The 227,205-nt window shown below is 40.0% G+C and overlaps 1 protein-coding gene and 1 long non-coding RNA gene across 3 annotated transcripts; one reads left to right on the top strand and one right to left on the bottom strand.

Moving 5' to 3' along the window:
- Nucleotides 1-5,503: 5,503 nt before the first annotated feature.
- ncanb (neurocan b) lies at nucleotides 5,504-191,572 on the bottom strand. Of its 2 annotated transcripts, none has more exons than XM_086281800.1 (16): nucleotides 191,251-191,572; nucleotides 152,724-152,806; nucleotides 137,283-137,512; nucleotides 137,008-137,176; nucleotides 132,296-132,470; nucleotides 126,649-126,776; nucleotides 119,444-119,737; nucleotides 117,636-118,505; nucleotides 110,436-111,635; nucleotides 87,793-87,909; nucleotides 58,622-58,735; nucleotides 28,095-28,253; nucleotides 23,661-23,743; nucleotides 23,303-23,447; nucleotides 14,171-14,353; nucleotides 5,504-12,099 (listed from the first exon to the last, which is right to left on the bottom strand). In XM_086281800.1, the coding sequence occupies exons 2-16, from the start codon at nucleotides 152,794-152,796 to the stop codon at nucleotides 11,963-11,965; spliced, it is 4,077 nt and encodes a 1,358-aa protein (XP_086137926.1). In that variant the 5' UTR covers nucleotides 152,797-152,806; nucleotides 191,251-191,572; the 3' UTR covers nucleotides 5,504-11,962. The 2 variants fall into 2 exon arrangements, with proteins under 2 accessions (XP_086137926.1, XP_086137927.1); XM_086281801.1 differs by lacking the exon at nucleotides 191,251-191,572 and adding an exon at nucleotides 157,712-158,553.
- Nucleotides 143,754-144,209, top strand: LOC147301094 (uncharacterized). The gene is made up of 3 exons (XR_015127255.1): nucleotides 143,754-143,816; nucleotides 143,904-143,974; nucleotides 144,104-144,209. It is a non-coding gene; the product is annotated as an uncharacterized LOC147301094 (long non-coding RNA).
- Nucleotides 191,573-227,205: the final 35,633 nt, after the last annotated feature.

Genomic DNA, 227,205 nt, shown 5'->3' with positions numbered 1-227,205 from the left:
AAAACAGACAGTACTTATGGGAGAGGCGGAGTGGAGACGGAGTAAGAGACTGTCAGGCCTGAGATGATGCTAAACCCCTTGTTGCTTTTCATAATCTTCTTGAACTTTGGCAGTGTCATTAAGCGATAATGCAAGATAATGCCAGAGATCCGCATCGATTCGCCATGCCTGCCAGATGAGGCCAATATCGACCCAAGAACAAGGTTAGGATGAGAAGTCTTTTCATGCCTCTAATTTATCTGTTCATCTCAAAGCCAAGTTGTATTGCAAGAAATAGCACAAATCTGACCTAAAAAATAATGCATTTTAATGTCTTTTCAGAGAAAAATCTTCTTGTAGGACCCTCTGTATGTTTTTATAAGCCATATGGACACTCGGCTCAGAGCGTGTAGGTGCATACTGGTCCTCGGAGCCAAACATTTGAGGGCTTTGGATGAAATTTAAGCGATTTTTTTGGAGCGCTGCTCCAAGTGCCTGTAACAAATCTCTCAGTACAACACAGCAACAGAGGAGAGCTGAAGGTCATTTTCAGCTTTGAATTTAACAGAAATTCCCAGTAAGCACTCTTAATGAGCACTGTCCTTGGAACTTGAGCTGAATGAAAAACATCAGCGAACACGCCTGAGCAGGGAGCGTAAAAGAGACGCTACATTCAAAGTGACTGATTGTCGTCGTGAAACTGAACCCAGCAGTGTGGATTCTTCCGGTGTTTTGGAATAATAATGAAATGAGTGAGTCACATATCAAAAGAGTTGAGAAAAATGAGAAGAGCAATGCAGGGAAGAAATACAGAGAAAGAGACTGAGGGAGTGAAGATGAGATTGGCTTCTTACACAAAACAGTGTTGTGAGGCAATGAAACCATGCATTGATAGGAGAGCACTCATCAGAGGAAGTTCAGGTGAAGTGAAGGTCTCCGAGGTTAGATGGTGCAACAGTAGAAGTATTCACAAACTGCTTCCAAAACAAAAGCCCTCCCACTCATTCGAATTCCCCTTTCACCTTCTTCCTTCCTTCCTCCTACCTTTGATCCTCCTCACTTGTCTGTCTCCTCCTTCTTTTCGTCTTTTCCTCCTACGCTTTTTCACTTGTGCCACTGAGGGATTCGCCCTTGGCAGCCTACCCTGTTGCCTCAGCCAGAACTGAGTTGGAATATTAAGAAAAAAACAAATGAGGCCAAAATTGTATTAGTTTTATTTGTGTCTTGGATGTGAGGAAAATATTTCGTCTCATCTAAAGATATTTGGAAAGGATGTCCTGAGCACATTTTGGTAAGCGAGGAGCAGATGGAGCTTAGAGCAAAACTGAATCTCTCACATATAAATGAACACAATGGTAACTGGAGAGGACACACTCTGATGACACACAAGCAAAAACGTTCAGTTTGGTTTTTCCAGGAATGAATGGGACACGGTTGAGACCGTGGACGATAAAATAATTCGACAAAAACAGAGTTTACAGCCATTGGTTACATTAGTTTTTCAGCACTTAATTATTTCTTACAGAAGGCTTTTACATCAGCACAGGTTTTGGACTGAAAAAGCTTAAAAAACTCACATTTCTATTTTTAAAGGACAGCATCATCTACTAAACATTCACCTTCTCTGCTGTTGACCTGTGACTCAGTAACGAAGTAACTGACACAATCTCAGTCTCAGTCTCCAATTGTTAACAAGCACAACCTATTGCAAGCCTGACTGAACAACTGAAACCATCCTTGTGTGTCAAGGAGCTGTCTTTTGGAGAATGTTGTAATTATATGAGAGATACCATAATTTACTTAATGGTCTATCCAGAAAGTCTATGGTCCAAATTTTGTGAATGAAATTCTGGAAAAATCAGGAGCCACCCCTCATTTCTTTATTAGTATTTGCAATTATTTAAAGTGGTCTGGAGCCACAGTTCTCCAGGCTTGTTGGAGGGTTTTCAAATGTCTTTTTTGGACATTAGCTATTTTTTCCATTTGTTATCAGTGGATCTTTATACCTTAACATTTCAGAGCAATGTTTTTTTTGCTTGTTTCAGTTTTTTTGGTAAAGCACTTAACACTGAATCATTCAATCGTAAAAAGGCACCTAACACAAATGATGTTCATCTTTTGAACCATTTGTTTCTTTAGCTGACTCTACAAAGAAAAGAAAATAGACAAAGATAGCATAGTTTGACAGAAATAAAATAGTATTTTTGTATCAACAATGTGATTTCCAAAGAGCTAATAGTAAAATCCTGGCACATCTCAGCATGGTGTGGAACAGTTTGGTTCAACTTGTTAGTCTTGGTAATAATGTCAAACACACTGCCAGTTAGGGATGGGTATCGTTTAGGTTTTATCCGATACCAGTACCAAATCTGAACTTTTGAAACGGTGCCGGTGCTTAAACGGTGCTGGAACCGGTGCTGGAACCGGTGCTTAAAGAATGGAGAACACAAACCTTGTCCAAAAACCTCATGTTCAGGTGTTTTGTTGTAAAAAGATAACAATGTTAGCCTTTTCTGCAGCTATAGGGGATATATGGTATCACTCTGGGCTGGAAGCAGTGCTTAATCAATAGAAAAAACACAAATTTCGTCCAAAAACCTCTCATGTTTAACTGTTTCCCACTCTTTCTTTGGTCATTTTAGCCTTTTTGGCCAGGGTGAAGGGAGTATCTGCCATCAAACAAGAAGACAGCCGCATGTAACTACGACGGTGTTTGCTGGTTCACCTTACATGCGTAAATTTAATAACGTGGTTAGCCTACTCAACGTAAATTACACACGAATAACATTAAGCTACTCACGCAGAGAAGAACGGCTGCTGCTGCCATCATCATCCGTCATCATTTCTGCTACACAGGCAGGGCTAGGGGCCAGGACTCTCCTCTTCGGGTTCTTGGGGGATGTTGCTAACTCCGGGTCCGATAACAGGCACCACACCCGCAGTAGATGTGCAAGGTGTGAGATCTCGCAGCAAGCTATGAAATACGGCGCATTTCTCGGCTTTTAACAAAATGCTATACGTCGCCAGGTTTTTCATCAGATTTGAGGTGTTACCTCCTTTGACAGTATCACAGTATCACCTTAAAGCACTTGTTGCAGGCTGCTGAGTTTGCATCTTTTGCTGTGAAGTACAGCCAGACTTTTGACCGCTTCGCCTTGGGCATTTTTTATCTGTCGCTCGGCTCTAAAAGAACGTACGTACCTGGGCCCGCCTACTACGCTTGCAAAGGTAAAACGATTGGCTAGAATCCAAAGTGTATGACATTTCAGGAAAAAATAAAGCACCGAAATGTGCGCTGCTTTTCAGTCTGGTTACTACCGTGTACCCATCCCTACTGCCAGTACAGTAAAAGTATGCATGGATATATATATAAAAAAAAAAACTGTTGAATATTATCAGTCATGGATTGGCCTCCCCAGTGAAGCTGTCATGGTTGGCTTTGTGGCAGGCAGGCAAGCGGGAGTGGTGGATCCAAAATGCAGGACTCAGACACAGAAGTACAACTTAAAGCGCAGCTTTATTGCTGGGAAAACCTCTTACTAAACTAAATCCACCAAAAGACAAACAAAAAACGCTGGTGGACTAAAACACTGTAGCAGAAATACTGAACTGTAGCTGGAGACAAAACACTGGAAACACAGCAGCAAACCACACAGCTTATTGAGGGTACAACACGACACTGACTCAGAGAAACACAGGGTTTAAATACACTGGGAAGTAATGAGGGGAATGAGACACAGAAGGAGAGCACAGCTGAGGGAAATCAGAACTGACGAGACAAGGAAGCGTAAACTGAACACATTCACATGAGACACGGACCTTCAAAGTAATACAGGAAGTATGACACAGAGACGCGAACTTGACACGGTGGAGACAGCAACTAAGAACCACAGAGACATAACCAGTAAGGCAGAGGACTCGATGACCCAAAAGACACAGAGGGAAACTCAAACATGCAGACACAGACTTACACAGAACAGAGGGGACACAGAGAGACATAAAGGGCAAGGGATCAAAACTAGAAACCATAGAATAAATCACACACAAGTACAATAATACAAAAATCACAAAGAACTAAAAACGCTGGGTCAGGAGACCCAGGACCCTGACAAGCAGTTTGAGATCATGTTGAGAGAGGACATAACAAAAGGCAGTGAACATTAAAAGAGGAGTTCTGTTGAGCTCCTCAGAACTTCACAAACTCTGTCTTTTTTTTTTTTTTTTTTGTGTCCCGTTTGGATCTTTAGCCATCAGAATTGTTGTCTTAAGGCCAAGAAAGATGCCAAGCGGATTTATTTTACCAAGTGGATCATCATGGCCTTGCCATATTGGTCCATTTGATTGACCTTTATTATAATTATGAATTTATTTTATTTTCAGTTGCTACAAACGGGACAGACATGACAAACTCTGTCTTATATAAACTGCATTTCCATTTATGTTAGCAGATATTTCAATAACTTACCTCATGTATTTCCTATTTTCCTAGCAAAATAACAAAGAAACAAAGGGTTACTCAAGACTTTTGCACATTACTGCACATGAATGCAACAGTGGGAAGGAAAAACTCCCTTTCAACAGGAAGACGTCTCCATCAGAACCACGTTCAGGGATGAGTGCCATCTGCTGCGACTGGTTGGACGGTGAAGGGAGAGAGAAGAGAAAAGAAAAAGGAAAGCACAGAGAGACAGGAGAAAAGCACAAACAACTGGAGAGAAAAGACAACATTTGACACGCTGCAGTGGTATGCGAACACCTGGACAGTCAAAAGAGGTGAGTGGACAAGACATGCTTGTCGTATCGCCGTATATCACCTCAAGTTCTGCAGCAGTCTGACCCTGTTGCTCGCAGGATCATCGCCAAGGGATGATTCAGGGTCACCTGATCTAGCCCTAACTACAAGCTTTTTCAACTGGTAGGTATATGTGTCATCATAGATAAAAAGAAGCTCTCCAAAATAAGATGCTGGCTTTTTACATTTATATATAGTCTCTTCCTCTATAGCCATTTAGCTCTCTCCCCTTTTTCCAATATTTATGCTTACCTAAACCAGCCAGTTTATGGCTGCTTCATTCACCAAACGACAAACTATTTTTTAATAAACATATATATGTTTTAGGGCTGGATGGCTCATCTGCCACATCTGCCTTCAAAGGCTTTTTCCTTTAATATTTGTTAGTTTTTAAAAATGAATTTACAGTTTTTAAAAAAAATCTTATTTATCACCTAATGTTTTACTTTTTATTTTGATTAGTAATGATTATACGAACAAAGTGATTAATATAATTTGTATTAAATCCTCTTTCAACACACCAAGGTGGCTTAGAAAGATTCTGATTCTAGTAATTTGCAGTGATGAACAGTGTACGGCACATAAATGACAACATGCTAATAATGCTAATAATGCTAATGCTAATAATAATAATAATAATAATAATAATAAAGAAAAGCTTAATTCAATGCAAAATAAGGTGCATACTGTTTTTTAGTAATTCAAACACAAATAACCACGCTGAGCAAGAAGTTAACGGATCCAAACAAGGGTTTCCTTTAATGATCATTTGTCTTGTAAAGAATATAATACAGGGACAGGACTGGAATTCATAAGAACATACATCAATAAATATGGATAAATACTTGTGGACCACATTCACACAGCTGTAGATGAGCCCAGCGTCAGCGATATTGTGTCTGTGCTCACAGTCGACACGAACACACACAGACTGAAGTGTTGTGCAGGGAACAGAGCCAAAGAAGTGATGTTTGTCAGTTTGGCAAACTATTACTTTGCTTCCATCTCTCCTGTTGACCGAGCGCCTCTTGTTTTTCTGTTGCAGCGGTATAAACAAGCAGCGTGTGAGCTGACGAGAGGAACAGAAAGCAGGCGATGGGTTTTTCATCCACAGAGGCTGTGTGAATATGGCCCAGAGAGGCTAAACAACAAACACACCCAGAGTTTAAATGGATTGTTCTAACAAAAAACTTTGAGTATTTATATCACAGAGGAGAAAAGGGAGCATTTTCACTGCTTCCTGCTTTGCGTTTGTCATAATCCCACTGTAACATATCTTCATTCATCCATCCATCCCAACCATTTTCTTTACAGTGATAAATTGTCTCAACTCAGCATCAGACAGAGCTGCGATGTTATACAAATACCAGCAGTGTGGTTTCCACTATGTTAGATAAGTGATGCAGCAGTCCTCAGGAGGGAGGCGAAAGTTTAAAAAAAAATCCTCATGAGATAGTTATGAGATTGAGATAGGGAGTTATGAGAGTAGTAGTATGCATATGGGACAGGATACTACCTGGAGTGTCTTATGGACACATAGGAGTGGTATAAGCTACACCAGTCTGTTTTCCTGTCATTTAAAAAACGCTCAGCAGTCAGTCAATGCAATTGTACCGCCGATGCCATCGACGGACTTAATAAGAATCCAGGACAGACAGCCTAATCACGAAATCAATAGTCTGTCTGCGTGTGATTGAGGAAGGACAACAGCCTCTAATGCTCTTATCAGGCTGTCATGACTGATGAGTGTCCTGTTCAAATGCATCAGGTCCAGAGAACAGAAAGATGTTACAATACATGGGGGAAAGAAGTTCTTGGTTTCCTTCATCCCCACAAACATACGCTCTTTGTCATTGCAAACAGGCGGTAGACTTGACTTTGACCTCTGGCTGCTCCAGTCTGCAGGTCAGGGTGTCCTAGTCGTAGTCTCGCTAGTGTGTGAGTGCAGATGTGTGAATGCTTTATGTATGGAATAAGCACTTTATAAATGTGTGTTTGAATGGGTGAAAGCAGCCTGTTGCACAAAGCGCTTTAAGTGAAAATCGCTGCAATATGATTAAGGGCTCTGATCATTCCTCAGAAAATTCATTTATAACACTAACAGGCATCACAGTACTATTAGGCATTTAACTGATCAATCCTCGAGGTATGTGCAAAGTGACTGATACTTTCCATTTACACTATGAGTTGCCCAATTTTACAGATGTTAAACTCTTAAACAGCTGTTTTTGTTTTCTCGACTATAACAGAACTACGATGGCGTTGGTTTTGTAGCGCTTGAAGCGCCTTGAAAAACTAAGCTTCAATGTCTTTTCCTCAGAAATATTTTTTCTATAATCAAGATAGCCTTGCCAGCAGTATCACTTTGCAAAAGGAAGCACGCATATATCTGTGACAAGAGGTTGTGCCCATGACACTGTGACAGGATGTAAACATTAATGATCCTTCAGCTGAATACTAATGCAGCTTCCTTTAATTTAGAGGTATAGTTTGGCAGACAAACTGATACAGGATGCGTTTCTTTTAAATAATTAACAGGTGGTGACTTCTGCAAAGAAAACACATTGCTGCCATGTTTTTCAAATGCATAGTTTGTCATTACAAGTTCCATTTAATTCTAGAGAGAGAAGGCAGCCATCTCTCAATTGCAGATAACTACAGAACTGGATAAGTCAGACCATATGCAATCTGAGAAGGATAGTGGAAAAACATGTATATTTGATAATGGGGTGAACTATGCCTTCAAGTCGTCATCCTAGAAAGATTTTCTCTTGTAACGTTGTTTTATTATCTGCAATTTCATGCTGGGATATTAGATTTTTTTTCCTCCACGTACACTGGAAATTACATTGGTGTTTATGAAGGCCGCTGCACCCGCCTCGGTCACACTCTTCCAACTAGGCACGTGCTTCATCAAAAACATGTACAACACATTTAACCGAGCTGCGCTCCCGCTGTCAACATTCAGACAGAGGGCAATCAGACAGTCACAGCTACAAGCACAAGAAGATGCCACTGCACTCCCATCAATCCAATTCTTATCTCATGTATGCGGAACTCAGTAAGTGGGTAACAATTACGATAGGTGGCTAAGCCTGAGAAGAGGCCTTCTGGCTGCGAAGACGTTCAGCGTTTTGCCCGCTGCTTTCCCCCCCGAGGTGTGGTGCTGAGCCAAGAGACAGGTGGCAGAGACCGCTGTTAACTCATTCATCTTCATAATTAACACTCACAATTATAAGAGTTTGTCGCTTTCTGTTTGCCTGCCCTTGGGGCTCTGACTAGAAAGCCCGACGAGGGAAGAGGAGAGGAGTGTGGGTGGAGGAGATTAAAAGGAGGAGTCAAAAGCAAAGAGAGACAGACACTGTTTGAAATTTCAAGAGGGAAAGTGTGGCTGTTTGAATTCATTGAAAGATTTTTTTTTCTCCTCTCTGCCGGTGAGAAAGGTTAACCACCTTTAAAAGACCAGCTCAGTCCCAGCGGATGTGCAAAAGCTAAATTGTTCATTACCCTCGGTCCAGAGGGCGAAGCTCTGCGTTAAATTCAAACGGATCTTTTATGTGCTGTCTATTATACTTCTGACTTATCTCTTTTTTTAAATAAAAAATGGAACATTATCAGTAGAAATTCCACACATATCAACCTATCAACTCATGTAGGATAGAAGATTTAAATATATTTTCTGCATATTGTTTGGAAGGCCTAAAAATCTCTGCAGAGGCAATGAAAAATTGACAGACGTCAGACTCTCCTTAAACACAAATGTCTAGTCTTATTAACCACTAGAAGCTGGCTTGTATTCATTTCCTTATCACTTTATCGCATTAAAATTTAGTCCTGTCACACAGCTCAACCTTTACGCAGCTGTAATTAAACCGTCCCTGTGTGTCAACTCTGATTTGAATTAGGTCTTTGGTCTGCCCTTTTATTCATCCGCTTTCTTTTATCAGTCTATTTTACAGGAAAGACAGAAAAAAAGAAGTTTGTGTCAGTCTGACATCGTCGAGTGACAGCTGTGACAGTTCTTTGGGCTTCCTGTCTGTCACTCTTTACTTTCCACTCGCTGTCCGTCAGCAAAACCTTCCCCTTGTCATGGCTGCTCTGGGGTTCTGCAGATAATGCAACTTGTTAATTAGGCATGCAGCAGATTAATTAAACTGATACAGGGATCTACGATCACTATTCTTCTCCATGTGGAGGAGCGTTGTCATTGCCAAGGTGAGGGGAGATAAACAAAGACGGGGGGGGATTTATGTGCGCAGGATAGATTTTCTTACCTCAAGTGACTTTATATAACCCGATCCTGGTTTAGTGTTTTCATAAGATGCGCGAGAGGCTGCTGAAAACCCTGAGTCTACGCTTTCTCCACTAAAAAACAAGTTAAACTGAATTTAGGTGTGCTTATTGTCCACTTCCCGACAAAGATGAAAGGTACTAAAGTGTATAGGTGGTGATGATAAAAGTATAACGAGATAGAGAAATGAGGGATAAAAGTGCTGGGGTGTAATCCCAGAAGCTCTAACCCCAAGTGCTGGCTTTAAAAAACAGCAATTTAACCTGGCAGTAAAGGGGAAGAAAAAGGGAGCAAAGTGCTTGTTCTATCCATTTCAATCCCCTCTTTAAAAGAGGAGACACGACAGGGGCGAGCTCAGGTGTGAACAGCTGCGAGACTCCAGAAATGGCAAGCCTTAATCTCTGCTGATCCTTTATATCGTCATCCACTGGGACCTCAGCCATTGTCGGCGTCTTCAGCCATAACGCACACATGCGGCATCCACACAGACAGACACGAGACGAGCAAGAGCTTGTTGTCTCCGTCTCCTCTGCATCATATTCATCCTCATACTCTGCACAAAGCTCTGATTCATGATGCAACAATCTCAGCTTGTTGTCGTGCTTGTTTCCCACTACTTGCTCAATTCTTCCTGCTTCAGAGGGCTGGTTAAGGCTGAAGACTACACTACAAAAATGTACATCTTCAGTCCTTTAATCTTTAAACCTTGTTCTGAATGTCAGTGTTATGACAACAGATCAAATTATGATTTCAGTGACAAACACAGACAAAAATCACTAATATTTTCAGAGCATCTGAGAGATTGAATCTTTGTAGCCCCTAACTTTACTTTTTGGTTCAGTCTCATCAGCACTCTTTCCACAAGCAGCAACTGGCTGTTTTCAGTAAAATAATAATAATTAAAAAAAAAAAAAACCTAATGAAATGATACAAATCTAGCAGGCAGCTAGCTAACTTTTAACTACTCACTGCTAATAATGCCCTACAAAGGCTGGATGTTTAAAAATTGAGACAAACAAATCCCGAGCCATGAAAAGGTTGTGGCACAGTGGTTACACTGTTGTCTCACTGCAATATGGCTCTTGATTTGAACCTCATGGTGACCGTGGGTGTCTACGTGCAGTTTGGAAGTTCTCCCTGTGCCTCTGAGGATTTTCCAAACTGGTGTGGATGTGAGAGGGTGTGGTTGTCTGTGTCTCTGTGTTAGCCCTTTGATGGGACATGTGCTCGGAGTACCCTGGCTCTACCCATATAACACCTGGGATAAGCTTATTTCCAGTTTATCTCTGTCTTGTCAAACCAAAGTTACTTTGAAGATGGCAACTGAGTGCAAATGGTCACGGGCCAGATTTCAGTCTTCGAAACAACCGTTTTAAAGGCAGCGAGGTTGCAAGTTAATTGTAAACTGTCCCAATAATTTTGTTGTCCCTGTTTTTCCTAGTGTGACTGTAGCATAAGCTGGACAAACAGATAAAAAAAGTGGATGCTTTTAAAACATATGTTTTAAACTACCTGGGAGTGAAGATTTAAGTTTGTTTCTATAGCAACATTTTCCCCTGTATTAATGGCCAAATCAGCGTTTTACTTTTCTTGACCTGTTGTCCTGATGAAAGAAAGTCCTGTGTTTTTGTGATATATAAAAGTGTGATCTCACTGCCATGTTTGCTAATCATTTGCACGTCTACATAAAATTAATTGCAAAATTGAACAATAGGACAACATCACTCAGAGAGGGACTGAATAATACTTATGCACCTAGCTAATGCAGTCCTTGGTCTGACACACCCCAATATGAATGTACCCATACTTTTGTTGAATACACAATGCAGCAAAAACAGCAGTAAACCTTCAAAATAAAGGCGAAGCAGATACGTGAGAGGCTCTTCACCCTGCTGCATCACCTTGATTAATTCACAGCACACAATCCCACAGCAGCTCAAATTGTGAAAAAAGACAAAGCAAATGCGGGACTGCTGAGCTGAGTTGAGACAAGCTGACATCAAACGTTCAGATTCCCCCTCTACAATGACAGGTGTGGATGTATGACGCAGCAGGAGGTGTTTGATATTGTTCAACACTTCTGAAAAGTGACTGATGTGTGATGTGATGAAACTGCAATGGGAAGGGATGCGATTTCCATTTTCCTCTGGGGTCAAGCATCTGATCTAAAGTAATGGTCTTACACTGACAAGAAGATACAACGCTAACAATTAAAATAATTCAATTACAACTGCTTCTGAATGAAAGAAAATCAATTAAATCTGTTTCGGAACAACTCAGCGTCGCTTTAAGTCAAGTACAATGCCTTACAAAGAGCGAACCAAAAGCAGCAGAGTCAAGAAGTAAACACTGAGTATTTGTAAAAAATAACTATGTGTTCAACAGACAAAAGGCTCAAGTCAACAACACGTCTTCCTTGACTCGTCTGATTTTGATACAGCAAATTCAATGATGTAATCCCTATTTAGGAACTTCTCTCTGAAGAATGTTCAGTGTGGCTCTCAAAGATTTTTTTTTTTAAAAACAGGTCAGCGTAGCCCCATGTTTCAGGTCATCGTTGAGCTCGAGGGAAGAGTAAGTGGGTCAAGAAAGAAGGTAGGTAAGAGACAGCAAGGGTATGACCAGAACGTCGGACCGAGAAAGGAAAGTAAAAAGAGTACAAAGGGATTTATTATTGTCCTGTTGATGCAGTTGACTATGATACAGGCTGACTTGGAGAGCTAAGGGCAGGACAATGCAGTGCGGGACAAGGCCGGAGGGAGGCGGCTTGGTCAGAGAGTTTTGGGCTGTTATTGTGAAGAACTGTTTGGGGAAATGGGGACGACAGGGAGACAGGCAAACTGCAGCTGGCAGCAGAGGAGAAAAAGGGGGGGGGGGGGGGGGATGATGTTTTTTTTGGTTCAGAAGCGGGCGTGGTTGTGACCCTGGCCTCCCTCTCTGCCGTGGTGGCCTCCCTCTCTGTGGCTGTGCCTCTTGTGCTTTCTGCGCTCTCTCCTGGTCTTGTGGTGGTGGCGCCGGTAACGGTGAGCTCGCCGGGCTGGAGGAACAACCAAAGTGGAAGAGAGAAGTATTAAAGGAGTAATTCAGTATGTAATGAGATGAAAGTGAAGGGTAGAAAAGTGATGCAAGCGGGAGATGAATCACTGGCAAGCATCAGAAGTTTTTGAAACCAGGTAAGATGCGAGAGAACGGATCAAAACGCAGGAAGGTCAAAATGTGCAGATGGTTTAACTGTTTCCACCACACTGAGGGAATCTGTTTTATCTCTCATTGAGTAGACTGGGTGCCTTTAGCAAGGGCACAGTGAGCTAGCCACCCACTCACTGCCTCGGTATAAGCTTGTTCCTGGTGTGTACTGCCAAATTAGATTGCTCCGTCCCTTTCTGGGTTTGGCAACAAAGAAATGTCGTCTGCAATGAATGATAACAACATCATAACTCTGGGCCATAAAAACAACTCTGTCCAAAGATAAAGAGTCATAAGCAAAGGAATCTTTATCGCTTTGAACAGAAGTTACATTATTTCAGTATTTCATCATTACTGTCACACTGTGAGCAAAGTGAAGTGAAATACAAGGCTCAGTTTGTTGAATATTTCATATAGATCAACCGGCCTATGAGGAAGAGAAAATTATGGTGAAAAGTTATGACATCAAGTTGGTATATTCTGTCGCGGTTAGTGTGAGCAGTTTAAAAATTGATAAAAGTAAAGTTTATGTTATAAGATAAGGTATTCAGTGAAAGAAACTGATTTTCTGTGCTGTTTTAGAAATACCCGGCAGCAAGTGCAATATCACCACAATGTCATCACTATCACCATCTGTGCAGGATTATTTTGTGCAGATGTTTTACATGTGCAAAACAACAGTACTGTGGAAAAGTTTTGAGCCACTTGAGCCGTTTTAAAGTTGTAGCTGTAATTTTCCGCTCTTAATGAACGTCTACCAAAGATTTTCTTTAGATATTGACTGTATTTTCTTTAATTTTCAGTGTTGTCTTGTACTTGACCATTTTTAGAGGACTGCGCTTTTGTTTATCAAACCACTTAACACTGACCTATTAATCATTCAAGCAGAAAAAGACACTTAACTCAAGGGATGAATCGGTGATGTGTCTACACACAACACGCAACTTAACAAAGATCCAATTTTAAATTACAATTTCAGACACACTCTGTTACAAGCGGCATGTAACCTGTCCCTACTTCTTTAGTTTAATCTACATAAAATTCCAAAAATAAAAATTCAAGTTTTGTTGGACCAAAAAAGTGACTTTCAAAGAGCTTTAGCTGGAAACCTGTCAGTATGTTCTTAAAAAGTTGAGGAAATTAAACAAGTGGAGTACAAAGAAAAACTCTCACGTCTAAAAATTGTGAAACAATAGTATATGAAGGCCAGGTCCTTAAGAAATAGGAAGAATCCAGCAAAGACCTGATACAGGACCTGAAAAATGCACCGTGCCGTTTAACTGATTCATCTACTGTTTACTGAAGCATACAACATCCAAAAAGGAGCTTTAAATGTCCTTCAAGAATCCTGGAGAGTTATTACTATTTAAAGAAATTACAAGAAAGCTGGCTAATAGAGTTCAGGCTGTGTTGAGGAATAAAGGTGGTTACACCAAATATTGACTCAAACACATTAAAACTGCATAACCGCTATTTTTGCATCATATACTGCATTTCCTGTATTTGTTTGCAGATCTTTCAGTAAATCACTGGACCTTTCTTTCTTTCTTGCACGTGTGTTGATTTACATGAAGCTTCAACCTGTTAGAATTAGTTTTGAAAAAGTCTACAAAGGAAAAGTGGAAAAAAAACTACCTCGAGCACGAAACACTTCAAAGGACACCCTGCGACTTCTAAGCAAGCCCAAGGGACTAAAAACTGCAATTATCAATAATGAGAGCGGGGATGGAAAGCCCGAGAATACACAAAGTGACAGCAGCTCCTGGGGGCTGTTGATGTTTGGGGTTCAGTCTTTTTTGGTGTGCATGCTAAAAATATTAATAATGATTAAAAAAAACAAAACAGAAATGTGAAAATGACCTAAAAAATTCTGTAAGTCTTGCTGTTTACCAAGCAGCCATATTCTCTTTGTTAACACTCACATTTTATGCAGATGATTTTAGGTCGGTCCCATTTGCCGTTAGCACGACACTTAGCAGTGGGCACGTGCCGCTGCAGGAAGCCATCGGCGCACTGGTAACGCACTACTGAGTGGATGTCATAGTGGGTACGCTTCCGACCAATCAGGAAGGCATTATCCACAGTTGGAGGGGCCCCGCAAAGCACTATAGAGACAGAGAAAGACAGAATATTAATGAGGTTAGTTATTTTTATCGTAATTACTTCTTGCTGTGTCATTAGTATTTATTAATCAAATAAGATTCTTAAAAGGTTCTTATCATTGTTTTCCTTGTTATTCTCTGACGTGATCAGCTCAAGTGATCCCTATGAGCAACAATCTCAGGCTTCAGAGTCCTCTGAATGTTCGGTTTCAGGCTATTTTTATTCCCTTGGCTCTGTATGACACCAGTGAGAAGAGATATCCTTAATACGTTCCTCTTAGGCACACAGCTCTGAGTGGGATCACAAAAACCCCCTACCTGCAATTCAATCCTTATTTTTAAGAGGAAGTTCAATCAAAAGAAAGTTGCGTCAAATGGAGGGAAAAGAAATTAAAACATTTTATTTTATTTGTTTATTCGGAACAGTGAAGCAGTAGAGACGAAGAACATGGAGCTGGAATTGACCATAATAAGTCGTCTTTAAACAGTAATGACTTGGATTGAACCTGGATTCACCCCATTAGTGTGCTTCACTTAAACAAATGGTTCCAAATGGTGTTTTAGATTTTAAGAACACATCCCACACACTATGACTATGACTATGACTTGGATAAAACATTTTTTGAAAACCGCTTCAATCTGTGGATTTAGCATCTGCAGGACAGGGTGTCTGTCCAAGTCTGTCAGCGAGTGAGTAGGTGGGATTCAAAGTAACACAGCATTTTAGACACATAAAAGAGAGGAGGCAGAATCAGAAAATTGTTTACTCAAGCTGAGACAGACAGAGAACTGACACTCTGGGCAGAGACTGACAGGATGGACAAGCCTCAGGGAGGCACTCAAACAACTTCACCAATTTTTTTTTAGCTCTCCCGTCGGGGTGTCAGTCTGCAGTGGTCGAGGCTGACTTCAGTTCTATCTTTCAATACAATGCAAAACAAAATAATGGAAAAACTATGGTTAGGTTTTAGTCATTAACTCCATCTGATCCATTATGTAAATTATTAAATTAACTAAATAAAATATAGACAGGCTGTAGTTTTAAACTTTTCCATTTACCACTGGGGGAACTTAATAATTTCTATGACAACTAATGAAAAATAAAGTTAAATATAACTACAGTACAGCACTATTTCGAACCCCCAACTGATATTACTGGTACTATCAGTCCCCACTATGTCAACCTGCCTTCGTCCCGGAGTTGAAACCCAGCTTGAGGTCCTTTCAGTCACATTTACAGTTTAATAAACTGTGGATGGAAAGGGCAATAAGCACTTCCCCCTCACTTGAGACTATTACTGTCTTGACACAAATGAAAGGCTAAAAGGTAGCTTTTCATTAGCTGTCACCTATGTACGCTGTTGAAAGTTTTCTCACAGTGCAGACAAGCTAAGTGAGATTGCACTGAAGTAGGTATAAAATAAAACGTCAAAAAACTCAGAAAAGGGAAATGGAGCTGGAAAAGGTGGTTTTTATAGTAAAGAGTAGAGGGCTGCGAGTGAAAGGATGCTGGGTCTTAGAAAAGCCCATCAAAAAACCTATAAAAAACACCAAAAGTACCTGTTCAGTGTTTTAGGACGTGTGATTGGTAAAAGACTCATCTTTGCTTGCATGACAATGAATCATTTTAGAAACTTCTTCACAGTAAAGTCCATATTTGAAGCATTGTTTGTCATTGCAACATCTAAAATACACTTTGCTCAGTGTCTTCACTAAATATGGATAAATGTAACAACTGCCACCTGACTGGTTGGTCTGACGGCTCATACAACTACGTAACATTAATTCAAGGTTAGGATGAGTAAACTTTACTATCAAACGCAGGTTTCCTCCCAAATAATATCACTGCGGAAGCCTATTAATTATTAATTAGCCTATCAACATTACTCGTGGGTGTAAATAATTAAAAGCTGCAGTGATTTTGGCTCTTTAACTTTGCATTTCCATTAAAATAATGTCATGTTTTTGCTGTATTTTTGAAATGACAGATAAAACAGAATGAAAATTATTTACTTTTTAAATGATTCTTATTACAGATAAAACAGAACAGCTGTGAGATGAAGGGGAAAAAATCTTTTATGTAGAGACCGCTTTGCATCCCTTGAGTGCTGTTCGTGCAAGTATATCAAATTTAGCGGAGGCTACTTTGATTATAAATAGAACATAAAGAAGCCTAATAGTTTTAAAACAGTTCAAATAGAAATAAACTATAATATATCAAATAAACAGATCTCTGACCTGTGTTGATCATGTTTTTAACAGCATTTCCAATCAAAGCAAACAAATCTTTTCAATAAGCATTACATTCTCTATTTTCCCCTTATCAGCATGAATAAAACTATGTGTAAAATCACCATTATTCATACTCATATTTATCAATAAAAGAGCCGGATGTGGTCCAGAGCCACAGGTTCGAGATCCCTGTTCTAAGTCAACACTGGAAGTTAAGACGAAGTTACGCAGTATATCTGCATGCGTGTTGTGAAAATATCTATAGTTATTTTCTTTGCCGTTTTTCTTGTGTTGCAGGGGGGCAGTCACTGTGAGTCATGCGGAAAGCTGCAAACAGCTGCTGGGTTCCTCTAGTTGGTTCCTTTATGGCCTCAAAACATCCGCACACCTACTGGCAATCATGTGAAAACAAATCAGAGAGATGTGCAAATGTGTGTGTGTATTCTCTGCACAACACTATGGGAGTACGTCTCACACAGAGTTATGTTCAAACTCAGTTTTGTTTATTAAGAAAGTCTGTTTTTGTGAACACTGACAGCTGCTCAGATCAACTGAGATAATGGTTTTGTTTTGTTGTTCACTAAACAGAAATACACCACAGGTAACAAATCTCATTCAAAGTCCACTTAGATTTATAACCTGTGGCCTCGGAGAAGGCATTTGACTGCGTCCTTCAGGGTGTCCTGTGTATGTGTGTGTGTGTGACGGGGGGGGGGCTTTTGGGAGTGTTAGGCCCAGTGGTACAGGCTATTCAATTCCTGTAGAACCAAAGTCCAGCCATAAGTGATGGCTGGACTTTACTAGGACTGCGCTTTGCCAATGATTATGTTTAGAATTTCTAGGCACACACAGCCAAGGAAGAATGTCAGGTTTGGTGGTTGCAGCATCTTCTCCTTGCTTTTTGCAGTCAGCCTCTGTTGGAAAAGGGTGACTGTTTTGGGTTGGGAAAGAGTTGTTGCCTCTAATGGAAAATTCAAATATCTTGGGATCTTCATGAGTAAGGGAAGTAGGTTGGAGATTGACTGATGCAATGTGTGCAATAATGTGGATGCAGTATCTGTCTGCTGTGGCAAAGACAAAGCTGAGCGTAAATGATTTTTTACCGGTCGATCTATGTGCCGATTCCTCCTCTCACCTATGGCTACAAGCTTTGGGAGTGACCTCGGATGCATCTTACTAGGATGCATCCTTAACCTCCTGGCGTCCACATATGTGGATATCACATTTTGGGTTGTCTAGACCAGTGGTCCCCAACCCCCGGGCCACGGACCGAGTCATTTGGTACCGGGCCGCGAGAGTTGAGGCTCAGGTGTGAAATGTATGGTTTTCAGGGTTTTTTATCGGTTTTAGTGTTATTTTGTTATCGTTTTTATCGTTAACTCGGTTTTCCTGGGTCTTTTCACGTGTGTTATGAATAAATCTTCTTTTTTTCGGTACCGGTACTAGTTTTATTTTGCTGTATTTATCCGCGACACCTTAAAGGCCGGTCCGTGAAAATATTGTCGGGCATAAACCGGTCCGTGGTGCAAAAAAGGTTGGGGACCGCTGGTCTAGACCAAAATACTAAATGTTGCTCTACAAGGGCCTGATATCCACTTACGAGGACATTATATTTCCACTGTTCTATCGAAATTTAAAACGAATGTCGTTAAATTCATCAGCTCCCAATCAGCCCAAATAGAATAGAATAGAGAAATTAAAAACGCATGCCATGAAAGAGTTCGGGTCTTAGGAGGTTAATTTCTCCTAAGTGAGATGTTTCGATCACGCCCAACTCTGAGAGGTCAAATGCACTGCAAATTAAGAAAACATCAGGGAATAGAAAAAAGCTGCAAAAGCACACAAAAGAGAATAACAGTGTAATAAGGAAGCAGAGGGTTCCTTAGTGTTGTGTAGCTGCAGATAATGTGCGTTTTAATCGAGTCTGTGCATCCCAAACATACAGATATTAAGAAGCAAATAACACAAAACTGCAAGTAGGATTTTTTTTTCTCCATTTTGATTTAAATTAAAAGGAGACTATTTGAAAAAGCAGCTTATAGCTTTAAGCTGGTAAGCAGTCTGGCTTGGTCAGACAGCATTTCCTTGGAGGGCCGCTTGCAGGCCTTGACCTTCTGCTGTGTTCCTACAGGCATGTCCCTGTGGAGAATATGTGGGGAGCTTGGGGGAAGTTTGTGCTTGGTCAGGAAGGGTTGGCGAGGAGAGCGATCTTCTTCTTACCTTCTATTTTCTCTCTGAATGGCTAGACTCATCATCAGACCAAACAAACGAAACAAATATTATTACACTGGAAATATGTGCACTATTTTCCAGCAAAATTCATAAATATCGGTTCCTTTGAATTATTTGAAAGGCTTGTAGGTCTCACACTAAGGTGGAAGCTGGTAAAGCTTCTCTTGCAAATACAAAATAGAATTCAGAAATAGCAGGTTTGTGTGTATTACACAGTGGCTATATTACACCCCAGTGGACACATGAACTGCTGAAGGCACTGACATCAACCTATTATTTCCCAACGCGCTCACATGCAAAATTAGATTTCCCCCCTCTGTAATAAGCCATAAAAAAACTGAATAATTTTATAATTCTTACATGTCTTGTTGTAGGTAAATTTCTTCTCATCCTTGCTAGAAGAGCTTAGAGGCAGATGACTGTGTGACATTCTTGTCACCGTAATCCAAATGTAAATGTTGAACTCAATCAGTTTTGCTTTTTTTCCATTTTTTCTTTATCCCTTACTTGGATAACGTTGATCCAGCAATCAAATATTACATCTGAATTTTGAAACAAGTTGAATCAATCCTACAAAGAGCATCACTTTTAGTAAAAAAGGCCAGAGCTATATAGATATAGATATATATATCCTTCTACAGAGGTGGCAAAAGTACAGACTTTCTTTCTAAGTAGTAAGGTAAATGTGTTAAAAATACTCAAGCAACTTCTTTACTCAAGTAAAAGTGGGAAAGTACAGGCTCTGAAATGGCCCCAAAGTAAGAAAGTAAAAAGTAGTCCTTGAAGGACAAAAAGGTAACTGAACGTTCCTCTATAAAAATGTACAAAATATTAGTACATGAGAAATACTATTCCAACCCAAATTCAAAAATAGAGTACAGTAAAATGAGTAGAGTCAAAGTACTAATACTGTACTGTCTTATGAGATGACTGCATCAGGTCTTTTTGCTTAAATAAAAGAAATCATCACCATCTGTACAACACGCCACCCTAACTGACCCCCCAAGCAGCTGATCAAGATGCCCGATTGGCTCGTGTGATGAGAAGACAATCAGATCACATGAGCTGGGGTAATTAGAAATGAGTCTCAGCATGGAGCTGAGAACTCCACTGATACGATCAGACAGTACATGGGGGTTACTTGAGTGAGTGAAAAAGAGGATGACAGGGAAGCAGGGAAAAGATGAAAAGATGCTGGTGATTGTAAGTGACTGATTAAGGTCAGAGGTGGGCTGTATGCCTGGGACTTGTGACAGTGAGCAGCAGAGGTGCTGCAACACCTTGCTCACAAGGGAAACAGCTCTCCTTTGATACACCAATATAGCAGCAGCCTGTTTTCTGTACGTGTCTCCACGATCAACTGGCTGATCCAACATCTGCTGATGCTATTTTCCAAAAACACGCATAAAGACTTGAAAAGAACAACTCAATCCAACTCCTGAGAAGACCGCAGACTCCCACGGTCATATATGAATACTCAAAGTTATAATACTCAACTCAATGATGGGAGGAAAGATGACAGGGGGGACAGTGAGACGAATGATTTGCACAAAATTAAAGTCACAGAGCATAAAAAAGGGCGGTTGGCAAACAGTGGTTGAGACATAAAACCTTTGAAGTAATAGTGCTCTTACGGAAATAAATGTTGTTTTCTACTACAGCAAAGCCAGCAGTTAAACCAAGAACAAAAATAAACTAAATCTAAGGTAAGAGAGGTAAGAGAGCCTTTGCATAGGCCTCAGAGTAAAGGACAATACAGAAAAAGACTGTTGAGTATGAGGATCAGTCAAAGACATGAAGTTTCAACCAAAAGCAATTAAATGTGACAAAGATGTTTTCTTTTGAAGTGCAACAACTTTGTAATTATCACTTTTGCACTTTTTCATTTATTCCTTAACATTTCAATCAGATACCAGCACATCATGTACCGGGGAAAGATTAACCAAAGAACTGTCTATCCATCAAAAAACACATATAATCAAGAGAAAAAGAAAGTACACGTTTCAATTCTGTGAGGAAATAATAGAACAATCTGGTCCTTACCAGCTATTGAATTGGTTCTACTAGCTGTTGAATCAGGAAGACTTTTCACACACTGGTTTTGCATTTAGTATTTGTAAGATAAATGATGACACTCTTCATAAGGCTACAAATATTAAATTCTCTATACCTGGTACAAATAAGCACAAATGGTTAGGTTAATTTGATATGATGACCATCAATGAGGTTTTCATGTTAGGTTTATCAGTTTAAAGTCAGCCTGTAGGAAGAGCAGGTGACAGGATCTAACAGAGGCAAGCAGGGAAAGAAAAAAAATTGGCCAGAGAATCCAGGTGTAAAACTCCAAAAGAAACGCAGGGACATGATAAAAAACGCGTTTCTAACAGAGAAGATCAGAATGCTTTAGATGTTGTAACAATGCAACTTAGAAGTAAATCAAGTGTGATAAAAAAGCAACAACAAGACATCTTTATGCTTTCTTAAAGCAAAGCGTAAGCATTGCCTCAGATTGAGAGGCAATTAACACCTGAAATAAAAAGCAAGCCAACATATCGATGATTTGCAAACATATAAGAAGTACTAGAGTTATAATTATTATTTATAATTTTTTTTTCAAATTCAGCCTCCAGTGTCTTCTTGTGCCCCAGTATTGCTCTAAACCAGCCTGGCTTACCTATTTATTAGGGGTGCAACGATACTCGTATCGATATTGAACCGTTCGATACAGTGCTTTCAGTTCGGTACGCATATGTATCGAACAATACAAATTTTTTTTTTTATTTTATCAACTTTTCTTCTGACGAAGCTGTCTGTGTTGAGCGCTCAGTGGATCTGCGTTCGACTACTCCACCTAGGCTGCACTGTCGAGTGCAGATCCATTGAGCGCAGTGCAAGCTAGCAAGACAGAAGCTAAGCTCGTTGCAACATGGCAAATTGAACCTCCCCCACCCTCATTCAGAGCTGGCCTTTGGAACTATCTTGGTTTTCATGTGAAGCATGACCCTGATGGTAAGCGCGTCACAAAAGTAAAACAGTATGTCGGATGTGCCACGCAATGCTCAATCGGTGGGAACTAGTGCGTTAGTGCAGTTAGCTCGTTAACGTGTTGACGCCGCCCAGCCCCACGCACGGGGCGATCCGTGGTAACTCGTTAATAGAGATTTGCAGCCTTATGGCGTTAATGTCATTTTAACGAGATTAACGCTGACAGCACTAGTGGGAACACAACGAATATCACTGCACATTTACGCCGACATCATCCTTGTTCAAAGACAAGTGGAAGCAGACAAAAACAACAAGCACGCATGCTACAAACTTTACCCGAGTCATTTAGACAGCCGTTAGCACATGATTCTCCTTATGGGGACCTGATATGTTTAATATGCTGCTGAGAATATACCTCAGAAGAAGCCTATAGTATAGCTTTTATTTTGGAAAGAGCCATTTCTCTGTAATAAACTCTCTTTTCCAAAGATGAGTGATTTCTCGATCAGATAGATTTCTTTTTTTTATTTTTATTTTGTTGTTTCAGCAACATTACATTTAAAAACTGTACTTTTGAGTTAAAATATATATTTATAATTTTAATAAATGACAAATTAAAAAAGCATGAACATTTTTTTGTATCGAAAAAATATCGAACCGTGACACCAAAGTATCGAACCGAACCGTGAATTTTGTGTATCGTTGCACCCCTACTATTTATATGTCAAGCCACCCGCTCTTGATCATAAGTTTGACCTGTATGAAAAAATAAGCTCTAATATGCTCTCAGAGGAACACGTAGAAGCCTACACTTAGATGGGACAGCTGCAACAGGAGACATAAAGAAGAGGTAGCAGCGTATACAATGATAACTAAAACAGCACATGGGTAAAGAAAAAATCGAGTCAGGACATGAGCCGTGTGTGGAAAACTTGTTAAAGTTGATGCTGGAGGATGACAGGACATCAGAAAGAGAGGGCTTGTAAGACGCAAGCAGTGTGACTCTAAGGTATGCAGAGTGACTGAAGAGGCTTGGTCTTAATCTCTTGCACCGCACACAGTTGTGTGTAATGTAAAGCATGACACAGTCAGGATATTCAGAATCACCTGAAGGTACGTGCGCTGTCAGTCTCTGTGCTTTGATAGAGACGGTGTGCAGCATTTTCGAGCTGCTTTACATAAAAAAAACACAGTCTCAAGAACTTTTCATCACCTTTCTATTTTGTGATTCTATTTTAAAGGCTGTACAGGATTTGAAACTAAAGAGCTGACAGCAAAGCGCGGTGAGCTGTACATCCTCATTCTGTCTCTGCCTTCTTCAGTCCGATCCCTTGCTGCCTCGCACTTCAGATCTGACATTTCTCACTCTTTGCAACCTCTTCCTCTTTCCAATTTACATCTTGCTGCTCTCTGCCTCCTCACCTCTTTTCTCAGTCATCTTTATCAACTGTTTCAGTTGCAGAAAACTCTCCTCTCCTCTTCTTCCCCCTGTGTTGTTCTCACCTGTTCCCTTCTTGCAGACGTAGGGCAGATTGTAGTTGCAGGGCACGTCATTCCATTTGCCATTCTCATGAGCAATCATCACCACACAGTCTTCTCCTCCAGCAAAGAAGTTGTCTGGCTGGTTTTCACGCCAGTTCTCATATTGCTGCACACATACACAAGCAGGCAAGGTTAAAGAAACAAACTTGAGCAAAAAGTGCTACTTTTTTTTTACTACAGGCAGTGGAGAAAACATTTTGTTGGGAATCACGACTGCTGCTACAATGACCACATCAAAATTTGCTATGCAACTCCAGGAGCTTTAAGTACGCTGGAATCAGCTGACTACAAAACAAAACAAAAACAGCTGGATCCTCACCAGGTCCATCTTGTCAGTCCACTGAAAATCATCTTCTACTGTCCGATCATTCAGCCCAATCCAGGTGTTGTCATGGCTTAGACCTGAGTAAGAAATTGCAAACAAAAAAATTAATGCAGAAAACAGTAGAGCACTACACACAGTATCCACACCTACAAATAAACAATAAAGACATATATGGGGCAATTCAATGTATTGCTTGACATCTATAGATAATTATTACAACATACTACAAAAAAATTGTTAGGAATGAATTGTTGTTCTATGGTTTACTGTATGAGTACATGATACGCACTCATTTCTCACAAAAAATCCTTTAAAAACATTTGTCATGAGGCTGTGACACATCACAAACCCTGATTCAGGTGGGAAACTGATCACTTTGTTGTGTGGAGCAACAAAACACCTAATCACCAGTGCTGAAAATCCAGCACCTAAAGAGGAGACTATTGCCAACTACTCGTCATATGACTTTATCTGCACTGGCCTCATTCTGAGGACATTACCTGGTGGAGAAAGTTTGTACCAAATAAGCTGGATCTTATATAGAGGCAGACTGTTCATTGGATAGTGTGAAAGTGTCTGCTGAGGTGATGAAGGGAAGCCATATGCTTTTGGTGTCGCAACACTCTTTCAAAAACAAAACAAACACACATCCCAAAAAACGTTCTAGGTTTGGTCCAGATGTTGCAAACGGGGAGCCAAAAGTGCCTTGGTCCGACAATACAAGTGGATAGCACAGAGGGTATTTTGTGCGGCCGCCGGTCCGAGTGTCAGGTGAACTTCAGGTAAGAAGTTATGACCTGCAGTCTATCTGGGTCAGATATAAACCGAGTTTAGGTGGAGTTTATTTTCGTTGTGCTAAATTGTTATAGTCAGTCACAATTACTCGCACTGTGTACTAGCTAGCATGACGGAGTTTCTATACAGCTGGGTGGGTGCTATGATGTTAATGATAGTGAACTTTATTTTATTCATAAGGTTAGTTAGTAGAGTTGCCAACTGTCCTGTAAAAAAAACCCTTCCTTGTAATTGGAAGGTTGCCGGTTTGAGCCCCGGCTTGGACAGTCTCGGTCATTGTGTCCTTGGGCAAGACACTTCACCCGTTGCCTACTGGTGGTGGTCAGTGTCCGGCAGCCTCGCCTCTGTCAGTGCGTGACAGAGGTGAGGCTATAATATAATACCCGGTGGGCCGGTCTCTAGTCAAAATGCCCAGGCCAATTTTTTGTCCCAGTCCAGCCCTGCCCTTGGTGTAAAACAGTGGAGGGCTTTGTAGTATAACTCAGGGTACTCTTATTCTTCTTAGTGCAGGTTTCACACATGAGCTCGACTCAAGCTTGACAGTCCTGGAGCTGGCTGACCTCAGATGAATGATGACCATTAATAGAGATATATTATTTCTGTGTACGGTATACGTGTGATGAGATTTTTGTTTGTGTGAAAGGATATTTCCCTAATGGTGTTTTGGGTTAATCTCATTTGTGTGTGTGTGGGTGTCTCTGTGCGCAGTAGGCCAGCCATGTGCATGTGCTTGCACATACTGTATGTAATGGAATTTCAATCATGGTGAATCTGATTAACATCATTACCAGGCCCATTAATCTTCCTAATGGCTGTGATCCTCTTATTGCAGGGGTGGAGACGTCCATTTTCGAGGCAATTAAACGCACTTTTTGGTAATGGCGAGCAAATAGGAGAAAGATCAGTTCTAGGTGGGTGGTACTGTCTTTTCTTGGCATCTGGTCGGGACAGACGGCTGATCCAGAATAGTTTGCTGCTGCTGATCAGGTCTTATTACAACACAAGTGGCTGTGGAGCTTGCCAGAGGGCAAAAACTTAAGAATAAAGAGATGAAGCTTTATGGAGCACCAAAGAAAAACTGAATGGATATTAGCATGGTAATGCTGACTGGCACTAATTAAACTGCTCTCTGTGGCCAAATATTTAAGTCCACAATGAACATGAGTTGAAGAGCCAAGGAGATGTATTTAGCTCTTCAACTGTTTGGCTTAATTTAAAATAGGATTTGCAAACAATTCAGGACAACAGGAAAGGACACCAAACACCATAATTACATACTAAAACAACCACAGCAACACATCTCGGGTTCTCTGTTCATATTACAAATATAGAGCATGATCATTAACTTCTCAGCTGACCACCTGCACATGTGGGTCTGACATGTGCACTGGATAATGGGATGGATTTACCTGTTACTACCACACACCAAATCTGGCCGTTGGTACTTCGTGGCTTGTGTAGCCACTAGGTAACAAAAGCTCAACCTCAATACACACATTCTCCATTACGACCTCAGCCTTGACAGTCTTCAGTGGACAAAACTGTGAATGTCTATTTTGGACGCTGAAGATTCTAACCCAAAAAGCTGTTGCTTGGCCTCTGGATTGTACACTGAGATACAGAGCTAATCAACAGGGATGATCCTTGACACAAAAGTCACTCCATTACACAAGATTATGTTTGCTGTCCCAGTAGGTTGATGTCTGTGGTAAAAACTCAGATCTATATACCCGATTAGTCAGAATAGACCTTGTTTAAGTGCTCTAAAAATAGCAGCTATGCAGGAAGCTAACTGGAGGTGCATGAGGAGATGACCTTGAATAGATAAGTGCCCATGAAAAGAGATGTATGATGATATTTTGGTGATGTCACACACCTTTTTTGTATGCCATTCATGTAACTTAATGCCCTCTACCACCTAAAATGCAAATCCTTATGTTAAAAGATATGGATCATACTCAAGTAGTCATAAACCTTTCCAAGGCATGTGCTTGTTTCACATACGTAAAACTCAGAAGTCCTAATAATTGTAATTAAATCAATTTTTTCCTATTAAGTTTCAGGTTATGGATTCATTTGCTTTGGTGAAGCTATCACAAAAGTTGAAAAAAATAACATTTGCAGAAAGAATATAGCACAATCAATATCACTTACTGTACAGACACTTATATCAGGGCCTGCAGGGTCAACTCACTGCAACAAATGGTGATATAGATTTATTTAGCTCGGACTTTGCTCCTTAAGGCTGTTTTAAACGGCAGCAAAATCAAGTCCTTTAAGGTCCGTCCACAGCTGAACTATAAAGATATTTAATACTGAGTTAGGGAAAACATAAAAGGGAAGGTCAGGTGTCATCTCCAAGTATGATAATAAAGTACAAAAGTAGATACCACTCACTGGCCTCTAAAAGCTTTGTGCAGGAGGCAAAGGCAGCCATCCAAGTGACAGCAGGTTAGGCTATTATTACTAAATCAGTACTATCATTTAAACTGAGCAATGTCTTCTTTAAAAGTGACTGGTGATTACAAGTGTCACCAGATATTTCTGAAATATAGCGACGTGAAATAGAAAGCGTGAGGATGCCTATCTAAATCTTCAGATGTCCTCAACACTAAAACATAAGAATCTTCAGTTGAAAAATGGAAGCATATTATGTTGATGTTACCACAAGTGGACAAGTTTAAGTATCTCAGTGTCTTGTTCACAAATGTGGAAGGTGTAGAGTGGATGACTGACAGACGGACTGATGTGGCAGTGACTCAGAAATTGTTGATTGTGGTGAAGACAGAAAGCGAGCTATCGATTTATATTCCTACCTTCCTCTATGGCCGTGAGCTCTGGTTAGTGACCAAAAGAACAAGATCGCAGATACAGTGGAAATGAGCTTCGGCCAAAGGGTGTCTGGGCTCAGCCTCAGAGATACGATGAAGAGCTTGGTTATTCGGAAGGAAATCAGCAGAGAGCTACGGCTCCTCTGCATTAGTTCAGTTGGTTTGGACCTCTGAATAGGATGTACTTCCTGGGCACCTCCTGGATGCTTCCTAGCTAAAATGCTTCCTGCATGTTCTACTATAAGGAGGCATATGGAGGATAAACTGAAGAAATTATATGTTTTGGCTGGCTTGGAAACACCTCACTGTCCCCTTGGAGGGGATGCCTAGGGAGAAGTAGGTCTTGGCATCTCTGTCCCTGTGACCCAGACTGTGGCAGAAAATGGATGGATGAATGGATGTGGGTATCATAAACAATCATAAACTAAGTGGACGGCTATGTTGCAAACAGAACTGCACATAGGCCTCAGCTCCTGACAATGAACACGGTAAACATGAGGCGGAAACACTAAGGAGGTGGCATCAGCATGGTGCTGCTGTTACTATGCTGTTGTGAGCATTTAGCTCCTAGAATGGCTGTGTCAAAGTTGCTAGAGTCTCATTAACTGAGGTTTCAACTTGGAGATTTTATGTCCACCTAACCTCGGGCATGCTCAAGTGAGCTGTCATCTAACAGCAAGACTTACTGGCCCTTGAATGTCCAAATTTGTCTTCCTAACTTTAGTTTTTCTGCAGAGTAACAACATCAGAAAGAGCTGCACTCTGTGCCAAATCTGCTATTGTCCTGTTTCTCCTTACTCACCTCTGATGAAGTTCTGCTCAGCCACACTGTGGATACTGGCCAGGTGGCCATTGTGCTCCCTGCAGTCTTTCTCAGCGTCCTCCCAGGTGTGTCTGCGTGTGAAATATCTGTAGCAGTGGCCATGAAACTTCCTCCAAGTGTGCTCGCAGCCTTCGGTGTCTGCGGGTATGTAGGAGGGTAGTGAAAGAGAAGGGGAAGATAATTGAAAAAGACAGTTATTAGTCAATTTAAATCCACAAGGGAAGACAAGTGAGATTTTTTTAATTGTTAAAACACCCACATGGTGCTGCAAGGGAAAGAGGTAGGACGATTTGGGCATTAAGAGAGGGAGACCATCATTAATTTAGTGTTTATGTTTGCATCCACACACAACATGTTCCTGTTCTGCAGCAAAAAACAAACAAACAAAAAACCCTACATGGTGTTGCTGTTAGTGCCCTCTGTGACACCCCTCTCTGCCTCCTTCCCTCCATTTCTGGCTCTGCTGGTGTCTTCTCCTCTTTGATTTGCCTCGGACTTTTCATCTACAGCAGAGCCAAGTCGCTGGTGAGACAGCTTAGTCCAGTGAAAGGGCGTTTTAATCTATTCAAATGACAACAATCCTTAGAAATTGCTTCCAGTGTGCAGTGCTCGCTTGGTGATTAAGCGCTGTCACAGCCCTGTCAGCACAGTGTCTGTCCCTCCCTCTTATCCCCACCCCCCAAACCCTTCCTCCTTCTTTCCCTTCATCTTTCCCATCTATTCTCTCCTCATCTCTCTGGGGGTTAGCTGTGCAACTGTGAGTTGTAATGCGGTGTGTGTTTGGCTTCTCATTTTATGCTTTGGACTGTGTATGTGTGCATGTGTGTCTGTGAATATAACGTGTATAAGTTTAAATGTCATAGTTGATGTGGTTCAGGCTTGATCTGTCAGTTGAGCCACCTCCAGTTTTCCCTCATCCTCACCATCTCTCGTGCCCCTTCCCTCTTTGTGAGGATCAGGGAAATGGCCTCAGCTTCTCCCCCAACAAATGTGAAGCGACACCAGTAAATTGGGCAGTGCAAATTGGGCCGTATGGGGCCCTGCTTAGTATGCAGAGAGATGCTGTCTTGGCCATGGAAAGAAGAAGGAGAGCAGAGAAGAGAGAAGACAAGAGGAAAGGAGTCCGTAATGAAAGCTTTTCTTTACAGGAATATTAAAGAAGGGCTTCCAAACCTTTGCCTTTTATACTGTTAAGCTCTCCTCCTTTCAGAGTGTTCAGGGACATGGAGGTACTCTGCTGTGAAGTGCAATGACGCAAGTTCACAAAATGCACTGCACTGGGTCACCGTAACACTGCCTCCTCAGGTAGAGCTACATTTTTTGTCTGAAAGGGAAGTTTGGAAAAACTCTCCTTGAATTAATATAAAAGTCCAAACTTATGAAATACAGAACCATTGTTTCTTTTTTGCTGCTCAATGCATTAGCTGACTCAGAAGATGACAAGTATCTCTTCTGAGTGTTAGAATGACAAACTTATTGTCAGTCAGCCACAATAATGAGCAAAGTATATAACGGTTGCACAATGTGCAACAACATGTTACTGGATATTTGTACTTTAGGCTTAGTGCTATGTCATTAAAAAAATAGACAGATGATCATGTTGGCTGAATGCATGTGCACGTGGGGCCAGAAAGAGATGCAGAGAAATGATTAATGACAATAATGTTTGCACACAGTATGTCAGTGAAATTTGCCATGGCAAGTGCCTGTCCAATTATCTTACTCGTTAAAGCCCTGGTGGCACTCTCCACTATTTAAAATTCAACATACATCCACTGGCCTCTTTGACATGCATTCATTCAACCCCTTGCAGCAGGCCTGAAGAAAATCGGTTCCTACATAAAACAAGAAGTCCATTCTCTAAAATGAGTTGCAGTCACAAAAGGTCAGACATATATCTGGGCTGCTAACAATATGTTTTTACTGGGCTGAGTATAAAATGGCGTCAGAGCCCAAAAGCCTCCATCAAATGTCTGATCAGGTTTATCGTGTTGTGTTGACTTACTAATAAAACATGGTCGGTTTTTTAAAGGATTTCATATGGGCAAGGCTGATGTTTTTAAATATTCATCATTTGAAAAAGCCGACCCACTTTGTTCTTATTTCAAAGTCTAATATGTTGGTTACGGCAATTACGAAAAAAAAACAAAAAACATCCAAAATCTTGTCACAGCAAAGCACACATGGGTTTAAACACTGGGCAGGATGAGCAGATCATCTTTAAGGAAGACTGACTAAAGGAAGTGAGATTTGAGCGTCCACAAGACATGGATCAACATATACTTATTAAAACGAGAAGATTTAGTGTGGTGGATCATAAATTTGATAATTTGATTAGTTTTCAAGTTGTACATCTCTGTTCCTTATATTTCATGTGATGCCCTTATTAATGTTTTATTTGTTGCTTTGACTGTTTTCGAATAGAATATGCAGTGGGAATATAGAGGGAGATAAGCAGTGAAAGTTTTGCCTGGGTTGATTGTGCGTCGATCCATTGTTAATGCCTCAGGGCTCCAGTAGGTGGGTTCGCGCGCTGCCTCCTTCACTCAATACAGACGAGTGAGAGTGAGAGCTGCGTGTCTGTGCCGTTCTTTCACCTCTCCTCACTATTTCCCCTGTTTAAGGTAACTGTCATGCACAAATCTGTATAAATGTGTGTTACTGTTGATTATTACATTGTTATCATTGTTCATTGTAGCGGAAGATGTGAATTGCGGACTATTTTGCTGAGAAGTTCCAGTTAATCTCTGTTGCTGCGTATGCTAGTTTTCGCTATTGCTCCGCCATATTGTGTGAAGATTTTTCTGTTATTATCTGTATAAGTTAACTACTGAAAGACATGCAGTACTTAAGTATTATTTCATTGCTGTGAAAAGTTAGTGACTGTGTCAGCTAACACGTGCGAGTTAAAAAGATGTTTTTGTCTAATGCTACAGTTCATGTTATCTAAAGTATTCTCATCAGCTAATGCAGCGAACAATAGTGACTTAGTTTGGATACAGTTGTCCTGAGACTGAGTGCATCCATAAGAATATTGTTTTGGTTGTATTGCTTCTGAAACTCAATACAGACGAGTGAGAGTGAGAGCTGCGTGTCTGTGCCGTTCTTTCACCTCTCCTCACTATTTCCCCTGTTTAAGGGCACAACATTTGGAGGCACCGCTGGGATGATTGATTCGAGGACCATCCCTGACCTGTAAGAGAAATCCTCTCGTTGATCATCCCCCCCAGACGACCCAGGTATCAGAAAGGAGCATAGTAAAGCAGCAGAGACATCGCTAGACCTACGTTGGTATCTGTATCCTGAAGTGAAAAAGTGGCCACTAGGGGGCAGTAAAAGCCAACTAAGTCTGATCATTTCTCAACTGACTGCTTGTGCTAACTCCTCTGACAACATGGAGTCTGAATTAGAAAAGCTTCAGCTGGAGATTAAAGGAACACTGTATCAACTGACTTTAGAGCAGCTGACTAAATTATGTGATGTACTTCAAATCTCAGGACCAGGAAAAGAGTTTGTGATTAATAGAACGCGCAGTCAGCTAGTCTCGCATTTAGTTAAGCACCTTGAACGCACAGAGCTGGCTACCCGTGAGGACGAAGGTATGTCAGAACTTCTTAATGTCCAGGACATTATAAGTGACATACAAATGGATAAAAAACAAGGTGTGAATGAAACAGTGGATCCAGCTGTTCAGGACCAGGAAAGTAGCCAGGAGGAGATAGAGACATTAAGACTGCTCTTACAACAAAAAGAGGGCGAAATGCATGACTTGATGAGGAATAGCATGAATCCTGCCTTAAGTCCTCGCATCCCAGTGAGAAACATTGTTCCAACAGCACCAAACAGTTCCATGTGGCGCAAAGATTTTAAGATATCAGGCCAAATAGGAGAGCCGGGGCAAAAAGACAGGCTGACATTCTCCAGTCTGGCGAGACAAATTGAAAGCGGGATCAATAGAGGCTACCCAGAATCAGAAATCACTGATGCTGTAATTCGTGCTATCACGCCAGGCTTGCAGCTAAGGAGTTATCTTGAAGGAAAAGAAAACCTCACATTACCTGCTCTTAGGAGAATCCTCAGGTCTCATTACCAGGAGAAAGGTGCCACAGAGTTATACAAACAACTTACCTCTGAGGTTCAGAGTAGTAAAGAGACACCCCAAAATTTCTTGATCAGGACAATGGACTTGAGACAGAAAATCCTGTTTGCTTCTCAGGAAGTTGAGTCCAGTCTAAAGTATGATCCAGCACTAGTCCAGAGCCTTTTTATGCATACTGTCCTGACTGGCCTTCAGAATGACAATATTAAAAGTGACCTGCAACCTTACCTCCTGCAAACAAATACTTCAGATGAGTTGTTGCTCGAGAAGGTAAATATTGCAGTCGCAAATGAAAAGGAAAGACAGGACAAAAAGAAACATGCCGCTCCATCACGAGTAACAGCTGTAAATACTGTCCAGTCTAATGATTCCCCAGTGGGAAAGAGAAGCACAGCTCAAGAGAAACCAGCCCCTCCACCCCCTGATCTTCTAACAGAAATAAAGGAAATGCGTGCTGACATGGTGCTGCTGAAAGACTTGAGGGCTGAAGTTTCCCAAATCAGAGAAACCATTCAAAAGACAACCCCAGCACCTCAGCAGCCTTTCCCCATTAAGGCTGAACAAAACTGCATGCCATTTTACCACCAGCACCCTCCTGCAGCAGCACAGGAACACCACCCAGCACATGGACCTGGGCATGTGTATGGGACAGCACAGTTTCAACAAAGATTCGCACCACAGCGATATTATCCCTCACCAAGTCACCGTCCCAGATGTTTTGCATGTGTGCAGGCAGGTGAGGCATATTGCCAGCATTGTTTTAGGTGTGGGAGTAGTGAGCATTTCCGTGCAGGTTGTAAAGCACCTAGACTGACAAAATCAGATAAAGGGAGCCCTTTAAACTAAGGGAGGTTGCTCCCACGGGACATGGGGCAACCGACAGCATTGAAAAGTCCCAATATTGTGCTAACTGTGAGGGAAAGGAAGAGAGTATGAAGTTAAAATGTTGTTCTGTTTGTAAAATAACATTGTACTGCTCAAAAGACTGTCAAGAGACACACTGGTCTGTGCACAGAAGGTACTGTAAACCACATACATGTTCATCTATTAAGAAACAGGAAACACAGTCAAGTTGCAAACCAAAGTGTAGGAAAAGAAGTAATCCAGTGAAGATGCCTACTGTAAAAGAGCTTGTAGGAGAGAAATGTCTCATTCAGTGCTTTCTGCACAACCAAAGAATCCAGGCACTTTGGGACACAGGTTCACAAATTTGTGCTGTAGATACGGCCTGGAAACAGACCCATTTGCCTGATGTCCAACTAAGAGATATAGCAGAACTAGTAGACCCACTTGAACCACTGCAACTTGAAGCAGCCAATGGGACGGAAATACCATATATTGGTTGGCTCGAGGTAAGCTTCAGACTTACTGCTAATGATAAAGATCTGCTAATACCTGTGTTAGTGTTAAAAGGCAACCAACAGTCATGCCCCATAATTGGCTTCAATGTGATTTCACACCTAGTTGCAAACAGAGTACAGGATAAGACAAACAATAAGAATAAAGAGAAACTCATGAAAACAGTAAAAGTAGCTTTTCCTCACCTCAGAAAGAGTAGGGCAAGAGCTTTTGTTAATGCAGTGACAGTGGGAAAGCCATGTGAGCACAGTGTAAGAACAACAAATGAGAGAGTTGAAGTGCCTAAACACAGCTCCCTCCAAATCGAGTGTCGAGTGCAAGCCCCACCTTTCAAAGAAGATAGAACCCTGATCTTCGAGCCTCATGAGAACCCACAGTGGCCTGAAGGACTCGAGTTCTGTGATACCCTTGTTTTAGTAAAGGCTGGTATGACACCAAAAATTGTCATTAGTGTACAAAATCCCACTGCCAAGTAGGACTGTTATTGGAACTGTGCAGTCTGTTGCATCAATATATCCTGCTAATGTATTCAAAACTGACTGCCTCCCTACTGCATCAGTCCGTCCCATCCAGGCTAAGAGCTCAGGTGAGAACACACCTAAAAGTGAACAATGGGACCCAGCTGTCGACTTGACTCACCTGAATGACCACCAGAGACAAGCTGTTAGTCAGATGTTAAGAGAAGAGTCAGAGTCATTCTCTAAATCTGATGACGACATAGGCTGTGTTGAAAACTTGCAAATGAACATTTCGTTGAAAGATAATGAGCCAGTCACACGGACTTATCTCTCTGTACCAAAACCCTTGTATCAGGAAATGAAAAACTACCTACAGGACCTAATAGCTCAGGGGTGGGTGGAAAAATCAAACTCATCTTACTCCTCTCCAGTAGTCTGTGTGAGAAAAAAAGACGGTACATTGCGCTTGTGTATTGACTACCGAGAGCTGAATAGGAAGACTCACCCAGACCGCCACCCTATTCCCAGAGTACAAGACATCATGGACAACTTAGGTGGCAACACTCTCTTTTCTCTACTGGACCAGGGTAAAGCATACCACCAGGGGTTCATGGGCAAAGACAGTAAACACCTAACAGCTTTTGTGACCCCCTGGGGCCTGTATGAGTGGGTCAGAATCCCATTTGGACTGATGAATGCTCCGGCAGCATTTCAACGCTGCATGGAGGAGTGCTTAGAAGGGTTAAGGGATGAAATATGTGTGCCTTACCTCGATGATGTCCTTGTCTTTAGCAGAACGTTTGAGGATCATGTTGAGGATGTCAGGAAAGTGCTGCGCCGACTCAGGGAGTACGGAATCAAACTCAAACCAAGGAAGTGTGACCTGTTTAGGACAGAAGTGAGGTACCTTGGCAGGATTGTGTCAGCAGAGGGAAGCAGGATAGACTCCGCAGACACTGCTGCTGTAACAGCTTTGAAAAACAAACGGCCAGGTACTGTTGGTGAACTAAGAGCAATGTTGGGCCTACTAAGTTATTACAGACAATACATCAAGGATTTTGCCAGAATTGCAAATCCTCTGTATGACTTGCTCAAGGGACCTGCAGATGCTGAAACCCAGCGAAACACAAGATTAAAGTGGCAAACAAAGCGAAACAGGTGTAGTGTCCCTTCGAGTACACCTATTGAGTGGACCGACATGCACCAGTTAGCACTAGAGCAGCTGATAGACTGTCTAACTCAGCCCCCTGTTCTAGGCTTTCCAGAATTTTCACAGCCATTCACCCTTCACACTGATGCGTCAAACCAGGGATTAGGTGCCGTGTTGTACCAAAAGCAGAATGGAAAGCTTCGTGTGATTGCTTATGGTTCCCGCACTTTAACTGCAGCTGAGAAGAATTACCATCTCCATTCAGGCAAGTTAGAGTTTCTTGCTCTCAAGTGGGCTATCACAGAAAAATTCCGTGATTACCTATATTATGCACCATTCTTCACCGTGTACACCGACAATAATCCACTTACCTATGTACTGTCCACTGCCAAACTGAATGCAACAGGGTGTCGATGGGTAGCAGAACTGGCAGATTTTCACTTCACAATTAAATATCGCCCTGGTAAAGAAAATGTGGACGCAGACAGCCTCTCCAGGATGCCGGTAGACATGGAAACGTTTATGAATGAATGCACAGAGGAAATGGCATACGATGTAATTGGAGCAACCACACAGGCAGTGGAAAGGCAGGATGACTCCAATGTGTCATGGTCCATGGGTGTCTCAGTCAGGTGTTCAGCCATGGCCACAGATGTTTCCATCATTCCACTGACAAAAGGCCAGATCAAACAGGACCAGAGAAGTGATCCGACTATTGGACCTGTAACTCAGTGTAAACTAACACAGGAAAAACCATCACGTTCAGAACTAAGAAAACTCAGCCCACAGGTCATATGTCTCCTGAGGGAGTGGGACAAATTGGAGATGGATGAGAATGGGATCTTGCACAGAAAAACAGCAAACAGAAAACAGTTGGTCTTACCAGAAATACACAAAAGTACTGTACTAAAGGAGCTACATGATGAAATGGGCCATCAAGGTGTAGAGAGAACATTGTCACTGATACGGGACCGGTTTTACTGGCCCTATATGCAACGGGAAGTAGAGGATTATGTGACCAGAAGGTGTGTTTGCATAAAACAGAAGAAGCCGTGTCATGAGAGCAGAGCACCACTGACTAATATTGTCACTACTCACCCATTTGAACTTGTCTCAATTGATTTCCTGCACCTTGACAAGTGCAAAGGGGGTTATGAATACATCCTTGTAGTCATTGACCATTTCACACGCTTCGCCCAAGCGTATGCCACAACTTCCAAATCAGGTAAAACGGCTGCAGACAAAATCTTTAATGACTATGCTTTAAGATTTGGCTTTCCAGCACGAATACATCATGATCAAGGTGCTGAATTTGAAAATCATCTGTTTGCACAACTAAAAAACTACTGTGGAGTTGCTGGGTCCAGGACTACTCCCTACCATCCCCAAGGGAATGGACAAGTGGAGCGGTTTAATAGGACACTACTCCAGATGCTGAAAACACTCTCAGAGAGTCAGAAAACTAACTGGAAGGACTCGCTTAACAAACTGATTTATGCCTATAATTGTACCCGCAGCGAGGTAACTGGATTTTCCCCTTTTTACTTGTTATATGGACGCTCCCCACGATTGCCAATCGACATGCTGTTCAGCTTGACCTCAGAACAAGGAGATGGCAATCATCATGACTACATGGTAAAATGGAAACAAGGCATGGAAGAAGCATATGAGATCACGAGAGAAAATGCTCATAAAGCAGCTGTAAGAAGTAAAAGACATTATGACAGCAAGGTGAAGAGCTCAGTATTACAGCCAGGTGATCGTGTTTTAATAAGGAACATGACACCTCGAGGAGGTCCAGGCAAGCTGAGGAACCACTGGGAGGATGTGGTTCACACAGTCGTTCGTCAGGTCAGCAGAGATATCCCAGTTTATGAACTCAGACCTGAGAAAGCAAAAGGGAGATCAAGGATATTGCATCGCAATCTTCTTCTGCCATGTGACCATCTGCCTGTTGAAACTGAAGTGCGACCACGAACAAGAAAAAGAGCCGTGGAGACAAGTGAGGAAGTGGAACAAGCTGAGGAAGAGGATGACGATGATGAGTACTATCCAGTGTCATCTCAGCAGCCATTTGAGCCATTTTACCCTCCGACACTGAATCCTTTGAGCACTGATGAACCAGCCAAACACCTTCAAACAGTGGAAAACATGTCATCTGAGCCAGAGAATGAACATGAAGTACTGAACCAATGTGAACAACTACCCGACCAAGAGGAAAATTATGTCGAGGAACCATCAGTGGAGGAACCTGTTCCTGCACCTGTTCCAGACAAACACAGCAGGACCTGTGAGCAAGAGCATCAGCGACCGCGTAGAGAGCGCAAGCCACCAAAGATCTTCACATATGATCGGCTTGGTTCACCAGCTTGTTATAACCTGAGAACACCATCACATCATACACACTTCATGGTTCCACGGACTATTCAGGCATACTGCCACTGATAACTGTATGGACTTGAGTGAAAAGAAACATTGTGATCACACACGAAACACATTACTGAACAGAGACAATGTACTTACACTCCACACCAACCACAAGGAAATGGACTGTTTAACACGGAATTCATATTCAAAGTGACTTTTGGACATTGAACTGATTCATATTGTGCTTGCAGCTTAACAGACACATCCAAAGCACACCACATGGCTACGGCCACTTGTATCACTCTCATGCAAATTTTGACAAAGGAGAGAGTGACTGCTTTGACAAGCTGCACTAAAATGACTTTGTTCTCAAGCCAGCAGCAGACTGTGTTAATGTAACTGCATGGACACTGTAATTCATACAGACTGTATGAGAACACTGAAAGACTTTGGGTAATAACCCACACTAAAGAATGTATGAAAAGAGTTCCAGCTTGTGAAACTATTTTTGTAGAGTACATATAAGGTACAAGAAACAATTATAGTATGCAATGGTTTATTGTATGTGGTTTTGGTGATATTAATGGTCATAACTCCACGTTTGTGCTAAATGTTAAACATTTGGATGTTGAGGACAACATCTATTCTGAGGGGGAGTATGTGGTGGATCATAAATTTGATAATTTGATTAGTTTTCAAGTTGTACATCTCTGTTCCTTATATTTCATGTGATGCCCTTATTAATGTTTTATTTGTTGCTTTGACTGTTTTCGAATAGAATATGCAGTGGGAATATAGAGGGAGATAAGCAGTGAAAGTTTTGCCTGGGTTGATTGTGCGTCGATCCATTGTTAATGCCTCAGGGCTCCAGTAGGTGGGTTCGCGCGCTGCCTCCTTCACTCAATACAGACGAGTGAGAGTGAGAGCTGCGTGTCTGTGCCGTTCTTTCACCTCTCCTCACTATTTCCCCTGTTTAAGGTAACTGTCATGCACAAATCTGTATAAATGTGTGTTACTGTTGATTATTACATTGTTATCATTGTTCATTGTAGCGGAAGATGTGAATTGCGGACTATTTTGCTGAGAAGTTCCAGTTAATCTCTGTTGCTGCGTATGCTAGTTTTCGCTATTGCTCCGCCATATTGTGTGAAGATTTTTCTGTTATTATCTGTATAAGTTAACTACTGAAAGACATGCAGTACTTAAGTATTATTTCATTGCTGTGAAAAGTTAGTGACTGTGTCAGCTAACACGTGCGAGTTAAAAAGATGTTTTTGTCTAATGCTACAGTTCATGTTATCTAAAGTATTCTCATCAGCTAATGCAGCGAACAATAGTGACTTAGTTTGGATACAGTTGTCCTGAGACTGAGTGCATCCATAAGAATATTGTTTTGGTTGTATTGCTTCTGAAACTCAATACAGACGAGTGAGAGTGAGAGCTGCGTGTCTGTGCCGTTCTTTCACCTCTCCTCACTATTTCCCCTGTTTAAGGGCACAACATTAGCACTTCCTTACATATGAAATGAGGTTTAAAATGTCAGCTGTTTGATGTGGATCATTAACATACAAAAACATCTATATATAAATACATTTTAGTCACAAAAAGTACAGCAGCGAATCTTCAGACCACTGTTTTCCTTGAGTACTTGGGAGAGCATAATTTAGATACTTGTTGATTTATCCTATATTTGAGATAAAAATGGCCTCCTTGTCACACTTTGCAGGATCTTTTTACTATTTATGGGTTGTAGCATTACCATCTTCAAACTCAACCACTTGTTCAATTTTTTTTCAATTTGTTTTTTTTCAAATGTACAACTTTAAAGTTTTGTGACCGTTTTGATGGCAAAGCATTGATTAAATCTGTCCACAGAAAGATATATTCACACCTGCAAAAGCACAACCCCCCACACAAGAAATGGATCGGTCCCCAATCCCTGGGCCATAGACCGGTACTGGTCCGTGAGTCGTTTGGTAACGGGCCGCGAGAGTTGAGGCTCGGGTGTGAAATTTATGGTTTTCAGAGTTTTTAGCGGTTGTTATCGTTATTTTTTTATCGTTAACTCAGTTTCACTGGGTCTTTCCCTGTGTGTCATGAATATATCTTCTTTTTTTCTGGTATCGGTACTGGTTTTATTTTGTTGTTTTTATCCGTGACACCTTAAAGGTCGGTCTGTAAAAATATTTTCGGACATAAACCGGCCTGTGGCACAAAAAAGGTTGGGGACCGCTGGTCTATAGTATCTCTGGATGCGTCAGAGCCCGAAAGCTTCCGTCAAATGTCTGATCAGGTTTATCGTCTTGTGATGACTTACTCATAAAGTAAATGGTCATTTTATTAAAATCATCAAGAGGACTGCTTTCCAGATTACCCTGGTTTTGTTTGATATAACACTGACTTCTGGGCAGTGGTGTAAGATGGCTACTACTGTATTGTAAATGATGTAAATGTGGAGTATCACTTCATTTCTTTTCCTGCTCAAATGTCTCTTGGTAGTCTGGGGAATTAATCTGATGACCTCAAAACGCGCTAATGACATGAAACCCAATTAGCCATTTTAACAGTTTCAGCCTCCTCTGGGCAGCTCACTGGCTCTCTGGTCCACCCCGCTGCTTCAGAACAAGATGAGCCTGGCTTTAACATCACGTTTGGATTTATGTGGAGGTTGTTGCTCATTTTAGAATGAATTTGCTTTCACATTATGGGGACTTAGTGCTGCTGGTTCTTTTCCTTTACAGTTTGAATTTGAAGAGTATGTGTTTTATGATTCAAATTTTAAACAAAAAAGATGGTATAAATGGTTTTGTCTCAACAAGTGAAAAGCCTCACATGTAAGCTCAGCTGACACTCTAAGAAACACTACTTAACCTAAAAATATAACTTCCTGGCTATCACTGATGACAAAATAAGAATCTAATGGCTTTTGAGGCATCTTTGAGTTAAATCCATTTTAAAGCTGTTGAGAACAGAAATGTCACTAATGACTCCAACAGAGAGCAAAGGCAAGGAGATAAAGGTGAGAGAACTGAAGTCCATTAACAGCACTCTTCTTGTTACAGAGCATGAAAAAGGATTGGCTGGTAGAGGCAAAAATAACTTGTTGATTTGCACAGACCAGTTGAAAGTGTTCATAAATCTGTCTGTATATAAAATATAAAGCTATCTCTGTGTCTTTTACTTTCATTCAAAATAAGGATGACTAATGTGGTAGTTTTTATTTTTTTCATGTCTCATAAAAAGTTTCATTAAGTATTATGAAGCTCACTGAACTCCAGCAAGATCATACAGTAAAAACAGAAAAAAAAAAAAAGAAGCATAAAACAGCAAAATACCCCCGACAAACATCTGTCTTTAATTCTTGGTTCCCTAAGCCTGCATGTTTATTAGTGATAGGACGCCAATAGCCCTTTCCCCCCCTTAATGCTTGCTTAAATAATCTTCAAAAGAAAAAGAACAGACTGCTCAACCAACAGAAGGCCTGTGTGGAAAAGCTTTTTCATTTGTTTGGATATGGCTATTCTGTTGATGCTGCACCCCTGGGCTCCAGCCAAACAACACAGTTGAATAAGTTGAACCTGGCTCAACTTTTTCTGCAGTGCAACCCAGTATCATCTAAAATCAGCCAAATCCATGCAGCCGCACATCCCTGGTGCATTACTTTGTAACTGTATCTATATTTCTTACCACGTGGGTGGGACCAAAAGATAAAAAAGTTCCAAAAAGTTGCAAAATGCTGTCACAGAGCTTTCACATGACTGACTATGCAGTATTTTGTTGGCATAAAGCTTACTATATGAATGTTTGATGCAGTATTTTATATACAGTCTGTGATGAGCCCTAAGGAAGGAAAGGGATGGATTAGGGATGCTTCGCAGGGGACGTGCTGAATTTTCCAGCCGTCCTTCGTGCAGATAGTACACTTCTGAACACACAAAGTCGATTAGCATTTGCCAGCACAGTGTTATCTTTGGTCTTCTGGGACCAAAAATCAGTCACTGCTGCTGTCATTTCCTCTGCTGACTGCAAACACACTCTTTCACTCTGTCATCACATCCGCTAGCTACCTGCTAGTGTGTTTACCCACATGGCAGCTGGTACATTGTATTACAATCGGGAGTGAGTCCAGTTTGGCTCATGGAAGTGGAGAAAGGGTTGTTATCTACAGGAACAGGGACAGGAGAATCAGGGTAGGTGTCACAAAGAGAGAGACGAAACACACACACACACACACACACACACACACTGACTGACTCACACACATTCTGCTATGGGGTCCACAGTGGGAGTCAGTGAGTATTTAAGGTTACCGTTGCTCCCAATTAGGCATTAACCAGTCATTTTAAAACAGGGGCTGTGAACAGTAAACAGGGGCTTTTCATAGGCTTCTACATAGGCTTGAGAAAAAAAGTGGAGTCTGAGGAGAACGAAAAACGGGAGCTAAGAAAGCAGTGAGCTACAGTGTGGGAGGGCAGAGAAAAGAGAGACAGAAAAAGAAATCGAAAGTAAAGCAAGACAGAGAGAAAGAAAAAGGAGAGATCAAAAATAAACAGGCATGTTTTCTCCCCCTCAGATCTTCAACCTAGTCTCTGCTGATTTCTTCTCCCACTCTCTGACAGTGAGGCTCAAAGCCAGACATCACATCAACCTCTTCAAATATTTAGACATTATTCAAGTCGTCTTCTTTTTCCCGTTTTCCCTCTGTCAGGAGGAGGGAGACGTAGGGGGTACATTTCAGCGATTAATATTCCCACAGACTTTAGTGAACAGCAGTTAGGAAATAAAAGGCCATACACTTCCAGTTGACTGATTGGGTCGTTTATCCACATCACCAAGTGATACTTCTGCTGCTACTCGCCTCTTTTAGATCTCCTGAATGATGAAATGCCATGTGCTCACGTTTGCGCGTGTTTGCGTGTGCTGCCATTTTGTGTTCTCCCCGTTTGAGACTTTGAAGGCTGACAGGCCAGTGTTGCCATTTCCAAGAGGGCAGATGACAGGAGTCCAGAGAGAGAGCAAATGAGTGAGAGAGACAGCGAGAATCTGCTGATAAAGGTGAGAATGTGACGAGAATGTGCCACTGGCTGAGGAATTAATAATGGTTATTATGAGTGCTGCATTGATTAATGGAACATTCTAATAGTGTGATTCTCACAATTAGGAGTAATGGATGTTACAGTAAAAAAAGCTTCAGAGTGCAACATGAATGACTGATGCCAGTCTGAGCGCTCATTCTGCATAATTATCCCATAGATGTGTCTTTGCAGATTGATGCTGATGTAGGAGGCTGAGGTAAAAGAGAGGGCAGCAGGAGCCTTTAGACGGAAAAGGCAACAATTCACACAGCAGGCACACAGCTGGTCTGTTTTATACGGGTGGGCACAGTGTGCACTTAGCATATGATGTTAATATATTGGTGTACATCCATTGTCTGCATCTTTGCCAGTGTTATTCTAAGAGTAGGCCGGTAATGGCTTTAAATGCTTGCAGCTAATGCAAAGCTTAAGGTAGGTAAACACACCTATAGCAGGTGACAGGTCACATTTTATTACTGTATAATACACTTTAAAAAAAAGTATGTACTTGATTTTTACATTTTTGCCTGCCCAGGCCGCTGCATCGCAACTGGTTGCCTGCTTAACTAGTGAATTAAACTGGCGCCCACATGCATTAATTAACAAAGTGTAATGTTTTGGGGTTTTGAATTCCTTGTGAATACAAGTGAGTTTGGGTTTAGTTGAGTTTATATTGTTATTCCAAGTGTTTCAATTCTGTGTTTGTTGGGTTTTGATTTCTTTATTCTGCTACACTGTAAGCTTAATTCTCTGTAAAACCTTTGAGTCCCTGACTCCTGTTTTACCTTATGTTTATTATGGTCAGGAGTTTCACTTTTGCATCCTGTTTTAGTTAATGTTTTTGTTACTTTTAGTAGCAGCTTAAGTTCCCTCTGTGTTTCTTCTGTTGGCAACAATATCAACCACTTATGTAGGTTATGTTATACAGAGAGATTTACCTCAGAAGTCTAAATCAGACATTAGTATTCAAATAAACAATGGACACATGTCAATGTTTAAATGAAAGAAGTTATTTGCAACTAAATCACTAGAGAGTTACCACCCCTATCTAAGTCTTTTCTAGTTATTTAAATTATGAAAATTTCTACCTGACTAGTTGTTAAATCATGTCAGTTTACCAGCTATGTTAGCATAATATAAACAAGCTAACTTTTTTTCCACTCGATAAAAGTTAACGTGAGTGTTCTCGGTGGTCAGGTACATTTGTAATCGCATGGCAGGATGCTGTAAAAGGACCAAACTTCAGCCAGGAGAACAACTGAGATAATCCATCCACAATACGAGGTTAGTTATTCATATACTGCTGCATGGGCTGGGCTGTAGTTACATCCTAAGGTTTTAAAAACTGAGCTTAAATAAATGATTAGCGGTAATAAAAGCCGAGGGAGGTCAACAGTGATCACTGACTGTTTTAGGAGTTTTTTGAGATTAAATAGAAGAAAATACATAACATTAAACATGTTAACAACACAAAAGCCATATTAAACGCAGACTACTTTAGACCCGGAAGTAGGATTCGTCACGTCATCACTTAACGACCGGATAGCAAATGACAACAGCAGTGCTTCACAGTATAGCCTCTTTTCCATTACTACCTATTCGAATCGACTCAGCACAGTTCGCTACAGTTTTCAGGGCTTTTATATTAGGTCATAGTACCTGGTAGCAGGTACTTTTTTAGTACCTGCTTGGCTGGGGCTTCAAGCGATCCAAACAGGTACTAAAATGTGACCGACTGCATGCCACTGATTGGTTAGTCAGTAGAGTCACTAGATGAGTCATGAGTGTCTTGTTCATGAAAATCAAAACTGCCATTTCTGAAATCTGGCAATGAGGGAAATAGCTACAAAAAAAACAACACCATGGTCCCTGATTCTGACGAAAAGCCACAGACCGAGCAGATATATTCTTGCTTTTACGTCCACCTTTGTGGTAGTGTTTGTGTTGTATGTTAATTACGTTGCGGGATGCTCATCCGTGTTGCTATGACAATGACCATTAGGAAATACTAAACTGTAATGGAAAACCAGTCAATTCGAGTTGAGTTGTGGCGAGTCAATCCGAGTAGGTACCAATGGAATAGTCCTTTTTAAGCATTCCAAACTAAATCACTGATTAAACATATAAGCAAAACGAAAATGTTCAAGACACAGCTTAAAAGAATAAAAAAAAGTAACCCACTGGGAAAACCTAACAGTGATTCAAATTGTACCCACAAAGATCATCTTAAAAGTTTAGAATATTATGGTAAAAAATGGTAAATGGTCTGTATTTGTATAGCGCTTTACTAGTCCCTAAGGACCCCAACGCACTTTACGCATCCAATCATCCACCCATTCACACACACATTCACACACTGGTGATGGCAAGCTACGTTGTAGCCACAGCCACCCTGGGGCACACTGACAGAGGCGAGGCTGCCGGACACTGGCGCCACCGGGCCCTCATATTGATTAGAAATGGTATGTTTTAATCAAGACCTGAGTACTATTATTAAGGTAGATGACCTCATCTTGAGGAGAGGGTCATTTCAGAATGTCAGAGACTTCTAAAAGCTGCTGGTCAACTTACTTTAGCAGATTAACTGTGCTTAGAATTGTAGTTGAATTTCAACATTCTGATCAGCAGTATTTCCAGCAGTAGGAAGCAAAAAGCTCATCCAAACCCAGTGTTTAGACTAGAGAAAGAATAAAACATTGATGTAGCCAACGTGATGTCATTGACTGGTTTTGGACTCTGCCTTTTTAAAGCTTCAAGGCCTCTTTTTCTAGAGCCAGAAGTTACCTTATGAAAAGGTAGAATTAGTTAATCAGACATTACTAACAAGTTTGATTAGCCAGCTGCATCCATAAACTGTTTAGGTACAAAGTACAGATATACATATAACTCTACAGTCAAAATAGTTACATCCACTTCAGTGATGTGCCAATCAACGCTGCCTCTAGTATCCAGGTGATTGAGTTATAATTTTGTTTAATAGAACCCAAAGCCTTTTTTGTACCAGAGTGTAAATGCTTTTTTGAGTGCTGCAAAGCTGAACATTTTAACTTAGGCGGCTACTGTTTGGAGTGAACCTCCAGTGGCACATGGAGGAACTGCAGTTTTTGCCACTTTTGTTTTAATTAGCTCTTGAAGTTGCCCTTTGTCTTAGACAGAGAAAATTAGCACTGGAAAATTAGTATCGGAGAATCTCTCCTAAAGAGACAGATATTGGAAACCGTGGAGAGCCTGTACAGTGGCCACTGGGTATTTTTAATGAAGTGTCCCAAAACCATTAGCCGTATCAGCTGGATGTATAAACAGGCATCTGTTTGCTAATCATTTGTTAATCAGCCTCAAATGAACAAAATAGAGTTTAAGAGAATTGCCAGGAATCACACAGCCAGAAAAATAAAACTCTACAACTGAATTATGACTTCAGCACATTTGTGTTTTAACTACCATCTGAAAAACCACAAAAAACATTTTGGGAAATTAGACCAATAAAAAAAACTAAACAAACAACAGATTGGTTATTATTGCGTAGAACACAGGAACACAGTGACTGTCAGATGTTTGCACTGAAGTAGGGGAAGAGACCTGCCATTATGTTCACACTGAAAAGCACCCACCTGGCTCTATCAAAACAAAGATCTGATGATTGCTTTTACAGTGCGGGGAAATAATTGATTTCCTGCTGAATTTTTAAGCTTGCTCACTTACAAGAATATCAACAAAAATCTAGGAAAAAACCCACATTAAATAAAAGTGATAACATTATTTGCACATCAATGAGTGCAAATAGGTATTTTATCCCGTACAACCCAGCCAGAAATCAATAAATCCATTGATTACAAATACAGCTGATCTCAGCCTATGTTTCTAAAAAACACACCTGTCCCAAATATCTGTTTCTCCCATTCCAATTTCTCCAGCACCATGGGCAAGACCAAAGAGCTGTGAAAGGATGCGATTGAAGACTTGCACAAAGATGGAATGGGCTACAAGACAATCAGCAGGAAGATTGGGTGAGAAGGTGACAGCTGTCAATTATTTGGAATTGGAAGAAGCATAAATGACCATAGGGTAAGAATGAGCATGAGAAAGGTGGTGGACAAGCCCAGAACTACATGGGAGGAGCTTGTAAAAGATCTGTAGGCAGTTGGCATCACAGTTACCAAGAACACCATTGGTAGCACACTACACTGTAATGGATTGAAATCTTGCAACACCCGCAAGGTCCTCCTGTCTGTGTTAAGTTTGCCAGTGAACATCTAAATGGTTCAAAGAGGCTTGGGGAAAAAGATGAAACCATAATCTAACTCTTTAGCATCAACTCGACTCATCGAGGAAGAAAAATGCTGAGTATGACCCAGAGAACACAGTGAAGCACTGAGATGAATTCTCTCTTAATTAAAATGTAACTATGATAAAATATGATTGTTCATTACATTATAAGAGAGAAAACTTACAAATTCAGCAGGGGATCAAATAATGATTTCCCCCATTAAAACCAAATTAGTTAATAAAATGCATATTACTTGAAAGTAATACCCCCAAGTGACTGGTTCTGTGTTATTACTCAAAGGTAATGCTGTGTGAAGAGGTACAAACCTGGAACCTGCACCTGTGGTTGAAATTCAGGGTAAAATCCTATGTGGAAAACTTTCTGTGCTGAAAATGAACTCTGAGATAACAAATGAAAGACAAAAGAGATTGTGATACTGCAAGGCAGGCTTCAGAACTTCAGTATCAGAGTACAATTTTCTTGGGAATATCAGAAAGAAGAAGAACAGAATCGTGGTCAACCTCCAGCGCACCTCAAAGTATTACTTTTTACAACCTTCCATCCGAAATGTTCATTAATGCACACCACTGGAACACACTTCCTCTCTTTTCATCTTTTCTTAGCACCTGTTCAGATGCTTCCTTTCTGTTTCTGCTCTCTTCTCCACATTTTCTTTCTCTTCAGCCTGAACTTTCTTTCATTCGGGGAGGAGGATAACAGTTGCTTCAGGAACATTGTTTAATTAAGCACCCTGAATGAGAAAAAAATTACCTCTCATCTCTCAAGGTTTACTGCTTGGAGAGAGAACTGGCAAGTGTTGAACACACTAGCATATGGAGTGAGAGTAAGCCTTGCTATTGCTCAATTTGAAAAGTCTCTGCCAGGCTTAGGCAAAACCTCAGTGATATTTTATGTAAATACCTGCCTCTGTGTGCGTTCACCTGACTTTCTCACTGTGCACGTGTTTTCCTTCAGGAGATTGCTGTGGGCAAGGTAATCCAAGAAGCCTCAGCTCCCTCACTTCTCAGTCTTGCACATGTCTTGGTCGACATATTATTTGAACGCTTGGATCTTCATTACCGGTAATAGCCTCTAAAGACCCACAGGATGCACAAAATGTAATTATGAGTCAAGCTTTTCGCCAGTTTAGACAGCAGCAGTATTGTCAGAATCAAAACAACGTCTCCGTTCTCACCTAAACAAGAAGAGGCTGACCTTAAACAGCAAACCAGGGCTTGTTTACCACATGTCTAGCCAAAGTGCTGAGGGTACAGTGGCAGACCAAGACTGTAGAGACAAATATTCTCCAAGTTTCTGGAGGGCTTAGGCTCTGAAAATTCAGGTTGAAGATGGCAGTGGTTCTCTGCTTTAATATAGTCAAGGAAACACTATTAACCAGGTCTACAAATATAATATTATCTTTACTTTAGTGATCCCCCTAAAATTGTTTTTTTTAATACTCTGAATAACGAAAAGAACCAGTAAAAGTTTCCAGAGCAGTTTAGGGCAACCCTCCAAGTCACAAAATAATAACTCACCAGAAACAAATGCAAAATGTCAGAAAACTAAATCATATTTCTGACATGAAGTTCACTGAAGTTTAGAAGAAATGATGAAGACAGACATCAGCCACTATCGCTCATTTCTTCCCCCTCCCTCTGCAGCTGATGTAGCAAGCACCCGTCTAATGCAGCTGAAGAATGAGTGGGGGTGGCTGCTGTTTTAGCCTGGAGCCAAGCTTAAAACAATTTAGAAAATTTGAAGATAAGTGACAAACTGAGCTGGCAGTTTAGTCACACACAGCCAGCTTTCATTTTAGATCGTTTTTTAACAGTTTGCTTTAACCTTGTGGTCTTTTTGAAACACGTAAGTGCAAGGCAGTGTTTTGTGACCATTATGGGACTGGAGGAGATGCTGTAACTACTGGCCAGCTTGAACTTGTTCACACAGACCAGTCTGTTAGGCAAACAATGTAAGCTCATACAATAAAAAGAAGACATTAAGTACTTGTTTAGCAGGGTAAATAAAGTTATCATTTGCATAAAGTCCATTACATTTATGCCTGTCACGTAAATGTAGTGGAGTGGATGGCAAAGTAGTTAGAAATACAGTTCATCACCATTTGGATGAACATTTGGGTCTGGGTTTTACTCACAAAGGTTGTGATGATTGCACTTACAGTAACAAGTGTAGCTGTAAACTCTCAGTACACTCTGCTTGTCTCAGTCAGAGAAGAAAGGCTGCAGCTCCACCACAAATTACACCAAGACACATTGTCTCTATTTGTTTGTCTCAGACGCAGTGAAAATACACCGCAACACTGCACTTTAGTGTTATAATAGTAGAGAAAACATCTAAATTGACCTACAGGATTTCCGGAATGGAATCATCTTGCCAAGAGGCCAGTTTGACGTGATGAAGACGAACTGGCCTGGAATGGGCAAAACCTGGCATGAATCTGACTCAGTAGAAATCTGAATGTGTGAATAACTTTATAGATTTTGTATTATTGCAGCACGTCAAAGAAAAAAAATATAACTGCCTCACAATCTCTTATGCTGTGAAGGTCCGAGGCTTGAACCCGGGCCTACTACTTGTTAGTCATACAGCGTTTGGTCGCTGACTTTTGCAACAATGCCTGACCTCTTCATCATACAAAGCAGTCTCCTTCATTTTAAACTTAGAAAATACTATATATTTCAGAGAGTACTATTAATAAAATTAAATAAAAATAAAACAAAATCTGAGATACTGGCTTTTAAGTTCCATGCATTCATTGGTCTTCTCAACAATTTGCACTTACATAATTCAATTTAAATACAGGAAGGTGTTTGGGGTGGAGGTATGGGAAGTATCAAAGCCATTAAACCAGTAGGAATGTAACTGAGTACATTCACTCAAGTACTTTATTTATGTTTAACATACTTTTACTTTATTTCCATCTTATGCTGCTTCCTGCTTTTAATCCACTTCACTTTGAACACAGTTACTGCACATTGTACTTTTTCTTATTTTAAAGCTTTACTTAGTATTATGCACCATTACAGATCAAGGTATTTAAAAATACATTAAAATCCTGTTTTTGATTACACCTTTCATACAATAAATCTGAAAGAATGACCTTGAAAACTGAGTTTTGTATACCAGTTTTTGTATACCACACTGATTTAAATATTTCTTAGGATAATGTTTGTACAGTTGTTGACCTTTTGTACATGTAACACACAGAAGGAGGTTTTCTGCATCTGACACTTTATCACAACTGGAAATACTTTTTATGTGAAATTGCTGCTTGGCCACAGTGTGCATAAAGCAAGCCACTCGCTCCCAAGGAATTCACTGGATAAAAGACAGTTTAATCATCAGTCTCCCAGATTCAGATTACACATTTTACACACTCACATACAGCTCCACTGGGAAATTCAGATTTTTAGTTTAGGGATGCAGTACAAGTGTAAAAACTGGGTAATATCTAATGCAGCAACCAAGATGAGGAGCAAAGTTCTCCTCTGTTTTTATCTCCAAACCATCAGAATATTAGTCATTTTCAGTTTAGCCGAAGTATGTTTTCTATACTTCTAAAAAATGCTTTCTAGTAGTAACACTCTCCAAAAGCCCGTAGACAGACTAATGTATGAAGTTGCATGAAATTATGAATAGATTGTGCTTAAGGCACATTAACAAGAGGATGGGTTAGGCCACTGAGGTTAGTGAGGTGGTGACAGTGGACCTAAATCATTAGGTGCAGAATGTGGGTAGTTTTTTTTGGGACGACAGAGGAAAAATATTCCCCCCACAATCCTTGTAAAAAAGTGCACAAATTATTATCCCTCCTAACTCAAAATTACAAGAAAATCTGTTTCAGTGTAAGCAAGAGAAAAAGCTAAACTGGTATAAGAGGAAATTAGTTAGTGTGAGGAAGTGATTTAAAAACTTGAGCAGTGACAGATTGACTGGAGGACTGCATCTGGTGCTTTCTGAGACACTTCCTACTATTAGTCGACTCAGACTGCTCTGCTCCTCATTAGCCGCAGTGTGTAGGCTTCACTAGATTGTCTTCTTCCAATCTACAGCACTGGTGTTGCTGTTGGAATTGACATATTCAAAAGTCTTCATAGCTCTCTGTCCCAGATTCACCTGGCATCCTCTTTGGGAGGGTTGTGCTCTACTTTGCTTCCCCTTCCCTGTAATGCTCTGAGTTTTTGTTTTCCTGTCAGAAACAACTTAGTATTTCAGTTCTATGCTCGTATATGTAATGTATGCTTGTGTGTGTTTGACAATGTGTATGCCAGTCGAAAAGGTGAGCCAGCCTGTCTGGAACAATTTGACTTCCACTGAATTTATATTGGATTTCAATGAATGGTTGTGGCATGTGATGTTTTTGCTGCACTTTCTGATGGCTGCAATCATCACCAACACACCTCTGGGAGAAACTTCTGGCATGCTTGTTTATGTGCTCAACCAGCACTCAGCGGTCACGCTTTCCGCTAACAGCTGTGCAGCCTACTAAGCTATAGCACGTCCTTCCAAAAACCACACAATAAATATTAATGATTTGGCGTACGAGGAACAGAAAGGGGTGTCAGAGAAGTTGGATGACATGTGAACCACTCCTTGCCGGCACTCTGTGTGTTTAGGGTGGCAGCAAACACATTTCTCAAAGATAACCAAGCAGCAACCAGACATCGTGGGATTAATTAGCAACACAATCCTTTTAAAACAGGCTTTTTATTTCTAATTTGTAGATTATTGTTCTATAAAGGAACACTGAGAGGGGAAGTCAGAAGTTATTTCCGGTGGATTGGATTTTAAACTTATTAAGCTGTTGGTTTTGTAACTTTGTTATGTGTCACACTGACTTCACTGCCTAAATGAAAGTGTTCAAGCTGCAATCTAAGCAGCCATTTAATAACTAGACATGCAGGAAAACATTGCATTTAGATGGATACATGGATAGGTAAAGTGTTTTGGCTGTTTTGGGATGTATGTACACATTCATAGACTGTTGTCAGGATCCAGGCATGCACTGTTTTTGTTTTTTTCATTTTCCTTCCTCTTTCCTCTCTTTCCCTTTTGCTGACTCTTTGTTCTCAAGCGGAGAGGTGGGTCCATCTGTGCTCTGCCTACAGGTGGAGCAATCCGGTCGCTCAATTGCAACGCATTCCCTAATCAAACTTTGTGTTTTTAAGCACTGACCTACTGCTCAAGATGGTGAGCAGTGGTGGGATATTGGTTCTCCCAGTTTAGTCTTTGCACTTGCATTTTTCTAGCATGTAACACTTTCTGCATGCCTGTTTTCCAGTTACCTGTGTATGCAGGTTCATTGGAGTTGTTTCCCACATTCCAGTAAGAAGTGCAGAATACAATGCAGCAGGTTACGTACCTCCATCCATGCTGGAATTCGTTCCACAGTGGAATCAAACTGTTTGTCAACTACCTGTCCACTCTCCAGCAAATTCACCTTCAGTCACAACTTGACTGCTTGCTTATAAGCCTCCCAACATCACCTGCTTCCATCTCCACAAAAGGTCACAGGACTAATCACTGTTAGTCTTCAGTAACTGTTATAGTTCCCTGGTCCTTGCTAACTGCCTGTTTCCCTGCCTACAGAAACCTCCAGCATTTCCTGACAACACTGTTCTTAGTTTAACAGTCCATAGTTAACTCCTTCAGTTCTGTCAATAAATCTGTCAACAAACAGAAAAAAAGAGGGAATCTGAGATCATTTATACTTTTGTGCCTTTTTTCTTTTTGAGGATTGATGTAATATGTTTTTTTTGATATGCAAAGTGATGACCATTTTTGGTCCTCATTCTCTTCAGAGGCCTGTTGGTGGGTTAAGAGTAAAGTTCTGGCTCATGTTAAGGGAGTGTGAATTTTGGATAATGTCAACGAGGATCCTCACAAAAGAAACGCTAGGACATGCGAGTGTTTGGTGGCTGAGTAAAGGTAGTTTAGCTGAAAGATCTGTAACTTCACAGCTCTGTGAAACTTCACACACACAGACACAAAACAGCAGATGCACCCAAACAGACACACTGACAAAGATGCGCTCACACAGGCAAAAACACAAACACACACTCGCAGAGCGTAACAAAGACTCCTGTGGTGCACCGGAGATGAGAGGCGCAAAAGGATGCCAGAATCGCAGGGAGTGACAGCAGAAAGGTAGGGAGAGGAAACAACAAAAATGAAGCTGACATGAAACACAGGTGTGTGCTGTAGTGGAATAGTAAAGAAACAAATCCACACTCTCAGCTGTACACATTATGTCGTTTTTCTCCCTAGAAAGATGTAGGGAAAAGAACTGTGGAGTGAATAAAAAAAAGCAGACAGCAGGAAAGAAGCTGATGGGAGTTAATTCTCTGCCCGTCACTTTTCACTTCAGTCAAGCCAAGCAAGATGTGGTTTCTGCCTCCGCTGATTAGGCAGTGAGCCAAATTACAGCGGGACAGACTCAACAGCGCAACGCGAGTGAAACAACTGACTGGTGTCTTTGTTAGCTAAGCGCAAACCTCCTATTCTTTTTATCAAATCTCCTTTCATTGCTGGCAACAACAAAAAATCTGCATAAGTATGGATTGCTAAGTTATTACACAGCAAATCCTGCTAAAGGCTTTACGAATGACAAGATTATCAACAATGTCTCTGAAATCTAAAGCTCTACAATTTGTTTCAAGAAAAAGAAATAAAATGTGAAATGTAAATAGAATTGCTAAAATTGCACAGTAACAAGCCTTCTCCTTCTCTCTCGGCACATTCACTGAAGGATTTCAGCCCTGTCAACTTACTATTATTGACTCTCAGATTGGATCACCATGGTAACAGGCCGGAGGAAGCAGCTGTGAGCTCACAACACATAGACCTGAACGTGTACAAGCACAGTCACACACGTATGCACACTTGCACTCAAGTACACACAACCAATGAGACAGAAAAAAAAACCCGGACCACTTTAGTGAGACGGGGACCAATTGGATGACATTTAAATGGATGGAAGCTTCGGCGGAACAAATGAGTTCATTTCTGCCGTTTCTGTCGCAGTTGAGACCTCCCTCTGGATATCAAACTGAGATCACGCTGAAATGGCAGAGCGACGCCTGTTGCGAATCGCACTTTTCACAGCTGAATCCCACATTTCTGCGAGTGCAGAGCAGCGAGAGATAAAAGCGACAGGAAAACAGAGACTTTAGATTTACACAATCAGTCCTGCTGCTCCCAATCAGCCATGAAGGCAGCAACGCAGCAGGAGAGGAAACGTACGCAGAGCTCGTGTGCATGTCAAACGACAGGCGCACTCAGGTACTCTGTGTTTGGCAAAGAAAAAACTACACTTTTTCTTATATGTCTTATAGATGCAATATTGAAGGATATCAAAGTCTAATTCGTGAGATCAATCAAGCATTTAATAACCAACCCTGATTTGAAGAAGCTCTGCATTTTTATGGGACTTTTAAACTATGCCTAAATGTTTTTCTTTTGTTTGTTTATTCATGATCTGCACCAGAGGAAGTGAATGAATATTAAAGAGACAATCATAAGCTCAAGGAAAATTACAAATGCTGTGACCAAAGTAACATTTGCTCTGGTTAAAGATCAAAAAGAGGTAGATGAGAACTAATGAAAATACAGGGACCAGTGAGATTAAAGGCAGCATTTAGAAGATTTAACACAGCTTGTGAATGAAGTTGTTGGACTTTCAAGAAATATATTCAAGTCAAAATGCCCTACAGTGGTATTGTAAAGGGTTTACAAAACTCATTTGAAACCTTCCAAAAGAATCTCAATAACATCAAACATCTGTGACATTTATTAAAATCTGCAATATGACAGCATGGTAATAGTTAAATCAGCACTTTCAGTCTACAAGCAGACAGAAGTGAATGAGAAAGCACTTGAAATAGTGACTGTAAAACAACAAGCTACTGTACGGGAGCACTGGACAGCTGAAATGGAGTAAAAGCTTTTTAGTACACAACAAATATGACTTTATGTACAATGCCAGTCCTGGAACAGCTGATGCTTAGACTAATGTTAGCTAACATACTTATTTTTGACAACTATAACTGCACACAGTCTCAGCACTCATCACTTCTCACTAAAGCTGCATCCTTCCAAGCACTTTCATCCAAACTTCAGCCTTCTGATTTTACTGTTTCTTACTGCAGCAAGCTGTGGCACCAAAGTCTCCATTATTGTTTACATCTGTGTTGCTCTGAGATAATGCTAAGCTCAATGTTCTGTAGTGTGTGTTGCATTGCTTTCAATTATGTTGTGTGTGCTTTTTCAAAAAAAATAAAAACTATAATAAGATTTTAAATCCTGGGTGGACTGCTTTACAAAGTAATGTGTTACTGTACTAAATTAATAATCACATTTCTGTTACAATTATGCCAATATTCATTACAAATGATCTTCAGTTGTCTGCATGATAGGTGGATAGCAAAAAAAAAAAAAATGTCAAAGGTGCATTTTTCCCTCTGCACAATTACACTAAAATCAGCTGGTTTCAGTTTGTGTGAAAGAAGAAGGAACATGGTAGATCAGTCTATGACTTCTCAGGAGCACAGATATGGACAGTACATTTATTTTTATTCCACAAAAGGACGAGTGTTATGGTACATGGCAAATCACACCCAGGGCAGAAACAGCTGCATTATACTAACACAAAATGGGCTCATTGCAAACATCTGCACAGACAGAATACTATGTCATGTTTCGGCTGTGTGCAGGCAAGAGAAGGACCCAAACGCAAAACTCACCACGCAGGAATAAAACTCAAAAAGCTGCTTTATTGCAGAATGGCACAAAAATATAACAAAACTAAACTGGGGCATGGATAAACTGACACACAGGCCACGAGGGAGACTACGACACTAACAAAGAGAAACACAGGGCTCAAATACACAGAGGGATAACGAGGGAACGAGACACAGAAGGAGAGCACAGCTGGGAGTAATCAGGCTGGACGAGACAAGGGAAGCAAAACTAGAAACACTGACATGAGACACGGACCTTCAAAGTAAAACAGGGAACACACTGACTGAACTCTAGACCTGTAAACTTAACAGCAACTGGGAAGACAGAACATAGGAACCTGAAACATGGTACAAAAACGTCACAGTAGACACAACATGGAACACAGGGAAGCCATATTACAAAGCCAAAGAACTAAACCTATGATAACCATAACTGAGACCTAGGGAAACAAGAAACAGTACAACAAAGGACTCAAAACATAATCCATAATATAAAAACACGAGATCTCTTCAAAATAAAATAGGAAACATAATGAGACGCAGACATGACAACCAGAACTTGACAACGTAAGACACAGACATGAAACACATGAAGAGCAGGGGAGACTTAACATGGGTTGGAAACACAAGGGGGTACTAATAAGCAAATGAACATAGGAGACCTAATGAGCTTAAACATACTATAAACATCAAAATGAACTAAAACTCAAAACACTGGGTCATAAGACCCAGGATCGTGACATACTATTACAGTAGGTGAAGAACCCAGAGTGATGTTTAGTCTGTCTGTATGCAGACCCGAGCACAGCGGCCACAGCCCGATCTTCAACAGGTAACAAAGTCAGTGGTGAGTGACTTTGACACAGCCAACATATTGCAGCCTCCATTTTTACCTTTACATAGTTCAACTGTAGAATTGCTGTGGCAACAACTTTGCTACATCAGAGTTGTTGCCACACCCATTTGCTCATAGGGGGTCGTATGATTGTTGGGTTTTTCTGTGTATGTATTACGGTAGCATCTACCTTACAATATAAAGTGCCTTGACGTGACTGTTTTTTGTGATTTGGTGCTGTATAAATAAATAAATAAATTGAAATTGAATTGAAAGTTAAATTGAAATCTCTTTGGGATGATTTTCAACTTTTATATTCAAACTTAAACACTAAAAGAAAGATTGTAAGCATGTTCTCATTGGGATAGGCATTTGATTCGGCATGTGGCTGTAGGCTTACATTGTTAACTTGTAATAATATGATAGTGCGCTTTAGGTTATGTTAAAGAGTGACGCACAAATAATGTCACATGAAGCGTAAAAAATTATTGTCTCTTGGGAGTAATTAAGTAATGTAATGCATTAGTTTTCTTTTAATAATTATCTCAGTGCAGAAAAGAAAAGGGACTAAGAGTTTAATAGATAAACACCAGAAAAGAGTAGTAAAAAGCAAAAGAGACCAGAAGCAAAACTTGCATTAAAAGAAAAGACACATCTTCAGAGACACAACTCTTCTTCTGAGATAAGGTCAAAGGTCAACCTGAATGGGCAGGAACTTAGCTTGGCTGCATTTAATTAAGCACAATTTTCTAACTCTCCCTCTACCTAAAACTCGTCAGCTCAGCTGTCTTCATTGGTTTTCACTTTTTAAATTTAATTGCGCTATCTTAAGGCTCATATTTTAGGAGATTCACAGTTTGCTTTACGCAGTTATTGCCCCCCTCAATATCTCAAATGTGTTTTCTTTGCCAACGTTTGTTAATACTTGACATCCCAAGTTATTACATCATCACAAATGAGCCAATTTACTTATGAGAAATCCCTGGTTGCACTGTATCGAGTATACAGAGACAACTAATTCTAGGTTATTTTCATGCTTAAGAAACCCTGAAATTTATCAAGATTCTCAGGAAAGTTAATTGGGATGTCTTTCTAATGATTTCCAAGAAAATCAGCATTTGTTTATTTAGACAAGCATCTGCCTGAGAGACTACAAAGGTACTTATGCAATAACTGTACTTTGTTTTTAACCTGAGACATGGTGAGGGCCGTACACATTTCTTCTCCATTTTTATCTTCAATTTTGGTTTCATTTTCAGTCTCAACTGTCAGCGTTATGTGACCTTCTTTTCTTTAGACTGCATTGATTACACGGTTCTTACATTAGAAAATATCCAATAATATGTCTGTCGTAGAATCTGGGTAAAAATCTGTTCAAAGCAAACCCTAATGCAAACAGTAGCTGTAAGTACCCCTAAGTGGTGTTCTGCAGTGACATGTAGGCCACGTTTCCATGAAATGCCCCTTTTCTCACATGGGAATTCCCATAATGAGAAACAAAACCAGCTGGACGCAGGTGTTCTCTATAAACCCATACATTATGCCACAGGGCTTCCCTGTCTCCCCCTCCTCAACTTCTTTGTCTACATTCACCCCCTCCTTCTCCATTTCCTCTATCTCCTCTGTCTTCACTGACACATAACTCATTAACTCCATCTTCCTAAATCTACCTTTGTCTCCACATACTGGTCTTAAACCATCTTCTTATTCTCTTTTGCATATACACAGAGGAATACCCAGTCTTCTTTTTTTATTATCCTCGCTTGTTACCTTGCTTCTCCACCTTCATCATCTCTTCCTTTTGGTCCTGCACAGCTCTGTTTTTCTTCTGTATTTTTTTTGCATTATCCTCATCCTGGAGTAGCTACTTTCAACAGCACAATATTACTAACATTAGGAATATACTCTCTGGAAATAATGCTGAAAAACTCCTTTTATCATTTTTACTACTGTAATTTTGTATAATCAGGTTGTCCCAGAAGCCCCTTTTAAAGTTTCCGGTTGATCCAAAAATTAAGGTAAGCTAAGAACTAATAGAAATTAGAAAGAGGGAATGTATTTCATCCCTGCACACATGCAGCGTTTACTAAAATGAACTAATGAGTAAAAGGGGAAGCAATCCCATTTTTACCTTTACCTTTTTCGCAAGTAGCGCCACCATAGCTGGGCAGACAAAGACACACAAAAGAGTTGATCTCATCGATGCAGGTTCCTCCGTTCTGACATGGATTCGACTGGCAGTCATCAATGTCTGCAGGGAGAGAGAGAACATGAGGAGGTGAGTGAGATTAGACAGAAACATAGACGTATAAACAGCACTTTCCAAATGGCTACTTTTCTAAACTACCTGCCACAGCTTGTTATTGAAAAAAAAACCCCTGAGAGATCAAACTTTTGCAGAAATTAGAGCTGTTTCTGAGAAAGTTATAATTAAAGCGAATTGATTGAACTTCATCAGCGAGCGGTTTGGGATGCACTGAAGCGCATGATGCTAATTGCAATGTGTTTGCAGGACGTGCCGCAGTTCTGCTGTCAAACTTGAGCCAAAAGAGAGAGGGAGAGTACGGTGGAAGCTATGAAGAGAGACAAAGCGGCATGGAGGAAAACAAAGAAAAACAGTTAAAATGAACTTCCAACTTCAGCAACAACACTGCTCCCACTCAAAAGTTATCTCGCTATAGCAGCTATGAAAACATGTATAATAATGCAATTTAAAATTTCTCAAAGTGACCAGAAACAAAATGCCGAAGCCATCGCTTAGATGTGATATTAAAACAAGTTTAGATGTTTGTGCACAGGCATATCCAAATTCACACATATTTCACAGAGGCGTTGCCCGGGTGAGAGTTCCCATTCTGTTGAAAAATGGTAGCTGTATTTCTCTGGCTGATCTGTGCCTGGGGGCAAAATCATTAAAACTGCAGCTGGTATCCCACAGTCCTCTGCCATCACAACAACTGAGTGAATCCCTGGAGCTTTGGCAAGAGGTCACAGGAGGGGAGGAAAGGTGAAGGGAGAGGAGGGAGGCAGCGGAAAGACAGAAGACTGAGGGAAGATGAGAGGATAAAGAAATACTGACAAACATGGAGAGGAGCAGAGTTAGGAAGGAGAGGTGATGAAAACAAGGATGGGTGGAGAAAGCCATTCGGAGAGGTGATACGATTCTGTGAGTCTGGGAAGTTGGCAAGTTTCAGGGTTGGATTACAGCGGCTTTGCAGGCAGACTCTGTTTGGGGCGGAAGAGTCTGTTTGGATAAAACAGCATGACAGCTTCATTGCTGGTGCCCCGCTTTGGGCTGGCTGATATCAAAAGCTGAATTTGATGCAGGAGGTAGAGACCCAGCCAGAGGAACGGGAATGAGATGCTTGGTTTAGTGTATCACTGGAAATCCGTGTATAACTGCCTCTGTCTGAGTCACGACAGGGTGGAAAAAGAAAGTACACGAAGAAACAAAATAACAAAGCAGAGATACGCAGAGAGTAAACACTTCCCACACCATTAAAATGAGCTTTAGGTCTGGCACAGATAATCTGACATTATAAGTGGGTGGCTGGTCCAAATTTTAAGGGGCAGTGAATGGAAAGGCTTTATCATTGTTTGGCTTTAAAGCAGCACATCGTTAATTTTTTTTTATCTTAAATGCTCAGGAACTTATCAAGAAGTTTGATATGTAAAAGGTTATTATAAGTGCATATGAGGGCAAATTTCACTGAAATAAAAAAAACTGATGTCAACAGAGTTATCTTGGCTCAGCTCTTTTGCTTAAATTTCATTCAAATTGGAGGTTTGATCTTTTAAAAGAAACAAACAAACACACCAGTGTCACTGGATTATAGTTCCATATATGGGAAAGCGAAAACCAATGGGGGAGCTACACAAGTAAAAAAAGAAATCTATTCCGATCGATTCCTGGTGAAGTATTGCAAAGAGTTATCAGAGTTAGTTGTTATACAATTGATTTTACTGTGCCAGTAATCAAACTATACTATCATCGCTCATCTTCACCGTTTTTGGTTTGAATCTGTCTTTTATGACTCTCACAATCTTTAGAAAGTGCAACACTAAACAGCTGGAGACTGCAGCAGGACTGTTAAATGCTTTATAAACTGCTAAACAGGATAGGGCGGATCAATACTAATAACCCAAATGGCATGTGAAGTACTGGACTAGCAATGCAACCTATGTAAGTTATTAGCTGTCAAATAACCTAATGTGAAATCAATAAAGTTAAAATTAACAGCAAGTACCCACAGCCACATATGCTTCAGAGAAATGATGATATACAATAAGATACTACAATGAAAGCCTCAAAGTATAATGATACAATATTACTGTATAGTCCTCTACTAAAAAAAAGTTTATTTATATCTGGCTTGCTTTTACTGCATTGGCAGTGTGTTTGGGATGGCTGCTGAAAAATAAAGCTGTTGAATTCATGGTGGATCAAAATCTGAAGAATGGCTTCTTGACAGCCACCCTTCCACTGAGACCATTTCTGATGAGGCTTCATTGAACACTAGCGCAATCAACTAAAGCACCAGATTTATATCGTCGGCCTGTGTCAGGTCTCAATTGGATTTTTTGGGGGCTTTCAAATACTGTTTATCTGTTGCAGATTTTTCTTTTTTTTAGGCTTGCCACATCTTTTTTCTTTTTTGTCCTCCAGTTTCCAAGTGTCCAGTTTCCTCTGATTTTTTAAGAACACACTGCACAGTGTACTGAGATATGGTAAATTTTTAAGCTATTAGCTCTTTGGGAATTATCTTACAATTTAACAGTATGTCTGTAAAAGTGTGTTCTCGCTGGCATTTGTTTGCCCCTGGACTAAAGTGAAAGACTGGACTGAAGATGAGTTAAAAAGTGATCAAAGTCCAGCTTGGAAAAGCCCAGAGAACTATTGTTCAAAACCACATTTAAAAAATTAACGCTGTCTCCTTAGAAGCCAAAAAATTAATAAATGAGGGGTGATTCAACACTTCAGCACATTATTGTAAATGTGAGTTAAACAGCCAAACAAAAAGTCAGCAGCTCTCTCTTTGCTTTCGCTGTATGAGATAGCAATACGCACAAGGCCTCAGCCATTGTGAACGGCACAGGGGTGATTAAGTTAGTGAAATCAGTCATAAAGTAGACAGGGCCAACTCTCAGTGTAACACTCAGAAAGTTGATTGTGTTCATCGAGATGAACACAATCAACACTGGCTCACTCATTTAAGTCACCTGGATGAGTGACAAATGTTTCTTCCAACGCTACATCCAGATGAACAGAATAAGCTTTCTTGGATTTCATTACCTGGATGATTGAGCATGCATCAAGATATTTCAGTGTAACAGAAATTCAAAAGCTGTACCATTTGCTGTATCATAAGAGAAAATACAGGCAAAATGAAAGAAATGTTACAGCAGTATCTCTGTGCCTTTTCCTTCATCACTACAATATAATGCCCAAAAGTAAAGGTTAGTAATACGCTACCAAGATTAGCAGGTGAAATTTAGCTTGTATCTAAATGAGAGATCAAGAGAAAAGAGTGAGACAGTTAAAAGTTAACCTATAAGATATAGTAGGGGCGATCGTGGCTCAAGAGTTGGGAGTTTGCCTTGTAATCGGAAGGTTGCTGGTTCGAGCCCTGGCTTGGACAGTCTCGGTCGTTGTGTCCTTGTGCCTACTGGTGGTGGTCAGAGGGCCCGGTGGCGCCAGTGTCCGGCAGCCTCGCCTCTGTCAGTGCACCACAGGGTGGCTGTGGCTACAATGTAGCTGCCATCACCAGTGTGTGAATGAAATACAGGCCATTTACCAGGCCATTTTACACATATGATCTCTAAATCAGCATTGAATATTTTGATACCTAGTCTGACTTTACCAGCTGGAGACTGGTATCATAAACATAAACACCGTATCATAAACACCGAAACATGGTTACACAGAACTGTTTAATTGAAAAACGTGAGTTTAAGTATCTTCAGTGTAGCTGAATGCAAACATAAAATGTATTTGCACAAAAAAATGATAATTTGAACCGATCTCTCAGAAACTCCAGAAAATGTCTCTCCTTCCACAGCCACACCGAGCCAATAGATGAGCAGGTTGCCAGTACAGCTGTTCAAAGAAAAAAAAGAACCCTAATATGAGCCAGCATCTGGTCTCATTAAGCACTGCAGAAGAGAGCTAAGCCGAAGACTCAAGGCACCCCTTGGATTTTAGGAGCAACAGGGTCAATAAAGTACAGCTCTGTACATGAGCTATTAGTGGGGCCACAGTAGACGACAGATATTTTCTCAGTTGAGAGCCAAGAGCACAGGGGATATTAATAGCTTCATGTTGTCAGGTTCACAGAAATCTGAAGAAATTTAAGGACAAAATGCTTTTACTGTATATACACTCACTGGACGATTCATTAGGTACATCTTGCCAGTACCTGGTTGGTCCCCATTTTGCCTTCAGAACTGCCTTAATTCTTTTGGCATTCAACAAAATGCTGACTGTGGAGCTCATTTCAGTAGCGTGAACTAACAATCATTGACAAGCTTAGTGACATGGTGTGTTATCCTTAGAGGTGGCAAACGCATACACCTAAACAATAAAATTAGTCTAGTCAAAGGTTACAGTGGGACTCAGCAGGTGGGGAATACTAATATCTGTTTAGTGGCTCAGTGCACGGAAAAGAATAACATCTCACAGTTACTAATGTGAGCCTCAGTAGGCTTTTGTAGTGTACTGGCTGTGATCAGCTAACCTTCTGCTCTTTGTGGATTTATCCAACAAGATGTCATCAGATGTTTCAAAGCTAGTATCAAAGTCCGATGTCCACCCCCTACACTGACACTATACCCTTTATACTATCTTTATACTAGACCTATACAGTTGTTTATCCTTCACATAACTACCCAGAATTTTCATTCAAACATTTGAATAACACACAACTAGTATAGCTTTCTTTGTTTAGCAGGACGTTTCACAAAATGAAAAAAAACATAATTTATAAATACACAAATTCAATATGTGATTAAAATGACATGTAAGCTTTAAATCTGCAGTTTATCAGTGAGCAGTCTTTACCTTTAAATCTCACCACTCTTCTTCCTCTCTGTCTGTCTTCCTACATCTTTCTCCATCTCAGAGCGACGTTAGCTCTCATTCTCTTGTCTCCCTGTGAATCCAGCAGCTGGACCTTTAGCTAGCAGCAAACTGTGCGACAAACTCCAAACAAACAGTTTGTGTGTTTTCTGATGTTTGTTCAGCTGATAAAAACGTTGAATTTGAAATTAAATGCCACTTAAAAAAATGGCACTCGCTTCATGCTTTGTCCTCCTCAGTAGTGCTAGCTAGATGCTGAAGTAGCACGTACACAACATACGGCGGGCACCTGCACTCCCTCCGGCCAATTGGGTATAAAAGACATAAATTAACCTAAAGTAACAAGCCTGTTTTGAAAATGTAAAGAGTACAAAGTACAGATATTTCTTTAAAAATTTAGGGAGTACAATAAAAAGTTCTCAAAAAAATAAATACTCAAGTAAAGTACTTGAACTTCATTGTTTCCCACCTCTGGTTTTCCTGTTGGAAATGCGGGAAAATGAGTACACTGTGGTCATATGGGATGGACTTCCAGCAAATATATTCATATGCCACATTATTACACCACCAGCCTGAACTGTTGATGCACGGTAGGATGGATCTGTGTTTTTATGTTGCTTACACCAAATTCTTAACCATAAATCCTAAATGTTGCAACAAAGATCACCAGACCAGGCAATGTTTTTTCCAATTTTCTGTTGTCCAGTTTTGTTGAGCTGAATTATATCCTCAGGTTCTGGTCGCATCTGAGTGGTTCACAGTGTGGTCTTCTGCTTCTGCAGTCCATCTGCTTCAAGTGTTGATTTATGGTGCTGAGGCCAGCTACAAACAATCTGTCTATTTTCCTCTGACCTCTGTCACCAACAAGCCATTTTCAACCAGAGAACTGCTACTCACTGCATATTTTCTCTGCAAATGATAAACTATAGAGATGGCTAACCTCATTGAAATAAAAGCACTAAACTATGGTACTATCTAGGCAGTGAATTGGTATCTGTGTATTTGTCACAGATACTGACAATATCCTTGACTTTGGATAATCATCTATGAAATATGCATATAATATCCTGATATTTAATCCACTGATGATCTTTTCACAGATCTCTTTACATACTAACTTCACCTTTGATGTGTCCAGCTTTGAGACAATGCATCCCAGTGGAATACCAGCCTCTGAAATGCTCACAATAGTCCATATGGCACCAACAAAGCATGCCATGTTCAAAGTCACTCAAATCACCTTTCTTCCACACTCTGATGTTCAGTTTGAACTTCAGATTAATGCACTTAAAACACTGAGTTGCTGTCAAATGATTGGCTGATTAGAGATTCAAGTTAACAAGCAGCTGAATGGGTGCACCTAACAAAGTGTCTAACTGAATAAGCAGACAAACGTGATGTTCAAGTAAAGAAACATAATAATAAAGTTTTTGTAATCCACTGGTACAAGTCATTCAATATAGGTATTTTTCTGTATCACCCTGTTTAATTGTTTTATTATTTTTACAAAACCACCACTGTATATACAGTTTCCTCTGATGACATGTTCACAAAAATATATGCACTATTGACCAGAAAGAGTCAAGTATTAATTAAAAAGCTACACTTTTAGGGAATTAAATTGAAAGTGCAAGTGTCTCTGCAGTTCTAATGGGATTTATGGATATGGCAGTATTCTGATTAACCTCTTTTCTTTTTTGAGGGACACACACACCCCCAGACACACACAAAGGCAGAGCGAGAGGGAGAGAGAGAGCGAGAGAGAGAGCGCATATTCTGTATTAGCATTGGACCATCGCTGTACAATTACCAAGAGTGGATCTCAGTGAGACCAAATAAAAGAAGCAAAAGATTATGTAGGAAATGGGTTTCCTTTTCCTTTTTCACAGTAGAGAAAAGTGCACACACATGAATGAATTTTGGCCTAAAAATATGGAAGAAAGTACTTAAAAATATACATCTATTTCTTACTTCATGCCTGAGTATCTAGTCTTTAATGCAGTCCTAGCTCTTTTGTAAAAACGATAGACTGGATGGATTCACACTTGTGAATGATGACTAAAAAGAATAAGTAAATCCTCCTCTGTAGCTTCATACTTTGACCAACCTGTCTGCCCGTGAATATGAGCTTAACTCGGGTAATGCCGAGGTAATATTTGAAGCACTGTAAGAGAAACTACAAAATTCCACTATAAACATGAGTTAACAACCTGTGTAGTTTCTGAAGAGGTAATTTCATCTTCTTGTAACCAATTTAAAAGCCTTGGGGAAAAGCACACTAGTCTTTTGTCTAGATTTTTCTCAGACTTCTGTGACCTTGATGACACAGAGCTTTGGAGTAGCAGCTGAAGACCTAATAGAGCATGTATAGATGTAGGCTTCACTCAAATTTGCTGTCACTTTGGATTAAGCGAGTGTTTCTCAAGTGCAGAGCCACTGGAGGCATGGAAAACGAATTGACAAATATGAAGTGAAACTAAAGTAACATATATATCTATAGGGAAAATAACCAAGTAAGACTTTACACAGCCTTTTTTAAATAAAACAGTTATCAATCAAACATTTTGGGAAATCAGGCATTTGAGAAACACTACATTAAAAGCATAAAGAAAAAAAACACACCTAAAATGCATTTGCTATCACCTTGTCCACCGAGTAAGAGTAAAATATCCCACATACACCTATTAGTTATTAAAAAATGAGGGATCATTTGTAAAAATGTTAATGTGCTTCTTAAAAGTATAATAATAACTGTGTGGGTATCACAGGACTTCAGTAAAAACCCAAAGAATAAGTCCAACTAAAATGGTTTGCTAACTACATTTTCATTGGTATAAAAGTTTAATTACATAGTTCATTTTTTAAACTATATTGAGTAGGTGTTACTTTATCTTCCTACTTATTCAAAAGAAGGGCTGTATGAATGTGCAGTGGCTGCCCTTTACCTCCTAGTCCATTCACAGTGAATGAGAGCTGGAGGCTAGGTTTGCACTGTATACTTGTGGGAATTACCTACTTGCCCATCACTGGTTTCCAAGCTGCTTGTCTTGTCACAAAACAATGCTAAACCTTGTACCTGCAGCAGTCCGAACTATATACATCATTCAGCACAGTAAAGGTCAAACATTCAGGTTAACTTTTGATGCTAAATCTAAAGCTGCTGAAAAAATATAATATTACCATTGTGCTCTATATAGCCATGAAAACACTGTTCCTCTCCTTAAACAGTGAGATGAGGGCCAAAGTGCGGTAGGGCCTATCCACTCGATGTCCGCCCGGCTGACTTAATGAGAGGACCATCCAACTTAAGCAGGTGGCAGTGTGTGTGTGAGACTGGATTTGAGAATTTGTATGTGTGTCCACACTCTCTGGCTCATTCCCCAGCACAACCAAATCAGGCCTGGGCACTAGTACAGTCTCCAGGGAGTTGAGGAGAGCAGTGCTCCACTTATCTACTGGCAGAGAAATGGATGGAGGAATAAACAGGTGCCAGCCACTGTGGTAATTTCTGTGTGTCGCTTACAAACTCGTGACCCTACTAGCTTTTATTTGAGCCAGTATTTTAAATTGAATCGGCAGGAAGCAAATGAATGCAAAAACTTAATAAGTTACTGTGATGAAAAATATCAAATTAAGGTTTAACTACATCATTTGAATGGGGCTGTTTCTGATTGCAAGATGAAAATTTGACCTCCACTTGTTGTTTATCCTCATCTTCCTGTGTGTAGCTGAGGAGAGCTGGTGAGTTATGAGGATGGAGGAAGGGGAAATAGAGAGAGGAATATGGGGGAGGATAGTGAGAGAGCAGCCAGACAAACTGGGGGTGGTGTCACTTGACAGAATATCTGGAGGCTTACTGCAGGCATGTGTCAAAACCATAGTATGAATAATTGAAAAGGGACAGAGAAAGAAACAGAGAGATACAGAGAGAATAAGAGTGGGAGTCAACAGAAAATGGGTGGGAGAATAACATGGTCCAGCCTTTCCCCCATTTCCCTTTCTGGATTATCTCTCAGTTCAATAGATCAGATTAAATTCCTATTAGCTGCTTACTCATCCAGAGCATTGTGACGCTAAAGTTCAACTCCATCACCCGGTCGACCTATCTGACATGCTTGTGCTTCCAGAGGGTCTTTTTCTACTTTCAAGCAGAGAGAGTTACACTTTTAACACTCGCCCCAGCCTGCGTGTTTCTGAATATTGAGGCCAAATAAAAAGTATAAAGCTCTTTTTCTTTTTTTTATATAAACAAGACTTGAAAAACAATCATTATTTAATGGCTATGAATCGGGATAAAATAGGAAGAGTACAGCAAAGAGACAGTTCACTTAGGGGGCAATAAAGGCTTCGAGAAAGAAATCAATATTTCAGCAAAGGACTATGCATTAAAACATAGTATATTATTTTAGCGGTCTAGTAACTATGCTATAAAATATATACCACGGTTATAAGATTGGAACTATCCTTCTATTAAGCTCTTTAGTCTAACAGGAATAGAGCTATATCTAAACATCAATATTTGCTGAGGCCCATCAGCGAAAGACGAAGCCTTGAAATGTTGTTTAAAACTTTATACTTCTGGAGAATTGACAGATCAGAAAGAGGTGATTTTGTTTTTTAACCTGTTGATCTCTAATTTGGAACATAACCTTCTCTGGAGCAACTTAGGTCTATCATTAGTGTGCCAATGCACCACAGTAAGAAGTAATCCACCTGTGTTGTACAGGATTACCCTGAAGTTACCGGAATAACCCCAAATCCTGCTTCCTGGTACAGGACTTTGTGTTTAAAGACTGTTTGAAGATATAAAACCAATTTGGAAATAAATACTAGGTCTTATATTTATTGCATGAAATTAGCCCCATTTTTGTTCTTTGAATATTCCAAATTATTTTGTCTACATATATTTCCTCTTTTTTCATGAATTTAAAAAAAAAATAAAATTGAAAATTCAGTTACAGGTCCATTTCTCAGAACGTTCTAGTTGCAAGGAACATGATGTTACTTATAAAAGCATTTACTTGCACAGAGGAAGCCCTTTTCATTCCACAGATGAAAGACAGTGCTTGAAATCTGTATATTCTTATCTGTCCCCTCTCATTAAAATTAACTGAAGGGTGACTATGTCCTTTTTGGTCATCTTTTCTGATTTTTTTTTTGCAAATGTCCTGATCCCTATTTCAGACACTCATAAATATTCACCTACCACATCAAATGATAGCAAACGTCAAAAAGAAAAGCATTTAAGACTTTTTTTTTACTTTTTGTGGGCTTTGATATAAAAATAGTAACAATTCCCTCTGATCAACTGATTTTAATGATCCTGCATCTAGGGTTTGCTTTGTAGCTTGAGAGGAGTGAGAAGGGAGTAAAGCTGCTGGGTGCCCATTCTGATTACCCAAAACCACTATAAACACCTATTGAGAGGGTCAAGATTGCAGCCATTTACCTGTCAACATAATGACTGTTTGAAAGAGCAGTAGGAGCTGTGAAATTTAGTGCTGCAGCTGACTTCTTTTTAAACCTATTTAACATTTAAGGGAAAATTCTGACAAAGAAACAGTGTCGTTTTTGCAAAATGGTGTAACTGCTTTGGTCAAAAATAATTACCCTTCCAAAAAGAGCTTTGTTAAATGATAAAAAAAGAAGAAGCAAACAAAGAATAAAGCAACAGAGAAAATTTGAAACATTCAGATAACAAAATAAAGCCATTAGTGAGCGTATATTTGCAGTATGGCACATCTATTATAATTGTGTTGACTCATTATGTAAATACCTGTATGCCCACAAAAGCAAGTGATGGAAGGTGAGAAACTGAAATCTCATTATGCTCTGTATACAATTCATCCATGTCAAACTTCTGTCGGTGGCAGGCACTGACATTTGAAAGCAAGTTTATCCTAACAGAGCTGGAAAAGCACATTTTTCTGTGTGGACTAAATGCCAGCTGTACAGATCAAGTAGCAGTCTGATCAATTACACAGAGAACCTTTGAACCACTAAATGCCATCCGAGGACTTCTAAACCTGACAGTGTGGCATAGAAGGGATGAAAGGACAGTATTATTACCACAGAGGGAGGGTAACATGCAGAAAAATACACATTAATGCACATTAACCATGACACACTCCCAATGACGCTATCGCCTTCAGACACCTATATACAAACGCATTCTTCTAATTGCCTAAGAACGACAACTGACATTATCCAAAAATAAACTGACATGTGATCCTGCAAAATGGAGGCTTTGACATTGAAATGTTCATGACAAAAAGTGTTTTTTGCTAAAAGGTTTTTTTTTTTTTTTGTGTTCGTCATCTTTCATATTAAAAGACCCTAGGAGACTGGCTTCCTTTAGCTTGCTGAGGGGCATTGACATTTCCATGCCCTTCTACAAAGAAGGATACCTTTCTATTGAGCGCCCGCTCGTCCAAACAGCACACAATGGACCATGTTGCTTTGTGTCAATAACCATAATGTAGGTGAGTGCTGTGTGTGTGTGTGTGGGTGTGTACAGCGACATTAATGAGCATAAAATGAATTTTGTTATGTTTTTGTGAATGTGTGTTTAACGGCTGTGTATGAGTGTGTAGGAGAAAACAATTATATGTTTTTGTGTGTTTATAGACTGCATATCTGCAGCTGCAGCCGATGTACTTGTGTTTCAGTATGTGTTAGTGCCAAGATGCCTAAATGGATCTCTATTCTCCCGCTTTTGTTTTGAGCAAGAGCCCTTTTAGCTTGCATTTTTGGCAGCACTAATTACCATTTTTATATTTAAAAATGGATAAAAAGATGTCTTCCTTTTTATATGTGAATATAAGAGAACTATCACCCGGCTCTGCAGTTTTACTGAACAGAAAGGGCTTTAGTGTCATTCAGCTAACTATTTTGGTTCATTTATTAATTTTTTGCATATTGCTTTCATCATTTAATCCAGTTTCAACTCGCAAATCATAAATCCTCATAACATAATTTCCAGCATCACAAGTCAGCTCAGATATGTCCACTGTTCTAATGCATAATGTTACATTTTGTTTGATTTTTTTTTTCATAATTTCACACAAAAATGTAAACGTTCATATATTCTGTATTTATTTCATGTAAAGTGAAATGCACACAACAATCGTGGGGAAAATTGCTGATTTGACAGTTGTGCATATCACTGACAGGATAAGGTCACTGTTGAAAGGACTGACTGTTCACAGAGTGTTGTACTCAAGCATGTTTGTGTAAAAGTGACTGGAAGGGAAAAGTGTGGTGGGAAAAGGTGCACAAGCCACAGGGCTGAACAGAGCCTGCAGAGAACTGTCAAGAAATGTTGATTCAAAAACTTGGGAGAGAATCACAAGGAGTGCACTGAGGCTGGTGTCAGTGCATGAAGAACTATGACACACAAAAATCACTGTCACATTTCTCATATCAAACCACTCCTGAAACAGAAACAACATCACAAGTGTCTTACTTGTGCTAAAGAGGAAAAGAATTGGACTTCCAAAATTCTCTTTTCAGATGAAACTAAGTTTTTCATTTCATTTGGAAGTTCCAAGTGAAAGGATGAGTGGAGAGGCACAAAATCTAAGGTGTTTGTTCTCCAGTATGAAGTCTCTGCACTCGGTGATGATTTGACGTGCCATCTTCTGGTGTTGGTGTTGTTTGGTACGCTGTGTTTTACCAAATGCAAACTGCAGTTGTCTACTAGGAGACTGACTTTAGAGCACTTACATCCATCTGCAGACAAATGGAGACCATTTCTTTTTCCAGAAGCACAGTGCCAAAACTACTATCAAATTATTTACTGACCATGTTATTACTGCGCTTGACTGACCAGTCAACATGACTGTATTATCAAGAGGAAGTTGAGAAACACTTAACACAAAACTAGAGAAGGTGAAGGCTTCAGAGATGAGCAGTTTGTAATCTGATTACTTTTTTCAAGTAACGCGTAATGTAAGGGATTACTATTCTTTACTTACTTTCCCATAAGCATGCTGCGTTACTGTGTTATTAAACTGTTGTGACAATGACGTAAGCCCGTGCGATGCTCGTGGCAGCAACAGACCTGTGTAGATCAACAATGGATAATATGGAGTGTGGGGGAGAGTACGACCATGCAGCGTTTAAAGCGTGGACGTACTTACATTACTTTAAGTTTTATTCCGTAACAAGTGACAAAAACATTAGCGTCCTCTGTACACTCTGCGTGGGAAGAAAACTTCTTTCTACAGCAAAAAGTTGAACTTCAAATCTGAGCAAGCACCTGGCAAGCTGCCACGGGAATGTGAAATTCACAGAGAAACCCCCGGATCCCCCCACTGACATGACTCCTGGTACTGGGCAAACCCCACTCCTGCTAAACAGGTGACAATAGATTTAAGAGCAACAGGACTTAGTGCCGCTCAATTTTTGATTTTATTTTAGTGCTACCAGCTTGTTAAAATGACGTTAACGCCATAACCGCATCAACACGGCAAATCTCTGTTAGTTAATGTGGATGGTCCCGTGCGTGGGGCTGCATGACGTCAACATGTTAGCATGGTTAGCTCGTTAACGTGTTAGCGCTGTGCAGTCCCACGCATGGGGCAATCCGCATTAGATTGCTAAAGGAGATTTGCCGCGTTAATGCGGTTATGGCGGATGCGGTTAACATCATTTTAACGAGAATAACACTGAAAGCACTATTTTATTTATTTTTTGCTTTTTGTTTTTACTTGCATCTATTTGAAAGAGTGAGTGTAAACACAAAACATTCTTTTGTCTTATATGCTGGAATATGCAGATTTATTACTTATTTATATCAATTCTTCCAGCTGCATTTATTAGTAATATTAGTAACTAAATACTTTTTTCAAGTAACTTGACCAACACTGCTAGGCTTCAGTAACATCTCAGCCTGCTGCAAGCTGCTTCTCTCCATGTCACGCCTTATGGAGCAGTAATTTGTGGTGAAGGAGGTGAATAAAATTATCCTTTTTGAATTAATTTACCAAAAATAACTTCAACACGGGATTGTGATTTTTTTTTTTAAGATCACCAGTCCTCTACATTGTCCAACAGAAACAGACAAAATTGTTAACAAACTGGTGAACATAGAAGTGTCTTCAGCAGCTAAAAATAGCAATAACACTAATTCACTGATATTTATCAGACAGCCTTAAATACAACAAATTTAACTTGTATGCCATGCTAACACAAAAGGGGCAATCTGAGAGCAAGGTCCTCCACCACTGTCACTGCCACTGCTGATGCAAGTGCAAATTCCCTATTTCCAACATTTGAAAGTCGTCCCAGTCTGCACCAAAACATAACAATTTCTGTTGCCTGTGAACCACCGCAACACCAAGTGTCACAAAATTCTGCCTATTGGTTTTTCTCTTGCAAATGTAGCTTACATTAATAGTGTAACCCAATTTCACCATGGGCTTAATTTAGTACAGCCACATTAACCATTCAGCGGACTATGTTGAGGGAACAGCAACCTCAAGCCTCAAATGTAAAAACAGTTGTTAGTGTGACATTGTCTATTTATACAGTCGAGAAATATGTATCCATCTTCTTAGGTTGCACCTTTAAGGGTGAGGCAGACATAATAATAATAATAATAATAATAATAATACCTGTCATATGTCATATATCACAGCTAAAATTTTTGGTTGCGGCATATTGACTTAAGGGAAAAAAACAAAATTCGACGGTCAGTACTCGTAGGTCTCCAGGAGGCCAGTGAAATACAGACAGACAGGAGACAAAATAGCTGCAATCAGTGTAAATATGTGTTTAGCTCATGGACGTGTATGAATGTATGTGAGATACGAATTTTGTGTGTGCATGTGTGTGTACCACCAGCACACAGTAGAGTCCTGGGCCTTAAGCTGTCTTTAGGTGCACTGAATTACAAACGGATCAGGATCAGCAGGGACAAGAGGAGACTACACAGCAGCTCTGGTACTGCCCAAGGCTCTATGCTGCTCTCAAGAGAGCGTGCTTGGGCGTGATCAGCTGATCAGAGGATCCACAGTCTGACGATAACACAATCTTTTACTGTGCATTTCTGGTTAGAAATAGAGAAAAGTATTTCACCCCTTTTGAACAGGACTACATTACTTCACCAGTACATCATGTGGGAGCCCAGATGATGTACTAAGAGCTTCATGCAGGCAGGGATCCGGCTCGTCAGGGGTTACCAGATTTTCTTGTGTCAAAGGAAAGTGAGCAAAGTGAGCCTAAAGCCGTCCTTGTAGACATTTCCCCCCAAAAATCTGCAACGTTGAGAATAAAAACAGCAAAAGATTCATCTTAATTCAAGGCCTGCAATGTGGATGTGGCAATGCGCAGGCTGCGTCAGTGGCGTGTCTGTGAATGTGTGTGCCCACAGTATGTTTCAGACAGGTCTTCGCTTTGGTTGACAGCACTGTTGCAACATTCATAACAGCCTGGGAAAATGTAATGAGCTAAAGTGTCACAACATCTCAAATCGCTCTGCTAGCCTTCACTTCTGACAGTCTGACTCCGCTCCCCAGTGCTGTGTGTGTGTGTTTGTGTGTGTTCACTGGCTTTATCTTCAGGGTCTGTTTATATTTTGTGTGGGAGGGGGCCAATGGCCAAGAAATGGAAGCCAGGGACAGGAGAAGCCAAGCAAGCTGCCACAATGCCACCAGTATCTTACAGCCTCACGCTATTTTTGTCTCGCCACAGAAGTCGAAAGAAGGAAACTGGAGATATTCAGGACTGTAAAGTGACAGAACATGCAGAACAGATCCAAAGAATCCTCTTCCTCTCCTTTCTATTTCTCCTCCCTCGTTGTCTTCGCTACTACTGTTATATTAGTCACTTCCGAGTCTCTTCACCTTCTATTTTCGCTCTCTCCCTCTGGAGATCTTTTAATGGCAAGTTTATCCTCGTTCACCCTGTGGCTCTTACCAGGCTGATTTCCTTTGAGTCTACAAGGTTTACAGGTGTCCCTTTAGGGTTCCTGGTGTTAGCAGTGGTGGTGTCCCTCAAGGCTGTGTGGTGTAAGGTCTGTTCTCTGACAGCTCTGTCTGCCCGTAACACCCAGGGTGCCAGGTGTTATCATTAACACGTCTCATCACAGCTTAAAGGAGCCACACGTCTAAATCTTACAATGGATTGCTTGTGATATCACTTTTCTCCACTTGCTTCCTTGAAGCTTTTTCCAGTCCTCCATCTTCCATCTGTGTTCCTCCTTTTTGTGCATACTTTGTTATATTTTTTTCATTTTTGTGCTTCCTTCCTTGCATGCTTTTCCATCCTTCCTCGCCTCCTTGTCTTTTGGTCCTTACCTCTATGAGTGCGCACACTTAAAAAATACAATAACTTTAAGTAGAGCAGTTCCCTAGAGGGGTGAGTGACAGGCTATTCTTTGCCTCCTGTCGTTATTTCTGACATAGTTAAAGAGGAAATAGTAGACTAAAATTATCTATTTTTCCCTTTGTCCTGTCAGAATCAATTAATCACTGACAGTAAAATTATATAAGGATGTTTTCCGGAGTGGTGAGAGCTCTGATGTTGAATTCTTAAATCTATTTCTGCCACCTCCTCCAGCTTATCCGGGGGAACACCAAGACGTTCCCAGGCCAGCCGAGAGATATAATCTCTCCAGCGTGTCCTGGGTCTGCCCCGGGGCCTCCTCCCGGTGGGACATGCCTGGAACACCTCACCCAGGAGGCGCCAAGAGGGCATCCTTGTCAGATGCCCGAACCACCTCAGCTGGCTCCTTTCGATGTGGAGCAGCAACGGCTCTACTCTGAGCCCCTCCCGGATGGCCGAACTTCTCACCCTATCTCTAAGGGAGAGGCCAGCCACCCTTCGGAGGAAGCTCATTTCTGACGCTTGTATCCGCGATCTCGTTCTTTTGGTCACTACCCACAGCTCGTAGCCATAGGCGAGGGTAGGGACGTAGATCGACCGGTAAATTGAGAGCTTCGCTTTTACACTCAGCTCCCTCTTCACCACGATGGACCGGTGCAGCGTCTGCATTACTGCAGCTGCAGCCCCAATCTGTCTGTCGATCTCTGGCTCCCTTCTCCCATCACTCGCGAACAAGACCCCGAGATACTTGAACTCCTCCACTTGGGGCAGGAACTCATCCCCGACCTGGAGAGGGCACTCCACCCTTTCCCGGCTGAGAACCATGGCCTCAGATTTGGAGGTGCTGATCCTCATTCCCGCTGCTTCACACTCGGCTGCGAACCGTTCCAGTGCGAGCTGGAGGCCCTCACCCGATGAAGCCAACAGAACCACATCATCCGCAAAAATCAGAGATGAGATTCTGAGGCCATCAAAGCGAAAGCCCTCCGCCACTTGGCTGCGCCTAGAAATCCTGTCCATAAAAATTATGAACAGAACCGGAGACAAAGGGCAGCCCTGGCGGAGCCCATCACCCACCGGGAATGAGTCCGACTTATTGCCGGCAATGGAGACGCTGTACATGGTCCATTCGGACTCAATGTCCCCAGTCTCCCTCGGAATGCTGTTGAAGCTCTGCCGGAGGTGTGCGTTGAAGATCTCGTGGACTGGGGCCTCTGCTAGACGTTCCCAGCACACCCTCACTACGTGTTTACGTGCACCAGGTCTGTCCAGCGTCCTCCCCCGCCACCTGATCCAACTCACCACCAGGTGGTGATCAGTTGACAGCTCAGCCCCTACAAGGGGCTCCAAAACTAATCTAGTCATTACCAGGTGGTGAATGCAGATGCATGAATCAGACATTAAATTGTCTTTACATTCTAGCACATAGTACAAAGTCTGTATCCATGGATACTAATGGTAAGTGAATTAACAGCACAGAAGTGGGCATTGTTTAGACTACATGTGTAAAAATGTCCTATGCCTGTTAACTACTACATATTTGTCGTTTTTAGGTGCATTGCTACATTTGTTGGCTCCACCAACAAATTAATTTCTTTAATTAATGAAATCACTTTCATTCAAATATGGTAATGACTGTCTGCATAGAGCCAACATGCCAACACGGTGACAGCTAAATGATAACAGCTTCAAACTGTGAAGTCAAAACCAGTCGATGATGTCATACTGGCTAAGTCCATCTTATATATACAGTTCCTGTCTAAACCATGCCATATGTTTTTATTTTCTTGCATGAGCGCACTGTGTTGAAGAAGTATTTAATTCATATTTACAGCTGACATAAGTTTGAGTCTCAGTCTGCAGGTGCTTGTGTGTCTGTACTTGAGTGTCATTGTGTGAGTGTTTCTGGAACACTGATAAGACCCTCCCGTGTAAAACCCAGTTTGCGGTCTTCATGGGAAATCAATTTGTCCCGCTTTCTACGTGGCCAGCCTTTATATGCTTCACTTCCTCCCACAGCTGTCACCCAATGTATACAGAACCATTGCCTCCCTCCATCCAACACAACACACACATACTCACTGAGCTAAATCAAACGCATATCAGCCACATACATGCATATTCATTCAATTTCTATGCATATTCGGCACTCCAGCTGACAAGTGAATTACAAAGAGTGGCAGAAAAGATGAGTCAACTCAAGGTGGTGGTGAGTGTGTATGTGTGAGCTGGTGAGAGAGTGAAAAAGAGATAAAAAGAGAGAGGTGAATCCTGGCAACTTGGCCAGGAGCTCATTAATCTGCAGATGTGTTCACACCAAAGAGATACGGTGTGCTGCACTCACATGTATTCACACATGGACGCACGCACATTATGAGCCCTGTAGCTCATTCTTATTCAACTCTGCAGCCAGTGTGTCCTTTGATTCTCATTGTCCTGAGGAGGTTTGAGAGGAGGGAGTGTCCATGGTGATTGAAAACTGAGAAATTATGCCATCACCTATCTCATATCTTCTGTGAACAGAGTTTGCCTACACTCCAGTACCCCTCTGCAGATGCTTGGTTTTTTTTTTATTAATGTTTTTTTTTGTGGCGTTTTTTTGAATGTGTCTAATGGATGCACCACCAACTGAGTCAGCTGCAGGCGCAACAGTGTCAATCAGTACTACAGGTTTTTTTTGGCATTCTTGGTGGTGTTGGGGTAAGAGTATGCATGGTAGTGGCAGCGGGGGTACAGCCAATCATAATGCTGATTGAGGAATCCAGTGATGTGGACGAATTAATGAGACATGGGGTACTGGCTGAGCCAGCCAATCATAGCCCTTTAAGAACTCGTCAGCTGCTGACAAACTGTGAAAAACTGCCGGTCATCAATCACACCAAAAGAGATGTTCTCTGCCATTCGCACACTTGCCATCACATGGTAGCTCATGGATTGTTTATTTTGAGTCACAATGCTGAGTCATTTGTTGTTATACCACCTTCAAACCAAAAGAATTCACCAAAAAAGTCTTATTTTAACCACAAAATGCATCACCACCCCATATTTTTCAGCAAAGATTGCTCTTAAAAGCGTCTTGTTTGAGTTAAAAGACGTCTGATTAAAAAAAAATCCAGGATCATTAAAGACCAGGACTGTATTTTCCCATGGTTGAGTTTGTCAGAGTTGTTGGTGGCATATGAATGACCTTTTCTTAATATCACTTTTTCCTACCTGGTGGTGATTGCCCTACTATTGCAGGAAAAATAGAAGCAAAGAAAAAGCACTAGAAACTCTATAACATATGGGCCTAACCTCTAGAACTAGAAGGATTTGGAGCCAAACACATAAATCCACTGCATCATTAATGATGGAATGAATGAGATGTCCTGAGGGGAGCAGCACGGCAGCTCCTGCTCCTTCCATCTATCTTCCTATATGTAACCTAACAACTCACCTAGGATCTATCGATCTGCACATTTCTTTCTTACTTTTGTACACTTCTGATTATAATTCTTTGCTTTACTGCATAAATCACCTCTAGCTCTAAGAATACCAACTTTAGCTTCACACTTTGTTAATCTTGAGAGAATCTGCTGACAAATATCTGAACAGCCTGTGTGTATCTGCCATAGAACATCCACCATGTTCAGCTACAGTCTGTGCTTTCCACTTTCACAATCGTCTTTGACCTCACCGCTTAGATGTATGGACCTTTGGTGAAGTGGGTATGGGCCGCTGATATGAATAGCCTCAACCTCATGAATCTTTCAGGCTCAATCATATGAGCTGATGTGAAAGGAGTTGGCCCTAGAGGATGAATTAGTTAATACATCAACCAGTGGAGGCATTTCTAATGCCCTCTTTAAACAAGAGTTGTGCATTAGCTCTTCTTATAGTCTTGAGTACATATTAGTTTAACATAAGACAGGTACAAACAGGTGTGTGTGTGGGGGGGAGGTCATATCTGTGTAGAGAAAAAATGGACATAAAAAGGAGAATACATTTTGCACACGCCCTTGTGAGCATATTTGGCAATTCGAGTATGCAGGTGAGTGAGCGTGTGAGCTTGAATAAGTTTCATTTTATGCATGAGTACAGAGACATTTCGGTATGAATAATTGTATTGGCCTTTGACAGAAAAATACTGAGCAAGAGAGGGAGAAAAAAAAGGCATGGAGCCACAGAGAGAGGTGGGGGGAGAGGTTCGGGGTTGCAAGAGAGTGAGGAAGTGTGGCAGGAAATGAAATGTGTTATTTGGGAGAACTGGAGGTGATAGTGTGGGGTGGAGGGTTTGTGTTCACCCCAATCTCTGCACTGCAGCGCGATTTCAATGCAGCCCTACACTGCAGGCTTTGCCAAAGAGCGATGTTCTGGAGGGGTCAAGGAAGGGAGGAAGGATGAAGGAAAAAATGATGGTCTGAGCAGAAGAGAGGGAAGAAATGGGTGCAAAAGAACGGCAGAAGGAGAAGGAAAATACAGGAAATGGCAACTAGGAAAGAAAATAAGGAGATAGAGCGTGAAAGAGCGACAAATGAGGTGAAGGCATGAAGATGCGGTCAAAGTGAAAAATGTAAGAAATAGAAAAAACATATTTGATAAACGGTAAAGAGCAAGCACGGGAGAGAGGGAGGAACTGGGGGAAATAACTCCGATCTAATCACCATGATTGGGAAAGTTGGAAGAGCAGAGTGTGTGGTAAGGTGCAAATTAAAAAAAAAAAAAAAGAGTGCTTCCTGTCAAGCAGAAAACCAACCTGAGGACTCTGCTATGTGCAAACATACTGCAAAAGATGTCGCTTTTCAATTTATTTTGCTGAAATTGACCAGGGAGTTCTTTAAACCACCTGTAAGTCTGAGCAAATGTGCTCTGTTAAATTGAAAAGGAACTGGATAGATGTTTATGCCTATTAGACGTGGTGTTGTTTTTGACTGATTTACTTGAGAAATTTTTGGAAAGCTGAGAAGAAATGAGCAAGGCTGATTATGGATAAGAAATAAGACGAGTTTATGAGGCATGTGAAATTGGTCAAGTGACCCAAGAGGCAGAAAGAGGAAATCACAAGTCCAAGAGGAGTTTTGAAACATGAAACACATTTATTTGTTCCACCAGATAACATAAGAAACAATTCTGACTAGCACTCTCCACAGACAGATCCCAACACCAGTTCAAACACAACACAAGTCAATCCCATCAATGACAACAACTGACACACTAAGTGGGCCTCTGCTTAAATACTACTGGATGTGTACTATAAGCAGATTCAAAGAGACTTCTTACATAAAACCCTTTCCTAAATTATTTAAAATCTCCATCCACATTAACAAACCACCATTGCCCAATAAATACAAATAAACAGCAATCAATAAATACATAAAGTTGTAGTTAAAAGGTTACATCAGACTGAATCTATGGACATTAATAATAAATGTCCCTTAGCAAGGGAAAACTTAACCAGACACTTTTGATGAAATCAACAGCTGGATGGTTGAAACTTGGACACAGTTGGGTGTTCCAACAGGATGATGAGCCCAAGCACATTGCAAATGGTTTTGGAATGCATAAAGCGGCCTAACGTTAAGCTTCTGGAATGGCCTTCCTACACCCCCAACCTCAACCCTACTGAAACTTTGTGGACTATGCTTAAGAGCTTGGTCCTCGTCAGGTAACCAATTTAAATGAATCCAACAAATTCAGTAGGGAATTCAGAATCCATTCAGAACTATACCAGACGCGTGTTGATGACTATCAAAAGGTGAGGTGGCTGGCTGAAGCGCAACTTGCTAACCAAATATTAGTGAGCATTCTTTTGACCCTGTCTGGATTAGAGAAAATCCTAAATAAATTAAAACTTGTGCATTTCTAATTTTTTAAAGTCATTAAAGATGTATGCTGCGATATAATTTTACCCTGGAAAAAGAACAGTTTAAAGAAATCACTAAAAGCCCAGACTCACCATGACATTAATGCCCATAATAAATATATATAAAGCTTTGACTCCAATTGTACATCTAACCAGTAAAACCAAAGACCCTGCTACCTAAAATCCACTTGATGTTGTCCTCCCAGAATTAATAAAAGGTTGCAACCAAAGAACTATTTTGCCCGAACACCCTGGGAGTTAAGTTTCTTCAGTAGATGAATTAAAATATGCAGCCTTTACTGGCTTATGTTAGCATAAGCCTTTTTATTCAGCCGGCATCTAGCAAACAATAAATCATACTGTCACGGTCCTGGGTCAGTGACCCAGTGTTTTGAGTTTCTTGTGCCTCTGAGTTTTCTGTATTATGTTCTTAGTTCTCGTTGTTGTCCTAGCTTGTTCTTTAGTGTAGTGTCTTAGTTTGGTGTTCTTGTATTCTGTTTAGTTCTCTGAGTATTTAGTAGCTGCCCTCTGTGTTTCTTAGTTGCTGTCTCCCCTAGTCTAGTTTGCATCTTTGCTAATTCCTGTTTTACTTTGAAGGTCTGTGTCTCATGTGAGTGTATCCTACTTTGCTCCCTTGTCTCGTCAGTTCTGATTTCTCCCAGCTGTGCTCTCCTTCTGTGTCTCATTCCCCTCGTTACTTCCCATTGTATTTAAACCCTGTGTTTCTCTGAGTCAGTATCGCGTCGTCCCTCATGCTGTGTGTGATTCTCCCCATGTCTTCTGGTATGTGTTATAATTAGCTTTTCCCAGTTCAGTTTTGTATTGCTTGTGTTCTATTTTCCAGCAATAAAGCTGTGCTTTTGAGTTCAAGTTCTGTCCCCGTGAGTTTGCGTTTGGGTCCAATCCCTGCCTGCCACACAGCGTTTCATGACACATACATACAATATGTTTTACAGTCAAGTGGAACAACCCTGCCCCGTATCACTCCCGTGATAATGTGACAATTCAACAAACAAACAATACATGTATTTTAATACACAGTGTGTGAGTCTTATTTACCAATATTCTATTACTGTATGTGGCAATTATAGTCGTCAGTTTCGATGATCAGTATTTGTGTAGCAGTTACTCAGATCATTAGTTGCAGTTTATGAGAATGGGAACTTGTCCTTACAAGGCAACTGTGACCATGTCAGTTCGGCCAAACTGTTGAACTTTATGAAGCAGCACAGGTACTATTATCTGCTCCAATTCATCATGCAAATGACAGAGAAAGTGGAGGAGGGGAATCCACACCAGGCCATGAGTAAGATGGACAGAGATGAAGTGAGACAGGGGTTAAAACACAGGAAGTGAGAATAGGATGACCAGAGTAATTTCCCACTTTTAACACCACCATTTACCTTCTTCACCCTATAACACACGCTGAATATGAAATCCAAAAATCACAGTTCATTTACTAGCTTTTAGCTTTGATTTTCTCTCAGACTTGTATGTGTTGCCAGTAATAACAGTGTGTTGTTGTTAATCTAGATGCATATGAGTGATTTACAGCCTGAAATTGCTTACCTGCCTGCTCCCTTTTTTGTCCTGATTGACAGACTGATGGCGTGATTGAGATCTTCTGGCAAAGCAAATAGCAGTTGACCTGAAATAATTTGCATAATTCCTGGTCTGCCTAGAATCACTGTGATTTGTTGGCCAGTCTTTAGAAATAGATGGAGATAGGTTAATGCATTTCCTTCTCGACAAACCACATTTGAACTAAACAGAAAAAGCTGCTTCTGTCAGAAAGAGTTGGATTTTGGTTTTATACTATAAATAAAGGCAAACAACGGTCCTAATCTTGGAGGAATCTATTAAATTTGTGATTTATTGCTCTGGTTGCAGATTCTAAATCAAAAGAACTACAAATGTTGCACCATTATAACCCTGTTGGTGTTGCATGGCAGGAGTTTTTTGTTTGTTTGTTTGTTTTTTAAATATACTATATACAGACAGCAGAGTACATTTGATTAGAAGCCACAGGATCCTGAACTCTGACTTCTCATCCATGTTGATTTAAATTTAACACAACAACTGAATAAAATAAACCTGCTGGATTTGCCAGAATGTGCGATACAGGCAGGAAGTACTGAAGAATGAAGTGTATGGCTGCTGCCATTTTCAAGGTCATGAACAAACAAAATCACTCTAACTAAAATGTAATCGTGGTGTTTTATGTGATGAATGTGGGAGCATTCTTTTTACAAAACATAGGAGTACAGGAAAGATACCACACAAAACTACAAAAAACCCACGAGTGACACTGTGAACATACACAGACAAAAAAATAGTATGAGATAAAACTAAACATGTACTTGATTTTGCTTTATGAATTTATGTGCATAAGGCTGCTTTTCCCTCTCCAGTTAGAATGAAATGGGCATAAATATATTAGTTTGCAGTGCAGTTAATACTTAATAGACCTTTTAACAGAATGGATGGCAATGAACACATTGTGTCACATGGGCAAAACCCTCCAAAAGCATCAGAGCATTTGTCACCATGAACAACTGCTACATATGGCTGTGGATATTCATAGAAGCTGTACCATTAATGTAAAACATTTGTAGCGCTCGCACTTTAAAAGATCTCATAAAGTATTTAATACTTGATGATAAAATGAAAGGATAGTTATCACTAAAACTAGGAAACTGCGTGTGCATGTCATGTATGTCCATGACTTGCACAAATTCTCACTACTACCTAATTCTTTTATAGAAACTGGATGATTTGTGGACTATCATATGCATCTGGTTTCAGGTTTTGCATTTAAACTGTTGGTTAATAGTATTACACGTGTATTGTTGAAAAATTAACACTGAGAAAAGTTAATGATCTAGTTTACTTCATGCATTTAAGTGTCATTGTAAAGTGGAGACACTCTCAAGTTGATTATGAGAGTCCAGTCAAGTAAAGTCAGACCAGAGAGGTGTACTAATACTAGTTTCGTAGAGGAAGGATTTCACAAAATTTTTAAACCCCATTGACTTGTATCACAGTTGTGATTATTAACTTTCTCTGTTAAGCAGAGCTTCGTGCTTCTGGCTCTGTGCACACTCACATAAAAATGGGCCATTGGTGGGTCACATGACATTTCTTCCACACAAAATAATCTCTGTGAGTGCTGCTTATTCCAAGCAGAGACATTATCAGATGATGATGATAAAAATCTATAAAGCCCATAAAAAAAAAACCTAAAAGTAAAATGTAACTGTCGCAAATAAGAGACGAGATTAATGCTTCAGAAAATCATTAATCTGGCGCTTTAGCGCACAGAGCAGTAAAATAAACAATTCCAATGCGAGTTAATCATTTTATTGCTGAGTGCGCTCTCAGCACTGCTGTCTGTTTCTACGCTGTTGGCTGCACATTAGACTTCTGAAACTTTAAACTGGATACGTTTGAACATTAAAGGTTACTGTCCCATAGCCCAATAAAGGAGACATGGAAATTTGTCAACAGATCAAAGTGAAATTACTTTCATTCACTGAACAGGTAATATTGGTGTGTGTTCTGTCTTCTAGTAGCTGCAATTCCAGCAGTGTAAAATAGACTTAGCAGCAGATTAGGATCAGTTATAATGGCATTTATACATTTTTAGCATCACTAAATTAATTTATGCACCTTCCTGTGATATTGTGGTGTGCACTTCATTTGGTGGTGGTTTTAGTAAGGTGTGGCTTAACAACTTCCACATATAAAACAGATCTGCCAACAGAGAATCTATAATGCACTTAATGTAAAACATGGTGTAAATGAAATGTTAAAGTTACCACTATGACTTAGCCAGGTGAGAAAGGAGCCTCTTTCATGATACAAAAAAAAAAACCCTCTGATTTTAAGCTTAGCATAGCTAAGACACTAATCTCACTTCATAGTACACCCCTCAGGTCTGTTCCATTAGGATTCAATCAGTGTTTACAGCTGGCAGATAAAGTTATAGTGTGTGTGAAATTTAGAGATTTTAGTATTAATAAATATAAGAAAGATTTTTAAACAAGATTTAATATTTATTATCATGGTTACTTAGGATACACTAATGCCTGGGGGCACTGCATCTGGTTTGTGTGTTTTTTCATAAAAAAGTAAATGGGGCTTTTATTAACCTCAGTTGTAGAAGGCTGGCAGATCTCTGTTTTGAAAAGTAGATGTACGAAGTCGATGCTTGTTGTGCTGCTGTGCTCTTGTTAAAGTTGTTTGGTTCACACAAACTTAAGTCCTTTCATTTTTTTAATTAAAAGCACCCAGCATTTCGCACCCACACATACCTATCATTTCTCAACAAGCCTTTTAGTCATCACTCAACAATAATCAGGGCTCTAGAGTGCGACCAATTTGGTCGCAAATGCGACCAAATTTTTCAGTGGTGCGACTAAAAAAAATATTTGGTTGCACCTGTGCGACCAACTGTTCGGGTAGTAAAAAAAAACAAAAAAAACTGCAACCTTCCCTGTGGTCAACAACAGACACACATTATGCCCCTATCGTGGACTAAACCAATCAGAGATAGTAAGGGGCGGGACCTGCCCTCTTTGTCAGGCTTTCTGTGAATGTACCTGTTGTGTCCTACCTTTCACAAGCTCTTGTTTGTCCCCGCTCAAGTTGCATTTGTTTGGATAGCATTTAAAAGCTTTCTGTTAACTGTCAACTTTGCCTCCTTACCTTAACGTTGCAATCCACACACTTCATTGTTACAACAAGAATCATTAAAGATAATCACTTCAACAAGTCCTTCAACTATTTTATTTGTGCAGTAAATGTTTATTAAATTATTCTGTATCTCCAACTCATTCCAGCTGTGGGATATGGATAATATAATTAATCACTGTGTATCAACACATGGCCATCAAACTTAGAGGCTTTGATGTGCCTCATCAACCACTTTTTCTATTGCAGCATTCTAAAAATTGGTTCTCATGATCAGTGGGATACCACAACTTCAAACAAGATTGTTAATGTCTTTAGATTTATTACTGCCCATATGTCTTACTGACAGCCTTCTGTGGGTTTAGATAAAGTTAGAGCCCTGAATAGAAGTTAGAGTGGAGTTGGAAGATAATTTTTACACTGTCACACCTCCATAAATACTAACTACAAACTCACAGAGGAAACAAAAAGCATGAAGACACCAGTTCTTTAAAATGCTTTTCGCCAAAGAATTCCCAAAAGTTCCAGAGACAGTCCCTAAGGATGACATTGCATCATTTTGCCTAAATAATCACCTTGTATGGAGTAGGGGCAATGGGTGGAATACTGGTTTATTGGATTTTATGGCTATAATAGGATTGTATTGGCTGTCTAAAATCAATTTGAACCAGAAGAAAAAAGATGGAAGCTCTTCAATAAGCTGTCCATCAGTGACTGATTAAGGACACTGAGGCTACACATGTGAAATGAAACACTGTTATTAAAGCTGACTTTCTACTCCCTCTTCAAAATAGCACATATTTAAATTGTAGTCAAGCATGTTCTGTTATAGGTTGCTAACCTTTTTTGCCTTTAGCGGTAAGTAATAGCAAAACACATCAGATATGCAGCTGTTCTAATTGCCATCACAGCAATTTAGTTACATTGGGAAATAACAACTTCAAAGAAAAGAAAGCCAAAGAGAGACACAGAAATGAAGAAATAAGTAAATAACCAATATTTTGTGACTTTTTAGTGCTTTTCTGCCCAAACATTTTAGCTAAAATATCACAATTTATTCTAGCTGCTTCTATAAACCATCAAGCTTTATGCAGCCTTAACCAAATCCAATGGCTAAAAATCATTACAAAGTGCATTCGTGGATGTTATACATTCATTTGGCATCAATTTTCATTGATCCAGTGTTGTGTTGATTGATCCTCAATGACATTCATGCACAGGCATGCCTAAATGTTATATAATAGGTACTTTTGAGTCAAAGCATTAAAAGGCATTGAATAATCAGAGCCAGGTCAATATATTCACCCCTGATCTGTGACTCCTTTCCATAAGTATTGATCAGTAAAACCACAGCGTGGCCAAATGTCTTTGCATGGATGACTGTGAAAAACTGAAAAAGACCATCACACCATAGACATCAGACCATGGACGACGGAACCACAACTGGAGATGTTTGTAATTCATCTGTTGGAGCTGTTACAGCAAGGACAACACAAAAACAGGACATGGCTTGATATGCACATACTGCAACATCGTGTAACTCTTGTGCACAAGCTAACATTTACTGTAGTCTTCCCACAGAAATTTGGCCAGGACCCAGAATCAATGTCAGACTGAATGCTGTCAACAACTTTGCATCAAAGGTGATGTGTTTAAGCTCAGTCAAAGTCTTCCACTGAGTGTTTCTCAGTTTTTAAAGTGCCATTCAAAGTAGTAAAGTCACTTTGATATTTTCTACTACTGCCACATCTTCCTTTTCTTTCCTGTATTTACCCTCATCCACTGCGGCGTGCACCGCTTCGACAATACTTTAATCAGCTGCTCCACTGCTCAGTGAGCTCAGAGCTCCTCTGTGGCCTATATGTCCTTGTGTCACACACACAGCCTCATTCACCTAAATCACTGCACTGCCATTTTCTGACAGACACATTCTCACATCACATAGCTGAGTGGAAACATGAGCTGCCCACTGCTCTCAGGGCAGAAGGTGAAAACACACACACACACTCACACACAGTTGAGGCACATACTCTATACTTCATCTTGAACAGCCTCTGGCACAAACGGCCGACTTGCAGCATATGGAGATTCCATGTTCATTTTCAGTCAGGGAGCTTGACCCAGGCCTCCTGGACCTGACAGTGAAGCGGCTGAGATTGTAATCAGTTATTCAAACACATAATATGGAAACAAGGCCCACAGAGGCAATCTGCCATTTCCTCGTGAAGTCACCTCACAGTAGACTGCATATGTTAAATGTTAAGTCAGAATATGCCTGTCATTATTTCCCCCTATGCTTCAGGGACACAGCAGTTTGCAGCTGCTGACCTCTGAGGTTCCCTCACTCATACCTGACCTGGCAGTGACTCACCGATCTCACAGCTCTCTCCAGAGAACCCCTGAGGACAGTAGCAACTGTAACCATCCCCTTCCTGCAGGCAGCTTCCACCATGGAGGCAAGGATTGGTCTGGCATGGATTACTCTCCACTGTCAGGAAAGAAAACAAGACGAGGGAGAAGTTAACTGAATTTATCAGGTATATTTCTATAGATAGAGAGCATTATAAAAGTGTCTTCACAAACTATAACAGGCAATGTGCCCGCATTATACCTCTGTCATTACCCTTACTGAGCTCATTTTTGGCTCCTCTCTGGCAGGGATAGAAGAAGAGCATAGGCAGACAGTATGTCTCAGACTCTATGACTTTCAACAAGGTGACGGATTGGCTGTTGTTGTGTCTGTCATGCCCCTATTTATCATGAATGATAGTAAAATGGGGCACACCAGAAGGACAGCATGCTAAGTTGACTGTCCCACATCTCAGGTCTTACTGATGAGACAAGGTCCTCATAAATTAGCTGATCATACTCTAGTCATCCATACTGATGCAGGGACCTATTTCTATGGCCCATTAGTGAGTTGCCGAGAAGGTAATAAACGCATTTTACGTTGGTGGGCTATAACTCTGTGCCTTTTCATGGGAAATGTTTTGGCAGATGAATGGTGGAGATTGAGATTAACTTGTAATTATTGAACTTATATTTTAGTATGGGACAGAGGGAGGAGAAAATTTGACAAGGACAGTTAGAGCACAGAATGATCATCAGGATTTTTTATTCTGTGTGCAAAGGACTGTAGGGAACTGCCTAGATTAAGTGTCTTTTTATTATCCAATCCTGATAGGATTGCAGGCCCTGACACAATATGTCAGGGCATCTAATACACTGCATCTTCTCCATAATAACACCCAGGCTCACTTAATGATGTATGAGCATAGAGATGCTGTGCACAACACAGAGTACACTTGGTCTAAAAGTGTGGGAACACTTGCATTGGTGGGTGCGTTACTGTCTTTATACATGTGCACATCTGGAAGCATATGTGTGTGAATATCTGGATGTTTCTCTGACCCTGACTCATTGCATGCACACGAGATATAATGTGGCCGCGTGTTCAATTTTCTGTGAAACATGGTGATAAACTCCTGCTGTTGCAGAGGGGCTGCTGTTGATACAGCGGGCAGGGGCAATGATGGAAATGCTGGCTTTGAAAATACATAAAAGTGATTCGCCGAATGAGAAAAACCATTAGAGACAGGCTCATTTCTTAATTCAGCAGTGGGGAGGAAAAAGCAACACTGTACGTGATTTGAAAACATACATTGCTTAAAGGTTAATGACGTGCTGATGGAAATGGGGAAATCTCTAAGTACTAGTAGTGTATGACAAAGTGAAAACACACTTAGGATATGGTCAATTTGAAGGCTTGGTTGGGTTTGAAAATGTCGGGTAAAGAAAAATTGCGGAAATGAAGGAAAGAGGTAAAGGACAGACACCTTCTGAGTTGTTATCTGTCTATCAATTCATCCACCAGGGCTAAAGGTAAATTGGTAATGTGGAAATGGTGGTTAGCCGCCATAAATACCAGTGCACATGTAACACACATGCATTTAGCTTCAAAGCGAGTGACTTGAAAGTCAATAATGTTTCATACTTCAAATAAAAAAAAAATAAAAAAGGAGAAATGCATAGAATTCTTTTTAATGGAAAATTAGGGATAAATAATCAGTGATGAATAGTAGTGACGATAATGTTTTTTATTTCAGCTCGGCACAGATTCTATTGAACTTTATTCTCTTGACCTCTCTTGAATAGAGAGAAATCATAGTGCCTCAAAGCTAATATTAACTTAACCCAATTCCAATTAAGTTAGGATGTTTTGTAAAATTTAAACAGAATGCAATGATTTGCAAATCTTAGAAATCCACATTTAATTTAAAAAAATGTAATTCATTGTAAAATGTACTTTTTTACATTTTACATTGTATAATATAAATAAAACCATTAACTGGAATTGGGGGCGAAGCAAATGTCCTTCGCAATGTTGTTGTGCAGTGTTTGAAGGTATCAGTATCAGCGAGATACCCTTATGGTATGCACTTCAAATATAAAAGAGCTAATAATAATTGTCTAATTCCCCATAAAAAGTATCGTCTGCTCGTATTAAAACCAAATTTATATGCTAAGGTAGAGATCAACCTGGCTGAAGCAAGACTTCAAGTATACAACTTTATATTAGAGCACCAACAATTTACTGGTTGGCCCATATTGGCTATATGTTGTTAGTAAATGCCTTTCAGTATCAGCATCTATAATTGCTGATAAAGCAAAAATTAAAAAAGTAAAGAAGAGACAAGACACATCCTTAAACTATTGTTAGTGCTGATGTTCCATAGTTTGAAGGTAGAGATTTTCTGCAGTTTCCCTGTTGGTAACACAGTTTGGAACGCCTCAAAAAACAACGACTAGCTGATCCCAGCAGAGATTGGCCGAGTATTAATGGAAAAATAAATATGCAAGACAAATGTTAGGGAAATCTGTTTATGTTTCATATGTTTGAAAGAAAAAAAGACAGTCTAATATGTTGGAGTTTTAAATATCTATATGGCTTCTTCGACAAACCTCTACATGTTATCTTTTAAATGTTTACATTTAAGTTGCAATGAAATAAACCAATGGTCTCTTTCCCACTTAAATAAACTGCTTGAGTCACACTTACTCAAACTTTACCACATACTGCCAAAAATAGGTCTACCATTTGATTATCTTTGTCAGTTTTGGGGCATTCAATCAGTTACACAAATGTCTCAAGTTACTGGTGCAGTAGAAAAGGTAGCGATGCACACAAAGTAACTGGCAGCTGAGGACCAGGTTATCAGTGAAAAAGGCTTCAGAACCCAAAAGGCAAACTCCTTATGACTATACCCCCATTCAGTCAAACCACAGAGTGTATCACTATAGATTTGGCTTGTGGTGCTGTTGGAATTAATGTCGCACAAGGCTCTTCTTTGCAATCGTGAAAAATTAGAGTGACAGATCTTCAAAAGTAATCCATAAGCTCTTTAAGATATCAGTGAATGGCATTGCCAGCTGATAGGAAAAATTAGAGCAAAGCTTGTGTGTGGCAGCTGTGTTTATTCATGTATATGGGAATGTATGCATTTATGCCTTAAAAACCTCATAAATGAATTCCTATTGGTTCAATTTTTGCCACAAAAGAAATGATTTCTTGCTATAATTAAAGTAGTTCTAGCAAAATTGCCTTAATAATGAGTTTAAAAGGACTTTTCCTCTACCAGCAGTGATAAATGGTGGCAGTGCAGTCTATGGTAATACACAGACAAGGAGCTGAGCTGTAGCAGAATAGAACATTGATCCAATCTGCAGACAATTAGTAACGACTTATTACACACAAATGAGACCGTGTTCTTCACCATCTGTCCACAAACAATAGCCTGCAGACTTGGTGCTGAAATCATAGGTATGGATTGAGTACAGGAAAGTTTCAGTACACATCAAGGTTCTGCTTGAATGTTTAAGAAGACACAAAGCCAGCCCATTGCATCTAGTACACTGTTAAAAAAAACATCTTAAAAAAACTGTAATATTCTGGCAGCTGGGGCGCCAAAATACTACCGTAAAATAACAGAAAATAACTTCCTCATGAAAATACAGTTATTTTCAGTAATGAAAATACAGTTTGTTACGCTAATCTCACATGGGATTCTGCCTTTTCCAAGTGCTTTTAGACATCAAATTAGGAACATTTTAACGTGATCAAACAATGAAATTACCTATAAACAAGGTCAATGAATGTGGCAATATGAATCATAATACGTAAATGTACAGAAATATACAGTTAACAGTTGGTTTAAATAATAATGGATTGCATGCCCTGGGAGAGACTGACAGAGGCGAGGTTGCCATATCGCACCATCGGCCCCTCTGGCCATCACCAGTAGGCGAAGAGTCTTGACCACAGACACAATACCGAGAGTGTCCGAGCCGGGGCTCGAACCGGCAACCTTCTGATCACAAGGCAAACTGCCAACTCTTGAGCCGCAATTGCCCTAAATAGCAATGATAATAATACTTATGTGATGTAACACAAGGTTATAGGAATCATGTTATATACTTTTCCACACACTCATCCCCCCTCCCTTTCCAAACGCCTTCGACGCTTATTCCCCTCTGATGCTGACGGTGGATCAAGGAGACCAGCGTACAGGCTGCAGGCCCGGATGTACTGTCTAAATCGGCTGTCTCTCACCCTTTACCCACCCCTGCTTGCTTGTCATGTGTTTCTTTGGTGTGTTAAGAGTTTTTTCATGTGCTATGTGCAGAGGTGTTTTTTTCTGTTCTCAAACTGATCACCCTGTTGGAGCTCAGTCTGGGGGGAGTTGTTTTTTTCTCCTTATCTTTCCTCATGTGGTGCATTTTCCATTGTTATACCTCTCTGACCTGTCTTCCCCATGTGATGTTTTGTGTAATGTATGTATGGTCGGAGGGTAAGATGGCGGCGCCATTGCGTGCAATAGGTCGGCAGCCTTATGAAATTTCCCCTTGTGGGACTAATAAAGGTATATCAAATCAAATCAAATCCATAGCATTACATTTGAATTCAACAGTTCAATCTTTCAAATAACGGACATATATTTGTGAAATTTCCCCTTGTGGGACTAATAAAGGTATATCAATATATCAATATATCAATAAAATTATGTTTTATTGCATTACAGTGATTTAACGTTAATTTACATTTGAAATGTGAAATCACAGTCTATTTACCTAACTTTAATGATATTCTAGAAGAACAGAACAAAACTGTAAAATGCACAGTAAAATACTTTTATATTAGGATTTTTTCCTACAGTACAGCCATACCCACGACCTTGTGGTTGTTCACATTCATTGGCCGATGCTTAGCGTCATGTTATTATGTGTCCCAACATCCAATGGCATGTCACATTGTTTTCATGGCCACACCCTCACCCCAGGTGCAGAGGCCTATTTCTGTTCAGGAATGTTGTGAATACTTTGAGATTTATATTAATTGCAATTCCTACCTCTACATTTATTTTTTAAAATATATAATTAGCACAGAGTGGCCGTGCAATGTTTTATATGTTTTTTTTTAGTTTTTATTCCTATTAATTATATTTTCACTTGTTACCTCTGAATTATTGAATCAGACCTAGATGACATGAAATTTTCAGCAAAATTATAATTCAAATACTCCTTAAATTATTGATTATTCTCATTAATTTTTGATCATTTTATATATTTTTCCATAGTATTAAATTTGAATTTAACAGATCATTCTCTCACATAACAGACAAATATTTGTGAAATTATGATACATTTCTGAATGTATTTTTACAATCTAAATATGCATATGTACAAAAAATATATTTAAAAAAGAAGTAAATTGTGTTTTACTATATTTACAGTAATGATATGTTATTTTACCTTTGACATGTAAAATTACAGTCTACTTATGTAAATTTAATGATATTCTAGAAAGACAGTACAAAACTGTAAAATATACAGTAAGATACTTTGACATTACTATTTTTTGGAACAGTGTACTTGTGGGCATGTCTGTACACGTATATTAACTGCGGTTATTATATAATTGGAAAACAGTTTTTAAAAAGTATGAGAGGGAGGAGATAAAGCCCCTGGTCCGTGACACAGATGGGAGGAGAAGATAGAAATTCACATTTATTAAAGAGAAGCACAAGTATGAGAAAATGCCAACTAGAGAGGGACAGAAAGCCACAGAGAGAACTGTCATACATTTCTTCCTCTCTTAATGCTGCTAGCTTATGATTAATTACACACTGGTCTTTAAATAGGTCGCTCCTTCTATCCTTTCTGTGTGTCTTTCTCCTTCTGTGCCGAAGACCGAAGAAGAAAGATAGGAGGCTAGAGTACGAAAAAAGACAAGGGGAAAGATAGAGAAACTTGTCCCTGACATAGACACACGGAAATAGGCAGATATAGCAAAAGAGAGACATTTTCAGCCTTGCAGGGTTTCAACTTCCAGGGCTAAGGTCTGCGGTGTGACACAAATTCATACTCACAAAACAGATAATGTAAAGTCTTCATCCCTGACAATGAGCAGATATTGCAACATCTCTTCATTCCTCTGCAGAGTTTTATGAAATATGTTCTGCTGGGTGACATTTTACTGCTCCATTGGGTCATCTTTAGTTTTTTTCTAAGCCTCTCAAGAGAGAGATTATCTTAGCGTTGTGGCATATTTGGGAAGCTACTCCTCGATGTGTGCTCGTACACACACAGGATTTAGAATGGACCATAAAAGAGGATTGCACTTGGGGAAATGTCTCAAGTCCTATGAAGTCTGAGGCTGAGTGGTTAGCAAATTCATCTGAATGGAAGCCTGCTGAAAAGGTTGTGCTGACAGAAACACTGAAGTCTGCATGAATAAATGTGTGACACGCACACCCACATGTGGCAAAACTGCACACATATGCACTTACATTTGCTGTATATACGCCTGCTTATCACCCACCATTTAGCTGTGCTTGGACTCAGTGAACCTTGTAATAGCTTTGCTGAGACATAGATCATACCTCAGCCTGTTCAAGTGTTCCCCCTCTCTGAGCGTGATAAGCCATCACCTAGGCCCAAGAAAGAGCTGGCCCATAAAACTTTAATGCTACAATACATTCCGAAAAGGTACCGAAGCACACAGAAATGTTAGAGCCAGATGAATGCCAGGGCTAAACTGCAAAGTATGGGCTTCACTAGAGTTGTTGTCATCACTGTGGCAGCTCATCTGTGTGTGCAGTGTGAAATATTTATATAGTCACTTGTTCAATGGCCACCGTGAACATCTATTTTATCACAAGTTCATTTTTTGTATATGAAAGTGGCAACATCTGTGCTGTATAACTCCAAGAATTCCCCACACTTGGGGAGTCTAGAATTTAAAATAGAGTAAAATACGCAAAAAACTAGAAATGTTGAAACAATGCTGCGGACACGCAAGAAGAAGAGGGCAAAACGTGACTTCCTGGCGATGTTTCAGAAACGATGTGCACGTCAAAAAATTAAAAACAATGTTTTTAATTTTTAGGTGCAGACTTGCTGAACTTCATAGTCACACCTTTTATGGTATACAGACACACAGGAAATGAGAAAGCAATGAAAGCCCATTTAACTTTTAGGGATCTCACACCTAAGTTCTAATCATTCTTATCTTCTCCTTAATACTTCTAGTGTTTGCACAGCTCAGCAATGAGTACTAGGCCAGATTGTATAAAACTAGAAGTGCTCTTTAAGATAATTAGGTGCGGCATGACTTTCCATGATGAAAAATACACCCATTGTAAAAAGTTGGCTCTACTGTCTGCTCTGCCAAAGTCTACGGTTCAGTCAATAATCCGTATGACCTATATGACTTCAAATTTCCATCTCGCCTCTGACAGGAATGACATAGAGACTCACATGTCTGAACATTAGCCATGTATCAGTGTCCCCTGGGCAGGAAAGTCACTCAGTGCAGATCAGCCACAATTACTGCCACTGCAAGCTGAATACACACTGGGGAAATATAAAACCGCTTTGTGTTGAAATATAGATAACACGTCTCTCTAGCACAGAGATGCAGACCCCAATGCAATCTTAGATTACTTCAAAGTGATTGATTTACAGAGGTGAGCTACACAAAGGTGGAAAGGGAAGGTAAGAAAGTGGAAAAGGGCAGAAGAAGAGATAGAGCGAGACAGAGGTTAAGTTTACTTGTGGGTAGTGCAGCTCTCGCCTCTTACTGATGTCGGTGCCCCAACCGTCAATTTAATGCACCCAAGAGCTGTCGGTCTGCAGTCTGGAGCATTACACTAAACTTCTCAGGCCTACAAGTTAAGGGATCATGTACACAACAGCCAGTCTCAACTCCCTGGGAAAAAGCTGCTTCCTGCTCTCCCTTTACCAGTCTAAAGCAGTGGTACACAAGATACGTGTGAAGACTGGTAGTTTTAGAAGAAAATTAAATATGGTTTAACTGAATGCAATTCATTCCATCCATCCATCCTCTTGTATTTATCCAGTTAAGGGTCATTAGGGAGCTGGAGGCTATCACAACTGTGGTTTTCAGGTTTTAAAAATTATCTTTGTACTTCCTCTTTCTTGGTGAAATGCTATATAATTGCAATATTTTCACTTCCTATTGGTTACTCTATTAAAACAAGTGGGGATTTAAAAATATAATCTCATGGTTTTAACGAAAAGTCAGTTGCATCTGTGCTACAAACTGAACAATGTAAATTTTGCACTTTACTCTTGCCAGCTACCAAGCTATTGCATACAACTATTTTCAGAACAGTCCCTGGTAGACCTGTTCTGATCCTATGTACTTGTGTGATTTTACCACTGACCCCAAGGTCAAATACCAATTTTGTTTTCAAATGGCCTGACTTTTGAGTGGAGGATCATTGGTGGTAAAAAATGCTGGATCTCCAGCTATGACTCAGAAACCAAACAGCAGTTTTTGCTTCAAAATTCTACTTTTTTCAAAACTTAGAGTGATGTGTCAAGTCAAGGGCTGGGACCAGGACCATTCTTTGCTATTTTTTCAACTTTCCAGATGTTGTGCGCCTCCAATTTGTCCCTCGGTGAGATTATCAAAACTGACTTCTTGTATAACATCCTGTGGCCTTTGATGGGGAATATTCAGCAGAAAACACCTGACCTGCTGCATATGCCATCATTTTTTGATCATACCAACAACTTCGGCTTAGTGTCTACCTGGGAGGCAAATGCCAGTGCATCCCACACGGAGAGGCGAAGGTGATAAACAGAAGACATTTCAGTGTACAGAACAGATTCAGTGTAATACACCATAAATGGTGCAAGGCAATATAGCAGGACTGCCAGTGGCAAACCTAACAACAGAAGCTGCTTAGTAAGCTGCTTGAACATACACAAAAAAAATGACCTCGAAGGGATAATCAGCTAAATGTTAATTATGGATAGTTGCATATGCAACTATGGACGTGCAATTTTCAGCTACTGAAGGGTTTGTTTTGTAACACCAGGCAACGTCTAGTGTTGTTATCCATATGACCTCCAGGTACGGGCCAAAATGTGGTTGTTGTGGACGTTTTTTCAATGGCAAACTTCAACTCATTATAGAGATTGTTTTTATACTGCTTCTGAAGGCTCTGTAGTCCCATGTGTCCAAAGAGTGGAGGGCATGTTTCCTGTACACAAAAAGTTGTGTGTGAAGGAATGCAGTGATCAGCGGACATCTCCAAGATTTTGTGGGCTCTTAAGCTAAAACAAAAGTGAGCAGCTGCATGGTGGATTTCGACCAGATATGTCCCCAGCTTCTCACAGACAGTTTGCAAAATGTGCACATCAACAAAGACTGTCGAGCAGATAGTCCAGTTCATACATACACTTGTATAAACTCCATCGCAACTTGTCTGTCCTGCTGCCGATCACAACAACATTGACTTCCTCTTTCAAAGCTCTTCACAATAAAACAGGGTACTCATAAAAAATAATCATATATAGTGCAAAAGCTCTTTTAAACTTAGTAAACACATTGTACTCCTTCTAAAAGGAATTTCAAAAAGTTTTTCTAAATACTAAATACTATTATTATTTTATATTTTAACATGGATCTCAATGTTTTTAATCTTTCAACACATTTTAATAAAGTTTTAGCCTGGTTACAAACAATTAAGTTGATTTATTCAACAAATAAATAAACCAATTAAGGAAAAACAAGAAAATGTAAAATAAGCACAAAAAATAAATTGGCCAACACGTAATAAATTGTTTTTGTTTATAAATAATCTGTTCTTTTGTGTTATTTTTCAAACAATAATGTTGATATTTATAAATAACAAAATCCAATAAAAAAATGATCTGTACATCTATCCAACAGCCAATGTTTAGTGGGAAGGTAAGAAAATAACGTTATCTTAGCTAAAGTTACATATTTCATTAGAATGAATTGATAGAGTTAGATTGTCTTGATGCATGCTCAATCATCCAGGTAAGTAAATCCCAAAAGGTTGAATCTGTTCATCTGGAGAAAGCGTTTTGGGATAGGGTTGGCTTATTTGAAATATCATCTTACCAACATCAAGATATCGTGTTTTGAGTTAAAATAATATTCACTGACGGACGTTATCGTCTTACCCCTGTTTCCCTGAAAGATACCATGAGGTTTTATATTAAAAAGTTTTACCCACACTAGACTTTTGCGGCAATGGTAGTAAGACAACAACTTCTACAACCTCATCCTCCTTCACAACGCTGTCAAATTACCTTTTTTATTATCAGTTTTATTGAGAAACCCCTAGGGGTGGAAATGACACAGTCTGCATTTAACTGGAAGACCAAGGGATAGCAATCAGGCAAATTCTGCAAAAAAAAAAAAAGTCTAGGAGCAGCTGCCTCAGAAGTGTGTTCTCTATGATTTAATGTCATTATTGAACGGCTTGTAAATGTACATCTAAATCTGTTTTTTGTCTCTCAAAAGTCAAAGGTTTCAATTGTCAGTGTTAATCTATAAAACACCGGAAAGTTCTTTGTGCAAAGTCACATTGTCAATGTAGTGATAAAACTGATTAGGGTAGGTGAATGTAAAGGCCAAAAAAGTGTGAAGTCATTTGTAATTCTATCGATCAGTCTCCTGACTACTGATCTCGCAGGAGCTGATTGGATGATCAGAACACCTGATGTACTTCAAAAGCTGCAGACAGAAGCCTGCACCCTTTGGGAATGTGTTCACATCTTAGAGGCAAGGTTGTTCATGGAGCAGGTGTAGTGATGTGATTACTGCACTGAGTCTGACAAAATAGGATTTATGAGCACTGCAGGGGAGGGAGAAGCTTTTTCTGTCCATCTGACCACATATGATGTCCCTTGTCTAGTTGCCGTTACACACCTTTGTGTGTCTGTGAGAGAGAGAGTGTGTACAGAGGTGAAAAGGGGTGAAAGCAACACTGGATCTAAACTGTAGTTCTAGATGTCAAACACACTGCTCAGCCATTCCACAAGTAACCATTAACAGTGCTCCATTAATTATTAATAAGAATGCTTAAAGTTGCAATCAACACTGGATTACTCAAATGACTCCTACTACCTTGCCAATATATTAAACTGTTCCAAAGTATTATTTATTTAAATCGTACGGGGATCAATTTCAGTCATATTTCAATGGGGTAAGTTAACCCTGCTGGTGTATGTGACACAAAACAGACAGAGCTTTGGAGACGCATAAAGGAAAAAAGCCCAAATAAGATGTATTACCAAATAAAAAATTAAAATGAAAAACAAGACCATATATATACACACGAGTCAAAAGGTTCGACACACCTTCTCATTTAATGGTTTTTAAAGCCACGCTTTGCTTTGATTACTGCTTTGCACACTCTTGGCATTCTCTCGATGTGCTTCATGAGGACGAGTTCCCACAGATGCTGAGCACTGAGGGCTCTTTTGCCTTCCCCCTGTGGTCCATCTCATCCTAAACCATCTCGACTGAGTTTAGGTCTGCTGACTGTGGAGTACAGGCCATCAGGGACAGCACTCCATGGCTCATTTACTTGGTCAAACAGCCTTTACGCAACCTGGAGGTGTGTTTGGGATCATTGTCTTGTTGAAAAATTAATGATGGTCCAACTAAATACAATCCGGATGGGATGTCACTGCAGGATGCTGTGGCCTTCAGTTTTGAATAGATCCCCATCAGTGTCACCAGCAAAGCACCCCCACACCATCACGTCTCCTCCTCTACGCTTCGCAATGGGAACCATGCATGTAGAGACCATCCTTTTCTGCGTCACACAAAGACACAGCAGGTGGAACCAAAGATCTCAAATCTGAACTCATCAGAACAAAGCACAGATTTCCACTGCTCTAATGTCCACTCCTTGTGTTTCTTGGCCCAAAAAAATCTCTTATGCTTGTTGCTTTTCCTTAGTCATAGTTTCTTAGCAGCTATTTGACCATAAAGGCCTGATTCGCGCAGTCTCCTCTGAACATTTGATGAAGAGATGTGTCTTCTACTGGAACTCGTAGCATTTATCTGGGCTCTAATCTGAGTGCTGTTAACTTGCAATTTCTGAGGCTGGTGACTCGAATGAATTTATCCTCAGCAGCAGAGGTGACTCTTGGTCTTCCTTTCCTGGGGCAGTCCTCATGTGAACCAGTTTCATCATAGCACTTGATGGTTTTTGTGACTGGGCACACATTCAAAGTTTTAGTAATTTTCTCCACTGACTGACCTTCAGTTCAGCAATGATGGACTGTTGTTTCTCTTTACTTAGCTGATTGGTTCTTACCACAATATGAATTCTAACAGTTGTCAAATAGGGCTCTCAACTGTGTACCAAACTGACTTCTGCACAACACAACTGATGGTCCCCACACCATTAAGAGTTCAAGAAATTCCACAAATGAACCCTGACAGGGCCCACCTGTGTAGTGGAAACTATTTCAGGTGATTACATCATGAAGCTCATTGAGAAAAGGCCAAGGGTTTGCAGCGCTGTCAATAAACCAGCAAAGGGTGGCTACTCTCAGGAATCTAAGATATAAAGCATATTTAGAGTTATTTATCAATTTTTCTTTGTGTAAATAGCAAGACAACCCGAGAGTCCATTGCAATTTTTTTTTCAAAATATAACACAAAAACAAACCCAAAACAAAAAGAGAAGCAAACAGGCTCAGATGCGTTACAGAAAAAACAATTAATTCAAACAAACTTGCACTTTCACAATACAAGAAAAAAATATATATACAAAAAGCTGAAGCTGATGAAAGTTTAGAAATCTACTTTAGCCCAATCTGGCTTTTGGTCCATTGCAAATTTAAATAAAACTTTCCACTTTCAACTTCATCTCTTTTTAACTATATTTAATTTTTTTTTCTCCAAGCAAACACATACACACACACAAGCGCGCACACACAACAACACAAAATATGAAAAAGCATGACACTTGCGATTAGCTACAGCACCAGCAGCCCGAGACAGCAGAAAGCAGCCGATGCACTCTTAGTGAGCACCTTGTGGGCCGAGCGTCACACTGAATCAGCCTGGATAGGACCGGGGAGGAGTAACATACCAGGGATTCAACACAACCCAATTCCACAGCCCTGTAAAGCGAGACTGACGAACAAATTGAGGGTCCATTGTTACAAGAGCAGCACTTGTAGCGTCTCCGATCGTGCTAAATAAATTGCATTATCTGGACTGTCAGAGTGGCAGCAAAATAATCCATCCTGGCTTATCATCACAAACACATTCGATCCACTTTGGGTTTCTTCCCCCTTCTCTTCAATTTGTCTTTGCTTTCATTTTCAGAGCTTTGTGAAATAGAATATTGAATCAACCACATCCTCCCATTTTTAACTGTCTAATAACATTTTATATACCCACAGAACTAAAAAGGGGCTTAAACACTGCCAATGATTATGAATTATTTATATTTTGACTTAAAGAATTTGCAGCGTTACACATGAAGTGATTGAACAATTCCATCAAGATGCACGGTGAATGAAAAATATGCTGTCAAATTAAGTGTGCAACGAGTGCAGTACGCTGTTTCATATTTTCAGTATTCAGTAAGCTGCACTGCAAAATGTGCCACATGAAGTGCAAGGAACATGATGGTATGCTTTGACCTTGAAATCCACAGTCCTCCTCTGATATTTTTATGCCCTTGTAGCACATGTGGTGCAAAAGATTTACAAAGGAGTTCCATGCAAATCAGAAGCAAGAGGTTGGAAAATGGTTGAATTTTGTGAGTTTCGGCATTTTCAGAATAATAAGGAGGTTTTAGCAAGAAAAAATGCTTTTGATGATTTGTTAAACATTGTTTCAAATAAGCTGTAAAACCAATTATCATTTATATTTCTGTTATATGTCATCTAATGCTGTTTGTACATGTTGACCACAGTGCTGGCATACATTGAGGATGTGCTGTCTGGCAAGGTGACAGCAGACAACAGCGGGGGCCGTTTCCTGATGGATCTGGTAAACAAAGTACCCACTATCTCACCTGAGGACTTTGAGAACATGCTCAATTCCAACATCAATGACCTGTTAATGGTGACCTACCTGTCCAACCTCACCCAAGCCCAGACTGTTCTCAATAAGAAGCTGGTGCTGCTCTGAGAGGGTTTCTTTGAAGTCATTCATATTTAATTTTTGTACCTATGTTGGACTGTGTTGGATATAACTCTTGGTGGGTGTATAGATCAGAAACATTTCACACCTAAAAGACACTGCATTTCTAACTGTGATTGTTAGAAATCATGGAGCTAAGCACTAGGTGCACATCACTGAGACACACTAGAATTTTAAATGAAATTTTAAAAGGAATAACCTCCCTTGGAAACACAGTGCGATGGTGTACATTTGTGTCTAGTTAAACTGAATCAAAAACAAAAATACTTTCTTGCTTGGTGAAGCTTATTTCCACACTTGAAAATGATGAGCCATTTCCTCACTGCGATTGACACATATGCTTAAAAGAGATGAGGCTAATGCTGAGACTGGCTGAGAAGGCAATGATTAAACTCCAAAATACTTCAGTTTCTATTCTACTTTTTCCAAATCTTTTCTGCAAAAATCTACAAATATGCCAAGCATGCTTGGAAACACCCTCACTGACTTTGGACACACGACATTTTTTTTTTTGCTTTAAATGAAAAGGAAAGGCGACACGAGCAGTTCTATTTCTATTCCTTTAGAGGACATTACACTTTTATTCGTTTCAGGGTTCTAAACCCTAAGGATAACTACTTCTTTGCCTAACCTTATATTGAATGAGTTAAACTTTAGGGACTTGTTTTTTGTCCCTGAAATCTAGTCAGGTCTCCACAATGCAACTATCTAAATGGATTTAGGTCAGAAAATTGGTAATAGAAGGGAACGCACACACACACACACACACACACACACACACACGCACATACACACACACACACACACACACACACACACACACACACACACACACACACCCACACACACACACACACACACACACACACACACACACACACACACACACACACACACGTGTGTGGTTAGGGAATCTCATCTTCCCCTGTGTGTATGTCTCTATCCCACTGTGGTTACCACGAGGAAGTTGTTCTGACAGCATTGCAGCACTATTACTACAAGCAAGCTGTGGGCAGGAGGGTTTGCCTGTAGAAATATTTAAAACTCAACAAAGAAGAACTACTTTAGATGACCCCAGAGTGCTGCTTGCCAGCAGAAACTCAGAAAATTGTATAATTTACACCTTCATATCCTCTACCCATTTAGAGACCTTCCCCCTCTTGTGACTTGTAATTTTTCCTCGTCTCTGAATCCTTCTCGCTGGGACAGATCCGTGGGTGTGTCTGACATGCCCTACATGAAGAGACCGCTCAGCCCTTGCACCCGCTGTGGGCTGGCTGCTACATGATGCGTTGTGACTGATGCTGGGAGCCAAACACCGCTGCCACTGCTCTGCCTTTAGCACCACAGAGAAGGAGCAAAGTCAGTCAGGCAATTTGGCAACTCAAAACCCCCAGCTGAGTGCACTCATCCCCTCTGCTGCCACTCGTCTGTAGCTAGAAAATACCTCAATTCGAAATCATACATTTCGCTGTTAACCTTGATGGCAGGCAGCTCCATTTTTGACGGCAAGTGCATGCATGTGTGACTTGCTGAGATCCTGACAGGTGTGCACGCGTGTGTCTGACTGCAAATGGAGTGCGGAAACGTGAGAGGAACACGCAAGGATGCTGGTATTCAAATCATGTTTGGCAGCCATTGTTTTTATGCTCTGCCTAGTGACCTGTTACCATAAAATTAATGCCTACATGCTCCGCATTTGGTTGTAATAAAAGTAGCTGATATTTTGTCTCATTTCTCTGACCACGGAGAGAATAGAACTGTTACCTGTCTCTTTCAGCAGAAGGAAGCTGATTCCTGACATCTAATCTGATGGCACTTGAATGCTCCACTGTAACCTATATCATGCAACCAGGTGAGTGTTTTCTACTCTGCACAGTCACACAATGACTCCACATAAAGGATTTTATTCTGTCTGACAGCACCACGTCCAGCTCTCTGTCTCCATCCATCGCCCCTATCACCTCACAATTGGTGGCACACAGAGGTGATGTTGTTCTTTGCTTCACTGAAACTCTACAAACCAGCAGGATCCCAAAGTCTGTGCCTGACAACAAACACTCAGTTTTTCATTGGGTAAGAAAAAAAAATCCCTGAGTGAAATGCTCTTTGGTTTTTGTTCTTGTTTTTTTTTTTCTAAATAGGGTGACATACAACCCAGGAGGGGTCTTCATTCATCTTCTTTTGAGCAGCTTCAAAATGAAAATGAGTACCATAAAACAGGCAGAGATGAGGTTGCCTGAATGCTCCACCAAGCAGCTGATGGCTGTATCTGCTGTGAGATTTTACTTTTAGTTGTTTTACTCCTCATTGAGTCAGCTGGTTTGAATGTGACTCATTCATAAAGGCAACAGGAGCAAATGTTTGCCATATTTTGGCTGGTATGGGACTAGGATCAATTATCGTAAACTTGCAATACAAAAATGCAAAGTTACTGAGAGCTGAATGGGAGAAAAGACCACAAATGGTCACACAAAGGGGCTTTGTGCATATGCGAGTATAAAGCTGAGTAATAAAAAGACAAATGCATGATTAGAAGACATATGTTGTGCCCAGGGACACAAAAAACTGAAGTTTAGTATCGATTGTTACTGCATTACTAGAGTTAACGCCACACTTTTGTCTGCCTCCCAACTGATCTTTAGAGGGCTTTGAGATGAGAAAATATTCATAAAAACAACAACAAAACTTGTTTATCAATTCTGTTGCGGATTTGCTACCAGGAACAGTCAAGAGATGCAGTCATTCATCTGCCATAATGGGAGCTCTGGGTCACACAATCTAAAAAATAAAATACAGCTGCCTGTGATGGGGCTCCTAGGCTGAATAATCACCAGGTTTTGTTGTGGCAGCAAACATAATAAAGCATTTTTATGATGCCATAAAAACGCCTGTTCAAGACTTTTCTATGCTTTTCCAAGCTTGCTGCAGAATAATAAACCAAAAATTTTCACAGAGTATTAGCTTTACCAACTTAAGTGGCATGTCATTGACTTTTACATGTTTAAAGAATGCTCTCCATTCCCAGAAGACAGTGAACACTGATAACAGATATTTTTGCTGGAGCGTTTTGGCTGATGTAAAATAAAAAATTGCATGAAAAGCATGAAAATAAAAATTCCCTGGTGAAATTTACTCAGGATGGGTTTGAGTTTATTCATTGAAAACCAACAGTGCTTTGCAAAGGAGCAAGAATTTGTTTTTTATATCACTGCTGTTGATGTTAGATGATGACCTTGCCAGGCACAGCGTTTGTATCACTGGCCCTTGTGCTTACCCACTTCTTGGACGTTGCTCAGCAAGTAAAGCTCAGCTTGACTTGGGAAAGGTTAATCATGTTTGACTGAGCTCTCTGTACTTCATCAAGGCTGCTTTTGTTTTATTGCTCTCTTTAATCTTTACTCTTCTTCTTATGTACTCGGTTTATGTTATTCCTCATGTACTTTATGGTATATTTCATATTATCAATTTTCAAAGGAACAAAACAACAAAAATGAAAACTCTTCCAAGTTCAAATTAATGAATTATGTTCTTGCATAATGGAATGTTTCATTCTTACTATGATTAAGAATGAAACACAGTATGAGGAGATGCATTAAGGGGCAGATCCAACCATAATTAAAAAAACAAACAAACTGCACCTAAGTTGCACGTATAGCTGGCTGAGCAATATAGAGTTTAAAAAAGGGCTACATCCATCATGTCCATCCAGTCTATAGTTTGCTGGAGTTAATGCCATGACTAACAGCGTGATAGTATTGATGTAGTTTTGCTCTGTTCTGTAAGAACAAATGAAAGAAGGTTTTGATACCAGCTGTACTTATTGTCCTGCTGTCCAACATTCTCTTGTAAACTGTGATTTGGGGGTAAAACAGGGGTTATCGATTCACACTTGTAAGAGATCTTTCAGTTGACTGGAAATTGAGACCATCTTGTTTACCTGAGGATACGGACCTAAAGGCTAATCTTAGGGTGGTAACACTGTGTCTGACCATTGAGGGAATACAAACTGACAACATAACAAGTAACTGTAGCAAGAATGAAGAAAAGACTAGTTTGTCAGTAAAACAATGGATTTGTTTGTTTCTGTTTGTCTCTGCTCTCCTATCCCTGAGGGGCAAATTACTGACTTTTTTTTATAGCTGTAGTAATCAGTAATCATTTTGTAGGTTAGTTCTTCATGCTAATTTCTGCATCTTACTGTCTTCTTTTTTTCCGTCTCCCATCCTCATTATTGTCTTAATTGAATTCACCTGCACCTTCTTACCCTTCTCCCTGGTGTATTTATTTAGTATGCATTTTCTCCCTCCATATTCGTCAGGTTGCTGTCACAAAGCCCTTCTGTTTCTGCATATAATTCATTTGTGATCTCAAGATAATCTACTACATTTGGTTGTTTTGATTAGGACTTTTAGTGTTTGTTTTTGAAAAATACACTTGTATTGAATGAAATTTTGTTCAGTCATACTTGTGTGCTGAAAATAAAGGAGTGAATTTTTTGTAAATTTCCATTTTGCCTCCGTGGTTTCTGTATTTGGGTCCCGGCATGATTATTTCCTCAAAGAATGACATCCTCTCCTTAGTAGACTTCACCTGAGACTAATCACTGAGATATCCTCAAAGTTGTACATCTGTTTACAGAGAAACTGACAGTAGGATTTGATGGAAATTCAGTGGATTTAAGACTGGTCTGCATTAATATCATTAACAGTTAATGATGTACACAAAAGGCTCAGCATAGTTGATCTGAGCTCATTTTCAACACTTTGGTAGTGCTGTTATTTCCCTGGTTAACGGGATACAAAGGGCCTATGCTCAGTCAGCACAGAGCGGTATGTAACACCATTTCATCCCACACCACGATAGAACCAAAAGTCCCTTAAGGCTCCTCTTTAACAAAGCCCATTCATTTAATAAGCAGCAGCCAGTGGCGCTGGATTCGATTCGGCAGGAGTGTTTGATATGGAAAAATGGTGGAATTACACCATGAAAAGAAAGAAGAGAAACTTGGAGATGGAAAGTAGAGGGGAGGATGACTGATTAGGCAATGAATGGATTTAAAGTGAGGTGTCTTCTTTTTTAAACACAAGTGATTTTGCTGAGGCAGAGGATCCTACAGGGGACAGATACAGTTAGACAGCAATTGACTGCCTTGTGTTGTATCATGTTGGAGTTCAAGAGGCTATCAAAACATTATGCCAGGGAGAGTCATAACAATGACCAGCAGAGTAATAAAAGACATAAAGTCAGGGAGATGGGTAAGGAGGGAGATGAGAAAAGCTAGTAGGGCAGAGGGAAAGAAGGATAGTCAAGAAAAAAAAAAGATGGAAGACACAGGGAGCGAGAGGCAGGAAAATCAATACACTTCTATATGCAGCATTGAGAATGTGCCCTCTTGCTGCTCCAGACAGCCTATCCAAGGACTCCAACAGCCAGCAGACAAACTGAACATCTATCCACAGACCCACACTCATAATATGCCACCCCAGTCTGTCCCTGTCTCCATTTATCTCCGTCTCCTCCCATAAACACATACACACGCACGCACACATGCACACACTTCAACCTACTGGCTTTTCTCCTCCAAATTTAACACTCTAATTTGGTAGAGGGCTGGCTGCCGTGTTATTGATGTTGCCAGAGGTCTGATCCATCTAGAGCCTGGGACAAGGCTTCAGTCAAAATGGCTATAAGTCAGAGGCATCCTGCTCCCTGTTTGCCAGAGTATCAGACCAGCATTGGTAATTTAAAGGTTGGATAGACAGCCAATATTACTGTATGCACCTGCCTCGCTTCATCACCCTAAAGGGCCGGATGCCAGTGCTCCGAAGCATTTGGTAAATTTCCATGCTTGTTGAGACACGTTGGATTGGAAATCAATTTTTGTAACTTTTCGTAGTTGCAAACTTCAACAAATGCCGTCTTTAGGATTATACAATATGGAAATTAAGATAAAATAAATTTTAAAAAGAAAATAAATGTCTCTACTTTTCACAGTGTTCACAGAGAGGGATTAGCACATATCCTGTGTGTGTGTTTGTATATGATGGTGTGACATGTGGGATGGATTAGAGAGGTTTACTTCAGAGTGAGCTGTGCATGCTGGTGCTTCTTCACATATCTTTTTCCCCCTTATGTATGTGTTTGTGTTTGAGTGTGTGTGTCCACCCATCTGTGTGGGTTTAGCTGGAGGGCAAAGCAACAAGGGATTGGAAAAGCTGGGTGTTTCGTTATATACCATTGTCTTAGCACAGAGATATATAGCCAAACAGGACACAGAGGGGCTGAGCCTGATCAGACAGCGATGAATGAAGATCGGAAGGAAGCACAGACATGTAAAAAAATTAATTTAAAAAAGAAAAAGGAGGAGAGGAAAAAGAAAACATGGGGAGGAACAATGTGCTCTCTGGATGCCCACAGGACTATGGTTAGTGTAGTCTCTGATCATTGATTAAAGAGCTTTATGTTCTCCTACCCACAGCATTGTGGAGGACATGCTCACCTCTCTCAAGCACTGCCTCAACCCTCCCGCCCCCTATTCTTACTTCCCAGGGCTGTCCATCCTCCTGCCCTTTCCCTTCTCTCTGTCTCTATCTCTCTGAAGTAATGGGCAGACAACCATTGCTGTAATTTCCTCTGTACTAAAAACTGACAACTATAAAAGGTCACACAGAGGAAGTGGTCTCATGCTTCTAATCACTCAACAAGAGCAGGGCCGCTCAGTCCATTCAAATATCACCATGATAAAGACAAAATGTCCTCTACTACTGACTGTTTTCTTTTCTTTTTCTGATGTAATAAACAGTTGAACACAGAGAATATAGTGTTTACATTTTTTTTTAAATGCCCTTGAGCTGCACTTATATAAACAGTTTTTTCCTTCTCTGAATAAAATAATTTGGCAGGATTTACACGTTCACTAAATTAAATGATTGCATAATGGGTCATGGTCATGCTCCATGGAAAGCATTCATAAAATGTGAAATATATTGAATGCATGCACCTGAAGCAAACAAGACAGAGTTGAGCCTACGTTATTGGTTTGCTGGGGTGCATTCGACTGAAATCAAAATCTATCTCCTACTCCTGTTGTTATTAAACGGATGAAAGCTCATCTCCTGCTTTACAGCTCCCTGTAAACTAGAAAACATCACTCGACCAAATCTGATTTCTCCTGTGGGGATGTCTTCATTCGATATATTCAGACTTTTTATTTTAATATATATAATAATTTTTAAATGCATATACCAGTCAAAAGTTTGGACACACCTTCTCAATGTCTTCATACTGAAAACATCAAATATTTTAAAACAAGATATGGAATTGGCGTATATTTTAGATTCCTCAAAGTAGCCACCCTTTGTTTTATTGACAGTGCTGCAAACCCTTGGCCTATATAAAGAATAACCATTAAATAAGAAGGTGCGTCCAAACTTTTGACTGTTAGTGTAAATCAATCTATCTATCTATCTATCTATCTATCTATCTATATAAAAAACTGTACAGTATGTGGGCCACGTGCAATGTGATTCCCAACAGCACCAACTCCATGTGATGACATAAAACTTTTAGAAATGCACTTTACTGAGCAGGATGACTCATAATCCAAATCATGATGTTAAAAATGCATTTTCAAAACCTAGAAGCACAGATCTGAGGATGAATATAAGGCATTAGTTAAGGAGCAATAAATATTGCAATCCTTCCACATAGATTCATTAAACATTGAGCAAACACATTTTGGTTGTTAAAACCAGACAAATTTCAGAGACCTGAGTAGACTTATACAGCATGCAGCATTTTCCGTGTTCATTTACTTTGAGGTTTTCTGCCACAAGTAGCAGGTGCATTAAGTATCAAAAGAAATCGATGTGATTGTCGTGAGACAAAGAGCACAGACATTGCAATTATTGTGAGTGTATAAGAAAACATAGTTGAGCCAAAAATGGAAGACTGAGTCAAATAAACATGAACACAAAAGAAAATGAGACAGAAGAAGAGACCACAGTCTATTACGAGTTTCATCTTGTAGTTTGTGTCTACATTGATTTGTTGGGGACTAGGATCTCTGCCTCTTCCCAGCTCACCTAATTGCACTCACTGTGACCCGCTAATTACTTCACTAAGACCTAGCTGGTCTCACTTCACTGCACTACTTCTCTGTCTAAAGTTGTCTCCATACCAGTGTGGGAGGGTGGGACAAGGAATGAAAGTAAATGTGAAGGCACAAAGGGCAAACGAGGCTGGATTAAGAATGCATGATATATGTCAAAGCAGGAGACAGAAACAGGATGTAGAATGAAACAACAAGTGACAGACAGACCAAGTTGGGAGCATATGTTTTATATCTGAGTTAGTTTTAAGGTGGAGGGTACTGATGCTTTTGTCTCCAACTAATCTGCATACATAATTAAATAAATCTCTGCTGATTAGACAATCACAATGATGAAGACAATAATGACAGTTAATTCACTGGGAACAACATGAAGCTAACCTACCTGATGGGATGAGCCCAAATTCCCAGCTGGGTACAAGAATGCCAAAAGGATTCTTTGTACCAGTATCTTCTGTTGTTGGCGGGGTTTTATGTTCCTCTGACTTTAAGCCCTTGAATGGCGTCCAATGGCTTCCCACAACAAAAGACTCAGAAACGGCAGATCTGGATTCCATTTCTGTAGCAGCAACCTTGATGTCTGATACGGCAGTAGTCAAGTGAATGACTCCAGAAGTGGTTGTGGATGCTCCTTCGGGTGAGGGAGTCGATGAGAGGCCCTGCATGTTGGGGAAACTTGTAGCTTTCTCCTTGTCTTCCTGAGCCCATGAAATGGAAATAGATGGCTCCTCTGTATAAGATCTATTTTCTATAGTGGCTGCTGTGGTAGCAGGATCCACTGTCTGTGCATCTCTGCCCAGAAGCTCTGCCGTCGTCATTTCAGAAGTTGTCAGCATCTCTATCAAAGCCTCATGTGCAGTAATCATCACCTCATCAGTGCTTGTATCTTTACTGTCTTTTCTATAAACTGGGGTGAATCCGGAGTTTGAACTAACTTCCCCGCTGTGTGAGGAGGTAGATGAGAGCTTGTCAGTAGGCCTGTGAATGTAGAAGATCTCGCCCCTAGCCTCCTCTGCTGACTCTGTTTCCTGGGAGACCTGAGGTGGGGTGGTGGGCTGTTCCACCAGCTGCCAGTGGGACAGAGTTGTGCGCTCAGTCACAGTGGCAAAATCACTGTGGCTGAGTGAAGATTTCGACTCAGTAATCACTTTGATGCCACTGCTGTCCAAATTGTTGTCTTTCACTCCAAATCCATCCGCCACGTTGCTCCCTTCTCCACTACCCTCTATCACTTTCTCCTCTCCTGATGCGCTTCTGGCAGTTGGAGTATTGACATTCTCTGTATCCTGCTCTTTGCCTTCACCTGAATAATTATCTGTGTAGTCCTGTCGAAGGAAGGTAGGCAGGGTCATCATCTCAATGGGTCCTGCTTTAGCTTCCATTGGCTCCCAGGTGGGTTTTTTACCCACATAGCCCACATTTTTAGGAAGGCCTAGTTTGGGAATGCGCATTGATTTGATGGCCCACTGAAACTGGGAGCTGGGAGCAGGAACAAAGGTAGGGTGTCGCCTGAGACCCTGAAGACTGGAGAAGTTGACATGTTCACTGGATGGTGAGCTCTCAGTGGGATCCGATTCAGGGATTTCTATAGAAAATACAGAGACAGAACAGACTAATTAAGCAAAGCATCAGGGGATGTTATCTAGAATTAGCAATTTAAAACTCAAGCACAGACTACATCAACCCCATGGAGACTGTTCAGGGAACATAGTTAAAAAATGAATGATAACAGCAAGAACACAGATTTGCTGTGGCCAGTGCTCTGAGCTGGAAATGCTGTGTGTTAACTGTATCTGATTTCATTCATAGTATTTGCATATTTCCTTTATTCCTGCACACACATTGTACGCAGTTATGAAATAATAGAATTCTGCTTTTTTCCCAACCGAACTGGAATTGGATTCAATTTGCGGTAATGGAAAGGGTGGATATTGAAGAATGAGGTAGGTTCACTGGTTTGTGCAACCACTCACCCACTCACTGATCAAGAACGAATAAATAACACGACATAAACGATGCAACTCTGCAAATAAAAGTTGCTCTACTTTACGGCAAATAAACCACAGAGCCATGAGCAACCTTGTGCCCTTGGAGAGCAGTTAAGAACAGTGGTCCTTGTTCTGCACTGCACAGCGTTTGGTTAGAGACCAACAGTGAACTTTAAAAGCAAAGAATAGCATCATTAGATGCAACACAAGACAGTGGAGTTGGAATCTATCCAATGGAGGATTTTAGATACAGTGGCTGTCAGCCTGCCAGTAGGGAAACAGAAGTCAGAAAGGGCTTGCACAGCCAGCCAGTCTTAGCTAAGTCTTGGTGAGAGAAACACTCAAATAATCAGGTCCAAATGTGTAAAAATAATCAAGTGTGTGAAAATGCATGTAAATAATGAAGAGGGAGTTCACCATGAAACAATGTAGATTGAAATGCCATGAAGTCATTCCTTTTATGCCTTTCTTCACCATTTGATTCCTGATTACACAAGCAACAATTCCATAATCTCCATCAGTAATATCCCTGTTTTTTGGGGGTTTTTTATAAGAAGTTAAATAAACAAAGAATAATTCTTGGTTACTTGACCAATCAGGCTGAGTGGCTATGGCTTCAAACTGATTTCATTCACACTTATCTATCAGGATGCAAAAAAAAAGAACAGCAAAATGTTCCTCGTGCTTGACCGGAGCACAGAAATATCCAACACTGCGCTTTCCAATTGAGCTTGGAAAGTACAGTTTTTGTTCATCATATTTATCATGTAATAAACTAAAGCTGTTAATAATTTAAACACATTATTTCAGAATGAATTATATCAACCAAGATCAAACAAAGTAAACAATCTAGAGTTCTCTCAGATGTGTTTATTGCCTATGGAGCCCATTTCCCTCAAAGCTGCATTCTCGAGTAGAATTTACTCTTCTTAGTCTTGGTTTGTAACACAATCACCTGCAGAGAACAATTGTAGTTTAGCCATGCCATCTTTTTCTATTATTTCCATAAAACTATATTTTCTACATTTTTATGCACTGCTGCAACAACTTAAAGTGTATTAAAATGTCTTTAAAATCTTAACTGTGCTTTTACACGTTTACTACGGACGCAATGTACCTGAGATGTAGGTTCAATTTTTTCTTCTGTGTGTTCCTTGAAGCTGTAGTCAAATGATAATTTTGGCAAACTAAAAGAAGCAGTTAACTGCCATTTACTGTAAGCTGGATGTTTTGGATATTTTTCTGCACCACTGGAGCTGATCAGTGTGGGTATTAAAGTTGCTGGAGTTTGTAGACAAAAATGGGAACCTCCTCTTCTGGAGTATATGCACACATGCCCACGAATAAACTCACACCAAAAGGATGGGAGGATGTATTCAAATGTAATTTCACACTTCTCTGTCCCTGTTTCTCCACTCCCTGTGGATTCTTTTACCTAAAACAAGTTCCTGCTGGTATACAGTTGCCTGTAGTGAGAGAAGCCATGTGGAAAAATGCAGATGCACTTGCAGCACGATAAGCAAATGACTGGCTCCACAACAAGCTCCATCTCGATCTGTTTATTTAGATGAAATGTTCCACTGTATGTTATCAGCTTACAGCTTTAAACCAGACTCTGTCTACACCATCAATAATTCATTCTGTCTGCATGTGTAACTCATGGATGATGTTCGTGGGGATTTTTTTTAGGAGAGTGGTGCAGTCACATTACTGAGAGGTCTAGTTAGTGATCCCACCTTTATAATCATTCAGCCCAGTTTGGCTACCCTCAGTTCGGTTAACGTGCCAGAAAAGTATAGCAATACAGCACAACAAATTACCTCAAGATGGACAACATGCACAAATATGTCTATGCATAAAATATTAAAGTGTATGTAAATTATTCAGAAGGTTCGCTGTTGCCGTATGCCTAAGTGAGGTTTACGAGCCTGAGGTTCATTTCCATAAGAGCCATGTAGCCTGGTGTAATTGTCCTATTAATAATCCAAATAGCTAATTACATACTTTTACTACACACACTGATGGAAGTGAGAATAATTAAACACATTAATCTGGTTTGATCATCTATGTAATGAACCATGTAATAAATAAAATGAGACAATTAGGCATAGGTTTGGGTGATTTCATGGCGCTATTTAGAGCATGGTTAGAGTTCAGCTCAGCTGCTGTAAATCTGCTGGTGGAGGGCTTGGTGGAAATGGCCAGAACTCAGAGCAAAAATGCTGCAAAATAAACTTATAATGAACCTCATTCAGACAGTAATTGTGTGCTTCCACTGAGTGGTTCTGCTGTGTTGACTCCACTTTAGTGGCGTAAACGGGCTGAAAGAATCCCTGCAGGTCAGGCAGACATGATATTAAATTGCGAGCGAGGAGACTGACAATGATAGAAAGAGAAGGCGTGCGAGACAGAAGATGGTACTAATGCCAGCTCATTCCATCTACAGATATGGCATCTAATAAAAAAAGACTGAGGCAAAGTTATTGCATGGCCAGGTGAATCATGTCAGGAGCAGCCACACTGAGTGTCAGTGTGAAGACCTCACTGTCTTCTGAGACTGGTATGAAGCTGGCAAATATTTCCTCAGCTGTGATTCTTGACCTGAATATAATTTGTTAACATGCTGTTTCAGTTTATTAAAATGTTCAAAATACTCATATTTTCTTGGCAAATAATTTAACTGAATGCTCTTGATGCAAAGAATTTTTAAGCATCTGAAATAAATGTGATCATTATATAAATTCCCATCTTAACAAATGTTTTCCTCCCCTCAATCAAAGAGACAAAACAGCAATGTTAATCGCTATCAAGTGTTGAGCCCTTGATGCACAACAACAGCTAATTTAGTTCATTGGTTCTACTAGACATCAGCTGGGCAGTTTTCCATCACAGCAACATTAAAGAAAAAAAAAAACTACACCTCACAGTCCTTCCTCCATCTTTCCCTTTGTTTGCTTCTTCCCTCCTATACTCACGCTCCTCGTGTGTTGCTCACCCACACTGTAGTGATCATTACTGCCTACCTTCAAAGAGCTGGGGCCTAATTGGCAGAGACATGGATGATGGTTAGTGAACGGCATTGCAGCCCAGCCTCCATGTTAATTGGATAAGGTTGTGAATAATGCATGCGGACTAAAGGATGGATTTTCATTAATACCTTGGGATTGGGTTGCTATGGGATTTCAGGTAGCACAGCAGTGAGTATTTATATTAATAAAGCCAGCAATCGCTAGGTGAGAAAAGCCTTGCACCTTTATTGAATCATTCTTTTGGCTGCTGGTGTGAATGTTTGTCTTACTTTGGATCTTTCCTATTTAGCTGGCGCCATGGATGTGTTATTTGTGGCAGCCTTTGTGGAAGCTTCCTGCTTCCATCAACCCAAGGTTGTAGTACACTTTCTTTTTAGCCTTGCTTGTTTACCTCTTTCTGATGTGCTCTAATTTAGTATTATAGTAGAATACACTATATAAGGCAAAACAGTTGATGTGTACAATTTTGATGAGCTTTAAAGTCAGTATTTGGTAACACCATATTTATTTTTTAACACAGCCTGAACTCTCTTAGACAGTTTTCTTGTAATTCCTTTTACTATTCTTCAGGAATAGTTCTCCATTCTTCCTGAAGGACACTCAAAGCTCTTCTTTGGATGTTGGCTACCTTTTTGTTCTTTTCTTTGTCAAGATGAGGCAACGTTGCTTCGGGAGTGTTGCTCTGGGGAGGCCAATCCATGACCGATAGTGTTCCATTGTCTTTTTCCATCCAGGTATGCTTGTATGCACTGACCTAATCAATTAACTTATTTACTAATCAAATACTTTAAAGATGGTATTGTATGGTGGATCAAAATCTGATGGTACTTCTCTGCATTCATAATTCCATCAATTTTGACAAGATTTTCAACACCACTCGCTAAAATGTGGCCCCAAACCATGACAGAGCCTCCACCATGTCTTACAGATGGCTGTGGACACTCACTGTTGTGCCTCTCTTCTGAATTGCTCCACACTTGTTGATCACGGTTTCAACCAGAAATTTCACATTTAGAGCCATCACTCCATCAGGCCTGTTGCCATTGATTTTCAGCCCAGCTCTTGTGTAATTTGGCAGTTGTCAGGCTTTTCTTGCTGTTGTCTATCCGAGAATGGCTCCTTGACAGCTACACTTCCATTGAGACCATTTCCGACAAGGCTTCAGTGAATGGATGATGAATCAACTGAAGGGCCAGCTGCTTCTCTCAAGTCCTCTGTCAGGTCTTTGCTGGATACTGCTCTTCTGCTGCAGATAGTTTTTTTTAGACCTGCTATTTCTTCTTTTGTCCTCTGTTTGTCCTGTTTCCTCAAAACGTTTAAGGACACACAGCAAACTATCCTAAAAATGCCTGTTTTTGGCTAATAACTCTTCGAAAATTACTTTATTGTACCACAAACACTATTTTATGCCGATCAAACTGTGTTATTTTTGGCATTTCTGTAGATTCAACAGAAGAAATAGCAACAAATGACGTGCTTTTACAACAGGCTGCTATTATAAGGCTAGCTAAAGAAACAGTTTAAAATTTTTCTTTGCTAAGCTGTCTGTCACAACGCTGGCTCGTCCCTTGAGTTAGGTGCCCCTTTTTATGCTTGAAGGATTCGAAGGTCAGTCTTAGGTGGCTTAACAAGCAAAGAGGCATTCCATTCAACATGGCCACATACAGGGACTGGATGGAAAATGTGTGAAAGAGCGGCCAATGATCAAAGACAAACTTTGAAAGACCTTCAGACAGCTGAGAGAACTATAGCCCAACACCACTTTAAAACAATCACAAGAAAATCTGGCTCCTTGGAATCAAAGCAAAAAGAAATGAGGGGCTCAAGACTTCAGCACAGTATTATATATCAGACTTTGCACTCCAGATTCTCATGTCTTCCTTTAAATCTCAGGATTTTAGGACTTGTATGTTTGGATTTTTTTTGTATCCTTGTTAATCACTATGAAAGATGGATTTTGAAATGTTTCTATATTATTCTATATTATAATATTAGCCACAGGTATTCCCACTAATATAGTCTAATATAGCTCCATTTCCTAAAAAAAAAAACAGGCTGTAAGTTGTCCTCTTTTAAACAAAAATACAAAAGACAAAAAAAACCCCACATTTCATCACATTCAAATAGGTTTAAAAAAGTAAGCATAGCTGTTACTCTTACAGCCTGCAATGTAAACAAAGCGCTTTTTGAATAAATATGAGAATGAAGGCAGAACACTCCAACACCCTGCATTACTGTATGTGCTGTGCCCCCTTTGTTTGTTTGCAATTACTGTTTAATTAAATTTACAGCGATACTTCAAATTGCCCTGCGGAGGAATATATTATGGCATACTCGAGGGGAAAGAAGATAGAGTGGAATGGAGAGGCAGAGACTATTTAAAAGGCATGACACAAACAGATTCTATATTTACCAGAGATATTCAAATGCACCCCACCTCCATTTGAAACAAAACAGCTTCAATTTAGGCTCATTTCTGTTTCAATTTCACGTGTAGTTATTTGTTTTAAAGGGTAAAGTTGAATTGTAGATAGAAATATACATACAAATTAAAAGCTGAACGCATACCTTTAACAGCAGATTGAGTGTGGTCAGCGATGGGGCTCGTTGTTCTCTCTCCTGGAGGGCTGCTCGTACCACTTGCCTCTGTGCTTTGGACTGCAGGTACTAACTGAATCAATGGCATCACCTCTTTCTCCTCACTGGAAAGACCTTCTTCTGAGTTCTGCAGCTCAGTCACCGGACTCCTGAAAGAAAAAGTGCCACTTCTGTGCTCCATAATGGCATTATCTATGCTGCCCTTTTTCCCACTGGGTTTTGGAAAACTTGGGTTCCTGCTGGGCGCTTCCCCCTGTGTTTGGTTATTTGTTGTCTTTTCGTCTGGCACCATGGGTGTTTTCTCTGTATCATCGCCTTTCTCACTCTGAGTCCAGTATCTAAAAGGCCTCATAAGAGTGTTAACAAAGTCAGTCAGAATACTATTACTGGTTTGAACTTGGGGCGTGGAAGTAGAAATTGAGGATAATGTTGGGGTCTCAGATCCAAAGTAGCTTCCATCTTCTTCCTCATGGGCAGAGCCTCCATGCTTCTCGAAGGTTTCAAGGTCAGAAACGCCCAGAGTCTTGCTGTTATTTAAGCTGTGTGACTCATTCTGGCTGGGTTCTGGCGTTCCAGGTCCATCCTGAGTTTCATCCCAACCCTCCTCAGGCCTTAAGTGGGTGATCACATGCTCTTCGGAGATCTCAGATGAGTTGTTGATTCCAGCAATGGACGGGACTCGTACTTCATCTAAGTCAACAAGGCCAGTCCAGGTGGAAGTCTTAGGAATAGAGGCACTATCCTGGGCTTCGGTTAATAAGGACATGGCCTCTGCTGCCAGGTGAGGTGTCTGATACAAAGGCTGTGGCTCCGCAGCCTGCACCCCTGCTGGCTGGTGGGCTGAAACACACAATCAAACATCAATTGACTTGTTTTGTCTTCTACCTTACAACACAGCCCAAAACCTCACATTCCTTATTTTTAAGAAGATTAAATCCAGAGTAGGACACACGTGTTATAGATATCACAAGTAGATCTGTTTTTCTACAAAAAATTACAACCATTTGAAATCAGCAAATATATAAATGTGACTGTATCCACAATATTATTCACACGAACCATATCTATGTTAATAAACAAAATCCATTACCATTTTTATCTACTTTTAGCTATCTGAAAGACATTATTCTTGTAAATCTGCATTCAGCATTGTTGGTGCTATGAAGAGGTTCATCTGTCAGCTGTTTGTTTTGACAGATTCACTGCTGCTCTGCTCTCACGCTGTTCTTGTTTACTTTAAAATTACTGGGTTATGCAGATGTTTCACTTCAGTTACATTTTCATGGGCTGACAATGTGAAAGATGAAATTGTCATTCTTTCTTTTTTCCTACCTAAATATTAATTTGTAGTCTTCTCATAATATCAGTTCTTATTCTGTGTGTGTTGGTGGAAGAAGTTGGCTACAAACAGTGAACAAAATAGTTCATTCGGTTTGAAGATGAGCCCAACTTATTCGTGTGTCAGCAGATAAGAGGACAAGGCCAGACACAGTCACTGCAGACCCCAGCTAGACTTGCTTTAGTCATGCTCTCACTCTTATTTGATCCACATTTCCATTCTGTCTTGCAAGCGCAGCAACCCACAACATACAAGCCCTGATATCCATTGAGGGGAAACAAATGTCGCAGTCTCTTCACAACTCCTTCATGTGTGACACCAACATCTCATGTTAATTAAAAATCAGAAGGGGAAACAATTCCCCAGATACAACGCTCGTTACCATGGCAATTACCACGATGTAACTGCATCACCTTCATTATCGCAGAAGGCTTAGTACCTCGGTAGCAGTAGGCATCAAACAGAGCTGCGGTGTCAGGAAACCCAGTCCGGTTCGGGTTGTTGTAGACAGTCCGTACCCCAGGCTCGTCTCCGCCGCAGTTCTTCCGCGGGACGTTGATGGGATAGCGAACGCTGCCATCAGCGAGCCAGCCGGGATCACATTGGTCAAGACCAGCCTGCCAGGCGAGGAAGAGCTGCCCAACAGTAGCCAGCTGGGCTCCCAGGGAATGGCAGTGAGTGGAGGCGGTGGCAAGGCTCAGCTTCTCTGGCACTGTGGAGTGAAAAACCTCACCTGGAAGGTGTAAAAAGAAGCGTTGAGTTGTATTACAGAGCAAAAGCACTTCAGCCTTGAGAAAATTTTTGTTTAGTTGGTTGGCAGTAGCAGGATTTTGAGTGCTGGTTGATTCTTGGATCATTTGGTATTGCAAACTGATGTTAAATGAATTTGGGTTTGTGTCTGTCTCTTCTTGGTTGAATCGTATTAGTATTTTCTTTTAAGGTGCTATAACGGCAATCAGTTCTAGACATTTTCTCTTTCTCCTTTGTGAACTGTAAAAAAAATAAGAGGTGTAGACTAGAAGTGAGGAAGCAGAAGGCATTTATTGTTGCCTGTAATAATAAAAGGAAATCAGTAATTCAAAGTATTGACTAAAGGAAATTGTTTGAAATCAAAGACATTTAAAAAAAGAAGATCTAAGTACACAGACAGCGAATAAAAGAAAAGAAGAAAAAAGAGGCTGAAGAATGGTGCTGTTGATGCTGATAAAGAAGAAATTCAAAAACAGGCAAGACAGAGAGTGCTCAAGAAGAACATAGCACAAATGCATTTATATGATCGCTGGCAGCTCAGGGTGTGGTGATGAAAAATATATAAGCTGGAGGGTTGGACAGTAAGAATGAGGAGCAGAAAACAGAAGAACACATTTGATACGAGGATCTAGGAGATTTATGTCAAGAAAGAAGAATGTCACTTCAGTTTTTCTGAACAGTTAAAAAGGTCAAGATCCAAGCAAAATAAAATGGGAAAGAGCCAGAAAGGGGATATATGAGGTGTTATTTGTCAGAACTAAAGTTAGAAGATGCTTAAATAGGCATTTAAAAGGTGCTGAAAATGTGCTAATTTTTATAGATTGCAGATTAAATTAGAAAAGATTGACAAATCAGCGAAAGACCTATATACTGTCATTTTTTTGTGCAAATCAAGCCCAGCTGAGCTCAGTGGCGTGTCTAGAAAATTTTTGTTGGGGGGGCCAGGTAGGGGCACAGATTTGGAGAAGGGTGGCAGATTTAATTGGCAGATAATGTTTAAAAAAAAAATTCTACCAACCCTTAACCATAATTCAATAATCCTATAAACCTAATAACCAAATGCACTTTTAACTCTTATTAGAATGAGATTTTAACCACTACGGTGCAAAGTTTTTAGATACTGCGTTGATAAAGTACAAGAGATACAATCAGTGCTTTGTCAGTGTTTACTCAGCATTCAAGGACAGCAATATTTGCATAGTATTTTTACTGACATATACTGCACATATGTTTTGGGCAAAAACATTTTTGAATATTAAAATACGAACATTTGTAGCAAACAATTGACAAATTAGCCAGTTCCAATGTAAAACTTTCTCTGCCTGTTAAAAAAAGAAGATAATCTTCTCACAAACTGGTGTTTGATTTTGAAACAGGAAAAAAGTGGAGAAACAACTGAAAAGACTAATATTTGAATAAAACCTGAAAGCAAGTAAATACTTTCTATGCTGCCTTATGGTAAACTTTGGTAATATTGATAAAGAACAACACTGGCTGATGATGAAATACATTCAGCTGGCATGGTGACACTGCCAGTATAACCTGCAGGGCTGGACTGGGACAGAAAATCGGGCATTTTGACTACAGACCGACCCACCAGGTATTAAAGCCATAAAGCCTTTGAATGAAAACAAACCCTGTTGTGACAGTGATGTACAGTCTTTTTGGTATATGTATGATTTCTATACATTTTACGTCAGATAAAAACTTTGGTTGTAAGATTTAGATAATTATTTAATAAAAGCTAGATATTTTAAATGAGAATAAGAAAGAAAAGTATTTCTTTGTGCCCCCTTTCCCTGTTAATGCCCTACCTGGCCCCCTGGCAAAACTTTGCTAGACCCGCCCCTGCACAGTTACCAGCTGTCAGCTACATAAAAAAGGATCCTGGTGGGTGGTCTTCACGTTTCCCTCTCACCAGATATCCAAACCGACATCATGACCAGCAGCTTTACAGCTGTGGCTCCAGCAAACATCAGCTGATACTAGAAATTAATATTAAATAAATTCTAGCAACAGCTGATCAAGCTTAAACGTGCTGCTGTTGTTTAGCGCGACATCTGCTGGTTTCGTCTTTCTGGCGCAAAGTGGGCGATAAACAAACAAGAGAGAAAAGCCGATCAGCTGATCATCGATCAGTTTCATGATTGAAGTAGCAACAGGAGAGGCAGGATGAGAGAAGAGGCAGCTGTGCAGCGTAAAGACAGAATAAATCCAGCTTTGTGTCTTTTTCCATTCTAGCTGAAGTTCGGGACAAACTGCGTCTCTTCTCAGCTCAATACGAAACGTGTAATATTTTCTCTGATTGAGGGACCATTCCATTTTTTTAAGGAGCCGTTGGCAACTCTACTAACTAACCTTATGAATAAAATAAACTTCACTATCAGTAACATCATAGCAACCGAACAGCTGTATAAAAACTCCAAGCTGGCTAGAACGCAGTATGAGTTATTGCAACTGACAGTAAAAAGTCAGCACAACGAAAATAAACTCCACCTAAACTTAGTTTATATCTGACCCAGATAGACTGCAGGTCATGACTTCTTACCTGAAGTTCAGTTCACCTGACACTCGGACTGGCGGCTGCCTCGGGGCTCTCCTCCTGCCTCCCCTTCCCTCATCCACCTGCTGCCTCTGTGGAAGCCCCGCCATAGCCACCACCAAACAACGGAGTTATTTCTACACATCGACCTGCATCTGGCCAATCCACCACCTCTCATTGTTCATGCCGTTACAAAAAAAATAAAAAATAAGTCAAATAAGCCCGATGGCCAGTCCAGCTATGTTAACCTGCAACCAAATCTGCAGCTCCATACAGCAATGTTACGACTTAGATTACATCTTATAACTCATAACTCTTATGTTAGCTCCCCTCTGTAGCATACTGTCTGAAATATTCCACGGCTGCAATAATTCTTTAAGTGTTATTTTTTCCTTGGTATTCTAATTTCGCCGAAGTTTACTAAACTCAACAAACTTAATATTACTTACCGGGACATTTATTCTGTCCTCATTTTCTTTCACCGAAAAATTGTTTCCTGCAGTGACGTCTTTCGTGCTTGGCTCTCCTACCTTTGCTAACGTGATGCACATAGCGCAGAAGCCCATGCTGCATTCACTTACACTCGGATATCTGAGCGTCACCGTGAAAACATAATCGGACATTTGATATTTGATTGAATTTTATTGTTTTGCCTTTGGGGTGGCACCTGGGGTGGCCAGTCTGGTTGGGGGGGTGGCCTGTGCCCCCCCAGGCCACCCCGCTGGACACGCCATTGAGCTTTTGTACATGTAGAGAAAGGTCTGTTGCTGAGTTTATTAATTCATCTTTTAGTTTTTGTTGTTTTCTTATTAATGAATGAAACGCCAGCTATGTATCACCCAGGAATTTTGCTTTGACTGCAGACAATTATTTGCTGATTACTTCAATCAGGTTGTTAATTCCACTGAACAACATTCTTAACTGCAGGATATAAAGTCTAGAGATTGTCGTACAATTTTCTCTTCTCAGCACATCAGTCCCATACTAGGTGTTAATATTGTCTTTAAATAGTGGAATGGCTTTCTTACTACTATGATGCTTAATGACAGTTGCACACCTCATACTGAGAGACCTAGATAAAGTAACCCCTGTTGCAGGTCAGAATGCGGTGTTAAAATTATTAGAAAAACGGATGCCGGTTATTATAATTGGGCTTTGGAATTTGCACGAGGTTAAAGTATGACAAACACTTAATTTCAGTCAGGCATAGACGTGATTATGGTGTGAATGACGAATATATGCAGTGTTAATATTTGCCATTTCAGCACTGAGCCCATCATTCCCCTAGAGGAAACACCACGCTCAGCACAGCAGGGAGGAGAGAGAGAGATGATAATCACTTTCCCCCTTGAGGAACACATACTTACAATCTACAGTTGGATTTTTGGAGGTGATCTAATATTCTCTAAAAACAGCACTAACACTTGAAAGAAGGGCTATCATAGCAGTGTGGCAACAAGAGAGCAATCAGAGCTCTGACAGCTTAAATATACTGCGTTACACAAAGGATACACTGGACGTACGGTAAATTGCACTCATAGAGCTTGTCATGTAGTATGAGCGGTAGTGAACTTGTGATGCCTGAGCACACTTGCACAGCTGTCATCTATCTAAGATAAGTAATGAGTGGAGAGGCTTCAGTCACCAATTAAATCAAACGGGAGGAGCAAAATGTTAGATATGTTTGTTAATTTGACCTAAAAACAATAAAACTTATCAACTAGTTTAATTGATTTATATCCATAATTTCCCCTGGTGTTTAGCCGCTGCTCAGTCCTCATCAAGATGGCAACAAATACTGTGTATCCAATGTTGAGATTAAAGAATAGAGGGCTAAAAATGTAACTGAGACGTTTGAGAAGAAAGAAGGCAAATCTCAAAGCACATCAATGACTCTTTAAGAGGAATAAGCATCATAAAGGTCACTGGCTGACTTGATGTCTTTCAAGCTGAGGTTGCATCATCTGTCATTGTGACAGACAGGGTCATAAAATGTCCATCATAATCTATTATTACCAGTCATTTTAATTTTAATTTATCCTGATAAAGAAATATATTCAATAAAAAGATAATAAAGAAACAACTCAGTCACTGTTTAATACAGAGTAGAGAACATGCATTTATCAGGAAAGGACAGACAGTTTCACAGACCTTGGGATCACTCCTCATGTCAACACCACAAGAAGCACATAAGTTTTTACTCAAAGTGACACTAAAATACTCCAACCATTGTTATTAAACAACCAAATGTGACGAAAACAGGATGCTCGCTTGATAAAGTAAGATAACTGATGGGGCCACTGTCAGTAATCATATAATAACCCTCATCATAACCTCATATATTGAAGATTGGCGACCTGTCCAGGGTGCACCCCGCCTCTTGCTCTATTATAGCTGAAGAGAATGGATGGGTGGGATGGACGAGTCTAGAAACGCTGCCCCCAGGGAGGCGATCAGAGGTCAGCAATACTGTTTTTACATGAGACCACATGCGTTTCTTCTGTATCAGGGTGCAACAGAATCCATCTATGACCTGCAGTGGTCACAGATGCACCCAAAGGAATTGAGGGAGGATATTTCTGTATAATGTTTGATGTTATGTTTAGAAAAAGAGAAGTCACCAATGCTGTGAGCACTGTTCTTGTCACTATTGCATATGAATTATTTGCTATACAAATACAGGCCATTCTTCTAATCTGTCAAAAATGATGGACGGCCGTCTGATTTTTCTGTCATTCAGTCAAAAAGAAAAAGTCAGACAATGACAGAAAATGTTTCATCACTGCAATATTTGATTTCAAGATGTAAGTACAAATGTTTTCTTTAAATAACGTTTAAATAGCTTGATCACGTGGCCATCTTTCTTCTCTAATCCTTAAAAATGGTTTGAAGTTCTTGTAGATTTGGAGGACTTTCATTTTGCACAGTAGCAGCTTTATAAGGTGCAGCCTACCAGCTACTCTTGCTATAATCGTCAGGCTTTGAGGTGATGCAGTAAACACTGACATAGTTGTCAGATCTATCATTCAAGATTTATGGACATTTGTGAGAGAAAACCAAAGCAGGCCTCCAATTTCTAGCCAACAACCATTGATTTTGATGTATGAAAACCAACTCTGTCTCCATCTGTCTTGCAATGCTTCCAGCTAACTGGCATTGAACAGAATACTCTGTAAAAATGCTTCAAACATGCATTCAATTGTTATATATTTTATATGATGTGACGCTAACAGATTTAGGCTATAGGCAAAAAGTCAGCCAACTTGGAGAACAACTTAAAGGTGGAGCAACACTTTATGAAATCAGGATATGCCCCCTAACTTGCAAAGTAAATCTATATTAAGTCTCTAATGTGTAAAGAGAGCTTTCCGCTACCTTTTTGCAGTTATAAGTGTGCTGTCAGGGTTCTGAGTTTTCTGTATAATATTATTCTTTTGGCTTTGAGAATCATTTGTTTTGACATTTTTCTTGTAATAGCATTTCCTGGTCGGTTTCTTTATATTTATATTTTCTGTTTTTACTTTTACTTCAAGTTGGGTATTTAAGTCACTGAGTTCCTGTGTGTTCCTGCCTCCCTTGTGTTTTCATGGCTTGTTTAGTCTCTGTTTTGTTCCCATTTTTATTTTTTTATTCCTTCTGAGTCATTATGTTAAGTTATCCTCAGCTGTGTTCTCACCCGTTACCTCTCCACCTTGTTATCATGTGAGTATATGTCGTCTGAGTCGCCTTGTTGTTTGCCACGTCGTCCCTCATTGCTTTGCGTTCCTTTGTTCCTTGTTGTCTTTTATTTGTATTTTATGGCCCTGTTTTTAGGCGTTGTTTACATTTTGCAAGACAGGATTAAGGTTGTTTTGCTTTTTCTATTGCAGTCCACCTTCGACTCCCACACAGCCGATCTTTGACACACAGTCCATGACATCTTTATTACATCCTTGTAAAAATCTCACAATAAAGATTAAAACGATAAAAATGGAATAAGCATGACACCAAATCTATAGATTTCCCAGTTTTATTGTGTAAGCTATTGCGTTTACAACATGCAGCAATTGGGGATGGGGTAAATAAGATTTTGGATACATAAGATGTGCCCAGTGCCACCTCTTCTTGTGGCGCTGCAAATCAGAGCAAACTTTTATGATAACACTACTGACCCACTTAGCTTCTGCCTTCAGGCCTCTGCATCTCCCTCAGTTGAACAAACTCTCCTCCCTTTCCTCTTCCACTGCTCTTCTCTACACTGTGCTAACAGAGTATTAAGGCCTGGTCACAGCCTTCTGGCACTGCGAACCCTCGGCTTAGTGGACCCATGCATGACTAAACTCAAATGTATGGTAGAAGCTCCTGACTCCTACCTTGAAGACGCTTAGCAAAACAGTAGACATCAAACAGCTCATCAGGGGACCTATTGCCGTAGTTACGAACTCCAGGTGAGTCCTCACAATCCCCATAGCAACCTGGCCGTGGTGACTGGATGGGATACCTGCAGAGGAACCCAAGAGATAGGGACAATGACAGAGAGAGTGAGAGAAGAAAAGAGAGTGAGATTAATATAGCCTGGCCATGAAAAAAGCAGCCAGAGACTTGGCTCCCCTGGGATGAGTCTGTGTTCACACGCATACAAAATAAGATAAAAGGTACACTTTTATCATTGCCTGCCCTGAAATACAATAAGTTTAAACATATCTTCCTCTCAGAGTTGACCAAAATATATTTCCCAAATACTAATGAAAAATAAACACAGAGATGTCCTCTCTTGAATCTGGTTGGAAGCAAGAAATATAGTAACATTCACAATATGCGACAACAACCGCAGGAAAATAATTGGCAAGCACTTCAATGGATACACTATCTTGTTTGTTTTAATTGTTCTGCCCTCGGTGTGAGTTTCACAACCAAATCGTTTCATTTTAAATCGTTTGAAAATGCATTTAGTGCTCTAGCAGTATAAGACTGTCAATGCTCGAGCTTTTAGAAAGAGAAAGAAAGAGAGATAGAAAGTCAAGAAGAGGTTAAAAGAATCAGGAATTTGTGTGGTGGCTTGGCATGCCTGTGGGGCTAAAAAGAAAAAAACAACATCAACAATCTATATTTAGGCTCCAACTGAGCAATTATTCCACAAGAACATTGTTTCCTGCAGCACCACAGTGCAAACAAAGAGGCTGATTAAAAGATTATGCTGGGCATACAGGGACTTTATGAAGCACTTGGAAAAGATGCGCAATCAAATATACATGAAGAAGACAGACATGCTTGTGATATAAGAAGAGAACAAAATCTTTTAGTGTCTCAGGCCGCAGCTACTTTCTTTTTGCTTGGTGTCTGATGAAATGGCGGTTGATGTCTATATTTTTTCACCAAGTATTAATTGGACACTTTCCTCCTGGCTGATGTGCAGTCAGAGCCTCCTGGATCTGGACCAATTAGGTAGCTCCCGAGTGAAAACAACAGGAGTGCGGGATGGAAGGCGAGAAAGAAAAAGGCAAGGAAGTCGTGCCGCAGGAAGTCTGTGAAAAACTGTCAGGCAGACAACAGTCAGTGTGCTTGTCAAGTGGAGCAACGGCAATTTGAAATTAAAATGCTGATATGGAAAACAATGTGGAGAGGCAGGCTCTGACTGGTAATGTAAAAAGGGATTTAACAGAAAGTGGCAAGCTGAAGTACATGGCTGACAGGCAGCTCAGAGGGGGCTGATGTAGTTAAACTGCCTTTCCAGTGTACAAACAAGCTATTAGGTCCAATTATGTTGCACAGTATCAAGTCTATGAAAACCCCCAAAATATCACAATGACTTTCAAACTTTGATACTTTATACTTATAGATAGTTCATTAACTTGTGTTTTTGTAGACGTATTATTTAGAGATTGTCTTTTGTTATAATGTTTGATAGTGAGGAAAGCAATCACAAATATTAGTCTTATCTACTGCTTGAAAGAGGTTTTATACGATAACTCTCTTCAGCAAACCGTGTTAGTATGAGAACTAGATAGATAACTTATTTAAAAGTCAAGTTCAGCTGCAATCTATGAGTCAGTCAGTGTCTATAGGCAATGGCGTGTCCAGCGGGGTGGCCTGGGGGGGCACAGGCCACCCCCCCCAACCAGACTGGCCACCCCAGGTGTCACCCCAAAGGCAAAACAATAAAATTCAATCAAATATCAAATGTCCGATTATGTTTTCACGGTGACGCTCAGATATCCGAGTGTAAGTGAATGCAGCATCGGCTTCTGCGCTATGTGCATCACGTTAGCAAAGGTAGGAGAGCCAAGAACGAAAGACGTCACTGCAGGAAACAATTTTTCGGTGAAAGAAAATGAGGACAGAATAAATGTCCCGGTAAGTAATATTAAGTTTGTTGAGTTTAGTAAACTTCGGCGAAATTAGAATACCAAGGAAAAAATAACACTTAAAGAATTATTGCAGCCGTGGAATATTTCAGACAGTATGCTACAGAGGGGAGCTAACATAAGAGTTATGAGTTATAAGATGTAATCTAAGTCGTAACATTGCTGTATGGAGCTGCAGATTTGGTTGCAGGTTAACATAGCTGGACTGGCCATCGGGCTTATTTGACTTATTTTTTATTTTTTTTGTAACGGCATGAACAATGAGAGGTGGTGGATTGGCCAGATGCAGGTCGATGTGTAGAAATAACTCCGTTGTTTGGTGGTGGCTATGGCGGGGCTTCCACAGAGGCAGCAGGTGGATGAGGGAAGGGGAGGCAGGAGGAGAGCCCCGAGGCAGCCACCAGTCCGAGTGTCAGGTGAACTGAACTTCAGGTAAGAAGTCATGACCTGCAGTCTATCTGGGTCAGATATAAACTAAGTTTAGGTGGAGTTTATTTTCGTTGTGCTGACTTTTTACTGTCAGTTGCAATAACTCATACTGCGTTCTAGCCAGCTTGGAGTTTTTATACAGCTGTTCGGTTGCTATGATGTTACTGATAGTGAAGTTTATTTTATTCATAAGGTTAGTTAGTAGAGTTGCCAACGGCTCCTTAAAAAAATGGAATGGTCCCTCATTCAGAGAAAATATTACGCGTTTCGTATTGAGCTGAGAAGAGACACAGTTTGTCCCGAACTTCAGCTAGAATGGAAAAAGACACAAAGCTGGATTTATTCTGTCTTTACGCTGCACAGCTGCCTCTTCTCTCATCCTGCCTCTCCTGTTGCTACTTCAATCATGAAACTGATCGATGATCAGCTGATCGGCTTTTCTCTCTTGTTTGTTTATCGCCCACTTTGCGCCAGAAAGACGAAACCAGCAGATGTGGCGCTAAACAACAGCAGCACGTTTAAGCTTGATCGGCTGTTGTTAGAATTTATTTAATATTAATTTCTAGTATCAGCTGATGTTTGCTGGAGCCACAGCTGTAAAGCTGCTGGTCATGATGTCGGTTTGGATATCTGGTGAGAGGGAAACGTGAAGACCACCCACCAGGATCCTTTTTTATGTAGCTGACAGCTGGTAACTGTGCAGGGGCGGGTCTAGCAAAGTTTTGCCAGGGGGCCAGGTAGGGCATTAACAGGGAAAGGGGGAACAAAGAAATACTTTTCTTTCTTATTCTCATTTAAAATATCTAGCTTTTATTAAATAATTATCTAAATCTTACAACCAAAGTTTTTATCTGACGTAAAATGTATAGAAATCATACATATACCAAAAAGACTGTACATCACTGTCACAACAGGGTTTGTTTTCATTCAAAGGCTTTATGGCTTTAATACCTGGTGGGTCGGTCTGTAGTCAAAATGCCCGATTTTCTGTCCCAGTCCAGCCCTGCAGGTTATACTGGCAGTGTCACCATGCCAGCTGAATGTATTTCATCATCAGCCAGTGTTGTTCTTTATCAATATTACCAAAGTTTACCATAAGGCAGCATAGAAAGTATTTACTTGCTTTCAGGTTTTATTCAAATGTTAGTCTTTTCAGTTGTTTCTCCACTTTTTTCCTGTTTCAAAATCAAACACCAGTTTGTGAGAAGATTATCTTCTTTTTTTAACAGGCAGAGAAAGTTTTACATTGGAACTGGCTAATTTGTCAATTGTTTGCTACAAATGTTCGTATTTTAATATTCAAAAATGTTTTTGCCCAAAACATATGTGCAGTATATGTCAGTAAAAATACTATGCAAATATTGCTGTCCTTGAATGCTGAGTAAACACTGACAAAGCACTGATTGTATCTCTTGTACTTTATCAACGCAGTATCTAAAAACTTTGCACCGTAGTGGTTAAAATCTCATTCTAATAAGAGTTAAAAGTGCATTTGGTTATTAGGTTTATAGGATTATTGAATTATGGTTAACGGTTGGTAGAATTTTTTTTTTAAACATTATCTGCCAATTAAATCTGCCACCCTTCTCCAAATCTGTGCCCCTACCTGGCCCCCCCAACAAAAATTTTCTAGACACGCCACTGTCTATAGGATAAATAATGTGTTGCCTGTAACCGAAGACAGTTTCCTCACAGATTCTCTAAAACTTGAAATTTGGCACACTGACTGATATTTTTCACCAAACCTCATGACTACACCTCGAGCATAGCAATCCCAACCAATGGGGTTGGGCTTGCTGAAAGTAATTTTGTGCATATATCTTTAAACCACATAAATGAGGATTCAAAAAGGATCAAGCAAAGCGTTCAAAGCATGTTACAAGGTCAATTTCCACCATACAAAATCACCAAAGTAATGGATGTTTTGAAGACCTCTTCCAGTCATCCCCAAAAATACCTTCAGTCAAATGTTGTTGGGATTTTTTAAATAACTCATGTGCGTTCTTAAGTCACAGCCAATGAAAAGCACCAATCAAGTGACATAGATGAACTTCAGACAAAGCCTTATGAAAGTGAAAAGACAGAGCTTACAGAAAGTGATTGTGATTTTTGGCACTATTAGATCATTATCCCATAGCGTCCTGCCTAACTGCTCACCACTGTTTTTTCATTTCAGCTATCATTAATGACCTTTTAAAATTTACCCCAGGTTTTCTCAATTGGATTAGCAGAAAACAATTCAAATAAATTGAGGGTACCAATTCTTACACATGTTATGAAACTATGCATGAACCCATGCCATTTCCCATTACAGTGGTCCCTTGTTTTTCACGGGAGTTACGTTCTAAAAATAACCCGCGATAGGTGAAATCTGCAAATTAGCCAATTATTATAGATGTTTTAAGGCTGTAAAAGCCCTCACTACACACTTTATACACTTTTCTCAGACAGGGATGAACATTTCACACTTTTCTCTCTTGTTTAACACTCAAAGTTCAAACCTTGTAGAAAAATAAGTCCAGTATTGTAGAATGAAACCAAAGACACCTGCAGGTGACGACGTTTTGTCGACATTGTTGTGTTTGTTGGGGAGAAAATTTACAGACATACAGAACAAGACTTCAGAGTCACACAGCTTATTTGTTGTCATTTCTAGCCAGAGGGAAAATATGTCTTTTTTTCACAATTTTTCTTCTGGATTTGCTGATGATACCCTTTATTTAATGGGGGTTTGTTGCACAGATTCCACAAAAAGACTGAGGAGTCACTTGGGTTTGTGAACTGGCTATGAACATCTTGTGTTATTTAAAGCAGACTCCATGAGTGGGGAGTGGATTTGAGTGATTTGGGGTAAATAAAAGGGTAATTAATGATAGAAGCAAAAAACATCTAAATTTAGCAGCAGTGAGGTGGGCGGTTAGCCAGGCCATTCTACGTTGGGCCAGAATTTTAAAAAACGGACATTGTGAATAAATAACTTGAAACCAGTGATTTGGGCCATCACATCATAAGAAAGTAATGACAGAGGAGAAAGAAAGCAGATTTAATGCACTTCAAAACTGGATATATTTTTTTAAGACCTGGAAGCTATTTACATTGTTTATATACAGTTTCTAGAATGTAGTAATTCAGCCAGTATATTAACTAGTCATATTGAATAATGTATTCTTGAATTTTATTCCAACAAAACCCAAATAGCTCTTGTACCCAGCTTGAAAAGCCTCACCGTACAGTCTGGTCAGAAAGCCAGCCAGCGTCACAGTTGTCATAGCCATCAGCAAAGGTAGCCTGCAGCTGACCAGGTGTTGCGATGGCCGCTGAGTTCTCCATGCACACCCTCTTGGCATCAGCAAAGGTCAGGGCATAGCGGTCATGAGGGGCCCGGTAGTGGAATACCACACCTGGAGCAAAGAAATTGTGATAAGAAATAAAGAGGAAGCTCAAAAAACACGAATACATAACATGCAACCTTCAATTCACCAAAGTATTTATGAACTATAACCTTGCACCATCGAAACATGAGCATGTACATGCTCACAGGCATATGTGCACAAAGCCCCCTTGACATCCTCATCAGGTGTTGACATTGTTCCATCTGTGTGATATGAAACTACAGGATTCAGATTCAGGAACCTCTGTACGTGAGTCTCATTTGCATCGGATAGTCGGTTGGCTTATTTGAGAAAAGAGATGTTGCCCTTGGATACAGAGATTGACAAACAGTGGTGATGTTTATTTGACTGATTTAACAGTACAAACACAGTGTCCCCCTGCTGCACGCCGCCTGCCTCTGAACCCATGATGGAATGACAAAGAAGACAGACAAAGAAAAGGAAAACCATGCGTGCATTAAACCAAAGTGAAAAGAAAAATAGGCAGAGAATATGAAAAGCTTGGTTAAAAATTTTGAAGTAGAAAGACATGACACAGTATATTCCATCGAACCTGGAATAGAACTGCATCAGAAGGTCTATCCAAGCCTTTCACACAACACTGTGCCCCTGATGTGCATCCAGCAACATGAAAGCTAGTGGCTGTTTGGCAACTAATACATCGCCTTTATCTTCGCTGGCATTGTCTGGGAGAGTGACAGATATTCCTATGTGAGACGTAGGGCCCTTGTGACAATTTGAGCATTAACACTCCAGGCTTTAGCGCAGAGAGTAAGCAGGGCCATTTGTAGACAGAGAGAGTTCCCACAGCACCAGCAGTGCATCTGCTGTTGCGGGCAGAAGAAATGTTTTGTTTCTTTTCTCTTCTCCTAATTTCTCAGCCTCCATCCCTTCTCTTTTGAGGCTGCGGGGTTTTGTCCAAACATAGATGCTACTGTAGCTTGCTGGCTAACACATGCACCAGAGAGATAAATGGGTTTCCTCTCAGCATGGGAAACCCAGTGCCTTTCCACAGGGAATGCACAATACCTCATCTCATCTATTTTTACCACGATGCATCTTTGTACATCCCCACACAGTCTCCTAAGGGAAAAACAGAAAGCCACCATATGATGCCCTCGTTGCTACACTAATCAGGAGCTGGTGTCTCTTGACACTTGAATTATTATATGGTGCAATGTGCTTTAGTGTTTAAAAATGTATAATTATTTTTCTTTATTTAACCCAACAAATACAATGAGGCAATTTTGAATAAATGATCAACCTTTTTTGTTTAAATTACAGAGCGGTAAGAGCTGTTTCAAAGTGCTAATTTTTTTGAAAATACAATCACTTACTTGCTTTCTGGCCATGGATGAGAGAACCACTTTCAAGTCTGACAATATAAACACAGCAAATACAGAAACAGCTAGTCTGACAGCATTTGAACATTTTGTGCCATTCTGAAAGGAGCAACAGTAACTCTACTACATTGGGCCAAGTGATATTTACATATCACTTTAAACACATATGTCTGAACTGCAAGCAATTGGATTAAAGGCACAACATGTAAATAATGAATGTGTCACAATGAAGTTAACAAACTGAGCAATGCATTACAAGTCTAAAGATAGTTTACTCCCACCTCTTGGTTGTATCATCTTTCTGCAACTGATGTATTTTAAGTTCAGAGTGTGATTTCTAAACCACACTTTCATTCCTAATTTGTGACAACGCAGAAAAGGTGACAAAGGAAACAACAGAACATAAAGTAAAATTAAACAGTCGCAGTGCTGACCTGTAAGTTACACAAGCGCTATATGAGGAAACATTTCAAAGCAGTGACATTTTAGACTAGTGTGTTAGACACTGCTGTTCGATGCACTACAATCATCATCCACAAAATAAGAAAAAAAACAAAACAAAAACAAACTTTTGGAAAAAAGAAAACAACTTCAATCTCTCCAGTAAACTTTCAGAAACTTGCAGAGTTGATATCAGCTTTTCTAGATGGTCGTCTTATAGCTGACATGATCTGGCCATTCAAGTAGTTTCCTTCCATTCAGAGGTTACATTAACAATAGTCAGTGCAGATACACTATGCACTGCTCTTACAGCAGTGAGCTGCCATATGTCACCACAGAGAAAGTCTGACGAACACAATCAATAGCACTGCGTTGTAATTGGTGAGACACAGCCAATTGGTCAGTCAATATGTGCCAGGAGAAAGGAAGACGATGGAGACAAAACAAGGAGGAAGAAAGGCAGAGGGAACAAGGGAGAAATAAAAAAAAAAAAACAACAAATGGCAGAAGAGGACATCAGGGAACACACAAATTACTCTATAAGAAGAGTGGTGTGGATTAATATGATATTAATACAGCTGAGCAGTATCAATACCTGCTAATTAACATGTTGAGCAGTTGGTAGAATTAGCGAGAGGACGGCTGTGGTCTGCCATGTACCGTGACTTCCAATTAAGACTAAGCCCTGGAGAAGGCTACTCCTCGCCAGCTACGTAATTGGCTTCTCTCTGAAGGAGTGGTTTTCATGGTGTATTAATCAATTGGCCAAGAATGGGAGGACACAGGGTCTCCTAAGCATAGTGGCAGGGGTCTCACTTATGAAATGTATTCTATGAGCACCTATTAGGTGTTCTTCATACTTGACAAAACCAGATGGCATCCTTGTTGAAGTACTGAAATTAGGCATTAGGCATAGTGGTCTTTACAAACAGGCACACACAAATTTCCCACAGACATTAACAAGCTTGCACGTGTTCACATTTGAACCATGTGCAGAAACTGAGTGCAGTCTGTCTCTATTACTATGAAGAGTGAAAATGGAGCCAAAAGTCCTCTGAACTTTTACAGCTTCTGTTGGTTATGTTAGCGGTAGCATGGCTTCGTAGTAAGTGGTGGCGTGGTGTACAGTGCCTAATGCATCAATCAGTTCCCGGCAGTCATTATGATAGTAGGTTATTATTAAAAATAGTGAGTGCCCCGACAAAAACCTATGATAGCTTTGCAGATAAAACACCCAGACACGGTAATAATAGTTCCACTAGAGCGAGCTACCTCCAAGTAGCGTGGTATTCCACAAATATCGGTTTCCTGGACAGAACAAATGGTTTGCCTATTTAGTTAAGCCACCTAGAGCCACACAGAGCTCTCGGTGCAATGCTATTTGACAACACTGTGCCCTGCTGGGTTTCTACCTTATTGGCTTCATTAGGTTTTCAGTGCATGAACAGCACCTGAATGGCCCAGGTCAATGATGTTTAATGTGTTTGAGTTCCTTCACCTTTTCCCTATCATCATACATTCTACATAAACAGTAAACAACCCTTGCTGTAATGATTGTACTAGCCTGACACGGAAACAGGGTCATTATTATTCATAGTGGCAGACCTTGAGAGCTACAATGGAGCTATACACAACCAGCGCGGCAGTTATTTGCTGAGACAGTTCTTTGTGTTGGTTAAACACACATAACGCATACATAATGTAATCGCGTACATCAACACACACTGAATAGAAATAATCAGTTTTTATGAAGATACTTCCTGCTTTCTACCTTTTTTCTTTTTCTTACAAAACATTGAAAATAGTGTTAATAATTCGTCTTATAGCCATCAAATTAAAACAAAACCTGGTCACGTCCTAAGTTTGTTACATGTACAAACTCTGATTAGGATGAGAGGAGGCAGTGGTATAACTGAACACTACAATAATAACACAAACAATTAATGAAGATTACCCCAAATATGCTGTTTGAGTTTTTGAATCTTTTTATTAGTTTAGTTCTTGATTTTTTTATTACTGGTAATTCTGTCTGCACTCCTAATGATGCTACATCTAACCAGATGAACTAGCAGTAATTTTAAATTGCTACTGCGTTGTATTCCAAGTTGTTTCTTTATATAACAGATACTACATCCTGAATCAGTTGCACAGATATTGTACACACTACTAAATAATGAAGTGTAAGCTTTTAAATAATTTTAAAATCATCTGGACCGTGACTGGGATCATTTTGAAATGAAACTGGAGCAATTTTAAAACAGAATCAGTCATCCAGTCACAAATATTATACTGTTGTTTTATTGTAATTCAGCACTGCAGGTATATTTATTTTGCAACTGCTTACAAAAAAAGACCCTGGAGCCTACTTTTGCCTACCTCCCAGCTCACACTGAACGCAACATCAATGCCTATCCCTGCAGGTGGTGCATCCACAGGATGGGGTAGATACATGGACTTTGCTAGACAGGGGTTCATGCTATTTCTTTCCACTGTAATTGACCGAGCATCATGGTTACAGATCTGGCCACCAAATGCTTGGCGCCTAGTTTTCTTCCTACTAGTTTGTGGATGAGGTTATCGAGCTCTAAATCTTCCACTTCTGGAGTTTTCTGCCTTAGAGGTAGGGTGAGGAGTGGGTGATGCTAGTGTGACTACTCACTATATTTTACCAGAAGTAATTTAAATGTAGGTGAAATGTTGAAAACTTTACCTTAAATTTAAAATAACTATCACAGTGAAAGAAAAGTTTACATTTTATTCACCTGTGACCTCCAGAGGAACTGTGTCCTGCTCATCATTAATGCCCACCACTACCTCACACCGATATAGACCAGAGTCGCTAGAGCGCAGCCCAGTCAGAGCGAGACTGGCATTGTAGCGGTTCTTATTATAACCAGGCAGTGTGACACGACCCTGGAAGGCCTTCTTCACCTGAGGAGCAGAGAGTGAGAAAAATAGTGAAAAAAAAATGTTTGAGAGAAATAGCTAAATTACAGGTAAGTCAAGCATTTACTAACGGTAAATATGTTTACTGTACCTTGACCACATTGTCTTTGGCCACCAGGACTGACTGTTCCTTTTGCAGGCCATCAGAGCCTCTTTGGCCCCAAACCTTAGTCCACTTGATTCTGGGCGGCTCATGGAATGAACCAGCACTGGGGCGGAGGGTGAAGAGGCAAGGGAGCAGAACTGTTTTAGAAAGCTCCTCACTTATGGTCTGATGGGTAACCTTCCGCATATTCACCACTGTATCTGCACTGGTTAAGCCTGAGAAGAGGAGAGGAGAAATAAATCAGTGCTTTTCATTTGTAAATGAAGTAACAAAATGTTTTGTCTCATTAAGCAGGTTTCTCTTAGTTGCTTCTTTGAGAGTCAAGCATGTGCTTTCCCTCTGAGTTCCGTTACCCCATCAGATCTTTCTTGTAGTAGAGTAGAAGGGAAAAAACACAAGCTCATTGTGTCCCTATGATTATTGATTATCCGTCATTGATCCAACAGACCATTAGCTTGATATCTAACACTGGGAGGCATATATATAAAAGATTTCAAAGGTGCTTTCATGAACCATACATCAAATGTGGATATGAATTATAGGATCAATATTACACACCTCTTTTTGCAGTTTAAGTCACCACCATCCCCACCGTAAAAATAAAAATATTTTATCCTAAATGCAGGGACAGGATATTATTAAAATGAATGACTTTAAGAAAAGGTAGTGTCTTGAGCAAAATCCTGCAAAGTTCTGTTATTGATATTTGTTTTCAACCAGTGTAAAACGCTTTTTTCAATGGTAGAGTTTCTTTAATACACATCATACATTATCTTTATGCTCTAATCCGGTGCCACCTTCACAGAAAAGATATAGGTAGCTCATTTACATTGTAGAGGGAAACAAAACAACACAGTGATGCAGTTTATCACTTCTGAGCTTTATCCACTTCTTTGTTTCTCTTGTGCACAGTGTATGAATGAGGTTTACCTGTAAACGCTTTCCCCTCATCTCACTTTTTTATAGTTCGCTTATCAGTCACTACTTCCTTTCTCTTATTTCTAAGAATCCTGATATAAAATGTTGCTGTCTTATCTAATTTGCCCCAAAGACAAGAAACAGCCAAGAAACACATTCATTTTCAATGTACAGTTGTGTGTATGCAGCAGCTGATGGGTGGCTTAATGATATTTCTTGCAGCCGTGCCTGGCTGAGCTCCATGACTCCAGGAGGGTTCAATCTTTTGGGAAAGCAATTCTTACATGAAAGGTTCATTGTATTTTTTGTTCGTTTAATTGAAGAGAATTGTTCCCTCCAAATCTGAAGTCATGACTGTGAGATGGACAGGTGGGTTAGTGTAGGGCTGCAAGTGATGAGGGTTGTGTAGCAGACTTATGGTGAAGAAAGAGCTGAGCAAGAAAGAAAATCCTTTGATTTATTATTTATGGTCATGAGCTTTGGGTAGTGACCAAAAGAATTAGACTGCAGATACATTTAGATGAATTAATTTCCTCCGTAGGCTGGCAGGGAATAGCTTTAGAAATATAGAGCTGCTGCTCCCTTGTGTCAAAGAGAAGCCATGCGATGTGGTGCAGGTCTCTAATCAGGATTCCTCCAGGGAAACTTCCCTTGAAGACCTCAGGGTAGACCTGGAATTTCAGGGGTGATATCTATCTGGCCCAGCAGTGTCTCTGGATTCCCCAAGAAGAACAGGAAACAATTAGGCTGACTAAAGTTTTGTTAGTTGCTGGAAAAATACATATGGAATACCCCGATTAGCTTTCTGCTCTTGTAATTGTTTTTTGTCATTAGCAATTGTTATCATGTATTCATTCTACAAGGGCACCATTGAAAGTGTCCTCGCTGGCTGCTGTGTGGAACCGAGGCTGCACAACCTCCTGCCAGAAGACCGGCTGACCGGAAGACCCAGCAAGCCATAGTGAGTGCAGCCAACAAGATTATTTGTGCCCTCCTGCCCTTCCTCATGGACATTTTCAACACCCATCTCTTCCACCCTTCACACTTCCTTTTCAGCTTCTTGCCTTCGGGAAGAAGATTTCTAGAGCATCCGGGCTCGCTCTGCTAGACTGATAAACAGCTTCATTCACCAGGATGTTAGAAGACTGAACTCTGTTCACTATCACCCTGCTCTGCCCTCTAACCCTAGACTGTAAAACTATCTCACATGAGTTGCATTTAAATCTTTAATGCTGCTGTCTGTCTTTGGTAAACAAAAGTCCCATACAGAATCCAAGATCATTCAGGCCACACGAGAACTTAACACAGGGAGCTAATAAGATAGTGAGACAAAGGCTGAGGAGAAGATGGGACTATTTATACAGATGGGGTAATCAGGGAAGTGGAAACAGCTGAGACACAAGTGTGAGTCACTTGAGTCACTTGTGAGGACAATCAAGACAGAAGAGACAAGTAACTATAAAAATAAAACATGTTAAAGTGTTCCTGAGTGAGACAGAGTTGCCCTTGATGCATCCATCAAAGTGTGAGCGTCTGAATGTTAGGCTAAAAGTCTTAGCCATAGATAAAAGTGGTTGTATGAATGTGAATGCATTAATAAGGCTTGTACTACTAAAATGATTGGAATAGCAAAGCACTATATAAACACCAGTTTCATTTAAAATGAGGAAAGACACACAGGGATTAATAAATTCATGAATGTAAACAGTATCTATTACTAAAAGATAACAAGCATTATAATGGTCAGGAATAATTGAAAATAAAACCTCAGCACTAAACAACAATATACTAAGAATAAAAGAAACCTTAAAGCAAAGAAACAGAGAGTACCTAAAAATAAATAAGAAACTGAGACTTCAAAAACTCTGGGAACAGACCAGGGTCCACAGTAAGTTACTTTATTAATAAAACATGTTTTAAAACTGGCCTGTAGTGTCAGTCAGTCAGCAAATAATTAGAAACACAATTTGACCTGCAGAGAAGTTGAAGATCTATATCAAACAGGTACAGCTGCTGCTGCTAAGAATGAGTGACAAAAGACAAGTAGAGAGAAAAAACAAATAAAGAATTTAGCACAGCCAAGGATTGTGAAACAGACAGTGAGGTGGGGAAAATGAGCCTACCCGATTTCTTTTATTAGTGTCGGTTTCCGCTGTCATGCTCCATTCCTATTTGTCTGAATCCATGTTAAAGTACTACACGCTATAAGGTCAGCCTGTCCTGCCTGTAATTAAATGGCATATTTCTGGAACAGTGCTTTTCCAGTGATCACAGACGCATCGCTGCGTGAGCTGCTCAACCCCTCCGTCCTTCTCCCATCCTTGTCATTTTTCTCCCCATCTCCTGCCATTCTCTTTTCCCTCTTCGTCCCCTGCAGTACAACCACCTGCCAGCTTTCAGATGAGCTTTTCAACTCACTTTTTCTTATTTTTGTATTTTTATTCCACATATGTATAAAGATATACTATTTTTTTTTATTATTATTATTGTTTTCAGGACTTGATCCTCCTTAGCCCTTTTGTAAAAATTCACTTATTCCACCATTCTGACTCAACTTTGAATTAGTTGCCTTATCTTTGACAGCCACTGAATGCAATGCTCCCAACAGGGGAATATGATGTGAATGTGTGTGTGTACTTGCAAGTGGAAAAAAAAAAATCTCTTATTTACTATTCATGGAACATCAAGTGCACACTCTCTGCTCTGCACACACAGACACACACACATAACACACAAACCTTGCTGCCACATTTCATCCCTTACTGGATAGTTAATGTGCCTTTGAACACACATAAAAAATGTGCATGATTAGCTGTCATTGCTCATTCCTGTAGCCCTTATCCTGTTGCAGTTGCTCAAGCTAAGAGGATGAGTGCCTCTTCCCTGATAGCTTAACATCAGCCCTCCCATCACATTTTCACCTCCCCACAGACGCATAAACACACATTAATACCCACTTCTCTGCTTCTCCCAGTGACATCGCCTTAGACAAATGCTACTTGTTTAACTCCCTCACCGACAGATCTGTGTTGCTTGGCATGGCAACATCAAACAGCATTTGTGCTCTGAAATGGCCTCTCGTTTTGCACTCGAGAGGCGTTCAGCCCGTCGAGTGAGGTGACCTGTGAAACAAAATGCATGAAGCTTTCGAAAGCAGAACGATAAGACAAGAAGGGGAGGTGAGGAATAAATAAGCAAAGCAGTGTGGGTTGTTACCATGTGGCTACTTAGAGAAGACACCTTTTTCTGATTACTGTTTTTTCTCGCCTATGTATTAAAAAAATGTTTTTTTAGTTAGATGAATGCTCATATTTATTTTCTGGTGGCTCAATCAGTAAATAGCAACAAAAGTTGTTCCTCTTTAGCTTTACGTGTTGCTGGAGTTCCTGCGTTGTTAGGCTCAATCAATAACAATATTAATTTTATTATCAAAATATAAAACATATATATGAAACCATACATCTCAGCTGAACAGACACCACAAGTTCATGTAAACCATGGATACCACTGTTTTGCCAGCATGGCTGTTCCAAATAGCCTCTTGCCATGTAATGAATGCTTGACTTTCTCAGTATTTAATGCTCCCATTGGGGTTTATGTCAGGTGATTTTGTAGAAAGTAAAGCATATTCCCACAACCATGTTTGTTGAGGGTTTATTGGACTGTGATGTCATTCTCTCTTCTATTCATCTAACTTTCTGCTCATCCCATCTCTACCATCCTCCTTTGTCACACCACCCCTCTGCATGTCTTCCTTCACTGCTTCCATAAATCTCCTCTGTGGTCTTCCTCTTTTCCTCCTGCCTGGCAGCTCATGTGGTCACTGTTGGTCTGCTTAGCTGCACAGGGAATGCATCTGATTAAGTTTTTGCAAAGTGTTTTAGAGTGCCACATATTTTAGACACCTTCAGTCAAGGCAAGCGGTGACACTGAGAAAGTCCCTTTTTGCAAATAATAATGAAATGACTTCAGGCACTTTCACTAGTCCTGATTACTAAGCAATGTTTTTATATAATGAGCAGCTCACATCGGCTGAATGTTGACTCAGTGGAAGGTTTAAGTTTATCAAAGCATCAAGGTTACCAGGTGTATTGGGATGCTTATAATTTCTAATAAATTATTCATATTAATTTTGTCAATAACAGCACAGAAAATACTTGAGCTCTCTGGTATGAGAGTAGACGTGCAGGAAATAATTTACTTCTGACTTCTGTTTTACTTGATGGCAGCAACAATATCATTTTGCATTGATAGAAGAACTTGCAGAAGTAATCTAAAAGATACACAACTGACTCAATCATGACAGAGTCCAGGATGATGAGTTTGGAAGGAGGTAAGGAATGGGAGAGAAACAAACCCAATATCCAAACGAACAGAAAGAAAAGGAAAAAAGAAACAGGGGGTATGTGTAACAGGAAAATTGAAGTGATGTGATGTGGAAAGGGAGTCAAGAGAAGATGATGGAAAAAGTAGACATGCACTGTTATGATTCAGCAGGAGATGTGTAAAGATTGACAAAGTGAGACATTCATGCTCATACACACAAACACAAACAGAAGCGCACTTAAAAAAAACATCTTTCAGAAGAGAGGCTATCAGATTCCACTACCTGCTGTCACGCTCTTTGCTTTATCCCCCTTGAGGATGTGGCACTCGTCTTTGATTGTCACACACTCATGCACGTGCCCCTCCTCCCAACACACATGCCCGGACACACACAAATAGAGTGAAACGCGCTCCCAGAAGACAATCAACCTACAAACTTCCTTGCCTAAAGCGTGCACAGAACAAAAATAGGCAAATTTATTCTTTTAATTGGCCTGCCATTTTCTTGCCAAGTTCCACCTGCGTAAGTGTCATTTGGGTAACAACCCCAATGTTGCCAAAAGCGATACAAAGCTTTAAATGTAGCCAACCAAGTTTCACAATCAAAATCTCATTCACATTCTCCCGCCCACTCTTCACTCTTTCTGTCCACTTTATTTGGACAAATGCTTATCTTTGTTACATGGCCAGTGCTGCAATTTGCTCAGAGAAATTAAATAAAATAAATTGCCGATTCACTTGTTGAAAAGCCTAAATTACATCTCGAAGGGGACTGGGGGAATTTTGAAAGAAAAAAAAAAACAAGACAAACAACAACATTGCTCTCTTCCTCCATGGTAATGAATGTAAACAAGCAAGGGCGCCAGTGCCACCTCTATCTGAAATCTGCATTTAGATGGAAATGTTGTCACAGGCATAACCCACACAAGGCTCTTTTGTTTTGTTATCTATCCTTGTTTCATATTTCTCATTGTCATTCTTTTTTCTAAACAAGGCTTGGCTGGCTGTGAGGTGAAAAAAGACAAGAGGAAATCCTGAATGTCAATACAAAGCAGAAAGGTGCTCAAAAAGGGAGCGTGTGCTCAGTAAAACTTGTCCACTGGCAACATTGGATAGCAAAACCCAAGGTGCTATGGAGGACTCTTCTAAATGTCACCAGGTGATCTTTTATTGACCTCATCTTGTGTCTTTGCCTGCATGGGTACGAGAAGGGTAAGGTGTAACAGGACACATCGTGCAACTCTTCCCCGAAGATCCACTTCCAGCAGCCTGCAGGTAGAGCTTAGATTTTCCCATTTTCTCTGTTGGTTCACAGAGGCATCTGCGTGATCATCACCACTGACCCATCTGTCTTTCCATTAGAGGTGCTCTCGAATTATTAAACAGTCGGAGAGCCTTTATATAGCTGGCACGGAGCTGCACACAGACACAAGGTGGGCGGTAATGGCATTTTCACTGTAATAGGAACACAATTGAGAACATCATTCCTTGTTCTCGTTCTCTCTTTCTTATTCTTCCTCCTTTTCTTTCTTTCCATGGGGCTTGCAATGGGTTTTCCAAAGATAAAGGCAGCATTGTCTTCAATTTGACAACATCACAGCTGCCAATCTGCCAGTCAAGAGCTCCCGGGACTGATCGAGTATATCCCTCTGCAGTCGTCGGCACTCCACTTCTGCTGCCTGCATGCCAGCTGATTATATGTTTGTGTAAGTGTGTGTGTGTGGACAAGTGTGTGCAGGTCATAAATCATGACAGACGAGCTGTCTGACAGAGTCACGCCGCTATTTGTTGATTACTGTGTTAAGAAATGACAGTCGATACAACACATACAACTGCACAGCAGCAGGCACGGCTTGAACTCTTTTGAGATTTTGCTTTCACCTGGGAGGTGCTACATAAAGAGACAGTTCACAGGAAGCGGTTTATATTTATTTAACTGCAATAGGTAAATGCCTTACTAATAATTCATATATGATTATCAGAAACATAATTGTGTAAAAATAAACAGATTTGCAACTGTTGAGTTCCTAAGAAATTTTCTGTTGCACTTTTACTCAAGTATTTATTTATGATACAGTTAGATTAGTTCTGATTATTTGTAGACTGTAACAGTTTTGTATGTTTAACTGGCCTCCTGTGCACTTGGTGCTCTGATACCTCACTAAAAAACACAGAACTGGGTTAAATAATCTGCCAGAAATGAAAGTTCTGTGTTCAAAGACATCCGATAAAATGCACTTAATGCACATGACAAGTGTTTTAATGATGCTGTTTATTTTAGATGTACATTACCGCTCTGCATACTCAAATACTGCTCAGTTGTTTAATTAATAATAATCAGATTAACCATATACTTTGCAAGTTAAAAAAAAACTAACAACAACAACAAAATAAAAAAACAGGTACTCCTGTTTAAAGTTAAAAATCATTAGACCTCAAAGTGGCCCTCAAAACTGACTATGTAGCTGCTTAGTATGAGGTTATAGTTGCATTTAAATTTTTTCACAAGAAATTATTCAAATTAACACACAAGGAGAAATATTTATATGTATTTTACTGTGGTAAGTTTCTTTGGTAAACAGGGAAAACAAAAGAAAGAGGGTAAAGTCGAACTTTTTAGAGCAAGTGGAAGCTGTATAAGTTTTGCCTTCTGTGTGAATAAAACACGTCAAGGGCAATGGTGGTAAGTGGGGGTTAGTTTTGTTTTCCTGAGAGCATTTCGTTTGCTGTCTTTATTGTTTTGGGGTTTTCTTTGTTGGTTGTGAAGAAATGCATCCTTTGAAAAAGACCTTGGATGATGCACAAAGACAAATGGAGAGAACAATAACAATAACAAAGCCAAGCAGAATAACATCACATAGCGCCACTATTATTGACAACATTTTTACTAATGTCATGGATTTCCAAATTAATAGTGGTCTGCTTGTCTGTGATATAACTGACCACTTACCAGTTTTTACTTTGTGTGACTGTGATTTAAAAAAAATAGATACCAAGATCATGATAGCAAAGCGAATAATAAATGAAGAAGCAATTCATGCCTTCAATTTCGATTTAGCACAACAAGATTGGAGTTCGGTGTATGAAGAGTCAGATGTGGACAAGGCTTATGATAATTTTCTAGATATTTTTACTATGTGGTACAATAAACATTGTCCTGTAAACGAACACATGACAAAGAAAAAAAAGATAAAAAGTCCTTGGCTCACAAAAGGAATTATTAATGCTTGCAAAAAGAAAAACAATCTGTATAAACAGTTTATCAAAGTAAAAACAAAAGAAGTGGAACAAAGATATAAAGCATATAGAAATAAATTGACTGATATTATAAGAACGAGCAAACAACTTTATTATAGAAGAAGATTATATGAAAATAAAAACAATATAAAAGGAACTTGGGATGTGTTAAACAACTTAATTAAACAAGGATCTTCTGGAACATCATATCCTGAATATTTTACTGATGCAAATGGTGAAAATCACAACATGAGTAATATTGTCGATGGGTTCAATAAATTCTTCATAAATGTTGGCCCTGAACTAGCAGCGGACATCCCGTGTCATAAAAATGAAAATATCAGTAATATAAAATCAAATCCCTTTTCACTGTTCCTCTCAGCTACAAATGAGCAAGAAGTAATAAATATCACATTAAAATGTAAAAGTAAGTCTTCAATGGATTATCATGACATAAATATGTCTGTAGTTAAACAGGTTATTCTGAATATTGCTAGTCCCTTAACATATATCTGTAATTTATCATTTCAGTCCGGTTGTTTTCCAAAAAAAATGAAAATTGCGAAAGTAATACCACTATATAAAAGTAATGACAAACACAGTTTTACCAATTATAGGCCTATTTCTCTACTACCTCAATTCTCAAAAATTCTAGAAAAACTTTTTAATTCAAGATTAGAAAAATTCCTTGAAAAACATCAAATAATAAATGTTGGTCAGTATGGTTTCAGAACGCAAAGAACCACTTCAATGGCGATAATTGAGGCAGTAGAAGAAATTACTGATACACTGGATAAAAATAAATATGCAGTTGGTATTTTTGTTGACCTCAAAAAGGCCTTCGACACAATCAATCACTCAATTTTACTGGATAAATTGGAAAGATATGGTATTCGAGGGAAAGCTGGTAACTGGTTAAAAAGTTACCTAACAGGTCGGGAACAATATGTTAGCATAGGGCATTACCATTCAGAGAAACTTGGTATTACATGTGGTGTTCCCCAAGGGTCAGTGTTGGGACCAAAACTTTTCAATGTATACATAAATGATATTTTTGATGTTTCTCAAGTACTTAAACTCATACTGTTCGCAGATGACACCAACATATTTTTCAGTAGCGATGATTATACTGATCTTGTAATGACTGTAAACAGGGAGCTAAAATTAATAAAAAAATGGATGGACATAAATAAATTATCATTAAATATAAATAAAACTAAAGCAATGTTTTTTGGTAATTTAAAATATAATATAGAATTACCAATTATCATTGAAGGTGTACCAATTGATAATGTGAGTGAAAACAAATTTTTGGGAGTTATAATTGATAACAAAATTTCATGGAAACCCCACGTCAGACACATAAAAACCAAAATTTCTAGAAGCCTCGCAGTTTTGAACAAAGTGAAACAATTCCTTGATAAAGATGCACTTCGTACTCTGTACTGTACCCTGGTTCTTCCATATCTTACATATTGTGTGGAAGTGTGGGGAAATACATATAAAAATACAACTAATCCATTAGTCACAGTACAGAAACGAGCACTGCGTATTATTCACAAGGCTGGTTATCTAGATCATACTCACAAATTCTTTCTTCAGGCAAAGTTACTTAAATTCCAGGATCTGGTTAATTACAATACATCCATAATTTTGTATAAAGCTTTTACTAAACTTTTACCGGCAAATTTACAAACTAGATTTGAAATTCGAGAAAAGGTTTATAATGTGAGAGGCTTTGGAGAATTCAAATTACCCAGAACTCGAACAACCCGTAAAGGTTTTTGTGTGTCTGTATGTGGTGTGAAAATCTGGAACAGTCTGAGTTTACAATTGAAACAATGCAAAAATATTCATAGATTTAAATTTCTCTACAAACAGTTGGTCTGGTCACAGTATACTCAATGATGGGTTTTAGTGTGCTCTGTAATGTCTGTCCTCTTACCATTGCTGGTATGGATTCCAAAATAAAAAAAAATAAATAAACTGTGCGTATGTATGTACATATATGTACTTGTGTGTGTAGATATATATGTATGTATATGTATGTGTGTCTGTTACTTGTAGTTATTACTGCCTGTTACCTGTGGTAATGCAATTTATAATTTATATATTCTGTATTCAGTTATGAAGGCTCTAATTGTTGGTTGCGAGCTGCCGCTTAGATGCTTGTATCTGCCCGGGGCTGTTGATGGGTCTGTATGCAATGATGGGCGTAGCTGCGGGAAGTTTATTGTTTTTTTTTTGTTGATGAGTGAGTATAGGGGTGGGATTTAATAAGTTTTCTTCGTCCCACTCCTTTTTCAGGCAAGTTTTGTTTTTTGTTTTGTGTATTTTATGTTCAATATAGGTATTTGTTGTGCCTGAAAATGAATAAATAAATGAAATGAAATGAAATGAACAAGATGAATAACATGAAAACGGCGATGGCTGATCCTTAAGCACTGCCACGTTATCGCTTACGAAGAGCACAGTAAACGACGCTGAGGCTGATGCCGCCCTGTCCAAGCCAAGAAACCATAACCATGGCAACAGAGGCGCCACAAGTGCAAAAAAAGGCGGGAAGAAGCTTCTGATTAAAAGCACACTCACACGCGCGCTCACACATGCATACACACTTTAACTGTGTGCGTTGTCGGTGGCCTCCTCAAAGAGCAGATCTGATGCTATGTACTGTATAATGTAAATTAAACGAAGGGCTGGTTTCCTCATTTTTCCATCGTGTTTGATCAGTGGTGTGTGTTTCACTGCAGTGCAGCTGCACTACCCCTACAGGAAGTACACAGTCTCATCTGCAGAGACGCACACTGTAAATATACAAAGTTACACAAACAGTTGGATCTTCTAAACCAAAGACATTCAAAGACACACTAAGTTTTCTGTGTCTGTGTGTATGTGTGTGTGTCTGTGTCCATGCACATTCATGTCACCTCTCTAAGCACACCAGATCTGCCAGGCGGACATCATGCAGGGTTTGGAATTAATGTCTTCTTGCTGACATTCTCTCTCATGATATCTTCCACCAAAACATCCCTTCAACTCCCACTTGTTTCCAGGAGTCCTCCTCAGCTTCTTGATGTTTTCTTTCCTATTGCGCTCACGTCTTTCTTCTCCATCCATTGGGTATTTTGTGCTCTTATTATATACCACCTATGCTTTTCTGCCTAACCGACTTCTTTCTCTCTTAACGCCTGCTCCTCATTTTTCTCAGTTTGGCTTTTCTTCATATAAATCCTAATCCTATTTCAAAGCTAGACTAAAATTAATGAAAAGTAGCCTTTGGAAACAAAACCTAATGTGACAGACAGGAGAATGTACACATGCACTAATTGCAAATTCCTGTCTTACTTAATTAACAGCAGCCATATGCAGACATGTATTTTGTTATGTTCCTGATTTGTAAAATGTATCCTCTGCAAAAGGATTTCTTTTTCACAAACTGTTTCTGCCACTTGACATGTCACACTAATGAGCAGCATTTTGCATTTTAGCTGCTTTATGTCTCTGCCAGAGATGTGTGCTAATGTTACCAGTTGTGCGAAGAAAAAAAGATTTACAGACGGAAGATAGAGCGAATCCACAGTCTTAGCGAAAACAAGACAGAACAGATGAGACAAATCAGGAAAACATTTCTGATATTTAGACTGAACTGATGCTGTGCTATGTAACAGGAATATACAATGTGGCTATACAATAAAGTTAAGATTATGCTCAGTTTGATATACTGGCTGAAATGAATGGCCGACTGACGTTGCGTCTCAGACATTTATTCCTTCCTCTAAATGTCACCTACAGAAATCTTTCTACTTGGATCTTAACAGATATTTTATCTGCTTGTAACTAAACGCAGACAGTCGGTGCTTTGTTGAGCAAGTCAGCCTTCTGAATGATCACACTGCAGCGGAAAGCAGAGTTTGCAACAATCAGATCAAGTGAGAAAGAATAACTGTGACTTGTGTTCGAAACTATAATAGTGTTCAAACAGCCAGAGTTTGGATTAAAGATGGATTTATTTTGTGCTGTGAAATTTGCAGGGTGGGAATTTATCTAATGCACGTCTGTTATAATTAAGCCTTGATAAATGAACACAGTGCTTATTGACCTGGTTAGAGCCAGGCACGTTTTTTTTCTGTACAAGAAGCATAATCATAAAAGGCAAAAAACATATATGATCTAAATGTGACCAATCGCTTCTTCAAGGCAACCTTCCTATGCAATTCTGGACTGCTTATAGTGCTGCTGCTATTTCCAGACTGCTCACTAGGGTTTGGTTTTGAAAAGCTCTAATTTAACAGTCCCATCCTGAACCAGGCATGTGGTCTGAATACAGTTAAAGCCACGTGAGGGTAGGTTTGAGGCACAGCCTGCAAGAGTACCACTTCTACTAATGTTAATGTACACCAGTACATTAGGAGTGTGAGCGAGATAAAAGACAAAAACAACGTTACCAAACATGGCACCCCAATTGACGCAGCTCAAGTCTCTCATGTCCCAAAAGAGGGCACTGTAGAAAAGACGGAATATGGGAATGTGGAGGCATTTTGGCTGTTTAATGTCCAGCGTTGAAAAAGACTATCATACACAGCAAACTGTGTCACTCCACAAATTGTTCTTACCATCCGAACCAGTGCCATCCTCTAGCGCTCGTGCAATGCAGGACTTGACGGTGCCAGACACTCTCTCCCATGCCTTGCCTTACCATGAAAGCAACAGCTCAACTTATTGCACAAGTCACGATGCCAGCAAGCAACAATCAAATCAAACAAATCTATTTAAGCGGGTGATTAAAGTAAATGACCCTCGTTACCAACTCCCTGGGTATTTTGTGATCAGGTATATTCCCCCATACCTACTGTAATCTTAAATCATGCCTTAAATCCTTTCTAAATCTGACTACATGCTTTGTCTCCTCCGCCTTCCTAGGTGACAGTTATTAACCCTCTCACTGTAGCTCTCTGTGCCTGAGCTGACTTTTACCAGGCCATGTCAGGCTTCACACTAACTTCCCTGAGGCTGCTGCCATGACTAATTTTGGACCTTCTGAGGCATAATGATACCTTTATCTTGCTTGGCACACTGCCGACATTTTAAAATTCATAAACATGCATATATACAAGTATATCAGCGTTTGTACAGGAGTGCAAGGCAAGCTCACACTATCGCCAACACACAGACAGACACGTGCAAAAAGCTCACACCTAATCTGTTCCTTCCCCACCATCTTTCCATTTCAGGGCTGTCAAGCAAAGTGTCACAGGGTGAGCTTTAGTGCCACCCCTCCCAGTAGTCCTCTACCATTGACTATTTCCAGAGCCACTCAAGTGGAAAAAAGCACAAAATGCAAGGAGGAAAAAAAGAAAGCGAGAACAGGCAATGTTGATGGCCTCAAAAACTCCTCCAAAACTCCAAAACAGAAGCAGGGAGTGTCTTCTCGCATGACATACACACTCTGAATTGTCACGAGTGTGTTATCAGACTCCTTGGAGATGCTCTGTGTGTGTGCGGGCTACAGTTCTCTGTAAGTTGGCTGCAACTACCTGGCAGATGTAACCTGAGGCTTTCACACAAACAAATACACACAGAGAAAGACAGAAGAGTTGGCTGCATTTTCATCATCTCTCTGCTGTGGAATCAGAGCCCGAGTCACAGAAAGGCCCTGCTGCCAGGACAGTAGATTTTTTTTTCTTGCACAGAAGGCAGAAACAATGCAATACACTGAGCAGACGGTTCGGGAGGCCACTGAGAGCCTTGAGGGGGCGTGCAGTCTGTCCTACATACACACCAGCACATGCAGATACACACAGATACACAGCAGGAGTGTACAAGGAGAGTTTGGAGAGGGCAAAGAAGTACCGTGGGTTGTAGATCCTTGTATTGCATACTGTGTCCTTGTAATGGACAGATAACACTACTAAACAGACAGATAGGATAGCAGTTAACCAGATTAGGCGTACAGGCTGACAAGACTTAGAGTTCCGTCTTAACTGTATGGATGATTTCTTTTCATACACCCAATTACATGTTTCTCTGTCACGATGTCCTTTTCTAAACTCAAAGGTTTAGTGAGTCAGTAAAACAAACATTCAAAAGTTTGGCTAACTCGCTGACACATAATGAGAGGATTAGGATCGTAAAGTCCAGCTTTTGAGCCCAATCAAAGAAAAGTTTAATGAGCTCTGCAAATTTATATTAGAAATAAATATCTCAGAGACTTATCAAATCTCAATCAAAATCATTTCAGTCTCTCTAAAATGGCTGAGAGGGTGAAAGCTAGCTTCGGAGATCTCAGATGTGATTTCTGTTGTACTTCTCATCCTTTCAAGCTCCTCTTGAATGAACCCTTGGGGTAATTACGAGCAGATGAAATGAAAGTAAGTGGGCTGGTGGTGAAGGTCTGCCAAGCATTCACATCGTGAGCGCGGCTACAGAATTAGAGGGAAATGGACACACTGACAAAGAAAATGTCAGCACAACCGAGAAGAGCTAATGAGAAATGTAAAGAGATGTGGTTTTTTAATCTCCTTGAAGATAGCTGCGGAGGGCTACTGCTCACAACACGCAATATTTCACAAATTGGCCACATCTAAATGACTATAGCTATTATCCATATTATATTGTCCTTAATTGGCACAGCTAGCCATTATCAGCTACTGCTAAGAAACAAAAGATATAAAACTCGGATATAACTTCTGGGTCAGAAAAGTGAGGCAAGAGTGGTCTGTGTATCAGAGAACCTAAATCTTGTGATTTAATTGTTTATAATTAATCTAATGCACACTGTAGAATCATACACGTAAGAGAAAATTTGTAGAAACTTTAGCTTCTGGGAAGATTTCCGAGACACTGGTTTAATGGCTATGTGTGCAGATGGTTATCAGAAAGTTCTGTATTACATGCACTCTAGGTCAGACGATGGGGACTGCCCACAGTTTAATGAGGACTCACCCCAGACCGCAGTTTGAAGCAGAAGGAGGGCCAGCAGGAGCTGCGGTCCACAAACAGGCAGTAAGCCCTGCATCCTGCTGCACCTGGAGACAGAGATGAAGAGAGAGGGAGGAAATGTGAGTACACAAAGGAAACTGTAATCAACACATTGCCCTTGTGAAGTTCTTCTAATACACTAGACATGCTTGGATGAGTCATCATTAATAATTCCTTTTCAAGGGATTTTTTCCCCCCCTGTTGCTCAGTGAAGGCCTTAGGACACACATACAGTTCATTCTTCAGTTTAATTTGCTGTTTCGTAATGTGGGTGGGATAAAGTCTTCTGAAGCCTTTTCAGACAATGGTGATTAAAGGCTTTTAAAGGCTATGTAATAAATACCTCGACTTGATGTGACCATTGTGCTTAATCCTTTTGAAGTACAATAAAGAAATAGACGATTATCTTTACACTTCACAAATAGCTATTGCTCAGAATTAAATGTACAGGCTGAGATTTACCTTTTATCTTTAAATCTATCCCAATATGTGCTTCTTTCTCAGAATATTTCATGGCATAAATTTTCACCTTATATCCAAGCTCTCAAAAACCATGCCATACCATCTTTGCGCACTAAGCCATCAACCAACTGGCAATAGATGTGATGAAAATTCTGGTAAAAAATATTAACTATATAATGTGCCTAATGGCTTGCTTGATATAGCAAGCTGTTCAAAGGTTTAATGGAGGGGGGGAAAGCAAAAGAGACTTTTTGGGAAAAATGCTGAAGAAGAGGAAGAGATGCTGATGGATTTCAAGAATAAAAATAGATAGATAAGGATACTAGAGCCAAATCTAACATGATGGACCTCTGGGTTCGCTTGTTCCACACTGCCTGCTGAAAACTCTGCTGAATCAAAGCAGGATCGAGTCTGCCACATTCAACAAAAAAAGCTATGTATTTGAGAGGTAGGTTGACAGGAGGTGTCTATGGTATGTCTGTATAAGTTTATCTGGAAAACATTTTTTAAATAACTAGGGATATTTGTGACTTACACCGATGCTGGCTTAGCTTTCACTTTAAAATTCAAGGAGTATAGGAACTAAAACATGCTGATAATGACTACCCAATGCCAGTGTACATCACAGGACTGAATATTTTTTCTCTCTTGCCAAGATCTTTGCAACCTTTTGTATTTTTCATCGTAGTTGTCCGAGAGTTTACAGCAGCCAACAAGAAAACAAGAGATGGACGACCATACAAACAAGGCTCAAGTAACACTATTATCTGAGCATTTATTTATGTATATGTGACTATAACATAATGTCTTTAAGTCACAAAAGCAAGGGGATGGAGACCAAATGAGGTAAGTCGGCCTCCTGCTGTTGGGTCCCGGGTGTAAATAATGAGTATGGCATCTCTGGAGACATGGCAGGCCAAGCGGGGCCTGAGGGCAGGAGAGGAGCTGGGTGGGAGGGATGGAGGAGGATTTAGTGGCTGGTCGCAGAGATGCAGGACATAGATAACCAGTGTCAGTTACGGCAGCGCTGGTCTCTCTGACTCAATCTCAACGTTACAGCCAAGGACAAAAACACTGACCTCATACCAAATACATATGCTCTGCAACAGCTCAATGTCCACGGTGGCAGCACACGTCAAAACAGCAAGTTTGCAAAAAGAACATTTTTGAAGCTGAACCTTTGTAAAATCCTGCTTGATAGCAAATGGTTAAGGCAAATAAATGCAGCTATTTTACAAAACTCTCTGAAAGTAATTATTAAAAGCCTGCAGCCTTAATTATGTGCAGGACAGGCATCACAATACAAGTTCAATTTAACTGAACTGATCTGTTTTTTCTTCTTTTCTTTTCTTTTTTTTTTTTTTTAGAAAAGCTAGATCAGCATCAGGTATTTAATTTCAACTTTCATGAGAATATACACAGAAGACTCTGCAAGTCCAAACAGCATGTATTAAAAGTCTATCTTAATTGCTATTTTGGCTTGGTGCTGTATTTTCTAACATTCGGAACTTTTTAAATTAATTCTAAAATAAAAGCATATTGTTTTCAAAATTGCTTAAGTAATTACACAGTCACAGTTTAAGCTTCTGCCACAGCAGGTCATCTGCCTCCATCTCACCCTATCTCTTGCATCCTCTTCATGTATACTGAGCCACATCTTCCTCCAGTGCATTCATGAATCTTCCTTTCCACCTCTGTTCCTTCTGTCTTGCAGCTCCATATTCATCATAGTTTGATATTGTGCTTTATTTTTCCTTCACTGGTTGCTAGGTTTGACTCTTTCTTGTGTCTTTCCCTCCTCAGTTTATCAAAGCTGTTAATCATTAGCAGCTACTCATGTGCACTCTCCGGTCACAATTTTGTTTACTGTGACCAACTAATTTCATCGCTTCCTTTTATTTTACCCAACCATCATCTCTACATTTAGTCTACTATCCATCGTTCCTTCACTTTTTTCATGGTGTTTGCTTTTCATTCCCTTTGCATTTTAAATTTAAGGCCTCCACAAAGCTATAGTAAATAAAAAGTACAACATTTTATCTTAGTATGCCCTTTTCTGCAAATTGTGTATTAAACTCTTCCAGGACAACGTTAATGCTTTGCATTGGTACATCACACCTTTCTATAGACCGCTGTGCCCTCCTTTCTCCTCCTCTCTCCTCTTTTGTGATGCAAGGTTATCTCTTGTATATCCACAATAGGACTCTGGCTGTTACAAGGATTCTAGGACAATGTTGTATAAGTGAGAGCGGTTTTCTACATCTGTATTCTAAGTGCTTTCTACAAAGTATGTTCCAGACAACATGCTGAGACTGTCCTTTGAAAACATCAGCTCACTTGAGTCAGACCTGACATTAAACTCCCACATCGAGTCTAAATTCAGCAGCGTAAATTCTCCATCAAGAGTTTGGGGGATGCAAGAAAAATATTCTGATCCATGTGAATTTGGCTCCAGTCTTGGCTCCACATTTATATATTGAACTCAGGCAAATTCCAGTCAGAATCAGGGCTGTTTAATTACTAAATAGGTGCAGCAGAGTTCACTATGTATGGAGCCTGAATATTAGCTGGTCTGATAGTTAAATATTAAAGACGTTCTGCTCCACTCTTCATTTTTGATGAACTATAATACTGCAACATAATATACCATTTAACTGGCTCTGCCTCACAAGAATCATACCATACATGTTGATGTAGATTTTTGATCAGCTTAGGTCTTTTATCTTGTACCAATTTCCTGATCCTACCAGTAGCACGTGCTTTTTAAGTATCACCTGTGGATGGACTCTTCAGTATGCTTACCACTGACATCAGAGTAGGCAAACCATATAAGATCTGGTATTTAAGACTACTTTTATTCTACTTCTACTTCTTTACTATTTACTATTCTTTTATTTAAGTCTCTATTTAAGTCACTGCTAACTGACTAGAAATGAGAATCAGTTAACTATCCGGTGCAGCTGACATTAAGCTCCATTGTGCAGTAAATTGTAAGGATGTGGCAACATATTGTCGAAACATTCATAAAGGAAGATATCCACTTTGTTGACACCAACTGAAAAATAAGATTACAATTGCTGTGTCACATCATTTTGTGCTGAGTACACGTTAAGAGATGCTGAGAAACTGAAAGACTAAAAGAGTTCAGCTACTTTTAATATGATTTTTCCTACCAAAAAAGGAGAATAAATGACAACAAGTCAATGAAGGTTTATTTTTTGAACTATGTGACTTGAATATGTTATATGAGATCACAGACAGGAAGTAATAAATCTAGCATAAGAACCTACAAATACTACCTTTACCGCCCAGCCCCTCATCTATACAGCCTCAAAGCTGACGCTTCACTTATCTAGGTCCCCCATAATATAAGTGTGAAGTGGATCGGGTGAATAGCTAATGAGATATGCAAAGAAAATAAAGGCAGAAAAACATACAGAGATTCCTTGATTTATTAATGCTATTAGAAAGTCTTCCAACCGAAGCTGACTAATCGCAACTGAAAGTCAGTATGATCTCTCCTGCTGTGTGGTAATATCAGCAGGAAAGATTCAGCCAGATCTCAGCATGTCAGAGATGTGCCCTGTTCCCCACCATGCCTGTCACAGATACTGTAGATAAGACAGACAGCTAGATGGTTACAGACAGACGGACAAAAATACAGAGACATCCTGAAAGAAAGATACAGAGCCAAGCTGTCGCATTTTCCTTTCAGTTCCAAAGACCTTGGTCCAACCTCAGCCTTTCATGGATGACTTGCTCAATCCATCTGTCGTTCCATCTTAATCTCACCTTCTACCTTTTTCTGTCTATCTATATTTGGATAAAATTAGCTGCCAGTCTACGTCTGCCACCATCTTTACTCATGGCTCAAAGAAGTCTTTTTTTGTGTGTGTTTTTCTCACACACAAGTTTGATCTTGCTTCATTTATTTGCTTTTCTCAAATTGTCGCAACACTCTTTCCTCGCCATGCTGCATTATTAAGGAGGCACATTAATCACTCGGGCTGCCTGTCACTCCATCGCCACACACTTCTGTTGTCCCCGCAGCACACATGCACACACATTCACGCACACATTAATGCTGGTTTCACAGGGGGAGTTAGTCCCATCAGTGTCTGTGTATAAGTCCCTTAGAGTGAAAAATGAGGCTACCCTTCGAGTGACAAAGGGCTGTTTTCCTTCCAGGAGGATATTACCAAGGTTTTAGCAAGCAACCTGTCACGCTGTGTCATACATAAATGGCTTTAGCACTTCACATTTTCTGCACAAAAGGGGACTGTTCTGTGTTTGCACCTGTCTTGAAGCATGTGTTATCCTTGGGTGGGTTTCTTTTGTTGCTGGCGAGCTACAGCATGAAACACCTAAATAAAAACAATGGCTGAGTGGGTGGCTATATTCCAGCTTATAAAACCTGTATGAGGCAAAACAGCAGGACCGTACGGCTGTTCAGACAAAAAAAAAGAATGAAAGAAAAAAGGAACATATACTGTGTGCTGGAAGAGAATAAGTTGTACAGCTGACAATTGAGATGACTCATTGATAACTCCTCAATTACCATCCAAATTGAGAGAGGAAGAAAAATGGGCAGGTAGCTGAAATAAAAGCGAAAGGAAGTGAGGTAAACAAAGTGTGAAAAGGCACAGAGAAACAAAAACGGTACTGAGAAAGCCAAGGCTTATTTCAGCCCAACTCAAATGCCAAGCCTGAGTGGATGAGAGGGGAACTTGAATCTTAAGCAGCCATAAATTTCCCCTGATGCTTTGCTATGCCTGCACTCTCTGTATATGCTTGGAAGGGAACAGAAGCTCGTAGACCAGGGTGAGGGAATATGGCAAGACTCCCAAAACGCAAAAGTTGCCATGAGATTAAGAAACCACCATATGGGCTTAGACACACAGGTTAACTCAGAGACAGGTTTATTCCATCTCTCTCTCTCTGTCTCTCTCTCTCTCTCTCTCTCACACACACACACACACACACACACACACACACACACACACACACACACACACACACACACACACACACACACACACACACACACGTATGCATGCCAACAGTGCAAATACAGGCAATAAAATTTTCCTTAGAATCTGAAAGTCTGAAGAAGGCACTGTTTATGAGGGAGGAGAACTGATCTGCATTAAAATGAAGCCTGGAATATTATGAACACTGAATAAGTAATGTTTAAAATACCTATGGGAATGTGGATATACCTGTGTGCTAAGAGTGTGAATGAAGTGTGGATGACATGAACAGATGCTTGCTCGCACGCACTCGAATGCAGACATGCACCTGATATAAACTCATTAGTGCATACACCTGCGCATACATCTCAACTCAGGACACACTTGAATGCTTTTTGTAGATAATTTGTGCCTTTTTTTTTTTTAAACAAAGAGTTTCATGCTTTTGTTTTTCTTATTGTTCGCTTTTCTTTTGATATTGCAAGTGAGGCATTTTATTTTACAAAGAACTCTGTAATTGTTATATTTAAAGGTCCCACACGAATGCAGATTATTTTTTAATAGGCTCTGTAGGACATGAATGAGGAGCTCCTCGTACTCACATGAAAAGGTGCAGTTAATCAGGAGTTGGGACAAGAGGGACAGAGGGATAAAAGCCATGAAGGAAGAGGGAATAAAAAGCAAGGATGAGACTGCGCTTCCTCCACCATTGTGTGCCTCAGAGCTGAAAAGTGTCGTCAATTACTGTGTTTTACTGCACAAAACTGCGTGCGCACACTTACCCAAACCCAGACAGGTGTTTTTATCAAGTCCATTTGTCTGTCTGAATGTTTGCATTTAGATGCTTTTCTGCTGCGATTCCTCAAATTTTCAATAAACACGATGGTCTGAGTGGCAAAGGACAGGTTAAAAAAAAAGAGAAAGAGCTTCTATGCTATAGAAAGCAGGGCTGACACTGCTGAGCACCCTGATGGTGCCGAGTGGGAATAGGCTTCAGGGCTGCCCAGAACCATACAGAAAGCCATTACTTACAGCTGAAAGCCACCCTGGTCTCCCTCATTCATACAGCGCACCCACACACCAGCCACCACAACCCGAGCTCCTGTTAAAGAGTCAGCTGGAAGTGGAATATCTCCCATTACTTTCTCTAAAACATATTACCTTGCTCTCTGTGGCCAGAAAAGGCGAGCTCATCCTACATGTGAATAAAAAAGGGCAAGAGTGAACGATAGAAAGAGAAAGGTAACGAACAGAGAGAGGGAGGAACAGAGTGAGAGATTCTCCTGAAAAATGAGGTGACAGAAAGCTTTTTATGTGCGGGAAGGGTGGCCAGGCAATTTTCAAATGTCTGAGGCTTCTCATTGGCCTGCCTGCAAAGCCACTTTATATGGTGGCAAATGTTAAACTTGTTCTGGTGACATCAAGGTCCCCTTGGCCGCCTACTTGCCTTCGCCTGGAATAGTAAATGTAGCTTGAGGCAGGGTGTAGGAAAGAAATGGTTTCAACACCTTCAACACGAGAGGCAAAGTTGCATCTGCCGTCAGGGCTCGTTTAGACTATCTATCTATCTATCTATTTATCTATATAAACCATCCTCCTCTCAATATAGCTACTAAACACAGGCTCAAACATATTTTGTATACCACTGTACATGGCGGTGCTGAAAGGATGTTATCAGTTTATTACAGCAGGTCTTGGAGAAGGACATACTTCTCTGGGAAAGCTGCCAAGATTTTTCCTCTCTTTACTTCTTTCACTCTCTTATTCTCTCTTTTCTACATTGTTTCTTCTCTGTCATCTGACTCCAGCTCGTACGTCTTTGTGTTTCCTCTCTCAATTTGTCCCTTTTTTGGTCTGTTTTCAGGATCCAGGGACGAATGGGATACAGTAAATCCAGGATGTTGACTGCAGGTTGTAAAGACTCCTCAGTTAATCAATGTCAGCAGAGCAGCGGCACTAAATCATGCTGAGGCAAAGGCCAAGGAGCTGGTCAGTAAACCAGCACTATCAACTGTGCACCAGATTCTCCCATTAGAATAAATAGAGCAGCAGTCTATAGATCAGCACAATCATACAGTATGTACAGTAGCATGAGTTGACTCGAGTTTTGCTTTTCAACCACCACACCACAGGCATGATGGGTTACAGAAAAGGGTGGCTGGTGTATTCTCCTCTATTTTTAGTATTGTGACATGATGTAATGCTATCAAATCTGCAAAAGTATGCAATGCATATGAAGAGTTGTGGAGCAAAATTAGCTGCACTGAGAATAAATTAGATCATTTTAGATGTGATTTTCTCATCTGATCAATATTCATATCAATACTCTGATAATTATTCCTGTGATACACATTTATTAAAGTTTAGGATTTTAATGAACTAAACCCAGTACTGCCATCACAGTTGTTTCAGTTGTCTATGATGGATGAGTTTGAATACTCCACCCTTCCTCCCTTGGTGATACACATGCTCCTTCTCCTTCCTTCATTCCTCCACCTCCCTCATCATGCAAGTCAGCCACACAGAGAGAGCAGACTAATTAACAGAGGGATGAGAGCTGCCTGTCGTTTAGGGACTTATCTAATTGTCCCTTGTATTTTCAAAAGGAAGCTGAGAAGCCATTCTGGGAGGGTTGACCAAAATAAGAGAAATATTTATATAGAAACACCCCAGTATGACACAAAATCGGTGTATGTGTGTGTGTGTGTACGCGAGATCCATATAATCCACTTTTATATTTTTCATTAAACCATATCACAATTAACACACTGAGAAGACTATGCATAGGTGGTCTCTCTCTCTCTCTCTCTCTCTCTCTCTCTCTCACACACACACACACACACACACACACACACACTAGCCCTGTGGCAGGGGTAAATTGCTGCTTTGATGTGCAATTAAATCAGTCTACATCTCATCACGATTGCTGCAACTGCCAGACACAGACATCCATCTGAAACACACATACACAAACTTAACCGTGAAGTCACCAGGATGCAGATGGACAGATGGTGTGTTTGTATCATGTTCACAAGGGTTGGATGTTTGTGTGTATGGCTCAGCTAACACTGCAGCCCCCTGAGCGGGAACTGGACTGGACTGTGACCTTTGGTGTCACAGTTTCTGGCTGACTGACGGTCAAACCATAGACGTTATAAGAGAGAGAGAGAGAGACATCACTGAAAGAACTGAATCTATGGGATAACAGCAATAGCAGTTATTATAATTAGATTTTTTAGGATAAGCTAGTCAGACTTTTTAAGAGCTTTTTCTTTTTTTTAAGATCCTACACGAGCAAATATAAATGTTTCTTTTAATTCACAATAATATTTTGTAGTAAGTTAAAGATCATCTCTCATTTAAATAATTGAAAATTGCTCTGCTATTAGAAAGAAGGTACACGTAATTAACTGAAAACGAGCTGCTGTGCACCCACTTTTAGACAGATTTATATAACAAAACAGTGTAAGTAACAATAATGTAAGTATCTGACATTTGTTTTTTTTCTCCAGCTTATTTATTAATTAATCTCTTCCCTGTGTCCCATGTCTTGTTACTTTCGTCTCTTCGCTTTGTGTTCCTTCTGTTCCAGAGTCTGTCATGTTTCCATGTCTCTTTCTAGTCTGCGTCTTTGTGAACGCCTTGTGCTTCCTGTTTTACTTTGACAGTCTGTGTCCTATGTTAGCGTATTCTGCTTTGTTTCCTTTGTCTCGTTATGTCAGATTAGCCCCAGCTGTGCTTTCCTCCTGTTTTCCATTCCCTCATTACTCACTGGTATATTTTAGCCCTGTGTTTTCCTCTGTCCGTTGTCATGTTGTACTCTCACTATGCTGTATTTCCCCCCCTTCGTGTTCTTAGTTAATTCCTAGTTCTCAGTTCCTGGTTTATTTCCTAGTGTTCGAGTTTCTTGATTCCAGTTCCTAGTTTAGTTTTGTACTTGACGTGAAGTTTTTCCAGCAATAAAGTTGCCGTTTTGAGTTTATTCCTTCGTCTTGAGTCTTGCGTTTGGGTCCACATCCTGCCTGCCACACATCGTCACCTTGACACTGGCGTACAGTGGGCTCTGAGGTGGATATCTATAGCTTTGGCCATTTCTCCTCTTTAAGCCTTTTAAAATGTGATTTAAGTGTCTGATTAGGTTTCTTGTTAAGAATGTTTTCATGGCTACGTTTGTGTCTTTGCCCACAGTGAAAAGCTTCTACACTAATGACCTTTTACCACTTAGCTGTGATTGCATATGCAACTATTTGCTTGGTTTGCACATGGATGAAACGTATGATGCAGACTTGCCAGTCATGATTAAGAACACTGAAAATTGGCCAATTCTGGTCCCCACCCAGTTGAAGAGTGCAGCTCTACTTTTAGAGCGTGAGCGTTAGCATCATTCTTTGCTAATCCAGAAGATAACATTATTTGGTCTGACAGTGTAGCAGATATACAAGGGCTTTGTAAAATATTAAAATATAAATATTCTTCTTCCTGAGTTGGACACTGAGTGTTTGTGACAGAAAATTTGAATTTAAGCCATACCTTTGATGTTATGGCATCACTAGAGGAAGTCGGGCATTGAGAGAGTATGCCACATGAGAAATGGAAAACAGAAAATATCATGGCAGGACTGACGACAAACTGAAACTATTAAAACACTACATTCAGGCAAAAACAAGGACGTGAAGCTAATGAGCTGCAAAAAACATAAAAAAGATTGTGTGTTTAAGAATACACCCACCATTTGTGAATGATTAATGAGTAATGTCTGTGACTGCTGAATGAAACAGCATACCGATGATCCAATTTAATCTTTTTGTGGTGCTTCTTAAAATAAAATGCAATAAAGTGGGTTTTGTTCATCATTAGTTTTAAGAGTTTGCAGTAAAATCTGCACTAAAAATACATCCACATTCTACAACTCTGATCTAAAAGCTATAGCCCCTAGAAGAAAATTCTTAATTTTTTAGACAAATAAATGAGTACAGTTAATAAGAGCAGTGAGATGTGACTAAAAATGTTCAGGACTAGAAACGTGAAGTTGTGTTAATCTCAGTCTAAAATTGAAGTGCGACTGAAAGAAAAAGGGCTGATTAACAAGTCCGAAGTCTTATAGGCAACGGAAATATAGAAGAGTGACAATGAGATTGCTGATAAGATTCTGACAATGAATCAGCTCTGACAAATTGTACCAGATAGCGGATATATAGGAAATAACATGGAAAGAAACTGGGGGAAAAATGGAGGTTTAAAAAAAAAAACTGAGAGACCAAGACAAGATGAAAAGTACAGTGAATAAATTGAGCAGAAATTGGAATTGGAGCATACTCGGGCCATGAAGGGAACCTGATTTTGACAGGGTAGACAGAGAGTGTAAGAAAAGAAACCGCATGAAGGAGAAAGACACTGAGCTGTGATAACTGTGTGAGGCGGAAGAATCGAAGTGTGAGAATAGAAAGGGGGGGAAAAAATCAAATACTCAAAGCACTAAGAAAGGAAATTCTGTGTGGGGGGTGGGGTGTAAAATGCAAGGTGAAATGAAGCAGGCACATAATAGTGGGAGTAGCTTCACTGCTCTTAAATGCATTAAAAAGTCACATGCAGAAGTGTTAATGAGTTGTAGAAATGTACAGATGTCTCCAGTCTTTCTTTAAGCGTGGCAAAGGAGTATAATTGCTGTTAACGTGTAAACAAGCAGGTTGAGGAAGGTGTGAGGCACTGGTGGGAGTGAAGCCATGGGAGATGAAGAGAAGAATGGAAAGTTTGGGCAACTCTGTAAAAAAGTAGAACGACTGAGGATGGAAAAGAGCGATAGAAAGCAAGAGGCGATGGTGCAGTCTGGCTTATTTCAGGCTTTATTGCAAAGTGCCACAGTGCGGTCTAAGTCCAAGCACGAGTTCTCGGTTTGAGATGGAGATGGACCAGGATCCCCTAGGTATATCGATTCTCAGGCACACTCATTTGGGAGAATCAAAATTGATGATACCTGCCTAAGGCAGAGGTTTATTTACCTATTTATCTGGTGTCTGCTCTAGCCCTGCTCCTGGCTGTCTTGGAATAAAGTGGCTACCTGCTGGGGCTACCAGCAGCCCTCCACGTCCAAGCATGACAACCAATTTCAGAACATGTGAGTGGATGTGAAAGAGCGGGACACTGAGCATGCAGCAGAACACAGATTTAACCCATGAGCTGCATAAAGCAGAACCAGCTAGGCAACACAAATTGACATTTCTCAGAGGTGTGTAGTTCAATTTAAGGTTCACTTGATTGTTAGTTTTAGGCTATTTGTTGTTAGGCTCACTTATCCTACATACAGACAAGTCGATTTTAACATGAGCAACATGTCACTCCCTGCTGCAAAGTCGATACTCCTGTTGTCATTTAAGTTCTTCGTCAACAATGAAGATATCTGGAGACTTCCTGTCCATTTGACTCCATCTTTTCTCTTGTGTACCCGTTTTTCTCAAGAAATAGTTCTAGATTTATACTACAAAGATCTCCAAAGCCTTAATTTTGTTAGCTTGTTACTTAATCTGTGGGGCTGCTGGTGCTATTCCTCAGTTTTTGTGTAAAAAAAGACAGTGTCTTAATTAGTGACCTTTAGAGGTGTTAGTAGATAGATATTTGATGTTGTTAAACAGAGCCCATGCTAGTGTTTCACCCCAATTACAGAGGCTAAGCTAATCCAAGCTAACCAGCTCCAGCCAGACAAACTATTGCTTGAAGCCTTTTGCCTATTTGGTGATTTGAAAAGCAAAAAGAAACACAGTCACCATTTCAAAGTAAACAAGCGTTTAAAAGCATCGTATATAAAGGATTGCTCTGTGAGGTTCTTCATATCTCACAAGCAGACAGTGTTTCCCCTGTCCCTGTTTCTCTCCCAGCCCTCCAATTTCTCCCCTCCCCTCGTCGCCGCCCCAATCTTGTAAGCTACACAGACTGCCTGATAATTGGATTTCATCAGACAGTTCAAACGAAGGCATAAAATAATTAGCAGCAAAAACCAGAATTAATCTCAGGCGTGGCGATCATCTTTCTGGTCAGGCAGGTCTCTCTGGGAGGGCGACAGGAAAACATATGATATCATTCTAACGCAGTTTGGGGCAGACCGTGCACCTGTACAGGCGCGTAGCTCTGATGTGACAAATTGTCGCTAGCCATTCTCATGCTCGGGTGAGTCAATCTGTACGAATACTGTATGTCTGTGACTGTGCATGTGCGTTGGTCTTCAGCATATGCATTGAATTTCTGTTTGCTTTCTGGTCTGGAGAGAAGCCTTTTGAATGTGAAGTCGCAGCAGAGCATCAATACAACCCCTTCCCCCATCCCTTGAGAAAGGAACAAAGAGGCCAGACTACATCAGGACAGCCTTTGATCAGTTCAGTTCTATCACGTTTTTGTCAGTAATTGACAGACTTTGGATCCCAAAAGCTTCCCGTGCAACCTGCAAAATTTAAGCATGGAAATACTTTATGCCCTCCAATATATAAGTGCCATTGTATTTCTCTTACACTACAGGTGGTTGTTTCAGTTATATCCTTGAGGCCGTTACTAATATGTAATTTTTTAAAAGTGTAACATGCTGTCATTTGTGTTGCTTTTTCATTTTGCATGCAACACATGAAGAGTTCGGGCTAGGTAAAAGGCTGTGCTGCAGCGCTAAACACTCCTTTTCCAATTTCCCAAGAGGCCTTATCACCTGAGTTAGTGTAATGAAACTGATTAGTACCTGCAGCCTAACACTTGACCAGGGAAAATTAGAGCCAGCCATAAAGTGCTTATTCATCTCCGCTGAATACACCTTCAGAAAAAAGTCAAGAACAAAAAAAACTAAGGCACTCCATCCTGAATCTAAAGTAATAAAGCGATTTTGCTCCGACTGCTTCTTTATTGGAGACAAATTAACCTGCTTTACAGGAGAGAACACTGTTAGCAACCTGTAAATTTGATCACATTTATTATATTTTTCCCTGTACATGAGAAGAAGAAGTGGAGTAGGGGGGCTTTAAAGGTTTTACTCTGTGAGCTGACTAAATGAGAGCATCACAGAAGCAAAGCCATTCCATCAGAAAGATGCTTCTTGCTTATGAGTCAACAGCGCCTGTGTTCTCCCCAGTAATATTCATTCCAAGCACACAGGCCCCAAATGAGAAATGCACAGCCTCTGATTCTTTTTAAAATGTATTACAATACCAGCCAAACAAATAGAGAATAAACCAAGCTGTACTAATTTTCCATTACAGTCATTCATTTTTGTTCAGTTTTCTGACAAGCTGCCACTTTTGTTGAATTGTAACCTGTTCTTGTAATCTTTTTGATAAAAGCTTAATGGTTCTTATTGTTGTCCCACAGCTTTGGTGCTGGAATGGAGAGCTATTAGCCTGTCATTTATCAAGCCCTCGGTGTCATGTGTAATGGCTAAGTGTTTTGAACCAACTAGCACATGGCAGCATGAATCTTTCTGAAGGCTGGTGATTATTAATGACAGTGGCAGCGCAGAGCAGCCACCTTCAATCACACTGCAGGTAAATCCCAGCTCCTCCACAAAGAGGATGGCAGGGAAGAACCCTTTAATTCCTTTTTTCCAGGAATTAATCAGCCCCGTTTCTAATTTCTCACCTCACCGACGTTCCCGTGGGATACACTAAATAAGAGATGAGACGCAACGTACACAAACATGTAAGCACACGCGCGTGCACGCAACATCGAACAGATGACAAATGAGGACGCAAAAGCTCATTTGAATATCAGAGACAAAGAGTGCTGGTGTGGCAAACGTAACCTCCTCCAGCCTGTGCTGTAATTACTCAGCACTGGAACCCAAGAAGAAACACTGGATTTACAGAGCAGGCACTGCTGAAGACAATGAAAGCAGGTGAAGGAGCTCTAGAAGCATTTTGAAAGCGAGGGAGGAATAAGAAAGCGATGAAGAAAAGGTCAAGGCAACTTGGGAAGTAGAGGAAAAGACTGTAAGAGTGAGAAATTATTTAAAAGTTGAGGTAAAAAGTGGCTGGCTAGCTTTGCTTGGACCATCTGTTGCACGAAAACCTACTTGTACAGAACAGACAGGGATGGAAAGCCTTTTCTGGATGACACCCCACTCACTGGGTGCTTAATTCCCATTGCTCTTTCTCTATCTGTATTTCTTTACCCAAATGCTTTACGCAACAACTCAAAGAATAGTCTGCATTTGTGAGAAATTATTGCTTTTGTTTCTCACAATCTAATGAGAACATCCATACCACTTTGGTCTCCATTGTAAAAATGAGCTTAAGCCACAAATTGTGGTTATCTTATTGAAATGTTTCCGTTTAGATGTGCTTGCAACAAAACAAAACTTAATTAGAGTTCAGTGGATTTCATGTGAGAATTTCAGTCTTTGCAACCTTTTGTTTTTGTACCGTTTAACCACAATGACCTAGGTAAAATTACAGGGAATGTTATGTGGCCTCTATTGTGGCTTTATTATAACTATTTGGGAAGCAGATTTTACAGAGTTTAAGTATTTTTTTTACTTGAGCTGAATTTAAATCAAGATTCCAATCAGGAAAGTCTCATTTTATAATTGCACTTTTTCAGAAGCCTAAAATTATATGTATTTTTTGTGCTATTCTAAAAGTCTTTCTGCAGATTAATAGCTACGCCATCTTTTTTTTTTTTTTTTACTTTTTGCCATTTGTTCTCTTTGCCTAGATTTTCTTTTGTACACATTTCTGCCTCTCCTCTAACTTTTTTCTTTCTCTCTTGCCTTCCAATTTACTGCTCTGTTCCTCCCTCTCCGTGGGATCACTGATGAGTGTCTTGGCAGAAGCAGAACCAGTGAAGGTGTCACTCCAGGGGCCTGTCAGAATTTACCTCAGTGGCCACAGACCCACACACACACACACACACACACACACACACACACACACACACACACACACACACACAGTAACCACCTATGAACTGCCACTGAATTTTAAACTGCAGCCAAAATGAGCTACATAACAAATCAATACAGGTTTCTTGTAGTAATATCACTCAATTTACGAGAATAGGTCATTTGCATTCATTTTTAGCTTATATACTTCCCTTTATTTTTAAAACGATACAGTCACTACCTTTCTCCTGTCCCTCCATCCCACTGTTCCCTGCAGGTGTCAGCTATCGGTTCCAGCTCAACACTTAATGACTAAATTGGAGCAATTAATTACCCTGATCGGTGATGTTAACCTCCACCTCTTCCACCTGGACTCTTGGCAGTGCAAACAAAGTACCTGATTCATACTGTAGCCTTGATAGTCATCCTCAGCAGTGGTTATCAAAGCACTGTATTTCCAGACTGAATGAGAAATGCTTTGACTCGAGCACGTAGCAAGAGAGTATTGAATTCACTGACATAAAGACTAAAAAACAATATATCATTGCATGACTTCACCAAACTGGATCAACCTTGAATTTTGCAGGCTACAATAACTACTCCTCTCCTCTTTGCCTGACCTCTCTCCTGGCTCATTTCCTTTCATCTCTCATGCACCTGCAGCACTTTGTCAGGCTGCTTTGGATAATTACACATCTCATCACGACCACACACAGCCACAGGCTCTCAGCTGTCCTCCTGCATTACCACTGTAGTGGGACTTCATAGGCATGATCTGCAATTCCGAGGTGGAGTCATGCATCAAATAATAGTTCCCTCTACACCAACTGAGGCAAATTACGGACATGGTTGGTTATTACCTTCAGGATAAACAACCCACATTTCATATTTCACAAGCAATGATGGGTAAATATTGGGATAAGATTTGTGAATGTGTGTTTGTCAATGCGGCCAGCTCTTTCACTCTCTCTGGGCTCGTACCTGGTAACTTGCCGTCATCCATGAAGCCCTGATGGATGCTGTCCTGTCAGTGTAGCCAACTGTTCAAGCAGCGGATGCCTCTCATCCCCCCGACCGCCGCCCATTACCTGTCTTCCTCAGGATACAGCACTGGCAGCTTAGGGACACATTTGATTTTAATAGCTGCTCCACATCTTCAATTATTCTATAATTATTCTCTAACATGATTTTCTTTCGATAACTGAAAATTAAAAGTATGTATTTTCCATTCGCCTGTATTGATGTGTATTGCCCAGTTTTTGGATTCTCAGCTATAGAGGTGTCTGCCTTGCCTTGATTATAATGAAACTAAGTCCCCTTGCTTTGTATTGCTCAAGTACCCAAAAATTAAAAGCTCAGCAACATTGTCTTCTGTCTTTGTGCAGAAGTTTAGCATTGCCACGCTTGTGTTAGCATGAGCTTCTTTTCACACTTTATAGTTTTCACACTAATAGTTCATGAAGCTAACGTAACAACATTTGTGGATTTTTTTCTTTTTTTGAGGAACACAAAACATGACTTTTGGTGCACTGACATTGCTGCCAGTTAGCTCTACTACATATCAGAGGGAGCACCAACATTTAAAAAGACGATATCTCCAATGCTGCATCTCACGCTAAAACAATCTAAATGTAAATCTGGCACTACCACTCAGAGGGAAAACATTTATATTTGATTGTGGGGTGAACTCAGCAGTTCCTCAAAATCTCGTTGCAAATAACCATTTCTACATTTTCCCATTTTCCTCCTTTTTTGTTCCCTTTTTTCTTTTTCTTTTTTTACTTCTCCGTTGATGGTTTTGACCCACCACCTGGTGAATGAAAAGTGGTGAAAAGATTAAGTCAAAGGGGAGGTAAAGTTACAAAGAAACAAAGCTACTGTATTCTTCTGCTTTTGGTGGGAGTAATATGGCCGTGATAGCAGTTCAAGTTCAGCGACATCTCCTTCACACACAATTACTTGAGGGGAAAGTGTCACAACATATCATAACAGCTGACTGAGAGAAAGCCAAAGTGTTGCAATGTTGAGAGGCACAGGTGGAAGGAAGAGAAGAAAGTGTGATGCCAATAGGCTTGTGCAACAAATGACAAGGAAGACTATAACATCTTCAGAATTTCAATCACAAGGTTTATGTATCTTATACTACATGTGCCCCATAAATACTGTAAATGCTCAAATAGTGGCTAGGTCTTTATGCACCCTATTTGCAGAAAGAGATCCAAGTCTTTATTTGGTACAGGTTTATATGAGAGACAGCATTTCATTTCTAATTTCACATGATTCCCAGTTGTTGGCTTCTTGATAAATTGAGTATTTTGCACATTTGAACAGCGCTAATCCCATCAGAGTAGTGTCAGAACAGAAATCCTGTTTCATAGGTGGATGAATTTCTCTCAAAAAGAGTAACTCTGAGAAGCAGGTGGATGTTGTAACCGTGAAATAAGCACAGTAGAAATGTAAATTATGCACGAATTGCATCATATGAGTCATTATTGTTGGATACATGTAATTTCATGCTGCTCTTTGAGGGTGTTTCCTACTAACCTGTATTTGTCAGGAGACAGAACTAAAAACGTATTCCGGCTCAATCCGAAGAGTTAAAAAAATTAAGTATATGTGGGATTTGCTCTATGCCCATTATTTTGTTGCTGACCACTTATAGCTAGTGGGCATTCCAGGCTACAGTTGCCTGGGTAATCCTCTAATGTATTTACCACCTGCTCATGTCAATCATCAGTATCCTTGGGTTGAATCATATTTAGTTTAATCATTATAAACAGATTAAACATATGGCTACACTAGATATGTGGAGACACCTGAAGCTTTCCAGTTTCCACATGCAGTCCCTTTGCAGTCCAGGTTCTCTTGGCCACCCAAGTTTAAGCCGCTGTGGTTGTAAGAGCTAAAAAATGATTATTTAGCATTTCAAAGTCCTCATGCTTCATTTGTTTGGACAGAACTTGAAGTCCTAAATGAAATTTAGAAGCTTGTAGCAATTAGAGGTGAAATAACATTCAGTTAAGTAACTTAGTACAACTTTGAGACACATCATTGAAGAAGCTACCAGTGAGCATTATTTAAGATATGAAGTGGTGGCAAATACATCAGAAGATTACCTACATAACTGAGCCTGGACTCTTCAACCATCCCACATGTGTCATCGGTGTTTTTGTGGCGGACTAACCAGTGGGTTGCCAGAATGTGTTTACCTGTACCTGGAAACAAAATATGAGGTGCAACCTTCTTCCAGTCTAATTGACTGTATCCTAATCAGTATTCTCATCTAACCTGCAAGCAGCCACCTCAGGTGTATTTTCCAAAACACCACACTAGTCCTTCAACTATACTAAGCATGTTAAGTGAATTTGTAGTGATGCCCTGGACTCAGGAGTCTTTTGGCAGTTATTTCTTTTGATGTTTCTCTTACTCCCTAAGTAAAACTTTTAGAGCAATATTTTTTTCATCCTTTAAATATAATATTTATATGGAAAAGATTGTCCAGGACATTTTCTACCTCAAACATATGTTTCACCTCATTCATTCTGACAGCTACAAGATGAATCTCTATAACCTGACAAAAGAAAAAGTCAAAGAGGTGGGATGTGCCATGCTGTCGGGCAATGAAAATACTACTTGTCTGAGTTATAGACAGTGGTAAAAGACTGTGAAAACTAGTGGAAAGATGCAATATATGTTGCGACAATAATATTTATAGAGAAATAAGATCTAAAAGAATGAAAAATATTTAGATTTTGGGAAAAGTGCCTTTTGAAGTTAAGGAACTATTTTTACTACATCATTTTCTTGTGTAATTTCATTCATTTACAGTGCATAAGAGGCAAATAACACAAGTGTCTTTCTTTATAACATTTTGTTTTGCATCTTGACAAATGGAACAGGAACAGCAACAAGACATTTCCATGTTGAGGCTGTGAGATAATTATGCACGGTACTTACGTAGGTACTGTATAATTAATGACAGTGAACATAAAAGTAGGCACTCCAGCAAAATGAGTCATAGTGGAAGCTGGCTGCAAACCGAGGTTTGAGATCAAGGAAGGAAGATTTACATGTTACACAGTGGCCACAAAAAGCACTGAGGAAAGAGAAGTCCTAAATGAGACACAAGAGAAAATTCAAAGCTAATCAAAGGTGACGGTGATCTGTATGAGGGAATTTAAAGCTTCACAGAGTGTGTGTGACGCACTCTTGTTCCTGTGGCGTACCTTTGCTCTAAAGAAGAAGGCATGGCAAAGCTAATTTATCTCATCAAACAAATCAAATCAAATCAAATCAAATCACTTTTTATTGTCACATCACATGTGCAGGCACACTGGCACAGCACATGCGAGTGAAATTCTTGTGTGCGAGCCCCACAAGCAACAGAGATGTGCAAACACAACAACACAAACGAGCAAAATACAAGAATGGCCAACCTGAAACTAATAAATATATGTACAATATATAATAGTGTATGCATTTCTGGATGTGTATACTAAATATTTTCCTACGTGTGTGTGTGTGTGTGTGTGTGTGTGTATGTATACACATTTTTACAAATTAAATAGTAAAAAAATAAAATAAAATAATAATAATAATAATAAAATATATAAAATATACAGAGTTGAATATGTGCAAAACAAGTGGCATTTATATACAGTATGGAGTGCATAATGTTGAAGTTCCAGTAGTGAAGCTGAGGTGTCTATGACGTGTTCAGCAGTCTGATGGCCTGATGGAAAAAGCTGTCTCTCAGTCTGCTGGTACGGGACCGGATGCTGCAGAACCTCCTTCCTGATGGAAGCAGTCTGAACAGTTTATGGCTGGGGTGACTGGAGTCCTTGATGATCCTCCCCGCTTTCCTCAGGCAGCGCTTCCTGTAGATGTCTTGGAGGGAGGGAAGCTCACCTCCAATTATCCGTTCAGAGCACCGCACTACTCGCTGGAGAGCTTTGCAGTTGTAGGCGGTGCTGTTGCCATACCAGGTGGTGATGCATCCAGTGAGGATGCTCTCAATGGCACAGTGATAGAAGGTCCTGAGGATGCGGGGGCTCATGCCGAATCTTTTCAGTCTCCTGAGAAAGAAGAGGCGCTGCTGCGCCTTCTTCACTGTTTTGTTTGTGTGTACTGACCACGTAAGATCCTCAGCCAGGTGTACGCCAAGGAACCGGAAGCTGCTCACTCTCTCCACAGCAGCGCCGTTGATGGTGATGGGGTTGTGTACTTCTCTGCACCTCCGGAAGTCCACTATCAACTCCTTTGTCTTTGCGACGTTGAGGGTGAGATGGTTGTCTTGACACCAGTGGGTCAGGGCGCTGACCTCCTCCCTGTAAGCCGTCTCATCACCGTTGGTGATAAGACCCACCACTGTAGTGTCGTCCGCAAACTTCACAATGATGTTGGAGCTGTTAGTGGCTGTGCAGTCGTAGGTGTAGAGTGAGTACAGGAGAGGGCTCAGTACACACCCCTGTGGAGCACCAGTGTTCAGTGTGATGGGGGATGAGGTGATGCTGCCCAGTCTGACCACCTGGCGTCTGTCAGACAGGAAGCTAAGGATCCAGCTGCAGAGGGAGCTGCTCAGTCCTAGATCCTGCAGTTTCCTGTCCAGCTTCGAGGGAACGATGGTATTGAATGCTGAGCTGTAATCTACAAACAGCATCCTCACATACGTGTCTCTCTTCTCCAGGTGTGACAGGGCAGTGTGTAGTGTCAGGGCTATGGCATCATCAGTGGACCTGTTGTGGCGGTATGCAAACTGTAGAGGGTCCAGTGAGTCGGGTAGTGCAGAGCAGATGAAGTCCCTGACCAGCTTCTCGAAGCATTTGCTTACGATGGGGGTCAGGGCTACAGGTCGCCAGTCGTTCAATGAGGAGATGGTGGAGGATTTGGGTACAGGGACGATGGTGGCCATTTTGAAGCAGGCTGGGACTACAGACAGAGAGAGGGAAAGGTTGAAGATGTGTGTGAACACTCCAGCCAGCTGAGCCGCGCATGACCTGAGGACGCGGCCGGGAATCCCGTCCGGACCAGTAGCTTTGCGTGCGTTCACCTTCCTGAAGCACTTCCGCACATCCTCCTCAGACACAGTGTGCGCACTGACGTCATCCGCGGTGCGCACACTGTCCGGTCTCATGGTGTTCGCTGTGTCGAATCTAGCGTAGAATACGTTTAGATCCTCACACAGAGAGGCCGTGGTCTGCGGGGATCTAAACGTATTCTACGCTGTTTATGTCTATGTTTACTGAAAGAGGAAAAACAAACACTTGGCGCTAATTCAAAGCACATTTCCATGCAGAGGCTGGGTGAAGTGATGGGGGGTCTGAGTAGGAGCTATGTTAAGTAAATGATCATGGGAGGATTTACTTGAAAGAATCAGAAGAGGGAGGGCAAATACAGAGCTGTCTATAAATGGATGAGCGGAGGATCGGTGTGGTAGAGAGAAGTAAAAGAATACAAAACATTTGCCTACTGAGAAAGATGTGCAGGCAGAAGGCACTGGCATAATAAAGAGATTTAGTGTATTCCTTGAGACAGATTCGTGAGCTGGATACACTGGGCTTCGACCAGTCTGACCCATTAACAGAAAAGATATCCTCTAAACATGTTTGTGGTTTTGTATATCACATTTCTTTTCCTTTTCAATTTTCTGGGAGCTTTGAATCTGACTTCTGAAGCCAGAGACCGATGCTGCATGCCAGCTAACTGCAGTACATGAGCAAAAGAAAGCAAGAAGCATAGTTTAGACAGACATCTTACAGTTGAAATGATTACAGCAGAGGAACATAATTAGAGTTTGGCATCTAGGTGCCAAGCGTGTCGCTGCAAATATGTTACATATAAAATTGGGGAATGATGAGTAATTATTCACATGGAGCCTGAGTGGATGTTGAGGTGGTAGAGGAGCTGAAACAGCAGCCAACAATGGATGGTAGCAGCACTGGCATGTCAAAGGGAGAGATGAGAAATTTGCAGCTTTAAATTTGATATGTTTTGTGTACATAAGGAGACTTAGACATGCTACCTTTGTCTGGGGTTGCTCAAGTTCTCTGCTTGAGGGTTTTTTTTAACGTGAATTACAGATTCACATTATCTATAACAATCCGTAATAACTGTATTAATATAATACATTATATAATAAATGTTTTTGTCTGTAAGACATTCATCAGACATCAAGGTAACTATCTCGAATCCTATCCTGATTTTTTTTCTTTTAAGACTTTTTCTTTTAAAACTAAACACTCATGTGCTTTCACATTAAACTTCTTTCTAAACTTCTTCCTAAACCAGTACACCCTGTACTTTGCCTTGGCTTTGCTTGTATGACTGTCAGAGCTTGCTATCATGCATTTCCCAGTCATATAAAAACAACAAAAAGCACATACTTTTCTAAAATACTAGCAGCTCTGCAAGGCTGTTCATCAGCTGCGTTTTGAGTGTAACGTTGACACATTCACAAAAATGGTAATACTAGACTGCTCCTGTTTGTGGGTATAATTTTTTCACCAGTAAAAGCATTTCCTAAATGGGACAGAATGAACAAACTGCCACTAATGCCTGGTCTTGACGCCTGGTGAGAAATGTGAATACTGCATGTTACTTAAAGTAATGGTCAGATATCGAAGAAGCTTTTCATTTCCTTTCTTTTAACTGAAGTCTCCAATAGAAGCTCTTTTGATCTTGAAAACTTCACTTTACTGTGGGAAGGGACTACAAACTTGTGAGAGGGGTAGGGGATTAATCATTCTGATAAATTTGAGAGGATTGAGAATTCTACTGTATTTCTGGTAGTTTTCAGTAGCTACAAAATCTACAGCCTGCAACCTTCAACAAATGGAACAAAAGAGGTTGGACACAAAGAGGTTTCATGAACTTAATGCTCACCCTGATGGATTACTAACATCAAGAAATATTCACTTTGCTGTGGGATAGGTAAAGCAAAGAAATTTATGTAAATACCTAGTCGCCTTTGGGAAATGGCTGGCAGTAACCTATAGCGTATATGATTTGTGTTTAATGGGCTAACACATTCAGAACTACTTGTCCTTTAATATCAACAGTGTTCACTTTCCCTGGTGAAATCACCCTCAATGACCTTCCAAAAGGTACTGATGTGCCAAAGAAAAGCAAACACCTCATTTATCTGGCAGCCAAATGCAAAGAGCAGATGTCACTGGGGGCCTGAGGAGCTGGCAGTTGGATCCACGGTAGTGACAAGATGAGCAGCCCGAGCTCCTGGCTTTAGGAAAAGGCAAAGCTGCTCGGACAAACACTGGTGTTGGACAGCACACAGGCAAGCAGTTTAAAACAGAGCTCGGCCAAAGCTTAAGGTCAGCCAGGTCAGGGGGAACATAAAACCTATAATGAACTGGAGCAAGACCTTTTAAAAAAACACAATTTAAAATCAAATAAAACAAAAACTGCAGCCAAGCCATAATCTTGAGAATTCATTTACAGAGCTAATTTCAGAGTCTGCATTATGAAAAAGGGCTATTAATCCTGAGTGACTTAATCAGCAGCAGCGGTAGCGGCAGCGTGGTCCAGGGAGATACAGCAGCCAATTAAGGGTGTTTGTAGTAATAGACAAGAAATGACAAATGCTGTGATTGCTGTGAGGTGTGATGATGGGCTGTTAAAGATGTTGGCCTTCCTGAGATCTTGATTGAGAATAAACACCCCAATCAGGAAGCGTGATTGCAGGATTGGCCTCTTAAACGTGCTAAAGTTCAAATGTGACCTTGATTCAGCGAGATGCAAAAAAAAAGCAGGAGGAAGAAAGAATCAATGATTTCCTTGTGTGGAGATGTAATATGTTTGTAGTAGTCGTACTAAACACAACACACATTATGCATAATCAGTTAGACACATTCTTTACAATATCCATTAGCTCTCCATCTATGTGGAAAGGATTATGGGAAATCAGTAGCAGGTTATAACAACTATTGTTCATAAATTGTGCATTGGCAGTTAATAAAATATAAGTTTATATAAGACTTCTTTCATTTGTAAACAATCAAATGATAATTAATTATAAATAGTAAGCATGAGTCAATCTATGTTTATGTCATAAGCAAATCAGTAAACATTATTAATTATAATTTGATTATGTGTCAACAGTTTTAAAAAAGCCTTACTATTTATTTAATTTACAATGCCTGTAATAAAGTGTTAGCAATGTAGAGACTACAAAGACTGGGAATGATACCAGAAATACCAGCTGATACTCGTACAAGTAGAATTACACATTACTCAATAACCAATTCTTTTACCAGAATGAAATATAAAGAATCATATTATCCCATGTTCTTTAAACCACTTCAAGGTCACTTTAAATCTCAGTTGTAAATTGTAAAGCTAGACTGTGACTGATCCTTTTTAGTTTAAGTGCATATTGACTCCCCTTACCTTAGTCTTAAAGAGTATATTTATTTCTTACAATTAGATTTATTGTTGTTTTTTGCACTGAATGGAACCGGAGCCTTGTCGTCTCGTCTCTATATATACTGTACTGTATATAGCAGAGATGACAATAAAGTTTACTTTGACTTTGATAAACTCCTTCAGTAAAAAGTTTTAAATGTTTAACCATTCAAAATCAATGAGACGGTGATGGAAAGCCATAAAATGTTAACATTACATGGTTCCTGGATAGGCTTCCATTGGTTGATAAAACATTATCCATTAAAAACCTTTTAACTTAGGAATCATGCATGATTTCACAATGGCAATGCCCTCTGCCTCCAACGAAATGGTAACTTGTATTTTGGGATATGAATGACATCCAGGCAGAGCTATTCTGAGAGTCCATGTGTAGTATTTCTGATAGTCTCAATACCAACATTGAACTGGTGTCAGATTGATGCTAGCACGATAGGATCAATGCTTTCGTTTGTTTCTCTCAGCTATGTTCAGTACGTTGTTCCCATTTCATCAAACAGTACACATGTCTGTGCAAACTTCCCTTATGCAAGCACCCCCTCCCCGTCCTCGGCTGTGTTTTGCTATCTCCATGTGACTCAGTTGCACTAAGCAGACAGATGCAAGCTTCAGTGAGTGAAAAAAAGGAGCATCACGTGGAGATATGTTGCAGCTGTATAAGAAAATTTCCCAAACGATGCAGAAAGAAATTCTCTACTGAGGTAGCAAAACCAATTTATAGAAATATACGAAAAAACATGAAAACTTTGGAACTTTTTAAAAAAAAATAAATATTTTTTGCTGGAGTGAAGAAAATCTGAGGGAATCTTTCAGATAAACCCAGGTCGACCCGACTGGGTTTATCTGCCCACTAGCAAAGTCCTTTAAGAGAAGCAAAGAATAACCAGGTAGCTCATATAGTGGTGAAAATGATGATTCAGTCATGACTCATGTCAGATCTGCATTAATCAAAGGTAATTTTCAAAGCGTTATTAGTCATCATAATTGGTACTTCAGCACACTGATTATAAAACACATTCAGAAATTCACATAATATATTTAGCGCACTGACATTTGTTAAATGAATTATATTATTGGAACTAAAAACCATACATAAACATGAAGTATGAAGATATCCAGATATAATAACCCTTTTGTGTTAAACCTAGTTATTGTTATTGTTATTTTTTCAGGAGACACACCACTGTCTCTTACATAAGCTGTCTTTACAAATTAAAAGTTTTTTGTTTTGTTTTGTTTTTTGTTTGTTTGTTTGTTTGTTTTTTGTTTGTTTGTTTTTTTTTGGGGGGGGGGGGGGGGTATCTATTATACTGGCCCTGTATTTACTTGGTATTCAGTCAGCCCAATTTTGCAGTAACACAAGCCAATCCAGCTTGTCCCTGATTTGCAAATTTCCTCCTTCTTCAGGATGTAAAGTCAGACAAGAACACCTGTAAACTTATGCTGCCCCCAACAGCTCTGGAGGAACTGCAGACTTGGTATGTACACTGCTAATGTCACCTACAGTACAAAAAACAGTAATTAAAAAAACAATTCTGAATGCTGAAATTTAGAAAAAAGTTATTGTAAGAATTGGTTCTGGTAGCATCTTAACAGACACGTGCTTGGAGTATTACCCAGCAGTGATGATGCTACCCACTGGCTGAAATGGCAGTTGGTCTAAAACTTGGAAAGGGAACAATCATAGCAGGAGTAACAATAAAGACAAAGAAGATAAAAGAAACAAAGACCGAAAGATTATTGTGGAATGAATGAAAAGCAGAAACAGTGAACAATTTTGACTTTTCAGTTTCTCACCACTGCAAAGAAATTAATGAACATTAAGACATCTGTCTTCTCCACAGCACAGCAAAAGCTAAAGGATCGACGGGGGAGCACAAACGAAAACAAGAGTAGCTCACATTAAAGGTTATATGATATATTGCCATACCCCAAGTGGGAGTAGACAGCAAAAACATGTAGATATTGGCACAAGCAGCTCTGTAAAGCACCTACCAAAGCACTACGATGACAGGACATTTAGAGCTCAGAGAAGAGAAAATCTAGTGATTTACTGTGAATCTCCAATGGCCACTTAAAATCCGCCCCAAATTGCTCTCCTGCTACTTCAGCATGCGAGCTTGCGATTGTGTGCACACTCTGCATCTATACGTTCTAAGGCAGTGAAGTGATTGCGGGTGGTCTAAAGAAATGTTTTCCTAATAAATCACAAGGGAGCTTTTAAAATCAGTGTGCAGTGCAGTGGGGAGTATTTCTTTTCCCATTCCCTCTGAGAACACCTGAAGCATACCCAGCTTGACTGCTAATGGCTCAGTGGTAAATCACATCACGAACTCGAAAGCCGACTCACTATTTGAAACTTGCAATTCTTGGGTGCTTGTCTTGTTGCAGTCGCAGGCAAGACACACACAAAATGTGCATATAACAATCAAAAGGCACACACACACACACACACACACTGACTACCTACCGAGGAGAGTGCTAAGAAATAAACTCCAAAGCTTCAGACAGCGCTGACCCTTTTGGAGAAGCTTTGGGTGGCAGCTAAAGGTTGCTTTAACATGCCTCCTTACTGTTGAGCCTGATAGTTTGACATGGAGAGGAGAGGAATGTCTCTCTGCGATCTTTTCTCTGTGAAAACAATGAAGGTCAGACTAAGACAAGGTCCAATTAGAGCTTGGCCTCAAATACCTGAAGTGAGCAAAGAGAATCTCTGTGTTTTTCTTTGTCTAGAGGGTTTGCATGTGTGCTTCTGACCACAGGAGGGGGTGGCAGGCATTTGGATAGTCAAGCATTATGAAACCATATGTCCCAACACACATTAAAGCAAAAAGAGGACACCAGTGAGAAGAGACATTTTACTACAATTATTATGCACCGTTTTCCTGGCTGCTATCCACGAAGCCAATGGACTCCAATGTAACGGCTGGAGCAAGTCAAAACAGATAAGAAGAGTCAGACTAAAATGCGGATGATCTGGTAATGAATGTGTGCACATAATCACACACAGTCCTCAGTGCAGCTGCAGAAACCCCTTTGCAGTGCAAACAAGAGTGCACACAGAAGGGTCCATCACAAACAGCAACCCCAATCAATCTCTGCAGAGAACTGAATGCTTGGGGATACAGTGGCAGTGATCTCACACCAACCTTTCTATCACACACAGATCCACCAAGTCACGGGCATTCACAGTCACTAGAGGTGCCCCAGCAACAGCTCTGGGAGCAGTTGCCAAATTTATCAAAGAGGTCCAGGAGCAATCCGGAGGGCTCCAGCACTTCTGCACCAATGTGTAATTATTAGGACAGTTAGAAAGTCAGAGAGACAGCCCCTTTAATTACAGCTGTGGGGAAAAAATCCCAGAAAGAGTGGATAGGGAGAGAACATAAGGGGCACAAACTGAATGTGGCTTTTTGTTGGATGCAAGAGGCAGGGATGCAGGAAGCCTCAATGACAGAGAAACCAGATGTTGGGGTTGAAGATTTACACTTTGACATAAAGAAAAACGGCTGATTAATGTAATTCCTGTCTGACTAAAGATTGAGTGACTGCAGCAAGGGCTCTTCATTTTCTGCATTTTCCATGCTTTATTTTCTTCTCTATTAATTTAGCAGTGTGACAGTTAATTACAAAACAGTACTGGTATGCACCCCAGCAGCTCATTTTGAATTTGCCAGAGCAGAACTGAAAAGCTACTCTAAGTGCTGAGGGGAATTGGCCTGCAGAGAGTCTGTGCAAAGCCGCAACTCGGTAATTGTTTAACAGCCTTGTACATTAAAATTTGCAACCACAAAAATGGACCTCCACATGTAGTGTGACAAATTGGATGACCCGGTGAGTAACTTGGTTTCGTCATGATTTGGACAGCAGACAACAGAGATTTTATTTCTTTGTTTGATCAGTGCTTTGGAAAAATAAACAGGAAAAGCTATTTGAATTGAAAATTGTTCTTTAAACAAGCTGTGATCTTGCTAGCAATCCCACGAACACTGGGAAAATGAGTTCTTCTCTTCCCAAAAAATTGATTAAATCAGTTCCTCTAAACCAGGAGTCCAAATGCCACCTCCTCATACCGTACACTTACTGTATAAACAGTATTATGCTTTCAGTGATATAGTAATGCCATGCGTTATGTTCCCTACTATCCACAACAACAACACAAGCCCAAACATGCCTAAGAGCGAGTCCAGCATTTCAGCATCCAATTACCTAAAATCCAAGTACCTAAAAAAGGGAGCTACTTCAATAACAGGAAGTGGCTGGGATACAAGAGGTCAGACCTCCAACAAAGTTTGATACTTTGCAAAATATGAAGGAAACTGTTAAAAGTGGAAACTAATCTGTTTCACCACACAGGCAAAAAACAAAAACGTCATCAATTACAACCAAGCTGTGAAGGAGGAGATATGAGCAGCAGGTGATGTGCAACCAAAAAGTAAGTGAATGACTCAACCGAATTTCATATTAGAAGAAGAGCAAATGGTGGATGCAAAATTCCTAAATAGTGTTATGGTGGGAAAAGGAGGGATTTAAGTAACTGGTACATCCCAGGTAGAAAATATTTTTCAAATTCAATGTTATGATGTCACAATATAGTGCATACATAAAATTTCCAGGGAAGGCACTGCCTAAGCAGCTTTTTACTTACATATGACTTATGCTGTGTCACTACTATTGCACTATAGGATGGAAAACGCCATTCATTTTGCTTGCACTACTAAATCCTGCGGGCTGCAATTGCTGATAAAGCTTTATTTAGTAATTCTTTCTACATATTTATTTGAAATATCATGATATAATTTTGACACTGTATTGTCCACTCCTATTAGCCACAGTCCTTGACCAAAGGTTTAACCCCCTGACTTCCTTACCCACACACATGCACAGTTGCCGCTACCCCCACCATCACTTCTACCATCGACTCTAATACCTCAGGGCTTTGAAGGCAGCATGCGTCATAGCTCAGTGTAAAAGCCACTTTGGTGGAGCATTGGCAATCTTATTAAGAACTGCCAAATAACTACGAACTCTACTGGCAAGACATCTGACCCGTTATCTGCATTGCAAATTCAATATTAGGTTGGTTTCTCCAGCATTTTGTTCAGCACCAACGAAAGAAACAGAGAAGATGTGAAATATCACCCTGGAATCTGACACTGACTTAGACATAGACAAAGACTTTATTAATCCCACCCTGGGGAAATTCACACAATATTACAGCAGCACAAGGGTCAGCAAGAGGAAGTGAATTAGAGATATATTAGAAAAATAAAAACTAGAAAAACAAATAGATTAGAAAAATAGTGTACAAATAAAAAAAAGAGTCATTAATATTATTTACAAATTGTTGCTTTATGCAGTAAATCCAATTACAGAGAATTTTTCACATTTACTTAAAGTGCAGTGAAAATGATAATATATACAGGTAAATTATAGCCGGTTTCTGTACACTTGTGTGCACTGTACAATGTGACTGCTGTCGTGATGAAGGACCTGCGATGGCGTGGCTGTAACGCCTACTGCTGATGGAGCTGCTCGGTGCCTCCATAGTCTCCTGCAAGGGAGTGAGAGGTGCTGTCCATAATGGACATTAGCTTCACTAACATCCTCCTCTCATGTTAGATGTTATAATTTTACTATCATATATGGTTATGAGATAACTTGTAAAAACAGATAACAAACAAATTAGCAGAATAGATGTGTTGTGGTGAATGCCAAGAAGATGAACCCTGACCACATGAAGGTAGCTCTTGGTTTGACCTTTTCACCTACTTTCTAATCCTCTGGCACATTCTGTTTAGCTCAGCATATCCATGGATCCCACTGAGCTATGTGCGCGCACACACACACACACACACACACACACACACACACACACACACACACACACACACACACACACACACACACACGTACACAGGAGTGCTTGGATACAGCTGCAATACAGACAGGTCCAAACATCTCCAGGAGCAGATTTTCTCATGTCGGTGGGTAAACCGTCATGGACGACAAATCCAAGAGTCACCTGTAGGCTGACTTTGGACACAATTGACTAAATCCACCTGGTGAGGCCTGGAAGTTGGCCAGCTGCTGCTGCTCACACTGACTGTTTCCCCATTTATCTGTATCTATATCCCCGTCTGTCTCATATCTCTCTGAATGTTCCTTGATAGTTTTAGTTTTAGTTTTTAAAGAGTACTTTACGAGCCAACTGGTGCACACAAATCTTTGCAGGTTTTAGCCACTCAGCAGGTGAATGCTGATTTCAGCATACACCAGTTTGGTTGAGACTTAGATATCTCAGCATCTATTACATGAATTATAACATATTGTATGGAAATTTATGTTCCCTTTAAAACAATCCTACTGACTTTGATAAGCCTCTAATTGCACCAACCTGAAGTTAACTTTAGTGGCCAGAGCTTGTGAGAAGATTATTGGTTTGAAACATAGATAAGATCAAGTGTGTACAGTGGGGCAAAAAAGTATTTAGTCAGCCACCGATTGTGCAAGTTCCCCCACTTAAAATGATGACAGAGGTCAGTAATTTGCACCAGAGGTACACTTCAACTGTGAGAGACAGAATGTGAAAAAAAAAATCCATGAATCCACATGGTAGGATTTGTAAAGAATTTATTCGTAAATCAGGGTGGAAAATAAGTATTTGGTCAATAACAAAAATACAACTCAATACTTTGTAACATAACCTTTGTTGGCAATAACAGAGGTCAAACGTTTACTATAGGTCTTTACCAGGTTTGCACACACAGTAGCTGGTATTTTGGCCCATTCCTCCATGCAGATCTTCTCGAGAGCAGTGATGTTTTGGGGCTATCGCCGACCAACACGGACTTTCAACTCCCGCCACAGATTTTCTATGGGGTTGAGGTCTGGAGACTGGCTAGGCCACTCCAGGACTTTCAAATGCTTCTTACGGAGCCACTCCTTTGTTGCCCGGGCGGTGTGTTTTGGATCATTGTCATGTTGGAAGACCCAGCCTCGTTTCATCTTCAAAGTTCTCACTGATGGAAGGAGGTTTTGGCTCAAAATCTCACGATACATGGCCCCATTCATTCTGTCCTTAACACGGATCAGTCGTCCTGTCCCCTTGGCAGAAAAACAGCCCCATAGCATGATGTTTCCACCCCCATGCTTCACAGTAGGTATGGTGTTCTTGGGATGCAACTCAGTATTCTTCTTCCTCCAAACACGACGAGTTGAGTTTATACCAAAAAGTTCTACTTTGGTTTCATCTGACCACATGACATTCTCCCAATCCTCTGCTGTATCATCCATGTGCTCTCTGGCAAACTTCAGACGGGCCTGGACATGCACTGGCTTCAGCAGCGGAACACGTCTGGCACTGCGGGATTTGATTCCCTGCCGTTGTAGTGTGTTACTGATGGTGACCTTTGTTACTTTGGTCCCTGCTCTCTGCAGGTCATTCACCAGGTCCCCCCGTGTGGTTCTGGGATCTTTGCTCACCGTTCTCATGATCATTTTGACCCCACGGAATGAGATCTTGCGTGGAGCCCCAGATCGAGGGAGATTATCAGTGGTCTTGTATGTCTTCCATTTTCTGATGATTGCTCCCACAGTTGATTTTTTCACACCCAGCTGCTTGCCTATTGTAGATTCACTCTTCCCAGTCTGGTGCAGGTCTACAATACTTTTCCTGGTGTCCTTCGAAAGCTCTTTGGTCTTGGCCATGGCGGAGTTTGGAGTCTGACTGTTTGAGGCTGTGGACAGGTGTCTTTTATACAGATGATGAGTTCAAACAGGTGCCATTCATACAGGTAACGAGTGGGGGACAGAAAAGCTTCTTACAGAAGACGTTACAGGTCTGTGAGAGCCAGAGATTTTCCTTGTTTGAGGTGACCAAATACTTATTTTCCACCCTAATTTAGGAATAAATTCTTTACAAATCCTACCATGTGAATTCATGGATTTTTTTTTCACATTCTGTCTCTCACAGTTGAAGTGTACCTCTGGTGCAAATTACTGACCTCTGTCATCATTTTAAGCGGGGGAACTTGCACAATCGGTGGCTGACTAAATACTTTTTTGCCCCACTGTATATACATACAAATCTTATAAACATATTTGTGCCAGCAGGGTTTTTCTGTCTCATCTTACTTATATGACATAACATATGAAGTGTGATTAATAAAAATACTTTTTGAAGGAGATTACCTGATTTAAATGTGACCGTGAATGTAGCCCTTCACATATCTTCAAAAATTTCTTTTGAAGCAATTCAGTGATTAACACATTGGAATCAAGGATCTTTTTTGCTGTGAGGCAAAAGTGCTCTCTGTTTGGAGCACTTCTTATGCTTTTCTAAAATGGTTTAATCTCTGGTTTTCCCCACAAGTGCAAAATACATTAGGTTATTAACTATCTGGGACCAGGGCAAGACCAGGACATTCTCAAGAAAGAGACATTTTTTATTTTTAAGTTGAACATTCTCCCTCAGACACCTCAAAACATTAGATCGGAACTCCATGTTTACAGTGTTATCATGATAATTCATGATAAACACTATGACAAACAGAGAGGTTGTCATGTCACACATGACACACGTGCCCTCTGGCTTGGAAAGCATAGAGTCTTTCACTTAAAACTACTTGTTCATGGATGGAAACCCAGGTCTCGTTACCAGCATGATCCTCCACACAAAATGTGGGTTAGTTTGAAGCACAAGATGAATGACGTTTAATCTCTGTGGAGGTCTGCAGAGAAATTGCAGAGTGCACAGTGCAAGTGCTCAGAACAGGACTTCCAGTAAGACGCTAATGATAGAAGCCACACTCAAGGCTCCCTGGACATGCCTGAAAAAGATGACCTTGAATCTGAAATCGGACAACTTTAAATCAGGTAAGGCTTTTGACTTTTATGGACCTGTTCTCTGAATTTTTGATCACACCCTATAAAACACAACATAAGAAGGCTTGGTTTGGTCTTTCTGTCAGAGTAGATTTACATATTAAAGTTTAGACTATATTTTTAGAGTGACTTTTATGTGATTGTCATAGTCCAAGACGGTTATATTTTAATCTAATTTGTGAGAGCGTCTGGATTCATTAAAATGAGCAGAGCTGCTTCATCAGAAGAACTGTGAACAAGAGTAAAAGCCAATATTACCACAACAATAAAAACCTTTAAGAAAAATATGATTCACAGTTCTTTGCCTCTAGGGAGACAGACAGGAGGGTTACAGAAACCTATTTTTTCCTGGATGGGGAACAGAATAAAAAGCGGAACTGATTTATTATTTTTTTTTACAATGACAAAATAAACCAACAAGAAACCTTCTGAAGCCAAATAATTTTCCAGAAATCATGCACTAAGGACTACTGAACATAATAGTTTTTCAACATTTGCGTGAATAACACCAAGCAGGGAAAATCACATTGTGTCTTATTTTGTGTGGCTCAAAAGTGCTAACCAATATCAACAGCTGCAGAACTAGAATAATGTTCTCCCCACCTGGCAGCAGCGTGCATGGATAAGCTTAACCTGGGTGCAAAGGTTCTGAATAAAATTAATTTTACTACTTTCCAATTCTCTCCCATAAATCCCTGTGATTGGTTTCAGGAACCCCAGAGCTAGATCTGTTATTAGCGAGGAGGGCTTTATAAGTATCATACTGGTGCCTCGGCTTCATAAATAGCCCCACTGTGTAGAATCCAGGTGGCAGGCTAAAGTAGAGGAAGACAGACAGAAATCACTCTTGGTAACAAGACGTCCTTCTTATTGTTCTCCCCACTTATGTCTTGTGTTTCTCAAACTTTAGTTATGATCTTCCTGTCTGGAAATCAACGAGCAGATCCAGGGGACTCCTCTGTACCGCTACAGATTAAAATCGAACACTTTTGTTGTCACATACAACAAAAATGTGGGTTTCTCCTTTGGGAAATGGAGCACACATGAGTGGAAAACATTGACCATCTGTAGGCTTTCCAAGCACTCCCTGTTTACCAGCTCATCAGAGTCTGACAGATACAGTCTGTACAACAATAATTCCAGCATTTTATAGCTGATATCCTTCAGTAAGACGTCTTTCAGTTGTACACTATGTGCGTGAAGATGTGGGAACCCTGTTGAGTTTTTGTTAGGCAGGAAAGAAAAACAATGAGGTAGACAAAACAGGCAATTCTTCAGGTGCTGTCCAGTGCTGAAACCACAGAAAGAGCCAACAGGGAGCTTTTCATTTTCCGAAGATTAGCTCAGGCAAGGAAATGCAGACATAATGGTAAAATAAGCAGCTTCTTAGTATTTGCTTCTCCTCTTGGGTGTTTTAGAAGGTGAATGATAGAGACATGGGCCAATTCAGATTTACTGATGTGCCAAATGAGTTTAACAAAAGAGGCAACACACTGAACTGGCAAGACAAAGGGGAAAGGAAGGCTTAACAAAAATCCACCTTCAGGAATAATTTCTCCAATCACTGGAAGATACTCAACTGTGCTCCTGTCATTAATTCAGCAGACAAAAACTGTTACCAGATGTCATTACTTATTTATAGTATTTAATAGTGAAAATGCTTCTTTTGAATAATACATTTGGTGAGAGCGCTGGATTTGGGGAGGTGGGGATGGAGAGGTTGACTGATGAATATTCACAAGCTGCGTCTGGAGGGATTGTGCTAAACTACCTTTTTTTCTGCCTCTGTGCCTCCTGGGCTTTGTCTGCTCTGCCACTTGCCATGATGGCCCAGCTGCGCTGCTCATTTGCTTGGCGCTACGCACAGTGGCTAGTTCAACATGGTTAATGCCAGGCTATTATATTATTAGCCAAGGCAAAGCTAGCAGCAGCCCACTTAGGCTCCGCTCCATCTGGTTGGTGGTGTCAGGTTGGAGGAATGGAGGGACCCAGAGCTGTCTATCAAGGAGACTGACGTCGTCCAGCGAGCAAAGGTACAGCATTCATTAAACCAATGAAATGACCCTGGGGCTGGGGGAACAGAGGTGCCAAGTGGATCCTGGCCTAAAATGTGATCTATGGTCGTGTGTGCTCAGGGTTCTGCTGCGACACACGTGTAACTTGAACAGACAATAGCAAGCGCACACTCTCATGATCATTTATACAAACAGAATTGAATATGCGCGTAGGCTGCTGTGAGTGTTTTCACTGCCTAATTGGATCCAGGTTATGTACTGTAAGTGTGTAAATTAGTCTCTCACTGCAGGAGTCTTCCAGTATCCCTCCTGGCCCTTCTCCCACCATGGGGGGAAAAAAAACTACCCCCATTTGTAACATACGTCGTGAGCCTACAGCTCTGAACCTTTATCGAAAACACACAAAAGAAAAAACATATTAATAAATGTTCCTTCCCACTGTAAAATTACACACAGCAGGATCACAGCTGATTCATAGCGCCACACCCTTCCAACTACAGGATTTCAAGCTGGAGGCCTTTGCCAGTCAAACAGTCTAACTCAAGCCCAGAGATCTTCTGTACTGATATTGTGCAGTTGCTTGGCAGCTTTCCCTTGTTTCATCCTGTGCCAGGGCGGCTTTGTTTGTTTTAAGCATAGCAGAAGGTTCATTGTAGGAATATTAATGTCTTACATTTGCGAAATCTCTGTAAAAATTCACAGTTTCCAATTTACTTGCTTGGACACTACTCAAGTGCAAAATTGAATTCTGGCCCATTCACGTCTTCCGCTACAAGTGTCTGCACTAAGCTGAGCGCAGCCAACCAGAAAAGACACATTATTGAAATATGTGACAACGCAACCTCATGCAAAGAGCAGATAATGCTGTAAAACTCCCACAGTCTGTTACATCCCTTCTTCATTCTCTTTCTTTCTTTCTCTCTTTCCTCTTTCGTTCTGTCTTGCTTTTCTGTCCATGCTCATGAGATGTGATGACAACATTTCCGAACTGCTTTTGGCCTTGACCGCAGTTGGAGAGGAGCCACTAAGAAGCGATGAACCACTCTCTAAAGGAATATTGTTCATCCATTGTAATGCCTCATCACACAGAAAATGTGAAAATGGGGGCAGTGAACTGGCAATGCCACAGAAAAAGAATACCTCTTCTGAGAACAATAGCACTAACAGTAGAGCCTGCGATCCAGTGCAAGAGTGATGAGTGAGAGTCCAAACAGTGCAGGGCAAGAGAAAGAGACACAAAGACAAACACAGAAACCTTCTGCAATATGCATGAGTGGACAAGGCAGAAAGAAGCAGAGGGACTTAAACAGCAGTTTAATGTGCAGCCAGATACTAATAGTGCAACAGGAGCTGATGATGCCCATATCATCCAACAGCAAAACTCAGCAACTGGAAGCATCGGTGGCCATAAATGTACACACACACACACACACACACACACACACACACACACACACACACACACACACACACTTATCAGATAGACAAAGACCTACACATGGCTGCCCAACCAGTGAGAGGAGAATGTTTTATCTACAATCAGTCACAGAATGAAAATGAGGCTGGTCAGTTTGCAGACCTGGAGTATCAAGGATCACATTGCCAATGCTAAGCCCAAACAGATTCAAAAGATTTGTGTAGTTGTGGGAGATTTGGAGAGATGGAATATCAGATAAAAATGGTGCATAATCTGTTTGGCTGAAGACTGCTTAGACAAATTCTAGGTTGGCTGGCTGAGTGAATGTGTGCACATGTATGCAAATACCTGAGACACACAATTATAAGACAGAATAAGAACCCAGCGAGAGTGAGAAAAGGGAGGGAGGGAGGCTAGTAACCATTTCACAAACAGTTTGGCTGAATTTCTGCTTAATTTCCCAGGGGGTCATGAGCAACCCCACTCCAGCTCCATTGCCGTTCTCTGACAAACATGAAAAATGAAACAAAACTTTACTTTCTTTTTCATCCACAAAAAACACTCCTCGCTGCTACACAGGCAAATGAAAGCCATGTCCACACAGGACTGAACCGTGGCATGCAGGCTGGGCTGGACCTCCTCCTTTTCAGTCAGTTTGTGACCTAGAGCTCCTTCTGCCAGATGCCAGCCTTTCTTCAGAAGAAATAATTGAGAGACCCTTTAGGTGGAGTACAAGTGCCATCCAAGATAATGTCTCAGGTTTCCCTCCTTTGCTTCGCTGACAGCGCTGACAGCCCTGCCTGCGCTGCCTATCGACTTACACCCACTCCAAAAGCTCCCTCTGTCCCCATCTGCCTCACCTGAAGGCTTACCAAAGGAGAAGAAAATGGGATTTTCACTACAAAGAAGTGAGCTCATGGTCATACAGATCCAAATCGTACAGTAACCGGCGCTGTCAAACATCCTTTTGAACATAAGCAGCCTCAAAGGAGAAAATAAGAGGGAGCGACGCTTTGCTACATTTATTACTTTTCAACAGATGCTGCATAATTGGACAATTACGACGTAATTCAAACAGACAGAAAAAAGCAAAATCGCTTAACTTTTGTCAAAGTGCATTTTGGAGTCTTATTAAAACTAAATCACCAACACAGCAAAACCTAAAAGGATTAATTGAAAAATAGCCTTATGGAAGCAGTAACTAGCTTCAAGCAGTGAATCGCATGCTTGCAAAGACTACACACTTTTGCGATATAAAGCACATTTCTTTTGGTAACAGCCACATATCTTTGTCTTTGAATAGTACCGACAAGGACATTTCCAAATGATGATCGACTTTAAGTGAACAAAATTCGTGAAACACCCATTTCGTTTCGTGGAATTAAAATAAGTCAGTCAGTCAGACAAATTCATAAATAAATATAGATATGCAAAAACACACAAGACTACTCGCCTTCACCTTTCAGATCAAGTCAGGTCCCGTCTACAGGAATGTAGAGCGATGCCGCAGCTTTACAGGAGCGTCTGTGTGATACAGTGCAGGTGGTAGCGCCACAGTCAGGGAAGCTGAACCATCCAAGAGACGCGTAAAAGCCCCGCGAGTCCGAGGAATTTCTGTCAGACAGGGAGACAGGGTCTGTGTCGTTTCGTGTGCAGTGCGCCTGGATGCAGAGACGTGTCCTTGCGTCTTTCGGGGACTTGTCGAATCAGCAGCAGCGATGAGTGGATGAGCGCCAGCCAGAGTGGTGCTCACCTCTCCAGCAGCTGAGCGCTACTGAACAAAAGAGTGCTCCGCAGGCTCTCTATTCAAATAGCAGGAGAGAGGGATGAACGAAGATTGGGGGGTGCTGGTGGTTGGGTGTGCGGAACGAAGGGGAGGAGGATGATGTGTGAGTGTGTGTAAGAGTGTTGGGGGGGGGGGGGGGGGGGGGAGCCTTTAGTGTTAAGGTTGATATAAAGATCAGAAGTTTGTACTTCGAGCATCTCTTGAAAACCATCTAATGTAACGCATGTAGACCGCCTGACAAGACGTGTGGTTGCTTGTAATAAACCCAGGCACACAACAATCACAAATCCATTAGTCATTATCTGTTCAAGGAATTTATGACAGTCGGGGAGGGAGAGGGTTTAGTTTAAGACGTGATTTGGCATCTCTGTCCTACTGTAGGCCCCCACAAACCCGTTTGGCCTTTGTCTGAGCGCTGTAATTAATGACTTTAGGGAAAGAATTACCTTGTTTGGCAGCGTAGCAGTGACCTCAACCTGAGATTTACTTGCAATGGAGCGAGCTTAGGCTATCAAATTGGATTAATGCCCAAATCGCCAAGGATTTAGTTGGCAGGCCTAAGCGGCAAACGTTGAATCAACATTTTTCACATAAGAGCGAATCTGACATGGACATATAGCGAGGCTTACTGGCTTTCTACCCTGCACTGTAAAGTCTGCGCGGTGGGAGTTTAACATTAGCATAATTACTGTGGTGCTTGTGAAATAATAAAAATAAAAACGGTCATTTGAAAGAGTTTGCAAAAGTGGTGCTTATATACATTCACGGGCAGTTTGAAAGACCCACTGCTTTGTTAAAGAATAATGATCCCCCGTGAGACCCGTGCGGACAGGAAGATTAAGGCATTGTTCAGCAGAGTTGTATAATTTACGCATAACTGGGGCAGCTTGCATTTTTGTTGATTTTACATGTATATATTTTTTTCCTATAGGCAGAGTGCGTTTTTACCACATGCCTCCAGTATTCTTGGCTGCTGTAAAAAGGGTCGCTAATGGAGACCACACGGCATCTAAAGACTAAAGGAGCTGTCCGTGGTGCTGAAGCTTTTGAGCGGCATAAAGTGTGAATAGCCCTGCGTTAAATCTCCACAACTGGAGGGACCTTGTTTCCATTTATACTTGTGCCCCGTGTCTGCCTTCCCTCTGCCTTCTCAAGTGAAAGTGAGCAGCTCATGTTGGACCTGAAGGTAGTAAGTATTGAATGACGGTTGCTTTTACTGAAACATAAGAATGAGATAAAGTTCGAGTCTGTTTGAGTCTGTCTTGTGTAATGAGTACGATACATATAAATGTCACAAATTACATTTTGTTTATCTTGCTATCCTCGTGCTAATCAATACACTGTTTGCTGGTTGCATCTGTGGAAAGGATGCATGGCGGGGGTATGGTTTAGGCTGCTGCTTAGATTTAATGACATAATATTTTAAATCATTGGCATTACCAAAGCATGATTGCATGTCTGCTCGCCAAAGAGCTGGCAGTTATAAATCATTGTCATGCCACAAATATCAAATGCATAGCGAAACAATGTCTATCATCTTTGCTTTAAAATGTTTTTTCTAAGTTGGGAAGACTTAAATCAATATCTTTTTACAAGCAAAACAAGAAAAAGAAAATCTTTAAAAGGTTTCTCCATGGCTCACTTTTTTTCTCCCATTCTAGTCGCACACACAGAAAAAGACACCTTGAAGTTCAGCTCTTAAAATCATCACATGATGATCAATAAATCATGAAACAGACTTTATATTTAATCTCATCAGACACAGCCAAAAATAAGGTCTTTCCTTTCACAGCAGACCATTAAAGCTCTCTGTTCCTATAGTTAAGTGTGAACGAACATAAGCAAAAGAAATCTTTGATTCATTGTTAAATTCTATTTTTATGATTACACATTACTTTTACCATTTCTTAGTTATTTTATTTTTCATCATTGGGTAGCTGTGCCTCAGGAGGAAGAGTTGGCTATCTCCCAAATCAGAAGGTCAGTGGTTAAATGTGGTCTAAACCAGCTCCATAGTACTTCCAGTACATTTTTTTTTAAAAGGCATTAAATTATTAATTATAGCAGAAGCATAACAAGACAGAGAAAAGGCAATAAGAAAAACAATTCTTCGATGGTACTTAAAAATACTTCACGCTGACCCCAGCTGCTGTTTGCCATTATTTAAATACTTTGTTGACAAAGTATAACTTGAAATTCTGTGGAGCTGTCAGCAGGTTCAAATGCCTCCCGGTCTTTTGGATGGCTGCTTTAGAGGAAAGGGCCATGAAACTACAGCTTCCTCAACACAAGTGTTAGTCCTAGCCAAGGGAGCAACAAAAAGGCCAGAGAACATAAAGATGCAGACAAGACTTATCCAATAACCACAAGTGTTATATATTTGGGAGCTAGCCCCCTGAGTAATTAAAAATTGAGCAGTGTCATAAGGCATATCATAAAATATATTATAAAATAAAAGCCAAGAGTGAGACTTTGGAAAGTATATCATGTATTATCTTCTTTTGGCCAATTGTAATGCTGCAGGTTTGAAGGAGAGACCAGAAAAAGACAGTTAATCAAGAATTAGGAAGTTATAAAGTGACTGTGAGAGAAATGCTCAAATTAGAATTAAAAAATATTTTTGATTGTGATGATGTAATTTTCATAATTCAAATAGGGATGACAAACTGTAAGATACCTCATGAAATTCATAAGCCTTGTTTCTGTGCATCAAAGTTAGCTTGCTCACTATAAAATGAGCCTTACAATCAATATCATTCTTTTTTTTGCAATTATTTTATTTGCTCTCAACTTACATTTAATAAACAGGCATACAGCAGATTTTATTTGCAGGCATATTGGGAATATCATTGGATTTCAGAGTTGATGAAAAAACATGGGAGGCAACTCTAATGATCACTGGCAGAAAAAGACTTAAACAACTCATCACTTAGAGCAAATCATCTGATGCTTACAGACAGGTTGCTGATGGCATAATGGCTGTACTGTGGGGATGGCTGAAATCTTTGTCCTGTTCAAAGCAGTGCTCTTCAGCTAATCCTGGCTAAGTGCTTGAGACTATCCTCAGCTTTAAAGAATGGTTGAAGCCAGGCGGACTCTCCAGTGAGTTTGACACCAAAAGGACTGCAGCACCACCCTGAGCCCAAGCTTATCAGATCTCCTCATATCCCGACTTTTCAAAAGGGCAGGATCCTTTGAAGAGTTCTGATGATGGTGGTGATGATTGAGATGATGACGAAGACTACAGAGACAGTGCTTTCTTACTCCCTGTTTTTTTGTTTTAATCTTTGCCTCTCTGTTTTTCCTGCTTCTCTGTTTCCCTGAAGGCAATCAAACTACAAACAAGAGAGTAAACAAAGAAATGGTTTATATCGATTCCTAGGCTTTATAGCTGTGGGTAAATGTGTTTATCTTCTGTAGCCACTACATTATACTTAGATTAAATACATATTTGATGGGGCAACTGGAGCAATGAGCAATGCACTGCTTTGAAGCATCCTCTGGCAAGAGTTTATTACATTTTGTTAATACCTTAATTAGGCAAAGCATGAGAGAAATTAATCCCTGGAGAACTGTCTTCTTAAAACATTGTCCAGCCACCCCTGAAATCCAAAGGAATAATTAGACAGAGCAGAGAAATGCGTTCGTCCCTGAGAGGATTCTGGGATAAAGTTTACCCCCTAGTCTTTGACAGGAACTGGGCTTTTGTTTGCACACAGACTTAACTCTGAGAGGCGTAACAATCAAGAAGCACACATCAGCTTTAATGACAACAACACTGCATTTTCTATCCCCAGAAACTCATTGAAAACATCTCACGGTACTGTACGTGGGTGAGTATCTCGAGTGAAGTCAACACAAAGAAAAGCCATCGTATTTCAGTTTTAATTAACAGAACGTATATTTGTTTGGCAATTAAAACAAACTGATTGAAGCTTGTTTTTCTGCCACTGAGGAAGAGGAAATCAGGAAAAAGGTCAGCAGACATGCAGACGCCCAGACAGACTTCTGCTATTAAAGCTTTGTGCTCATTGTTGTTTTCCCATCTTAAATAATCTGTCCTCTCTGTAGTCTCAATCAGACATAACAAATGTGTGTTTAAACTCTGACCCAGAGTGCAAGATTACCCAGTGAGCTACCTTCATCTTTAAAACAGTTACTTGAATGCATCAGTGACTCCATCTGGCTATAAATCACAGGGCCTGTTACACTCTATATCTCTTTTTGCATTCAGTCAGCTTTACATTTATAACACTAAGAACTACCATTTTACATATATTTAACATTAAATCCCAGTGAGATTAAAATCCCCTTTATAAGATAGCCCTGGCCATACACTAGACCTGATCATACGAAATAAACTGTAGCATGTATATAATGACAATCCACAAAAAACAGCTATTTAGCAGCCTTATAACAAAGCCATCTTTTATGTCATTACACATTATGCCCTTAATTTCAAAAATAAAAATTAATAGTATTGCAATGAAGCACTTAGGAGTTTTTGCTTAAAAAAAAAACAAAAAAAACAAACAACTAACAATAGGATGCAAATCATACTGCTTTGTAACTACTATAATGTTTACCATGCTCAATATGTGAAGTCAGAGTATTAGCATTCTACCAATCAGCTCTTAACACAGAGGGAACTGAAGAAAAGTGAAAGCAAATGCAAAAGGATATCTTCATCTGAAGGTGGCACTGGACATTAAGTTAATGATCCATTTAAGTTGTTACATTCATAATGGGAACATCAAATCCACCAATTCATTTTCTTAACCACTTATTAAATGCAGGCTGCAACTGTTGTTGTAGAAACAGGTTGCACCCTGGTTAGACAGCCAGTATGTTCACATCAAATATTTTTCCAAACAATTCATGAAAAACCACAAAAGTCAACTTTATGGTGCCTTTAGAAACTCAGATGTCCTCTCTTCTATCCTCGGTCTACCTGGGCGGAGCTCATCTTGGGCTCCGCCTTTGGCCCATGTACCTGGCCTGATTACTCACGGGCAGCTGATCTGCCTGATTACCTGGCCGCTATTTAAGATGGTGATTTAGCGCTTCTTGCCACTAGATCATTGAGTAACCTGTCTTAGTGCAGCTCCAGCAAACCTGTTTATCCTGTGCGAATCTCTAGCTTGTTTCTGACCATGTTCTCCTGTATTTAGAGTCCTCTGGACCTGTTCCGTTTTCCTGTCCCTGGATTATCTGAGAGTGGCTGAGTGGCGAGATGTGCGTGAAGCGAGAGCCTGAGTGACTGAAGAGGAACGTTGCGTGTGTGTGTGGGGACCTTTTCCCTTCCTCCCCATGGATCCCTGAAAGCCCCGGGCCCTGCACATTGTCTATATTGCACTTGGTGTTTCTGTAAATAAACTGTTGACTTTCATTTTGAAATAAACCTGGTCTGCGCTTGAGTCTGTTTGGACCTGTGACATCATCAGGAAATCGTGAATATCTGTACAAAATGATAAGCCAATCCATCCTGAACATGTTCATTTTAGATCATGGGATAGCTTAATTTGACTTCAAGTTAGTCAGACTAACATAATTTTATTAAAAACCAATAAAACACCGTCAAATGTCCTTTATTTTGGTGTGAAGAACTACGTTCAGAACATTCATGAGCAACATGAGTATCATAAGAAAAATTATGCAGTTTCAACAATGTCTCAGATTTTCCACATTCAGTCTCTATACTGTAGGCCAGAATAATCTACAGTTGTGAGCAGAAATTTATATACAGTCATCAGGAGCATGAATGTGGTGGTAATTTGGGGCTTTTAATAATTTCTTTGAACTGTTCTTTTTCCAAGTTGGAATAACTTTACAGCACACATCTGCCCAAAGGTCTTTTTCATGATCCTTATTGACTGCAACTGGTAGTTTCACTTTGCCACCCTAAAAAGCATTTGTTTGACAGCACTCATTGGATGACCAATACTACGAACGACAGGCAAGTCCAAGGGCCAAAGTGAAGTTCTAAGGAGATTCTACATTTTACAAAAATTGGGAAGGTCTGTTGGAGTGATTTTTAAATAATGGTATATTCCTTCAACAATAATACATGAGTACAAGTTATTTGGATGTGTTACCACTTTGCCATGGTCTGGGTGATGACCCAAACTGTTACCTTTACATGACGGGAAATTTGGTTCTGATGTTCAAGAACCCAGAAACCACCAAGGTTGAAGCCTGTCATAAACTGAAAACTGCTGGAATACCAGCACCACTGTCCACAGTGAAGCCAGTGTGCTCACCAAGAAAGAAGCCCCTACTTGTCACTATGTATGCTGTGCAATCATTCCATCCTAGAAAAAGAAAAGTTTAAAGAAATCTTTTAAAGCCCCAAATTACTAAGACATTAACGCCCATGATGAATGTAAATTTCTTACCAGAAATGTGTTAGGTCAGACAGCTGCTCTCATTGTTCATTCTAAGCATCTTGCAACATAGTGTCCCTCTATACAAAATACAGTGTTAAGTGCAAAAATACTGTTGCATAAATGGTCTAGATTGACTCATTTGGGAGGCTGATTTTGGCCTGTGGGCCATATTTTTAACACCTGTATGTTCAAGTAAAGTTGGTGACTGCACAGGCCAAATTAGAGAATTACCAAGGTCAGCAGGTTGTGTTCTCCCTGCTGTAACAACATTTTAGTGTCCCACAGCTAGCGTGGTAACAAATCACAATTAATCCCCAATGGTTTTGTTGCATTGAGTTTAAACTTGTTTAACAGAACACAAACTTTTTGCGCAGCCAACCTCGGCATTTTCCTGCTTCCAATTATTCAGAGAAATCCTCACATTTAAATGGTCACAGTGATGGAAAACAAATTTAATAAGTTACATAAGCATCCTGACAAACTGATGTTAATCTTTAGAATTGTAATACACAAACTCCCACCAGCTGCCTTCATTTAAAGAAAGCTGAAAGTGATGCACATCCAGCCTGAGTAAACAACCAAGTGAAAAGTGGAGGAGGCAGCAGTGGGTTTTATTGTGTTTCAAGGCATCTGTATATGTAAGAGAGCGCATGAAAAGACTTGATGCTGAGTGCATTCCCCATTAAATAATTTTCCATCAACAAATTCAAACATTTCAAGATTTCTAAAACCTTATTCTTCCTTTAACTCAAAATACACACACACATACACAGACTAGCAATAGTACACAGGTAGCAACAGTGATTTGGCCTTAAGCTTATTTTACGTTTGTGCTTGTTTGTTTTGTTTTTTCAGGATAGCTTGTCTCCTGAGGGCCAAACAAGGTAAGAGAGAAAGCAACTCAAGCCTAAACATACAAATAAAGGGAGCACACGCAGGTAAAAATCCGGTATAGCAAGGTTAGTAAATGCCAATCAAATAAATACTCTTTGGTCAATTAGCTTATTACTATTTAGACAGTACTACACCTTCACGTATAAGTAGACTAAGAGAAATAAGAAGGCAGCAAAAGGTTCCCGGGCCCAGCTGCCAATAACTTTTTGTTCTCTTTTGTTTATATGGCTTTGTCAAGTCATTAGACAGCTTTCTAGATAGGCTCATCGGTAAGCAGCTAAACAGAGGGAGGGAGTAACAGTGCATGTGTGTCTGACAAATAGAGAGGGATATTTGTGTGTGTCATATGTCAGGGTCACCACTGGTGCCAATCCAGGTCCTGCAGCTTACTGACCCAGAAATGAATGACACTAGCACTAAAAGGCTATCAGCAAACTGCACTCAGTCATTTGCCATCATTGCGAACGACTGCCTGCATGACGGTTTAAATTACCTAATGGATGAAAATGAGAACTCAGGATGGTCGAGAGAAAGGGATAGGAGGAGGAGAGGGAAGACAGACAAAGAGAGGGGTGATGCTGGCGGGGTTTGAAACAGCAGCACCAGGAGAGCTGTTAGGCACCGAGGAAAAAAAGAAGAGTCAGCAGACCAGAGAAGCTGTAAATGAGGGAGTAATGAAGCCATGCAGGTGGGGGCAGGTGATCTATAATAAATGAAGGTGAGAGGGGAGGAGACAAGAGGCTGTTAGCTGGGCTTTGCTTAGCCTATTATAAACAGACAGCCAATCAGAGACTCTCTGACTGACCCTGATGGAAGGCAGGGAGCAAGAAAGGTTTGGTTTGATGTTTAATGATGTTCCCAGTAAAGGCATAACACAAAGAATACATGTGCTTTTTTGCAGCCAGAATCTAGCGTTTTCCTGCTAATGTATTTTATCAGTATCTGTTTTTGTAGGGTCGTGGCAGGGAGGACATAATAAAGGCAAAGTGTCAACATACTAAAATCAATAAGAACTGGGATTAGAAACCATTATGTACAGATTCAAATTTCACTGCAGGGTTAAAACAAACATATCTAAGCCATCCTACACAGGTTTTATTTTTACTGACCTTGTATATTACTCAATTTTTGTTTGTTCAATATTTGCTTTTGTCTCTTTACTAACAGCTGGCATTGCTGGCTATGGTAAAAATACAGTAAACACAACGTGTATAAGCCCTATCAGTTTACAACTCAAATCCAAAAAAATCAGATTAAAAATAACAGCATGTGGTCCATGAAGACTGCCCCTTCAGCATTAAACCTGCAAATATCATAACCAGCAGGGGCCAACTCCTCTGCTTGCAAAAATACGTCAACTTGTATAGAAGCCTATGAGCAAAGGCCCAACTTTTCTTCTACTTCTTGATTTATTACCTCAGTAAACATTTTCCTAATGAGTTTATGGTCTCAGTTTGTAATTTCAAGCCTTCTTCATTACAGGATATTTTTTATTCTATAAATAATGGTCACACTGAGGGTAAAATAGACGATATAGAAGGGTATGCTTTGTCCTCCATCTGTTTCTGGGTTCCCATCAGACCTATTCCTTGCTGTTTTTCTTCTTCAAAAAAATCAAGATACTGACATTAAATCTAAAGAAACCTAAGCGTTAAAACTGAAGTACACAGACCAACGGGTGAGGTCACAGTGACTACATTCACCTTTTATCTCCCCGTCCCATATGAATCAGACAACTCAGTGGAGTGGACTGATTCATATGTCTGGACCCAGGCAACATGCCATCCATGTGAACGACATACTGAAATATTCTTTTCTAGTGTCTGTTTCATGGTATCACCTTTTGGTATAGCTGTTTTAGTTTTGGCCTTTGGGATTGTCTTGTCACACAGATATGGTCATGGAGGTCGAGAATGACAATTGCGCAATGTATCGACTTTGAGTGTGTTCCTGTATGTTCTGCTCATGAAATAGGCTTTTATAAGGAGGTCACCATGACCATGAGATATTAAGTTAAAATGCCTTTGCCTGGCGACCAGAATCAGGCAGCAAGGCTAAACCTTTAACTGTGGACTGGACCTTCGTCTCGTTTCCTGTTTTTTCTCCTTATGTTCAGCACTGTAATTTTTTTTGCCTTTAGTGTTTATAGAGTTCTCTTTTCATGTTTGGACTTTGTTTAAATTGGATTTACTTCAGCATTAAAGCTTTTTCGTTTAAGTCAATCAGCCTTTAACTTCCTCCATTTGCGTCCTAACCTTTTTTTTGACAGTTGTGAATTATGGAAATGTTATGTTTTGGGATGTTTCATCAGCAAACCAGTTTACCAGATTTGTTTTTGTCAAATTCAAAAAGGCATGTGAACTCCATTTGAACAGCATTATTTGTGAAACCATATTTTAGCTGTATTTCTACCGCCAGCCCTTCTCCAATCTGCTGACAGTTCTCCCCCTTCTGATCAAAGGAGTGTTATCAAAGAAAATCACATCGTGTATATAAATATTATACTACAAATAAAATTAATGCATTTCCTTCATCATGTGAGTGCTTCTAAGTAAAAGGCTCAGTCAAGTGTGGCCAAAACTCTGTTTTCTTTACTGACACTGCTTCAGAAACTGCATGATTTGATCAAAGACTGTATCCTGGGACCGAATTACAAACTTCTATGGGAGCCACTAACAGCACCATCAGCACTGATACCAGTGACTTTTTCTTCTTTTGAAGACTGACTGTTAAGGTGGAGATGACTGTTTGGTGAAAAAGCCTGAAGTAAATGTGTCTGCCATGGTCCAGAAGGCTGAGATGAAACACAAGCTTTAAATCCAGGGAGCATGCACAAAAACAGTAGGTAGGTCAAATGCCAGTTTTACAGTTTCTTTACAAATATCAGTATACTTGGCCACTCTGAACCTGCTGCCTGAAATAGAAGGTAGAATTGAATATATGTATAATCAATCAGCATTTTCTAGCATTTAGTGAAGTGTTCACAAGCACTTACTGATAATTTTCCATATTTTAGCCCATTAACTAGAAACTTACCAGCCACTTCATTAGGTACACCTTGTTAGTGCAAACACCAATCAGCCAATCACACACCAGCAAATCAGTGTATTTAAGCACGTCCAATAGAAATGTCCAAGAGAACTGTTGAAGTTCATATCAATAATAGAATAGGGAAGAGAGATGATTTAAGTGGCTATGAACGTGGCATCATTGGTGTGTCAGACGAGCAGATCCGAGTATTTCAGAAACTGTTGATCTGTTGGGATTTTCTTGCACCACCATCTCTGGAGTTTACAGAGAATGGTTCACAAAGCAGAAAACATCCAGTGATCGCCAGTTCTGTGGGAGGAAAATGCCTTGTTGATGTCAGAGATCAGAAGATGTTCTAAACAAGGTATGCAGAAGTACATTTCTAAATACACAGACATCAAATCTTGAAGCATATGGGCTACAGCAGCAGAAGACCATACCAGGTGACACTCCTGTCTGCTAAAATCGGGAAACTGAGGATAACATTTGCATGGGTTCATTAAAATTGGATAATCACAGATGTTTTCTGGTCTGCTACAATATGTATTGTGAGAGTTTGGGGTAAACAACATGAAAGTATGGATCCAACCTGCCTTGTATTACAAGTTCAGATTGGTGGTGGTGGTGGTGGTGTAATGGTAGGGGGAAAATATTCTGGGTACACTTTGGGCCCCTTAGTACCAACTGAAGATCATTTATACAACTTACTTGAGAACTGTTGCTGATGATGTTCATCTCTTGACGATCATGCTGTAGTCATCTTGTGATGGATGCTTCCAGGAGGATAAGCTAAGATCACCTAAAACTGGTTTCTTTAACATGATAATGAGCTCTCTGTACTCAAATGAGCTCCACAGTCACCAGAGCTCAGTCCAACAGAGCACCTTTAGGATATGGTGGAATGGGAGATTCACATGATGGGTAGCAAATCTGTAGGAACCGTATGATGCTATCACATCAATAGGAAATCTCAAAAGAATGTTTCCAGCATCTTGTTGAATCTATGAAACAAAGAATTAAAGCAAGTGGACCCAATACTAGTAAGGTGTATCTAATGAAGTGGCCAGTGTATTTCACATTATTGCCATTGATCTTTTGATATTTGGAGGCTTTAGATTTTTTCATTCATGCAATATAGACCCCATCATTCCAACTTGCATAAAACTTGGTCATAAAAAATAGTTCCTTAAAGCTCCTCTGATTTAAATTTACATATTAATAATCAATCAAATAATAAAGTGTAATATTATGCCCTGACGAAGATACAAATAATGGTATCCTTCAGTTTTTCTCAGCTCTGCAATGTTGTTAAACATCTTCCATTCCTCTGGTTTTGATTTATGGTCCACAGTTTTATTGTTTCTGATCAAACTCAGCTCTGTCATTAACATATTTCATATATCTCTCTTTCTCGGGACATAAACAAAGCTAAAATGAGAGTGAATTCTGGAATTATTTCCATCACTTGGCTTGAACTATAAGTCAAAATAATGCTAATGTTGCTACATGTCTGACAAATGTGAAAATGGGCAACTTTTGGTTAAAACTTGTTTGCTATGACTTTTTATGAAGAGATAGTAGATCAGTTTTGTGTTTCTGGCTTTTCGTACTGCTACTTTGTGTAGAGTTTAGGAGAAAGAAAAATAACAGCCTTCCATCTCGTGTTTTGGTCGGAGATTTTTTTTTCTAACATAGCTAATTAGTACAAAATGCTAGGTAACAATGAAAACTTGAATGTCATAGGCTGCTATAAAAGCACCGCCACTCCATATTTTAAAACTTTTAAATGAGTTGCCATATACAGTAAAAGCTATGATGGATTGCCTATTTCGAGTAAGCTTCAAGTCTCAGCAAGTTGATGTATGTATTTTATTGAAATGAGGCAAATGAATGAGTGACTCGAACGTAGGAAATCAAAGTTATGGTTTGGAAAATGGCCATCAGTAATGCAAAGTGTACATGATTTGCAGTTAATGGACTGAATCACATAGAGCTACAGTTTTGGCCCTTTAATGGTGCAGTATAAAAAAAATTTATGACATAGATTTATCATGATCGCTCAAAAAATTATTCTAAGTGAGATTTTTTTTAAAACAACGAGACACAGCTTCACCGAGCCATCCCGAAGACCACGCGAGAGTGATGCTAACATGTTTCAAACTGGGGTTTTGTCCTGCAGTCAGTCAACAGCACTCTGGTAGCCATGTTATAAATCAACATAATGAGGCATAAATCAGCATTAATTAGCATATGGGTTACGGGGGCGCTGTAAGATACATAATGGCAGATGACATATATTCTCCATTATTGACTTACACAGTGCAGCAGCAATCACCACCTCATCTCTCCCTCGGCCTTTCTTCACCAGCTCATCATTATTTGCAATCACTGTAGTGTGTGACTTCTACAAATCGCAGTGTCAGTGCAGGGAACCAGAGAGACGATGCCTGCAACTGTTTTTTCACTGCAGAAGTCTCATCCACGGACACTCCAGTGTCTCTGATGAGGTGGAGGGCAGGAAAGCAATGACAGAAACAATCTGATAAAGAGCTGAGGTACGGAAGTCACAGTCGGCAGTATTTAATATTGCTCACTACACTGAAAGTAATACATCGGACCCCATTGAGAAGTAAAATCAAACATGTTTCTGGGCTTCTCAAAATTCATTACAATACAATTCATAAAGCATCTTTAATAAGTTCTTGTATTTATCCCTTTGTCTAAAGGTACACTTTTCCCTGTTTCTTCTAAATTTGTTTGTCCTGAGTGGTCTCTTCACCCATTTTCCTCTCATTCTTCCCACAGAGCTCATTCAGTCCAGGGGGGCCTTTAAAGAGTTGCCAGTCAACAGGGAAGCAGTACTATCTGTGAAGCTCGGCTACTGGACAGCAAACACACACCGCGTAGAGGCCCAGCAGTGATCTGTCTGCTGAAGCGTTTCCAAACGCCTCTCTCAGTCTGCCACTCTGCATAATCAAGCCTCCAAACACAGCATGCCGTTCCGGCTCCCTTGGCTTGGCTTTATCTGAAAAGACAGCATGTGTAGATAGACCAGCGCAGAGAACAATTTGTACAATTGGTGGCAAGAAAATGAGTGTATATATTTCAGCCTAAAGGCCTGGTGTCCACCTGCAGGGTCCCTCATGTATTGGAATATTGAGGCACTTGGTTCTTTTCATCTCTTCACTTCACAATCTCTAATTATCTCGTGCATATCATTTAACTCCAGCCCTCCTTTTCCACTTTTCTTGCATGACACCTTTTTTCTTTTCTCCAACCTCCAGCAATTCCTGCTGCTAATTTAAGCATGTTGAGTGCCTTACATCAGCGGTCCCCAACCCCCGGGCCTCGGACCGGTATCGGTCCGTGAGTCGTTTGGTACCGGGCCGCGAGAGTTGAGGCTCAGATGTGAAATGTATAGTTTTCAGGGTTTTTATCGGTTTTCAGCGTTATTTTGTTATCGCTTTTATCGTTTACTCGGTTTTCCTGGGTCTTTTCACGTGTGTTATGAATAAATCTTATTTTTTTCGGTACCGGTACTAGTTTTATTTTGTTGTATTTATCCGCGACACTTTAAAGGCCGGTCCATGAAAATATTCTCGGGCATAAACCGGTCCGTGGCGCAAAAAAGGTTGGGGACCTCTGCCTTACATTGTACTACATGAATTCCCTAATAGCCACACTGCCAACCACAAAATGTTATATATCTGTGATGTGATGGCTACTTGAATAGTGAAAAATAAACAATCAACTATGTCATAAACCATCAAGAATTTCACATACTCATCTACCTTAACTTATAAAAAACTTTATACAGCAGCAGAACTACTCTGATATTAGGCATCCTCAGCTGCATTTTATGTAGAACCAAATAATCTTGCTCCACTAGTTTCCATAGAAAGAGGCAGGCATAATAATCACAGCCTCTGATGCATATTTTAGCATGGAAAAGCATGCCGGGGGCAATATGAATTTGCTTCTTTTTCATGTTGATCTTTCTCTTGTCTTCTGGAGTCAAATGAAACAAAAGAGCAGCCAAGCTGCTGTTTAGTGCCTTCGTTATGGTGATGTCGTAAAAGAAACGGTGATCGTGTTGCTACAGTAATGTATAATGTCAGCTATCATATAAATCTGTGTAAATGTTGAATTTTAAAAGCTAAAACATTTGCTCACATTTGTTTTGCAAAAACAAATCATGTAATTTCTAAGCATTCATACGGGTTAATGATTCAAACAGAATCCTGAGACTATGAACTGCTTGGATGTGTGTTAAAATGGTTTCAGGGGAAATTTGCAACAATTTTGCTGACTTTCAGATACAACTGTCTGTTCGAGACATTTCTCATAAAGCTGACTGTTCTGGATTTCAACAGTATTACCTGTCATTGTCTATCAGCTCCCAATATGATGTCTTACTTTTACTTTCAGTATTGAAATAAAACTCAACTTAAAATAAACCATCTGAACAGGGACATGTTCTATAACACATTTTGTTCAAGTTACTGCCTTGCATCCTAGGTATGTGTTTGTGCCAGCAGATGGAGAAAGCCTACTGGTGGTGTCTACCAAGATCTGTATTTAAATAATGGACTGAGCTGAGCAGCATTCGTGTCCATATGGTTGCCTCCAGTTCCTCTCTAATGATCTTCCTGAAGAATAAATATCAGGATTTGCAGACATTTGCAGGGAGCAAGTTTATTATAGTTTTATATAGCACTAAGTATACTCTTCTTTTTACGACACAAAGGAACTATGATGGCTCAATAGGCAGCAAAGAAGGTGTAAACCATTTATCTAAGCAGGAGATGACATTTTTAAAGAAACTCACTTTGAAAAACATCTCTGCTTTAAGGAGAAATCTTGGTAATCAGAACATACGCTTCAGATGTGCTTTTTGTCTGTGGCTAAAATGTCTCTAATTTTTCTTCCTTGCATTCACACACGTACAAACATGCCCAGTATGTAAATACACTCTATTTACATACATGTGCTCCCCCACATTCTCAGAAGTGACATTTTCCTTTTTGTGCGTTATCTTCACAAGGCTTTTGTTCACCTGTCGGTTTCCTTACAAATAACCTTTGAAACTTCTTGATCTTGATCCGATGTGTCTTATATATAAAGATGTGAGTGTGTTGGGAATAACATTTCTGTTACTGACACTGCTGGTTGCAAGAGTATTATGAAAGGTAGGATGATATATATCATTACTGTGTGCCTGGAGTAATAAATGTCATTCTGATAGCACTGTTATATTGTCCCTGGGTGACTGAATGTCCTATACATTTTAACACACTTTTAAATCTGCTTCAGGTAATAACAGTGGTAAAGTGTGGGATTTTGCTCATTTTCCACTCTATTCTTGGACTCTTTTAAGCCTCCTCAAGCTAACTTTCCAATGACTGGCTGCCACTGGCAAACAAAAGATCTGATGGTAGGTGGGGTTTCTCTATTTGCAAACTAAGCTGTGTGTCTGAGATGACAATATTATTCATATCTGGTCTCTATGACGCAGAGTGTAGAAATTCTCTGCAACATAGTTAAAGCAAACTGAAACCTCAGGTTGTTGCTCACAGGGATTACTTCTATATAGGCTGATCTCATTATTTTATATATGATCTATATTATAAATATGACAAAAAATAAGAAAAAGCATGTTAATAAACAGTATTCCGTTTTTTGGCTCTACAGTGACATGATAAAGCATTAACCAATCCTATGTTTTCATGGTCGTAGATATACACAAAAGAAGAGTTTGGTGAAAACTAGACCATCATTTCCACGGCAACTCTGCAACAAAGTAGTTGGGTGCACTTTGCCATTGTGACTGCTGTATAAGAAGGAAAGATCGCTGCAAAATTAGTGCAAAGTCCTTCATTTATCCTATAAAAAGACAACTAATAGGGTCACTTTCTTTTGGGATTACAATGCTTCATCCATAAGGCAGGTGCAGTCACTGAACTGAATCACTGACATCATCAAAACACCAAGTAAGGGCATATATTTGGGAGAATAGTCTTCCATCCTTCCAGTAGAGTCCGAACTACTTGGAGAATCAATGCCACGATGAATTAGTGTTCTGGTGGCATGTGTCGGCCCATCACCTTACTGAGACTGGTTTTTCCTTCCTCTACCATCTATGGCAGACAGAAAATTTTATTTGTGACTCAAAAGACTAGATGGACAGAGACAGATAAGGAGACAGAAGGCTCGAGGGAGGCTGAGAGGGCAAAAAGGAGAAAAAACAAAATGCCTCTGGCTAAGAATAGTAGGTGAAGAGAAAAGATATGGCATAAAAGACAAGACAGAAGATGAGTAAGAAGCTATGTGCCAGGGGACTTGGTTTGGAGAAGTAGAGGGGGCGAAAGGGAGGTAAAAGGCAAAGAGGAAGTGATACAGTAATGGCAGAGGGGAATCTACACTGCAGGTCCGTTGGGAAAAAAATTATTCTTTATTGGCCTGTCCTGAAAAAGCCCCAGTCTTGCGAGTGTGAATTTCCCTGATTTGTTAAACTCCAGACAACCTCTGCTTGCTGACAAAATCAACATAGCTTTAATCTTGCATGCAGAGCCCTCTCCTCGCACTGTGTTTCACCTCATTTTGGCATCGCCTATCAGGAGAGCCGTCTGGCATGAGGTGCTTGTCAGGGAGAATTAGAATGAGGTTAAGATTATTTTATTATTTTATGTCTTTACATCACAGTTTAAGTCCCGGGGCTTTTATCTGAACATCAGATATTAATTAAAAACACACCAAATTAATATAATATAACCAGTATTTTTTACACCCTTCAGATTACAAACAGTATAGAAAGTGGCAGGTAATAAAACAAGGACTTCAGAGTTTTCCAGGTGAAAAGCTCTATTGGCTACATAGCCTTACAGACCATGAGTTTTTAATGTAACATTTTTTTAAACTGGTAGTAGTAGTTAACTTTAGGTTTTCGAAAGGTGATCGTTTAGAAGTTATATTTTCCTTGTAGTAGATGTTGAAGGGAGGCTGGCTTGCTTTCACTCTTAAATTGATTTCTCTTTCATCTTTATATTTAGACATGTTTACCTATTACAATATATTAAAATTCGTTTTTAAATAAACTGCCTTTTAGATTTTTTCTTGTAGATAAGCTGCTGCCAATTAAAGATAGTACACATTTTGACTGAACCACATAAACACACTAATATGAAAACCATCTCTAAATTACACCAGTATCTACAGAAACAGATACATGTGCAAATAAAACTAGATGTGTAAAAAAAAAAAAAAAAAAAATGGAAAAAAGAACTAAATAAAGAAATCTGAAGACGATTGTCACTCCATTTTGGTAATACAACTCACATCTACTAGCTCATGCAAGTGGAGAGAATTTGGCTGGAATTTTGTATATTTTTATTTTTAACTTACATTTTTACATGAAAAGCACACAATTCTAGTCATAGCAGCCATGCTGGAGACAGTGTGGACACACTCACTGGGTACTTTGTTAGATGTACCTTTTCAACTACTGGTAACACAGATATCTAATCAACCAATCACATAAGAGAAATTCAGTGCATTTAGGCATGTAGACATGGTCAAGAAAACCTATTAAAGTTCAAGAATGGAGAATAAAGATCAAATAGACTTCTCTGAGAATAATCTACTAGCATTTCCCAACTAAACTATCTCTAGGGTTTAAAGAGAATTAATCAGAAAACTAATGGCTTGTTGATACCAGAGGTCAGATGAGAATGGCCAGACTACTTCAAACTGATAAGAAGGCGAAAGTAACTTGTTATAACCAAAGTATGTAGAAGAGCATCTCTGAATGCACAACACATCGAACTTTGGAGCAGATGGGCTACAGCAGCAGAAGACTCATTTGGAGAAACAGCCAAGAACAGAAAACTAAGGCTATAGTCTACACTGGCTCACCAAAACTCAGTAACACAATACCAGAAAAACATTGCCTGGTCTCACAAGTCCCAATTTGTGCTGTGACATTTAGATGGTATGGTAAGACTTTGGTGTAAACAACACGAAAGAATGGATACATTTTGCCTCATCTCAACGGTTCAGGTTGCTGGTGGTATAATGGTATGAGGAATATTTACTGGGTACACTTTAGGCCCATTCGTACAAACTAAGGGTCATTTATATGCCACAGCCTAGCTGAGGATTGCTTCTGAAAATGTCCATCCTTTTATGACCAGTGTACCCATTTTCTGATGGCTGCTTCCAAAAGGACAATGCACTTTATCACAAAGCTCAAATAATCTTAAACTGGTTTTCTGAACTTTACAATTGGTTCTCTGTATTCAAATGGCCTCTACAGCCATAAAATCTCAATAAAATAGAGCACCTTTGGGATGTGGTGCAATGAGAAATTCGCACAATGGATGTGTAGCTGACGAATCTGCAGCAACTGTGAGATGCTGTCATGTCAATGTGCACCAAAACCGCTGATGAAATGAAATCCCCAAGATGTCATGATATTGTACCTTGGGGTAATAAAAAGAGAACGTTGTTAAAACTCATTACTGCTAACGGGGAAAAAAAACAAGAAAACAAAGCAATTACAAAGAACTCCAAATCTTAAACAATGGGTGGACTCAGAGATGGAAATATTTATGATGGAGAGAATTACTTTCTTGCTAAGAGATTCCTTTTTACAAAAGTGGGAGCAATTAATTTGCATCTCAGTTGAAATTACATTTTAACTAAAGAGTGCACTACCTTTCTGTAACTAAAATTACAATGGACATTCGGGACAATATAGTCCAAGAATGAAATATTCTGTTCAATACACCAACTGCTTTTTTTTTTTTTTTTTTTAAATCGCAGTAGTACTAAATAAGAAGTAAAAAAAAAAAACAAAAAAAAAAAACCCAACAACATGGTACCAAATTAAAAGAGGCTCATTATTATCATCTATATAACCACACTGGCAGCAACCCAAGAGGGAAGTTGCCAGACGTCCATTAGTTTTGCACAAGCGGAAAAACAAATTCTCTGTTATTGGCAGGGAAATATTGTCTCTAGCTGCAGCAATGTGGTTCCATCGATTTGTATAATTTATAAATAAAAGAGTTGTTGAAAATCAGCTACTTAATACATCTATAAAATCTCAGCAGATCTTGGCAGACTTTTGAAACTCAATGACAGCAGGTTCAGAGGTCCAGCCATCATCAGTAACATGGATCTGAAAGTCACTTTCACTCACCAACACATTCACAGAAGGTTTACACAAAGAAAAAGTCAAAATTCAAGGCAAGCCCGTCATGGTAGAAAAGCCATGGAGAGTAATTACACACGTAAACAATCCTCTTTATGAATGACTGTACTTATCAGAGAGGCTCCTGTCTGTTTCACTTCATTATCTGATTTCCAAGTAAAAATTCACACTTAAGACTTAATTGAGTTTATATTCTTAATTGGCTCCACCACTTGGGGTAATTAAACAAATTATTTCTTTGAAAAAAAATAATTTCCATTGGGTAAGTGAGAATGGAGCAATGCCATATCTGAGTTATTGCATCATATAGTGCTGCATAATGTTCCTTCACTAAATTTTAGAGTACAGTTTAAGGTTAGAAAATAAGATCAACCACTTCCATTCATCATTAGTTTAAATTTTGGTGACGGTTTGTAGCTGTAAGCAGTTGAGGCCACTCTTGAGCAGTGCCTCGTAACTTTTCCTTCTCTGTCTTCATATCATGTTTCCTCTGCATGTTATGTGTATTTTTTTTATTTATGCAAGTACACAGCACATTGTGGAGCTGCATTCAAAATTATGGATGAAGTCTCTTTCAAGATGCCACACTGTTCTGTTTGATTTTGGCAGAGGAAGACAATTAAGGATGTATAAAATCTGCTTTCTCTTGTCTTTTATTTCCTCGCTCTCACTTTGTATCTGTCGCTCATTATCGTCTGTTGAAACACACATATCTACCGCGCAGCCAGTCTTAACACTGCAGATTTCAGAACAGTTACTAAAATGGTGTTTGACACTAGAATATGCAGTCTGATGTGTTTCAGCTGTCCAAACATATTTCGTACCTGTCAAAACATATAAGAATTTATAAATGAGTCCGTGAGCAGACAGTATCAGAGCCAGTGTCATGACTAATCTTTGCTGGAAACACAACTGCTGATCTCAACAATGTGATATGCATGCTTTGGACCAAGAAAAGAGACACTGCACCATATACACTACCCACATCAAACTGCATATATACATTCATGATCAAACCCTTGTAACCCCAGCACTTTAATACACTGAATTTCTAACAGACATCTAAAGTAATGCCGTGCCTTCGACGAAGATAAAAGAAAAGCACAGCTAGGATGACGGTGTCTGGATACTGTATCTCATTCGATTTGATAACAAAGCATATTTTCAGTGCATTTTGACTAATGACATTTTCCATTGCTTTTTCTACTAGAAGACCACAGAGTAACATTTATTATTTTGTTTGTTTTTATATTGGAATATGTTTAGATTTGCAACGTAAGACTAACAACGTAAGAGGCAGTTACTGAATGCAGGTAGGTATTCTCACTTTGGAGACACTTGAAGTAAACAGCGGGCAAAGCCACTGGTCATGTTTTTGGAAAAAGTAGAGACAGGTAGGTCGTACATAGGTAGATCCAAGAGATGAGTTCTTGACCTGAGATTTCCAGAAGGCATGGATCGGTTTGATGGAATCAGGTAAGTGAGTCTGGAAGAATTGCAGCCATGCAGGACACAATCTGGTGAAGGTTGATAGAGCAAGACCTTATATGCAGGCAGGTGATTAGACTGATAAAAACAAATAAAACAGAAAAAAAACAGGTGTGCTGGCTGGAGCATGGGAAATGGTAAATGGACTGATTCTTATATAGCGCTTTGTTAATAGAAAAAGAAATGTAGGCTCTACTCACTGGGAGTTTTTCCCAGAGCTTCTCCCTGAGCCTGGTTCTGTGTGAAGTTTCTACCAGTTAAAAAGGAGTTTTTCCTTCCCATGGTCGCCAAAGTGATTGCTCATAAGGGGGTCGTCTGATTGTTGGGGTTTATCTGTATTATTATAGGATCTTAACCTTACATTATTAAACACTTTGAGGCGATGTTGCTGTGATTGGCGCTGTATATAAATTGAGTTGAAAATAAGTGAAATCTTAAAATGCAGGGAGTGCATGAAGACTGTCAGTTTGCTCCATCTGGATTAACTGAAAGAGCTGTTCATTTGTGTCCGTGTTTTAAATTGGAACATAAATAAGTAACACAAGAAAAGTCTGGACTATAAATATAGCATTTTAGGCAGTTTGGCAACATTTTTATGCAGGACAGAGATGCTCAATTTAGAGTGGACTTTTACGCGTATAAAAAATTATATAACAAACTAAAGGACAGAAAAGAACCCAAAGAGCTAGTAATAAGGGCATTTGAGTGATTATGAGTCACATTTTTTATGTGATCACAGCATTATTTTTGTAGAAATACAAAGACACAAAAGCTCTAGCAGGGTGTATTTCATTAACCAAAGTGTTCTTTTTTGATCACTTTAGCATTACAAGTATTATTACTGCCAGTATTACATCTAATTTACTTTTCATGAAACAACCCTGAGCAGAATTTGAACAAATTCACATGTTCTGTATGTATCTCTTCAACATTGTATTCACAAAACATAATTTCAAAATTCTAAATAAGAAGTACTGTGAATATCAAATGCACAGATACAATTCATCTTCGAATACGTTATTTCCAGGGCCACAAACAAGCTGAGCCTCACATTCTGTGAGGAAGGGAACAACTTAGATGAAGAGAAGTAAATAGAGAAAAGACCAACAAAGAAAGCTTAGAGTGTGCTTTTCCGTGCCCTCTTTAACCCCTGCTGCTATAGAAACAGCCCTGCAGTACAGAGTTCCACACATGCTAGTACAGCGAACAATTTTTGTATGACGTACGAGTCTAAATTCAACCAACACCAGATAAAAAGAGAAAATGAAAACTAATGTGTAGAAGTTATTCATCAAGTCAAATACAAAAACATTTAATTGTTTTAGCTTCTCAAATGTAAGACTCTTCTTCTTTGCTTTACTTTTATTTAATAATGTAATTTCCAGTAACACATGTCTAGATACCACTTGGCAATCCCCTTGCCAGGAAAAATGTGTATTTTCTGACTGTTTATAGTTCCTGCCAATCCCTAGAGGAAACAGATCACAACACGGTGCACTGAAAACCTCCCTGTGACTGCTTTGCTTACTTGCAGGTTGCCGCATTCACCTACAGTTTGCAGAGGCAGAAGTGAAACGGTGAAAAGTATGATGCAAACAAGAAAGGAAACTGTTTCTCTTCAAAGTAAAGTGTTTGAAGCTTCTTGAAACATGCTGTTTGGCACGACTTTTACTGTGTGTTTCATGTTTCCTTTGCAGATTTTCAAGTTCCACTATGGCTAGAAAATTAGCTGATGTTCATAGACAAGTTAGTGTCTTACATGTAAACTATGGGTAACTGTAGCAATATGCTAGTAACTGATTTCACTGAGTGGCAACAACCTCTAGTGACTATTTGCCAACTGATTGGAGAATACACATTTTTCTCTACAGACTGGAGGTACCTAGGGAGTTCCTGACTCTAGGCCTGTGTGATATAATATCATGATACTATATATTAGAGTAAAAAGGACACTAAAGGAGGGCAAGATCAGTCTAGTCTTACCTTGCAATTGATAAGTAGTTGCAATATGGGCATGCAGCATCCTTCAGTGTCCCTCGCTCATGATGTTTGATTTCAAAAACCAAGAAAAGTTGAGCTCAAAGCCACACAAAAGACTTCATTAACCAGTGGGTAATGTCACAATGGCTATATCCATTTGTAATATTCACTCTATGACTAGGACTTATGACAAATGCTCAAGGCTGATTTCAGCAAAATAGAACTCTATTTTTCTGTGTATATTATCTAACAAAAATATCCCTGAATAATTTGTCTGTCAACATTGGTTTTGTATCACACTTTGCCTACCATGCACAAAGAGTTGTTAATATTCAATCTTTAGTTTATTACAGAAAATAGATGGCTGTTCTTGGAAGGACATAATATATTTCAAGGTGTTGTCCAGCATTACAAAAAAGAAATTTGATTAAACAGCATAATGACAGGTGGAAATTTAAATCAACCCAGACAAGGACAAGCACGAGTACACTCGTATGAAGTGTATGTCCTAAAAGCGATTTGTACTGTCTCGTTTAAGTGAATGTCATTCAGGTTGCTAGCCCTTGTAAGGTTTTTACAGCCTGTACAGAGGAAAATAGCCTATGGCCAAGGTGATATGGAGAAGAGGTGGGCGACACTGAGCCAAACAGGTGCAAAGAGAAATGGCCATTACATCCCTTTAAGCTTCTATTACTTGACAATGTTCACTGAACATCAAGAGATTACATTGCCTGCAGTAATAGTTATTATTTTACAGCATTTTGCTGAAGGTGTTTAATGTGAAGCACAGTATAAGAAAAAAGAGTGGAAATGGCAAGAAAGCTGAATGGTTCTTTCGAGCACTCTTTTTTTCCATACTTAAAAGAGTTTAAGTGTTGGTGAGGTGGCCTCAATTTGAAAACAGATTCATAACCCGCTTTTTTTCATAATGCTTTTCTCTGAACTACAGCATGATGCTCAACCTCTCGAGAAATCAAATTGTAAACCTGATTTCTCTTTATAATCTTATTTATGAGTCAAGAATGTGGAGTTCTGAAGTTCCAAATCCATCTGTAATTTCCATCCCTTTTTTGCGGACAAAGCATATTTTTGCTACTTCGTGTAGAAATAAGATATATACAGTTATTTCCTCTTTTTTCCCATGTATCCACCATCCACATCCACCATAAGTAAGTGGGCTTTGGCTGGCAAATACAGCAGTTTATTTTCATTTAATGGAGTTATGGGAACTTATTTAAACTGATAAAGAGCAAATCATATTTCACTAGCAGATCTCAGTCCTACTTGGCATTGATGTATTACTTTGGTCAAGACCATTCCCTATTAACTGCATTGGGATTCCAGGTTCTGCACACTGGAAGAAAAAGCTGAAATGTAAACAAATCAGCAGTATTCAAATTTGAAAACACTCCCAAGGGGATTTTTTTTTTAATAAATAATATATATATATATATATATATATATATATATATATATATATATATATATATATATATATATATATATATATATATATATATATATATATATATATATATATACACACACACACACACACACACATACACACACATACTATAACAATGTCTTGGGCAGTAATATGTGTCACAGGTAAAGCTCTCAATGACAGAAGGTTTCCCTTTTGGGGGCAAATGCTGCCTTAAAAGAAATGGGAGAACCCTCATGAAGTTCGTAAAGAGTCAAAACTGCTTTATTATGGTAGTAATAGGAGCAAACGGATAAAGATGTGTGATCTAAACAAAAATTTAGGATTGAGTCACTAATATGTGTGCAAAAATGTTTGTATGTGTGTCTGCAAAATCAGAATCATGAAATGTGTACCAGTCAGTTTTGTTTGTACTACTGTGCACATGTTAGTGAATCAAAATCAATATATATCAACCAGCTCATGGTCACTATCTGCAGTCTGCATATGCCCACACCCAGATTTCTCTATACAAGCAAAAATATTTGCCTTTAGGTGAAGTGGAGAAAGAGCTGTTGTAAGAGAGAAGCCTGTATCACTAAGAGAAAAACACCGAGAGAAAGACAGAATGAAGCCTGAAGAAATTAAAGCAATAGTGTCCAAGGAGGAGGCCAGAAAATATGCACCTTTCAAAAGTGTTTCACAGGAGTCAAGATGTTTAAAAAAATAACAGTGAAATAACAGCGATTCTAAATATCCTTTCCACTCATGATGGCTCAAGTAAAACGAAAATCCTTGACAATACAAAAAAGGGAGAAGACCGGTGGAGACTACCTTGAGATAAGAAACTCACTGCAATAATAAACATCCAGATCCTCCAGCATTTGTGGGAAAGTGCCAAGAAATTAGACTATATTAGACAACATTTAGATAGGATGGGGGTCATCGTTAATGATAAGACAAGATGACATGAGAAAAGACATGACAAGATAATGCCTATAACAATATGGTTTTACAAAGTTTAAAGTCTACACTAGTTAGCCCTCTTTATGTAATTTAATATCTCATGTGTTCAATTCAAATTATCTTGCTAAAACTGTAAATAATTACAAGTAAGAAATAATAATAATAATAATAATAATACCACTAATAATATAATAGTATTATTAGTAGTATTAGTGTTATTACTATTTTTAGTATTCATTTATTATTAGTATTATCATTTTTAGTAGTAGCATTTAAAGCTGTGTAATTTTTTTTTGACTACTTCCAGGTCTTCATCATTTGTTCACATGCATGTTCTGCATGAGGCAGTTCTAAATATGTATGTAAGAGTAAGAACAAACTGACATAGGAACATTTGCACACACTGTTTTCACAGATGTTTTTGTCCGTTAGATCTGTCAATAAGGGTCAATGTTCAGATTTTTTTTTTTTCTTGAGAAACAAAGCAAGCGCTCTTGACACCACCCCCTTAAGGAAAGCACAAAGCCATCTGGACTCAACACAAAGCAGAGGCACCGCACACAAACACATGCGCACAGGCACAATGGTAAGAGCGCAAGCACTCACACTCACTTTCTATACGACAGTTTTTCAGTCCAAACCTTTTTGTGGTCAGAACGTATAAATCCTCTTCCAACATCGTTTAGAAACTTGGCTTTAATAAAAAAAGAAAGAAAAAAACCCCCACTTCGCTTACAAAGAGGAACAGAAGTGCACAGAATCAAAAATCCTGCATGGCCACCTAACACTGGATCAATAGTAGAATTTTATTATTAAATAGTGCCTGCTTGTATTCATAGAAACCTAAAGAACGGTCTGGTACTATGACCTGTTTTCTATCTTTTCTAAAAAAAATAACCTTGACAATTTTCCAGTCAAGATTGTGTAGGTTTAATTAATCTTTCTTTACAGCCCAAATTCCCTTCTGTCCTCTAGCAGACTGCTGTTAAAGCATTTGCATAAAATTTGCATTATTCATTGTCACCTGATATATTATTTTAGCGCCTACAATAACAATACTTAACTCATAATGCAAATTACTATATGCTTTACGGCACGTAGTTGTTGCAGGTAGTGATGTAAGAATTTACATCGTCTGATTGTACAATAAAATGCTTGCCAAGTGATACTGTTGCCAGACTATTTAAATAAATAATCCAAATATATAAACACTTGTATTAGCTGAAGAGAAAAATATCTGCCATCTAGCAGTACAGCCAGTTAAAGCAACCAACTCTTTAGTTATACATTACCTAAGGTGATCGAAACCAAAGCAAGCATTCTCCGTTTCCTCAAAAATAATTGTCTCAGTACTGTCACAAAGACCCTTGCTTATCAGTATATTCTGTAAATGAGGTGTGCATTAGTGTGATCACAGATTAAACAACCAAATAAATTCTCTGTTCTCTCTGGTAATGAATGACAGCAGAAAAATTCAGTTTAAAAAATGACCTGTCTTAATAAAACAATTTACAAAGCCTTTAATGTGACATCTATTAGCCACATTAACTTCATGTTGTTTGTTGTCACTGTTTGGCAAGAGGCAAGTACTTTACGAGGTGCCACAAATAATATAAAAGCTCTTAAGGTTGAAAATAATTCAGCTTCACAACTATTACATATGGCCATCCAATTAAGTGAGTGGAGCACATCTTTGCATTTCCAGTTTCGTCTTCCTACCATTACCGCACCACCTAAGCCTTATTGCAACAGTAACTAGGTTAGTTCTGCTACCTGTGCAATACAGATTAATTAAAACGTCTGACTGTATGTTCTGCAGAAACACCGGAGATGGATGAAGCTCTAAACCATTTCTCCTGATGGATAACAGATTTGATTTTGGATACAGCAGCTAATTAGGCTTGACCAAGGACCCTGTTAGGCAGCCAATATCTTTCTGCATACTGCCTGCCCTGATTATCTATAATGTCTCCAGAGTTGCTGATATTGGGCTCTAATGAATATAGGAAGTAGGTGCTTGCTTTAAAGTACTATAGGGTATTCTTTTCATGACACAGGAGGGCTGGGACTTATTATCTTAAAAACGGTGTCTTCTCTTTTTTGCTTGATAGAAGTATTGCATTTTTTAGGCCTACCTTCCTATTTTATGTCACATAAAAATAAGCAATACGACTGCAGTGATACAATTTGTGCAGATGAAATGAATACCTGCTGCCGCTCACCTGCATACGGACCAGTTTTTTATTACAACTTTTATGCTAGACAGCTCCCTAGCAGTTGCATAATATGCAATGCTTTTCCAATTTAAAATATGCTTCTATTGTGAAGACGTTCCGATGAAAGCACTCTCCTCATCTAGCTTTAACATTAAAGGGACTGACAGAAACAGAGAGAAAGGGAGGGGGAGGGAGGGAGGGGGAGGGGACAGGAGGGAGCTGTTGAGTGTCTGCTGATGGGCTAACTCAATTTCAGGGAACACAATGGAGCCAGAGGCTGATTTCCAAAAGGCAAATTGTCATTCTGGTGAGCAGTATGGCACCTGTCTGGTGAGTTCATCTGCTGTGCTCCTGTGCAGTGGGTGTACTTGGGGGAGGAGGCTGGAACCAGAGGAGAGGACCGCATTATGTTGGGGCCCTGTGATGGGGAGAATTGAAAGTGAAACTGTAATGTGTCTGAAATGCATTGAAATGAAAATTGGGCAGGCTCTTACTGCTGCCTTTGGAATCCATTCATACAAGCACTCAATTGGTTTTGACCAGATTGAGGGGGCACACAGGTGGGGATCGAGTGAATTGACCCAGACAATGATGCTGTTGCCCCGGTGACAAACCAAGAACCCCCTCAGCCCCAGGAATACTGCCACCAGTCCCTGGGCTCTCAACCCCAACCAAACACCCTGCCATACACCCATCCTCCACCTCAATTATTTCTTGATCTTACACACTATGAGCTGCTCTTCATGCAGTGCTCCAATTACAAAGCTGTCTGCACAGATTAAAGACGAAGCCCATCTGACAGCAGCTAAACACTTTAAAAAACACACCAACATGCGAACAGTGCCGTGCAAGTAAAACATGTAACCCCATCAACTCACACACACACACACTCTCACACAAACATTTGTATAGCCCCTGACTGCATGGCATAACAACTTACCTGACATAAACACATCTGTCAGCCCAGCACCTCGACATTATCAGCTGTACACACGCCTACGCACAACTCCCTCACAGCACCCAGCATGTCTTTGCTGTTGTTGTCTGTCACCTTCAGGAGGAAACAACTCCTAATTGAAGGTGCAATTTTTCTTAATTGTTGTGGAAACAATTTAACAGGGTTAAACTATGTGGTCCTGCCTGTGTAGGAGTGTAGTCACATCTGCCTGAATGCTTTTTGCTTTGTTTTTTCAGCTCATGTATCTAACCTTTGCTCGACTGAAGGTCCTCAAGTGGGCTGGTTAATATTCTCTCAGTTTACTGTAAGTCTTTTTTGTGCTCCTATCATTTACTCATCTGTTATGTGAACAGTGAACTCGTGCTTCAACCAAAAATAAGAGAACAGAAGAATGTAGTAAAAAACTGTCAGACAAATGATGACAAATTAGAAGGGTATAAAACGAAATGTAATATATTTGATGTCTATTAAAAAATAAATGCTTATCTGTTGGGTAGTGTATAGGGATGGGTACCGATAATGGCACTGGTTCTGACTTAAACTGTAGTAACCAGACCAAAAAGCAGCGCACATTTCGGTGCTTTTTTTTCCTGAGCTGTGATACACTTTAGATTCTAGCCAATCATTTTACATTTCCAAGGATAGTAGGCGGGCCCAGGTACGTACGTTCTTTTAGAGCAGAGCTACAGATTAAAAATGCCCAAGGCGAAGCGGTCAGAAGTCTGGCTGTACTTCACAGCAAAAGATGCAAACTCAGCAGCCTGCAACAAGTGCTTTAAGGTGATACTGTGCAAAGGAGGTAACACCGCGAATCTGATGAAACACCTGGCAACACATAGCGTTTTTTTAAAAGCCGAGAAATGCACCGTATTTGATAGCTTACTGCAAGACCCCACACCGAGCACATCTACTGTGTGCCTGTTATCAGACCCGGAGTTAGCAACATTCCCCAAGAACCTGAAGAGGAGAGTCCTGGCCCCTAGCCCTGCCAGTGTAGCACCCGTTCCTACCAAAGGAGGTATGTTGTATCAACAGAAAAGGCTAACTTGGTTATGATTTTGCAGAAAAAAAGAGACTGCTAAAAATAAAAACATAAGAGGTTTTTGGACAAAGTTTGTGTTCTCCATTCTTTAAGCACTGGTTTGAGCACTGTTTAAGCACCGGCACCATTTCAAAAGTACCGGTTTGGCACCGGTATTGGATAAAACCTAAATGATACCCATCCCTAGTAGTGTATAGTTGCCTTGGTTGTTTGAAGACAACAGTGAAGAAAGAGTTAAGTAATAAGCAGTGTGGTTGTTCCATATCATACCGCCCACAATAACATCATTTTCATTGGTTACATCATGAACTAAGGTGACTCAACAGATGGATTGAACTCAAAATCACAGCATTTATGGGCTGGCAAAAAGGTGACGAAAACAATAGCAGAACTGGGTAGGAATTGTCTGGTAAACAGGTGATGACAAATAGAAGTTACACACACCATGAAGTGTGAAGCTACACACACAACAAAAACTCAGAGGGAGATGCAGACAATTTACACAGAAGAGGGAAGTAAGGCACAGAAACACAGCTGAAAAGAATCTGATCAAGGAGACAAGGAAAGAAAAACTAAAAAAAAAAATAATGCACCTAAGATGAGTGACTATCAAAATAAAATAGGAAGTGACATAGAGACTGTGACTAATGTATACACACTTGACAAAAAAGAGAAAACAGACAGCACAGGGAAGCCAGACAGACATGGGGGCTCGACTGGGGAGGCAGAAAGTAATCCGTAAAGTGATCTGTTTCCTTTTATAATATTGCTATCAAAGAGCATAGCAAAGCAAATACATCTTCAGAAATGTATAGTTTACAAAAACGTAAATCCCAGTTGTCTGTGAAGGTTCTCAGTCATCCAGGTCATCAGTTCAGAAGAAGAAGAAGAAGAAGAAGAAGAAGAAGAAGAAGAAGCTTCTCGGATGAGAAGTGAAACGTCTTCAAGCAACTTAAAGAAGTCCAGATGCTTTTCTTTCCAAGCTCCTTAGATTAAATCCCAGTTAGATACTAGCTTGCTTCTGGGTATTTATTATTTTTAGCAAACACTGTTTAAATCAAACTTCTCTATATAAAGTTTTTGACACACAACACACTGATCAATAATTAATTATATGTTGTGATCAGTTGCACTTATGGAAAAATTTAACACAGCTTTGACTCTTTAAATGAAGATAAAGCTGAAATGACTTTATGACTCTAAAAAGAACTACATGTTTATTTAAAGAGAGTTTTGAAATGCAGCCTCCAGACAGTCTCTGTTCTGAACATTTTATATTGAAATTTCCTCACAGTTTGTATTATTTATTCAAAATGATTCTCCAGAAACTTTACTGAAATATTTAAAACCAGTAACAGTTATGACATGTCTTCCAACATGTTTATCATTACTAGTTAAGTAGTGCCCTTTACCTTACAATATAAAGCATCTTGAGGCAACTGTTGTCGTGATTTACTCTATATAAATAAAATTGAAAAACTGAAATTGAATGTATCTTTTAAAGCAAACTTATTCTGTCGATGGTGACAGAGTGGACCAAGCTAATTATAATTATTTTTCCTCCTTCATGTTCATTGTTTCAGTTCATATTCCTGGGTCCACTGGATTAAAATGTTGCCTCTGCTCTTTAAATATCTGCTGCCATGGTGAATCGTGGTATCAGAGTGCCACTGATGACCGCTTCCTTTCTCTTATACATACGTGCTTAACAAACTGTGAACTGATTAAACTTATTCTGTTCTGGAAACAAAAGCTCAGAATTGCCAATTTTAGAGTTAACCAACTCAGGGTTTATTTTTAAACTCAGAGTTTGTCACTATAGGTAGAAAAAAAACAAATTTGTTTCTTTCTTTTTTTTTGCCTGTCCCGTTTGGCTCTTTTGCCATCAGAATTGTTGTCTAAAGGCAAAGAAAGATTTACTTTACCAAATTGACCATCCCAGCCTTGCCGTAATGGTCCATTTGATTCACCTTTTATTGTTTATTTTATTTTCACTTACTGAATACGGGACAGACTTGACTGGGGGAAAGAAGGGGAGAAAGAAAGGGAAAGAGAAACAGCTGAGAAGAGGGACGGGGGAGAAGGGCAAAAAACAAAAACCAACAGAATGAGCAGAAAAAAAAAAGAAGAAGAAAAAAAAATGCATATATCAATCACCTGGATCACCTGCTGAGAAAGAAAAAAAGAAAACAAGCAGAAGAGAACAAGAGTAATAGAATAAACAGCATCACAATGATATATGGGAATATGACAGTAAATACTAAATATTAAACATTATTGTGCAGCACATAAGATCAACAGAACACAGTGTGCTTTGAGGTAGGAGCCAAAAAGGGTGTAGTTTGTGGGTGTGATCACCCGTGTGTACACCTGTGAGCATGGATGCGCTTGTTTTTTTAAAAGGTTCCTTCATGTAATGATCTGCTAGAGGGTGTGGGGGGGGCCACAGCCCCGTCCTCCAGGGCATGAAGCAGGTATGGAGGAGATCAAAACTCCAGACATCCAGAGGCCCCCAGAACACAAGAGACCAAGGAAGACCAACAGAGGGGCAGCCGCGCCACTGTCCCAGAAAGAGCTGAGGAGAGTCCCAGATGAGGGCTCACTCAGCAGCCGCGGAGCAGAGGCCAGGGGTAGTTGCAGTGACGCGCCCGTGAGCTCCGCCGGCAGCCAGCCGTGCCTGAGTGACCGAGCCCCAGGCCGAGAGGCCGGGGGCCCCCCACCTCCGAAGTGGCCCGAGCGAGCCCCAGGCTCCAGGCCCCGATAAGCGGCCGCCAAGGAGTGAGCCGGTGTGTACCTGGACGCCCACCCCCGGACACAAAGAACCACCAACGCACCGATGTCTGAGGGAGTCCGCCACTGGCAGGGGAAGTGGTGGATAGGGGGAGATAGGCCTCCAAACCTTGGAGGGCCTGAGATGTCCCCAGAGAGGTGGCGTCTGATACCCAACCTGACATATAGACACAGAAATCCAGGCACACACATATACAAACATCCATTCCCACCCTCACCCCAAATTTGTTTCACCACTTGAGGCAAAACACATCTTTGAGTACAACCAGGTATGAAGAGTTGCAATGAGATGCTACCAGCTGATCATGTGTAAACCAGCAAACATTTTATCCAAACATTGCTGGAGCACTCACTAGATGCGCTTCATATAACAAGAAGAGCAAACAGTGGAAGGAAATCAATGATACAAGATCCCAGGTAGAAAATATTCCATTTCAGCTTTATTATGAGACAATGTTGTGCAGCTCCTGAAGAGCTACAACACGAAGTTCCTTTGGTCATTGTTAGCTAAAGTGTTACACAGTTATATCATACTTTTTTTTAAAAAAAAACATTGGCTACTTTTGTGCTGACATTTGACTTGTGCTGTGTCACTACCATTGCACTATAACGCTGCTGCTGCTGGCACCCATTGCAATAGATTCACACTTTGAATTAGGTAGTCTGTCATCAATGACAGCAGCTCATTGGAAAAGAGGGATGGAAAATGCCTTTCATTTCATTTGCACTAATAAATGCTGCTGTCTGCAAGCTGCAACCACTGATAAAACACTCAATATTTTTTTTACTCACCGTCTTAAATATCACTATTGCAAATTTCCTTGAAATATAGTCATGTAATTTTGAGGCTATATCGCCCACCCTTAATGGGCAATAAAACCCAAAAGATTTCCCAGTGCAGAATGGAACAGCCCAGCTGGGTAAAGCAAAGCTTTTCGACATGCACATCTGATTGTAATACTAATGCCCGTTATTAAAGCTGCAGGACAGCAGTGAGCACAATAGAGTGTGGGCCTTCTTACTTCTCAAAATAAATTCCCGGGAGCCTTTGTAGGTGTACTCTTTTTTCTTTATTTTTTAAGACATATAATTTTGCATACGACGATGTCAGTGTGTACAACATTACTTCAGGATTGTCACAGTATAACCAACACAGCAAAGCAGCACTGATTCTCCCTGTCATGAAGTGAGCTACTGCTGAATATACCGCTGCTCGAACACCCAGCCTCAGGGGATTTGCAGCAGCTGTAAAACAGCCTTTACTTTTTTTTGTTATTGTGATGTTGTGACTGTGATTCTCTCTTTTTAATCACACACACTGTTTCCATGTTTCCCCCTGTGACCTCTTTTTGATACTTTCCATCCACTACAAAAGAATTTCTAGGAAAAAGCAGTTGCGGCAGAAATTAAAGGCATCTACATCAGCCTGTTGCCAAGGCAAGTATATTGCTATTCATTATCCACAGAGACTGATTAAGCTTCTCAAGGTGGTAAACTTGGATTACTATAGCTGCAGAACATCACTGTCATCACCAGTAGGTAAATAAAGCTAAAGGATCTGTACTTGCAAGTTTTTAGCTTTATCCGACAGCAAGTACTTAAGAACTCAAATACCATTGCTTCATACAAGCCTCCAATGATTACAACAACAGCTGACAAATAGTGCAGAGTGATCTCTGATGATGTAGTACATTGCCTCCTTTTACCTTGAGAGAACGGGGAGGAGGACGGCCTGTGAAGTACCGCTCTGATGCTTGGCTGCTCATGTTCACAAGGTGTATTGCTGTGAATAAAGTGAGACAAAGAGATTAAGAGGATGAGAGGTTGGGTCTTGTATGCAGTGAGACAAACCCGCTGGAATACAGAGTATGAGGATTAGTTCTCCTCCTTGTCTAGACAGCTTGAGCCAAGGAGAGGTGAAAACAGCCATGTGTTTGACTTCAAAGAACAGAAAACAAGCACCAATTGTACAGTCTTACATGTCAGTGCTTTGTAGACAGTGTGTAATTGCAAAATACACCAGCACCTTCCAAAAACAACAGAGTGTTACAGCTTTCGAATCCGCCTAATTTCACTTTTCTTGTTCTGTTTTCACACTATAACGTGAACCTGTACATTCAAGTGAAATTCCCTGAACTATAAGAGCCCCAGCTATTGCTCAGGACAAATCCCCATGACCTCACCATGAAATGATACACTCTATTGCCTCTCTTCACACTGCCAGATAGTTCTCCAGCCATTACTACAGGCCCATCTCCTTGCTCAGATACGGGAGACGGGAGGTTGTGGTTTTGGTTTTGGTGAGACCGGAGTAGGAACGAGCAAGGCATGTCCCGTGGTCTTCCAACCACATCACGAGCAAACAGGGATTCTGACTGCTGATGTGTGAAGCAGAAGTCGTCACACTTCATAAATCCCGCCTATCATGGGTTAGAAACGGGTTAGATGGCCTGGGAGGAAGAAAGCACAGTGGTGCCCAGCTATACAATATACAAGCTATACAATATGCAAGCTATACACCTGTATTATAGTGTTTTGTCTTCAGGCAGTATGAATATTATGTTGCTATATCTTGCCATAAGCAAACATTTTCTGAGTAATCTGAAGTGTATGGTGTTTACTTGCTTGTCACTTTGTATTGCTTGTGTCCTCAAATATGCAGTTACATTATATTCTCTTTACAGTACTGCTAGTAAAGTGTTTTAAATCTCTTGTGATACCAGAACTCGACTATGCTCCAGCCATCTCGCAATCTCTCAGCAATTTTAAGCTGTGAAAACATGAATGGCCCCCTCTACACTGCCTGGAAGAGTAACACAAGACAAAGAAGAAAGTGAGCTCTCTCCATGTGTTTATACGAACTCATCTCCAACCCCGAATGAAATTCAACACTGCCTCATAGTGTGATTGAATAAATCACAACTGATTGTGCTTTGTAATGAAGGCAGCGGAGCATATTGTGCAAATGCTCTGCTTTTTAATGACTTAATTAGAGAAACCTCGCTCAAACTGGAGCAGAAAATTTCAGCATGGAGATGAGTGAGAAGCCCTGCCAGAAAACAGCACCATGACTCAAGATCCTGTTAATTGATGCAGCAGTCGACAGATGTGCCTCACGCTTCTGCCCATTTTCTGCTTTATTGAAATTAGCTGGACCCCAAAGAATGCCAAATGTTGTCTCCCTAAACTAAATGATTTACGAGCACTAAGCACCATCGTGTCACTCTAATTTCCAACATAC

The sequence above is a fragment of the Aulonocara sp. 'chitande type north' Nkhata Bay genome, linkage group LG23 (genome assembly GCF_057382095.1).
Source record: "Aulonocara sp. 'chitande type north' Nkhata Bay isolate Kocher_YH1m ecotype deep benthic linkage group LG23, A_spYH_male_GT1.1, whole genome shotgun sequence".
In the NCBI taxonomy this organism is placed as follows: Eukaryota; Metazoa; Chordata; class Actinopteri; order Cichliformes; family Cichlidae; genus Aulonocara; species Aulonocara sp. 'chitande type north' Nkhata Bay.
This window is presented reverse-complemented; position numbering and strand designations above follow the sequence as displayed.

What these genes read in the sequence shown, in the direction of transcription:
- ncanb (XM_086281801.1), bottom strand. Translation starts at nt 157,782, where the DNA reads ATGGTAATTGAGGAGTTATCAATGAGTCATCTCAATTGTCAGCTGTAC. An exon ending in CCAAAGACAATGTGGTCAAG is followed by an intron (nt 137,177 to 137,282) that starts GTACAGTAAACA and finishes TCTGCTCCTCAG; the next exon opens with GTGAAGAAGGCCTTCCAGGG. An exon ending in TAAAATCATCTGCATAAAAT is followed by an intron (nt 12,100 to 14,170) that starts GTGAGTGTTAAC and finishes TTGTTCCTCCAG; the next exon opens with CCCGGCGAGCTCACCGTTAC.